Below are 288,358 nucleotides of genomic sequence, written 5' to 3' on the forward strand. Positions count from 1 at the left end.
ACTGTGGGACTGGACACAGAGTGAACTTGAGACTCAATAACAGTCTTCATATAGTTTGTTACTATGTTAGATTGACTCAAACATTTTCCTTTGTCTTGTAATCAGTGACTTTGTCTTCTTCACTCGCTCATTCCAGTTTCACAGGATCTTTGTCGGGCTGCTGCGACCTCTGACCTCGGACCTCTGACCTCTTCACTGATGGCTGCATCTCATGTTGCTGATCAAGAGTTTGTGGTTGCTGTCAGTCACTGTGGATGAGACAAAACTACATTTCAAACCTGTAAAAGTGGAAACTGTGACATTTGCAAGAAATTCAGTGAGATGAAAATCTAAATCAGACTAAAAATTAAGAATGAGGAAGTGACATCATATGAACCACAGGAAGTAGGTGCAGCTTCTCTCGACTAAAGCACGACTTTAGAAACTCAGATGATCATAAGAAGAGAGACAGAAGAAGGAGAGAGACAGAGAATCATGATGGTCCAGTTCAAATGGATTCAAATGTCTTTATTTGTGACAGCGATGCTTCAGTTCACAGGTAAGAAGACGTATATCACATATACAAATGGAAGGTGCACTGCAATAATGTACTTTATTAAATATACTGAAATAGGACAACAAAATGTGTTGTTTGTTTACAACATGGTGAGTTTAGTGAACTTTTAGAAACAAGGATAAAGAAATATCACAGATTTTTTCTCATTTCAGTTTATTTTCCATATTTTTCTCTGATCTTGTAAACAGGAGCAGCTGAAAACCTTCCAGCCTCCTTCACTGTCACAGTTGGAGATGACGTCACTTTGCCTTGTGAAAAGATGATAAAGCCTCAGCAAAAATGTGACAGTACTGTCTGGACCTTCAGTGGTTTAGGAAACAAACCAACAGTAGAGCTGGTTGGACATGGGCAGATTGATAAAGATGTAAAAGCTAAAGACAGACTGAGTGTTACAGAGAACTGTTCTCTAGGTGTGAAGAATGTCACAGTCGAGGATGTTGGTCTTTACATCTGTCAGCAGTACAAATCAAGAGGAGCTCAAAGGTCTTCAGACTCTGTGGTTTATCTGTCTGTTGTCTCCAGTGAGTATTTACATCATCATGTTTTCAGATCAAACTGTGAAACATTACAACAATTATGATCACAGTGATGAAGTTCATTTGATTCTTGTTGTCTTTCTCTCACAATATCTCCATCTTCACCAGTGACTGAACATCAGAACCATGATGAGGTGACATTAACCTGCTCTGTGTCGACATATGGACCATGTAGACACACAGTGAAGTGGCTGTATGAGGGTAAAGAGGTGGATAAAGATAACCGAGGTGTAACTACATCACAGTCTCCCTGCTCTGCCTCTGTGCGTGCTCCGTCTTCTCATCACATTTACAAGTCAGAGTTTGAATTTGTGAAGTGTTCAGTGACTGATGGTGACAAAGAGCAGCAGCTGTTTCCCTTCAGACTTCAGTCATCAGGAAACAAACCAGGTGAGAATATGTTGATCTTCAAACTGATGTGAAGAATTACAGAAAATATTTGTTCATATTAAGGATCTAAAGTTTTGTACTGAACAGTTTGTTGAGTTTTGTTTATCTGTCCAGGTGATGAGACAACAACAACACCACCACTAACAACAACAACAACTGAATCCAGTGACACCAGCAGAACAGGAGGAACCAACACAACAGGGTCTTCATCAGAACCACAGAGTAGTTAGTGAACATTTTGATCTGCTTCTACAATCTGTTAGATGCTGACAGACACTTTGTGTCTCTGTATTCTGGTTCATGTGGAATTGCATCAGCACTTCTGTGTGTGTGTGTGTGTGTGTGTCTGTCTCTGTGTGTGTGTGTGTGTGTGTGTGTGTCTCTTTCTCTGTCTCTCTCTGAGTGCATGCTGGGAGCTGCAGAAGGGGGAAGTGTGTTTCTATCTTTTGTAGGTTTGTTTGTTTTTATCTTTGTTTGTTTGTTTGCTTGTGTGGTTTCTGGGCTTCCCCTCTTTAAGGTGTCGGCGTGTAGTTTTATCATAAAAGGAGTCTGCGGAGTCAAGGCGGGTGGAATGAAGAAGCAATCTTTATTGAAACAAAATCTAGCGCCTTGATTCCTGATCAGAAGCGGCCGTGTTCTGATATTATCAAATCTGTGGACAAAACAATGCCAAAAAGCTCTGCCCTCTGCTCCCTCAAAACCTCAGCCTTGGCTTCTTAGGAGGTTTTTCCAAGTGCCACCCCCCTGTTTCTTTCCCTGCACCGGCCTTTAGAGTCCCTTTCCCAGTAAACACCCACTTCTTCTAATTGGTCATTTTGGCATATTATCCAATAGCCTAAAAGAGGAGTTGACCTGTTTCCCTGCTCTTCTCCCCTAACTCATCTGACCTGGCTGCGGTCAACTGTAGGTCTTGTCCCAAAATGACCCAGATGGGTTCCCCATCCCTCTATGGGAACATAAACGTTTGGGCATCTCCCACCATTTGGTGGGGGCCAACTTCAGGTTTTAGTACTTTATGATGGCCTGCCGTGTGTTAACCTTTAGACTTCACCAGTTGAAAAACTACTTTAGGACCCCTGGAGCTGTGAGCCTCACTCTGTCTGCACTCTTTAACTCATATGAGGAGAAACAATTAGTCATCATTTAATCTACACTAAGTAAATTCAAAAATCAGAATGTGTTGCCATCCAGACACCTTACTTGTTAGATTTATTACAGCATTTGTATTCTGTGCTGTAGTTTGAAGCGGTTTGGATCCGGAGCGGTATCGACCGGCCTCTGCTGGAAGTCATGCCGACTCATGGAGTCGACACAGTTTTTGATAATCATGCCTGCTTTGTTCACTTGTTTTTGTTTTAAACCTTTTTTTTATGCTATGGAAGACACAAGAATAGGCAGCTTGAACATAAATGGAGCAAGGGATGATGGGAAAAGGGTGTCTCCTTTCAAGCTGTGTTCTCTCAAAAAGCTGGATGTTATTTTGGAGACACACAGTACTCCTGAGAACCAGACTGACTGGAGGACAGAGTGGAACAGTGAAACCTTCTAAAGTCACAGAACCAGCAACAGTTGTGGAGTTGGAATTCTTTTTTTTCAGAAACTTTCTTCCTCAGTCTGTAGAAACTGAAGAGGTTATTAAAGGCCGTCCGGTAAAAGTAAGAACGTTTTGCAGAGGGACAAACTGAATGGTAGCAGTGACCCTCCATGGAGAGCTCCCTCAGGCCTGAGTGATGGTGTTGGACCTGAATGCAGAGCGCTGTATAAACCAGCATTGATCAAAGAGCTGCTGACCTGCAGTGGAGGGTTTTACATGGTGTTGTTGCTGTCAATGTGTTTGTCTCTGTCATGAACTCTGATGTGAGTCATGTCTGTCCACTTTGTCCTCATCATCAGACTGTTTTTCATTGTTTCATGGAGTGTTGTCCACCGCTGCCTCTGTTTACAATGTTGGAACAAGTTTTCGGACTATTTGGGGAAGTTTTTTCCAAACATATGTTGAGTTTGGGCTTCAGGTACTTTCAGAAAAATAAAGACAAATGCCAGCTTTATAATTTCATATTGGGGAGAGCAAAGGTGGCCATGTATCTGAGCAGAAGAAACAGAATAGAGAAAGCTGTAGATGATGATGCTGTTTTCATGTTTGTAAAAATGTTGAAATGCTTTTTAAAAACAGATTTGAATTATTACAGAATTCTGACAGATCTGTGTGGTGTTATAAACATCTGCTGTGTTGTTGATGAGCAGCTGATCTTTAGAAGTGTACTGTGATGATTTGAATTCTGTGAATCTTTATTGACCGTGTTGTTTTTGTATGTTGTTTATTGTTGAGGTTTAATACTATCTTGAATTTTTAGTTTTTAATTTTAAGTATTTTAAAAATTTAAATTCTCTCTCTCTCTCTCTGACCACTAAACTCCCTGTTAGCATCTTTCAGACTGTCACTAACATGACTGAACACATGTGTTGTGCTCCAGATGTTTGATAGTAACTTTGTTCTCTGACATGATGTTTCTGCTCCACAGCTCGTACAGATTGTTCTGTTGTCGACTACATCATGTTGGTTCTGCGTGTGGCTGAACTCGTCCTAATTACTTTGATTACTGTTCTTCTCATCAGAGCTCCAGGTGAGAACATTCACACCAACATCTGTTTGGAATGATGAACACAAACTGTCAGTTTAGAGCTGAAATGTTACTCTGTGCTTTATTTTCCAGGGAACCAGAGACCAGTGAGGCGTTCAGGTGCAGCAGCCAGTCAGGTAAAGATCAGACCAGACAGGAGCTGGTGGTGCGTTCAGGTTCAGCTGACTCAGTTTATAAACATCAACAGTCAGCTGGGAGGAACATTTTGAGCACTTTTGGGATAATATATATACACACACACATATATAAATATATACCAGTGATGGTACCAGATATGTGATGGTGCTTTCAGGTGTTGTCAGATTTTCTTATTTCTTGTGTTAAATGTGGGTCAGTGATGTGAAAGTCGTCAGTTAAAGTGTGTCAGAGTGACAGTTTGTTTGTGTTGTGTTTCACAGGTGGATCATGATGAAGATGAAGATGATGGTGTGGTGAAATATGAAAACCGTGGAGACACTTCTGCCTCTGTCAGACTCCACTGATCAACAACTTCCACATCAACATCAAGTCGTCAGTGTCATGACTGTAAATCTGTTTGTTGTGTTCTTGTCTGGTTTTGTCTTGTGGGTTCTTGTATTTGATTTCTGTCTATGTATCTTGTCTTGTGTCTTGTTTTTCCCATGCCCTCATGTGTCCTTTAAGTTCTCCTGTGTTTTTTCCTATGTTCCCTCTGGCTCCCTCTGTCCATTGCCCTGGTCCCTTCATGTTCTCATGTGCTCCTCCCCTTCGTTATCTCAGCTGTTGGTCCACCTCACCTGTTCCTCGTCTTGTCATCAGTGTCTGTGTATTTAGTCTCTGTGTTCCCTTCACTCCTTGTCTGGTCATTGTTCTTGTCAGCCCCTGTTTATGTCCATGCTCTCATCCATGTTCTTCGAGTCCCGTCATGGTATGTTTTGGTTTTGAGTTTTCCATGTTTGATTTGTACTTTGCCTTTTTCTTTGCACTTTGTTGAACTGTTTTATTTTGCTACTTTGTCTTGCTGTTTTTGGTTGATACTTTGCCTCTTGCCCCGTTTTGTCTGCTCCTGTTTTTGTGTTCAGCTTTATAATAAAGCTCGCCTTTAGTTCCCTCATATCCCTGCCTCTTGTGTAACTGCATTTGGGTCCACCTTCCCCTTTCCAAAGTCTTCCCTTTAACCCCCCGCCTGACGGTAAGAGAAATGACTCCACTGCAGTTAAAGGGATAGTTCGGTTTTTTTGAAGTGGGGTCATATAAAGTACATATCTATAGTCGATCTGTTTCCTACCGTAATCACAGATCAGCGCAGCTTCAGTTTGGAGAAGTAGAGAGCCTTCAGCCCAGACTCTCGGCTTTGTACTGCAGTGAACGGGGTCCAGCAAAAAAGCAAAATTAACCACCTAAAACAAGTCTCGCCTAAAAAGTTTTACATCAGTTCAAGTGTACGTTGTATAGGTAAAATTCACACCACTTTACATAGCCGTCAGACTGCGCTTTCTTTTGGCACTACGTTTTCTCAACCGCAGAACCTCCGTATCCCTACGCATTAGCGTAACTGGACAACAGCTGATCAGCGAGTGGCGGCTGGACGAGAGTTTTACTTTCGATAAAAAAGAAACTTAACTCTCCGTATCCTTCTGCATTAGCGCTCATGCGCAGGGATACTGGGGTTCTGCGGTTGAGAAAATGTAGTGCCAAAAGAAAGCACGTTCTGACGGCGATGTAAAGCTGTGTGGATTTTACCTATACAAGGTATACTTGAACTGATGTAAAAAAAATTTAGGTGAGCCTTGTTTTAGGTGGTTAATTTCGCTTTTTCTCGGGACCCTGTTCACTGCAGTACAAAGCTGAGAGTCTGGGCTGGAGCTGCTCTCTACTTCTCCAAATTGAAGCTGCGCTGATCGGTGATCACGTTAGGAAACAGATCGACTATAGATGTACTTTATATGACCCCACTTAAAAAAAAAAACAAACTATCCCTTTAAATAACATCACATTTACACGAGTCGTGTCGTCAGATGACAAAACTCTCTGAAGATCATTTTCAGTTTAGGACGACTGATTGTTTTTGATTTCATTCATCAGTGTGAGAACTTTGTGTTTAGTGTGCTGACTCAAGACTCACTTGTTCAGACTTCACTTCGACCCTGCATAGCATAACTCCCCCCCCCCCCCCAAAAAAAAAAAAAAAACGTGCATGCACTTCTAACCCTTAACATTTAAATATAAGCACTTATATACTTAAGGTATCCTTGATAAATAGCAGCTACTAAACTCTGATGAGGGCTTGAAAATTGCTTCTATTGTTCCTTTCTTACATTATCGATGGTGATATGTTGTGGTTTCTTTCTTGTGATAAATGTACTTCACTTTGAACAAAAGTGTCTAAATACCCCCAATGTAAATGCAGTAACATTCTTCTCTTTATATCTGTTAACAATATCATCTGCAAATAAAGACATCTGCACCACTTCACTCTACTCTGTGATCTGTGACTCCTTCATGTACTAACAGTGTCATAATGTAAAGTGAATATTCTCTACTATGAATGTCTTGACTCTACTAGTAGTAAACCTTCCCTCTGGTGGCTTGAACAGCTCTGTTCTCTCTGGACACTAAAATATGTCTTAATACAGATAGAAATGCAGCCAAAGTGAGCTGAGAATGTACAGAAATCTAATAACTCAGCTACTTTCAGAAGGTTTGGATGCACATGACCACCTACTCTGACCTAAAATGATGTCAATACATTTCACACATCTTAAATGTCCAACTAGTCGTGTCTGCAGTGAGCATACAGCATGAACAACCTCCAGACCACAGGTGAAGTGTTGGAACTGTCCAGTTGAGCAGCACATATCATGGAGGCTTGATGCTCCACGTCGTGACAGTTAAAGTCAGTTCAGTCAGGACGCTCATCAGTGTTGCAACGGTTTGTTGTAACTAGTCTCAGTGACTCCAAACCTTCCAGGAGTTCAAGTGGTTTTCAGCAGAATTTGAAAAGCGCCTCTTTGTCTTCTGTCCTAATAAAGTGTGGACTGTGTGTTCCTGTGAGCTTTGTGTGTTCCTCATGTTTATCTGCTCATCATTAGAGGCTAACACCTGCAGAGCTCTGCTGCTGTTGTACCCACATTCTCATCAAAACACTTCCCCTTCACTTCTCTGAGAGAAACAAGTTCAGAGACAGAAGGAGGAACCAACAGGTCTCAGACCACTAACATATGTGTGAAACACGTCAGTGTCACAAATACACCGTGGGACTGGACACAGAGTGAACTTGAGACTCAAGAGTCTTCATATAGTTTGTTGTTACAGTGTTAGATTGACTCAAACATTTTCCTTTGTCTTGTAATCAGTGACTTTGTCTTCTTCACTCGCTCATTCCAGTTTCACAGGATCTTTTTGTCGGGCTGCTGCGACCTCTGACCTCTGACCTCTGACCTCTTCACTGATGGCTGCATCTCATGTTGCTGATCAAGAGTTTGTGGTTGCTGTCAGTCACTGTGGATGAGACAAAACTACATTTCAAACTTGTAAAAGTGGAAACTGTGACATTTACAAGAAATTCAGTGAGATGAAAGTCTAAAAGAGTCTAAGATTAAGAGTGAGGATGTGACATCACATGAACCACAGGAAGTAGGTGCAGCTTCTCTCGACTAAAGCACGACTTTAGAAACTCAGATGATCATAAGAAGAGAGACAGAAGAAGGAGAGACAGAGAATCATGATGGTCCAGTTCAAATGGATTCATATGTCTTTATTTGTGACAGCGATGCTTCAGTTCACAGGTAAGAAGACGTATATCACATATAGAAATGGAAGGTGCACTGCAATAATGTACTTTATTAAATATATTTGCTTGAAATAAGACAACAAAATGTGTTGTTTGTTTACAACATGGTGAGTTTAGTGAACTTTTAGAAACAAGGATAAAGAAATATCACAGATTTTTTTCTCATTTCAGTTTATTTTCCATATTTTTCTCTGATCTTGTAAACAGGAGCAGCTGAAAACCTTCCAGCCTCCTTCACTGTCAGAGTTGGAGATGACGTCACTTTGCCTTGTGAAAATATGATAAAGCCTCAGCAACGATGTAACAGTACTATCTGGATCTTCAGTGGTTTAGGAAACAAACAAGTAGTAGAGCTGGTTGAACATGGGGAGATTGACAAAGATGTAAAAGCTGAAGACAGACTGAGTGTTACAGAGAACTGTTCTCTGGTTATGAAGAATGTCACAGTCGAGGATGTTGGTCTTTACATCTGTCAGCAGTACAAATCAAGAGGAGCTCAAAGTTCTTCAGGCTCTGTGGTTTATCTGTCTGTTGTCTCCAGTGAGTATTTACATCATCATGTTTTCAGATCAAACTGTGAAACATTACAATAATTATGATCACAGTGATGAAGTTCATTTGACTCTTGTTGTCTTTCTCTCACAATATCTCCATCTCCACCAGTGACTGAACATCAGAACCATGATGAGGTGACATTAACCTGCTCTGTGTCGACATATGAACCATGTAGACACACAGTGAAGTGGCTGTATGAGGGTAAAGAGGTGAAAAAAGATAACCGAGGTGTAACTACATCACAGTCTCTCTGCTCTGCCTCTGTGCGTGCTCCGTCTTCTCATCACATTTACAAGTCAGAGTTTGAATTTGTGAAGTGTTCAGTGACTGATGGTGACAAAGAGCAGCAGCTGTTTCCCTTCAGACTTCAGTCATCAGGAAACAAACCAGGTGAGAATATGTTGATCTTCAAACTGATGTGAAGAATTACAGAAAATATTGGTTTATTTGAAGTTTTAATGTTACATCACAACACAAGTTTTGTACTGCAACGTTTGTTGAGTTGTGTTTGTTCAGGTGAGAAGAAAACAGCAACAACAACGACAAAAACAACAACAACAAGTGATGATGCTTCAACAGAACTACCAGGTAGTGACTCAGCATTGTTATCTGTTCGTACAATCTCTCTCTCGCATTAACAACTTTGTTCTCTGACGTGATGTTTCTGCTCCACAGCTCGTACAGATTGTTCTGTTGTCGACTACATCATGTTGGTTCTGCGTGTGGCTGAACTCGTCCTAATTACTGTGATTACTGTTCTTCTCATCAGAGCTCCAGGTGAGAACATTCACACCAACATCTGTTTGGACTGATGAACACAAACTGTCAGTTTAGAGCTAAAATGTTACTCTGTGCTTTATTTTCCAGGGAACCAGAAACCAGTGAGGCTTTCAGGTGCAGCAGCCAGTCAGGTAAAGATCAGTTCGGACAGGAGCTGGTGGTGCGTTCAGGTTCAGTTGACTCAGTGTATAAACATCAACAGTCAGCTGGGAGGAACATTTGGAGAACTTTTGGGATAATATATACACACACACACACACACACACACATAAATAAATATATATATATACAAGTAACAGTAAGAGATGGTGCGTTCAGGTGTTGACAGATTATTTCTTATGTCTTGTGTTAAATGTGGGTCAATGATTTGAAAGTTGTCAGTTAAAGTGTGTAAGAGTGACAGTTTGTTTGTGTTGTGTTTCACAGGTGGATCATGATGAAGATGAAGATGATGGTGTGGTGAAATATGAAAACTGTGGAGACACTTCTGCCTCTGTCAGACTCCACTGATCAACAACTTCCACATCAATATCAAGTCATCAGAGAAAAGACTTCACTGCAGTTAAATAACATCACATTTACACGAGTTGTTGAAGCCTTCAGATGACAACATTCTCAGAAAATCATTTTCAGTTTTGGACAACTGATTGTTCCTGATTTGTTTCATCAGTGTAAGAAATGTGTGTGTGTTAAGTGTGCTGACTCAAGACTTCCCCTCGACCCTGCGTGGCTCCCCCCCCCTCAAAAAAACATGAATGCACTTGTATGTTCTAACCCTTAGCACGTCAATCATAGTATTTATATACTTAAGGTATCCTTGATAAATAGCAGCTACTAAACTCTGAAGAGGGCTTGAAAATTGCTTCTGTTGTTCCCTTCTTACCAAATCTATGGTGACACAAATACTTATTGTAAGTCAGTTTGAACAAAGGCATCTGCTAAATGCCTGAAATGTGAATGTAAATACATAACATTCTTCTCTTCATTCCATCTGTTAACAATATCATCTGCAAATAAAGACCTCTGCACCACTTCACTCTACTCTGTGTTCTGTGACTCCTTCATGTACTAACAGTGTCATAATGTAAAGTGAATATTCTCTACTATGAATGTCTTGACTCTACTAGTAGTAAACCTTCCCTCTGGTGGCTTGAACAGCTCTGTTCTCTCTGGACACTAAAATATGTCTTAATACAGATAGAAGTGCAGCCAAAGTGAGCTGAGAATGTACAGAAATCTAATAACTCAGCTACTTTCAGAAGGTTTGGATGCACATGACCACCTACTCTGACCTAAAATGATGTCAATACATTTCACACATCTTAAATGTCCAACTAGTCGTGTCTGCAGTGAGCATACAGCATGAACAACCTCCAGACCACAGGTGAAGTGTTGGAACTGTCCAGTTGAGCAGCACATATCATGGAGGCTTGATGCTCCACATCCTGACAGTTAAAGTCAGTTCAGTCAGGACGCTCATCAGTGTTGCAACAGTTTGTTGTAACTAGTCTCAGTGACTCCAAACCTTCCAGGAGTTCAAGTGGTTTTCAACAGAATTTGATAAGCACCTCTTTGTCTTCTGTCCTAATAAAGTGTGGACTGTGTGTTCCTGTGAGCTTTGTGTGTTTCTCATGTTTATCTGCTCATCATTAGAGGCTAACACCTGCAGAGCTCTGCTGCTGTTGTACCCACATTCTCATCAAAACACTTCCCCTTCACTTCTCTGACAGAAATAAGTTCAGAGGAAGAAGGAGGAACCAACAGGTCTCAGACCACTAACCTATGTGTGAAACGCGTCAGTGTCACAAATACACCGTGGGACTGGACACAGAGTGAACTTGAGACTCAATAAGAGTCTTCATATAGTTTGTTACACTGTTAGACTGACTCAAACATTTTCCTTTGTCTTGTAATCAGTGACTTTGTCTTCTTCACTCGCTCATTCCAGTTTCACAGGATCTTTGTCGGGCTGCTGCGACCTCTGACCTCTGACCTCTTCACTGATGGCTGCATCTCATGTTGCTGATCAAGAGTTTGTGGTTGCTGTCAGTCACTGTGGATGAGACAAAACTACATTTCAAACCTGTAAAAGTGGAAACTGTGACATTTGCAAGAAATTCAGTGAGATGAAAATCTAAATCAGACTAAGATTAAGAATGAGGAAGTGACATCATATGAACCACAGGAAGTAGGTGCAGCTTCTCTCGACTAAAGCACGACTTTAGAAACTCAGATGATCATAAGAAGAGAGACAGAAGAAGGAGAGAGTCAGAGAATCATGATGGTCCAGTTCAAATGGATTCAAATGTCTTTATTTGCGATTGCGATGCTTCAGTTCACAGGTAAGAAGACGTATATCACATATAGAAATGGAAGGTGCATTGCAACAATGTACTTTATTAAATATATTTGCTTGAAATAAGACAACAAAATGTGTTGTTTGTTTACAACATGGTGAGTTTAGTGAACTTTTAGAAGCAAGGATAAAGAAATATCACAGAGTTTTTCTCATTTCAGTTTATTTTCCATATTTTTCTCTGATCTTGTAAACAGGAGCAGCTGAAAACCTTCCAGCCTCCTTCACTGTCAGAGTTGGAGATGACGTCACTTTGCCTTGTGAAAATATGATAAAGCCTCAGCAACAATGTGACAGTACTATCTGGACCTTCAGTGGTTTAGGAAACAAACCAGCAGTAGAGCTGGTTGGACATGGGCAGATTGATAAAGATGTAAAAGCTAAAGACAGACTGAGTGTTACAGAGAACTGTTCTCTAGGTGTGAAGAATGTCACAGTCGAGGATGTTGGTCTTTACGTCTGTCAGCAGTACAAATCAAGAGGAGCTCAAAGTTCTTCAGACTCTGTGGTTTATCTGTCTGTTGTCTCCAGTGAGTATTTACATCATCATGTTTTCAGATCAAACTGTGAAACATTACAATAATTATGATCACAGTGATGAAGTTCATTTGACTCTTGTTGTCTTTCTCTCACAATATCTCCATCTTCACCAGTGACTGAACATCAGAACCATGATGAGGTGACATTAACCTGCTCTGTGTCGACATATGAACCATGTAGACACACAGTGAAGTGGCTGTTTGAGGGTAAAGAGGTGGATAAAGATAACCGAGGTGTAACTACATCACAGTCTCCCTGCTCTGCCTCTGTGCGTGCTCCATCTTCTCATCACATTTACAAGTCAGGGTTTGAATTTGTGAAGTGTTCAGTGACTGATGGTGACAAAGAGCAGCAGCTGTTTCCCTTCAGACTTCAGTCATCAGGAAACAAACCAGGTGAGAACATGTTGATCTTCAAACTGATGTGAAGAATTACAGAAAATATTTGTTTATTTGAAGGATTTTAAGTTTTAATGTTACATCACAGCACAAGTTTTGTACTGAAACGTTTGTTGAGTTGTGTTTATCTGTTCAGGTGATGAGACAACAACAACAACAACAACATCAAGTGACTCAGCATTGTTATCTGTTTGTATAATCTCTCTCTCACATTAACAACTTTGTTCTATGACATGATGTTTCTGCTCCACAGCTCGTACAGATTGTTCTGTTATCGACTACATCATGTTGGTTCTGCGTGTGGCTGAACTCGTCCTTATTACTGTGATTACTGTTCTTCTCATCAGAGCTCCAGGTGAGAACATTCACACCAACATCTGTTTGGACTGATGAACACAAACTGTCAGTTTAGAGCTGAAATGTTACTCTGTGCTTTATTTTCCAGGGAACCAGAGACCAGTGAGGCGTTCAGGTGCAGCAGCCAGTCAGGTAAAGATCAGATCAGACAGCAGCTGGTGGTGCGTTCAGGTTCAGCTGACTCAGTCTATAAACATCAACAGTCAGCTGGGAGGAACATTTGGAGGACTTTTGGGATAATATATATACACACATATATAAATATATACCAGTAACTGTATGTGATGGTGCGTTCAGGTGTTGTCAGATTTTCTTACTTCTTGTGTTAAATGTGGGTCAGTGATGTGAAAGTTGACAGTTAAAGTGTGTCAGAGTGACAGTTTGTGTGTGTTGTGTTTCACAGGTGGATCATGATGAAGATGAAGATGATGGTGTGGTGAAATATGAAAACTGTGGAGACACTTCTGCCTCTGTCAGACTCCACTGATCAACAACTTCCACATCAACATCAAGTCATCAGAGAAAAGACTCCACTGCAGTTAAATGACATCACATTTACATGAGTCGTTGAAGCCTTCAGATGACAACATTCTGAGAAAATCATTTTCAGTTTTGGATGACTGATTGTTCCTGATTTGTTTTATCAGTGTAGGAAATGTGTGTGTGTTTAATGTGCTGACTCAAGTCTTCCCCTCGACCCTGCATAGCATAACTCCCCCCCCCCCTAAAAAAACGTGAATGCACTTGTATGTTCTAACCCTTAGCACGTCAATCATAGTATTTATATACTTAAGGTGTCCTTGATAAATAGCAGCTACTAAACTCTGACGAGGGCTTGAAAATTGCTTCTATTGTTCCTTTCTTACATTATCGATGGGGATATGTTGTGGTTACTTTCTTGTGATAAATGTACTTCACTTTGAACAAAAGTGTCTGCTAAATACCCACAATGTAAATATAAATGCAGTAACATTCTTCTCTTTATTATATCTGTTAATGGTATTATCTGCAAATAAAGACCTCTGCACCACTTCACTCTACTCTGTGTTCTGTGACTCCTTCATGTACTAACAGTGTCATAATAACGTTCCGTTTTCTTTTCCGCTTTTTCCGTGAGGGTTGCGGAGATGTTTTTTTTATCTGTCATAATGAAAAGTGAATATTCTCTACTATGAATGTCTTGACTCTACTAGTAGTAAACCTTCCCTCTGGTGGCTTGAACAGCTCTGTTCTCTCTGGACACTAAAATATGTCTTAATACAGATAGAAATGCAGCCAAAGTGAGCTGAGAATGCACAGAAATCTAATAACTCAGCTACTTTCAGAAGGTTTGGATGCACATGACCACCTACTCTGACCTAAAATGATGTCAATACATTTCACACATCTTAAATGTCCAACTAGTCGTGTCTGCAGTGAGCATACAGCATGAACAACCTCCAGACCACAGGTGAAGTGTTGGAACTGTCCAGTTGAGCAGCACATATCATGGAGGCTTGATGCTCCACGTCGTGACAGTTAAAGTCAGTTCAGTCAGGACGCTCATCAGTGTTGCAACAGTTTGTTGTAACTAGTCTCAGTGACTCCAAACCTTCCAGCAGTTCAAGTGGTTTTCAACAGAATTTGATAAGCGCCTCTTTGTCTTCTGTCCTAATAAAGTGTGGACTGTGTGTTCCTGTGAGCTTTGTGTGTTCCTCATGTTTATCTGCTCATCATTAGAGGCTAACACCTGCAGAGCTCTGCTGCTGTTGTACCCACATTCTCATCAGAACACTTCCCCTTCACTTCTCTGACAGAAATAAGTTCAGAGAAAGAAGGAGGAACCAGCAGGTCTCAGACCACTAACATATGTGTGAAACACGTCAGTGTCACAAATACACTGTGGGACTGGACACAGAGTGAACTTGAGACTCAATAAGAGTCTTCATATAGTTTGTTACTATGTTAGATTGACTCAAACATTTTCCTTTGTCTTGTAATCAGTGACTTTGTCTTCTTCACTCGCTCATTCCAGTTTCACAGGATCTTTGTCGGGCTGCTGCGACCTCTGACCTCTGACCTCTTCACTGATGGCTGCATCTCATGTTGCTGATCAAGAGTTTGTGGTTGCTGTCAGTCACTGTGGATGAGACAAAACTACATTTCAAACCTGTAAAAGTGGAAACTGTGACATTTGCAAGAAATTCAGTGAGATAAAAATCTAAAAGAGACTAAGATTAAGAATGAGGAAGTGACATCATATGAACCACAGGAAGTAGGTGCAGCTTCTCTCGACTAAAGCACGACTTTAGAAACTCAGATGATCATAAGAAGAGAGACAGAAGAAGGAGAGAGACAGAGAATCATGATGGTCCAGTTCAAATGGATTCAAATGTCTTTATTTGTGACAGCGATGCTTCAGTTCACAGGTAAGAAGACGTATATCACATATAGAAATGGAAGGTGCATTTTCTCTGATCTTGTGAACAGGAGCAGCTGAAAACCTTCCAGCCTCCTTCACTGTTAGAGTTGGAGATGACGCCACTTTGCCTTGTGAGTATGTGACAGCACTGTCTGGACCTTCAATGATTCAGGAAACAAACAAACAAACAAACAGTAGAGCTGGTTGAACATTGGCAGGTTAAGAATGCAGCATAGGACACTCGGCCTTCCAGTGGCCTGTCTCACGACAGTAGTTGCAGCTTCCAACTTTATCATAGTTACCTCGTGGTTTAAGGTCAAACTTAGAAGCAGCTTTCCCTGTCAGCGTCCAGTCAAGTGAAGCTGTACCCGAATTATTCCTTCTCCATCCAAAATCATTACGCACAGCCGCGCTCTCCCGAAAACTGCTCTTGTGAAGTAACACATACTCGTCTGCTGACACAGCAGCATCGGCAGCTGTAGTGACTTGCCTCTCTGTGATGTACGTTGCAATTCGACCCGGGAGCGTATTCTTAAATTGCTTAAAAATCACCAAATCACAGAGCTCATCAAAAGTGTTAACCTCCAGTGCAGTTAACCAGCGTTTAAAGTGGTTGGCTATGTCTCGAGAAAATTCAACATAGGTTTGTCCAGTCCTCTTGACCTAAAACGCTGTCTATATGCCTCCGGCACCAATTCATAAGCCTTAAGTACTGCAGATTTTATTTTTTCATAGATAGCGCTATTCTCCATACTCAAGGATGAGTATACCTCCTGCGCTTTTCCCGTGAGGATGTACTGGAGCATTAGCGCGCAGTCCGCATCCGACCAGCCCCTCGCCTTGGAAACACGCTCAAACACACAAGAAAAAACACATCTGGCTCTCTCTCATTAAAGTGTGGCACTAACCGCAAATTACGAAGGTCAAACGGACTGACTCCAGATCCAGTCCCTTGTCCGCCCTGATCTTCACTAGATGCCTTCCCTTGAGCTACCCAACATCCCTGAAGGTCCAACTTAGCTTTTTCTGTCTGCTGGTGAATCACAGCCAACTCAATTTGTTTTTTAATATCCAATTGATGTTTCCGTTCGTCATGCTCCATCTGCAATAAGAGTACCGTATTTTTCGGACCATAAAGCGCACCGGATTATTTATTTATTTATTTATTTATTTATTTATGTTGTTTAGGCGCACTATCAATGAACGGATCTATTTTCTCTATTTTTCATACATAAGGCGCACCGGATTATAAGGCGCATTAAGATAAACAAAACAGTCAGATAAGTCGAACTTTATTCATCTCATTCATAACTCGTTGATAACGTTCATAACATTGTTCAGTTGTAACACATAACATACAAAACAATACACTCACTTTCTCAGTTCATTCCTCATCCACAAATCCATCAAATTCTTCATCTTCAGTGTCTGAGTTTAACAGTTGGGCGATTTCGGCATCAAGCATGCCCGGATCCCTCTCGTCATTCTCCGAGTCAGTCTCTTTGCTGTTACTTAGCTGTTCAGTGATGATTCCGGCCTTCGTGAAAGCTCGGACGACACTTGAGACTGATACCTTAGCCCAGGCATCCACGATCCAGTGGCAGATAGTGGCGTAACTCGCCCAGCGTTGCCTCCCTGTCTTGGTGAATGTGTGTTCGCCTTCTGTCATCCAATGCTCCCACGCAGCTCGCAATTTAACTTTGAACGACCTGTTGACACCAATATCTAGCGGTTGGAGTTCTTTGGTTAATCCACCCGGAATGATGGCAAGCTCCGAATTAGTTTGCTTCACTTGGGTTTTGACAGTATCGGTGAGATGGGTGCGCATGGAGTCGCAGATCAATAGGGACGGAGATTTGTGGAAAAAGCCATCCGGTCTTTTCACGTAAACTTCTCTCAGCCACTCACTCATCTTCTCCTCATCCATCCAGCCCTTTGGGTTAGCGTGATGATGACGCCGGCCGGAAACTTTTCTTTTGGCAAAGTCTTCCTCTTGAAAATGACCATGGGTGGTAGTTTCTGGCCATTAGCCTGGCAACCGAGAACTACAGTGAAAGATGACTTCTCGTTCCCTGTGGTGCGTATAGATACCGTACTGGTCCCTGTTTTCTCGACAGTACGGTTCACGGGGATGTCAAAGGTAAGGGGGACCTTGTCCATGTTGGTGATGTGCTCTGGCCGGATCTTCTTTTCAGTGATCTTGTTCTTGCAGTAGGTGGGGAAAATGGCCATCTTTTCTTCGTTATCCTTTGGCAGTTGCTGCGAGACGGTAGTTATTGTGCGGATGGAGAGATTACGCCTTTTCATAAAACGGAAGCACCAGGAAGGACCTCCTTGAAAGTCATTTATCTTCATGTCACTTGCTACCGCTGTTGCCTTGAGTCGCATAGAGACTGTAGAGATGCTTCTACCTGCTGTTCACTGTTCAATTTTGTCCTCTAACTGTGGCCATCTCGCTTTGTTCCCCTCGGAAACTCTGTTTGGTCTTCTTTACTTGGCGCAGGTCATCTTCTTGCTTCCTCCACTTCCGTACCATTGATTCATTAATGTTGAATTCTCTTGCAGCTGCTCTATTCCCATGTTCTACTGCGTGACTGATAGCCTTGAGTTTGAAATCCGCTTCGTAAGCATGTCTCTTAACAGGTGCCATTTTGGGGTCCTTATACACACAACATAATATTATGTTGAAGCACAGTACGTATTACTCCGCGAGGCTCCTGACTACGGTAGCCGTAATGCTCCAATAATCCATCAAGTGGAGGGATTTTTGAGCGCCGTGTACCACATAAAATTGGTTTGAGGTCAGTAAGCACAACCAGAATTAATACATAAGGCGCACCGGATTATAAGGCGCACTGTCGATTTTTGAGAAAATTAAAGGATTTTAAGTGCGCCTTATAGTCCGAAAAATATGGTAGTTCTTTCTGCTGTTCAAACGTAAGTCCCTGCGCTTGGACAGGAAGAGTAGAGGTCACTGGATGAAACTCACTCGGATCTGTTGTCATAATCCCCAGTTCAACCAGTTTTACCTTCAAAGTAGTTTTTACATTTTCCTTGAGTCGCTTATCCCCCACAACCACTGAATAATGCTCCGCAATTTTAAGTAACTGCTCCTTTGTGCACTTCTCCAAGGCTTCCTCTGACGGAGCCGCAATAAACGCCTCACATTCAGCCATCTCGACCGGCAACTTTTACGCATAAACAGCTGACCCAACACGCGTAATCCCAAAACAGGCCCGACAAGACACTGCAAATTTTGCTTTGGTCTTAAGCAACTTGGTCAGAGGGTACACGACAGTAGAGAAGTTTCTACAAAAGCTCCTGTAATATCCAACTAGGCCCAAAAACTGCTGGAGCTCCTTTTTTGTTGTAGGCGGTGGATAATTTGCGACGGCCATAACCTTGGCCTGGACTGGAGCCACACAGCCCTGCCCCACTTCACGGCCCAAATAAGTGACGGTTGCCCTAGCAAATTGACACTTGGCGAGGTTGATGGTGAGCCGCGCCTCAGCCAGCCGTTCAAACAGCGCACGGATGCGCTCAAGGTGAGAGTGCCATGTGTCACTGTAAATGATCAAATCATCTAGATAAACTGCACAGCCCTCTAACCCTGCCACAACCCGATTCATCAGGCGCTGAAACGTTGCTGGAGCGTTTCTTAACCCAAATGGCATCACCGTATAGGTATACAGACCCGCTTGCGTGATGAACGCAGCAATCTCCTGTGCGTGCACAGACAGCGGCACCTGCCAATATCCCTTGAGCAGATCGAACTTGCTCACAAACTTAGCTGGCCCCACCTGATCTATACAATCGTCCATTCTTGGCAGTGGAAAGGAGTCTGGTTTCGTGACCGCATTTACCTTTCTAAAATCTGTGCAAAACCTAGGTGTTTTATCCGGCTTTGGCACCAGAATACATGGAGAGGCCCAACTTGACGCAGAAGGCACAGCAATATCGTTTTGGAGCATAAAATCTATTTCCGCATCAAGGTATCTACGCTTCTCAGGTGACATGCGATAGAACCACTGTTTACTAGGCTGTGCATCTCCCACATCAATATCATGCTCTATCCACTGTGTACGAGAAGGGATATCGGCAAACAAACAAGGATATTTCAGCACCAACTCAGATAACTCACTACGTCCCAATTCTGTTACGACCCTAGAGGTCATGTTTCTATTTGTCTGTTTTTAATATCCCTCTTTTACCTGTGAGTATGTGTGTGAGTGAGAGAGTGGTTGCAGGTGTGTCTGATTGATTGTAGGTTGTCCTGTGGCGCTGATTGGCTGCTTTCCTGGAGCCATAAGTTTAAAGGCCGGCTCCTCCCAGTTCCTGCAGGCTCTCCTCCGCTGCTGTCCAAGACTACCAGCATTTGTGCGATTGTGGACAAACTATGTTTTGATAATAAAACTATGTTAAAATACTTGCTGCTGGTGGTGTTTGGGGAACAGGGAGAGGGGAGTCTCATTTTCTTGTTGCGCCAGGGTTTTCCCTAGTCCCTGGTCGTAACAACTGGGGGCTCGTCCGGGATCTGAATGTCCATGAGGTGAGGTAGTAGTTTGTGTAAGTGGCCTTTAGTTAAGTGTAGTGGTCATCTCTTTTGTTAAGTTGTTGCTGCATGTTGTGTGTCTGTCTGAGCACCCCGACCAGATAGCTGCTGGGCACTTTCAAGGATTTGCCATGTTTGTTGTTTTGCCTTTCTTATTTTTGGTGGTAATCCTGAGTGGAGGTACGCTTCAGTGTTTCGCAGTTGACTAGGTTCCTGGTCTCCGGTGAATCACTGAGTTCAGCGTTTAAAGACGTCTCGAGCTCGGCAAGCCACTGAAGACTAGCTAGATGAGTTAGCCACCTTTAGTAGGCAGGTCAAATTGCGGTGTCTCTACAGTTTCCCTTTGTTTTATAATTTGCACAGCAACATGGTTTTGTGTGAGATGGCTGCTTTTGTGTTGGTCACGTTGTGATGTGTGGCCCTAATTAATACTTGTGTGCAGTAACTTTTTGTGACCTTTTTGGTTGTGTTAACTGGACTCCACTTTTGTAGGGTCACTTGTGGTTGCAGCTTAAGAGTAAGCTTGCAACATTTGTGTAGTGGTGCCAGTCTGGCTACAAGGAATAAAGACCGCATTAACATGCGCAAAATAACCTCTGAAACACTAACACGCATCAACAGTGCCGGTCCGAAAGAGCTGCAAACAGAATAAAACACGTTGTTTTAATTGATATTATTAATTGTTCAAATAAAATGTTTCATTACCAAATAAGTTATTTTTAATCGTTAATGTTCATGCTCTGAGTTTTCTCTATTAAAATCTTGTGTAAATGCAATAATTACGGTTTACTATGTGCGATGATATGAATATTGATAAATGTATAATTAAACTTGTCAAAATGTACATTTTCAAATAAAGTAATTCTATTTTAGTGTTATTTAGATTTTTAATAAAAAATATCATGACACAATGAATGCATTTATCACTCATTCGGGTATTTACATGAGAGATTATAGTTTAAAATCTAGCGGTCAAAATGACCTTTTACGGCTGTTCTAGTAGTGTTGGCGTTCAGGCCCTTCTAGTGTTAAACAGATTTCTTTCTTTGCATAAGCAAAATGCTTCTGGTTAATGAGGATCATCTCTCTCACCGCTGTCCGCGGTGCTGAACCAAAGAAGCCCTGACGCATCATTACCTGCTAAGTCTAACGCGATAGTTACTATATTTGTGGGAAATAGCATGTTACGTTTGTAGTAGGCAGCGGCTATTACGTTTGTGGAAAATGTATTACATTTGTGGGTTTATTACCTTAAAAGCTGCAGATCTTTCCTGCCACAATCCATCACTTTTTACAACAACTCTCTAACCTCTGCCTGACAGAGAACTCTGGTCTCTCTACTGATTTGTTGTATATATTATTATTGTTACAGTATATTTTGCATATTTTGTTTTGTTGTATATATTATTATTGTTTACTGTTTATAGCACACTGTGCACTGTATATATACACTATGTATATATTGGATTCTATTTATGTTATGTATGAAATGTTTTATTTGCGGACCCACTACTGCTGTAACAAAATAATTTCCCAGTCTGGGATCATTAAAGTAATTCTATCTATCTATCTATTTGTATTACCTTTGTGGTGTATTACGTTTGGGGACATTATTACATTGGCGAGCATTACATGATGCCTACCAGAGATCCGATCCTCAGCAACATCATACAACACAGTGCCAACAATTAATGATACAGTTTATACGGATTAGACCTTACAGCTTGGCCCGAACTCTGTCTCAAACCAGTGTAAATGGATTCCGGATCTGTTCCTCGTTTCAGTTCTGTAATGTTTAAAAACACATTGTCCACGTCTCTGAATTCCCACTCACATCACACATAATGAGGTATGAGGTATTATTCTCTCCTCTGCTGGCTGGTCCAGTTAGCAGGGAGAGAGATGTAGGTGGAGTCACCTTCATCAGCGGCCTCTGAGCTGTCTTTAAACCCCATCTCCAGCCTCTGTCGGCTCGTCCTGTATCATGGTCACCCCGGGCCCGGCTGCAGTCCCCGCAGGTGCAGCGGTGGTGTCGGTCCTCAGGCTAGAATCCACAGAAGAACTCGCCTCTTGCTGCTCCTCAGTGATATTCGTCTTTGATCTCTTTTGAAATCCGAAATTTGCGAGTAGATTTCCCTGTTGTCTTTTAGACAAGATGGCTGCAAAACATCGCATGCTCCAGCGCGGTCTCTTTTTTTTCGTTTGGTGAGGACAAGAATTGCATGCAGGCCAGCATCTTTATTAAAGTCAAATAGTGATGCGCAAATCATACATTAAAAATAGCCTAATTTTACACATGATCCATGATTATGACAATTAAAAAAAAAAAAAAACACAAAACAAAAAGGAAATGCATAGGAAAAAAACTGCATTTTGCCAATATTTTAGAGACCCTAGTCACTGGGCTTGTGTGCATCTGTCTCTCTTTGAGCTCGTGAGGATGATAGAAAACCCTCCGCATCAGTGCTTATAGCCAGTTCAGGAGTCAGTCACAACACCGTGGACAGCGCTGTGTGTGTGTGTGTGTGTGTGTGTGTGTGTAGGCATACAGCTGCTGCGCGATCAATAGACAGAAAGTGCTTACTCAGTTTTAAGATTTAAACAAATAAAAATATTCAAATGTATTTATTTATTTATTTGTTCGTGAAGGACCTGCAGGGAGAACCTGATCTCTACCAAACATGAGCTGCTTCGAGTGCCAGCTTATTAAAAGGGAAACGACATGAAGTGGATAGAGAGAGGGGGAGAGAGAGAGAGCTCTCATTCACAGCCTTTCACTACAGTTGGGTCCTGGCCTAATGGCATATAGTGATGTGCGCCGGTGGAACCGGCGTCCAGGGCAGGGCCGTAAAGTGGGGGGGCCAATGGCCCCCTGGCCCCCCCTGTTCCGGAGCCCCTTCATCTATTGCAGGTTGACTGGATGAAGGTTTAAATCCAGAGGTGAGCTGTGACTGTAGAACACAAGCGCAACAAAATGGCCGTGCAGGATTCCACGGTTGCTGTGTTTTTCTTCAGGTGCATCATTTCTATCAGGTCATCATTTCAAAACAAACAAAGCCCGAAACTGTGAACACTAGAGATTTTACCGATTTCACTCGTCAACTTCTGTAGATTTTTGTTTTTCTTGAAGACTTTTTCACTCCGGATGACAACGAACGAGCCACTGAGACTGACAGACACACAACCGACCTCCAACATGGAACATGTGAGACTTGAAAACTTTGACAGTCTGATGGTGTTTTCTGTGTGTTTTGAAGCCTGACAGGTGAAAGATAGATAGATAGATAGATAGATAGATAGATAGATAGATAGATAGATAGATAGAATTACTTTAATGATCCCAGACTTGGAAATTATTTTGTTACAGCAGTATTGGGTCAGCAAATAAAACACTTCGTACATAACATAAATAGAATCCATTATAAACATAGTGTATATATACAGTGCACAGTGTGCTATAAACAATAAACAATAATAATATATACAACAAAACAAAATATGCAAAATATACTATAAGAATAATGATATATACAACAAAACAGTAGAGAGACCAGAGTTCTCTGTCAGGCAGAGGTGAGAGAGTTGTTGTATAAAGTGATGGATTGTGGCAGGAAAGATTTCCTGTATCTGTTGCTACGACAGCGAAGCTGAAGCAGCCTTCCGGAGAAGGTGCTCCGCTGTCTGACCAGTGTGAGGTGGAGAGGGTGGAGAGGATTATCCATGATGGATAACAGTTTTTTTTCAGTGTCCTCCTCTCCACCACAGCCTCCAGAGTGTCCTGTTTGTAGCCAATCACAGAGCCAGCCTTCCTGATCAGTTTGTTGAGTCTGTTGGTGTGGCTCCGATGCTGCTCCCCCAACAAACCACAGCAAAGAAAAGTACACTGGCCACCACAGACTGATAAAAGATCTCCAACATCTTGCTGCACACGTTGAAGGATCTCAGCTTCCTCAGGAAGTAAAGTCTGCTCATCCCCTTCTTGTAAACAGCTTCAGTGTTAGATCTCCAGTCCAGTCTGTGATTGATGGTAACACCCAGGTACTTGTAATCCTCCACCGCCTCCACATCCTTTCCCAGAATGCACAGAGGTTGGAAAGCCGTCTTCCTCTTCTTCCTGAAATCTATCACCATCTCTCTGGTCTTGCTGATTATCAGCCGCAGGTGATTCTGTCCAGTCCACTCCACAAAGTTGTCTACCAGTGCCCTGTACTCCTCCTCCTGCTCCTCACTTTTACACCCAACAACAGCCGAGTCGTCAGAAAACTTTTACAGGTGACACGACCCGGTGTTGTACTGAAAGTCAGTGGTGTATAAGGTGAACAAGAAAGGTCTATAAAGTCGTCAGGCTCTGAGATGAACACTGTAACATGTCTCATGGTACAGACAATAGACTCAAGTACACAAACTAATAAAGTGTAGAAAAAAGAATAAAGGCTATTAAAGCGTTTAGAAATGAAGCAGCTGTTTAGGCCGAAGCAGACATGTTGTACATAATGTAGTGGGAGGCAGTGGTGGACAGGTGAGCTAGTCAGACCCTTCAGTCCTACTTCAGTACAGGTGGATATATCCTGCAAAAATACTCTATTACAAGTAAAAGTATCTGAGTACAATCAAAATAATGTGCATTAAAGTGCTCAACTTGGAAAAATTATTATTATCATATTGTTATGATTCCTCATGTAGGACTGTTGATAAGCAGGATTTTATTGGCCCAGCTGCTCACTGTTGCTCTGGAGCCTTGAAAACATCAATTTGATCTTGTTTCAGAGAATAGATTTATGGCTGCACTGGTTGAAAAGATGAACAGGTAAAGTAATTAGATCTGGTTCAATGCTACATGTTGCTATGACTGCACCTGCAGAGCCTCACTGTAGCATATGAGTGTGTGTGTGTGTTGTTGCAGTGTGACCTTCCCATCCACCTGCGAGACCACGACTCCGGCAGCCGCAGGAGAAGCTCTGCCATCGGGCACACGGTTCCTGGAGCAAGTGTCCATGCTGCGGGAACGAGCAGGTTGGACATGTGGAGGAAAACACACCGTTCGTCTCTGATGGAGATGTTTCTCTTGTCAGACTGTGAAAGTATTCTGTTGATAAGTAACAAGCTGACCAGCTTGACATCCTCTCGTGTGCTGCTGACCTCCTCCAGGTGAATTTAACCCCGGGGCCCCATCAGCACTCCGCTAGTAAGGCCAAACTTCCCCGGAAAGAGGAAGCAGAGCTCTGCGTCCCGTCCTTCTTCACCTTCTGCTCGTGGTCCAGGGGAGAGGAGTTTGGTCCCAGCGCCTCCATCCACCATCCCACCTGCTGACCGGCCCGTGGCGTCCAACAACGTGCCCCCCGGCCCACCTGCCAACCAGCTGAGCTCCACTGGTGTGAACCGCTCCGGTCTACTGAAGATACACAACTGCTCAGTGGAAGATTACCAGAGAGTCTAAAGGGGGGTGCACACATAAGGATTCTATAAATCTTAAGAGATTTTTTATCTGTAGAGCCCCCACACATGCTTTGATCGTACCGTGTGTGGTGTGCTCCGATATTCTCAGCACAGGACACCACACACATAAAGATTATCTGTCTCACGGCCGATCTAGAATCTAGTCCTCTGAGCCAGAAATATCGCGTGATTAATTGTGATCTACAGTAACCAATGGCCATGACATCATCAACCCATCAAGATGGACTCACACGTGGACGTCTGGTACGGGGGTGGAGTCTCTCCTCCCCTCTATGATGTAGACACTCTGGGAGAAGCGAGCCCTGGACAGCCTCCACCTAAAAGAGCCAAGAAGCCAAGAACCTAACCCTGACTGACCTGAGAGCAGCAGCTTCACTCTAACACTTTGTAATAACAGTTCAATGAGTTCAAATCCAGCCTGTAAATATTAGAGACTTATACACAACTGGCTTCATTTACATCAGTACATTCAGCCTCCGTCAGTAATCAAGGCTCCACCTCGAACACCACCTATGCCGCCTGCCAAGACACAACCTCTGAGAGCCATCTGGAGTAAGAGGCTCCATCCTCCACCTACAAGTCTCCTCCAGTCACTTAAATCTAAACCGTGCCTTCTTACTACATCAGCCAGCTGCTCTAGCCTCCACCTGCAGCTGCAAACAGACATACTCCACCCAAATCAACAGGCAAGAACATCCACTGCCAGCCCCGCCTGTAAATTCTTGTAGTCAGCTACAACCTGATTCATCCAATTGCAGCTGCTTCCAACTCCTGCCTCCACCTGCTACCTCTGCCAGTAACCTGCAGTCACCACCTCCACCTGCAGATACTGGCAGAAAGCTAAGACCTCAACCTCCACCTTCGACCTTTTACAAAACCCTACACTGCTGCCTCCACCTGTAGATTTTTTGCAAGGAGACATATTACAAGCCTCCACCTAAATCCTCTTCTAGCAACCTGCAGTTTCCTCCACCTAACTACAGCCTCTGCCAGGAACCTGCAGCCACCAGCTCCACCTACAGATTCTAGCAGACAATGGCAACAACTCCACCTACAGCCTCTGCCAGCAACATCCACTGCAACCTCCACCTGTGGATTCTGACAGATTGCTGCAACCTATGTCCTCCAGCTAAAGTCCAAACTGAGTCTTCGTCTAGAAATCTCCACCTCTGACTCCACCTAAAGTATCTTCCATCTTTCTGCCTACAGTCTCTGCCAGTAACCTGTTGTTACCTCCTCCAACAGATTCTGGAAGACCGATGACGCCTCAGCCTCCACCTCCACCTCAACCTCCACCATCAGCTTTAAAAACCTGCTGCCTCCACCTGTCAATTTGTGTCAACAAGAGCAACACAAGCCTCCACCTTAATCTCCACCATCAACCTGCAGACTAGCTCCACCTGAAGACTCTGGTTGAAAAGCTCAGCTAAAACCTCCACCTAAAGTGTCTTCTACCTTCAGCCTACATCCTCTGCCAGTAACCTGTTGTTTCCTCCACCTACAGATTCTGGAAGACAAGTAACACCTCTACCTCCACCACCATCCTCGACTGATATACCAATACTGCTGCCTCCATCAGTCAGTTGATCTGTGCTGACAAACACAAGCCTCCACCTAAAGCCTCTGCCAGGAACCTGCAGCTGCCTCCTCCACCTGCAGATTCTGGTAGACCACTGCAGCCCAAACCTCCACCTAAAGTGTCTTCCATCTTCTGCTGACAGCTTCTGCCTGTAACCTTTTTCTGCCTCCACCCACAGATTTTGGAAGACCACTGAAGCCTCCACCTCCAACATCCATCCTCAGCTGAAAAACAACCACAATGCCTTCATCAGATTTGCGCAGACAGACACAAGCCACCACCTAAAGTCTCTGCCAGCAACATGCAGTGGCGAACTCCACCTGCAGAGGCTGTGACCTAAACTCCACCTTTAGCCTCTGCCAGTAACCTCAAATCATCAAAACACTGAGGTAAGCCACACATCGTTATTTCTTAAGAGGGCCAATAAAATATCAGCCGACATCATTCTCTTCTCAATGAATTATTTTAAAATAGTCCAGCCGAAGACGCTGATGTTTCATGTGTCATTATAACAAAGCTTGTCGATGTGAAAGTAGTCGTATGTATCCTCATACAGGCCCCACAGGATATGTAGCCCCAGTTACACCTTTACACCTAAAGGTGCCTTAATGTCTGTTTGTTGACAAGGGTTTTCACATTTGTATGATCATTTGAAATTATTGTGATAATGACACTGAAATGATAATGAGTAATGATACTTTAGGCAACATACTGGTTTAGATAATAATAACACAACTTATCAAGACAAAATATTCATATTAATTTATCTGGTCTTGGGAACATTCTGTGTCAAATGTTTGTTTTTACCAAAGAAAAGTCAGTCGTCACAAAGAAGTCACAGTTTACAGACACAGGTATTCATGCAAATACATTAAAATGAATATAAGTAGACATTGTTGACATTTATGTTTCCTTTAAAAAATAGTCAACTGTTTAAGCACCAAACTACCTTTCATGATCAATTTGACAACATATTTGATGACAACAAAAACATTTATGTTGCTTATTTGTTGTGTTTGAAAGAATGAAATTCTTATTCTTGTTGTGTAATGCACCACAACTGAAAAGTGGAATTCAAACTGAGACATTAATATTCACAATATTAATGAGAACACTTATTTACTAAAAGGTGGCAGGGTCCGCCACAAAGAAACAAATAAAACAGTATAAAAATTACAGTAAAAAGATATAATTAGATTTCAGATACATTCAGTAAAAAGGGGATTAGTAACAGGATTCCAATCATTAATTGAAGAATGATATACTAGTTTGTAACCATGCACACACACATGACAACACTCCATGAGTCTCACACATCACTCTGGTCTTCAGTGAATCCAAATACACAGATATGCAGATCAAATAAAGGTCATCTTGTTGATATTCCTTTTCTCTCACTACCAATTTTATGGTAATTGGTAACTGTATCAGAATACATTGTTAAAGTAACTGTTCCAACCCTGGAACCCCTGGATATACACAGATATAATAGTCAAGTGGGACCTCTAACCTCTAATCAGAGTTTAACCCTGTCTGAGTAATGAACATCACCATGCAGTCTGTTTGCTGAGCATGAATGGAGGATAATTTCAGAAATACGATCATACATCTCATTGACTGTACAGACTGTAATTACAGTTTCTGTCCATAAGATGTCAGAGTATGCCTCAAATCCAGAGAGTGTTGAATTGGCTCAGTGAATACACTGTGTGTGTGTGTGTGTGTGTGTGTGTGTGTGTGTGTGTGAGTGTGTGTGTGTGTCTGTGTGTGTGTGTAGGGGAGTAGAAACAAGTGCAATGCAAGCCTTCACCATGTTCCACAACAGACGTATAAGTTGTAACTAATCTATCTATAATACAAAGAATCTCTGTCTGTCTGTGTGTGTGTGTGTGTGTGTGTGTGTGTGTATGTGTGTGTGCCTCAAATATCTCTGCGGATCAGGATCAGACTGACCTGAGAGTTTCAACATGGCTGCTGCGTGGTTCAAGGGTGTGCTATTTCGCATTTGTTTGGACTGCAATGATACCGTTAATAAATTATTTCATAAATGCTTTACAAATTCCACGAGCATTGTCCACCGGAGCCACCACAGTCACGTGCGCACCAGAGCCAATCACTGCACACCGTGGCCACGCGTGCACCAGAGCCAATCACTGCAGAGCCCACCACGACCCCCCACCTTAAGAAACAAGCAGATTTATACCTGCAGCGGCGCGAGCTGGACCGGGATTTTGCCAGTGGTTCGGTTCCGCTCTGTTCTGTGCATCTAAACTGACTGTTGTGGATTAATGAGACTAAAAGAGTCCGGATCGAGTCTGTTCGGGTCTGAGGAGATCCGCAGACGTGAGGACAACAAAGTGCAATCAGATCTGTGGATGTTCGTGTGTAGCTAGCTACACAGCCCACCTCCCGATCGAGGCGATGGACCGGACTCACCGGCACGTCCAAAACCGGACTTAGGGTAAATAATGTCCGCCACGCTTTTTCGCGAACATCGCCGTCACGTTTGCTTTGTGTCTGGTGCAGAAGAAACGGTAAAAACGGGCTTTTGTCACGAAAGTGTCCAAGCAGCAAGTTTGGTTGTTGAGGAACAGGAAGATGTGGGAGGGACGTAGGCGGATGATTGACAGGCAACGACGGTCGGTGTATAGACAGCGATATTGAGAGTTGAGAGATTTGTGACATATAGCATGTTTGGAGTGTATAGTTAGCGTGTTATGTAGTATTTGGTGTGGTGTGTTTAGTGAGTAGTAGAGTCGTGTTGTGAGGCAAACCAAGGAGGAGACGGCTGAATGTGGAACAGGCAGAATGAGCTGAGCCCTGAGCCTGAGGCATTGCCTGCATTTAAATGTAAATAGTTATACATAACTTCGTAAATTTCAAAAACTTATGCACCAATTTAGTAAACAACGATTTATATTTGCATTATAACTAATGCAATTGGTTCATTAAACATATTTGTGGTTTTCACAGTAAAAAAACTAACTTTTTCTACTCTGATTTTATGTTATTTTGTGATTTTAGGTTCATAGTGTTAATATAGTACCTTAAAATGAAAAAAGAACTGTACAGTCACACATGTGAGGTTGTGATAAAAATAATTACACCATGTAAGGCAAGGTAAATAGTTTTTAAGGTGAAATATAATGGTATAATCAAAAGTAGTCAAAAACAGCCAATTATATCCCTGACGTCCCACCTTCAAACACAGCCTCATTTGGCCATCCATGAAAAAGCTACTTAACCTCCCACTTTTCTATAGGAATACATGCTTCCTACGGGCAATGCACTAGTGGTCATAAATCAGTTCTTCATTCATCCCTAAGCCTTTAGTTGAAGTAGGTTTTAGGTGCCCAGGTTGAGGACAACCCCATACATCAACTTCTTCAGCATGACACTTGCTTTGTCTGTTGTTGCTTTACCATGAATTTAAATCTGAAAATGTACACCTTCTGACCAGATGACTCATTAGAAAGTGAGAACGAGGGACGTCAGGACGTGAATCACGTTCGCGCTGTCACTCACTCATGATTCGCATCGCTGAGGACGTGATTCTCGTTCACGTACTGTGCCGAAAGTGGCGCTGTGTCAGTCAGTCACTCACACAGGGCAGAGGAGTTGATTCACGTTCAGTAACCGTACTGCTAAAACTAGCGCTGTGTTGCTAACATCCGTTAACATCCGCATCATGTTAAAGGAGTCATCACCCGGAAATCGCAATTTCTCTCGTTAAATCATGCATATTGGTGTTGGACCTCTGTTGAAACTTGCCTGAAAAGCTGGAGTTTGAAAGTGGCTTATTTTTTTCGCTTTGGCTCTTTTTCCGAACAGGAATAGCGCACAATAGTGCGCGTTTCTAAAGCACGAGATTTTGACTCTGCTCCTGTGGTGACGTTACCACAGGAGGCTACTTGCATATTAAGCATCGGCTCACAGCCGTCCTCAGCCAGACTTTCTGAGTGAGCACGCCGAATCTGCTTATTTCTCTGTCATTTTCACGCCATACATCGTGACCGCCAGCATTGAAACTCAGGTCTTACATGTAAAACACGAGTGTGAAAAGTAAGAAGGAAAAAACAAAGAATTTACCATTCAGAGACATCCTGCTGTAAACGTGTCTCTTCCACCGTCTCTGCCTCTTCACTCTCCCGTTCGGGTTCCGACTCCGGCTCGTACATAAATGCCTGAATTCCGTAAGGTTCGTCATTTAGTGTGTGCGCCATGACAGGGGGCTGTTTATGTTGTGGAGTCTGTGTGTGCATGCAGGCTCGCCCCCCATTCCGGCTCTGTCCTTCCTGCGGCCAATCAACGCGCGCCTCATTACATATTAATACAATGCACATCCGGACCGGTCAAAACCTCGCGCATAATCTCGCGTGAGAAAGTCGCGGTATGAAAAAGTGTCAGAACAAGCTCTATGTTTGATTTTTTAATTATTTTTTTTTTTCTTATAAGTTTTAAGAATTGATCCAAAGCGATCCAAGAGGGACTGGATATGTAAAAAACCAGGTGATGACTCCTTTAAGTGATTTTACTGTGCACAGAGGACACTTTCACCGTGTAATAATTTTAGTGCATGTATACCACTCAAAGCAGCGCTGCATCTCCCGCGAATGATTGTGTACTATAGTCCGTGAACGCACCGTCCCTCAGTAAGTGAACGGGAACCTCAGGGCTGAATCATAAACTGAATGACGGATCGTTTGGCTGCTTATCAGTTCAGGGAGTTGGAGAGCACTGATCTATTCGGTGAACGAATCTTTTGAACAAATCATTTTAATGAACGGATTCTAGTGATTCAGTACAGTAAAAGGAACTGCCGTTCCCATCACTACTTCAGTCACGCTCCTTCCCTTCCTGTAAATCGTTCCCTGCTCCTTTGAGTTTATTTGATGGTTTTCCTGGTCTTCAGCACTAATCTAAGCTTTTATTCAGCCGCATTTTAACTGAACTAGTTGACAAATTGTTCCCCACACAGCAGGATGTCTTTGGTTTCTCTTGTCTCTTGTTTCAGCTAACAACGGGTACATTAACTGGAGTACTGCACTGTATTATTTTAGGCTCCATTTATAAACTAACATTAGCTACAGTTGCCCTCCGTTAGTGGCACAGACACTTTACAAAGAAATCTATAATCCAGCAGCTTTAAACAACTTGAACAAAATGTCCACAGGCTTGTACAAGCAGCTGAGAGAGAGAGGAAGGTCTTATTTATTTTATCTTTCAGTAACAATCTGCTCAAATGTGATTAAATAGAATTAAAATAAATGAATCACTAAGACACATTGCCTCACTTTACTGGCCTCTTGGGCAGCTCATAAAACTGTACACTACTACATTGTCCTGTTTTTGTATTTTCATTAAATGAAGTTGTAATATCTGAACTGGATACAATAAGCATGGCTAAAAGTTCATTTATAATATTCTTTGTTAAATCAGAGAGCTTGGGCGGGAAAGAAAGCCAATATATTCAAAACATATATGATCTTTATTAGATAGTAAACAAAGACAGCTATAAACTGAGTACACTAATAACAGTAAAAATCTTTCATTTATATCAAATTAGGAAAAACCTAGAAATGAGGTTTTTATTAGAAAATAATAGAACCTGCTTTATCCTGATATCCTGATATTTTTAAACTAAGTAGCAACAAGCTGAGCTTTATATTTAATTAGACAAAAACTAGATGTAATATAGATATTTATATTCTTATTATAAGGGGTCGAGCACCATCATCTCATGTGCAGGTTGATCTCCAATAACATGAAATGTTTTTGTAGCTAAATCCAAGACCGTGTGCTTCCCCTTACTGCTTGGTCTGCTCTGTGATGTACATCAGTTTAGACGGCTCGTAACGTTGTGTCAGGTTGGTACACAGCTGACAGCCCTATTTGACAGCTGTTAGAATTCATATTAAGGCAAGAACCAATCAGCTAAGTGAAGAGAAACGACAGTCCATCATTACTTCAAGAACTTAAGGTCAGTCAGTCCGGAAAATTGCAAAAACTTTGAATGTGTCCCCAAATGCAGTCGCAAGAACCATCAAGCGCTACATGGCTCACATGAGGACCGCCCCAGGAAAGGAAGACCAAGAGTCACCTCTGCTGCTAGGGTAAGTTCATCCGGGTCACCAGCCTTTCTTTGGTTCCACCCACTGTGTCTTTGTGCGACACAGAAAAGGTGAACAGATGGCAAGGCTGTAGGTTTGATTTTGACATTGGTGGGGACAAGCGGTGTAATGACACTAATGACAGACGAGGAGGCTGTGTAGTAACGATGTCTGAACTTTACTTCAGTCATAGTGCATTACATTACACGATGGTGCAAACCACTGTATTAAACTTTGCATTACACATAGATTAACAACAAATAAAAGCATGTAGACTGTTCACACATTAGCACTATGCTGGCTTTGGAGCATTGAGGAGCATAACTTGGTGTTCACAAAATCAATCCACCAGGCTACAATCAAAAAAGGCTGCTCAAATTAAAGGTCTCTCAAAATAGAAAGTTATTTGCTCAAAACAAAACCTACAAGTCAGGATCAATGAATCTAAACTACCACTGACAATCCCAATATACAGAAACACGTTGTCTGCCTGCTCCTTATAGTTATATAGAATTTCATGAATCTACCACAGAGTCTTTTTTTTATAGCCTATGTTGAGCTCTCACCTGTAACTCCACCTGGCCTCTCCCTGAACTAGGCCTACAGCCAGGCAAGATTATTGCAGCACCCTTGTGAAATAACACATGATGCCTGCCTGACATTAAGGTTGTACGATGCATTACCTACTGTACATAAGCAGTCAAACATATGCAGTAATACATTTAGTTTCGCATCATGTTAAATTTACCTGTAGCCCTGAATCTTCCCTATATGAGCTACAACCTGCCCGGGTTCCTCTGTCACCTGATAAATGAAACATTGATGCTGTGAGCAGTGACACAGCACGACTCAAATCTCGAAGAAGATCAGTAGTATTCACTAGGCCTACTGTTAATATTACATCTAGCTAACACTTGAAATTTAATTAACCACCATGTCCTTATTCAAGTTCACCTGCTGCTGTGACCCTGCCACTCCACCGCTGTCTGATAAAGGGGACGGCTGTGTTGCTTCTTCTGTCACCTGACACAGTAACAAATCAATCGCCATTACGAGTGAGAAAACGGTTGGAGACGATGTTTTGCATTCATTAGCAGAAGCTTTTTTTTTCTTTTCCTAAGGTGACTTACACTTTGTTTGGTGAAATAGCTTCTAATGTCCTCCACCTTTCATTTCTTGCCCGACTTCCTCAGACATGTGTTGCACGAGGACAGTGTCGACCTCTCATCAACACAGTAGTAGTGTTTTCATACAAGTGAAACAACGTTTACAGCCTAAGCCAATCAAAAAAACAGACCTGTGTCAAAGACATATTTGGGAGGCGGTGCCGAAGTGGGAAAGGGTTTAATTTAGCATTTTTTTTCCATCCATCCATCATTTGCAACCACTTTATCCCTTTTATGGGGTCGCAGGATTTTTTCGCTGGAGCCAGTCCCAGCTGTCTCTGGGCGAGGGCAGGGTACTCCCTGGACAAGTCGCCAGCTCAAGGACACTTTGACAGCTCAGCTCTGCCTGGAGCTGGGATTTGAACCAGCAACCTTCCGATCACTAGCCCACCTGCTCTACTCGTCTTGAGAAAGTTGAGAAACCACGTTAGCCGTTTTCACCCGGAGAGGCTACTGTCAACGTTAGTGGCTGCCAAAGAGACAGCGGACCCGTCCAGCCAAGAACTGATGGCACGCTGCCAACTCTACCACACAACTTGGAGAAAGGGGAGAGAATAACCCAATCTGTGGGAGCTTTTATAGGTAAGGATCTACGGCCTAATCCTGTTGTTGACAACACCAGGTTATATATATATGTGTGTCTATATATATATATATGTATATATGTATTAGTGGTGTGCCAAAATATCGATTCTACGATATATCGCGATATTTCGTCTTGAGGTACGTTATCGATACACTGGTGCCAAATATCGATATTTAAAAATATTTTAAAAAATTATATATATTTTTTTTTTTACATTTTTTTTTTTTTTGGCCCACCAACACCCCTCTTCGGAGGACAGCTTTATCTTTATTCAAACATAGGTATACAACCAAATAAAATAAAAAAAATGGTTTAAGTAGCTCTGAAACCCACACATATAGATATTTAATGATAGTTGTAGTCAGTGTCTGTGTTAAGAACAGTCACTGTGCAATATACTCTTTGTTTACTTGGCTGTCATTCATGTGAAATTGATTGACAATGTTTTTTAATTCCTGTGAAATGGATTCAGTGCAGTCAATAAATTATGAATTTCTTCAGTGACACAGATATCGTGATGTATCGTAGATTGAAATTTTTTGCAATATATCGATTATCACAGAATCGCTGTATCATGATATTATCGTTATCGTGGGCAAAATATCGTGATAGTACCGTATCGCGAGGTACCTGGTGATACCCAGCCCTAATATGTATATATATATATATACATATATATATGTATATATCTTAATCCAATCGAATAGTGAGACCAGTGAAGATTCACATCCCTAGTATGTATGTATGTAAATGTGAGTATGTATGTACAAAAGAGTGAGTAGGTGTATAGGTATGCATTTTCGTTTACTTGGATGAAAAAGAAATTATGCTAAAGCTAGTTTATTTAATGCATTGTGCCTTATTAGCTAGTGGATTTTACAAAATAGCTACTCTTTTGTCAACAATAAATGCATCCTACACATAGTGTCTAAAACTGAAATCATTCTACTGAATAATCTGGAGGTTTGTTAGAAAACAAGACTTAGGATGCATAGCTCAGTCTGACGCAGTACCTTGTCCTGATGAAGCAGCTGTACTGCTGTGTGGCTAGGCCACATGAACCATGATGCTGCTATTTCCTATGTAAATAAATCGCCACAGCACCATGTTGGGACAGCAACTTCCGCTTCCGGTTAATGACCTCCAAAGTCATCATTATCCTAAATCCGGTTACATTGAGACTGACTCAGTTGGGGAATAAGTGGGTGGAGTTTCCCCAGCATGCCCTGAGGCAATGCCTTTTGGGCTTAAAGCCAGGGAAACTGTGTTTAAGAGTGTTCTAGATCAGTGGTTCCCAACCTTTTTTCCTTGAAGACCCCCTTGCCTGTGTCCAAGACAAGCGAGCCCCCCCCCCCCAACCTCAACCCACATACAATAAAAGAATAAAGTGATTAATTACAAACTTTTATACGCAAAAATAAACAAAAGTTCTATTCTCCTAGTTTTACAATGTATATAGATACATTTCTGTCTGTTCATGTGCGCTGTCAAACATCACAATGACTCCTGTTTGTTTTACCATAAACACTGTCTCAAGAAACAGCAAATATTTATTTGAACGAACCATCTTCACATAGTCAACTTCCTCTTCTTCTCCTTCCTTCCTTCTTTTTTCTCTTCTCCTGCTCAGGAGATGAAATAGGTCACTGCCCAGTTATGTGAAAGTGGAAGTTGTGCCAGAATGTTTGGCTGTTTGGACATTTACAAGATATTCAGAGAGCTATAAACACAAGACAGACAAAAATTAGGAATGAAGAAGTGACATACGATGTGGATGAGAGATAACTACATTTCAAACCTGTAAAAGTGGAATATGTGACATTTGCTAGAAATTCAGTGAAATACAAATATAAAACAGACTAAGATTAAGAATGAGGAAGTGATATCACATGAACCACAGGAAGTAGGTGCAGCTTCTCTCGACTAAAGCACCACTTTAGAATCTCAGATGATCATAAGAAGAGAGACAGAAGAAGGAGAGAGACAGAGAATCATGATGGTCCAGTTCAAATGGATTCAAATGTCTTTATTTGTGACAGCGATGCTTCAATTCACAGGTAAGAAGACGTATATCACATATAGAAATGGAAGGTGCATTGAAGTTTCTTTATTGGGTACACTGGATTCAACAAGACAAGAACATCTGTTATCTTTTGTCTTTAACGTGGTGAGTTGAGTGAACTCTTGGAAACAGGGATTAAGAAATAATCATCACACGAACAATGAACATAACAAACATTTCCTCATTTTGCCAGTTTTTCTCATATTTATCTCTCATCTTCAACAGCAGTAACTGGACTGAATCACACCTCCGTCACTGCCAGAGTTGGAGATGAAGTCACCTTGCCTTGTGACAATGTGATCAATACTCAGGACAAATGTGACAGTACTTCTTGGCTTGCCAATCGTTATGGGGTATCAGCAAAACAGCTGGTAAATCTTGGGCGGATCAGTAAAAGTGAGATTCCCAGATCTCGATCAGACAGACTGAGCGTGACAGAGAGCTGCTCTCTGGTTATTACAAATGTCTCAGTGGAGGATGTTGGTCGTTACAGCTGCAGACAGTTCGACAAATCAGGAAGACAACAAGGTGAAGATGCTCTGGTTCATCTGTCTGTTGTTAACGGTGAGTATTTAAATCTCTATGTTTTTAGAACAAACTTTTTTGTCAGAACAAAATACCAAACATTACAAAACTAATGATTACAGTGATGAGGTTAATTTTATTCTTGCTGTCTTGTCTCATCTTCACCAGTGGAGAAACTACAGCAGGATGATAGAGACATGTTGACCTGCTATGTGTTGTCATATGGTGACTGTGGACACACAGTGAAGTGGCTGTATGATGATAATATGGATGGAGTGGAGACAGTGCGGCTTGGCTGTTCTGCCACGGTGAAATATAAACCTCCTCATCTTAATCACAAGTCAAACTATCACAAGTTACCTGAGTGTGAAGTGACAGATGATCAGAGTGGACAGACGCTGCTGTGGAAAGTTAACTCAGGTACATTTGGTCTGATTTCATGAAGTATAATTTTACGATTATTATTAATTCACAGTGAGTCTCTTTGGATGGTAAACACAAAGTATTATATCATCATTTGTTGTGTGTTAACATTTCGTGTCCTATTCAACAATGAAGGAAGCAAGACATCATCTGCAGAGGACGACACTACACCACAACTAGGTACACTTCTGAAAGTCACATGTAATTCTCTCTTTGAGCTGAATGACTTTGGAACGGAACAGGAAGCTGCAGCCAGAATGTTGTTTCTGACTTGAGAAGCGACTTTAATTCATTTGTATCACTTGAATTAGATATTTACAGATCAAACACATTTTCTTAAGTATCCGAATTATTTCAAATGTACATTAATGAGACGAAGAGTCTGCAGCTGTTATCTTAATACATTGTGTCAGCGACCGTCTGACATTTCCATCCCCACGAGTCACGTCTCTAACATGACTGAACACATGTGTTGTGCTCCTGATGTTTGATGGTAACTTTGTTCTCTGACAGTTTGTTCCTCACTTGAATCAAGGGTCTAAGGACAGAGGATGTCGTTCACTGTACAGATTGTAAAGCCCATTGAGGCAATGTGATTGCGATTTAGGGCTATATAAATAAAATTGATTTGGTTTTGATTTGATTTGACGTGATGTTTCTGCTCCACAGCTCGTACAGATTGTTCTGTTGTCGACTACATCATGTTGGTTCTGCGTGTGGCTGAACTCGTCCTAATTACTGTGATTACTGTTCTTCTCATCAGAGCTCCAGGTGAGAACATTCACACCAACATCTGTTTGGACTGATGAACACAAACTGTCAGTTTAGAACTGAAATGTTACTCTGTGCTTTATTGTCCAGGGAACCAGAAACCAGTGAGGCTTTCAGGTGCAGCCGCCAGTCAGGTAAAGATCAGATCAGACAGCAGCTGGTGGTGCGTTCAGGTTCAGATGACTTAGTTTATGAACATCAACAGTCAGCTGGGAGCAACATTTGAAGCGCTTTTGGGACAATATATATGCACACATACACACACATGCACGCGCACGCACACACACACACGCACATATACAAGTAACAGTAACGGATGGTGCGTTCAGGTGCTGTCAGATTATTTCTTATTTCTTGTGTTAAAAGTGGGTCAGTTATGTGAAAGTTGCCAGTTAAAGTGTGTCAGAGTGACAGTTTGTTTTTGTTGCGTTTCACAGGTGGATCATGATGAAGATGATGGTGTGGTGAAATATGAAAACCGTGGAGACACTTCTGCCTCTGTCAGACTCCACTGAAAAATTCAGAGCTGATTTGAAGATTTCCTGCTTGTTGTTGAAGCTGCAGCAGCTTGAGCTCAGTTTCATGTCTCTGTGTGCAGAAAGACTCATTTTAACTCACTTTCATTTAGCATTGTTGTTCACAGATTTGTGTGTGTGTGTATGTGTGTGCGCGCGTGTGTGTGTGTTTGAATGTGTTTTCAGCCTTAATGGAGTCAGTAACAGTCTTCTCTTATTTATATCTGTTAACAATATCATCTGCAAATAAAGACGTCTTCACCACTTCACTCTACACTGTGTTCTGTGAGCATACAGCACAATATGTCATGGCTCGTGCTGCCCCGATTTATTCGGGGATGTATAGTTGTGTGCACCCTGCTTTTTTCCCCTTGCTTTACCTGCAGTGTTGGAGAGCGGCGGGAGGCGGAGCTGACCCACTTAGCCAAGCACAGCGAGGCACACCTGGTTCTCATCCCCACCTAATCACCTACTCTATAAGAAGCCGGCCTGACTCAACTCCTGTGCCAGATAATTCCGTCTCATCGGTAGAGCCAGTAGCCAGCGTCTTCTGCTACCCGGCATTGTTTCTAGTGTGTGAAGAGTTTTGTTCTGACTTCGTTTTTGTGCTTTCTTTGCCAGCTCGGTGCCTCGCTGCCTTGTCTTCCCCCCTCTAACCTGCCTCCAGTCTCCAGCCGCCTACAGACGCGGACACCCTTTGTTGAGCCTGCCTTCAGCCGCCAGACGCCGCGGACTACTTCTGTTATTCCTGCCGCCTGCCGTTTGCAGCCGTGGACACTTTCTGTTGCTCATTTTTGAACCCTTAATTAATAAAGCCTTTTTGTGCACTCTCCCAGTCTGCCGCTTTTGGGTCCACCTCCGTCACCCGGCCGCAACAGAATTATCTGGCCAAGAAATGGACCCAGCGGAGACCGAGCGCATGAGACAAGCACTCGCGAATCAAGGCACCCTGGTGGGGCAACATGATACCACGCTGAGGCAGGTACTGGAGCATATCTGGGATCTCGCCACCAGCGTAAACCAGCTCAGCGGACGGGTTGATTCCCTCGCGGACCGGCTCATCCCCCCAGCTCCCGCCTCAGACTCACCACCGGCGGCCCCGCCAGCGGAGGATTCACCCGGCGTTTCTACACCCCCACCACGAGAGCCCTACATCCCCATCCCCGCCAGGTACCCAGGTGACTTGGGGACATGTGCGCAGTTTTTACATCAGTGCTCATTAGTGTTTAATCAGCAACCCAGTACGTATTCCACTTCTCAGTCTAAGGTAGCTTTTGTAATGAGTCTGCTCTCTGGGCAAGCTGCGGCCAAGCAGCTTTGGCGGTCTCAAGTCAGCGACCTGATTTAAACACAGATTACAAGCGTTTCTCTGATGAGATGAAGAGGGTTTTTGATCATCCCGTTAAGGGGAGGGAGGCTGAAGGCCAGCTACTGAATTTAAGACAGGGAGGGGGGCAGTCAGTCGCTCAGTACGCTGTAACCTTCCAGATTTTGGCAGTAGAGAGTGGGTGGGACGAGTCCGCTCTCCAAGCGGTTTTTCTAAAGGGATTGTCAGGTGACATTAAGGACGAGTTAGCTGTGAGGGACGAAACCTCTTCACTGAGGGAGCTGATGGAATTAGCCATATGTCTAGATAACAGGATGAGAGAGAGGCGTAGGGAGAGAACAGACAGGCAGAGGTTCCGCCCCTTCTCCCCTTCACCTGTCTACACCACCACAGCGGCTCCTCTGCCGTCGCCGCCCTCTCCTCGCTCAACCGGAGGTCCCTCCTGGGAAGCCTGCATCAACACCTCAGGATGAGCCAATGCAGCTGGGACGAGCCCGACTTGCCCCCGCGGAGAGACAGCGGTGCCTGCGCAACCAGCTCTGCATCTACTGTGCCCAGGAGGGACACTTCCTCGCCCAATGCCCGGAGGTGCCAAAAGACCAGGCTCGTCAGTGAAAAGGGGGGCACTGGTGAGCCGAACCTCCTCTTCCCCTGCCCGGGTCCAAGTAAAAGGTATGTTGCATCAGTCACAACAGACAATTTCGGTCCAAGCCTTAGTAGACAGTGGGGCGGATGACAATTTCATTGACTCTAACCTAGTTGAGCAACACGGCCTCCTGGTGACTGAACTAGAGGTCCCGAAAGAAGTTTTGGCCCTGGACAGCCGACAATTGGACATCGTGACTCACAAAACTGAACCTTTAAAGCTAACCCTGTCGGGCAACCATCAAGAACATATTGAACTGTACGTTATCAAGTCCCCTTTGACCCCCATAGTTCTGGGGCGACCCTGGCTGACGAAACATAACCCCCACATAGACTGGACGACGTCTACCATTCGTAGTTGGAGTAATCTCTGCCACGCTCACTGCCTACACTCCGCCACTCCTGAGAGAAGCCCCAGTGCTCCCGAACCACTGGAGGAAATGGACTTAACTAATGTTCCCGCTGAGTATCATGACTTGCGTGAAGTATTTAGTAAAGACCGGGCCCTTTCACTTCCGCCGCACCGCCCTTACGACTGCGCCATAGACTTACTCCCAGGCTCCCCGCTCCCGACCAAAAGACTCTATAACCTCTGCAAACCAAAAAAAGAGGCCATGGAGACCTACATTAATAACTCTTTAGCTGCGGGCCTCATCCGCCCGTCTTCGTCCCCAGTTGGAGCCGTTTTTTTCTTTGTGGAGAAGGATAACACCCTACGCCCCTGCATTGACTTTACAGGTTTGAACGACATAACGGTTAAAAACAAATACCCGCTCCCTCTCATTGACTCCGCTTTTGGTCCCCTTCACGGGGCCCAAATCTTTTCAAAGCTAGACTTAAGGAATGCCCATCACCTCATCCGAATTAGAGAGGGGGACGAGTGGAAAACGGCGTTCAACACATTTGGGACATTTTGAATACTTGGTGATGCCTTTTGGTTTAACAAACGCGCCTGCTGTTTTTCAGGCTCTAGTGAATGATGTGTTAAGAGACTTGTTGAACAGAGTGGTTTTTGTGTATTTGGATGATATTTTAATTTTTTCACGCACCTATGAAGAACATGTGAGTCATGTTAGAAGTGTTAAGGAGACTAATGGAAAACAAACTGTTTAAAGCGGAAAAATGTGAGTTTCACGTCACCACAGTCCCTTGCTTTACCTGCAGTGTTGGAGAGCGGCGGGAGGCGGAGCTGACCCACTTAGCCAAGCGCAGCGAGGCACACCTGGTTCTCATCCCCACCTAATCACCTACTCTATAAGAAGCCGACCTGACTCAACTCCTGTGCCAGATAATTCCGTCTCATCGGTAGAGCCAGTAGCCAGCGTCTTCTGCTACCCGGCATTGTTTCTAGTGTGTGAAGAGTTTTGTTCTGACTTCGTTTTTGTGCTTTCTTTGCCAGCTCGGTGCCTCGCTGCCTTGTCTTCCCCCCGCTAACCTGCCTCCAGTCTCCAGCCGCCTACAGACGCGGACACCCTTTGTTGAGCCTGCCTTCAGCCACCAGACGCCGCGGACTACTTCTGTTATTCCTGCCGCCTGCCATTTGCAGCCGTGGACACTTTCTGTTGCTCATTTTTGAACCCTTTGTTAATAAAGCCTTTTTGTGCACTCTCCCAGTCTGCCGCTTTTGGGTCCACCTCCGTCACCCGGCCGCAACACAATAACCTCTAAACCACAGCTTAAACATACTGTATACAGTCAACACTGCCCCTTTGCAACAAAAATATTTTTATCAGTGATGTAGCTCTTATATATTTACATAGCCATTCATTTTTAATTATTTGTGACAATTAAAAGTATAATATATAAGAAATCTGAATCAAAATGTCTAAAAACAAGTTTGTTATATATTTTTTTGAGTTGTGTACTTACAGCACATCATCCCAAATGCTTTCAACAATGTTGTCTCTGCTGCTACTTCCATGACAGGGAAGTGGGCGAACAAGACTAAATTTAAGGTGAACACAAGTTTAAACATCTGTGAACATCTGTACCTATAAGTCACATCAGATAGATTTTCATCAGCAGTGGTGGTTTAATGCTGTGTTCAACGGTGAAGTGAGTTTGATGGCAGAAACATTTGTATTTACCTGCTCAACTCATGCCAGATTACTTCACTGTAAACTATGAGTGTGTGTCTGTGAGGTTAGATTTAGGACAACTCTCTGTGAACTCAGTATCCTGCTCACCATAGACTCTGCTTCTCTCTCCTCTTCTTCCTCTCTCCTCTCTGTATCTTAACATTTATGAATTGAAGCGAATGTAGCAGGTAGATGGCAGCCGTTGGGTAAAATGTCCCTCGCCCATAGCCATACTTTACTTCCGGGTCTTAATTGACCAGCTGTGCATCATACATAAGCTGTGGCATGTCGATGCTCTCCCTGTCTTTTCCTCCTTGGTCCGTGACTGTGTCAGCGTGCGTCTGCGGTCCTTGTCCAGCGTGGTGCCGGCTTCTCCCCTCATCTCTGACGGTGTCGACGTGTATGAGTCTGCGGTCCCTGTCCAGTTTGGTGCCGGCTTCTCCCCTCATCTCTGACGGTGTCGACGTGTGTGAGTCTGCGGTCCCTGTCCAGTTTGGTGCCGGCTTCTCCCCTCATCTCTGACGGTGTCGGCGTGTGTGTCTGCTGTCCTGGTCCAGCGTGGTGCCGGCTTCTCCCCTCATCTCTGACGGTGTCGACGTGTGTGAGTCTGCGGTCCCTGTCCAGTTTGGTGTCAGCTTCTCCCCTCATCTCTGACGGTGTCGGCGTGTGTGTCTGCTGTCCTGGTCCAGTTTGGTGTCGGCTTCTCCCCTCATCTCTGACGGTGTCGGCGTGTGTGTCTGCTGTCCTGGTCCAGCGTGGTGCCGGCTTCTCCCCTCATCTCTGACGGTGTCGGCGTGTGTGGGCCTGCTGTCCTGGTCCAGCCTGCTGTCCTGGTCCAGCGTGGTGCGGGCTTCTCCCTTCGTCTCTGACGGTGACGGCGTGTGTGAGTCTGCTGTCCTGGTTCAGCGTGGTGCCAGCTTGTATGAAAAACTTTGCGGACGCTGTGAGTAGTGTATGGGGATTGCCACTGCTGTTTTGTTTTGCTTAGGTTTTGTTGAATTTAGTTTGTTTTGTGTGACTTGGTTGTGTAGTTTCTATGTAGGTTTTTTCTTATTTTTTTTCTTTTTTTTGTATAAAGTTAATTCTTCTGGGTAGGGTTTATTTCTGCTTTTGTCCCAATTAATTTATTTCCTACCAAAGAGGAAAAGAAACTAACAGAGCTGCAATGTCTATTTGTGTTTTTATTGTATGAAGATTTAATGTGTTTCTCCGTCTGTGTGAGTGCTGTAGGGGCAGCGGCAAGTGAGGCCGGCCGATGGTGGAGGGATTGGTGACAGTCTCTCACCTGTACTTCACACTCCTTCTGATTTTGTGTGCTTGATTTGCACGTCCCTCACGATTTATAGTTGATCCCTTTTTCTTGTTTGGTTTTGCTGTGTGCATGTGTGTAGGACACTGGAGTGGGGTGAGTACTCTGTCCCAGTGTAAATTGTCCCCCCTGCTGTCTGCGGCCTCGGCCGCCCATCCTCAGTACACTCCTAGTCATTTCTTTTAACCGCTAGCTCTAATAAATTGTCTCTTAATATTGATGTGGGCAGCTCTGTAAATAAAATTGTAAATCTTGGTGGGAAACACCCTTGCCTCGGTCCATCATTTTTGTCGATCTGTATCAGTAAAAGAATCTGTGGCTTAATTGGGTGATTGAAGTATTTACAGTGCTGATAAGATTTTTAAGTAGATGGTGAAATCGCGGGCCTTGCCACGGTCCGGTCACATTCTGGCGTTGTTGGCAGGATACAGTGACTGTTTTGGTGGATTTTGAGACAAGGGTTTTGTGTTTTGTTTTTTTTTTTGGTTTTTGTTTACTTTCCCTCTCTCTTCTGCCTCTTGAGTTACACCAACTTAGTTTTTGATTTATTATATATATATATATTTTTTTTTAGTTCAAAGCAAAACAGCAGTGTGCACATCGAGGGACCTGCCTGTTGCTGCCTCCCTGTGGGTCTTCCCAATCAAGTTTGAGTGCTCAAAGTGACTGTGTACCCTGACTCTTTTTTATCCTGGCCATGGCCACTGAGCTGCAGGAACTGAGGGACCTCGTCCAGCAGCTGCGGGCTGAAAAGGAGCAGCTATTGCAGGAGCAATTAGCAGCCGACTCTCTCCCTTCGGACTCCGACCCAGGTCGTCCCACTGATTCACAAAACTCTGTTTCCAATAACCCCCTCCCTATTGAACGGTTGTTTTATATACCTAGGGAGCGAAAATGTCCTACCTTTAGGGGAACGTCTGGTATCCCAGTAGAGGACTGGAATGAGGAGATGAGGGCGACCTTAAGGGCGAGACAGTTAAGACCAATTGATCAAGCTTATTTCATATATGACCATCTAGAGGGTGAGGCTAAAGATGAAATTAGATACCGGCCTAAGGCAGAGAGGGAGGACCCAGAGCGAATCTTTGCTATCCTCCAAGATCTGTATGGCTGCCCTAAATCTTATGTGTCTCTGCAGCAGAGTTTCTTTTCAAGAAGGCAGCTAGATGGAGAGTCACTCCAAGAGTTTTCCCATGCCTTGTGTTGCCTTGTTGAGAAAGTTGACCGTTGTGCCCCTAGAGGAATGCGTGTCTCCCCCACTCTGCTTAGAGACCAGTTTGTAGAGCATGTGTTTGACACTGATCTTCGACGGGAATTAAAGCGAGTCGTGCGTCAGCACCCAGATTACACCCTCTTAGATGTAAGAGCAGAGGCCATACGCTGGGAGCGGGAGGGCAGACCTGATGAGCCTCGGGGTAGGAGTTTTTCAGTCCCCTCTTTTAGCTCCATGCAGGTGTCTGAGAGCAGACCACCTAGTTCAAGTAATTTGGAGATGATGGAGTTGAAACAGATGCTACAAAAGCAACAAGAGCAGCTTAACCAGTTGACCCAGGGCCTTATGGCATTACAAGCATCTTCCAGACATCCTGTTAATCACAAACATCTAGACTCTGTTATATGTAGGCGTTGTCGTAAACCAGGTCACTATGCTCGAGAGTGCCATAGCCAACGTGTTGTTTCCCAAGTAGCCCAGCAGCCCAGGCCCCCACATCCCACCTCAGCAACCTCAGTGGCTCAGGATGTGGGAAACTTCTCCCCCCTGATGTGAAGAGCCAACCATCAGGAGGGGAGGATGCAGGCTCAGATGCACAAAAGTTAGATACTAAGACTATGGCCCTTAATCTAGTAGCCCCCTGCCCCAGGGTAAGAGTTAGCCTTGGAGGTGTACCTACTAGCCTCCTTCTAGACACAGGGTCTATGGTTACGACCATTTTTGAAAGTTTCTTCACGCAGCATTTTCAAAATGCTCCAAAGTCATGCTGCTGGCTTCAATTGCGTGCTGCTAACGGCCTTGAAATTCCCTATGTAGGCTATGTGGAGCTGGATGTTACTGTGCTTGGTAAGGTTGTACCACAGCGAGGTATTCTAGTCGTCAAAGATCCCCCAGGCCAAGCACCACCCTCAAACTTTCCTGGTGTTTTGGGCATGAATGTGATAAGGGAGTGCTACCACCAGTTGTTTAGTCAACATGGCTCTGAACTTTTTGATCTCCCGCTTGTGCAGCAGGCTCCCCCATCATGGCAGCAGGCTCTACAGCACTGCCACCAGACCCAGGCTCACGCAGCTCGAGTCACGAAAGGGTTGGTGCGGGTGAGAGGTAGGCGTCCCGTGACTATACCAGGGGGTACGGTTAAGTGGGTGACTGCTACGTGTGCTTCTCATTTTAGTGAGTCCTCAGGTGCTGCCTTGATTGAGCCCTTGGATGACAGTCAGTCCCTCCCTGAGTGTGTGCTCATCTCTCCAGCCATGGTCACCATCACTAATGGCACAGTGTATGTGCCAGTAGTAAATGTAGGAGAGGTAGATGTCCTGTTATACCCCCGCCACCCCATAGGGCTTTTGAGTCAGGCTCAGGTCATTAGCTTGCCAGAGGGAGTCTCCACTGTAAAGCAAAATGTGGGTGGGGTCATAGCTATGGTTTCAGCCCAAGAAGCCCAAGCCAGCTCAGTTAGACAGCACATTGAGTCAATAGATTTATCGACACTTTCGGAGGCCGATCAGGGAAAGGTTAGGTCCATGCTTCTTGAACATGAGACTGTGTTTGCAGCTTCTGACCTGGACCTTGGTTGCACTAATCTGGTGACGCATGACATCCCCCTGCTTGACAGTGTTCCCATTAGGCAGAGGTACAGGCGTATTCCCCCCTCTGACTATGATGAAGTTAGGGCCCACATACGTCAGTTGTTGGATAGTCAGGTCATAAGGGAAAGTTGTAGCCCCTATGCCTCCCCCATTGTCCTGGTGAGGAAAAAGGATGGCACCTTGAGATTGTGTGTAGACTACAGACTGTTGAATGGCAAAACACGAAAAGATGCCTTCCCCCTCCCACGGATTGAAGAGTCACTGGACGCCCTTTCAGGAGCACAGTGGTTCTCCACTATAGATTTGGCTAGTGGCTACCATCAGGTTCCAGTCACTGAGCAGGATAAAGTGAAGACTGCCTTTTGCACCCCTTTTGGCCTTTTTGAGTTTCAGAGGATGCCATTTGGTCTGTGTAATGCACCCAGCACGTTTCAACGACTGATGGAGCGAATGTTCGGAGACCAACACTGCCAGTCCCTGTTGCTCTATCTGGATGATGTCATTGTCTTTTCCTCCTCAGTAGATGAACACCTCAGTCGCCTGGATTTGGTTCTTGGGCGGTTCCAGAAGGAAGGATTAAAGGTCAAGCTCGAGAAATGCAACTTCCTCCGGCAGCAGGTGCAGTATTTGGGGCATGTAGTTGCTGCCTCAGGTGTCTCCACAGACCCCAGGAAGATTGCTGCGGTGGCTGACTGGGCCACCCCAGAAACTGTTGCAGACCTTAGGTCTTTTCTTGGGTTTGCCAGTTACTACAGACGTTTTGTCCAGGGTTTCGCCAAGCTGGCTGCTCCTCTCCACAAGGTGGTCGCTGAACTGGTTGGGAAGAAGAACCGTCGAGGAAAGGGGATTGCTCTGATGGATGCCTGGACCTCCCGATGTGAAGACAGTTTCAGAGAGCTCAAAGAAAGGTTGGTGTCATCACCCGTGCTTGCCTATGCTAATTTCAAACTGCCTTTTATTTTAGAGGTGGATGCCAGCCATGAAGGTCTGGGGGCAGTCCTTTCCCAGGAGCAGGATGGCCAGGTCCGACCCATTGCTTACGCCAGCCGGAGCCTCCACCCTGCTGAGAAGAATTACAGCTCTATGAAGCTTGAGTTCTTAGGCATGAAGTGGGCAATGACTCAAAAGTTTCGTGAGTATTTGCTGGGGCATAAGTGTGTGGTCTGGACAGACAACAATCCCCTCAGCCATCTGACCACAGCTAAATTGGGCGCTACTGAGCAACGCTGGGTGGCAGAACTGGCAGTCTTTGACTACACTGTGCGATACCGTTCTGGGCGGAGCAACCAGAATGCAGACGCTTTGTCGAGGCAGCATCCACCGGGGGATGACACAGTAGCCAGTCTAGCGCGCCCTGGGACTCCGGTGCCAGAGATGGTCCACAAACGTGTTGTGGAAATTGATGTACCTGTCCAACATGCCATCTCTGCTGTCCCAGAACGTTCAACTGATGACCTGAAAGCACTGCAAGGAGCTGATCCAACTATAAGTGCCGTCCTCCCTTTCTTCCACCAACAGCGAATGCCAGGCAGAGCAGAAAGGCAGAGACTCCATCCTGCAGCACTGGGGTTGCTACGGCAGTGGGACCGACTCACTTCAAGTAATGGACTCCTGTACAGAGTTTTCCAACGACCTGATGGTGGGGAGTGTATCTACCAGCTTTTGCTTCCAGAGAGCCTGAGGGAAGAAGTATTCCAGCAACTGCACACTCACCACGGCCACCAGGGTGTCGAGCGCACTACAGAGCTGATCCGACAGAGGTGTTACTGGCCAGGTATGGGGGACATGATTAAAGTCTGGTGCCAGAAATGTGAGAGATGCAGTGTTGCTAAAAATACACAACCACGGGTTCGGGCTCCCATGGGCCATTTGCTGGCCTCTAGACCAAATGAGATTTTGGCTATTGACTTTTCATACTTGGAGCCTGCTCAAGACGGGAGGGAGCAAGTGTTGGTGCTGACTGATGTTTTCTCCAAGTTTACGCAGGTTTTTCCCACTAGAGATCAGCGGGCCTCAACGGTGGCAGAGATCCTGACCAAAGAGTGGTTCTATAAATATGGTGTCCCGACTCGGCTGCACTCTGATCAAGGCCGCAGTTTTGAGAGCAAAATAATTCACCAGTTGTGTCATCTGTATAATATCACGAAGTCCAGGACCACCCCATATCACCCTCAAGGAAATGGCCAATGTGAGCGGTTCAACAGAACACTTCATGACCTCCTTCGCACACTGTCAGATGAGCAGAAACATAGATGGCCAACATGTCTCCCACAGGTACTGTTTAGCTACAATACCACACCTCACCAAACTACAGGCCAGTCTCCCTTTTTGTTGATGTTTGGTCGGGAGCCCCAGCTGCCAATAGATTTTCTCTTAGGTCGTGTGGAAGAGCCCACCGCAGGGGACGTGTGTGACTGGGTTCGGGAGCATCAGCGGCGCCTGCAGGTGGCAGTGGGAAATGCCCGGGAACGGATGAGGCAAGCTGCTGCTCAACGAAAGGAGAGAGCAGACAGACAGGCCGAAGACAAGGTGTTACCGGTTGGACAACATGTCTACCTCCGCAATCATTCCCGAGGGCGGAATAAAATCCAGGATGCCTGGGCCCCTGAAGTCTTCCAGGTGGTGAAAGCTCCTGAGCCAGGAGGTGTAGTATATGCTGTTGCCCCAAAATGCAGACCAACAGAGGCACGTCATGTTCACCGTTCCCAGCTCAAACCCGTGCTTGGCCCTGGATCCCCTCCTGCCCTTGTAGTTAGGCCAAATACTCCAGCGACTAACTCGGACACAGAGGAGTGCCCCCGGTGGATGGTGGTCAGACATCTCCCTGAGTCAAGTAATCCTCAGCAAGCCAGAAGGCAGACTCCACCTGATGTTGGCCAACAGTTACCAGGAGCAGCCCAACCAGTGGTTTCTCCCAGTACCAGTTCCTGCCCAGTCTCTGGCCCTCCGGTGGTAAGGCGTACAGCTCGTGAAACGGCTGGTACACACTCAAATCCTCACAATCTGCCAGTGTCAATGGGGGGTAGGGCTAATGGGGTTGCAAGTTCCCAGGTAGTCGGTGCTAGTTCTGCTATAGCCATTTTTAGACCTTGGTCTTAATTGTCGGGTCGCCAATAAAAAAACCTGGGGTAGAATGTAGCAGGTAGATGGCAGCCGTTGGGTAAAATGTCCCTCGCCCATAGCCATACTTTACTTCCGGGTCTTAATTGACCAGCTGTGCATCATACATAAGCTGTGGCATGTCGATGCTCTCCCTGTCTTTTCCTCCTTGGTCCGTGACTGTGTCAGCGTGCGTCTGTGGTCCTTGTCCAGCGTGGTGCCGGCTTCTCCCCTCATCTCTGACGGTGTCGACGTGTGTGAGTCTGCGGTCCCTGTCCAGTTTGGTGCCGGCTTCTCCCCTCATCTCTGACGGTGTCGACGTGTGTGAGTCTGCGGTCCCTGTCCAGTTTGGTGCCGGCTTCTCCCCTCATCTCTGACGGTGTCGGCGTGTGTGTCTGCTGTCCTGGTCCAGCGTGGTGCCGGCTTCTCCCCTCATCTCTGACGGTGTCGACGTGTGTGAGTCTGCGGTCCCTGTCCAGTTTGGTGTCGGCTTCTCCCCTCATCTCTGACGGTGTCGGCGTGTGTGTCTGCTGTCCTGGTCCAGTTTGGTGTCGGCTTCTCCCCTCATCTCTGACGGTGTCGGCGTGTGTGTCTGCTGTCCTGGTCCAGCGTGGTGCCGGCTTCTCCCCTCATCTCTGACGGTGTCGGCGTGTGTGGGCCTGCTGTCCTGGTCCAGCCTGCTGTCCTGGTCCAGCGTGGTGCGGGCTTCTCCCTTCGTCTCTGACGGTGACGGCGTGTGTGAGTCTGCTGTCCTGGTTCAGCGTGGTGCCAGCTTGTATGAAAAACTTTGCGGACGCTGTGAGTAGTGTATGGGGATTGCCACTGCTGTTTTGTTTTGCTTAGGTTTTGTTGAATTTAGTTTGTTTTGTGTGACTTGGTTGTGTAGTTTCTATGTAGGTTTTTTCTTATTTTTTTCTTTTTTTTGTATAAAGTTAATTCTTCTGGGTAGGGTTTATTTCTGCTTTTGTCCCAATTAATTTATTTCCTACCAAAGAGGAAAAGAAACTAACAGAGCTGCAATGTCTATTTGTGTTTTTATTGTATGAAGATTTAATGTGTTTCTCCGTCTGTGTGAGTGCTGTAGGGGCAGCGGCAAGTGAGGCCGGCCGATGGTGGAGGGATTGGTGACAGTCTCTCACCTGTACTTCACACTCCTTCTGATTTTGTGTGCTTGATTTGCACGTCCCTCACGATTTATAGTTGATCCCTTTTTCTTGTTTGGTTTTGCTGTGTGCATGTGTGTAGGACACTGGAGTGGGGTGAGTACTCTGTCCCAGTGTAAATTGTCCCCCCTGCTGTCTGCGGCCTCGGCCGCCCATCCTCAGTACACTCCTAGTCATTTCTTTTAACCGCTAGCTCTAATAAATTGTCTCTTAATATTGATGTGGGCAGCTCTGTAAATAAAATTGTAAATCTTGGTGGGAAACACCCTTGCCTCGGTCCATCATTTTTGTCGATCTGTATCAGTAAAAGAATCTGTGGCTTAATTGGGTGATTGAAGTATTTACAGTGCTGATAAGATTTTTAAGTAGATGGTGAAATCGCGGGCCTTGCCACGGTCCGGTCACACACATATCCCCTCCAGCTCCATTCAGCAGTCAACATTACAGAACATAAACACCTGACAATGGAGGTCAGCTCCACAGATCGCTGCTGCAGTCACAAGTGAAAATAAATCCACTTTTAAATCCCCAAAGATTAAAAGTAATCTCTTAGATTTCCTTCTGTCAATAAATGGTTCCTGATCAGATCACAATCTGAAGTGACTCCTGATGTTTATTCTCCAGAGGGTCTGGCTCTGATCCAGACTCTCTAGCCAGCTCTAGCAGCATCGACTCCACCCAGCCCTCCACACAACACTCTGCATCCTTCAATTTGTTCACATAGAGAGGCCCCTAGTGGCAGAAGTTGCATATTGTATGTAAGAACAGTTGTATGACAATGGTTTTCCTTATAGACAATATCATGTCACACATATACACTCATATAGAAAATTCTAGTTCCTTTGTTATTATTTTAACTGTGGGGTCCCTCAAGGGTCCATTCTGGGCCCTGTATTGTTTTCTGTATACATGCTTCTTCTCAGCCTTATCATACAGAACCATGTTGTTTCCAGCTTTGTTATGCAGATGATACACAGCACTATGTCTCTCTCAAATCCATGAATTCATGCTCCTTAGACAATCTACTCACCTGCCTCTGTGATATTAAATGCAGGATGCACAAAAGTTTCTAAAACCAAATGATGACAAATGAACCGTTTGTTGTAACTAGTCTCGGTGACTCCAAACCTTCCAGGAGTTCAAGTGGTTTTCAACACCTCCTTTTCTTCTGTCCTAATGACTGTGTGTTCCTGGGAGCTTCGTGTGTTCCTCGTGTTTATCTGCTCATCATTAGAGGCTAACACCTGCAGAGCTCTGCTGCTGTTGTACCCACATTCTCATCAAAACACTTCCCCTTCACTTTTCTGAGAAAAAAAAGTGCAGATAAAGAGGGAGGAACCAACAGACTTCAGACCACTAACCTATGACATATGTGTGAAACACGTCAGTGTCACAAATACAGCGTGGGACTGAACACAGTGTTAACTTGAGACTCAATAAGAGCCTTCATATAGTTTGTTTGTTACAGCGTTAGATTGACTCATTTTCCTTTGTCTTGTAATCAGTGACTTTGTCTTCTTCACTCACTCATTCCACTTTCACAGGATCTTTGTCGGGCTGCTGCGACCTCTGACCTCTGACCTCTTCACTGATGGCTGCATCTCATCAAGAGTTTGTGGTTGCTGTCACTGTGGATGAAACAAAACTACATTTCAAACCTGAAATTGTGACATTTACAAGAAATTCAGTGAGATGAAAATCTTAATCAGACTACGTTTAAGAATGAGGAAGTGACACCATATGAACCACAGGAAGTAGGTGCAGCTTCTTTCGACTAAAGCACGACTTTAGAATCTCAGATGATCATAAGAAGAGAGACAGAAGAAGGAGGGAGACAGAGAATCATGATGGTCCAGTTCAAATGGATTCAAATGTCTTTATTTGTGACAGCGATGCCTCAGTTCACAGGTAAGAAGACGTATATCACATATAGAAATGGAAGGTGCATTGCAATCATGTACTTTATTGAATATATTTGATTGAAGTAAGACAACATGTGTTGTTTGTTTACAACATAGTGAGTTTAGTGAACCTTACATTTTTAGAGGTAGTGTACTGACTTGAACATTGATTAAAGAAAATAATGAAAAGTTAAATGTTGAGGATGATTAAGCTACTGTATTCTGTGAATGTTGCACATTCTTGAGCTTGCAGGTAGATGTTCAGTTCAGCTTCATTAGCCTCCTGTTCTGTAAGACCTGATGTGGTTTGGATGTGCGACCAGACCACATATCATCTCTGAGCTGCTCCTCCACCTTTAGCCTCCACTCTGCGTACAGCTCAGGGACTGATGTTTGGCAGAGTGTACTTAGCATCCATGACAGTCATTAGTTACTTGAAGCCCTGTTTTTAAACTGTGCTTATAGGCATCATATCTTTAGCAGTACAGTACGTAACTGTGCTGGTTATGTCTTTGTATCACTTCTGTTTCTTCCCATATGGGGTAATGGCTGAAAAAGCAGTGGAGATTTTTGATTGCCGAAGTGAAGTTTGAGTAGTAGAAGCAGTGGGGCTGGTCCGTTGGCTACTTGGGGGATGCTGACGCTATAGCATGATAGCGCAAACTCATGCTTTCGGGGTACTGTTTGGGTCGGTACCTGTTGAGATGATGGAAGAGGTTAGTGGTCGCCGACTAATTTTGCACCTAATGCTGGTCTATCCTTTCTCAGACTTCAGGTAGGAGAACTATTTCAAAATAACAACAATTTCAGTTTCCTCGCACTCGGTTTTCGCTAGTCGGACCGCTCATTTTGTTGTGTCGGCTTGACACACAGGTGGTCGCAGTAGCCCCATTCACACAGAGAAGACGCATTAACGCCGCAGTGGCGGTTCGCCAATTCTCCGACATTGGTCATTCACATAGAGCGAGGCATCTCCACCTTAAAGACGAACCACTGTGTAACTCACACAGAATGCCAGCGCTGTGGCACCCAAATAGGCGTGACGGTCAAGTCATGATAATGACGTTGGTGTGTTCTCAAGGTGTTTCCCCGGTGTCCCCCCTGTCTAAATCTAAATCTAAACCCGCTGACTGTTTATAATCATATGGCTGCTGTTATGATGTGTAGTGACTGAGATCCTGACCCATCAAACACCCTGGAAAGTGACAAAGTTACGTTTTTAGCTCTCAATTACATAATTACATAATCACCATCAGTAAACTGGACGCTGTCTGACTCTGTCACTCACGGGGAGGGAGGCTGTTTTTTTGGGGAAAGTTCACTGAAGTCTTGGTCCGGAGGGCTGATGGTCGCAGTGACTTTTTTTTTCCATCACAAACACTCTGTGAGTTAATGATTTTTGCCGGTGACAGACGCTGCCTCTCCACGTATATCTGCGGTATTTTTTTCCTCATATAACTTGCCAAAGACAGTTACAGTTACTACGTTACATTTGTTTGGTTGCTTTATGGGAAATTTCTCTTTATTTTGTTGAGTGAAGGACCTGCGCAGTTATCAGCCTGTCCGATCGACACGCCCTCAATACGCACAGCCGCCTTATCCATTCACACTGGTTCAGTTCATCAATAGTGCGCCTCTGATACTACCTCCAGAGGCAGATAAGCGCCGGAGCGAAATTTCAGCCCTCGCTGCATCCGAGAAATTCACACCGCATCCAAACGTCAGTGCGAATGGAACTCGTAAGTTGTTGTGAGTGCCAGGGGCCACAAACTGTCATGGTTCATGATTCTATGTCTTTGTGTTGTCTCTTGTGTCTTATGTTTTGATTCTGTGCCCTCTTGTGTCCTTTTGTCTCCACCTGTCTGCCATCAATTTTTTTCTCTGTGAATCTACTTTGTTATCTCACCTGCTGTTCCACCTCACCTGTTCCTCATCTCGTCATTAGTGTCTGTGTATTTAGTCTCTGCCTTCCCTCCCGTTTTTGTCAGTTTGTTGTTCCTGTTACTGTTTGTTTGATGTTCCCTACCCGAGTTCCATGTGTCTCCACTCGTGTCTCCAGTCCGGTTTTTTAGTATGTTTTGGATTTTGATTTCTGGTGTTTTCTATGTTTGATTTAAACTTTACTCTTGATTTGTATTTTGCCTTTTTGTTACTACTGTTTTGTTGCCACTTTGTTTCTTGGTCTTGTGAGACATTTTGGTTTGTTCACTTGGGTTTTTGTAGATTTCAGCTTTTGTTAAATAAAGTTTGCTTTTTGTTCCTCCTTATCCTGCCTCCTGTTCTGATCTGTATTTGGGTCCCCCTTTTTAGTTTTTCCCTTTAAAACCTGTGACAGAACAAACTGACCACAAAATGGACTCAGCAGACTACAGCAAGCAGTTCTTGGACATTGGGTATTAATTGTGGGATGTTTTGGATGGCTAGTTCGAATGGGGGAGAAGCTACAAGCCATAGAAAGATTTGACAGGGAACTGTTTTATAGGCTTTGGTTGAAGGCAATTCCATGCTCTGCACTAGGGATGTACCGGTATGAAAATTTCACACCACGGTGATAGTGACCAAAATTATCACGGTTATCGGTATACCGCGGTATTTTTAAAATGTCTACAAAATGTTGAAAAAACACTGATAAATTGAAATAATTTCATCAAGATTTATATTTACATATATTTATTATATATCAAAATAGCCCAAATCCAAATTCTTAACAAAACACTGCAAAATCATCATTGAATAATTATAAAAGAATGTATCAAAACTGTGCAAAATAGGTCATTGGCTTTTTGTGATGAGGGCACATAAGCAGCCTGTTTTTGAAACGTGTCCTTTAATGTTATCACGGCTTAGACACACGACTGTGAGGACTCAAAAGCACGACTGAGACAGAATAGATCAGGTAACAAAGTTTACTGAAGTTAGAGTTTGGTACACAGAAGATCAGGCAGCGGGGCACACACGTCCGGCAAGGAGTAGACAGGCGAGGTGGGTCGGTACACGGGAAGGCAGTCAGCGGGGCAAACAAATCCGGCAAGGGTCAGGCAAAGGGCGAAGTCGGAAAGCTCACAGAAAAGTCCAAAACCAGAAAGGCTAGAAAAAGGCTAGGAATCAAAAAGGCTGGAACGCTAAGTACAATGACAAAAGACGAACTGGTACAAAAGACAGGGGGAAACCCGGAACTAAAAACACACATAGGGAACCCAGGTGAACGTAATCAGGGCGGTAAAAGCAATCAGTGAGGAGGACGAACCATACGAGCAGGGAGAGTGGATCGGATATGAGAGGAGATGTAAATACACAAGACAATACTCGGAGAAACTATAATCTTGGACGGACCCCTCCTCTAGGGACGGCTCCTGACGTTCCCGGCTGGTCAGGATGGCGGCGGTGGAAGTCCCGGATGAGTGTAGGATCCATTATGTTACTGGCCGAGACCCAGCATCTCTCCTCTGGACCGTATCCCCGCCAGTCCACCAGGTACTGGCGACCACGACCCCGTCTTCGAACTGCCAGCAGCCACTTAACAGTGTAGACCGGGCCACCGTAGATGAACCGGGGGGGCGGTGGGGGTCTGGAGGCTGGGACCAGAGAGCTCTCTTTCAACGGCTTGATCCGGGCAACATGAAACGTAGGGTGCACTCTCAGAGACCTGGGAGCTTGAGCCGCACGGCTGTCGGATTAACCACCTTGCAGATGGAAAAAGGGCCCACAAAGCACGGCGCCAACTTGCGAGACTCAACTCGAAAGGGGAGGTCTTTAGATGACAACCATACCATTTGCCCAGGCTTGTAGATGGGAGCTGGAATCCTTCGGCGATCAGCCGCTCTCTTTGACCTGATAGAGCTCCGTTGTAGCACCAGCCGGGCTCCAGCCCAGATCCGGCGACATCGACGAATGAGAGCCTGAGCAGAAGGAACGTTGACCTCCTCCTCCAGGACTGGAAATAGCGGCGGCTGGTAACCGTAGGCGCACTGGAAGGGAGACAGACCAGAGGAAGAACAGGGTAAAGTGTTACGAGCATATTCAACCCAGATGAGATTTTTACTCCATGTGGCCGGGTTTTGAGAAACCAAGCAATGTAGTCCAGTCTCCAGCTCTTGGTTCAGACGTTCTGTCTGGCTGTTAGACTGCGGGTGATACCCAGACGTAAGGCTGACTGTGGCCCCCAGAAGGGAGCAGAAAGCTTTCCAAAATCGGGATGCGAACTGCGGCCCTCGATCTGAAACCACGTCCTTAGGGAATCCATGTAAACGGAATACCTGCCGTAACATTACCTCCGCCGTTTCCTTGGCAGAGGGCAACTTGGGAAGAGGGACAAAATGCACCATCTTGGAAAACCTGTCCACAACAGTTAAGATAGTAGTGTTACCTTCAGAGGAAGGCAAACCTGTGACAAAGTCCAGGGAGATGTCCGACCAGGGGCGATGAGGAACTGGAAGGGGGCGTAGGAGCCCTGCTGGGGGTTGTCGGGAGGTCTTGTTCCTGGCACATACTTGACAGGCAGCAACATACTCTCCTACCTCTTTCTCCATGGTTGGCCACCAGAAGCACTGTTTGACCACGAAACACGTCCTATGGACGCCCGGATGGCAGGACAGGAGGGAGGTGTGAGCCCAGTGGATAACCTGTGATCGTAGAGAGACAGGAACAAACAGCCGGTTCTGGGGGCAACCATTAGGTACTACAGTGTTAGATGTGGCCTGTCTGACCTTCTCCTCAATTCCCCAGGTGACTGCCCCCACCGTGCAGGAGGGAGGCAGGATAAAGCTGGGAGGTTTGGTGCTGGACTCAGGGTCAAACAGGCGAGATAGGGCATCTGGTTTAGCATTTTTGGAACCAGGACGGTAAGACAGCGAAAAGTCGAAGCGGTTGAAAAAGAGTGCCCACCTGGCTTGTCTGGAGTTAAGTCGCTTAGCAGATCTGATGTATTCCAGGTTCTTGTGGTCTGGCCACACAAGAAACGGTTGACTTGCTCCTTCCAACCAGTGACGCCATTCCTCCAGGGCCACCTTTACAGCTAGAAGCTCCTTGTTACCCACATCGCAATTCCTTTCTGCCGGAGAGAGTTTCCTGGAAAGGAAGGCGCGGGGATGAAGCTTGTTGTCGACTTGTGATCGTTGGGAGAGAACAGCCCCGATGCCAAGGTCCGACGCGTCCACTTCCTCCACAAATTGGTGACTGACATCAGGTAGTGTGAGGATAGGTGCCGAGGTAAATCTCTCCCTCAGTCTCTGGAAGGCTAGCTCCACTGAAACTTGACCTGGGGAGAGGTTAAAGCATGCAAAGGAGCTGCAATGTCACTAAAGTTGCGAATAAATCGTCTGTAAAAGTTTGCAAACCCCAGGAACCGTTGAACAAGCTTGCGGCTAGTGGGAGTGGGCCAATCCACCACAGCCCTGACCATGGCCGGATCCATCTGGATACTGTCTCCTGAAACCACGAACCCCAAAAAGGAGACCATAGGAACATGAAATTCACACTTCTCTGCTTTCACTGAGAGCTGGTGATCGAGGAGGCGTTGCAGTACTTGGCGCACATGTTGGATGTGCGTCTGTTCATCGGGAGAAAAAATAAGAATGTCGTCCAGGTACACCTGGGGCATTCGTGAGTCCAAAAGGCATTACTAGGTACTCGTAATGTCCACTAGGCGTGTTAAAAGCAGTCTTCCACTCATCCCCCTCCCTTATTCTGATAAGATGGTACGCATTACGAAGATCTAATTTGGTAAAAAACTTAGCATCTTGTAACAGTTCGAAAGCAGAGGAAATCAGAGGGAGAGGGTACCTGTTTCGAATGGTGATCTCATTCAAACCCCGGTAATCGATGCAGGGACGAAGAGTCTTGTCTTTCTTGTCCACAAAAAAGAATCCTGCGCCCACAGGAGAAGAACATGGCCGGATTATTCCGGCTTCCAGAGAGGAGTTGATGTAGGTCTGCATGGCCTCCCTCTCCGGGGCAGACAGAGAGTAGAGTCGACCTCTGGGAGGAGAAGAACCAGGAAGTAGATTGATGCAGCAGTCATAAGGACGGTGGGGAGGCAGCGAGGTAGCTCGGGTCTTATTGAACACCTCCTTTAGATCCAGATAGCATGCAGGTACCCCCGAGAGATCTGGGGATTTAGTTTCCTTAGAAGCCAGAGGGGATAAAGACGGTGGAGGTGCAGGAGCCGGTTCTGTAGGGAAGCAGACTGAAGAACAGCTTTTACTCCAACTCACAATCTCCCCAGTAGCCCAGTTAGAAGAGGATGAGAGGGAGAGCAGACCAGATAAAAACTCAGAAATTCGGTATGATCTTTAGTCATGGTGAGTTGAATGGGCTGTGTGCGATGGGTTACCTGATTCAATCGGCGTCCATCCAGAGTGTTCACCTCCAGCGGCTTGGGCAGAGGTAACCGATTTAGTCCAAGTTTTTTGGCTAATTGCCAGTCCAGGAAATTCTCATCTGCTCCCAAATCCACCAACGCTGGAAGAGAGAATGCTTGGGACGAAGTCACCAACTTAGCCTGCACCAGACGACGAGGAACCACAGCAGAGGAAAGGGTACGGCTCACCAATGCCCTCTTAATCACGGGTGAGCCCGGTCTTTTACTGGACATGAAGCGACAAAATGACCCATCTGCGAACAGTACACACAGCGGCCTTCCTGCATGCGACGGTGCCCCTCTTCAGGATCCAGTCTTGTCCTTCCCAGCTGCATTGGTTCCTCCTGAACAGCAGGTGGAGCTGACGATCTGGACCCCTGGGGGGGCGGAGGCAAACGCCATGGAGAAGCCGCTGAAGACTGCCCCCTATGGGCGGAGCTGAAGCCCGATGATTTCGATATCTCTCTCTCTCACACGGTTATCTATTTTGACCGCGAGAGACATTAACAAGTCCAAGTCCCCAGGAAGTTCCAGTGGTGTCAGTTGATCCTTGATCCGCCGCCAGGGTGCGAAACTCAATGGCCTAATCTGAAAATCATCGCTTGACTTGGCGGAGTCCCATGAGTGCTCTAGCCGACTCGCGGCCGGGAGTAGTCTGATCAAAGATCTTGGAAAGCATGTTTTTAAAATTGTCCAGCGAGTAACATACCAGCGAGTTCCTGGCCCACTCCACCGTAGCCCATGCCTCGGCTCTGCCGGAGAGATGAGAAATGATATACGCTACCTTAGCGCGGTCCGTCGGGTAAGCGGCTGCTTGCAACTCAAAGTGCAGTCCACACTGCACCAGGAAGGAACGACAGTTATCCGAGTCCCCGGAGAACCACATCGGGCTGGATAGTTGAAGCGCTGGAGCATGCGGGAGAGTTTGGACGGACACTGGAGCCGGCGAAGGAGTTGAGCTGGAAGGTGATGCAGCTGTTTGGACAGATGACACAGACGCGCCTGTCGTAACAAATGTCTGCGTTACAGAGGTAGAATGAGATGTAGTGGCAGCAGCACTCGATTGGCCAGCAGACCCTCACTGTGAAAAAAATGAATAGAAAATGAAATGTCATTATTAATTATTACTGGCATTGTTACTTAATACTAAGGGTGCAACCAACAGATCACAAAACTCACAATTTAGATCATATCACTTTTGTGAGGAACAGGTTGGATAATTTTTTAGATCAAAACAAAAAGGATTATTGTTCTTAAATGAATTATGAATATATAATACTCTATTTTGGCTCTTATTTCTATCTAGACACATGTTATATTCACCATTTTATATTATTCTTTATATAACGTCTATTCTACAAATAATCCACAAGTGTTATATATTTCTGATGTTACTTATATATATTGGCTGTCTGTCTCTCTGTCTGCCTGCTTGTCTGTTGTCAGTGGACTCGGTCAGTCTGATTGGTCAGATGGCTGCTGAGCCACAGGTAGACGCTGCTCAGGTGAACGGAGCTGAGATGAAAGTCACTCATCTCAGTCAGTTTGTATTCACTAACTCAGTCCACCCAGTACGTATTTGTGTCAAATCCTCCTCACTGCAGCTCTGCATCAATGTTTGAGGAATTATTAGGTCGACTTTAAAAAGTGAAATCTACAGTTAATAAGCGATTCAGATAACGTGCCAAATCACGAATCAACTTCGTTCAGTTATACCACTATCTGGTCAGTTTACATTAGTGACAACAGCAAATTGTCGCTGAACAGTTGAGGGTGATGGTCGTAAAGTGAAATTAAGTAAATTGGATGTGTTGCCGCCCCTCGCAACAACTTTCTTCTCGCAGCTCCTGCAGATAGGGCTGCCATCCTCGACCAGCTGTCCTGAGCATTCTTATAACAACCACAATACGCCCAGACTGCAGATTTGGTTCTCTTTGAAGGCGGAAAAATGCCGTGAGGACCGCTACTATCACGTCCTCACTCCGCCATGGCTTCTTCACTACATAACAAGCGCATGTTGCACGCTGCGCATGTGCCGCGAGTTTTCCACAAGTAATTAAAAATTAAACGTAACCTTCACCGTCGGGAATTTTACCATGGTTTACCGTGACACCGGTAACCGTTAGATCCCTACTCTGCACATTTAATCTCAGAAGTGGCTAACCTCAGAAAGGCTTTGGTTGCCAACCGCTATAGCTTGGAATCTCAGATGGTGGCTAGTCACCAGCCTGTTAGCCTTGGGTCTACCGCGGAGCCTGCCAATTCCAAGACGTCCCCTTTCTTGGGAACCCGGCTGACCTACAAATTCCCCCCACCAAGAAAACGACATTCTCGGCTGCGTCCTGGCTCCCTGAAGTCTGGCTCTGAAGCCCCAGCTCCATTGTTGGTGGCCCAGTCAACATCTGCCAGTTGCCCGGCCGAGTCCTGTCCCTGCTCCTCGGACGGAGGCCCGGCCGAGTCCTGTCCCTGCTCCTCGGACGGAGGCCCGGCCGAGTCCTGTCTGTGTTTGGTTCCTGCCAGCGACCCTCTGTCTGCTCCCAGGCCGACACCTCCCTGTGAACCTCCGTCGGCTCCCAGGCCGACAGCCCCCAGCGATCCTCTGTCGTTTGCCCTGACAAGGTGCAGGAGGGTTTTCCAGTTGGCGGTTCAGCCTCCAGATGGGCCCTCGTCTTCGCCACTGGTCTCCTGAAGGTCTCAGCCTTCGTCTTCGCTGCTGGTCTCCTGAAGGACTCAGCCTTCGTCTTCGCCGCCAGCTTCCAGTGGGTCCCAGCCCACGCCGCACCCGCTGGCTTCCAGTGGGTCCCAGCCTTAATCTTTGCTGCCAGCTTCCAGTGGGTCCAAGTCTTTGTCTTTGCCACCGGCCTCCTGAGGATCTCAGCCTTCGTCCCCGCCGGCATCCTCCCGAGGGCCTCAGCCTTAATCTTTGCCACCGGCTTCCAGTGGGTCCCAGCCTTTGTCTTCGTCACCGGCTTCAGTGGGTCCCAGCCTATGTTGCCCCTGCCGTCGGCCTCCTGAGGGCCCTCATCTTAGTCGCTGGTCTTCTGAAGGTCTAAGCCATCGTCTTCGCTGCTGGTCTTCTGAAGGTCTCAGCTTTTCATCTTCGCTACCGGTATCCTGAAGGACTCAGCCTTCGTCTTCAGTGCCGGCTTCCAGTGGGTCCCAGCCCACGCCGCATCCGCTGGCTTCTAGTGGGTCCCAGCCCACGCCACATCCACTGGCTTCCAGTGGGTCCCATCCCATGCCCCGGCCTTCAGAGGGCTTTCGTCTTCGCCGCCGGCTTCCAGTGGGTCCCAGCCTTCGTCTTCGCCACCGGCTTCCAGTGGGTTCCAGCATACATTGCCCCTGCCGTCGGCCTCCTGTGGGTCTCAGCCTTCGTCCCCGCCGTCGTCCTCCTGAGGGCCTCAAACATTCGCCCCTGCCGTCGGCCTCCTGAGGGTCTCAGCTCTCGCCTCCACCCTCCCAGCTTCATTTGGACTTTGGTCTTGTGAGACATTTTCATTTGTTCACTTAGGTTCTGGGTTCTTGTAGATTTCGGCTTTTGTTAAATAAAGCTTGCTTTTTGTTCCTCCTGATCCTGCCTCCTGTTTTGATCTGCATTTGGGTCCACCTTTTAGTTTTCCCCTTTAAACCCGTGACACAAACATGCATCAACTACATGCATTTGTTTCTCTGCTGTGCGATTAGCTGTCAGTGTAGTGTTTTCTAGGTAGAGGAAAACGGACTGTCATAAATGTGTCATAGTTATCGTGGAAATCTCTAGCCCTAAAAGGATAAAGAAATATCAAAGATTTTTTCTCATTTCAGTTAATTTTCCATATTTTTCTCTGATCTTGTAAACAGGAGCAGCTGAAAACCTTCCAGCATCCTTCACTGTCAGAGTTGGAGATGACATCACTTTGCCTTGTGAAAATATGATAAATGGTCAGGAAAACTGTAACAGTACTACCTGGACCTTTAGTGTTTCAGGAACCCAACAAGGAGCAGAGCTGGTTGGACATGGGGAGATTGTTGAAAATGTCAAAGCTAAAGACAGACTGAGTGTTACAGAGAACTGTTCTCTGGTTATAAAGAAGGTCACAGTCGAGGATGTTGGTCTTTACATCTGTCAGCAGTATGAATCAAGAGGAGCTGCACAAAGTTCTTCAGTCTCTGTGGTTTATCTGTCTGTTGTCTCCAGTGAGTATTTACATCATAATGTTTTCAGATCAAACTGTGAAACATTACAATAATTAGAATGACAGTGATGAAGTTAATTTTACTCTTGTCTTTCTCTCACAATATCTCCATCTTCACCAGTGACTGAACATCAGAACCATGATGTGGTGACATTAATCTGCTTTGTGTTGACATATGGACCATGTAGTCACACAGTGAAGTGGCTGTATAACCGACATGATGTGACTGAAGATAACCGAGTAGTGAAGACATCGAAGTCTCCCTGCAAGGCCTCTGTGATAATTTCGACTTCTCGTCCCCTTTATGAGTCAAGGTTTGAATTTGTGAAGTGTTCAGTGACTGATGGTGACAAAGAGCAGCAGCTGTTTCCCTTCAGACTTCAGTCATCAGGAAAGAAACCAGGTGAGAAAATGTTCATTGTTTCTATGTTTTGTTTGTTACATTTATTACTGCAGTTGTATTTCGTACTGTAGTTTGAAGTTCCGTTCTGGAGAGGTACCGACCGGCCTCGGCTGGAAGTCATGGCGTGGGGTTGGAGAAGCTCACGTGCAGACACGGAGTTAAACTCTGGCTGACTGTTAATTGCTCTGTGGAGGATTGCAGTTCAGCAATCAGGGGAATGGTCAGACCAGCATGATTTCCATGCTAGTTTATGCTGGTAAGTGGCTTTATCATGCTGGCCTACCAGCACAGTCTTGCTGGTGAAGTTGCTGATGAAGCTGGTGCACCAGCATCCCATACATCCCATCCCACCAGCATCCCATGCTGGTGACCAGCATACCAACACCAAAACACAACATATGCTGGTCTTGCTGGTCAACAGCTATGCTGGTCTATGTTGTTTTTTCAGCAGGGAATGGAGCCGTTATTTTTCTGGACAGCGTTGGTAAAGTGAGCAGGTGGTACCGCTGGTTAATCCAGCCCAAAAGATCATTCTGTCCAAAGTCCCTCCTTCACTATAGTGATGAAATGTTGCAGAGAGAACTAGCGAGCCTCTGACTGTTAGGGTGTTTTCACACCTGCCTTGTTTAGTTCGGTTGAATCGAACCCTGGAGCGTTTACCCCCTTAGTGCAGTTCGTTTGGGAAGGTGTGAACACATCAATCGCAGTCGGACCAAAACAACCGAACCGACACCTTGTTGAAGAGGTGGTCTCGGTCCGGTTCCAAACAAACTCTGGTACGGTTCGTTTGTGGTGAGAACATGATCCAACCTCGATCCGAACCAACTGCAGGAAGCAGCAGTGCTTTCCACTGGATACGTGTCCACTGCGTTTACGACCCGATCAGGTGTTTTGCTCCACCTTCTGGTAACCCCCGGTTGCGTTTTGAGTCGGACACGGGGCAGTACGGTAGACAGCTGCCGTCGGTAGGCCAAGGAGTTCCCGCGATAATTACATGATCACTCGCGACCGCAGTTATAGGACTGTGTTCTAAAAACAACAACACGAAGTGTTCCTGACCGACGGATCAGCAGAAGAGCTTGTGTTTGTCTCTTTTTTGAGATTTGTGCTCTGGTGTCAACACGGAGTGTTTTATTTTGAAAAGTAACCGGATGTCATAATGTTGTTGTTTCAGTGCTTGACTTCCTGTCTGCTCGGTGCTAAATTCAGCTGAATTGCTGCCTCGTTTTTGAAATTCAGACCAATTAGAGAGCAGCTTCCTCGCACATCACACATTTTGGTCCACTTGTAAATGCTACTGTGTGAACACAAACCAAACTCAAGGTAATATGCAACATTGTAACAAGTTGTTCCCTGATTCGGACCAGAGCAAATGAACTATAGGTGTGAAAACACCCTTACTGTGTCCAATCAGACTGACTCCTCTGGGCTGTAAATCTCCACACCTTCCTTCAGAAAGCAGGTCGACATTGTTCTGAAGAACAACACTGAGGAGTTCAACTTGATGTTGAAGTTCACAGTGGAGGATTGTCATCACATTGTTTCTGAGTGGATGAAATGTTTTGGCTGTGGAGTGGAGGGTCACCTCATCAGGACCGGTCCACAGAAACAAGATGCAGCACCAGGTCCAGAACAGGAAGATACACAGAGTTCACAGCAGGAGACACACAGAGCATGCACCAGACTGAAACTGAGCATCAAGGGGCTGCTGGTTCTGGTTCTGTTGAAGAAGTGTTCCCTGATCTACAGCTGTTCATTGGTTCAGTGAAGGCTTTCAGGAGAAGTTCTGGAGTTCTGGGGGAGAACGCTTTCACTGACCAGGAGACTTACCTTCTGAACAAACTGCTTCAAAAGGTCAAACAGCAGTTAGATGATGATGAATAAGTCTGATAGTTATTCCTTCTTTTGCCTGCTTTGTTCACTCGTTTTTGTCTTACAACTTTTTTTATGCTATGGTAGACACAAGAACAGGCAGCTTGAATATAAATGGAGCAAGGGATGATGGGAAAAGGGCGTCTCTATTCAAACTGTGTTCTCTCAAATAGCTGAATGTTATTTCGGTACAAGAGACACACTGTACTCCTGATAATGAGACTGACTGGAGGACAGAATGGACCGGCGAAACCTTTTTAAGTCACAGAACCAGCAACAGTGGTGGAGTTGGAATTCTTTTTTCCAGAAACTTTCTTCCTCAGTCTGTAGAAACTGCAGAAGTTATTAATGAGCAGTGTGTGGAAATGTAAAGATGGTGTTTATTAATATTTATTCTCTGTCTGTGGGAGTGGAGAGAGTACTGTTTCTAGATGTTTAAAATGAAGTGATTGAGAAATGTAATAATGAGGGATATGTATTTATGGGTGGAGGTTTTAACTGCACTGAGGACAGCAGGTCAGACAGGAACCATGCAGAGCATCATACTGCCTCCCACACTCGTCTGCGTGTGATGTGTGGAGAGGCTTTCATAACAAATAGAGACAATACACCTGGACACACTTTAAAGATAACTCACTGTCTGTGGACAGGCTTGGTTGCTTTTATTGTTTTAACTGTCGTTTTAATGTGGTTTAAAAGTTGTGTTATCAGCCCTGTTGGCTTCTCTGATCACTCACTTGTGACAGCTTCTGTTTTTATCAAATGTATAAAACCCAACAGTGCCTCTTCAACTTAAAAGAAGCTTTCATCTTTTTTTTTAGGAAAAACCAGTATGAAATCTGAGTTTGTGTCTTTCCAACAGTGGTGGAAAGTTAGGCAATTCTGTCAACAGTACACTCAGAATGTCACAGAAACCTTGGTAAGTTCAGTGAAAGCTCTGGAGTCTGAAGTGGAGGAACTCTGAGACCTAGCTGAGGCCACCGGATACCAGAACCATCCTGAGACACTGAAAGTTAAAAAGTCTCTCGTAGCCGACCTGCTGGGTGTCTCAGCTCAGGGTGAGCAGCAGAGTCATACAGAGCTGGAAGCAGCTCTCTCCTCTGATCAGCCTGGTTATACCAATAAAGTCAGGGTTTTATGTTTCGACATTCAGAGCATCCTGAAAATTAATGGTGGTTTGAGCGCTCCTTTTCAAGTTCAGAGGGGAGTTAGATCAGGCTGAGCCCTCTCTGGCATGTTATACTCCTTAGCAATGAAGCTTTTGTTGCACAAACTTAGAGCTGACCTTCAGGGGCCGACTATTCCAGGTTGTAATCAACTGTGACAAAAGTGAAGCTCTGAAATACTTAAGAGTGTTTTTAGGTGATTCTTTGTTTGTTCTTAATAACTGGGAGAATGTTGTTGAAATGGAAGTGGATTAAAACCAAAATGTCCAACAAAGGTAGAGTCCTCATCATCACTAACAATTTAGTATCGTCCACTTTATGGCATCACCTGTCATGTGTTGACCCCCCACCTGATCCGCTGTCAAAGATCCAGGCTCGTCTTGTTGTCTTCTTCTGGGACACACTACAGTGGGAACCTCAGGGTGTGCTGTATCTGCTGAGGAATGAAGGAGGACAGGGCCTGATCCACCTGAGCAGCAGGTGGGCTGCCTTCAGTTTCCAGTTCTCACAGAGGTTTATGTGTGGTCCTGCTAATTCAGTGTGGAGGGCGCTGGCTTGCATCGTTTTAAATAGGTTAGGTGGACTTGGACTGAACAGATCTTTGTTTCTGATGGACTTAAAGCAGCAGAACAACAGAAATTACCTGATTTCTATCTTGGACTGTTTAAGGTGTGGAGCTTGTTAAAGAAGAAGAGGCTGGGACACCACAGCTTAGTCTCCTGGCTGCTCCTAGAACCAGTAGTCTATGGGACCTGTTTCAGTCCAGGCTGTCAGGTGGGGTTGACTCTGCACAGGCAGTTCTGTGTGTCTAATGTGGTGACTCTGGGACATGTAATTCAACTCACAGGCGCAAACATGGGCAGTGCAGCGCCTCTTGTCTGCCGCTTACAGGTGAAATTAACTCAGGCTGTCTCTCTGTTGCTCAGCAGATGAGAGGAGCTCTCACAGTTAGTGAGCGACTGTGTCAAAACTGATGAGAACAATGTTTTCCCCTCCCTGTTTTTCATTGTTTCATGGAGTGTTGTCCACTGCTGCTTCTGTTTACAATGTTGGAACATGTTTTCAGACTATTTTGGAAGTTTTTTCCAAACATATGTTGGGCTTCAGGTACTCTCAGAAAAATAAAGACAGGTGCCAGCTTTATAATTTCACTGTGGGGAGAGCACTGATGGCCGTGTATCTGAGCAGAAGACACAGAATAGAGAGAGCTGTGGATGATGATGCTGTTTTCATGTTTGTAAAAATGTTGAAAGCCTTTTTTAAAAACGACTTTGAATAATTACATAATGATGACAGGTCTGTGTGGTGTTACAAACATCTGCTGTGTTGTTGATGACCAGCTGATCTTTGGAAGTGTACTGAGATGATTTGGATTCTGTGAATCTTTATTTATTGACCATGTTGTTTTTGTATGTTGTTTATTGTTGAGGTTTAATACTATCTTGAATTTTTAGTTTTTAATTTTAAGTATTTTAAAAATTAGGATTCTCTCTCTCTCTCTCTGACCACTAAACTCCCTGTTAACATCTTTCAGACTGTCACTAACATGACTGAACACATGTGTTGTGCTCCTGATGTTTGATGGTAACTTTGTTCTGTGACATGATGTCTCTCCTCCACAGCTCGTACAGATTGTTCTGTTGTCGACTACATCATGTTGGTTCTGCGTGTGGCTGAACTCGTCCTAATTATTGTGATTACTGTTCTTCTCATCAGAGCTCCAGGTGAGAACATTCACACCAACATCTGTTTGGACTGATGAACACAAACTGTCAGTTTAGAGCTGAAATGTTACTCTGTGCTTTATTTTCCAGGGAACCAGAGGCCAGTGAGGCGTTCAGGTGCAGCAGCCAGTCAGGTAAAGATCAGATCAGACAGGAGCTGGTGGTGTGTTCAGGTTCAGCTGACTCAAACAACAACAGTCAGCTGGGAGGAACATTTGGAGGACTTTTGGGATAATATACACATGCACATGCATAAATATATATACAAGTAACAGTAAGTGATGGTGCGTTCAGGTGCTATCAGATTTTCTTATTTCTTTTTTTTTCTCATTTAAATTTTTTATTGAATTCTTAATAGTAGAGTATGTGAGTACAGGGTTGGTCATACATTTCAATATCTCATATGGCATGTCACAGAGGAAAAATAAAACTTGAAAAATAAAGTAAGAAATATAAGGGGGAAATCCAGTCTACAGAAGGACAAAGAAGCTATGCTGTATTTAGTCTCTGATTTCTTAGGCCGAGTTTTCTGTGACCAAGCCCACCATAATGACAGAAAAAACTTCTTTTTGATATATTTGGTATTTGTGATCTGTCTCCTAGTAAACATACGGCGGGGGTCAGGGGAATCACTGAGCCTGACCAGTTACTCAGGAAGTCCACAACTTCGACCTGAAATTGACTCACTAATGCACATTACTACGGAGCCCCTTAAGGGACATGGGGGGGAAAAAAATGATGGGTGAAAAAAAAAAAAAAAGATGTCATTTTTGCGGGATCTCGCAAAGACAATTCTCATCTTTAGCTGACAGGAACTCAAAATAATGACTGTATTTCCAGCTAGAAAACGTATGGAGCCCCTTAAGGGACATGGGGGAAAAAAAATGATGGGTGAAAAGAAAAAAAAGATGTCATTTTTGCGGGATCTCGAGATCTCGCAAAGACAATTCTCATCTTTAGCTGACAGGAACTCAAAATAATGACTGTATTTCCAGCTAGAAAACGCGCATCTCTCTCCTCCCTCCATTGTTGTTTGTGTCTGCGTGGTGTTACACGTGAGTTGTGCTCTTGCTGAAAATGTGACTTGTGGCTCACGTGACATCACTCTCCGAGTCAAGAAGAAAGCAGAACTATATATTTTTACTAAGGAAAATGACAAAAATAATGATTAGTAACTTTAATCTGATTACTGGTTTTTAAATGTTGACGTGTTAGATTACTCGTCACTGAAAAAAGTGGTCAGATACCAGAATCACTGCGCAGATAGTCTTTTTTTAACGGGGTCCGGGGAAATTTTGAAAATTTCGAAAATTGGGCTGTTTAAAGATGCAATTTCAACATAGTTTGAGAAGGAAAGGAAGGCCAATCGTTGGGTCCTCATCGTCATATTTTAATCACAAATAAAGCTAATTTTCCCTCACTATAGGCCTACTGAGTATTTTTTATATATTACAGCCTATAATAAGACCTGCGCTGTGTGCATAGGCTATAAGAGCAGGTAGAACATTCCTTATTATAATTTCTTGGCTTCATTGACTATCTGCATCAGGCCTGCAGGAGGCTTTGTAGGTATTAAGAGACAAATAGGCTATCGTCATTTAACATTGTCAATAAACCCAAAAACGTAATAAAGATCTGCAGCATTTAATGTTATAAACCAACAAATGTAATACATTTTCCACAAACCTAAGAGCCGCTGCCTACTACAAACATAACATGCTATTTTCTACACATGTAATAACTATTACGTTTGCAATGATTTATTTTTGTGGGGACATGAAAATCTTTATTGTAATAACTTCCCACAAATGTAATAACACAATGAATAATTGTCGTTGTTGATGGTTTGTTTGCCTATACACCTACTAATAGTACTGACCGTGGGCGCAAAATCCAGCTGCTAACTCTCCGCTGTCACACAGCAGATCCCCAGTGACCAAAGTGTCAGCTGGACTTCAGAAGGGCCAGAATTCAAAACTACTAGAACGGCCGTAAGCGGTCATTTGGACCGCTAGATTTAAACTCTATAATCTGTCATGTAAATACCCAACTGAGTGATGAATGCATTCATTGTGTCATGATATTTAAAAAAAAAAAAACAAAAAAAAAAAAATAAAATAACCCCAAAATGAACATGTTAACAAGTTGAATTATACATTTATCAATATTCACATCATCGCACATAACTGTAATCATTGCATATTTACACAAGATTTTAATAGAGAAAACTCATAGAAAATTAACAACTAAAAGTAACTTACTTGACTATGAAACATTTTATTTTAACACTTAATATATAATAAAACAATAATAGTAGAATAATAATCGAAAAAGCTGGAAACGAGCTGATCTAAAACAAACATAGAGCCGTTGTGATCACTGGTCACATCTCCGCACATTACCTCCGCTCTCGTACAGTTATCATGACACAATGAATGCATTCATCGCTCAGTTGGGTATTTCTATGAGACATTATATGGTTTAAATCCAGCGGTCCAAATGACCGCTTACGGCCGTTCCCTGCGCACTCGCCCGGCTACCGGCTGCGCATAGAGATCGATGTTGTCCGTCGAGCTCGGAGGACGGCTTATTTTAGTAAAAAATCTGGGTTTTGGTCCTTGTAGCTCGTAGTCTATGCTATTATGGTGGGACATTTCATTTGTGTTTGAAAAATGTTTCACTTCAGATTTAATGATCCTGGAAGTTCGAATCTGTGAATATCTTTCCAACTTTACCGAACGACCAGCAAATTGTTACAGCTTTTGCGAGATCCCGCAAAAATCTTTGCGAGATCTCGCAAAAATGACATCTTTTTTTTTTTTTTCACCCATGTTTTTTTTTCCCCCATGTCCCTTAAGGGGCTCCGTACATTCCCATACACAGTGAAGGAAAGTTCCTACCTCTGTTTTACACTTCCAACACATATTATCATTCATCAGTTTCATTCTATGTAATCTCACAGGGGTATGATAATATCTATGTATGATCTTATATTGTGTGAACTTCCCTCTTGCTTCCCTTATATACTTTCCACAGTCTGCTAGCACACCCAACCATTTCTCCTGTGCAAAGTTTATTCTCAAGTCTCTCTGCCATAACAATTTCACATTAGAGGACTCACCACTTACTGAATAGTATGTTAGTCTATAAAATCGTGAAGCCTTGCAGCGTTCCCATGGCGCATTCAGATATTCAAAATATCATTTTCTGAACAATTACTGAACAAAAATTCGAGATTTTACACAGTCCCTGATTTGTCAGCATTTTCAAAATATATGAATACATGAATTGTCCATTTTTGAACAGGTCCCCTATAGTAAATACACCACTTGAATGCCACCGCCTCCAATACACTGACATTTTACCAATATGTATGGCATGATTAAACCCCAATGAAGCATATATCTGTACATATTGCACCAACTTATACATTTTGTGTACCTTGGGCCACACTTCCTTAGAGTGCACAAGAATTGGATTTGTTGTTTTACTTCATTGAGACAGTTGCTCCTTTGGACTGAATGGTAAACATAACTCATTCTCAATCTCCACCCAGTCTGGCTTATTGTCTGTCGTTTTCCAATATTTGACTAATTTAGCCATTTCAAAAGATATCCCATATAACCTTGGATCTGGTAAACCTAATCCCCCTTTTCTCCTTGGGGGTGCAGAGTTTACTTAGTTTTATCCTTGCTCTTTTCCCATCCCATAAAACTGTTTAACCATATCTTCATACTTAAATATGGCAGGCGGTATCATGATTGGCAGCATCATTACTAAATAGTTAAATTGAGGAGGTACTTTCATTTTATGATTCATTCAATAATATTGACTATGAAGTTTTATCTTTTGCCACTTCTCCAAATTTCTTTTAATTCTTTGCAACACTGGGTCAAAGTTTAACGAGGGCATCTCTCCCAGGTCCCGACTGAGTTTAATTCCAAGATACTTCATGCCTTGAGGTACCCACTTAAATTTAAGTTTTCTCACCATATAATGGTGGCATGTGGAAGTCATAGGCATAGCCTCGGCTTCATTCCAATTAATTTTGTAACCTGACAGTTTAGAGTAGGATTGAATAGTATCCATCAAATGTGGTAAAGATGCCTCGGGGTCTGTCACAACAGCTAAAATATCATCAGCATATACCAACAATTTATGTTCCTGTCCCCCACCCTCTACTCCCTTAATTTTCCTGTAATTCGTGATACTAACAGCCAGTGTTTCTAGACTAATTATAAACAATAGAGGGCTCAAAGAACAGCCTTGGCGAGTGCCTCTAGACAGGCTGAAAAAGGGTGATATAACTCCATTGGCAGTGTTGAGGAAACTACTTTGCAAGCGTAACTTGTAAAACTACATGCAGTTCAGCCTGGCAGTAGTTTGAACAAACTACATTTCTACCCCTGGAGAAATGTAGTTTGTAAAACTACTGCTAAAAAAAAGTAGCTTTAGCAACTACAAAGCTAGCGGAGGTTAGATGCCCCAGACTATGTGCTGAGACCCCATTTGTACTGTTGCTCAAGTTTGGTGCTGTTCTGAACATTATTTGTGGCTTTTTGGTGGCGGTTTATATTTGGATCCATTTACTGCAGTGTATTGTTGTCGTGTGGTCGTTTCTGAGGTTGATAAAACTCCGTAAATTAGCGGTCTGCTAACTTGATCTCTCAAGAGGGAGTCTAACACAGTTTCACGGTGATTTAGACCATAGATTAAACTTACACCGGAATATCCCTTTAATATTCCATGACACATACTTAATACACTGTTCCTGTTTGAAGCACTCTTCACCTGTATGTCTATGCCTTCTGTGATATCAATATTTAAAACCCCATACTTTGACAAAATATGAACACTAACATTTAACCTGGTGAAAGAACATTTCCAGTACATAATATGCAAAAAAAAAAAAAAAAAAACAACAACAACCAAGAGCAAAAAGTTAAAATCAAGCCAGAAAAAGTCTTACAGTCCTGTAGCCGACATATGCAGCTTTAAAATGAAAAACTAAAACAAAACCTTACCTGGTCCGTAGACAGATCTCTCCCCTCTGATGCCTGTTGTTACAACATGTATGTGGCTCTTCCACCTGGACACGAATATCCACTCATCTCCCTTGTTGGATGTTCAGTTGTTACCCTGGTCGTTGTCGGTAATACATTTATCCGCCTCCGTTGCCGTAGTGAAACTCAAATTCTTCCCCCGCCACTTGAACCTCAATGTGGCCAGGAAGGCCAGCGTGTATTTCACCTCCCGCTCCTGCAGCTTATGCTTTTAGGTTTTCCTCTTCTCCGCCAACTCTTATGTCATATCGGGGAATACAGATAGTCGGCATCCTTCCCATACGAAGCCCCGTTTTTCTTTAGCTGCAAACTCGGCATCAGCCCGGAGCCCCAGCCCCTCTGTCAACATTTTATGAACACGACCCAATAATGTCCTATTGGTCCCAAAAGTCTCTTTAAGGCCTATGAGCCTCACGTTGTTCCTTTTGCTGTAATTTTCCAGGGCTTGAATGCGGTCCCACATTACTTCCATTAGATTTTTTCTCTTGTCACCATCAGTGTGTAGCCACTCTGAGGTCTCCTCTAGGTGCTCGATGCGCATTTCGACTTCCGCCAGACTCTCTTGCATAGCCGTCACTGTGGCTTTAAACTCCGTAGTCGTCTCTTTAATAGTTGTGACATCTGTGGCAACCCTCTGCAGCGTGCTGCTCATTTTAGCAAGTCTGTAAACAGAGAGTCGAGAATGGGAGGTGGGTCACCCGTTGGGCCTACTTCTTCATGTGAAGGGCTTTGTCCAGTAGCCATGCGGCCTGTGCCTTTGAAATATTTCAACATGGCCATTTTGTTTAATTTCGGTTATTTCAATTTTCCAAAACAGCACCAACTGTTTCCTCTTCGCAACATGGGTCAACTACGTTGACTTTGCCGTACCCACGTGACTCTTTGCCCGATTTTCTTATTTCTTGTGTTAAATGTGGGTCAGTGATGTGAAAGTTGTGAGTTGAAGTGTGTCAGAGTGACAGTTTGTTTGTGTTGTGTTTCACAGGTGGATCATGATGAAGATTAAAGTGATGGTGTGGTGAAATATGAAAATCGTGGAGACACTTCTGCCTCTGTCAGACTCCACTGATCCACAACTTCTACATCAACATCAAGTCATCAGAGAAAAGACTCCACTTAAGTTAAATAACATCACATGTAAACGAGTCGTTGAAACCTTCAGATGACAAAAATCTCCAAAGATCATTTTCAGTTTTGGACAACTGATTGTTTCTGATTTGTTTCATCAGTGTAAGAAATGTGTGTGTGTTTAGTGTGCTGACTCAAGACTTCCCCTCTACCCTGCATAGCATAACCCCCCCCCCCCCCAAAAAAAGAGATATATATGCACTTGTATGTTCTAACTCTTAACTCGTTAATCATAGCACTCAGGTACTTAAGGTATCCTTGATAAATAGCAGCTACTAAACTCTGACGAGGGCTTGAAAATTGCTTCTATTGTTCCTTTTTTCTTTATCGATGGTGATATGTTGTGGTTTCTTTTTTGTGACAAATGTATTTATTAACTAAGCAAGTGGCTTTGGACAATAGTGTCTGCTAAATGTAAATATAAATGTAAATGTAAACATAAATGCAGTAAAATTCTTCTTTTTATTTGATCTGATATTGGTATCATCTGCAAATAAAGACCTCTTCACCACTTCACTCTACTCTGTGTTTTGTGACTCCTTCATGTACAAACAGTGTCATAATGTAAAGTGAATATTCTCTACTATGAATGTCTTGACTCTACTAGTAGTAAACCTTCCCTCTGGTGGCTTGAACAGCTCTGTTCTCTCTGGACACTGAAATATGTCTTAATACAGATAGAAATGCAGCCAAAGTGAGCTGAGAATGTACAGAAATCTAATACTCATTGGTCCTGAGGGAAGAAAGAGAAACTTTTACCAAAGTTAAAGGATTTTAAACCATCACAATCTGTAAAAAATCTGGGACATCAAAAATATAACAAAGATAGGTTTTCACCATCTTAAGAATATAGCAAGAGTCTGCCCGTTTCTCTCTCAGGCCAGCACGGAGGTGCTGATGCATGCTTTTATCTCTTGTCGTTTAGGCGGCTTTCAGTTGTTATGGCCCCCGACTGTGGAACAGCTTGCTGGAGAACCTCAGGGTCTCGGAGACTGCTGAGGTTTTTAAAAAGAGGCTCAAGACCCACCTTTTTAACCCGGCTTTTAATTGGTTTTTAAATTCTTTTTCTTTTAATCTCCAGTGTTTCCTCATGGGGGCCTGCCAGACTGGGAGTTGTCTATGGTCTGGCCGCTGCGCTGGGGGTGCTGTCCCATGGACGGTTTTGGCACGGGTGGCTGGAGGGCTCTGCACCTTGGTGTGGGGCCTCCTGTCTGCCCAGGCTGGGGTGGTTTCTGTGGCGGCGCCCCCGCGGCCTTGAACTGAGTTCTCTCTCAGTGTGGTTGGACCCCGAAAGTGGCTTTCTCCGCGCCTCAGGTCTTGCTGCTCAGCCATGTGTCTTCAGTGACAGCTAGTGTATGTGTGGGTGTGAGTGGGTGGGTCTGTGTGTCTGCGTGCGTATGTGTGAGTGTGTGTATGAGCGTGTATGTATTTGTGTATGTCTCTGTGCATGTCTGTGGTGGGGGGAGGGTTGGGTTCTTTTAATTTTCTTCTCTTGATTTTTACTTTTTTTCTTTTCTTTTCTTTTTAATCTCTGTGAGGCACTTTGCACTACTTTTTTGTATGAAAAGCGCCATACAAATAAAGATTGATTGATTGATTGATTGATTGACTGATTGATTGATTGATTGATTGATTGATAATAACTCAGGCTACTTTCAGAAGGTTTGGATACACATGACCACCTACTCTGACCTAAAATGATGTCAATACATTTCACACATCTTAAATGTCCAACTAGTCGTGTCTGCAGTGAGCATACAGCATGAACAACCTCCAGACCACAGGTGAAGTGTTGGAACTGTCCAGTTGAGCAGCACATATCATGGAGGCTTGATGCTCCACATCGTGACAGTTAAAGTCAGTTCAGTCAGGACGCTCATCAGTGTTGCAACAGTTTGTTGTAACTAGTCTCAGTGACTCCAAACCTTCCAGGAGTTCAAGTGGTTTTCAGCAGAATTTGATAAGCGCCTCTTTGTCTTCTGTCCTAATAAAGTGTGGACTGTGTGTTCCTGTGAGCTTTGTGTGTTCCTCATGTTTATCTGCTCATCATTAGAGGCTAACACCTGCAGAGCTCTGCTGCTGTTGTACCCACATTCTCTTCTAAACACTTCCCCTTCACTTCTCTGACAGAAATAAGTTCAGAGGAAGAAGGAGGAACCAACAGGTCTCAGACCACTAACATATGTGTGAAACACGTCAGTGTCACAAATACACCGTGGGACTGGACACAGAGTGAACTTGAGACTCAATAAGAGTCTTCATATAGTTTGTTTGTTACAGTGTTAGATTGACTCAAACATTTTCCTTTGTCTTGTAATCAGCGACTTTGTCTTCTTCACTCGCTCATTCCAGTTTCACAGGATCTTTGTCGGGCTGCTGCGACCTCTGACCTCTGACCTCTTCACTGATGGCTGCATCTCATGTTGCTGATCAAGAGTTTGTGGTTGCTGTCAGTCACTGTGGATGAGACAAAACTACATTTCAAACCTGTAAAATTAGAAACTGTGACAGTTAAAAGAAATTCAGTGAGATGAAAATCTAAATCAAACTAAGATTAAGAGTGAGGATGTGACATCATATGAACCACAGGAAGTAGGTGCAGCTTCTCTCGACTAAAGCACGACTTTAGAAACTCAGATGATCATAAGAAGAGAGACAGAAGAAGGAGAGAGACAGAGAATCATGATGGTCCAGTTCAAATGGATTCAAATGTCTTTATTTGTGACAGCGATGCTTCAGTTCACAGGTAAGAAGACGTATATCACATATAGAAATGGAAAGTGCACTGAAGTTTCTTTATTGGGTACATTGGATTCAACAAGACAAGAACATCTGTTATCATTTGTCTTTAATGTGGTGAGTTGAGTGAACTCTTGGAAACAGGGATTAAGAAATAATCATCACACGAACAATGAACATAACAAACATTTCCTCATTTTGCCAGTTTTTCTCATATTTATCTCTCATCTTCAACAGCAGTAACTGGACTGAATCACACCTCCGTCACTGCCAGAGTTGGAGATGAAGTCACTTTGCCTTGTGACAATGTGATCAATACTCAGGATAAATGTGACAGTACTTCTTGGCTTGCCAATCGTTATGGGGTATCAGCAAAACAGCTGGTAAATCTTGGACAGATCAGTAAAAGTGAGATTCCCAGATCTAGATCAGACAGACTGAGCGTGACAGAGAGCTGCTCTCTGGTTATTACAAATGTCTCAGTGGAGGATGTTGGTCGTTACAGCTGCAGACAGTTCAACAAATCAGGAAGACAAGAAGGTGAAGATGCTCTGGTTCATCTGTCTATTGTTAACGGTGAGTATTTAAATCTTTATGTTTTTAGAACAAACTTTTTTGTCAGAACAAAATACTAAACATTACAAAACTAATGATTACAGTGATGAGGTTAATTTTATTCTTGCTGTCTTGTCTCATCTTCACCAGTGGAGAAACTACAGCAGGATGATAGAGACATGTTGACCTGCTCTGTGTTGTCATATGGTGACTGTGGACACACAGTGAAGTGGCTGTATGATGATAGTATGGATGGAGTGGAGACAGTGCGGCTTGGCTGTTCTGCCACGGTGAAATATAAACCTCCTCATCTTAATCACAAGTCAAACTATCACAAGTTACCTGAGTGTGAAGTGACAGATGATCAGAGTGGACAGACGCTGCTGTGGAAAGTTAACTCAGGTACATTTGGTCTGATTTCATGAAGTATAATTTTACGATTATTATTAATTCACAGTGAGTCTCTTTGGATGGTAAACACAAAGTATTATATCATCATTTGTTGTGTGTTAACATTTCGTGTCCTATTCAACAATGAAGGAAGCAAGACATCATCTGCAGAGGACGACACTCCAACACAACTAGGTACACTTCTGAAAGTCACATGTAATTCTCTCTTTGAGCTGAATGACTTTGGAACGGAACAGGAAGCTGCAGCCAGAATGTTGTTTCTGACTTGAGAAGCGACTTTAATTCATATGTATCACTTGAATTAGATATTTACAGATCAAACACATTTTCTTAAGTATCCGAATTATTTCAAATGCACATTAATGAGACGAAGAGTCTGCAGCTGTTATCTTAATACATTGTGTCAGCGACGGTCTGACATTTCCATCCCCCAGAGCCACATCACTAACATAACTGAACACATGTGTTGTGCTCCTGATGTTTGATGGTAACTTTGTTCTCCGACAGTTTGTTCCTCAGTTGAATCAAGGGTCTAAGGACAGAGGATGTTGTTCACTGTACAGATTGTAAAGCCCATTGAGGCAATGTGATTGCGATTTAGGGCTATATTAATAAAATTGATTTGGTTTTGATTTGATTTGGCGTGATGTTTCTGCTCCACAGCTCGTACAGATTGTTCTGTTGTCGACTACATCATGTTGGTTCTGCGTGTGGCTGAACTCGTCCTAATTACTGTGATTACTGTTCTTCTCATCAGAGCTCCAGGTGAGAACATTCACACCAACATCTGTTTGGACTGATGAACACAAACTGTCAGTTTAGAACTGAAATGTTACTCTGTGCTTTATTTTCCAGGGAACCAGAAACCAGTGAGGCGTTCAGGTGCAGCAGCCAGTCAGGTAAAGATCAGATCAGACAGCAGCTGGTGGTGCGTTCAGGTTCAGATGACTTAGTTTGTGAACATCAACAGTCAGCTGGGAGCAACATTTGGAGCACTTTTGGGACAATATATATACACACATACACACACATGCGCGCGAACACGCACACACACACACACACATATATACAAGTAACAGTAACTGATGGTGCGTTCAGGTGCTGTCAGATTATTTCTTATTTCTTGTGTTAAAAGTGGGTCAGTGATGTGAAAGTTGCCAGTTAAAGTGTGTCAGAGTGACAGTTTGTGTGTGTTGTGTTTCACAGGTGGATCATGATGAAGATGAAGATGATGGTGTGGTGAAATATGAAAACCGTGAAGACACTTTTGCCTCTGTCAGACTCCACTGAAAAATTCAGAGCTGATTTGAAGATTTCCTGTTTGTTGTTGAAGCTCCAGCAGCTTGAGCTCAGTTTCATGTCTCTGTGTGCAGAAAGACTCATTTTAACTCACTTTCATTTAGCATTGTTGTTCACAGATTTGTGTGTGTGTGTATGTGTGTGTGCGCACGCATGTGTGTGTCTTTGAATGTGTTTTCAGCCTTAATGGAGTCAGTAACAGTCTTCTCTTATTTATATCTGTTAACAATATCATCTGCAAATAAAGACGTCTTCACCACTTCACTCTGCACTGTGTTTTGTGAGCATACAGCACAATAACCTCTAAACCACAGCTTAAACATACTGTATACAGTCAACACTGCACCTTTGCAACAAAAATATGTTTATCATTGATGTAGCTCTTATATATTTACATAGCCATTCATTTTTAATTATTTGTGACAATTAAAAGTATAATATATATGAAATCTGAATCAAAATGTCTAAAAACAAGTTTGTTATATATTTTGTTGAGTTGTGTACTTACAGCACATCATCCCAAATGCTTTCAACAATGTTGTCTCTGCTGCTACTTCCATGACAGGGAAGTGGGCAAACAAGACTAAATTTAAGGTGAATACAAGTTTAAACATCTGTGAACATCTGTACCTATAAGTCACATCAGATAGATTTTCATCAGCAGTGGTGGTTTAATGCTGTGTTCATCAACAGTGAAGCGAGTTTCATGGCAGAAACATTTGTATTTATTTGCTTAACTCATGCCAGATTAATTCACTGTAAACTATGAGTGTGTGTCTGTGAGGTTAGATTTAGGACAACTCTCTGTGAACTCAGTATCCTGCTTACCATAGACTCTACTTCTCTCTCCTCTTCTTCCTCTCTCCTCTCTGTATCCTAACATTTATGAAATGAAGCACATATCCCCTCCAGCTCCATTCAGCAGTCAACATTACAGAACATAAACACCTGACAATGGAGGTCAGCTCCACAGATCGCTGCTGCAGTCACAAGTGAAAATAAATCCACTTTTAAATCCCCAAAGATTAAAAGTAATCTGTTAGATTTCCTTCTGTCAATAAATGGTTCTTGATCAGAGCAGAATCTGAAGTGACACCTGGTGTTTGTTCTCCAGAGGGTTTGGCTCTGATCCGGACTCTCCAGCCTGCTCTAGCAGCCCCACTCCACCCAGCCCTCCACACAACACTCTGCATCCTTCGATTTGTTCACATAGAGAGGCCCCTAGTGGTAGAAGTTACATATTGTATGTAAGGACAGTTGTATGACAATTGTTTTCCTTATAATATCATATCACACATATACACTCATATAGAAAATTCCAGTTCCTTTGTTTATGATTTTAACTGTGGGGTCCCTCAAGGGTCCATTCTGGGCCCTGTTTTGTTTTCTGTATACATGCTTCTTCTCAGCCTGATCATACAGAACCATGTTGTTTGCAGCATCGGGGGTGTGTGTGTACAGTTTGGGTCATCATAATGTAATATTTTTACTTATGTCATAGGCTACTTAGGGAATTTAGGGAATGCTCTCACACAGCCATCATGAACTCCCCTGCATGGGCTTGGAATGAAGATTCATGTTGTAAAGAAATATTTTTATTATTTGTTTTAAGAGAGGAGTTATCCAAGTCAGAGTCCTGCACGGGTGAAAAATAATGTACTGTGTCGGACACAGATGCAGATCGGGTTGGACGCCTGAAGAGGCGGGTCGGGTTTTACGATTGCCATTTTCAAGGCGTCACTTATCATCAGTCATTATTAGCGAGACAAATAATGAGCATTTATATTTCATATGAGCTCATTAATGCGTGCTTGCGCCCTCCCAGAACTCCCATTCCCCACGCTGGCTTACTTTCACTTTTAAAAATTGCGTCCGTCCAATTTTCCTTCGGACGTCGGTATCAATTTATACCGGGTTGGCTCGGGTACGAATGTAATTTGTGCTACTGTCGGAAAACGGGTCGGATGCGGTTATAAGTATGGCGGGTTCGGGCGGGTTTGCAAAATAAGACCCGTGCAGGACTCTGCTCTATGTGACCATTTTAATCCTCTAGCTAATTATCAAGCTAAATATCCAACATGCTAGTTAACGTCAAAGACTGCGGAGGAAGACGACGGTAAAATATTTCCTTTCTCTAACACTAGATTTATTTATGCCTGAATTTTTAAGGTGTGGCGGCTTTTATTTTGCCGTGGCGGTACGCCACAGTCAATTACATGTAGAGGAAACCCTGGAACCGTTTGTTGTAACTAGTCTCAGTGACTCCAAACCTTCCAGGAGTTCAAGTGGTTTTCAACAGAATTTGATAAGCACCTCCTTTTCTTCTGTCCTAATGACTGTGTGGACTGTGTGTTCCTGTGAGCTTCGTGTGTTCCTCATGTTTATCTGCTCATCATTAGAGGCTAACACCTGCAGAGCTCTGCTGACATTCTCATCAAAACACTTCCCCTTCACTTCTCTGAGAAAAAAAGTGCAGATAAAGAGGGAGGAACCAACAGGTCTCAGACCACTAACATATGACATATGTGTGAAACACGTCAGTGTGACAAATACACCGTGGGACTGAACACAGTGTGAACTTGAGACTCAATAAGAGTCTTCATATAGTTTGTTTGTTACTGTGTTAGATTGACTCAAACATTTTCCTTTGTCTTGTAATCAGTGACTTTGTCTTCTTCACGCGCTCATTCCAATTTCACAGGATCTTTGTCGGGCTGCTGCGACCTCTGACCTCTGACCTCTTCACTGATGGCTGCATCTCATGTTGCTGATCAAGAGTTTGTGGTTGCTGTCAGTCACTGTGGATATGACATTTGCAAGAAATTCAGTGAAATAAAAATATAAATCAGACTAAGATTACGAATGAGGAAGTAACATCATATGAACCACAGGAAGTAGGTGCAGCTTCTCTCGACTAAAGCACGACTTTAGAATCTCAGATGATCATAAGAAGAGAGACAGAAGAAGGAGAGAGACAGAGAATCATGATGGTCCAGTTCAAATGGATTCAAATGTCTTTATTTGTGACAGCGATACTTCAGTTCACAGGTAAGAAGACGTATATCACATATAGAAATGGAAGGTGCATTGCAATAATGTACTTTATTTATTTTTAATATATTTGATTGAAGTAAGACAACAAAATGTGTTGTTTGTTTAAAACATGGTGACTTTAGTGAACCTTTAGAAACAAGGATAGGGCTGGGCGATATTATCAAGATGTGTTTTTTTATATTGATCGATGTCGATAATTATCACGATATATATTCGACAGTAATAATAATGTTGAATTTAAAGTTTTAAGAGTATTCTCCTTAGGACAGAATTCAAAACAAAGCAGATATTGTCAGATACTAGATGACAGACATTCAACAGAACCAACCAAACAAATGGCTTTATGTTAAACTAATAAATTGAATTATGAAATAGTACAACAAATTGTTTGTGTGTAATAAATGGAGAGGAGACATGGAGTGTGTCTATCACATGAACTGTATTGAGAACTTGCGCCAGAGACATAAACCAACGGCACTTCCTGCTTTCAGTCAGGCCATACCATTTTCATGCAGACAATAGGGGGGGGGGGGAGCTACCACTATGGAACAATCCCATAACACAAATTGCTTGTTTCAAACACGTCTCAAACATTTTAGAGGTAGTGTACTGAATTGAACATTGATCAAAGAAAATGATAAGTTAAAGGTTGAATATGTAATATGCTTATTAAAAGCTATATTTTTTTCAAAAATAATACATCCACGGGGCGTTTAGAGGGGCGCAGATTAAAAGTAATGCGTTTCCTTGAAAAATTATATTTAGTCTGAAATAAATAATTTAAGAAATTTTGACGGGTTCGACAATGACTTCCTGTTTACATTGTACCAGCCAAATAGCGGCCGGCATTGCGGGTTGCCAATTTCGCAACCTCGGCAATGCTTGGCAAGCTGTCCCAGCAGCTGAGTGACCGGAGAAGAGCAAAAACCAGAGTAAATATCGGTGAAGCATACGCTCGATGGACTCAGGTAAAGGATTTCCACGGCATCAAAACACACGCGGAAATGGCGAACTTTCTCCTGGATCGGTAAGCTAACTCGCTTGCTAACTTAGCTAACGTTACCTGTCGGTCAAACTCCTCTGCTATACTTATTTTCATTATATCACGTTGATCCTATATATGAGAATACTGATCGTGACCCATCGACCTCCACACCCAGTAAACGGAGGAAACAGAGGCGGCTCAATCCTCCTGCCCTGTCCAAACCTGGCAACCCGACTGCTGGAATTACCTTTTTCTTGTCGCAACTACAATCTTGAGACACTAGATGGCGGCATTCAGCTCATATTCCATATTCCACCTTTAAATGTTGAGGATGATTAATCTGCTGTATTCTGTGAATACTGCACATTCTTGAACATGCAGGTAGTTGTTCCGTTCTGCTTCATTAGCCTCCTGTTCTGTAAGACCTGATGTGATTCGGACGTGCGACCAGATTTCTTTGGAATCAGAGATATTAAATGTTGGCGGCATGTGGCCTTTTTCAAATGCCTCTTGATACACCTTCACCAAGACTGGGGCAAGAATGTCTATGTACTCTTTATAATGTTCCACAGGAAATCCATCATAGCCTGGTGATTTGCGCCTGAGTGAGCTATTAATTTCCCTCTTATATATGCTTTAGAGGCCTCCCAAACAGTTGCAATTTCCTCAGTGCTGCCGATGTTTAATTAAAAAAAAGATTTCAAATCCTCTTCCAACAATGTCCTAAAGCCTTTGTCATGTAATAGAGATGTATTCAGTCTCCATCTAGCCCTCTTACCCATGTCCAATTCTGTGCTTATACACAATCCCACTGCCGCATGATCTGTGATAGCAATAGTTTTTATAATGCAACACTGCAATTAAGAAAAAGTCAATTCTGGAGTGTGACTTATGTTTCCTGTATGAAAACAATATCTGCCTTGCCTCTTTAAATATGACAATACCTTGCGTCTTTTGACTGAATTTCCACTTCCATTAATATTCCATGACATGTACTTAATACACTGTTCCTGTTTGAAGCACTCTTCACCTGTATGTCTATGCCTTCTGTGTTATTAATATTTAGCAAAAACTAAATATTATTTAGAGAGATTAGAGAGAATATATATTTAAGCAAAAACTTCAAGCCAGAAAAAGTCTGACAGTCCTGTAGCCGACATATGCAGCTTTAAAATGAAAAACTCAAATAAAACCTTATCTGGTCCGTGGCTTACCGCTCCTCCCGCGTGTAATCCTCCGTCTGTGGCAGCTTTACTACACAGATCTCTCCCCTATGATGCCTGTCTTTACAACATGTATGTGGCTCTTTCACCTGGACATGAATAACCACTCATCTCCCTTGTTGGATGTTCAGTTGTTACCCTGGTTGTTGTCGATAATAAATGTATCCGCCTCCGTTGCCATAGTGAAACTCAAATTCTTCCCCCGCGACTTGAACCTCAATGTGGCCGGGAAGGCCAGCGTGTACTTCACCTCCCGCTCCTGCAGCTTATGCTTCACAGAGGTGAAGGTTCTCCTCTTCTCCGCCAACTCTTTGTCATATCTGGGAATACAGATAGTCGGCATCCTTCCCATATGAAGCCCCGTTTTTCTTTACCTGCAAACTCAGCATCAGCCCGGAGCCCCAGCCCCTCTGTCAACATTTTATGAACACAACCCAATAATGTCCTATTGGTCCCAAAAGTCTCTTTAAGGCCTATGAGCCTCACGTTGTTCCTTTTGCTGTGATTTTCCAGGGCTTGAATGCGGTCCCACATTATTTCCATTAGATTTTTTCTCTTGTCACCATCAGTGTGTAGCCACTCTGAGGTCTCCTCTAGGTGCTCGATGCGCGTTTCGACTTCCGCCAGACTCTTGCATAGCCGTCACTGTGGTTTAAACTCCGTTGTCATCTCTTTAATAGTTGTGACATCTGTGGCAACCCTCTGCAGCGTGCTGCTCATTTTAGCAAGTCTGTAAACAGAGAGTCGAGACTGGGAGGTGGGTCACCCGTTGGGCCTACTTCTTCATGTGAAGGGCTTTGTCGAGTAGCCATGTGGCCTGTGCCTTTGAAATATTTCGACTGTAAAAAATCTGGGTGTGATTTTTGACTGTGAGCTCAGTTTTATTCCACACATCAAAAATATAACAAAGACAGGTTTTCACCATCTTAAGAATATAGCCAGAGTCTGCCCGTTTCTCTCTCAGGCCAGCACAGAGGTGCTGATGCATGCTTTTATCTCTTGTCGCTTAGACTACTGTAATGCCCTGCTCTATGGCCTTCCCTTGGGCATTCTTACTTATCTGACCTGCTTTTACTCTATCAGCCCCCGCGGACCCTGAGGTTCTCCGGCACTAGCCTTTTGACAATACCACGGGGAGGCGGCTTTCAGTTGTTATGGCCCCCGACTGTGGAACAGCCTGCTGGAGAACCTCAGGGTCGCGGAGACTGCTGAGGTTTTTAAAAAGAGGCTCAAGACCCACCTTTTTAACCCTGGCTTTTTATTGGTTTTTAAATTCTTTTTCTTTTAATCTCCAGTGTTTCCTCATGGGGGCCTGCCAGACTGGGAGTTGTCTCTGGTCTGGCCACTGGGGGTGCTGTCCCATGGACGATTTTGGCACGGGTGGCTGGAGGGCTCTGCACCTTGGTGTGGGGCCTCCTGTCTGCCCAGGCTGGGGTGGTTTCTGTGGCGGCGCTCCCTGCGGCCTTGAACCGAGATCTCTCTCAGTGTGGTTGGACCCCGAAAGTGGCTTTCTCCGCGCCTCAGGCCTCGCTGCTCAGCCATGTGTCTTCAGTGACAGCTAGTGTGTGTGTGGGTGTGAGTGGGTGGGTCTGTGTGTCTGCGTGCGTATGTGTGAGTGTGTGTATGAGCGTGTATGTATTTGTGTATGTCTCTGTGCATGTCTGTGGTGGGGGGAGGGTTGGGTTCTTTTAATTTTCTTCTCTTGATTTTATTTGCTGTTTCTTTTTTTCTGTTCTTGTTTTTAATCTCTGTGAGGCACTTTGCACTACTTTTTTGTATGAAAAGCACCATACAAATAAAGATTGATTGATTGATTGATAATAACTCAGGCTACTTTCAGAAGGTTTGGATGCACATGACCACCTACTCTGACCTAAAATGATGTCAATACATTTCACACATCTTAAATGTCCAGCTAGTCGTGTCTGCAGTGAGCATACAGCATGAACAACCTCCAGACCACAGGTGAAGTGTTGGAACTGTCCAGTTGAGCAGCACATATCATGGAGGCTTGATCCTCCACGTCGTGACAGTTAAAGTCAGTTCAGTCAGGACGCTCATCAGTGTTGCAACAGTTTGTTGTAACTAGTCTCAGTGACTCCAAACCTTCCAGGAGTTCAAGTGGTTTTCAACAGAATTTGATAAGCGCCTCTTTGTCTTCTGTCCTAATAAAGTGTGGACTGTGTGTTCCTGTGAGCTTTGTGTGTTCCTCATGTTTATCTGCTCATCATTAGAGGCTAACACCTGCAGAGCTCTGCTGCTGTTGTACCCACATTCTCTTCTAAACACTTCCCCTTCACTTCTCTGAGAAACAAGTTCAGAGACAGAAGGAGGAACCAACAGGTCTCAGAATACTAACATATGTGTGAAACACGTCAGTGTCACAAATACACTGTGGGACTGGACACAGAGTGAACTTGAGACTCAATAAGAGTCTTCATATAGTTTGTTACAGTGTTAGACTGACTCAAACATTTTCCTTTGTCTTGTAATCAGTGACTTTGTCTTCTTCACTCGCTCATTCCAGTTTCACAGGATCTTTGTCGGGCTGCTGCGACCTCTGACCTCTGACCTCTTCACTGATGGCTGCATCTCATGTTGCTGATCAAGAGTTTGTGGTTGCTGTCAGTCACTGTGGATGACACAAAACTACATTTCAAACCTCTAAAAGTGGAAACTGGGACATTTGCAAGAAATTCAGTGAGATGAAAATCTAAATCAGACAAAGATTAAGAATGAGGAAGTGACATCATATGAACCACAGGAAGTAGGTGCAGCTTCTCTCGACTAAAGCACGACTTTAGAAACTCAGATGATCATAAGAAGAGAGACAGAAGAAGGAGAGAGACAGAGAATCATGATGGTCCAGTTCAAATGGATTCTAATGTCTTCATTTGTGACAGCGATGCTTCAGTTCACAGGTAAGAAGACGTATATCACATATAGAAATGGAAGGTGCACTGCAACATTGTACTTTATTTAATATATTTTCTTGAAGTAAGACAACAAAATGTGTTGTGTGTTTACAACATGGTGAGTTTAGTGAACTTTTAGAAACAAGGATAAAGAAATATCACAGATTTTTTCTCATTTCAGTTTATTTTCCATATTTTTCTCTGATCTTGTAAACAGGAGCAGCCGAAAACCTTCCAGCCTCCTTCACTGTCACAGTTGGAGATGACGTCACTTTGCCTTGTGAAAATATGATAAAGCCTCAGCAAAAATGTGACAGCACTACCTGGACCTTCAGTGGTTTAGGAAACAAACCAACAGTAGAGCTGGTTGGACATGGGCAGATTGATAAACATGTAAAAGCTAAAGACAGACTGAGTGTCACAGAGAACTGTTCTCTAGGTGTGAAGAATGTCACAGTCGAGGATGTTGGTCTTTACGTCTGTCAGCAGTACAAATCAAGAGGAGCTCAAAGTTCTTCAGACTCTGTGGTTTATCTGTCTGTTGTCTCCAGTGAGTATTTACATCATCATGTTTTCAGATCAAACTGTGAAACATTACAACAATTATGATCACAGTGATGAAGTTAATTTGACTCTTGTTGTCTTTCTCTCACAATATCTCCATCTTCACCAGTGACTGAACATCAGAACCATGATGAGGTGACATTAACCTGCTCTGTGTCGACATATGGACCATGTAGACACACAGTGAAGTGGCTGTTTGAGGGTAAAGAGGTGGATAAAGATAACCGAGGTGTAACTACATCACAGTCTCCCTGCTCTGCCTCTGTGCGTGCTCCATCTTCTCATCACATTTACAAGTCAGAGTTTAAATATCTGAATTGTTCAGTGACTGATGGTGACAAAGAGCAGCAGCTGTTTCCCTTCAGACCTCAGTCATCAGGAAACAAACCAGGTGATAATATGTTGATCTTCAAACTGATGTGAAGAATTACAGAAAATATTTGTTTATTTTAAGGATTTGAAGTTTTAATATTACATCACAACACAAGTTTTGTACTGAAACGTTTGTTGAGTTATGTTTATCTGTTCAGGTGAGGAGACAACACCAACACCAACAACAACAACAACACCACCACCACCACCAACAACAACAACAACACCAACAACAACAACAACAACAACAACAACACCACCAACAACAACAACAACAACAACAACACCAACAACAACAACACCACCACCAACAACAACAACAACTGAATCCAGTGACACCAGCAGAACAGGAGGAACCAACACAACAGGGTCTGGGACTGATGGTGCTTCATCAGAACCACAGAGTAGTTAGTGAACATTTTGATCTGCTTCTACAATCTGTTACATGCTGACAGACACTTTGTGTCTTAATTGAGTTTCTGTGGTATTATAAGTTTTTTGTTGTCATGGCAACATACAGCTGAAAGCTCTGGAAAGAATCCGTAAGTGGACGTTGAGTTAAGTGGGTGATGTGTTTTGTTTGCTTGTTTGGTCAAAGTAGATGAAGACTGTGTTCACACTGGATTCAGTCTTTGTACTAAAAGTGTCAAATTAAAATGACATGTAATCTCTTCAGCAGGAAGCTGCAGCCAACACTCTTCAATTATTGTCATTATGTTTCCAGATTGGTGGTGGCTGCTCATCATTCTGGCTGTGGTCTTAGTGGCACTTTTAATCATTGTTGTGAAAGTCATCAGGAGGAAGAGAGCTGAAGGTGAGAGCACAGGTAAAACTTTTTTAAACCAGATGTTACAACTAAACTGGATTTTCTTTGTGGACGCTAAAGTCAACTCTCTGTTTGTCTTTTCAGAGAACAACACACGGATGGAGGACAATGTTGTGAGTATAATATCCTGCACAGATGTACTGCATTATGTTACACAGGTGGTTTAATTGTACCCTGACTGCATCTGTGTTCAGTGAACTGTAAGATGCTTTTTGACCAAACTGTGTTCATTTAGGGACTGACCTCAAACCCTGCAGTGACTCATTCTGCTCCAGAAACCAGTCAGGGCACGGTGAGATCACACACTGCCGCCTTGATGCTGTGAGATTGTGTGATAAAGATAAAAAAAGGGAAGTCAGATAACACAAGGGACTATACTAGAGGAAAGCATGAGTAGTCAGACAGAGGTCAAACCACCACAGATAAACTACTACACAACATGTCGACACGTCATTTGAAACATGAGAGACAGCATGAGCACGTTGGCAGAATTAAAATAATTTAAAATAATGTTAGACTAGAAGAGAATAAAGTGAAAAGTGTGAGTCACATTAAATCTACATGCTGTCCTCTCTGTGCAGGCTGAGCCTGGAGATGGAGTCTGCTACGCCTCCGTCAGCTACACCAGGAACACCAACAGGAGAGATCGGGTAAGAAAAACAGGAAATCTTCAGACTTCAAACTGAATCACTTTTGTGTTGTTGTTGTTTCATCGTGTTGTGTTCATGTGCTGCTGAATTTCATGAAGTTGTGGTTACTTGCATCATTCTGTCTAATACCATATTGTGTCATTTATCTGTTGTACTGTTTGTTTATTGTTTTAAGGCTCAGGGAAAAGATGGAGATGACGATGATGATGAAGCAGTGACCTACACCACCATCAAAGCTTCCTCTCTTTCTGCTGCAGCGTCTGCTGATCCCAGCGACCTGTACGCCACCATCAACAAACCAAAGAAATAAGAGGCCACAGTGTCGTCACAGCTCATGTTGCTCCACTTGTTTTACATTGATAATGGATTTTAGTAAATGCTTGATGATCATTTGGAGGATTTTTTGCTGTAACAAGCCTTTTATCCAGTACAAGGTGCAGTAGTTTAACTAGCAGGACATTAGCACAGAATTATGTGGCTGCTTGTAATGTAAATAAGCTAATGAGATAATATATGGTACATCTTTCCTGATGAATTTGCAATCAGGAGGAGCTTGTATATGATAATATGTAAAAAGAGCAAATTCCAGATTGTCTTTGTAGTGTAGGTATCAGAAAACAGGTGCTCTGAGGATCCCAGGTCATTTCATAAACCAGAATACAGAGGTCACGCTTGTTTTTTGTAGAGCTGGTAAATACGGTTCCTTTTAAGGATTCGAATCATTATGAGTCACTCACTAAATTGAACCGGGTTGTGCAAGTCACTTGAGTCACTTGAGTATTGAGTATTGCCTAATCACCATGGAAACTCAGTCCTAGTCCATTGTCTCTTAACCACTAACGTAGTAGGAGGTTCTGTGGATTCACTTGTTGCAGACATGCACACAAGTTATACTTAATATTTATATATAATATTCATATATAAATTATTTTATTTTGAAAAGATCGATTGACCTAGTTTCATTTTATCATGCTACATCTATACACCAAACCTACAGTAGCCTAGAATACCTGCAGAACATTGTGTAACATTATGTTATTTCAGAAGTGGAAGAATGGCTTCTGTTGTACTATGACAGGGAAGTGCTTTTCACACTGTCTCGAGGAAGTCTAACCCAGAGACTTCAGTCGCTCGCCTGTTACTCATTCAGAATGTAGCCGGCTGTTAGCGCTATCCTGCTCTGACTCAAGTTGCAAGCTCTGAGTCTGCTGCTGTGTTTCCGGCACAGGCTCGCGAGCTAATAAGCTACGAGCTTGCTATGTATACGGCTCCATCAGCTACACCATTTGATTTTAGTAGGACTCAAGTGATTCGAGTCAATGATACTTGAGATTTGCGACTCACGGGTTATCTTAAACATCCGGGTTAAAGATCTGGATGAGTCACGATTCATACACCTCTAGTATTTTGCTTTTTGATCAATAAATCACAACCAAAACATTCCAAGGCACCGTTTTGTAAAAAAAAAAATATATGCTAATGTTTAGTTAAAGATGTGTTTTTTTGCTGTTATTTTTTTATCTCTTGTTATTGTTTTTTTTGCAGTCATTTTAACATCTATATCTCTCAATAAATCAATAATTGAACCAAACAACCTGTGTATATTCAGCATTATCGACATTATCATCGAACAATTTAGCATTTTCTTGTTATATTTTGTAGAGAAACGTCTTTAGAATAATAAATTGCATCTTGAGCCGCTTAAAGATGATCAACACTGTAATTTTACCACCAAAAGCTGGACCTTGCGATCATCTGATCACAAAAATCAGTTGTGCAGAGTGCAGCAAAGATAAAAGAAGTGTGGCAATAATATTTTTCCATCTAAATCAAGTTGAGCAGATATTTTCTATCACTGATAAATGACTCTAATAATGCAAACCATGGCAACAACAAGTGTGTCCCAGTTGTGTCCATCACTTATTTGCAATTATTTTTTTTTTAATCCATTGTTTATCAAACGTCTTTTTATTATTAAAGCATACAATTTGCATACACTTCACCTATACATTCTGAAAGCCTTTTTAATAACTACTTAAAGAAAAAAAAAAAAAAAAAAACCAAAAAAAAAAAAAACAAATAGGCAGTAAACTTTAAGCTTAAGTGGTACAACATCAAAGCAAGGCAAAGCAAAACAAGACAAGTAGCAACAAGGCAAGGAGATGGCATAAGGCTGACCAGGATCCCCAACACTATCCCCCCCCCCCCACAGATTAGCCCCTCACCATGTACCTCCACCCCAACCAACCTCCCTCGCGGAGACCTTCACTCTAAAACCATTACAGTTGTCATATGTCATATGCTAGGATGCAAACTGCTGCACTGAATTTGTAGTTTTAAGGAATGAAATGAAGGGTTCCCATGTTTTATTGAATAGTTTGAGCCTGTCTTTCAGTACGTACCTTATTCTTTCCAAATGAAGTGTGTTAGTTAAATCCTCTAACCACATCTTAGAGGTAGGTACAGTTGTGCTCTTCCATAAGATGAGAATTAATCTCTTTGCTATTATGAAACAATAGGAGAGAAAGCGCTGCTGCGCCACACTTAGTTTCCTAAAGAACTCCGATATTCCAAGTATGATGAACAGAGGCTCAGGTTTGATTGAAGTATTCATGACCCCAGACATGATGTTACATATATCGATCCAAAACAATTGGACCCTTGGACATAGAGCAAAACTATGAAGAAGTGTTGCTACGGAGGAGTGGCACTTATCACACACAGGTGACACCTCTGGATATATGTTGTGTAGTTTCTCCTTCGAGTAATGAAGTCTATGTATAATTTTAAATTGGACAAGGCAGTGTCTTGCGTTATCTGAACAATGATGTATGTTTTCAAGACTCTCTTTCCACAAACCATCTGGGATCGGCTCACCAAGTTCCTCTTCCCACTTACGTTTATAACTTTCAGTCGAGGGGGAGCTCATCAATAAGAGGTTATTGTAGATGTGGGATACCAATTTACTTTCGTTAGGAGACCGTTTCATACAATCATCTATTTTGGATTGTGATTCAGTCTCAAAATCTCCTAGGTATTTCCGAACATAGTCCCTAATTTGTAGGTAACGAAAGAAGTTGTTATTCCCCAGCCCATACTTCCCCTGTAACTGTGTGAATGAAGCAAAGACGCCTCCCACGTATAGGTCACCAATACACTGAACACCCCTCTGATTCCATGTAAGAAAGGCTCCATCCATACTAGAGGGGGCAAATGTAGGGTTTCTAGCGATGGGTAATAGAAGAGAGATTGGTTTAAGATTAAAGGTGGCCTTGATTTGTTTCCAGGTGCGGATCATGCTGTGTATGATGGGATTATTATTATACAGGGACTTATTAATCGCAGCCGGAGCTAGTAGGACTGCGGCCATAGAATATGGGTGGCAGTCCTCCCGCTCCAGCATTAGCCAATCAGACATTGGTATCGACGTGTCTAGCCAAAAGGTAAACATCTTAATCACTGAAGCCCAGTAATATAGCAAAAAGTTCGGAAGTCCCAATCCCCCCTCTGGTTTTGGCCTACAGAGATGTTTTTTGCCTATTCTGTGAGCCTTGTGTCCCCACAGAAAAGGAACTATTAAGGAATCTAGGTGCTTAAAAAAGGATTTTTTTAGAAAAATTGGGACATTTTGAAATAGATATAACAACTGTGGGAGGAAGATCATCTTTATAGCATTAATTCTCCCAATTAAAGAGATTGGGAGCGTGTCCCAGAATGTTATTCTAGTCTGTAATCTCTCTATTAGAGGGGGGAAATTTGCCTGGAATAGAGATGAGTACTGCTTTGTCACTTCTATCCCCAAATAGGTAATTTTTTCTGGAGAAACTTTAAATGGAAATTGATCTAGGTGTGTTAAGTCATTCAAATGGACCGGCATTAACACGCTTTTAGTCCAATTGATCCGATAACCTGAAAATGTCCCAAACAGGTTGATTTTGTCCAGAAGATTTGGGATAGTAATTTGAGGCTGTGTTATATATAGAAGGATGTCATCTGCGTATAATGATATTTTATTATTTGTGTCTTTGGTGGAGTATCCATAAATCTGGGGATCTACTCTGATACACTGGGCTAAAGGCTCGATAGCCAGCGCGAAAATTAGAGGGGATAGTGGACACCCCTGCCTTGTCCCCCTATGCAAACTAAACGGAGAGGACATTGTCCGATTTGTTAGGATTTGAGCCGTGGGATTTTTATAAATGAGTTTAATTAGTGAAAGGAATTTATTTCCGAAATTGAACCTATTAAGAACTTCAAATAAGTAGCACCATTCAATCTGATCAAATGCCTTCTCGGCGTCAAGTGCGAGTATGACAAGATCGGTAGGTGGACCTCTTTTTGTGTATATAATATTGAAAAGACGTCTAAGATTGAAAGTAGCACTCCTATTTGGTATGAAACCTGTCTGGTCCACATGAACTAGCTTTCCCAATAGAGGATTCAGCCTGTTGGCCAGTATCTTGGCAAATAACTTCCCATCAACATTAAGGAGGGAGATAGGACGATAAGCGCCTACTTCCTGTGGGTCCCTCCCATTCTTGTGAATTAGTGTGATCACAGCCTCAGTTAAGGTGGGGGGTAAAGTACCCTGTATCTGGGCATGTTCATATAATTTCAGCAGGTAAGGGGATAGGTTTTCACTATATGTTTTGTATAATTCCCCTGGAAGTCCATCAGGACCAGGTGTCTTATTACTCTTTAGGGAGGTTATGGCACTCCGAACCTCCGCAATTGTGAGGTCAGAATTCAAAGAATCACTATCTTCCTCGCTCAGTCTAGGAAGCTCACATTTGTCCAAGAATGCATTAATAGTTACAGAGTCCGAAGTGGTCTTTGAGGTATACAAATCAGTATAAAATTCGAGAAACCGGTCATTGATATCTTTGGACTTCATAAGTATTTTATTATTGTGAGCTTTTATCTTGTGTATCGTTCTGTCATTTTCCATTTTCCTAAGTTGTCTAGCTAATAGTTTATGTGGTTTATCACCAAATTCAAAATATTTTTGTCTAGTATAGAGGAATGCTTTACTTAGTTTTGCAGAGATAATTTTGTTATATTCATACTTACGTGTTGCTATCTTCCTGTGCAATAAAGTAGAGGGGGAGTGCGCATTTTCTATGTCAAGTAATTTAATTTGATCTTCTAATTCTTTTAATTTGATCTTATTTTCTTTCCGCCTAGAAGCTTCAAACGAGATGATACAGCCTCTTATGTAAGCTTTGAATGCTTCCCAGAGAATGGAAGGAGAGGTATCAGGGTTGTCATTCATTTCAAAGTATAAGGAAATCTGGTCTTTTAAGTATTCACAAAATTTCTTTTCAGTGAGTAAGTGCGAATTTAGTTTCCAAGAGGTGTGCGGCTTATCTACATGATCTAGACACAACAAAAAGGTGAGTGGGCTGTGATCTGAAATTACAATGCTGTGATATTTAGCATTCATTGTGAACGGTATGAGTCTAGCGTCCACCAGGAAGTAGTCTATCCTACTGTAGGAGTTGTGTACAGGTGAGTAGAATGAATAGTCCCTACCTGAAGGGTTCATCACTCTCCATATATCCAGTATATTCGTGTTATTAATGAACGTATGTAAAAATTCACTAGAGGCATTTCTTGGGAGTCTCTTCGTGGAGGATCTATCAAGGTATGTGTCGAGGACAGTGTTAAAGTCGCCCCCTATTATCAAGTGTGTTTGTGAGATGTCTGGTATCTGTGAAAAAACCTTCTGAAAGAATATGGGGTTATCTATGTTGGGAGCATATATATTTACAAGAGTGAGGGAAATGTTATGGATTTCGCCAATTACTATAATGTAGCGGCCCTCTTTGTCAGTGATTGTTTTCTTCTGTAAAAAGGGCACACCTTTTCTCAGTAGAATGGCCACACCCCTTGCTTTGGATGAAAATTCTGAAAAGTAAACCTCCCCTATCCAGTTTGCTTTTAGCCTGCCATGCGAACCACTCCTCAAGTGGGTTTCCTGTAAGAACATAATGTCTGAGGTCAGTGATTTAAGATGGGTCAGAACCTTTCCTCTCTTGACTGGACTGTTTAGTCCACGTACATTCCAACTGGAAAATTTGAGACCCTTCATCCCTCTGCTGTCAATGTTTAAACTACCATACATCGAGAATCTGTGATCGGTACAGTATCTGTAGCAGTGCAGCTGTCAATGTGTAGGACTTGATTGAATGATCCTCCTATTCCTCCCCTCCCCTCTACCCCAGTCCGCCCCACAACCGTTATCAAGGTCAGCCCAGTCCCCATAGAAACAAATGAAAACAAAACTTCTCTAGCCAATTCGAAGTGAATTTGGCGCGAGCCTTCTTAAGGAAGTAAGTACAAATAAACCTGCAACGTAAATTACTTCCCCACTCCTTCTGGTGGCCTGATGCTAACTCCTTTCTGTGATCTCACAGCTTGGTAACTAACACAAAGTTTTAAGTAGTTTAGTGAAATAATATAATATGATTAGAGTGTAACAGTATTATGATATCCATGGGCAACTACATGTACACACATACATACAAATATAAACATATGCACAGGCCCATACATCTATACGTATATCCATCTATCCAGTATATATATATATAGCTAGGAAGGAAAAGTGCGATCAGATTTTACCCCAGGGTGGGGGATTTTGTATATCAAAAAAGAAAAATAGTTCAAGTATATGTATACATGACCAAAGACTCAACTGAGTTGCAACTCCAACCTGAGAACTGACATCGTAAACACCTGTAACAATAATCATCAAGAATCAAAGGAGGCAGTACACATTGAATATCTTTCAATAACAGTGAGCCATTTCTACATTTTAAATAACTAACTGAACAGCTGCTAAGGCTCTAAATAAGATATCAGAAAAAAAAACAGTAACAGTGCGAACCTCACGCTGTATGAGGGAGGATAACAGTTTCCAATTATACTTCTAATGAGAGTGGCGATTTTGCAGTCAGATGATGAGGTACCAGCTGTGCGTGTGTATGAACGTGTAACGTTAACTCACGTGAATAGGTGACAGCTAGTGTTGTGCTAGCGCTAGCCATATGAGCTAACTAGTAAGCACCAATAGATAGCCACCTCTTGGAATATCTTGATCCTCCACATCCGCAGTGATTACATTCATTTAAGCGTCCTCCTGTCTCGTTTCAGTCGAGCCTGATGCCGAGAGGCGTTCGGCATATTCCTCCGCTTTTTTGGCATCTATGAACGAGATCTGCGTGCCGTTGTGGGTTATCAGGAGTCTTGCAGGATAGAGTAGTCCGTACCTGACCCCGGGTCTGCCCCTTAGCAGCTCCCTGGTGCGGTTGAATAGCGCCCTCTTTTTAGCCACGGCAGGTGGGTAGTCCGGGAAGATTTGAATCCTTTTACCACTGTAGTAGAGCTGTTTCGCCGCCGCAGCCTTGCGTAGGATGTCCTCAAGCGTGTGAAAGTAGTGTAGCCTCAGTACAAAGGGTCTAGGTGGCTCATGAGGTTCGGGTCGCCTTCGGAGGGTCCGGTGCGCTCTATCAATGAGCGGTTTCTCATCCAGGGACAGCATATCTTGCAGCAACCCGGCAATAAAGTCTCTCGGCCTGGGTCCCTCAGTCCCCTCGGGGACTCCGATGACCCGGAGGTTGTGTCTCCTCGAGCGTCCTTCTAGGTCTTCGCATTTCTCAGTTAGTTTTTCTACCTCAGAGTTCAGGCGGGTGACTTGCCGTTGAAGTGCAGTAACATCGTCCGACTGGTGTGAGGCGGCCCTCTCTATCTCTCCAATAGTGTTAGCATGCGAGGTCGCGGTTTTCTCCAAGGCCGTAATGGACGTCTGCAGTTCTTCTTTAGTTGTCGCCAGTTCGCCTCTCAGCACGGTATACACAGCCTGTATACGGGCATCGATAGTGGCGCATATGTCATCTTTAATCTGGGTAACTTCATTCCTTAACGCAGTAATAGCAGCTAGCACAGCACGGTTTGGTGGGTCCGCCTCCTCACCCAGGTAGTCGGGCTCCACCGCTTCAGTTGAGTCCGAGGGTTGGTCAGGGCCTAATTCTTGTTGGTCGTTCTTTTTGGCTTTTCCCCTCTTTGACATCATTTTCTTCCTTTTAGGTTTAGTTGTCCACTTGCTTGAGCTTTCTTATATCACTCCAAAGTACATTCAGACGGATATACAGGTGTTTAGTGTATTAATAAACGAAAAGTTACCGGAGCTATGTAAAGCACGTCTCACTCCTTCATTGCTCAACAGCGCCCCCCTTTTAATCCATTGTTTCAAGATCACTAATTGATTATTTTGTTTTCTTGACATAACAGAGCTTTCATCTACGGTTTTAATGTGTATAATCGGCATTCAGACGCCTGGTCGGTGCTGCACATGTGCAACTCTCAACAGAGATGAGAAAGTAGCCTGATGTTTCACTCTTTAGCACCTTCTGTTATCAGCTCCAGAATGCACTTTGTTTGTAATTCAGAGTGTTATTGATTAAGACTTTTATAACAAGTGTCCGACAAGGTTTATTATGGGCTGCTTTCTACTGTTCCCTGCTTTTACGGTGCACTTGTGAAGACGGACGTGACACACACGAAAAAACAAAAAAACAAAAGGCGAAGTCGTCTCGTGGAACTGTGAGTGGAAGGCGTCTATTGCCTAGTTTTAGCTGTTTTACCTCTGTTTAAACAAATGTTTTGTAGTAAAAGAGGAAACAGCGGTCAACTTCAAGCAGATGTGTTACTTTCCAGTTGTCTACACCCAAAATAAAGTGATGGGTGCAATTGCTATGCTATAATGAAATATGTATATAAACCAAAAAGAGTGCACTACAGTCTGATGTGCTGTTAAATAGTGGTAGCTTGAATCAGTCGCTGCAGTTATCATGCTGCCATCTACGCATGCTGGGAAAGCTCTCCTATCCAAACGTTAATTTCCTCAAGTTGATGAGATAATCAGTTCCAATTTTAAAAAAGAATTGCAGCACATCCATTCTTGGCTTTTGTACTCATCATCACCGTAAATACTGTGTCTATAAATATCTATAAACCATCTTTAAATGAGGGTTTTGATGACAGTATCAGTCAACTTATAATCTAATAGAAGTCTGCTTCTTTTAATGACTGCTCAACAAGAAACACAAACTTCCTTTAGTCCCAAACCTCGAGCAGATATGATCCTATAGCGAGGATTTACTTTGCGTGAGAAAGCAGAAGCTACGCGCACATATTCTCCCACTTCACACACACACGTTTATAGACAGTAATTAGTGTGTGTGTTGAGCATGAAGAAATTGCAGTTAGGGGGGGTTGTTAATGCAGCTCAGGACAAAGGGCTGTCAAACAAACTGATTCTGCTTCGCTGACGGCCCCCGACAGCACACATTCCACACACAAGAAGGCTTGTCTGGCACAAGGCTGACGGGGGATTAAGATGAGGAAATCAATTAAAACATAAAGATGGGTTGGCTGCTACAACTCACTAACTTGACTGAGGAAGCTCTCGTCATCTTTGCACAGATTTGAACCTTTTTTCAAACAAGTTTAAGGGGAACTCTGGCGTCAGATGTTTCTGTGAGGTGGTTATTGCTGTTTTAGTTAAAGTTTTCTCCTAAACGTGAATTTACTCTGAGTTGTGGCACCAAACTTCACCTCAAACCCAACTCACACCCATGAATGAGAGTAATTACATCATTAGGCATACAAATGGGCTAATTAAGTGTTCTTTTTTTTTTTTCTTCTCGTCCAAGGGTCCATAAGACCATGACCCATTTTTAAATATCCAATAAAAAACTCAGAGAAAATCTCCTGAGCCAATGGGATGCATGGCGCCACCCACCCGCATGCATAATAATAAGGAGCGGAATAATAACACAAGGGGGGAAACCTACAGAAGCTGCAGCTCGCTCAGTGTGCTTTGGAGATTACTTTGCCTCCCCGAGAACCTTCACCATGGTCGACGCCTTCTGTGCCACTTGGAAACTGGTTGACAGTGAGAATTTTGATGATTACATGAAAGCACTTGGTGAGTAACAGCCTTCTCTAACTTTTGTTGCTTTTTACTCACAAATACAACAAATCAAAACAGAAAAGGACTTTTTTTTTCCTGCTCATACTAAATGAAATGTTCACATTTGGTTGTTAACAAGTTCATATTTCACCTGTGTCCTCTGGTCAGGCGTGGGCTTTGCCACCCGGCAGGTTGGTAATGTGACCAAGCCGACCGTAATCATCAGCCAGGAGGGCGACAAGGTGGTGATTCGCACCCAGAGCACCTTCAAGAACACAGAGATCTCCTTCAAGCTGGGAGAGGAGTTCGATGAAACCACCGCTGACGACAGGAACTGCAAGGTGAGCTGAACACAAAGCTTTTCAAAAAGTTCATGTCTACATTCTGTTGAAGAGGAGAACAGACTGTGGTCGGAGGTCAAAATCAAGCATTTTTCATGCTTTCATCTGTCCTGATTGAGAGGATTCTGAGGGGTGTCTAACTTGTGTTTGTCTGAAACCACAAAAAATACTTTTTAATTCAAGATCACATTTGTACCACTATCATCGCTCATCTCCACATGTGTCGATTTTAAGTTAAAAAGTGTTCTTTTCCAAATGCAGTACTGACCAGACTTTGAGTCCCTTTGTTTCAGTTTGTGGTTTGATGGCAAAAATTGACGGTAAACAGACCAACAGCTGGCAGCATCTGACTCGTTCGAAACCTTCCTGTCTTTCAGTCCATCGTGACCATGGAAGGAGAAAAGCTGGTCCACGTCCAGAAGTGGGACGGCAAAGAGACCAAGTTCGTCAGAGAAATCAAGGATGGCAAGCTGGTCATGGTAAGACAAAGACACCCTGATCGTGCCTCTGCTCCCTGTCCTGTTGGACTTGAAATGTCTTTATCTGATTACTAATAAAGTAGAAGGTGACACAATATGGTGGAAGATACAGAGGGTAAAATCATTATCTGAGGAATCTGTTGTGCATAGTCTTATAGCATCAAGAAATGTATAGTTTCTTGTAAAAACGTTCCTGGGCTTTCAGGACTTTTTAGTGGACATTACAACCAATAATCAGATAAATGTATAGTCACTGGAAGTCGTTCACTCTCCTGTTTGCTCTCGAATAAAATAAATATCTCAGAAGTCATGGTGAAACAGGAAATGGAATGGAAAATATGCAGTAATATGCATTTCTTTGGGCTCCTTGCAAAAGTAAAGGATGGTAAAATCAAAGATGTAGTGATAAAAAAGTCCCAAATCACTCTCCAGACAGCTTTATTGTCTTTCTTAAGCTCCCAAAAGTGCAGCTCCGTTTAGCCCTTTCATGTATTTATAGTCAAATCAGCTTGTTTGCATTCAACACCAGCTGCCCAAAAGCTTCCTGCAAGTTTTAGAAAAAGCTGAAAGGAAGTTATTTTTTTGGGGGGTTTTTTTTGGTGGCGACATTAAATATTTGGGAACACTGAACGTCATGGTAACCGTCTTCTCTCCCTGCAGAATCTGACCTTTGAAGACATCCATGCGGTGCGCAGCTACGAGAAGGCATGAGCGCTGGCAACTGAAAGCATCCCCAACCGGGCCAAGAAGTGTTGATTTTCTAATTATTATTGACTGTATGCTTCTCTTTGCACTCCATCCTCCTCCACATGTACACGGCCTGCAGGCTGCACGTGTTTTGTAAGAAGTCTTTTTTTTTTATATATGAGGAAACATTTCTGTCGTGATGGATGGATCGTCTTTGCAGCCCTGTGTGAAACATGAAATAAAAAAAACACAGAGTAAATGTTGTTTGTCTCTTCTCCAGTGTTGTTCAAAGTGCCCAAAAGTCATAATTGAGTTAAAGTGAAGATATCGTATTTTGAATCTGATTGCCACTAAAATAGATTAATTTAAGAAAGTGCTACTTTGGCTGTGATGCAGATTGTAAAGTAACAGGTAATATAGTTAACAAATGAATGTAGTGGAGTAAAGAGTACAATAGATTCCTCCAGTGTTGGGGAGTGGAAGTATAAAGTAGCATTAAATGGAATCCCTCAAGTACAAACACCTCAAAATTGCACTTAAGTTAAGTACTTAGTAAATTTACTTACTTGCATACCATCACTATCAGCTTGTTAGGGTTGGTTTTCTTTAATGATATGATATACTGTTGTATATTAAACCACCCAGTAGTCAATACAATAGTAAAAGTACAATATTTGCCTGAAATGTGGAGTGGAGTGGAAATATAAAGTCACAGAAAATGGAAATATTCACCTAAGAATTTGACATAAGTACTGCACTTTGATAAATGAACTTAGTTACACTCCATCATTGGTATCAGCTAGAGTTAGTACAGTAGCTTATAATTCTGATATACTGTTATGGATTAAACCACCCAACAGTGGCTGAAACAGTTCAAACGAGCTCCTCTTTAACTAGCTACAACAGTACAGTGTTGGAAAAAGTCATACTTAAAGTAATATTACACTGGTATAAGTGAAAGTCACCCGTATGAATAGTACTTCAGTAAAAGTCTTGAAATATGTAATATTAAGCATCGAAAGAACATGTAAAAGTACATTTGATATATTTTTATCTGTGTGTATATATACTACAGATGATTCCTTGGCCAATCATCTGCCTGTCCAATCGCCATCAAAGTAACTGGTAACTAAAGTTGTATATGAAGAATAAAGAATATGGAAACACTCAAGTACAAATTCCTCAAAATTGCATTTAAGTACATTACCTGAGAAAACGTACTCAGTTGCCTTCCTTCACTGCTCTCCTCTGATGTAATCCCGTCCATCTGAGTCCACCATTCCTTCCTCAACTGACCAAGAGACTCAAGTTTAACCCCCAAATTCCATTCATACAAAACTAAATTAAAGCTTTGACAATCATTTCCCCCATTTGCGATTATGACAGGAAAAAAAACATTCAAAATATGAGTAAAACATTTAAAAATTCTCAATTCTCAGTGAAAACACTTGCTTTAAGTTTATCTCCCTGTCGATCTTGAGAATTGTTTGTAGATAACATCATGTGTTCAGAGCACAAACACTAAAAGGCAGATTTTCTAAGATCAGAATAAACCTGCAGGACTGAAACCATAGTTATGCTTTTTAGTAATAGGTGATGAATGTGTTCAATAAAGGATTCATAGGTGGAAACATACAGGTGTTTATCTCGCCTGATTCCAGAGGTTTGAGGCTGGAAGCTGCTGCATGTCTGTATATATCCTGACTGACAAAAAAAGACTGCCCCTACTGAACGTTACCCACAATTCAAAGGGAAGTCATGTCTGTTTCTGTACAAAAATCAATTATTTTTTAAGTCCTTATCTGGTGTTGACCTCTAACACCACTGCATTATAACTGAAGGCTATTCTCTAGTTTCACAGTAAACAAACGGCGTCAGTCTCTGATTATGAGAGACGTTTTGAGAGCATTTCTAAATTCAATATCCCTGCACAGGACCTGGTGGCATAATGAGACAACTTCTTGGAGCAACTGCATCAAATTGCCAAAAATGTCCCCACAGCAAACACTTGATTAGTCCTGTAATGTGACTTTATCAGACTTTAAGACCTTAATTGACTCTTCAGTCCTCGTTAAAGCGGCGTCCTTTGACAGTATTCAGGTTCTATACATAACGGTTCAGTTCAACCATGAATATTTAATAATTCACCGAAAAATAAATAAAATCATTTCCAAAAAATTATAGTAATGTTGATGTGTTTTTATTTTCTTGTGGGGTTAAAAATGTTCTAGGATCCCAAATTATGAATTGATAATCGGAGCACGTCAGGCAAAGTGACAGCTTGTGCTGAAAGTGGGATCTCAATGACACATTACAACGGATGCTTTTTTCTTCGGCCCTGCAAGAGAAAACGTTTGCCCAGCCCCCACTCTAGAGTGGTACTTAGCCATGCAAACACTCCTGGTTTCAATGTCCCAGCTTTTGTAGGTATTCAGCAGCAGTCTGTCTTTCCAGGAACAGTGTTCCCATTACCCCGGATAACCCACAGATCTCACCATCAACAATTACCAGAAATAGACCCTGTGAAAGCTGAAGATGTGACTTGTGTAAAAATGTGCAACTTAGGGTGAACTGACCCTTTAAGTGCAAAGCTAATTCATCACACAAAATATCTGTATGTCTGTGTTTAAAGTACTAGATACATGTTACCCCTGAGGTCCTCTAAACAATCCATTCAGGAAGAAATACTCTTTGTTTGAAACGTGTAACCTGTGACGGATGGGGGGGTCTCGTGTAGCTTTAGCCTTATAAAAAAAGGGTCAGTAATGCAAAAAAGGTTGCAAACAATTGATTTAATGTTTATGTCACTATATTTATCAGATGACTCTGGGAGGGAGGTATAATTGGACCACTGACGGGCTTAAGAAATAAGAACTCTCTGCTAAAATGTCTTCCTCGTGTTACAAAATGAGGAAATTTAGAGATGTCGGAGGTTTTTGTCGGGAATATGTGTCCGGACAGAGTGAATGTTTGTATCATTAAGCGATTCATCAGGTGGGATTCAGATCATTTACTTAAAGGTCCCATATTATGAAAAACATATACTACTACATATATAAACTGGTCCTCCCTGAGCCCAACTACCAGAATGAGGAAAGCTAACGAGTCCTGCATGGTCTCTGCAGCCCACCCATTGGTAAAACAGAGCTCCTACAGGCTGTTCAGATTCAGCTCCTTTCATTACGTAACCTCCTCTGTGTGAAAACACTCCCCCCTCTGGGGTGTTCTTCCCCTAGACACGCAAATTGCTCTGTTGTTGGTTGTAAAAATCAACATCAGTCCCTATATTCTATCCCAGCTACATAACAACAGAAGAGACAGTGGTTGCGTTTCATTTTTAACGACAACGTGCCGGCTGCAGTTCGTGTAAGCTTGTGTGTGCTAACTACTTCACATCGGACTGCTTCAGTAACGAGTGTCAGTACAAAGCTGGCTTTGCCTCGACACTGACCCTCATAAAAGGGTCAGTCCCAACCATACCGGACCCAGCAACTGCACCCGAGCCACAGGTAAGTGTCGCCACGTTTTGATAGTATTTACAATTGCTTGCGAGTATGGTGAAGTCAGCTGGAAATTGGCTAACTAGTTAGCTCCGCTTCAGTCCGCTATGCGATGGCGTTTGAAGCGAGTTTAATGTTAATAATATTACGATGGAGCTTGGTTGTCTCAGTAAAAAGTCTGGAAACATGTGCAGACTGGAGACAGAGACGATGCGAACAGTGTCCAAGAGGCTGTGTTGGAGACAAACACAGTTTTTGCTAGCTGTTAGCCATTAGCTACATGGCTGTAACTGTAATAACACATATGAACAAACATAGTAACATATTCAGACACACTTCCCATTCAGAAACGTCCTGCTGCAGCCGCAGAGTTTGTACTTCTTCAGGAGCCTCTCCTTCTGGGTCCGATTCTGGGTCAAACTGGTATGGTTCAACAACAGCATCTCAGCGAGCCATAGTGATACATCCACCGTAAACATTAGCGCATGCTAACGCTAACGTAAGCGGCATCCTCTCCCTGAGAGAGGCGTGTAGCAGGCACTGTTGCCAACTCCTCAGTAAGGAATGTCACTATTGGCCATCCTAAAAGTTGCTAGAAGTCGCCAAATGACGTCATCGCCCAATTTGCATAACTGGCCATGTGCATTTGTAATGTGCTGTAGGGGAGAGGAATAACGTCGTGGGAGCGACAATAAGGGAGTACAAAAAACACCCTGATTATGGTTAGAACTACAAATAAACTTATTAGTGCAGTGAGTTATTTCAGACAGAAACATTTTTACATTTACATCAGCTCAGCCAGAGGCGCATACCCCTGCCTTGGAGGGGTGAACATCTCGTCCAGCTCTGAGTGCAGCTGGGAGGGACTGCTGCGCGAGGACTGGGCTGCCTGTGAGTGCTTTGGCCCACGGCAGCACCTGCTGCTCATTCAGAATATCAAGGATGATACGCACTTTTACGTCAGAGTCTCCAACAGTCCCCAATAACACCAGAAAAAGTCGCAAAATATGTCGTTAGTCGCTTTTTTGAAAAAGAGTCGCTAGAGGGGTCTGAAATACTTGCTAAATAAAGCGACAATCGCCAAGTGGGCAACACTGGTAGCAGGCAAGGCAGGCCTTGACAGATGGAGCTCATTAGCATTTAAAGGTGCAGGCACAGAAACAGCCTCCTCTCAATCGAGCTCACTTGAGCGACTTTTAAACAGCTGAAATTTAGGACCACAGATGGGTTTGAGGCAATACATTTCCAATACAGTGTTGTTGGACCTCTGACAGCTGTGTGAAATTGATGAAAAACATGGGACCTTTAAGTAAAGGTAGCAACATCACACCCTAAAAAACACTCCATTCAAGAAAAAGTACTCCAAAGAGAAATATTTAGATTATCATAACAATGTATAAGGAGTATTTTACAGTTTTTGCTGGTGGAGGTGGAGCTAAGTTTAGATTGTATTAAATGTTAATGCCACAATAGTGCATTTTATTTTAGAATAGCCATTCAAATATTGTGTATTGATAAACTCCACTGTATTTATTAACCATTTACAAGTTATTCTTCACATCAGTTGCATCTCTACTACAAGCAGTTGGTTATTATTGATTTATAAAGCATTTGTTGCTTATTTACAGTTAATTTACTGATAATTAAAGTGTAAGTGGCTGTGTTAATGATGGTTATTATAAAGTGTTACTGTAACGTCTTGATGTGTAACCTTTAAGTATAAATATATTTCTTCATTGGCCTCCAGGCTGTGACTTGATACCCTTCATGTCTCAGCTGACACCATGCAGACTTTCTGCAGACTGTTTTCATTTTTACAAGTTCCTCCTCCCGAGCTACAACACACAGAGTCACGTGATCATCTCACATCGTACTTCCTGTTTAGTCCAGAGGAGAACGACCTGACGTTAGTGTTCGTTAGGTAATATGTAGGCAGTGTGAAACACCGTTGTGTCGGGTTTTTACACACTGATCATGATGTACCTGTTGTGCTTCGTGCTGCTGCTGATCGGCGCGGCTCCGATCGCGGCGAGACCGACTGGAAGCAGCTACCTGTCGGGTACAGGTGAGTGGAAACCCCGGTGGCTCTCGGTGATGACCACTCCGGTGTCAATCGAGCAGTTTATTGCTACATTGCTGTGTCACCATTAACGCAACCACGCAGGCTTGAACATAGAGGCTGAGTCCATACGTTCGAGGTGTCTGCTGGGCTTCGCTTGGCGTGATGAACAATGTGAGGTTCAGCTATAAAAGTGGATATTTTCTTAAAGACCTGTGCAGATAGTTGTGTGAAATCATTGCCGAATTGACCTCAAGACATTTTGAATGTACATGAAGTGTTCAATTTTGCTGTGAAAGTTACATTTTGTTTGCAGACCATTAACAACTAATAAAGTGACAGATTTCTAAACGGAGTTTGGCAAAAAAAACAAAACAAAAAAAAACGCCTCAAAATCACACTATCCAAGGTGTCAGTTGAAGGGGCTACCGATGTTTTTTTATAACATTTGTTAGTTATTTCCTAATTGCAACACAAGCTTGGAGTTTATTGCATGACCTAGCACAAAATAAGATTTGAATATTATGAGGAACTACACCAAAACTGAATATCAACGTTTTGAGATTGACTTATAAAAGTGGATATTTTCTTAAATATAGACCTGCCAAGTTGATCTAACTGTTGCCAAATTAACCCTGACACATTCTGGATTTATATCATGTGCTCAGTTCTGCTGTTAACATTACATTTTGTTTACAGATGAGCAAAAACTTATGAATTGACAGACTTTCAGAAGGAGTTCAGGCACAAAAGTCCTCAGAGAATCGTGCACTCCCAGGTGTCATTTATTGGGGCTACTGATTGGAGTTTGTTGTATAGGCTAGCATAAAATAAGACGTATATTGTATATATGTATATTAAAAATAGACATTGAAAAACAAGACTGTACTGTGGGATAAAAAAACTAAGTTGAACAATAAGAGGATGTGTAATCTCTCCACCCAGGCCAAAAAGGGGAACACATCAGCCCTAGCATACATTACAAGCCTAAAGATAAACTAAATGCAAAGGAAGAAATTAGTCAAAAACACTTGCCCTTTGTAAATAAAGACATTTGCATCCTAAAACGCACATTACAAAATCATTTTGTCACATTTCACACCTCTCCTTCTGGACATGTACAGTACTCAACAGATCTTTAGTCACAATTTTGTTTTTTCATCTCATCTCTTTCTTCCCTCTCCCTAAACCTGTATTTTATCTTCTTATTAACTGTCCCTCGGTCCATCCAGGCAGGTTCTGGCACATCACAGACCTCCACCTGGACCCCACCTATCACCTGGCCCCGGACCCCACCAAGGTGTGCTTCTCCTCCAAAGGAGTCCCTGCACCCCATGCCGGCATGTTCGGGGACTTCCTGTGTGACTCTCCTTACCGCCTCATCCAGTCAGCGTTCGCTCACATGGCGCCGCTCACACAGCCAGAGGACTTCATCATATGGACCGGGTCGGTGCTCTGATCAGGGTTATGATTTCCAGCTTTTTTTCTTCATCTTCCTAAACAATTTGTCTCTAAAGGTTTTGTCCTGCAGCTTTGATGAAAAACTGGAAGTGAACCCTGAGTAACTTAATAATGGCATGAATAGGATCAGCTCATAGAAACCACTTCTGTGGCTTTACAGTTGTTTCATATCCTGTTCTTGCAGCCGTCGTGTGCTGTGTGGACTTCGGTGTCTTTTCTGTATTTCCAAGCAAGAACCAAACCACTTTAAAGTTGAAGAAGTAGTTTTGATTAAGTCCGAACTTCCTCAAGGGATTGTGCCATGCTTATTTATGTATTTATATATGTATTTATTAGCCAGGCTAAAAACAGAGAAGAAAGATACAGATGATCATTCAACTGCCTCAGACAAAATTTCAAATTTCAATTTTTCCAACATTTTGTTTTTTTCCCAAACACCTGCACAAATAATGACATTCCCATCAGCCTCAGCTGTAGCTTGTTTTGATGTTAGCATGCTAGCCATACAAACTAAAACAAAATATTCTATAGCTCAAACCACTGCTCTGCTTATATACAGGCTCACAAAAAGCAGCTCTCATCTTGGTTATCAGCACAAACTTGACATTTGCAGAGTTTTAAACAGGCCACTGCTGAAAAGGGCAAGTGCACCACTTTAAAAGACATGAGCTGCAGCTAGTTAGCGATGTAGCTTACACACCAACAGTGTGCGTTAAGGAGGACCGAGACAGATTGTTTCCAGGTGTGGTGAAAAAACTTTTGTAAAGCCCTAAGTGTCTCCAGAGGGAGCTGTGTTCAGTCTGTTAGTCAAAATCTGTTGGTTCAGAGCACGAAAATAGTGACCTTAGTGAACACACCTGAATTTCCAGGTGGTTGGTGATGGTGGTCAAGTTGCATTGTGGGATGGAGGAACCAGGTTTTGAGGATATCATTGGTTCTGCAGTGTCAGTTTTTATCCATTGTCCATCGTTATGGTAATGCAAAGCTTAAAAAGGAGGCGACTTTTTTAATGTGTCAGCCCAGACTCGGACAACAGGACAACTTCACTCATTGTGAAAGTTGCATTGTGGGTAGTGTAGGCGCCAGGTTTTGAAAAGGAAGAAGAATGTGAAGAATAAAGATTTCTCTGGTTCTGCTGTATCGATTTTGATCATTTGTTTTTAGATTGATCATGCTTGACCAATGGACCGCTTTTGGAAAAACCTGGCGTTACCCACAGTGCAACTCAGAGTGACATCAGTGGAGAAAATTTCTTTGCAGCTTCCTCTGGAGCCACAAAAACGCTACTTATTTTCACTTGTGCAGTATTACTCCCCAAGACGTGTAAGCCCACTTTAATGTGTAAAATTGGTGGAGTTGCCCTATAAGAGGAAACATGTTTAACCCAAGTCAGCATAAACCGAACCCTCAGTTGTCATGGAGGGTTCCTGTCCGAAGTACAGTCCTGTGTGTGTTTATATTTGTGTCAGCGAGCAGAAGTGCCACTTCCTCCTGAGCTGTCTGGTCCGGTCTGATATGAAAACAACGATTGCGAATAACGATTAGTTGATTCTCTCAGTCCTCTGCATGTTTTAGCACTCAGCTGCTCACGTGACTAAGCGACAGGGCTGGGTGATGCGGCCATAAGATGCTATTGCAACCCGTGTTATCCATATCTTGATATCTATTTTGAAATCGGCTCAAAAACACTTTATGAATGACATTTTTGACCTATTATGAGGATGTCAATATTGCGACATGTCATCAGTAGTGTGGTTATAATGACTAAGCTGGTCAAGACGAGTATCGGAACAAGCAGAACAGTCCGTTAAGTTAAGAGTTACATCACTTCACTGTGCCGCAGCCTTTAAAACCAGGAAATGACAACACTTACACCGGATCATGATGTAACAATAAATCAGTATCCTGCCCCAGCATGCGTCTGCAGGACTTGACAGTGCACAATGTACTTAAAAGCAGTGAATAAAGTCCTAACACCCACTGGAGCACTGAAGCACCACTCCAGGCCTCAAAAGACGTGTAGGAGTTATCCACTCACCATGACAAGTAGCTTAAAGACCCGCTCTGTATTCTGTGAGGGCACTGGAAGCTAACGTTTCGCTCACTGCGATAACGACACAGGAAAGGCTGTAGGCATCAGCTCCTCCGTACAGCTCTCTATTAATCAGGAGCTAATCAGCTAAATCCAGGAATTCATAGGCTTATTAAACATGGTTAAGAGAAGGCCTTGCAACGTAATCCTCCACCACAGGGAGTCCCTTTTCAGGATTTAAGTTTCTTTGCGGGCAGATTTTTCTGCTCTGTTCTATTGTTAAAGGACTTTGTGGCATGAGTTTGCCTTTTTACTTAAAGAGGAAATCCATTGTACAGTGGAATTCCTGTTATTTCAGCTGCGCTGTGCGGTAAAGTCCAGCTCTGCTGAGCCAAGACAGTCAACAGCGGTCATGTGAGGGACAGCAAATACAGTCGTGTTGAGAAATTGGGGTTTTTTTTTCCAATTCTTACCAGTGGTGCTGAGTAGTAACGGATCACTTGCCGCAGTTACTTCACATTAAAAGTCATTTGTTTTGTTTTCTGTGGTCTTCTACTGTGACAAGATGAATGAATTTGAGGAATTTCTTCTGATTCCAGCTTCTTAAATGTGAATATTTTCTGGTTTCTTTTCTCCTCTCTGAACATCAACTAACATCTTTGGGTTGTGGACAAGAGAAAACATTTTGCCTTCAGGAAACACTAACCTGCATATTTCAGCGTCCTCTGATTTTATTGACAACTGATTGATTAGTCCAGAAAATTGTCAACAGAATAATCAGCAACTAAAAATAATGGCACTAGTTTGCTGTAGTTTGCTCAATGTCTAATGCTTTCTACTCCTTAAAACACAACTTTTTATTTCTGACAAGTTGGGTGTTACTTTGAGAATTTTGGCAGTGATTTCTCTCAGTTGTAATAAAACTGAACCAACTTAGTTAGGTGCTGTGAAACTGGAGAACCAGCTGCACGCCCGAAACAAGTCTAACAGGGAAAGAAACTGGAGCAGTCTGACAGTCGGACAGGTTGTAATCAGCCAACAGTTTCACTGCACTCACTCAGCAACTTGGATTCGGGGTAATACACCAAGTCAGCCCACCTGAGAGGTCGGTGATGGTCTCTCATCACGCGGGAAAAACTGTGTGCACACAATTGAGATAAGTGCTGAGGGTGAAAGTTGCCTTCAAACTGGTTCAGCTCCAGACATGGTGTTTAGCGTCTCTGTGGATTATTTGACCTGGTTTAGAGATACTTGTTCTTATTTTCCCTCTCTAACAGTGACAGTCCGCCTCACGTCCCCCCAGACGAGCTCACCACAGACATGGTGATCCAGGTGATCAGTAACATGACGCAGACCATCAGACAGTACTTCCCCAACATGACGGTCTACCCCGCCCTGGGAAACCACGACTACTGGCCGCAGGTAGCTTTGCTTATGGAGAAAAGACGATGTAAACAGGGCAAAGATTCAAAAGTGTTTATTTATTGACACACAACAAATCAGTTTGACTCATTTAGGTGGTTGAGTGAAATTTTGAGACACAAAGAACTAAGTCGACCTTTGCACAGTGAGTTCAGCGCTTCCATCTGGTCGTAGATATAAGCTGCCAAGATGCACGACCAATAGATGTAGGAACTTATTGGTCTCTGCCGCCATAACTGTATGGTTCCTTGTTTTTTTCTGTGTGTGAATTGTTTGAGGGAGGATTGTATAGATGTTGGATTTGCAACAAATCAGCATCTGGTACAACAATGACTCCTACTGTCATGAAAGTGGAAAGACTGGATTTCATGTTGTCATGTAACAGTAACATGTAGCTTTCTGCACCGCTCGTCTCAGGACCAGATGCCGACCTCCACCAACGCCATCTACAAGGCTGCTGCCCAGCTGTGGAAGCTCTGGTTGGAGCCTGACGCTCTGCTCACACTCTCACAAGGTGAGTGTGGCAGCCTCTCGCCATTCTTTTAATATTGTATTCAAGTTGTTATCTTATGACACTGACAGCAGTTTCATATCAATCTTTCAGACATAATATTTGGACTTATTATTCGACAAATACACATTTTATTGGCATTAAAATACAACATTGGTCAACGCTGGACATACCTTTCCTTACCGCTACAATCCTCTCTGCATCTGACCATGATAATTATTTTATTGTTATTATTATATTATTATAAGATCTAATGTGATAATTGGAAAAAAAAAAGTTGTAATTCGGAAATTATGTCTTTATCATGTTATATCAAAGATATTCAAATAAATTAATGAAAGGGAAAATTGGCAAATTGTCACATTTAAGATTCTGTAGTGCATTAGTGGGTATTTGGTATTTTTTCTTGAGAAATGACTTAGACAATTAAATCATTCTCAAAATTATTGGTTATTCATTTTTCTGCCAGTTGTCTAATCTAAATGTTAATTGGCATGTCACATTTAGCCTCTTGGCATGCTAGTGTGAGCGTGTTCAGCATTCAATATGTAACATTTAGTGTGGATGTGATATTCTTATATAGTTCTTATAAAGCTGTAGGATGTGATGCTAACGTTCTGTTCTTCTCTGCATCAGATAATCGCCATGTTGTGTTTTCTTTCTCATCCTGCAGGTGGTTTCTATTCCCAGCGGGTGAAGCCTGGTTTGCGGGTGATCAGTCTCAACACCATCCTCTACTACGGCCCTGATAAAGTGACATGTAACATGACCGACCCTGCAGGACAGTACGAGTGGCTGGAGAAGACTCTGGAGAAAGCTGCTCAGAGCCAGGAGAAGGTCTGAGATGAACCTTCCTGAACCTTTGACCCGCCTCACAGTCAGGATATTATCATGAATTGAATACTCATACCTTTTAATGTGGCTCACCTCTTGATCCAGGTGTACATCATAGCTCATGTCCCGGTGGGGTACCTGCCCTTTGTCAGAAACACCACTGCGATAAGACGAAGCCACAACGAGAGGCTGGTCGCCATCTGCAGGAAGTACAGTCACGTCATTGCCGGACATTTCTACGGCCACACCCACCGCGACAGCATCATGGTGCTGCTGGACCAACAAGGTGAAAAATATAAAAACATGTTAGGGACAAATATGTGTGATAATTGAAGCTGATTTAAAAAATGGCAGGTTCAGATAGGACACAGCGCTTCCAACAGTAGATAGATTGATCAGAGGCTGCCTTTCACTTACTGCTTTTGTCCTTGTTCTGAAAACTTTAATCTGTGTATGAGCGCAAATCTGCAAGAGTGCAGAGGACCACAGAAAATAAGACGGATTAACATCCTAAAAAGAAAGTTTAAAAGACAAATCTTTGACATCTACGGAAGAGGATGAGGGCCAAATGTGATAAATGTATTTGAGTTCTGTGTTTAAAGTCAGTCATGTTTTACTTTCTGTTAAAAAATATAAAATATAGACATATATTTATTTTGTTAAATATTAAGAAATGTGTGATGTAATAGAATGCATATTTAGCAGATAAGTTAGGATTCTGACTTTTTCTCAGAATTGTGAGCTTTTAAGTTAGAGTTTAAACTTTAATGTCAGAAGTCTGCCTCAAAACTCAGAACTCAAGTATATTTTTGACAATCATCTTATGCAGACTTCTTCCTGTTTAAGAAAAACATTCAGATTTTATTCAAAGCACTGAACATCCTAATCATTTGTTAATGAATCGACTAGAAACTAGCCTAACTAATCAAGTGCAGATTATTTATTTTTCCTGATGTGCAGTACAGTTGCAGTTTTAAGAAATTGTAAGAAGCATCCAGTCTTATTTGTGCGACTGAGTGACATCATGTTTATATTTGGCTCTGTTGTTCTGCAGGTAAACCGGTGAATTCTCTGTTCGTGTCGCCGGCTGTTACACCAATCAAACACGTGTTGGAGCCGTACTCCAACAACCCAGCTCTCCGCATGTACTTATACAACGCCGAGGACTACACCCTGCAGGTAACAAGCTCCGTGCTGCACAACAGGCTCAATGTCTTCTTCGTCTTCTTCCTCGTCTTCTTCTTCTTCTTCTGCTTCTTTTTCCTCTTCTTTTTTTCCTTCTCCATCTTCTTTTTCATCTCTTTCTTCTTTGCCTCTTTCTCTTTCTCCGTCTTCTCCTCCGTCCTCTTCATCTTCTTCATCTCTTTCTTCTTTGTCTTTTTCTCCATCTTTTTTCCTTTTCGTCATCTCCTTCTCTGTCTTCTCTCTCTTCTTCCTCTTCTCCGTCGTCCTCCTCTTCTTCTTCTTGTCATTCTCTTCTTCCTCTTTCTTGTCCCTGTACTGTCCTTCAACGCTCCTTCTTCATCTCCTTTGTCTCCATCGCCACATAGTGGATTTTTAAAACTTTCAGACAATAGATCGTACATTTTTAATGTGTTACCTTTTTTTAAACTTGCATGCATCTCTTCCACGGCTGTCTCACATAAAGTAAACGAATACAACAGAAAGCAGAGGCTGTTATCTTGGAATCATACCTGGCAAACTGAATTCTGGAGGTTTAATTTGGTCTGGCAGGTTAGACAGCGCGAAGCTTTATTATTGGATGCGGACCTGCTCTTTGGTAGAGCCTCGAGTGAGAGTTCTGATTTCTGTTGCACAAAGAAACCCAGAATAAGTTTTTTTATAGAGACGAGATCTGGGTGAGCTCTGCGAAGACGCTGACAAATTCAGGTCGGACTAAAAATGTCCTACTCTCCCCACTTTTATCTGGCTGATCAAAGAACAAAGAAAGAAGTTCCTCTGGATGATTAATCACGGTGTCAATCAGCGCACAAAAACAGCTTCTGGCATTCAAAAAAAAAGGCTCAAAGACGTTTTTCTCTCTTCCCCCCCCCCCCGCTCTCTCTCTGTGCTTTTCTCCCTCTCTGAAGGACATCTGGCAGTACTATTTGAATCTGACGGAAGCCAACGAGAAACAAAGATCCGACTGGAGGCTTGAATATATCATGACCAAGGCTTTTGGACTGACTGACCTGCGGCCACAAAGCCTGCTCCAGCTGGGCCTGAGCTTCAGGCTGCCGCAGACCAAAGCCTTCGACAAGTACTTCAGCCACTTCACGGTGGGCTACAACAGCAGCATCGTCTGTGACGGAGACTGTAAGGTCAACCAGGTGTGCTCCGTGCTCTACCTGGACCAGCTGTCCTACTCCAAGTGTATGATGAAGAAGGGAGAGTGGTAGCGTGAAGGTGGAGCCAAAATGAAGGATTCTAGAGGGATTTGTCTCAGGTGTTGCTTTAATTATTTTTTATTTTTTTTACTCTGCTTGAATAATGAAAAGGGAATAACTATGCACTGATTCTGCTGCTCTTAAAAATGAATCCAACTGTTGTGATTTTTTTCTACAAGCAGCATCTTCGTTTAAGATAATTCTTTCTAGCATCAAAAGTTTCACAATTTCACAGTAGATCTAGTGAGATTTTTTTTTTTAATTAGAGAGAAAACATCAGTCATGATTATGCTGTCGTCTCAAAGCATATTAAATTAGTCTCTAACTGGTCTGTCAGTCGGTTTTGAGGGTGGTGCAGACTTCACGAGGGATCTCATTAAGGCGTGGTAGCCTTTATCAACAAGTAAGGTGTAGTATTTTGTCTAAAATTAAAGAGTAGAAGCTCCTCACTTCGTCACCAAGTTTATCCCTTCTCGCACTAATGGATTACACCTAATCCCCAGAACGATCTAATTGCTGCCAAATGTTGACCAGCGCTTCAGCGGATGGTGTGTACCTATGCTGAATACTGAGCAGTGTGTGAGTCACAGTCAGTCACAGGCAGCACGAGCGTCTTCATCTTCTGCAATGTGACGTATTTCTGAAGCGAGGTATGTGAGCGGGGTTCAGTTACGAGAAGGATTCAAATCAGATCCTTCGGATTTGATTGGTGGAACAACAGCGCAATGGAGAACTGACCGTTGACTTCCACCCAAACCTCCATGTTGTTAGATCAGGAGGGTGAATAAAGAAATGTTTATTTTTACCTTTTCATATTGAAATTCCTCTGCTAGCCACAGTCCAGTGATCAAATGTTGTTTAGTATGTTCAGCAGGGTTGACTACGTTTATGTATATTTTATTCAAGGAGTGTCAGTGTACATTAATTTACAGGAGCACATGGGTCCATCATTTAAATGTGACAGATTTAGCCATTAAAGTACAGCTTTCATTTGCATTCCCTGGCAGGCTGACATTAACAGAAACGCACAGAAGCATATAAACACAGACAAACATTGAAACAATGATATAACGCCCTAACGTTACATGTAATTGGATACATTCGTGTGACCGCACCAGAGTTCAAGTTTTTTTAACAGGAAGAGGAAAAAATACTGATACTGATCTACAGATATTTGAATAATGATTTTTATTTGATGATTTACACAAAACAGGGAGGCGGCTTTTTTTTTTCATTTTAATGAGTTTTTTAAGTATGCTTGGTCTTTGAGTTTCCGATGCTGTTCATGTAAATGTTCACTGTTTCCAATATTTAGAGTGAATCACATCGTTGAAACATGTTTGTGAAAGGGACGTCCAAAAAAATGTACGTTAGCAACAGAATATGAATAACAGTGTTGCTATGCTATGCTGTGCTGTGTTTTGCTACATCATCCAAGAAGCCTTTGCACAGTGTTGCAGAGATGTCTACTAAAGAAAGCATGCTAACCAGCTAGCCCCGGCCCATCCCGTCTCGTAACAACACTTTGAACCAGCAGGCAACAGTCTGAAAGCTCCTGTAATATCAGCTGGAAGATGTATGAGGAACCTAGTCTGCTACTTAGTCTAATAAATCAACAAAATGAACCAGCAAAATTTCAAGAAAGGACATATTTTTACACCTATTTAAAAATAGGTATACAATTAAATTTGTAGAATGACGTCAAGTTTTTCTCTTCTACAGAATTAGCTGCTTACTAATGGCAGCTAGTCGCTAAAACCAGATAGCTACAGGAAAGAGTATAGCGAGCAGCAGCTAGCTGTTGTGTAGCTCCCTGTAGTTTCGGAGCCACCTTTGTATTCAGGTCATTTGTTACAGGTTACACCTTTTTATGTACAAAACTCCAAGTATAAAATGTGTGTAGTTGAATGAACAGGAGCAACATTCAGCCTGTGTACAGTGTGAAAGAATGAAAACTGACCGTTCTTTGTTACGAATAATACTGTGTGCTGTTATATTAGGATGAAGTATGAGTGGAGAGCACGATCATGTTACACATCGCTTATTTTTCTACTCAATAAAGGTTGCTGACTTATAAGCCGCGGTTGAAACTTGTGCAGGCTGGTTTGTCTCTGCGGGGGGGGGGGGGGGGGGCAAAGGAACAATGACGAACCTCATCTGACCCCCTCACTTCAATTTCACGCCCTCCCTCCATCAGCCCCCTCGATTTCATTCTCCTCCTGTTCAAACTTTCCAGAAACTCCTCTTGTTCCTCAGCCACCACCTCAAGCATTTGCCCCTCTCCTCTCCCCTCCTCGCCCTCTCCGCCCTCCCAGCTCTTTTGTCCCCTTTGCCTCCCTCCACAAATGTTGATTACAGCCCTCCTAAAGCTCCGCCGGTGGCTTTTTGATGTAAAAATGCACCGGACCAAATCACCAAGAGTTGGGCTGCAACGGAAATGAGCCAAATGTTGGACTTGTTGTGTTATGCTTAAATTAATTTGGGGCTCTGAAAACAGCGGTTCCCACACAAGGGGCTGCAGGGTAAATCTTAGAGGACATGAGGTATTAAAACACAACCAAGTAGAAAAGATGTAGTTTATCTGTAGACCTGTTCCTCATCTTTACTGAACTGCTGGATCATTTTATCTCTTCAGACTTAAGGAAGTCACTCAAATCAACCAAACTTGAAGGGAAACATACTTGAATCAGAGAGTGAGTTACTTGAACATATGCAACATGTGAAAAGCAACTTATTTGAAGGGGTCACAAGCCAAAAAGTTTGGGAACAAGAAAAAAAACTGTTGACAGTGATGATAATTTATTTCAACATGTCACTAAATGTTTATAGTGATAAAAACATCAGAGAAAAGGGAGAGAGTCCCCTTAAGCGCCCCGATCAGTAAATCTCTACTTTGTGTGTGTGTGTGTTTGTTAAATCTTTCCCCTCATGTGCCCCCGTTGGCCATTATTATTCCCGACGAGCCTCCCTCCACTTGGTGCCTAACAGAACGTCACCGTGGCGACAGAGTTGCTGGTGAGCATGGCGATGGAGAGGACTTCATCGCCGCGGTAACGGCAGTAGAGCTCCTCTGAATCCATCTCTGAGATCACCGTTAACCCCCGAGCTGCCGGTCGGCTCCACTATTAGACTGTTTCAACTTTCAAGCAAAAGCCAGTTACTTTTCCACCAAACTCCATTCAAAATTCAAGCAATTTTATACATGGTATCTCAGTAGTGACTAAAATCATGTCGTTTTTTTTTTTTTAAAGGTGGTGGTGTAAACCTCTTCTGAGCCTTTTTTTTTTAGTAGTTCTATTTTCTGTTATATAATTAGTACACCAAAGTTTATTTGATTTACTTTACTAAGTTGTTGTGCAGATTCAGATTAATAACACACATTTCTTTTTACACTTACACTTATGTCAATGTGAAAACAGGAAGAAAAACAAAAGAAAATCTAAAGAGACAGCCACTGAAGGGTCAGAGAGGCGATCCAGTGGCTGAAAAACCTTTTTGAACGTGATTATAAGCTGGTCGGCTGGCTGGTAGACTGTCTGTCTTTCTAATGACTGTCTGACTGGCTGGCTCTCTGTCTGTCTGGCTGACTGTTGGCTGACTGGTGGAGCCCCACAACCAGTTAATCTGAGGATTACTGTCAGGACAGTACAGCCATCCAACTGCCCTCTCCTGGAGAGCTGGAATCTCTGCTCTGTGGTGTGTGTGTGTGTGTGCGCGCTATTACCCTTCAAGCCTCCAGCTCACCTAATCCCCTTTAACATCTTCGAGTTTTAAACACTGTCCCTCTCTTTTAACAGCCAGTGGTCTCCTTTGTTTCATTCCTGCAGTTGTTTCAGAGTCAGACTTCAGCTCTTCACTGCTGATGTCTGGTGGCATCTAGTGACTAGATCCCACTCAGGTGGAATATCCATGAAACGTCTCACTGTTTTCCAATAAATCTATTTGATGAGTAAACGTTTGAGTTCATGTCGTGTCTTGTAGTCTTTCCTCAGCCTAACAGATCTAAGTATCTAATTCGGACCTCTCCTGAACCATTGCCAATTAGATGGCTGTACATACCTTTTGTCCAATGTTAAAGATCCAGTAAGCTTTAATAGGTGGTGTGCAGGTAAAAGAAACATGTTTCAGGTAAATCTAAAGCTAAATTTGAATTGGAAGACAGAGGTCGCCTGCACAGTGCTGGTTGGAAAACTCCAATAGGAAAAAATGACATTGAAGATTTTGACGCTAACGTTTGCATCACATGCAGTTGAGACACGGTATTAGGTTCCGTTTTCAATTTAATATTGTGACTTTGTTGTGGTCTTTTTTTTAAGTCTGGGAATGTTGAAGACGCTGTGATCTCTTGTTAAAGATACCCAGCTGACAAACATTGAAACACCATCGTGAACAGTGGTCTCTTGCTTGCCAACCTTCTCGCCTAGTCGTCCCTCCTTGTGTGCATATATATATGTATATATATATACATATATATATATATATATATATATATATATGACACAGTGCATTGTAGCCAGATTTATGCCTTTCAGGGGCCCACATGAAACCTTGCACTGGATTTTACTACGATTTAGAAACCTAGACTCAAGGTCTTGGGGGGGAGGTGGTGTTGCATAATGACGACACAACCAGTTTTATACATCTCTTCCCCTCAGACGCAGGTTTAGCTGTGGCCTGTGACCGCAGGTGACCCCCTCCTTGTGGAACATGGCTAATCCTTTTGTGTAAAACAGCCCCTTGTTTTGTCTGGATCGGACTCAAAGTGATTAGCAGTTTGTTGCTGAGTGGCCATTCTTACTAAGGTTTTCCTACAAACGCAGTTTTGTGCCACATTTACGGTTTCATATCAAGTTAGCTCCAAGTGCAACGGGTTGCTGATTTTGCTGATTTGTTCTTGAAGGCCACACCTCACTGTCGCCTTCTTGCATCTAAAACTCACACTCCCCTCACCAGCCCGCATCATGTGTGAGCATGGCCTGCTAATCGCTGTGCAGCTGATCTCATTATAATGTCTAGCAAGGCGAGGAAAATGCTTTAATCTGTCTTCTTTGTATATTGAAATTAGAAGGCAAGTGCTAGAGACTGAAATATTTACCAAAGAGATTATGGTTTTACCTGTGTCTTTTGGTTGGTTGGTTGGTTGGTTGGTTGGTTGGTTTGTCAGCAGGATTACACTAAAACTACTGAACAGGTTTTCTTGAAACTTGGATGGAGGATGGGTCTCAGCCCAGAATAGACCCTGTAAACTTTTGGTGCAGCTCCAGATAAAGGGACGGATCCAGGAATATTATCTCAGTTTTCTTTAAAGCTGCTGAAAGCGCTGTTGTTATTTTAGCTAACTTCCTGTCCATTTCGCATTGAGCAATCCCCCCCCTTCCTCTCCACGTCACCATATGAACTTTTAGACTGATTCTGTTTACTCATGAGCGTTACTATTAAAGGTTCAGTGTGTAGGATTTGGGGTAATCCATCGGCAGAAATGAAATATGATATTCATAATCACGTTTTCAGTGTATGATCGCCTGAAATTAAGAATTGTCGTGTTTTTGTTATTTTAGAATGAATGTTTTGCGTCCTAAATCCAACAAATCAACCTCTGACACTGAAAAAGATAGAAATTACCCCCCGAAAAAGCATTTTATTATGTTTTTCTTCACACCAGTCTATTTAATTTACCTCTTTTAAGTCAATTCTTTGAAATATGTGACACAAATTAAGACAGCACCATTATTTATAGTGAAACTTTACTGTTACTTTGCAGTTTTTACATGAACTAAAAGACCATTTCCATTGTTCCGTTTAACATAGAGCTCCTTTCATAACTCCGGTGTGTCTCCCGTGTGATATTCTCTCACTCCCAAGTCTCACACAGTCTATAATGGAGAGAGAGACACACAGACAGAGGGGTGGGGGGTCTCTTTAGTCTCATGCTTCAGTAGTAATTTGTCAGCGGGCATGAATGGACTCCTTCATCACCGAGTGGAGACAGCCACAAGCAATCTGAGTCTGTGTGTGTGTGTGTGTGTGTGTGTGTGTGTGTGTGTGTGCGTGTGTGTGCGTGTGTGTGTGTGTGTGTGTGTGTGTGTGTGTGTGTGTACACTAGTGGGGGTCCAGTCTAGAGTTTGCTCTAAGCCTCTTGTAGCCCAGATCGCTCTTGTATGGCCCCACATAGGCAGTTCCTCCAACAGCCAATCAGACTCCACAGAGCCCATTATTTCACTCTCTGATGGGGGCTGTGTCGGGTTGGACCAGCATCCAACCAAAAAATGCCAATTTGAAAAAAGCAGGAGAGCACGACTAGATTACAAAAAGTGCCTTCTGTAAATAAAGAAATGAAAAATACTGTGCATCTTTCAACAGTCCCAAAGAATCACCCAAGAATATTTTTAACTCCAGAATAAAGATACAATTTATGATAAACTCAGGCCCTGTGTCAACGTAGTGCTTATTTGTTTTGTTTTGTATTTTTTGGGCACAAAACGCTGGCAGTGGCCTTGGGTGCACAACAAGCTTACAATGTGTAGGGTGATCAAAGCGCAACGTTCACCAGTCACATTTAGGAAACTTTAAGTCTGCCTTAAAGAGCAGGCTGAGGTGCAGCTAAATGTAGGACCTAAATATAACCACAGTATAGAATTCTTTCAGCTGTATCAGGTCCTAAATCACCACATTGTTCATTTAAATTATTCATGCATTGCCTGGGTATAGGTTAAAGGAACAGTTCACCCAAAAAAGAAAGTCTAGTCATTAACTACAATCACCAGTGCAACGACTGAATTAGATGAGGACTTGTTTTAAAAAAAAAAAAAAAAAAAAAAAAACAGCTGAAAAAAAGAACACAACATGGCTTCAAACAGCTCGTCCGATGTAATCCAAGTCTCTGGAAGCCTTGAGATCCCAAATTGTTAGCGCACACCCCATCTCAAGTGGGCGAACGAGCACAGCCAGGTGTGGAGGGTGTAAATAACTTCTTTTTCAAATCAGTTTGGGACCTGCAGGCTTCTGGAGATGTGGAATAAACCTTTTCGAGCTGTATGGAGCCATTTTGTGTTTTTTTTCCCCCCGGTTGTTTGGTTTGCTGTGAAAATCCAGACATTTTTTTTTTGGACTATTCTTGCAATAAGCATGAGGGTGAGTAGATAATGACTGAATTTTCATTTATGTGTGACGTTATCAGTCAAACATACACCGACACCCTTAGAACCACAATGGAATTATGCTCTCGGGATTTATTGTGTTTTCAACACATGTTGTCTCCAGGTGACGCTGAGCAGACATTATTGTATGACACATTTATGCATACAGTATATGTAATTATAATTTTTAAAATATATTTCTAGTAAATGATCTCAATCATTCAATCAAAGAAATTGTGTATATTTGCATCAAGTGACAACATCTGGGCATTAGTACCACCATCTTGTATAATATCTTTTCCTTGTATTCTTAAATTCCTGACATCTGTGGCCATTGTAAGACAGTTTATCTATAATATTAATATTTTGACATATGATGAAAACATAGGATGTTTTTCTAAACGTGTGAAGTTCAGGGCGGCTGTGACAGCAGTTTGATTCCTAGCTCCTCTTAATCTAAGACACTGAGTCCCCAAAATTGATCCTGCAGGTTGTCACCGTCTCTGTGATTAAATGGGTAATTGAAAGGCAAAGTGTAACGCACTCTGGATGAATGCAGCCACAGTTTCAACTTTGACAAAACTCAGAAGATCAAAACAAACGTACATGTTTAATCTAAACTATGTCAAGCTCAACAAAACTTAAAGAAACATGTCTTACTTAACAGGCCTTTCTAGAGAGCTGCTGTCTAGGAAGGAAAAACTGGTTGTGAGTCAGTGTGTGTGTGTGTGTGTGTGTGTGTGTGTGTGTGTGTGTGTGTGTCAGTATGAATGAGTTGGCCGGAAGCCAGCCACTCACATCCCGGCTGCACGGTTGAGTCGCCGCTTCCAATTAAAATTTCACCCAGAAACGGGAGTTGTACGTTTCCCACTGGAGTAACTCTATTGTATAAGAACACAAAGCTCTGATTATTGGTGGTAGTGATGAATTTGTGAATGGACACAAAAGATGGCAGCCATTAAAAAAAAGTGTTGTGGAATTTGTCTTTGCGTGGGTGAAGGGCTGCTCTGAAACGACGGCTGGAGAGGTTAATCGCAAACAGATCTGAAAAAGCATCGGAGAAATTTGATCAGCGATTGGTTTTCAATGAAATCTCTTGATGAAGGAAAGACTGACGGATATGTATTTTTTATAAGGTACTGGATTCTTTATGTTCTCCAATTCTGCTCTCCCAAGTCAGATCTGTCTCCTTCTGCATGATGCTGATGATCCTCTGCTCATCCTACTCATTCCCTGATCTACCGAACTGAGAGATTTATCACAATATCACGAAACGTAGCGTCGGCTGGTGATATTTTTTCAGAGTCTTTGTGTGTGTGTGTGTGTCTACGTGTTTTGTAGCAGAAACTTCCACAGGTGTTTCCAATTTTTTGTCTGTTGACCAATTTTATAAATGCAACAGTGACACAACCGTGTAAGATACAGTCAGGAAACTTCACACGTGTGTAGCTGAGATCTAAATGAAGGCAGAGTTTGAAAATGGGTGTGGTTCAGGCAGAGGGGCTGAAATTAGGAGGGAAGGAAGTTGGAAAGGGGCCATTGTCCCCCCCCCCCCGCTTTTACGGCACTGGCCTACATTCCTTTTAAGTTGCACGTCGCTGTAACCCAGTTCCAGCCATTCCTGATCACCCTAGAATAGCTGGTATTGTTCTCACCCTGTCTCTGCCCTCCCGACCGTCAGTCTGCCCATCCGTCTACCTGTTTGTTGTGGACAATATAACATAAATGCTTTTTTATTGAGTTTTCAGTGTGATCAGCATTTACACAAATCTTGCCCTTTTGAATTGCCAAGTAGAAATTAAACAGCATACAACACCCAGAAATAACAGTACAATAAAACATATATAACACACAGACACACACACACAAACAAACAAAAAACATGTGTTGGTACATACGTTTACGTGTCAACTTAGTCAGACAATACAGTCCTCTATAACAGACAGAGGTAGCCCGAATACACGCACAAAGACAGATCTAAGGTCTGTCTTACATCATCAAATTACTCCATGTCCTCACTACCATCCAACAAGGATGAAACGACAGTCACAAAACTGTACAGGTGTGTAGCTGAGACAGAAATAAAGGTTGAGCTTGAAAATGGGCGTGGTCCTACTCATTAATACTAAGTACTGTAGTAGCATAGTAATGTAGTAATTACTACTGTGTAGTCATGAGTCAGAGACTGACTAACTGAATGGCCGTATTGCAAAGACATCCGACAAGCAATCGTTCTCTGAGGGGAATCCAGGAGGATAAACTGACTGTTAAAACTTAATCTCTCTGTTCTTTCCTCAGTCCATCCACCCATCCCTCTATCGTAGACTCACACGGGATCTCCCGGCCCCCCTCCATCCCCTCCCTCCACCTCCACCTCCCCTCCGCCCCTGCCCGCTCTGCTTGCAGGGTCAGTGAGTTTGCCCTCGGAGAGGTTTGTACAGGAAGAGAGGGGTAGCGGGGTGTGGCATGTCAGCCAGGGTCTTTGATCACTTTGGGGGTTACAACCCTTTTTATTCCACCTGATCAACACTGTACTGACCCCGTGGTCCGACCCCCAGGGGAGAAACAACTGCATCGGGGGCGCGGTGGAGGTGCACGGGGAAGGTTTCGCAGAGATTCTCCGTCTTTCCCAACCCTTTTCCCTCACCTATTAAGCCCCCGTCTCATGGAAAATCCACGTTGAAAGTTTTTTTTCCCATCATTGTTTTCCCAGCGAACACAAAAGTTATGCAACCATTTAGTTAGCAGGAAATAAGTCTTTATAATCAACATTATAATACGACAGTATAAGTGTTAATAACAGCTTAATTATTTAAGTATTTACCATAAACTTGCAAAACTTGTTTATATGTTTATAAATTATTATAAATTCCTACTAATGTACTTATGACGTCATTGTTAAGACTTTACTAAACTTGTTGTTGCTTTTTTAAGGGTTAAAGCTTACTTTATGATTCGTCCAGTAACAGTTATCTCTGTATTTATTAACAGTTAACCAGCATTTTTGCAGCAACCAGATCTAAAGCGAGAACAATCTCTTATTAGGGTAAATTATTGCTTTATTATGCGCTGCTTAAGTGTTAACATAAGCGTGTATTTCTTGCTTTATATCCAGTAGCTCCATGAAGATTAGTCAACTGTAAGTAAATGAATGATAAAGTCTGTATTAATTTAAAAAAGCACCAAAACTGCTTAGTAAAAGAAAATTAATTTATAATAAAGTATTCTTAAGAAACTCTTCAAGCTTTTATCAAAGTTCTTAAGTAGTCAATAAACTGTTAACAGTTTACTTCTAAGGGCTCATATGTGTCTTATAGTCTCATGATAAATGTGTTTATGGTGCTGTTATTATCACTTACACATCATTTTAAGAAAACATCTTATAGGAATGTAAAGGGGTTTATATTTACTTATAATGTACCTGTTAACTAATGCTTATTACAAGGACCTTGATACAAAGCTCTACCAACAAGGTTTTATAGTCATCTCAGCCAGAGAAGAGGTTATTCATGGAGAACCTGTAAGAGATAAAAGATTAAACATTAAAAATGTAATTAAAGATGGAGCTTCCATTTTACTTCTTTGTCTCTCTACAGTTTGCCCAGTGTCGCCTCGCTCTGTCTTATGAACACCTACCAGAAAGTTGTTTCTCATATTTTTGCCACTTTTCTTTTTAACATTAAAAACATTTCAAATTGTGGTCTGTGTTAGAAGAAAATGAGGCAATGTGTTAAAAGCAACACAGGTGCCAAATACAATAATATGACACAGTATGCAAAAATCAATGAAATCCTTTTTCACCACATACTGTGTCCTGTGCTGAAATCCACAGGTGAAGTTTGACAGGCTGGTTTATCAACTGAATCAATGCCGCCATCTGCTGTTCCTCCAGTCGTGTTGGCTGCTGATGAGGTTTGGAGTCGAGGACGCTTCCTATGCTGACGCCGTGGCTCGGAAGGTTGAAGAGAGACTGCCCATGAAGAATAATGTCAAGGCTATGGACAGAAATGTTCATATATGGCAATTAGTACAAGACAACATGCTGTTTTTCTTCTGCGTAGAGAAATACAAAGAATAATACCACTTTTCCACGTGCAGCATGTGCTTTAACTCACGTCTTGCTGTTGGTACATCACACAAGACATTCTGTTGGCTATAAAATAATGATTCCTTGTGCTTTTAATGTTTCGCTTAACTTGTACTATATTTGAGCATTTACATTCTCTCCTACTTCAACATTTCAAACAGAAATATTGAACTTTCTGCCCCACAACATTTTTCTGTGCAGTAATATAGAGTCATTTGTGTCCATTATTAAGTGCTCGACGTCTTATCTTCTTATCCACTGCTGTGAGTTAATTTCAACTTGTTTTTAATTGAGGTCAGCTAGTTTTATTAGTGTTCTAGAATAATGTGACATGTTTCTTAGTATTGGTATTATTGTACTCCCACACACTGTTTTCTGTTGAAACAAGTCCAAACCCAACCTATACTGGCCGAAATCTTTGAAAACATTTTGTTGAAAAGACTTTTAAGACTCAACCAATGAATATTTTTTAAGTGATAAATATTCAATAATATATTATGTGTTAAAGTCACCTGAAAACTGCAGAATGAGTGCTTTTTTAGTCACATTTTGCTGATAACACTTTTCTTTAAGTATGGTTTGGAATGCAGGACTTTTATTGCAGTGAATTATTTAAGTAAACAATCTGAATATTATTCTGCTAGTGATACGATCTACTAGTATGTCCCAGGCTCCCCCCTCTGTGTCGTCTTCTCCTCTCTCCTCCTCCTTCAATATTTAGGAGAGGTCGAGGGAGGAGGAGCTCTCTTCTCCAGACAAATAATCTCTGACCCTGTTAAACTTCTGTCCTTGTCCTCAGCTGGTGTTTTGTTCTCTGTTGAGTATAGAGGTCTGGTAGTCCTTCCTGTTTTTTTCACTTAAATTTATGTCATTTTTGTTAGTTTGGGGAGCTCTGGGTCCTGCAGCTCTCTGCGTGGCTGGCCCAGATTCCACCATCCTTCTGTTCATTTTGGCCAGGCCTCCAGACTCCCAGAGTTTTTGTTAATTCTGGTATCATTTGTAAATGGAGCTCATTTCTTTTTGCAAACATCTTCCTGAGTATGGTGTCCTATTTATCTGTTGTTGTCGACTGTGTGCTTTGATAGATGATAGATTACTGATTTGTTTTTTTTGTTTGTTTGTTTTTTGTTCTTTCTGCTGGGTCATGAGTAAAGAATTATATATCTCTGTGCGAAGAAGAAACAATTTGGCAAACAATTTCAGGCTCTTTATAAATACAAGCATACAAAATTACAAAATCACATCATGTCAACATCATTTTGCCACTGTCTAGATTTTTGATAAGTGTATTTAAGCCAGCGACCAGCAGAGGGCGTCACGGTGCATCAGTGCTCTGTATCCAGACTGACCATCACTGGTTCAGATTTGAGTTCTTCCTTTGGTGTCTGCATGTTCCAGCTGTTCTTTGTTTCTTTCCAATGTATTCTTTCTATGTGCAGGAGTGTTTGCCTGTCAAACGCGTGCGTGGCGGGTCAGTTCATCTTTTCAATCAGGCCATCACGTGGCCACCCAGAACCTTAAGACCTGAAATGATAAGCTGTGGTGTTGGTTTGTAGTTCATTTGTTTTCCAGAAACAGGTTGAAAATGTTCCCTCTTGTACAAACCGTTGCTCACAGCTGTGTGGTACTTCATCAGATGTCAACTGCCTCCCCGTCAACGCGATGAAATATATGAAATAACTGATTGAGAGATGAAATGTAATTAAGCAGTCGGCAGTTTAAAAACAAAGACTGACTCCTTACATCCGAGCTCTATGAAGCAATTACAGTCAGTCGTGTTTTGAATATTAATTATGGATATTACTGACTTGTATATGATGTAATTATTCTTTGATTGAAAGGGTTGCTGACTGAAATACACACTCATGCACACTTCATTAGCAAACACAGTCTAACACGACAGCCCTGCCCTCAGGAAAGGATTTAATGTTCAACCGTTGTTTGGACTGTTTCAGGGAGGTTAAAATGGCACCTGTTTCTGTTATTTTGTCCACCCGGTTTACATTAGGCATGTGACAGCAACGCCTCTTAGAATAATGCTCCAAAACGATCATACAAATTGACTCAAAACACTTTCAGCAACATTCTGACCTTCGTGAAGGGAGGATTTATTGCAGGCCTGCTGCATTAGCTCTAGATGGGCAGACCAAATGAAGTGAGTGTAAATGTGTCTAATGGAGCTGAGTACCAGTGCAGGAATTGCAGTAACATGCCAAGAATGAATGTAAAAAAAAAAAAACATTTGTGAGACCTTTGGGGGAAAACCAGGGCTGAGACCAGAGTCTCAGACTCCCTGAATCCACAGGACGTCCTTCCTACCTTTTTATATCCGGTTGTCATTTTTTTCAATCAGCCGTTCAGCCCTCGGAGCCTAAAATCAAAAAAGACAGCTGTGCCATTGAAGACCGGAGGTAATTTCCAATGCATGTCCGCAATTTATTTAATTCCCTCCAACACACTGGCTTGTCAGAGCTGAGGGGCATTAATGCAACGTCTCCAGCTGCCCCCAGGGACCCTGTTGGATCTCTCCCCCCCCATTCAGGATTTGCCCCTCACCCCACCCCCAACTGCCAGGATATTATCATAACTGTGGTCTTTAGACAGAAGCTGTAACACAGATCATTACTGATTTTGTTATCAAAAAATAAAGGGATGTAGATGTATTCAAAAAGACAGGATGGTTTGTGTGTGTGTGTGTGTGTGTGTGTGTGTGTGTGTTTGAATTAGTGTGAAGAAAGAAAATATGAGCATGAATATGAAAATATGTGCTTGGATCTGTGTTGTTGTGAGTGGGAGGACGTTTCTTTTGTGATTCATTCAGCCGCAGATGTGCTCGGTGGAGAAATGAGTTCCTTCTTCTTACAGCCTGACACACTCTGAGTAACTTAAAAACACATTCTAAGAGTCATCCGTGATTTGGTCTGAATTATTTATTTGACTTTAGAGATGTGGGGCGGAGTAGGTGGACGAGCCCGGTGTTCCTGTGGACAAAAGTGGTGGTTGTTCAACTTTTCTCCCCATTCCAGTCTCCTACTCTGTCTGTTTCCGTCTTCTTACGTCTTTTATGTCTTTTTTTTTTAGTGCACTGATAGTGAAAGTCTTGTGATGTTGGGAAGGGTAAAGATAATCCATGATTCCCCTCAAATGCATCAAACTGAAGTAATGAGCTTGTTATACGTCACCTCACATATGTGAGGTGGAGAAAGTACAGATATTTGTGTTCAGCTATAGCGAGGAAAAGTCATAAGTGTGTACGCAATTAAAGTACAGATACCTGAAAAATCTATTCAAGTACTACTCTGTTACTTCCCTCCTCTGATGTCTGCTGGGGGCTCCAGACGGGTGCTGCTCTTGCCCGTCTTGATGGAGAAGGAGGGATGAAGTGACAAAAGAATTGGAGGAGGGATAAACGTGAAGGGGTTGACATTTTCTGTCCACCGTCACTCAGAATTTATACTCAATTAGAGCGAGATTCAATCAGCGAAACAGGACACAGATTCTGCAGGGATTTATTAGAGAGCGGATGAAGCGTAGCCGTAGTGGAGGGGCGTGTGGATGAATAGATGCACTTAGAGAGGAGGGGTGGAGGGGTGGTGGAGGGGTGGAGGAGGGAGTGGCACCTGCTCGCTGGTCACCAGACAGCTGCACTTAAACATGCTGAATTAATTTCTTTTGTATCAGCCCACTTATCTCCTCTGAGGTCGACTGTGTCGCCGCTCACGGCTGAGCTTCAGACGCAGCTCGGTTACCTTCACTGAATCAGCACAGTCAGACAAACAAACAGAGGAGGTGGAAGGAATACTGAGGGTAAAGGGGAGCGCATGAGAGGAGGACAAAATATCCTACATTACCCTTCTTTTATACAGTGTTAAGATAAAATAAGATTAGCAGTCTGCGATTGTATTGTTATATCATGATATTTCCTGGTTTTACAGGCTGCATCACAGCAGAGTGATGTCATTTTTTCTGCATTATCAGACTGATCTACTTGTTCTAATACTGGCCTTTTTCCTGCTTAGTCATTATTTCCACATTAATGATGATTCATTGTAAAAAGAATCTCATTGTACTCATGTTCTGTTACCATTTGTCATCCCCAAAATATTGCTGCAGTACCGATATCGAGGTATTTGGTTAATGTGCCATGATATTTGATTCCTAAGATATGACAAGATAAGATAAGATAAATGTGAATTCATCCTCAGACTTGAAATTCAGTAAGTACAACAAAAAAAAAATGAGAAAAGGACGTCTTTTCAAATCAATTTGGGATCTAATGACTTCTTATTCTGCAACACTGTTTTGCTGTGAAGCTCCACTAATGTTTTCTGGACTACAAAACTTCACCTGACTCTCCTGACAGATGCTTTAATTTACAGTTTACCGCCTACGGATTATGGCCCAAGTTGGCCAAATCAAAAAATTGATTTGGTCCACCAGGCATGTTATGAATCACTTTTTTTTTTAATCATTTCTGATGTAGGATCCATACCATTTATTATTGTTCATGCTGTGATCATGGTGGGCTGCAGGAGGTGAGTTAGCTAAGGGAACTTAAGTGCTAGTTCTATGGAAGCCCTGAGGGGCCAATGTAGAAGAGAAAGATCTTCAATGAATGCTTATTTTTTTATACCTAGACAAACTTTCTGTGAATAAACTGAAAAACAAACTGATCTTAAAGGACAACACAGTTTCGTAATGTTTTACATTGATATATGTGGCGGACCCTGCCACCTCTCTAGCCTCAAACAGTTTTCTGAGGACCTTATTTTCCTCTTGTTTATTCAGTTATGAAAAAAAAGTTGTGAGTCTGAGTTTGTATTATTTGTATATTATTGTATATTTTATCAATTCTATTTTCTGATAGGGATAGTTAATCAGTTATGAATTGATATTTTTGTATGACAAAGCTAAAAGTTTATCAATCTTATATTTAGACGGGTTTAGGAAAATGAATTTGAGTATAAACTGAGGAAACAAACCGCTTAGGTCATACTCAGAAAATGGATTTCTGTTTTTTTTATTTCCTACTGGCCTTCAGTATAGCTCCATCATGCTTGTATCTCAACAAAATAATAAATTAGTCCACTAATAAGTTTGAATTTTGAGGGGTAAAGGTTTGGTCACACCTGCTCTGTGGTAATCTGAAGCAGGTCAGAGGAAACAGTCCACAAAAATGATGAAATATAACAATTGAGAAGGTAAAACCTGCATGCATGTGGTCCTCTCAGGAAGAATAAGAGCAGAGCTGCGACTCTGCCCTCAGGCTTCACATCCAACAGTCCACCCCCACCTTTCAGCTTTCTACCTCCATCCTGCAGACCTCCTCCCTTCACCATCCTCTCTCCTTCCCTCCACTTTCATTTTTTTTTTTTTTTTGGCCTCTCCACATCATCTCCATCTTCCCTGCATCTGTTGCCTTTTCATCTCACACTCCACCCCCTCCATCCAGCCACCACCACCAACACCACCACCACCACCTCCCCCCAGCCGGTGGCGTCCGCACACCGACCGGAGCGCAGACTCCCTTGTTGTCAGTCACTTTCGCAGCGCACAGACGGCGGCAGCAGAGGCAGCAGGAGGAGCGGAGACGGTAATCCCCCCACAGAGCCACACAACCCACCCCACCCCACCCCACCCAACCGAGAAACCGGTGGCAGGAGGAGGGGGAGCACAGCCTCGCGGGACACCTGTGCTGCTGGATCCCCTCTTTTCAGTCTTTGTGAAGCCTGATTTTTTTTCTTTTTTAAAAGATCTGAATTCACACCCAACCAAAAAAAAATAAAAAATCGTGGAGGATGATGCTGATGATGATGATGATGATGATGATGCTGATGAGACAGGGGATGTAGAGGCGGGAGCAGGCGGCCAAATCTGCCTGGATTGACGGTGACGGAGCGGAGCGGCACCACCAGCAGCATCAGCATCAGTCGGTCGGCGGACGGAGATGCGTTGTGAAGGCGGAGGGATGCTGATGAGGATGATGATGATGATGATATAGCAGGTGCTGCAGGGTCGTGCCGCATTGCCTGGCCGCCGCGAGCGACGCCGGGGTAGACGGTGATGCTGTCGTCGTCATCGTGCCTCCGACAGAGAGAGAGAACGCGAGGAGAGGCTCTGACATGGTGGGAAGCGGCCGTCTGTCGGCTCTGAGCTCGGGCCGCCCGGATCAGCAGGTTGGATGTGCCGAAGCCTGAAGAGCCCCGCCGGAGGGACCTGAGTCATGACACACGCTGTGGGAGGAGAAGAAAAGAAGAAGAAAAAAAATCACAATAAAGTTGAATCCTCTCAGGCGGAATTAAAATGTTCGCGTGCGTAAAAGTGAGCGGCCCGTATGTTGATGTCAGGAGCGTCGTAGCGGCAGCGCCCGTGCCAGTTCAGGGTGGATTACGTCTACAGAGCAGCAGGCCTCCATCTCATGTCAGCTGGTGAGGCAGAGAGAGAGGCGTTCACGGACACACTTCACCCTGTTGCTGCGGGTAACGTTTGACTTCGCGTTGTTCCGCTGGACGCCGCCGCGCTGTGGTCCCCCGCGGAGGGACAGCTGTTGCAAAAGATGACTCACTTACAGGCTGGCCTCTCTCCAGAGACCCTGGAGAAGGCCAAGGTGGAGCTGAAAGAGAACCCGGAGACTTTGCACCAGGACATCCAGGAGGTCCGGGACATGATCATCACCCGGCCGGACATCGGGTTCCTCAGGACAGACGACGCGTTCATCCTCAGATTCCTCCGGGCGAGGAAGTTCAACCACTTCGAGGCGTTTCGCCTGCTGGCACAGTACTTTGAGTACCGGCAGCAGAACCTGGACATGTTCAAGAACCTGAAGGCGACGGACCCGGGGATCAAGCAGGCCCTGAAGGACGGGTTCCCCGGCGTCCTCTCCAACCTGGACAGATACGGCAGGAAAATCCTGGTCCTGTTCGCAGCCAACTGGGACCAGAGCAGGTAATGAAGAGGTGGAGGGCTGTGGGTGGTGGTGATGGAGCTGTGGTGGAGTCTGTTGTGAGGTTATCTGATCAGACAAACAAAGAGCAACAGGACACAAAGACCAGAGGACAGTCAGTGGGTTAAAAACCACTAAAATTGAATGGAGTCTGGTGCGTGTGGAGCTGTCCACTCAGCACCTTTAAATAACTGAAAGCCACAAGAAACCCACTCATGTGTATTCTTTAATCAAATGACGGGGAAATACACTACATGGCCAAAAGTTTGTGGACACCCAAACATAAGGCAGTGTTGTATAAAGTAGCCAAAAGTCACACTACAAGTTGATATATTGTGTTAGGATATTAATTGTGAAAAGTGAAAGTCACCCATACAGTTAGTACACACTTATTTACATGCATGTATACTGACTATCGATTTAGCTGATAATCAGAGTCGATATTCAGCTTTTGACTGTGTTTCTTTTGTCTATTTGCCGATGAGATGATTTAATTTAAATGTGCTTCTTTGGCTCTGACGCAGCATGCAATCTGCAGAGTAACTAGTAATCACATTAATGTAGTGGAGGAAAGAGTGCACTTGTAGTAGAGTAGTGGAAGTATAAAGCAGCAGAAGTTGGAAATACTCAAGTACAAGGACCTCAAAATTGTACTTTTAATTTTAGTCACCCTTACAAATGGCACCCTAGGGAAAGTCTGAAAGTATCTGATATTAAATGTACTGAAGTATTAAAAGTAAAAGTAAAAGTAAATTACACTCGTAGAGTTTGTACATGATTGTGAATATTGTATCGGGGTCCGATAACTGGCCCACTGTCAGATCTGATATTCACTTCAGCGTTTTTCTGTTTATCAGTGTTTTTTAAAAACGTATATCATTGTTGATCAAATAAGTTAATCTTCAACCTGAAACGTAACTACTACTAAAGTAATCAAATAAATGTAGTGGAGTAAAAAGTAGGATATTTGCATCCAACATATAGAGTGGAGGTAAATATAAAAAAGAAGCTCCTGAGGACAGAAGAGAAATCATCTTTTGGTTAATTCTGTTAAGTTTTACCACGTGTTTTATTAATCATACTGTACCTTCTTATAAAACACTGAAGTAGTCTGTTGATTAAAGCTGAAGGACATGTTAGTCTGAAGAACATTTTAGTTTTCAGTGACAGCATGTCCACACACCTCTGTTAATATAGTGCACTTAAAGGTATAAACATAAAAATAAACTTTCGCATTTTAACATTTTATTTAAATGACAGTAGATTCATGTTAGTCTTCAGATGTTTAAACCAGTGTTTAACAACATTTCATCCCTTAAAATGAATGATATGTTGACAGGGCTGCAACCAATTGGATTTTTTAATTGCCGATCATTTTCTTGATTAAATCGATTTGTTGTTTGTTTTATGAAATGTCAGAAAATGGTGAAAACTGTCGATCAGTGTTTCCCAAAAGTCCAAGATGATAGATTCAAATTTGGTGGTTTGCCCACAACCACAAGATATTCAGTTTACTGTCGCAGAGGAGGAAATAAACCAGAAATCAAAATAGTGGCAAATAATTTAGTAGCTTGCAGCTAATCTATTAATGATCGCAGCTCATGTCAGTGACTTGCAGTGTCATCAAAAGAATGAATTTCCATTTAAAGCTTTTTATGTGAACATTGTTCGGAGTTCAAACTATCCAGAATCACAAAACTCCACGGAGAAAAATCTGAAAATATGCTTTAAATTTCATCTTCTTTGCCATCCTGTTACTTATCTCCAGGTTTAGGATTAATTGCAGGGTTAAACTACGCACCGTTACTCATCGTGTTTAGAGTAAATACGTATATTCTTCAAAGTTACCTGGTGATTGAAGTTGTCAGATAACTGCCTGTGAGTGAGTGCAAGGTTCCTTATTTTCTTCTAATCTTCGCCATCTTTCTAACTTTTAGTTCCGAGTTCACATGTTTTTGATTTATTAAAGACTCTCCTTTTGACTCCCTTTGGTTTTCACTTGAGATAGAAAACGAACCATTGGGTCACTGGTTCTTTAGTGTAATGCTGGTTCTCCGAGTTACCAAGTCGTTGTGTGACAGAGGGAGCAGAGAGTAAGTTCTGTAAGTTTGAATTCCAACCAACCATAAGACCCCGTGCATTCAGTGACTATTGTCTCTATTGTTACGTATCAGCCGACAGACGATACACCGACATGAAATAGTAAAAATTAACATTTTTTTACTGATTTTTCTCTCCCCTTTTCCCAGGTACACATTTGTGGACATACTGAGGGCGATCCTGCTGTCGCTGGAGTCGATGATAGAAGACCCGGAGCTGCAAGTCAACGGCTTCATCCTCATCATCGACTGGAGTAACTTCACCTTCAAGCAGGCGTCCAAGCTGACTCCCAGCATGCTGCGGCTGGCCATCGAGGGGCTACAGGTAAGACGCTCGGCGGTCGGAAGGCTTCTTTTTTTTTTATCATGATGATGGCTGATTACTGGTTCCGTGTCGGACTGTGATCCAGGAATGTGGATGTGCAGTGCATCACGTGATGTTGTAATTACACGGTTTGGCCACGATGAAAACTGGCTTTAAAGCCTGGCGCTCTTCCTGGAGGGCTTGAAAGTGCCACTTAGCTCCACGGCTAACTGAACTACTTTCTTATGGCAGCTAGTTGCAGCGCCAACAAAGAGTGTAGTGAGCAGCAGTCAGCGGGTATGCTGTCCCTTATAGTTTCAGAGCTACCTTTGAATTCTGGCCATTTCTAACAAATTACATCTTTAACTGATATTGAAAATCAATGTCGGTTGCAGCTCTGGATCATGGATTTTCCTGAGCATGTACAAATCTGCAGTCTTGACTCAACAAAGTTATTTTGGCAGAGGGAAAAAGCAAAAATCTCGGGCTTCACTTGACTCTGGAGGATTATTTTTTGACCTTCTGACAGTGGCAGAGCAGACCTCCAGCTCCAGCTCCCGTCAGCCACTCTGCAGTCAAAACGTTCCACTTAAGGACGAGTCAAGCGGCGTGTAAAAGCCGTGAGCTTGTTTAGAGAGCAGTGGAAGGAATAATGACATTTCCTTTTTCATTACACACTGCTGGGTGCTTTTTTTTTCCCAAGGCTCGCTTGGAAGGTATGCGATGCAAAAAAATTTGATATTCAGTTCGGTTTCCTTTGGTGGTCTCGTTTTTTGGGGGTTGGGAAACAGAGAAATGAGATAAATGTGACAGCACTCATTAGATTTGTATCTGTGTGTTGAGGGATTTATTTTTTTTTTTTTGTGGCATGAACACGCATTAATGCTCTCCATCTTCAGGACACCTTTAACGTCATAATTGAAATGAGATACGGGAGGAAAAAGCTCACAGGCAGCGTGTACAGTTGTCCTCTGGTAGCCAGCCAAACCCGAGAGGAAACGTCTTGCCCGTGTGTGTTCTCTCTTTCTGTGTATGTGTGTGTGTGTGTGTGTCAGGGGCTGTTATTGCTTTTCTCAACATCCTTGTGAATCATCTGCCAATTTGTGCCGGGCTCCATTAGCCAAAGTGAAATCTAAGGGGAAGCGTTTCCAGAGGGAAGTGTTGAGTAAAACGCAGCGTGGTCGAAAAGATTATCCGATGTGCCCGTGATGGATGCCAAACTGTCAGAGTTGCTCTCCCTCGAATTTTTTTACTCTTGTTTTCACATCCTAAAGTTGAGTTCTAATGCTGGAAAACTAAGAAGAGGAAGAGTGTAAAAGAAAGCGATCATGCTTCAGCAAAAAGTTAATCACAAAAATGCTAATTCTAAACTGGGCCCACATCAAGCCTGATTACGACTGTGAAGATAAGTCTCACATAAAATCTTATTACTTATTTGGTACCAAATGAAACATGTCGAAGTGCCAGAAACTGCCAAGATCCAAAGATACATCTAGTCCAGGACTACAGCTGCCACTGACGGTGCCAGGGTCTTTATTTCAGGGAATTTCGGAAGATTTACCTGTTGTAATATGTACATGTGGTGACAGATCATGGGTCTTTAAAGTGACTACAAGCAGGTTTGATGTTATGTTGATTTTGGAGACCCCTGTGGACAAAAGTGGTAGTGTTTCCCACGTCAAAATCACAAAACACAACGTAAAGAAAATGAAATAAAAAATGATATTAAGACAAAACTCCATGCAGGCTGATTTCCCAATGAATGAGGAATGATTGATTATATCAAGAGATATATCAATGATTCAATATGAAATTTCATGTACAGGAGCTTCTTTCTGATTCATTGTCCTCTAAAGCTCATATGTAAGTGGAGCTCTCTTCTAAAAAAAATACATTGTGTGTATTTTTTGCTAATTTCCTCTAAATACATTGGTCGGGGTAGTTTTAAAAACATTTCAAATTGTATATTTGTTACATGGTTGGCTGGCTTTGTTGGTTTTGTTCTTCCTTATATACGCAGACACGCACAATAAAACAACAGATGGAAGTCGACCCATCAAAACATGGCTCCACAGCGCTGCCAGTGGTCAAAAAACTCTGCAAGGCACCTTTAACATCCATCCATCAATCTATTCACGACAGCTAATTATCCTCTTTGTTTAACAGTAATGTAAAAGCCTCAAAGTCATCCATTAGTGGCGCTTGTTTTATCACTCTGTGATAAATTGACTGGCAGCTAAAGACACATAAGTCAGCCGAGAAATGGGCAATTTTCACGCGTCGTTCAGTTGTTTGGTTTTCAAGACTGTTCCAAACTGTTCCAGAGCGGCAAAATAGTTCATTAACTGAAAGAAAAAAGAAATGTAAATCATCCTCTCCTTAAGCCCCAGCAATATTTCAATAAATATGATATTATGACATCAGCGGGGTGCTTTCACACTTCCTTCCACCTCCTCCACTTTCTGCAAATGTTAGCTTTCTGCTGTGTCAGCACAGAGCCGAGGTGGTAACGTCGGCGAGGGGAAAAATCCTTCTCCTTTTTTCAGGCCAAGGGAACAACCAGTGCATCACTGCGACAAGTCCATATATAACACATCTTCTGACGGCTCTCCAGACACAGATTAGAGCCTGAATAATTGATGGCGGCTATTAGCTGAGCCCTGAGTCATTCCCAACTGTGCGAGCGCTCACACAAACGGCTGCTCATCATTTTGAGCAGGGAGGGGAAAGAAAGACGTGTAACAGGGTGATCTGATCTGATTTAATGTCATTTGATTTGATAAATGAAAAGTGCAAAACACGCGGACAAAATCATCAAGAACGTGGCAGTGAATTAAAGCTTCATGTTCTACTTGATGCAGAGATGATGAGACAGATGCGTATGGAGTGATGGTCTTTATTTTCCTTATCGTCAACGGACTCCAAACAAATGCACTATTTCCTCTTGTTTGAGTGATGTTAGTTCCAAATTAACGGAGCGTGAGATAAATGTTGCTCCGGGTTCCGCAGGTGTAAGGGGGGTGGCCTCAGACAACAAAAGAAATGCTTTTGGAGGTAAACTGACATAGCTTTTTATGATTATTCACCATTTTTCACCATTAAAACACAATATTGCATCAAAGATAGTTCTATTTGGCTGCTCCTCATCCACTGTGCTGCTTGAAAACACAAGTAAGAGGACATTAAATATGGAACCTAATCACCTGAATGCATTTTAGCTAAGTGCATTTCTGCAAAACTACAGATACATTTTAAACTTAACATTTCTTTATGTTGCGACTTGATGTTTCTTTAGGTTCAGTTTTCAAATTCTCTCGTGTCACAACGCTGTGCTTATGCTACGGTCAGGTTTAGCACAAAAACCACTTGGCTAGGGTGAGGAAGTCATGGTTTAGCTTAAAGTACCTGTTTCGGTTGCCACAGAAACGAATGGAAATGGTCCGACTACGCGACTACGCGACTACGCGACGGCTTTCTGTGACAAAGAGTCAGTTTTGGTCTTCACAAATAAGGCTGGAGATGGTCAGACTTCCCAAGGACAAAAGCCGGCTTTGATCAACACAAAAAAAACTGGAAAGGTCCCCAGGTCTCTCTAAAAAACACCAGGTTTTGTCACTGTAAAATGGCTGGTGATGGTCGGACTTCCTGTTAAAAATTGTTGGCTTTGGTCTCCACAAAAACGACTGGAAATGCCCACTGGCATCACCCAGTTTTGTCTGCACAAAAAAAGCTAGAGATCTTTCCACTTGCAGTTAAATATAACCGGGATTGGTCTCCACAGAAACATTTGAAAATGTCGACAGGTCTCCATTAAAAACACCCTGTTATGTCTCCACAAGAACAGCTGGAGAACCTTCAGCTTCCTGATTAAAAATAACACAGGTTTGTCTCCACTAAAAAGACGTCAACCTGTTGTTCCTGTTAGATAAACAAATATAACACATGAAACATTTATGATTTAGCTTCTGTACAATATGTGAGAATAGTTGAGCTGAGTCACTCCCACGCGCCGACGCGCACAGAGATCTAAATATTTCAAAGCAGTCGCAGTGAGTCACTTCAGTCCGAGCAGGTTTCAGTCGGGAATCTGAAAAGCGGTAAGTGTTTAAATGCAGCTGAGTCAGATTCATCTTCAGGGCAGCTGGATGGAGTTTTCTTCTGCATGAAGGTTTGATGTAGTTTGATGGCTGATTTACACGGAACACATCACTCAGTTAGCTTCCGCGTGCATCAGCAGCTTTCACATCTTCTGCTCTGCTCTCCTTGTTTTTCTTTGTTTCCACGGATTTTTTCAGGCCGCTCGGAGCAGAATTATCTGATTTCCATGTGAACTGACAGCGGTTTGGCGAGCCACACTGCAAAAAAAATCCCCCTAAACTAGAGAAACTTGTTCATATCAGTCTCAAATCTCATCACACTTTGTTAATATTGGCCAAGAAAATGAAGTTCAGCTAAGTTCTTTATCCAAATATCAGATTATTTGAGTTATTTTTGTCTCGCGTGGTTGTCTTGCAACATTTAATCCACTTTCCACTCCGTTTCTCATCAGCTGACAAGGATTCACTATGTCAGGGTAACGAATTAAGTTGAATAATCTGCCTCAAATTGAGTTTGACGGAATAATTGAACCTCCATAAGAGAAATCAGACTTCAACATCCTAAATTAAGATGACACGGCATTCTTGAATTGTTCCTTTTTGCGATGTAAGGCGTCAAAATCCTTTTTTTGGTTTCTCTATTCATCTTCCAGTTTTGCCCGCTCTGACTCATCTGCTCGCCTTTCTCTCGTCTCGTCCTCCATGTTAATTCTGCTCAGAATGCCTCAATTGTGATCTGCTCTTTGTCATGGCAACCCTGACAATCTTAGTTTTGAGCAAATACAAATAGCATGTAGGCCACATGCCTTGGGATCCAAATTTGTAGCACAGTGTGCGGCGCAGACCACAAGACTGTTAGTGCGGATCCCTGCTGGCACCCACAGAGGGTTCAATGGTTATTACAACCCCTGAAAACAGTTCCTTGTGTGTTTGTTTGTTTGTTTTTGGATTATTTTTGGAGCGTTTTTTTGCCTTTAAGTATGTATTCAGAAGGGCAGAATGTGGGGAACCACATGCAACGAAGGTCCCAGCCGGATTTGAAGCAGGGATGTTGTGGCTTACGTGTGAAGCATCTTAACGCCGCACTTCTCCAACCTTCGGGAGAAAAAAACTGCAGACTGACAACTCTGTTCCGGAGGCTCGGCGGTAACGATGCTAACGTTGGTCGATTTTTTTTTCCTGAATATTTCTACCCATACAGGAGAGTACATCATCATGACGCGATGAAAATATGTCCATTCAAACCATTATCATGCAAAACTGTCCAATAGAGTCGTCGGTCCGCCGTGTCTCTGTCAACAACACAGTCCCTCCTGTGGTCAAGTCACCAATAACAATGCTATGCCCAGTTACATTTTCAAAATAAAAGCACCAACACTGCTTGGTTAAGCTTCGAGAAAGACCATGGATTCACTTAAAAAAACGGCCATCCTCAAATCGGTTACTGATGGCTGTTGGCCTCATACAGGACTTGGACCTTGTTCAGCTGGGTGAGTGAATTAACCGCCCAACTGTCCCCACATAGAATAAACCCTGTAAAATGTTGGTGCAGATCTGAATAAAGGGACTGATCCAAGATGTTGTTCTCGTGTTTTTTTTTTTTAGACATCTTCATTCATGTCTCAGGGAGTAATGAATGGATCATGATGACAGTAATCTGGCGGATTTAGGTGACTGGGGTCTATTAGCGAGCACAGAAGGTACCGTGTTGGGCCTTGGCAGACTATGCTCTCTACTGAGCACCATCCCAGGTTTTAATATGGGTTCAGTGCTCAAGGAAAGCTCTTGGAAACTGAAAGTGTTATCAGCTTTTTAACTGAATAATTGAGATTTTGGTTTGATTATGGAGCTAGAAGGAAAGCAGAGGGAGTCCCGCCCAAATGCTAAAAACAAAAAGATCCGATGATCCTTTGAGAACCATGAAGAACACTACGTCATCACTGTTAAAACAAGCTCACACATTTAGGAAGTCAATTAAATCACCACAATAAATGTTGGCGATGTTGCAAACCACGGATACACTGACACACCTCTTTGCATTTCCGTCGGTTCAATTTCAAATTTTATCTTGTGACAATGCTGTGCTTGTGCTCTGGTGAAATTTAGGCACAAAAGCCACTTGGTTCTGGATAATGTTAAGGCTTAAAATCACCTGTTTTGGTTACCACAAACCCAGCTGGAGATGTCCCGACTCACCGTCAGGTATCGGTGGCTTGCAGAAGCGTTAAGTGCCTACGTTTCATCCTGGCGACTGGGCTGGGGAAAGTCTGACCGCAGAACGGCTGAGCGAAACCCCACTCAGCTGATTAATCAGGCGTTGTGACCTCAAACTGCTCATCAAACAACAGCCTGGTTCTAAAATTAGACAAAGGGTGGGATCTGTAGAGTCTGTCTGGCTGTAGGAATCATCCCCTGGGTATCCTGAATATAGTTTCATGTACAGATGTCGAGTGGTCGTCGAGGCTGAGCTTCCTGCTCTCTTTACTGGTTTATAGTGGTATATGTTTACTCCTCTACTAGGAAGGAAAGCAAAGTCTGTTTTGTGTAGTTTTTTTGTTGTGATTTATCTGCAAACAGTGAGACAGGGAGGGAATCTAATGGGACAGAACTGGGAGCCCGACAGAGCTCTGTGTCCTGAGGTCGACCCTCGCTGTAGTCGTGCTCTTCATGTGCTGCCTGGCGGTTTGTGCCAGAGACTGTACTGCCTGCGCTCCGTCTGCTCACTCCTCTCAGATACAGTCAGCAGAGTACAGTACATGCTCCACTTTCCCACTTAGGTTTCATTATGCTTTCATAAAAGAGATTATATTAAGGAGTTGAGACAGTGTGCAGGATACAGACCCATCCAGTCATAATCCTTCCAGGATTACAATGTTACAGAGGGATTAAAGTTTCAAGTCTGCAAAAAAACCTTCTTTTGACTTGTCCTTTCTCCAAACAAGTTTAGAAAATGTTTTCAAAAGGGGGAGTAATGCATATTAAACCGCTCTGTAAAAATGACATCAGCCATTTTTATAGGAGTCCAATGTAAAATATTGTAGCAATTCACATGTTTTATGTCCACGTATGAGCAGATTGTAACACGATGTGAAAAACGAGACCTCCCCCGTCTCTCTTGTTTGCTTTTACAAACCTGTGGATGATTTGTTGAAGTTGTTTTAATGCTGCTGGACTGTGGATTTCTTTGTGATGGACTCCAAAGGATGCAGGTTCTTGAGCGCCTTGTCTAAGAGCCGCTAACAGAGAGCAACAGTAGCTAACGTTAGTTTGGAAATGGAGTCCGACCGACGCCCAGCACAGCACAGAAGATCCACAGATCCATTTTACAAAGTGACTTTACTTTTTTTAAAATGGAGGAAACCAATATCCTCAAAATTACCAAGACTAATAATTTAAAATTAGCTCGTAGAACTTAAATGTAATGTCTATTTTACTCTGTAATTCTAAGATAAAGAGTTTCCTGGCTTTTCCAAAGTAAAGTAAACTTTTAAAATCGCAGCGTACTGTCTCATCTCGGCGTGAACAGATTGGTGCAGATTAAAGCCATGACCGATGTGTTATGATCCACTTAAATTAGACATGATTCGAGTAGAAATAAGCCCTGGTTTTTGTCTGCCAGGAGCAAAGAGGGTAATCGAGTGAAATTCAAGTGAGTCACAGAGGTTTTCATCGATCAGTAAACCTTAAACATATACATTAAATATTAAATATGGAACTTTTAAGGTTTAATCAGCCCGTCACGACGAGGATGCACACACTCAAAGGCAAAACAAAGCGATTCAAGTCATCATATGAAAATATATGATCTGTATTTCTTTATATTATATCATAATATATTACAGGAAACAAATATTGCAATGTCAATATTTTCCAATACACCTTATTGGAAAATATTGACATTGCAATATTTGTTTTCCAGCCCTACTTCTGAACACAATAAAACTTATTGAAAAATGTATTCATCATTTTATACAAGAGGAGTAATTCATTAAAAAAGAGTGCAGCATTTACTTTCACAAACAATGTCAAAGATGAGGGAAAAATAACAAATAGAGAATCTTTCATTGTCTACGACAAAATTCAAAAAATCATCACTTTGAAAAAATAATAAGTTATACTTAAAAATGTGAATAATAACTAATTTAAAATACCATCTTGCCTTCCACATCGGAGTGAAACAGCCTTTCACACCGGAATATTTCAGTGTTTTATGGAGCCATTTCATGGAACATGAACTCTCCTAATTCGTCATAATTTGTACAATAATAAAAAAGAAAATGGGACTTACTTTGCACATCGCTCAAATCACACCATACTACACACACACAATTAGTTTCCTCCTGAATATTTTTTAATCTTTTAGTTTTCGGACTGGACTGGATCTCACGGTTAACCTGTCCTTAAATTCAGCCCTATACTTTTATATTCTACAAGCTCAAAATGTTGCACGATATAAACCATGAAGGTGAGTTATAGAACAGCTTTAAAAAACATTAAAATTATCATTAAAACAATAGAAAACATTTTGTTATCTTTGTGGGTTTTTTCGTATTATTTTGGTTTTATTTACAGTATTTAGATGATTGTAAATAAACATCTGTGTGGACATGCCAGATGTGGAGCTGAGCCGCCTCCCGAGTTGCCTCCTCTTGTCTCTGGAGATCAGAGATGTGAATCACCTCATTAAGGCGGTCCGTCACAGCCCGACACCGTCTGACCTCAGATCAAATACCTGCCACTCAGGGGTGAAAGAGCCGTCCTCGACCTCTGACACTTCACTGTACAGCTGACACTCAGTAGAGTCAATGTGTCGTCTGTGTCACCTGCGTTTAAAGCTGCAGTTGTCAGTGTCTCAGTACCGGTGTGAGCTAACGTTGTTACATCAGCCTCGACCCAGAAATCAGCTGATTTGATTTTGTCTGCGATGTGGATCTGGGATTTTGTCTAATGATGCGTTCACGTGCTCGTTTGAAAGTCCATCATATGGGGCTTCCTACTGGGCTGATAATAGGAGCTGTCTTACTGTGCTCTTTTTTTAAACAGCAGTATAATGAGGTTCAACCTTGATTAGATAATTAAAGCCGAACCAAGTCACTGTAATGTAAAGCAAGGCTACATGAATGCATTATTCATGTGTCTGGGATCCGAGAGCTGGTCGAATCACATTAACCCTCTGAGGTCGATTGACGCGCCGGCGCGTCAAAATCACGTGACTAATTTCAGATGACGTAGCAGCGAGACGGAGCCTCTCTGCGTCTCTGTTCTGACTCTATATGTTAGAGCAACCTTCAAACTATATGCCAGTTTTTAAATCGTGTTGATAGGCCAAGTAAAACCGGAGTTACGATGTATTATGTACGCCACACTTTTTCGCTAGTGTTGCCGTCACGTTTGCTGCGCGTTTGGTGCAGGAAGAGACGGAAAAGAGATCGGACTTTCCTCACGAACGTGTCCGCAAGCAGGAAGTGCAAGCAAAAAAAACATGTTCCTATTGGTGGAAAAAGGCACCACACCAGCCAATCACAAAATTACATGGCAAATCACGTGATTTGGTTGCTAAGGGAGGGGGGAAGATTTAGAAGGGACGGGGCGGAAAAGTGAAAGCAGCAGTGCCAGTCAGAGAGGCAGCGACAGAGAACGCGAGTTTTGAGAGTTGGGAGATTTGTGACGTTTAGCGTGTTTGGAGTGCATAGTTACTGTGTTATGTAGTGTGTTTAGTGTGTAGTGGAGTCGTTTTTGTGTTTAATGAGTCAAAACAACAAGGAGAGTGCCGAATGTGGAGCAGGCAGTGCAGCTTTTCATTGAGCTGGAGGAGCTCAGGCAGACCTGAGCCTGGGGTGTTGGCTGCATTTAAATGTAAATAGTTACATATAACTTTGTAAATTTCAAAAACTTATGCACAGATTTAGCAAATAACAATTTATATTTGCATTATAAGTAATAAAAATGGTTCGTTGAGCATATTTGTGGTTTTCACAGTAAAAAAACTAACTTTTTCCTACTCGGATTTTATGTTTTTTTGTGATTTTAGGTCCATTGTGTTAATACAGTATGTCAAAATGAAAATATAACTGTACAGTCACACATGTGAGGTTGTGGTGAAAAGAATGACACCAAACAAGGCAAGGTAAATTGTTTTTAAGGTGAAATATAATGGTAAAATCAAAAATGGTCAAAAACGGCCAATTATACCCCAGACCCCAGAGGGTTAAGTCTGATTGAGCCGAGTTCAGTTCTGTGGTTTTGTTGTGGATCGCAGGTCCGTGTGTCGACGTGTTTGAACTTTCAGCTCTGGAGCATCATTAAAACATTTTTGAAAGAGCAAACTGTGAAGTGCAGACAAAATGTATCGCTGCTCTCTTTCTGACCCAGACCGTTAAGTGTCGGAGCGTCGTGCTGCTGCCAGTGATTGTGTCCGCTTTCTGTTTGGTTCTGTATGGGTTTTGGCCCAGAGTTAGGTCTCATTATCGCTGTATACTGAAACGGAATTCATGCCCAGTAAGGGGAGGTTTGTCAGAAGGTCTGTCTGAAGATTCAGACCTGTGAAACATACAACCTCTAAAATTGTGGATGCACCAGTTGGACATTTTTGATTCTTGAGGTCAACTTGTTTCTGAAGAGGGTTAAAGAGACTTGGATGTATCATGCCGAAACATTAACTGAAGGTCGATTGAGGAGAACCAATTCTGAAGGCCACTTCCTGAACTTCCTAAGTGTCCAGTCCAGATAAGTAGACACGTCTCTTCTGCACTTATGTAGCCTTGTTTTACATTACAGTGACTTGGTTTGGCTTTAATTATCTAATCAAGGTTGAACTTCATGTTTAAAGAAAAAAAGCACAACAAGTCAACTCCTATGATCAGCCCAGTGGGAAGCCTTACATGATGGACTTTCCATCGAGCGCTTAAACGCAACGTTAGACAGCATCGCAGATCCACATCGAAAAAACAAAATCATCAATCAAATGAGCCGCTCCATGAGACCGTCTTGGAAAAATGTTATACTGTAGTGAATGGAGAGAGACAAATACTTGTTTATCACACTCGAAATTGCATCATGAATCACACATGACTCCAACACCGTATATTAGCAACTCACAGAACTGACCAAGTCTTCTTTCACATGACTGCAGTTGTCAATATGAGCAGATTTATTTAGATCCTTTTTTTACCTTTTCTGCACCAAATTGGCGGCCATGTTGGTGTTGGCGACACGATTTGGCTTGGCTGTCTTGATTTAGAAAACAATCTTTTAAATAGAAAAACGTTTTATGTGTAGCCGAACACGGACATAAGTTGGGTATGTTTTTTTTAGGGGGATACGGCTGCATGTGGCGGGTTGGCTGGAGTTGCGAGACATCACCGCAGCCTGTTTAGAGGCGGGGCGGCTGAGCTTGACCTCACTCCACAGCAGGTCCATCGTCGGCACGGTTCAGCCCAACCAGTAAAACTGGTGAAGGAGGCGCACATCACACGGCTCGGGTTGACTTGCCGTGTCCAAAAGTGCTGATGGAAAAACGCTACAAAGGTGCCAAAAGACTGGTGTACTAAATGTACATTTATTTAAAACTGATGATTAGTACTGGATAATTGAAAGGTCAAAAACTGAATATTTGTACCAGCAAATGTGTCTCTGAACAGGCTGTACCTGTTCAGAGACACAGCTGCTAAAGTACGAAAACAGCGGTCAATGTATGCAGAAGATTCAACCTTGGCATAATGGACCGAACAGAGTGCAGCCTGGTTATTAAAATGTGTTTTTATTCGATCGAGTGTAAGACGTAGACTATATAAAAATGTCTTCAGTTTGAAGTGTAATTTTACAAGCGTCTCACTGGAGGTCAGCCGCCGCCATCACCACAGCGCTCCACACACACTCGCAACGAACGCTCTCACTGTAACTTCAAGGCCGTAACTTCATCTTATTTCTAAGAAGAGTCGCTCTCCTTTATCGTCCATCGTCACAAAGTCTACTTTGTTTGTGCAATCATGACTTCCTAACAAAGAGTGCAAAAATGTGCTTTTACACATTTTTTTAAGTGACGTCAGCTAACTCTGAAGGATAAACGTTGGCCAGTCATGTACAGAGGAGAGCTGACAAGTCGGCAAGTTCCCATTCCACGTTCAATTCTTATCAAACTTCAACTTTACAACTTTATTGTGCACCCAAGGCAGGAGACTCATCGCATTGGTCCACACAGTGTGTACAGTGCGTACACTGTGTGGACACAGATTCAATTAGTGCATCGCCCTTGTCTCGTAATAATGTAATGTGCTTTCATCTGACGTCCTGACCTTTTCTTAGACCTCCACTTCCACTTCAGCATAGTCTGAAGTAACAAAGGAGCAGGGCTCATCGATTGTAGCCACACTGTCGTCTTCCTCTTAAAACATTGATTTAAAGAGAATCCATATCACGGACGTCTTTTCTGTCTTCACCCTCCTCCTCCTCCTCCTCCTCCTCTTCCTTGTCCCCCCTGGCCTCCCCACCCCTTTCACTTTTGTTTTCTTTACCCTCCCCCCTCTCTCTCTTTCAATGACATCTTCATCCTCCCCTTCCCCCTTATCCCCCCCCCCCCCTCCCTTCTTTCAGTTCAGTCACTCCATCGTCGTTCAGCAGAGACAGAGTCAGCGGGGCAGCTTCTGGAATACTGCAGCTTCTGATTTTTAATCTTTTTGTTTAAAAATGACCTCGATAATCAGAGACAATCACAGTCATTGCGAGAAAATGTGTCTATAGCAACATTACACAATCCTAAATCGAAGACATAGTGACAGAAATCCTCCAGAATCTTCTTCCCTTTTTTTCATTTTTAAGAAGCCTCAGTGTGCTCCATCGTACCCCCCCGCGCGCTCCTCCTCCTTCCTCCGCCCTTCCCCGGCTCCCTCCCTGCCACATCCCACCCTCGCCACGTTGCCACAGCAACGTGTCGGACTGCCGCGCTATCTGCTCTGCCCTCTCCTTCAGATGGGCTCCCTTTTGTTGTGCGTCTGCCTGTTTGTGTGCGTGTGCGAACACATTTCCTTCATCTCGCCCCTCTTCTCTTTCTTCCACTCCCAAGGCGCTCGCCGGCGGCTGCTCGGCCGGTCAGTGAGCGCAACCAGAAAATACTGTAAATTCATAATGTGGTGTGTAAATGTGTGATGTATAATTAACTGTGCGATGGCCAGGAGTAAAAAAAAAAAAAAAAAAAGACTCAATACAAAGTCCTGTCGCTGAAATTAAATAGAGAACCAAATTAAGACCTTCGCATACTTGTGTGTTTGGTCATTTTTTTACAGTGTCGCCATGTTTCCCACATCTACACAGTTGGCACGACCACATGCACAGTAGTTGAATGTCACTCAATTAAGACTGCTTACACTATAAAGGGGATATTTGCCCATTAAAAACAGAATTGCACACATTTGTTTGCTTTGTACTCAGAGGGATTTGAAGCCTTAAAGGCAGCATGATATTCTGTATAACACAAGTGATCTTTGAGTTTTTGTAGCATCCTCCACGAGGAAGACCTTTTTGTTTCTTAATTAAATCCTCTGATAACCACAGGATGAATTCTCGATTACCGCCTTCAGGTATACCCTCTGAATGATCACCTGACTTTCCATTTGGTGCCACCAGGAAGTCAATTTCTTTAACTTAAAAACATCAGATGGATTGATTGGCACTACATGTCGTACAGACATTTATAGTTTCATGAGGATAAATCTAACTGTCTTTGGAGCGCCACCATCTGGCCATATTTCAATTCGCAGAGTACTTTGGCATTTTGAGAAGTCTAGCAACACCACTGTCGTAAATACAAGTCCCAAATCCCGTAACAACATAACAGTGTTGTGTGCTGAAAACTTGTATGTTGAAGTTAACATCAGAATCACAATTCCTTTATCAGACCCACATAAGGGGAAATTTGTGCATTACAGCAGCCAAAGGACAGTTCATACCAGTAAACAATAAACAATACAGTAAAAAGGTTAGGATTACAAATAGACATAACATGTACAAATATAAACAGTGTAATTATAAACAGTGTGAGCAGTGTATTGTTATTAACAAATAATAACTATGGCTGTGAAAATAGCCCAATTAATGCCAACCAAAATGAGAAATGGGTTATGGGTGCAGTTTTTATTGCACAGTGCACAACTGAGGTCTACTGGGAGCAGTAGTAACGTGTGGGTAACACTGTGATCCTACAGTCTCACCGAAGTTACATTTAAAGGTGATGGGGTCATATATAGTTTATATCATGCTTTCAGAAATTAAACTATTAATGACAATAATACCTATTGAATTATTTAAATCATCACACATGGCAGATTATCATGTTGAAGCGTCTCCTGTGATGAGTTGCTGATTCTCCTTTGACGTAAATCCTTTTAAAATTTAACATCTTTGGGTTTCGGCGTGCCTGGCAGGAAGTCCATCAACGTCCCTCTAGTTAATTCTCACCGCTACACACCATCTCTCAATTCCTTGCCGTCATTGATTATTCATTTTACTTTGAACATGAGTGCATCCTGAATATCCGCTGATATTCAGACCACATTAACATATACAGTAGTACAGCTCCAGTCAGTGGATCCTCTGTGGATTTACTCTGCATTGGCGTCGTTATGTAACACACAGACACCTCCAGAATAACTGGGACTCCTGTGAAAAATTGTGCCAACAGCGTCTGCAGAAAACACATGAAGTCGATTCTGACCCACTGTATCTCTGCAGGCAGCGGATGTGTTCATTTTCAACGTGTTTCATTAAACAAATTCCTCCTTCTTACGTAAGATTTCCTCCCGGTCAGTGCCGGCCCAAGCCTTTTGGGGGCCCAAGGCAGAATTTGGTTTGGCTGACTCTAAAAAGACGATTGAATTCGATGCGGTGTCTATGCACGCGAGATGTCTAGTTTATGCGCATGACTCAAACGCTGGCAGACACAGCAGATTTAGGCAGGTATATTAATCATAAAATCAGGATCATCTTGTCTTGAATTATTAATTAATTCATGTATTTATTAATTTATGTCACTTGTTTAATGAATTTAATATGTAAAAAAAAAAAAAAGTAATTTTTTTTCTCGATGGTGGCCCCACGCAGCCGCTTAGTTCGCTTATGCCTCGGGCCGGCCCTGCTCCCGGTTCACCTGCAGGTAACGGTCTGTAAACAGAAAACGAGACGGGTTTGTTGTGGACGACCAGGTATCGTCTTCACAAACGCCGCGGTATTGATTGACACGGTTTCTTTTATCTCAAGACTGCAGCTGGCAGAAAACCCCAGCCGTCTCTCTCCCACCTCAATAAAATGGATTACACGACGTTTGACTGATACGAGGTTTTGAAGCCAGTTTAAAAAGACGTTGCCAGCAGCCGACATTCCCTGCCAACATCCCGCTATTTCTCTGAATTTTGTTTGTTGAGTTGGAAGCGTCCTCGCCAGAAAACAACGGCATTTGTTCAAACACTCGAGGAAAAAAAAAAAGGCACGTCGTGGTTGAAGAATTGGAATAAATCAGAGGCTCCTTTGACTCGCCAAATAATGAGGCTTCAGGAATCATGACGCAGTGACTGAACAGAGAGGATCATCCGTTCACTGCGTCTCTCTCCTTCCCTCCGTGTGTTTGGCAGGAGGACAAGATCTGTTGAGCTCCGGCCCACAATCTGGACTCTCAGGTCAACTGCAGCAAACACACACAGGATGAACACACTGACAGAGCTGAGACACGCTGCAATAAATGAGGGGGAAAAGGGGTTTTGTCGTTCGTTCAGAGACTTTGAACTAGTTTTTGAGACAATATGCTAGCAGACGGGTACATCTTAAAACATAATTTCCTTCAAGGAACAGTTCACAAGAACAATTTGAATCCAGTCATAATCTACACATGGAAAGGGATGGAAAGTCGGGTGGAGATTCGTAGTCCACAAATCAGCGGTGTAGCATTCTCCTAAACAACTGAAGTAGATTGGAATCGGAAGAAAAACAATGAAATGTCTCCCAACCCAATCGCTGTAACCAATGTCAGGTAAGGAAGTTTCCGCAAAGCCACAGATTAGAACTGGATGTTTACGTTGCAACTTTACTTTCTGGTCAAATCTTCTATTTATCTCTCGTCACAACGCTGTGCTCATGCTCTGGTTAGGTTTAGGTAGAAAAAAAACACTTGGTTAGGGTTAGGAATACAACATGGTTTGACTTAATATCTGTATCTGTTTTGATCCCCAAGATCACAGATGGATACGGACCAGCTTCCTGTGAAATAAAGACAGTTTTAGTCGCCATGACAGATAACATCCACCCACCACAAAAATGGATAGAGATGTCTCCATGACCCCTTAAAAACACCCGATTTTGTCAGCAAAATGTACGCAAGTCTCCTTAAAAATAATTAGCGGTGTGACTTGAACTACCGTTGCCTGATTGGCTGCATCGTTGGCTTCAAATCACCATTTTCTGCTTCGTACCGTTTGTTTTTTTATCTGTTGGTTACACTAATACGCAAACACAGGCGCTTGAAGCTACATAAAATCGATTCAACGGCTATATGAGCTCTGGAGTGCATCACCTGAAAATCCAAACACACAATCGAGCAGGAGCTGCAGGCTGAGCAGTGCATGAAACGACCAAGGAAAAAAAAAAAGTTGACGCGATCTGTTCGGGCTCACTTCTCGTAAAAAACAACCAGTGCATACCAGTTTGACGAAGCTCCAGCTGAATATGTCCAGATGCATCGGCATATTAATGGCACTGGTAGATGCGTCTGTGCTAGCTGGACCAGGCGTTTGCATGTGTGTGGGCCATGTTTCAGGCCTTTTCACTTTAAAACAAGTCCCCACCTACTTTAGGTGCTTAGGAGAATGTTACGACGCTTACTAGATAACGACTGAATTTACATTTTCGGGTGAACTTGTCCTTTAGTAATCACAGAACGTACCTAAAATCACCGGTGTGGAGGGCTCGTGAATGCTCGGTTTAAATTCAAAGTTCACCATCAGACAGTGTTATAAACGCCCTCTCAGGTCGAGCAAAGCACTCCACAGGCAGCTGAAATGAAAAAAATATATTAAGCACACACACACACACACACACACACACACACACACACACACATATATTTAGATACATGTTTGATCTCTGTGCTGGAGAGAAGCTTCATTTCTCTGCTTCCTTCCCTCTCTCAGCTCCTGAGTGGAGTTGCCAGTGTTATATTAGCCTGCAGACGCTGCAGTTTAATTGGTGTGACCTTCACTCTCAGTGTGAGTCTCTGGCAGGAAAAGAAACTGTACAGTCACTTCTGATACCTTTCACGTCTCTTTATGTGTGAGAGACCTGCAGTTTCCCGATGTAGAAAGGGAAGAGAGTTGCAGTCAGGGATGACCCAACAGGGTTTACGCTCTCATTACTTTTAATTCAATTAAATGATGAATGTGTATTTTTTGGCATCTGTCGCTGTTCAGTTTCTTCAGTCTCTGAGTGCTGACGCATCTCTTCCTTGTAATCTGCTCTGGTCTCCGATTGGTCCAATTATGTGCACCTGGCAGTGTTTACCTGTTTAAATGAGTTTGGATGGCGATCACTGAGAAAGGCAGCCAAGACATTTTTGCTTGTTGCTCCTCCGTCATTAGCTTTCAGCCAGAGTGTTAACCAGTTTTACTGCAGTCCGTTTTTCGCATTTATGGTGTTGTAGGTGAGTTTATAAGATGGAGAACTTGATGGCTGTGATACTCTGGGATGAACCAGGAGGAGGAGCATCCCAAGACGGAAATAATATGAGAATAAAGGGCGTATTCTGCTGGTTAGTATCGGTGTTATCCCCATCATAAGGTAAGAATAGAGATGGTTCGTAGTCAGGGCTTCACGATTTTGATTTAAAATCAAAGATCCATCCCAAGGAGCTTTCAATTTCAATCATCAGGTCAAAAGCAGGATCGGCAAAGTATCTTTATGCCTCCGTCAGTCTGAGGCATTTCTTCAAATTTGGCATGAACGTCCACTTGAGAAACTGACCAAAATTTAGTGGTCAATGTCAACGTGATGGCAAAAAATATTTTTTGCGTTCGTTACTCAACAAACTCCACCATATTTATGAGAAAGTCTGGCACAAATGACTCATGGGACGACATGATGAAGTCATGACATTTTATATCCAAATGTCAAAGGTCAGCTTCACTGAGACATCGAGATAGTCTGGCAAACAAAATGCTGTGGTCATTATTCAACGCCGTGGCTCAGGAATAGCACATCATTGGTGCACAGAGGCAGACAATGTGGTCATTCTAGTTTTCCTCTTTGGCCCTTCCTTCCTTACTTTGGAAAGCACTTAAAAAAAAAAACGGACGCGGCAACTAGCTTACTGGTAGTCTGCGGCTTCTCTCACAGGCACTTATCGTGTGTGCACTGAGGCGATACAGCAACAGAGATGTTGGGTTGATTTCCTCTGTTGGTTTGTTTGGAGTCAGGGTTTACTCAGGATACACCTGAGACACGAAAAATGAATTTTCTCTCTTCTGTTGTTTACTCTTGAATCTCTGAAGAGTTGTACTTTTTAGTTGGACTCTGGACAATTTATTTTTGGTGAATATCTGAACTTCAATGACCCCAATCTGCAAAATCCACCAGGATAAAATCTAGCTGTTGTTTCAAAAAATCAGCAATCTATGTAAAGAAGAATTTAAAAAAAGGTAAGTCAGAGTTGTTAGGACATAAAACCCCAGACGAGTGACGGAGGTGCACCCGTAGAGCAGCAGCCCACACACAGGGCGGCTCGCCGGGCTTCGTTTCAGCACTCAGGAAAGTCCAACATGGATGGAGAACGTTTGCACATTCTCTCAACGTCTGCACAGCTTTGTTGTTCATCAGATGGAAAGATTTCTGTCTGTGAGTCTTTCCTCGGCTTCGCTTTTATCTTCATGATTACAGCGCCAGAGGAGAAGACAAACAAAGGACAGTTTTTGGGGGGGTGGTTTTTAAGGCACGGCTCAACCCTTGAAAACCGTCGGGGTGTGTTTTTTTTAACACCTCACACGGAAGCCCAAAAAATGTAAGATCAGACTTCAGAAGAAATATGACTGAAATGATATTTGGAGGGACAATCGGGATGAGTTTTCTGAGCGGAAAGAGGAAAGAAATAGGTCTGGCTGTTGAGAAGGTTCCGAGGTGGAAACATATTGAAGTGGCAACAGGAGGAAGAGGAAGAGGAAGAGGAAGAGGAAGGCTGGGTGAACAGAGATAAAAGATGGAAGGAGAGTCCATTTAGTCCTTGGAAAGGTGAACTCAGAGGTTTAATTTATCACATAAGCCGTTTCGCCTTTGACATTTTTTAGGGATTTTTCTGACGAGAAGTGACTCATGGTTAAAAATGTTCGACCCGCGGAGGCGAGCGAAGCGGCTCCGCTCTCCGCTTCCTGTCACACGCGGTTAGATTCACTGTTGATTTACCGCCCGGCGTTAACTCCAGTCAGAGTCTCCTCTTTAAAGGTGGCCTTTTAAAGGAACAAGCCAGCAGCGAAACAATGTCATCACTCCAGGCTACACTTTACGTCCCGCACGAGAAAAGCACTCAAATGGATGTCCGCTTCCTTTTTCTCTCTGCGTTCACTGTATTTATTTTTTTTTCACTGGAGAACACAGTTTACTCATCTCTCAGCGAATGGGGAGTGACAGGAACAGAGCAGAGTGGAGGGAGCTCATCAACCTGATGTGCTGGAGAACGACTGAAAAACCCTGACAGAGAGAGAGGAGATGTATGACCACGGCCCGACACATACAGAACGGTAGACGACGCACGTCAGATGCTGTAACGTCAGCCGCGTGCCGGTGGAGCGCTGATGGACTAGCTCCGACACTCTGAAACAGAAATCCAGGATGTTAGAGATTTATTCAAACCAAAAGCTGGAAGTTTGGTTTGCAGTGTTTGAGGCCTAGTCTGTATGTGTATATATATATATATATATATATATATATATATATATATATATATATATAGTAGACAGAGTGCAGCTTTTTATCCCACCCGACATACATGTGTATGTATATATATATATATGTGTATGTATATATATATATATATATATATGTGTATGTATATATATATATATATACATATATATATAATGTATATATGTATGTATATATATATATATAATGTATATATGTATGTATATATATATATATATATATTATATATATATATATATATATATATATATATATATATATATATATATATATATATATATATATATATATATATATACATATTATTTGTTTTTGTATCACTCTTTTCATTTTTAACATATCAAAAAACTGGGAAAAAACTAGAATCCTTTCACCAGACCGTGTTTTATCCCCAGTAGTTAGTAAGTACAAAAGCCCTGAGTGGTGAGGAGGAAATTCAGGTGATCCACTCTAAGTCTTAAGTTGTTTTTTTGTGAAAGCAGGTTAATGAAGAGGTTAGAGATACAGTTTACTGATAAAATGTTTTGTAAGAACACAAAGGTTGTGTGAATGAGTGGTGCACTCACGCACGCTGCCTGCAAAAATCTTCAAAAAAAATGGTGTTAGAAACCCTTACAATTTTTTGCTCCAAGTATAAATTGAGGAAGCTCTAAGCGGAACATTAAAAATATTCTGATGACCCCGAAATTTTCTTTTTTTTCTGTGAAAACAGGTCCCTCGCGTGCCTCTCCGGGCTTCTGTAGAAATTATATTCAATTCAATTCCCTCCACAGTATGAACGTTATGGCAGACGAAAAACGTTTTTTTTCCAATTTGCCTCTCAGAGCTCCCGGACAAAAGAGATTCACTTCAAATATAACGGCATTTTTTTCATGTTAAAATCAAAAATTATCTTTCCATGTGTAAAAACAGGTAAAACATTATGCCTTTTTTTTGTTTTTGTTCTGTCGAGGCAAAAAATAAAAGAGCGTTTTTTTTTCTCCCAAGAAAAGAGAAAGTCAGCCTCGGGTCTCATCTATGTTTGAGGCTCACTTCATGTTCTTGTGACCGGACTAGTGATGGGAACTGAAATGAAGTCATTCCAGCTGGACACTTTGAGGCGGCTGGGCTCGTGTGTTGCACAAACGTCTTCAGTGATTTTACCTGCTGTATCTGCGACCGGGGAGGGGTGATGAAGGCTCACCGAGGGGCCGATGTGGATCTGGTTCCCGTCGTCTGGTTCCATCCCGCCTCGCGCTGCTGTCACAGCTCCCATTTGATAAGCTGAATAATAAATGAGCAGCCGGTGACTCACAGGTTGAATCTCTGTACAACCTGATGTTACGGCATCAGCAGGTTCGGCCGTAACAAACACTTCATACATCACAGGCAGAACAGCTTCCCTCTTCCTCTTCACAAGAAGGCCGTCTTTGCTGTCGTCCTGACAGATGTCAGACTCGTCTTCTTCTTCTTCGTCTTCTTCTTCGTCTTCTTCTTCCCGTTTCCTGCTGCTGCAAGTTGACTTGAGATTGATTTCAGTCGAATGGCGTATTCTTTACTCCATATGTTGCAAGAAAATGTGTTAACGACCTGACTGATTTTATTTTATGAACTGTTAGTGGGTAAGATAGATACTGAAGCCCTGAGGGGCAAGTCAAATATTTTTCCTTAGTCTGATCTAACTTGTTTATGACTTGTAAGTGGTGTGGAACCTTTTTTATTCTTTCCAAATTCCTTAATTTCTCTTTCCACCCTCCATCTGACTGTCAGAATCCCTCTGCATTGATTGTAGTGGATTCAGATCACCTGTTACAGGTGTTGAGACTGACTCCTAATGATAAATGAGCGAGAGCAGCTTGAAGCATTCCCCTCCCAGCCAATCAGGGTGTGACCACGCCCTTTTGTGAGGGTTTAAAGGCAGGAACACACCAGCCCAACCACTGGACGTCTGAAGCGTTTGGAGAGACTCGGACAAGGTCGGGAACAAATATGTTTGGTGTGTTCAGCTCTGTCGGAAGCTTTCGGAGCCGCGCGGACGTTGTCGGATCCGACTGAGCATGCAATGGGCGGTGTGCTAGCGAATCAGCGCGGTGTGTGGGAGGGACGGAATACTGTGTGCGCTTTGTTTTTCTATGCACTCCGTTCCGTCATTCCCTGTTGTCATGTTTTGCAGTAGTGGCACCAGACTAGTTGTTATGTCCGTTCAGGACGAATGAATTTGTCCTAGTTTGGTAATGAAATGCTGCATGTTTAGTATGCAGCTGTTTTTTTTATCGGAAATAGTTAAGTTTCGTTTTGATCGAAAGTACAGAGAGTTGCGTGCATAAGCTTCTCGTTTACAACTCACAACACAAGCGCCACCCGCTTATTGCATCTCGCGCAAGAGCAGAACGTACACGCTACTGTGGAGTAGGCAGCACGTCGAAGCGGTGTGTTCAATGCAACTTTTCTGCCGAACAGGTCAGACAAGAGGCAACGGAGTGGTCAGCGAGTGGTCAGATAAGGCAGTTGGACGTCTGGGCGGTGTGTGGGGGCCTTAGGAGAGGAGGGGAATGACACACCCAGGTCGGACGTTTTATTCTGATTCTGTCGTTGACACCCTGCAGAACTCATCCAGACTGACTGTCAGCCAGGTACTCTGCTCTGTCCAGGTCCTAGTCAAGATTTCTTTGCTGTCCTTGTTCTTTCTTGTTGAAAGAAATCGTGAGCATTATGCAACCAGTACGAGTGGCCATCAAAAGTCCCCTTTCAACTGGGTCACCTGCATCAGGCAAAGAGTTTTTGCTTTTCCTTTCAGTCGCCTGATGCCCGCAGGTTTCTTTTATTCATCGTAGCTGAAGCCCTAGATACCTGAGCCCCTCTATTAGAGAAGTGATTCACAGATGGTGGTGCTGAGGGGTCAGTCTGTATGATGACGTCATAGTCAATGGTGCGTGACATTCATGTATCTGGTTATAAAATAACTGAAATAAAAACCCCACACCAGCCAGCTGCTGGTCAGCTGAGCTTAAGCACAAAGACTGGAAACATGCAGGAACTTGGAGGTTAGCCTGGCTCCGTCCAAAGGTAAAGATCTGCCTACCAGCCCCTGCAAAGCTCACTATTTAACACACTTCACCTCCTACTGCTTTGAAGTCATCGGTTTTAGTTGTAAAATGCTCTTTATTTTGTCCACTGCAGCCCGTTCTGATCCTGATTCACAGTCCGTTGATACTGGAGTCAAAATATGAAAGATGCTCCGAGCAAAGCTTGTAGTGTGTGTTTTCGGTTATCTTTTAAAGGACACATCCAGGATCTTTTGGGGGGCTCAGAGTAGACAGAGTGCAGCTTTTTATCCCACCCGACAGACATTTCAGTAAAGAAGCAGCTGTGGCCTCCGATTGGCTGACTTCATCTGTTCTTTGCTTCAGCCGTCGTGGGGACACGTCACATGTCGTGTCCGCTCAGTGTGTGTGTGTGTGTGTGTGTGTGTGTGTGTGTGTGTGTGTGTGCGCACGTGCCCGTGCCCTCGGGATCTGTGAAGTTTCGTAACAGCAGCACACCAACAACATATGATAACAACGCTGATGCTGCGTTCAGGTCACGTGGGACAAAAGTGTTGGGGAAAGCTGTCACACATGAGAAAGTCCAGTCTGTAATACTACTGCTGAGTTGAATTTACATAAAGGATTAATAGTTATTATTGAGCTACAGCTGTGTGAGTTTGTCATGCACATGTAAGAGTAAAAAAAAAATGTTTTTGATATTTTAATTCAAATTATATGTTATATATCACACACTTCTGAAGCTCTTCTTCACAGAAAGATGCTTTATTTCCTGTATCATTTAATCAAAACTTTTGTCAAACTGTTACCCATATTTAATACCTCTACGCATCCAAATGTGTGTGTGTGTCTCTTGCTGCGAGGAGCTATAAACCACTGCAGCTTAACTTTAGTAGGAACAGCTTGGAAAATGCCTCTGGAAGCAGAAAATGGGAAGGAAAAAAAGAACATCTGCGGATTAAAAAACACATTTCCTTTAAGTTATTAAAAGATATATAAATCATAAAAATGTATTACATTTTTTTTTTTTTTTACTGTAAAACAATAAATATGAGCCATCTAGATAATGAACCACATTATTTAGGGACAAAAGGATTCCCAGGTCTCGGACATGATTTGGATTTATAAGTCTGAAACTGCTAAACAAGGTTTAAATCCTACATGACGTGAAGGCAGCACAATGCTGAGCTCACATGCGGCTCGATGCTGGTCAAGTCACATCTGCTCATTAAACTGAGTGTGTGTAAATTGGAGCCACAGCGACAAAACCATTAGCTGTCAATGCCAAATCAATCGCCAGCTATTTTGACAACAGCTTCATCGTTTTGGGTAACTTAAAAGAAAAAGTCAAATTCTCTGTTTTTTTAAGCTGTTTAAATGTGAATGTATAAAAAGCTTTGGCATTTCAAAGCTTTGAGGACGTCATCTTGGTTTTTAGGAAACGCGGATTGATATTTTTCCCCATCGTTTGACTTTTTATAGACGAAACAAGTGACAGACTATAATTGTTTCTTTGCAGCCCCGGTGTAAATACTCATGCCTCACCAAATTTAAGCTCCAAGTCAAAAGCATGTGCTGGTGATCGTGTGTTATTGTATCCTGACGCTGGAATAAGGTTTAACAAGTTTTTCTGTCAAACACTGGCCAACTCACCAGCATAAAGTGTTGCCATTGTACGTTTCAGCAAGCCGAGAGTACATTAAATTTGTTCAATTCATAACTATCATATTGAGATTTCTACAATATGTATCTTTATTGTCAGATTACATGAATAATCAACTCCACCTCAACCAGGTGGTTGAAGTGAAGGTCAGGAAATTAAGCAGTCGTCTGTGTTGCGACAATGAGAATATTTTTAAGGAGTCGTTGGGACATTTCAATGGGAGAAGTGAAACTACTGGTACCATGATCTACTTCTGAAAAGCTGTTCTTATTCTGCCTTTTTTTTTTAAAAACAAAAGATAAGCATTTCCCCCTTCACTCTGATACAATAAAACAGATTCATTTTGATCCATTACTGCAGTGATAAAAAAAAAAGAGAGACCATCACCAACGACATTGGCAGCTCCTTCACTGCATTTAGCACGTTATGGCTCCGGGTCAGATTTAGAGGGAAAATCTGCTGGATTGCCTCGTTTCACAAAGCAGGAGGTGGGCGCAGTTTCTCTCCGGCAAACCGAGCTATGGAGGGAAAATCATTTCTAATGTGTTTATCCTCTTCAGTGAAGCCACAAGCTCCCAGGAGGGGGAGGTGATGGATGAGGCGACGGAGGGGTTTAAAGGAGATTCTGAGGAAACACAGTGTGTCTGTATTTAAAAGCCATTGTGTTTTTTTTAAGAGAAACGACTCGTCAGTTCCACGTGTCTTCCTGTCGGTGTTGACAGACTTTTGTCCCGTCGGCTTCGATTCTCCTCAACCTTTCGCTGCGACCGAACGCACTCGGCAGCGACCTGCAGCAGCGAGAGGCCAAAAATAAATCAGTCGCTCATTTGTTCCCTCAAATAACAAAAGCATGAAAGATAAAGCCAAAGCAGTTTTGAGCGGCTGGTTTCTGGAGCTGGCTGTTTATGTTATTTGAGGTGTTTACTTACCGACTAGACCTCACTACAGGTGTCAAGCCTAATCCCCTCTGAAACAGGATTTCCATGAGGTTTCTTCACAATTAATGTCAAATTACCAACATATACTGTCGTCTTAAACCTGTAACTCGTGTTTGTTTTTGCTGTTGCTGCATAATGACGTTCAAAATCTGTCTTGTCCACATACTAAATAACCTTTTTGAATAGGGTCCTGCAGTTTGAGAGTCCTGGTTACATTAACAATGAACTAAAGACGAATACAGTAACAGCGAAGGAAGAGCACAACATGAGCTCTGACTCAATAGAAATGCAGTCATAAAATCATGAATGAAATGGAAAAAAAAAGCAAGAAGAAATTAGGTCAAATGATTTATTCTAAAAAATAAACAACCCAGATCAAACCTAAAACCAAAGCGACTAGAAACCTGTTTAGAACTATGACAATACATCTAAACCAATAATTTAATGAGCCTAAAAACATTGGCAGCAAGAAGAGATAACAACGTATCTGCAGAATTTTTTTTTTTTTAAATTGACAGACGGACCGACAAAAAGGACATTATGGAGAAGTAGCGGTAACATTTTATCTGAAGACGCGTGACTGACATGACACGGTGACCGGACACTGATGGAGGCCAGTTTGACTACAGGGAACAACAGAAACCAGACTGAAATCCAAAGTCCAAAGTGTGCCACTTTGTTACAGTTCAAGAAAATTATTCATCACCAAGTTTTAACGGTCTCTTGACGGCCAATGCAGACTCCAACTGCTCATAAAAGTTGGATCTAATGTTGCTGCATAAAGCTGGATAATTCATTTTAGTTGAATTATCAGGCCTGCTCTGATGTATTTACAAAAGGTTAATGTCAAGTTGTAACAAAAGCATCTCAGGCGATATCAACGTTGCATTAAAACTGACATTATTGACCAAACGACACTTACAGCAACATTATGTAACTTTTTACCGTAACACAACAGCTTCAGGATCATGTCAATGGTACAGTGTCTCGTAACGGGGTGAATGGCGTCTCCGTCACCTGTTTCTGCTCTATGTCACTTCAGTGAGAGGGTAGGTATGTAACATTGCTGTGATGTAATGAGTTTTGTTTGTGGTCAGCACCTACATTACATCTGACAGACTGTTACAGAGCTGGGGATTTGTATTTACACCAATTTCTACATAATGTTGCTTTAATGACAATATCAGAAACATTCACAAAGATTCCCTGATGTTCCTGACAGGTGTCAGCTTGTGGACGCTATTTTTATATAAAAATGGTACCCGACTATCTGCAGTTGAAACGACTGACAGTTTTGCTTGAAAGACAACTGATTAATTCATTAACCAAAAATTTCTCATTTGTAAGGATTTGCTATTTTATATCATAAGGTGAACAACATTGGGCTTCATGACTGTTGGTCTGAGGTTTAAAAATGTTATGTTGCGGGTGCGCAGGTGGTCGAGTGGTTAGAGTGCATGCCACATACGCAGCCGACCCCGGTTCAATTCCAGCCGGCGGTCCTTTGCTGCATGTCACATCCCCCTCTCTCTCCCATATTCCCTATCTGTCTACTGCTTAATAAAGGTGTCTATGCCATAGGGCTGGGCGATATGGCCTCAAATCAATATCACGATAAATTGAGCAACTCACCTCGATCACGATAAATGAACGATAAGTAACTCCCCGCACCTAAATAAAAGGAAAAAAATTCCTGTATATTTACAGAAATGCCACTTTAAAAGGACTGTAAAACTACATTGTAGTTAAGATTTATATTATTTATTTAGTAGTTAAGAACAACTGATAAGCACACGATTGAACAGCTGAAAAGCACAGATTACTTGAAATGACAACAACTGAACAAGTTTAAAAGTATAAAATATACAGTCCCTTATAAACAAATTCTAAGCTTCTCGCTTCTCCCTTTTTTTATTTCTTCGAATTGAATCACGTGGTTGTACTGCAGGTGGTGGAAGAGGTTGGATGTAAATAAATAAACATTTTGAGGACTTCAGAATCAGAATCTAAGACACGAGACAAAATAGTAGAGAAGTTGACATTGCTGCTTAATAATATGTTAACCTCTTGAGCATTAGAGAACTTTTTTTTACCATTATTTTCTTTATCATTATATATTTTTGATAGACACAGAATCTGTTCAAAAGTCAGTGGGTCACATGACATGTAAGCTATTGAGAAAAAAAATCAAGATTTCTGCATATTAATATTCATATAAAATAGAGGAAGCACTAAAGTACAATAAACATAGCTGTGTCTCATTTGTCCAGTTTACTAATACAATCTGCTGCTGGAGTCACTGGGCCCCATGACATGGAAGATATTGAAAGAACTGCAATTATTCTGTATTAATATATTTATGCTAAGTAATTTGATGACAGTCCCTAAATCAGTTTCCAGCGATTCAGTGCCATGTTCTGGGAGGTGAGCTAACCGTCCTCCTGCTGCTCACACTGGGTGAACCTCAGTCAAGTCGCGGCTGGACCCGAGTAGAGCTTAGAATCCAGCCCGACCCGAGCCCATGCACATTGTGTCCGAGCCCGGCCCGACACACTGAGGGCGTTTTCACACCTATAGTTCGTTTGCTCTGGTCCGAATGAGGGACCAACTTGTTACAATGTTGCATATTGCCTCGAGTTTGGTTTGTGTTCACACAGCAGCATTTACAAGTGGACCAAAATGTGTGATGCGCGAGGAAACTGCTCTCTAATTGGTCTAAATTTCGAAAACGAGGCAGCAATTCAGCTGAATTTAGCACCGAGCAGACAGGAAGTCAAGCACTGAAACAACAACAATTTGACATTTTCAAAATAAAACACTCCGTGTTTACACCAGCACACAAATCTAAAAAAAGAGAAAAACACAAGCTCTTCTGCTGATCCTTCGGTCAGGAACACTTCGTGTTGTTGTTTTTATGACACAGACCTATAACTGCGGTCGCGAGTGATCATGTGATTATCGCGGGAACTCCTTGGCCTCGAGACGCCAGCTGCCTACCGTACTGCACCGTGTCCGACTCAAAACGCAACCGGGGGTTACCGGACGGCGGAGCAAAACACCTGATCGGGCCGTAACGCAGCAGACACGTATCCAGTGGAAATTCGCGGTTAAGCACTGATGCTTCCTGCAGTTGGGTCGGATCGAGTTTGGATCATGTTCTCACCACAAACGAACTGTACCAGAGTCTGTTTGGAACCGGACCGAGACCACCTCTTCAACAAGGTCTCGGTCCGGTTGTTTTGGTCCGCACCTGAATGCGATTGATGTGTTCACACCTTCCCAAACGAAGTGCACCAAGGGGGTAAACGCTCCAGGGTTCGATTCAACCGAACTAAACAAGGCAGGTGTGAAAACGCCCTGAATGTAATTATGAGCCCGAGACCGATTTAAAACGACAACTGTTTGATACGTGGGCTGTTATAACTGACGTTCTCGACTACAATTGCGAGTTGTTTGAACTACAGAAATCTTAATGAATAATGCAACAAGTGCCACACTTAATGCACTCGACAAAGCCGACAAATGTTATTATCACGGCCCACGACTTGTTTAAAATGGGTCCACAGTCACACCTCCGACTTTCCTCCAAACTTGCTCAAAGTTAATTCTACTGTTTTTATTTTTTTCTTTACATCTTCATGCTCCATGTTGCACTTAAGCTACACAATCAGTGATGCCGGTAACGCGTTACTAGTTTTGTCATTTTCCTTAGTAAAAAATATATATTTTTGCTTTCTTCTTGCGTCTCGGGGAGTGACGTCACGTACGCGAGAAGTCACGTTTTCCAGCATGAGGACACTCACGTGTCAGAACACGCAGAAACACAAATGCAAACAACAATGGAGGGAGGAGAGAGATGCGCGCTTTCTAGCTGTAAATACAGTCATTATTTTGAGTGAATAAAAAACAAAACACAAATGTTTGATCAGTGGACCGGCCGGCCGAAGACAGTGGCCTGTTGCAGCCTTTGAACGCAGCATCATTACACAAACTGTCCACGACTCACAGCGAGAGTGGGTTCACTTGATTACTAACCTGGCATAGGTGGGGTCGCATCGGCGGGCGGAGTTTGCCATCAAATTAATGTAAAATAAGCACAGCGGTATACGCCGGGGTAGATTAATCAAGTGGATCTAACATGTCCCCTGTCCCTAGTGGATGTTATGCCTATGACACCGAATATACCGACGTGGCCAAAATGACGTCGGTTATCGTTGTAAATTTCAGTATCGGTAAATTTTCGGTTTATTGCCCAGGCAATAAAAAATGTTATGTTGTGCCATGGGAAATTGATTTAGACAATTTTTTTTACCACGATTTACTGAATTATAGAAGGTTAGTTTATACAAGATTCTACAAGATCAGTTTGACTTTTAACTAGTGTGTCCAGCCTGTCAGTGTCAGATTGATGGTGACGTCATCAAACATCAATTATTGATTCCACATCCTTATTTCCTTTATGATTGTCCGACAGATCCACATCATATTTAGTGTTTGTGGTTTTGTTTACTACCTCTTACTGACATTTATTGGATTAATGGGCTGACTGTTGGTTTTACAGTCTATTAAGATAGAAGTCATCATAAAGATCTGAATAATATGATGCCAAACATTACTTTGCTACTTCAGGAGGATTAATCTGCTCTTTAGACTGAGAGAGAATATAAATATTGAATTAATATATGCATTGAACTCAATTCTGTTCATTGCACACACTCCAAACCATCTGCATTACTTCTCATCTTAAAAGTGTTATTAGTCTTGCTTCCTCTAAATCACTGATCAGTTATCTTATCATTGGGAGATTTCTTTCAGGGAATCCTGGACTTTTTCATCTGTACTGTAATAAAACAACAAAACAATGCTGTCCAAAAATCATTTCAAAGCTGCTTTCCTCTCCCCTCCGCCTTTCTCAACATCTTTCATTCCCTCTTGGATCTCCTTTGCCTCGTATCAGTCTCCCTCAGACATCACTTTGGTGAGAGCAGGTCAAACCTCCAGCTCCTGGTTCGCACCCTGCAGCTCATATTCCATTTCCAGTGTTTCATGTTTAATGCAGCGGGTCTCTTCATCAAAGTGAAAATGTCTGTCGAAGCGGAGGGCAGGCCAGAGGCTCAGAGTCAGAGGAGGAGGGGCTGTCTGACCGTGTTCTCACCAAAAATAAGCCTCTTTGTTGCTGCACATTTGGAAAACCTGCTGATGGTCAATATTTTGCACCATATTAAGTAACTGGAGTCCCTCACATGGTTTCATATACATTTTTGTTTTGTTATGGTGGAAAAATGTACTTTGAGCAGCGCCACCTACTGGTTGTATTGCTTTTCATTCATGCCAACGTAAGGTACACATGGAAGTATGTGGCTGTAGCTATCATTGAACATAAAGGCAACATAAATTAGTCTTAAGATGAACCTGAAATAAAAAAAATTTAACATGTCATGCTGCAAAGTGTTTGCTCAAGGGGACACCAACACATGTTTGGCCAGAATTTTAATTTAAAACATTGAAAAAATAAAAGAACAAACAATTTCAACAGAATGTGTAGAAACAACGTCTACATACTGTATTCTGTTGCACAGCTGTCTACATACTAGCATGCTAACCAGTTTGTCCCAGTACGTCGCATCATTCTACTTACCTCAAGAGGTGATGGCCTGATAGCCCACACAGTTTCAGCTGGGAGATGTGTGCAAGTGAGTGTGTCATGTTTTACAAGCTCTCTTAGCTTTTAGCACAATACATGAAGTCAATTTTCACCTGGTGCTGATGCCTGACCTTCTGTAAATCACCTCCTTACTGTATCCCTGAACTCCATTGATCTTAAAGATTGTGGCTTTGTCGAGTTGGGCCTCGCTGTGACTTTCCCTTTCATCTGAAGTACTAGTCCAGGCAAAATCTAATGCCGCTGGCTCCACAGCTAACTGAGCCATGAGCTGATTAGCTAGCTACAGCCATGGATAGCTAGCAAAAAGAAGCCGTTTTCTGTTACCCTGATGATATGCCGCCCCTTATATTTTTGGGCTACCTTTGAATTCTGGCCATTTTTTACAAATGACACTTCAGAAGGTAAATTTGGCTGAACAGAAGTGCGAGATATAAGCTCAGGTCACCAAAATCCTCCTGGAATTGTGAGTATTAACATAAAATTGAATAAATACAAATATAGCCAGAGATGTCCAGATACAGTATCTTGCTGAAAGCGGACAGTCCGGTAGCCGACATCCCTGCAAGCGTAGCTAAACCACAGGCTGTGACTTTGGTCTTTGTGATTCATGCGGGTCAAACCCTAATTCACAAACCTGGCCTGACCACAGAGACTCTCACTGTCTCGCCCTCTCCCACACACTGCTAACAGCTTTTATGTAAACGTCTGCCCCGAGCCGTTTTCAACAGCCAGCTCTGTTATGTCAGAATATGATTTCACCATACTGCTGGACTACAGCCAAATTATGACTCACACACACACACACACACACACACACACACACACACACACACACAGAGCAGAGTGTAATTATCATAATTGTGTCCAGCATTCTAGGAAAGTCCGTTTCAGGCCCAGACTGCACACCCTAACCTCTACGAACAAGGACTCATTTCCCTCAGGCATTGTGCTGCGGCGACTCCAAAATAGACCGGACCATTTCCTACTGACTATGAGATTAGAGCCCATTTACGAAACTAATCTAATGAAAAGGGACAGGAAAACCACAGAGGTAATTTTTCATTTGGAAGTCAAAGAAGACTGAAAAAGCCCTCTTGATTGAGACTACCTCTTTGTTATTTGTGATACAAAACCAAAAAAAAAACTGAGAGAGTTCATGAATCATAGTCCAATGCGTCTGTATCCTTGGGGAAGAAAATCATGTACAGTCGCTAACAATGAATTTGAATCTATTTATAAGACAGTGACCTGGTCACGTCTCCTACTGTTGTCTGTTAATGATGATATGTACGATTTCTGCATCAAAGTTTTAAAAAAAAAGAATTTGAGCTTTGTGTACTTACATCATCCCAAATGTACCAACAATGTTTAAACCCAGAGAAATCCACAAGTTTACTCAAGGTATATGTTGCTATAACTTTCCAAAATAGATACAGAGCCTGAAAAGAAGTCAGTGAACTAGTCTAAACATGACGCGAATAAAACTTTAAAATATCACCTCTTCCCTGCACATTTATGCCTGAGTCACATCAGATAGAGTTTCATCAGCAATGGTTGTTTTTTTAACAGTGTGTTCATCACCTACTTGTGATTATTTTCCCCAAACAGTCAACCTACTTTTAAGAGTAAGAGTACGTTAGCTGTTAGCTCGCGAGCAACGGCACACGCCAAGGGTGTGTCGTCTGTGTTTGAATCCTGGTCAACTCTCACTAAACTCACCACAGACTCTGGTTCCCTTTTTCTTTTCTTTTTTTCCCCCTCTCATCTCTGTAATTTTATGTTCATGAGGTAAAGTACATTTCCCCTCCAGCTCCAGTCGGCAGTCAACATTACAGATCATGAACATCCGAAAGATGGAGCTAAATGGATTGCTGCCGCAGTCAGGTTGATAATCAGGAGGAAAGATAAAGCCACTTTTAAATCCCAAAAGTTAAAAAGTCATCTCTGAGCTCTTGTCAGTTAACATCTCAGATGTGACTCTGGGTGTTTATTACTCCAGAAAAGTCTGGCTGTGAAACTGATTCCCTCCTCCAGAGCAGCAGAAATCACATCTCGTGTGTCAAAATTCTCAAAGGAAATACTGTTCATCAAATCAAGAAATTAATGGTACCCTTTCATTTTTGCCTTTCAAACACTAAACAAAAAGACCAAAATGTGGATCAACTGTATGGGATTATCCTTGTTTGCTTGTTTTTAACTGTTTTATTTCTGTCTCAAACAGGACAGTTTTCCTGCCAGATTTGGAGGAATCCACTTTGTGAACCAGCCCTGGTACATCCACGCTCTCTACACCGTGATACGACCCTTCCTCAAAGACAAGACCAGAAAGAGGGTGAGGACAAAACATAAAACATTACAGCGGCCATAATCAATAATTCGAGACTAACAAAGGATCATATGACTGTTTACACAAAAAATGGGTCAGTAGTAGTGATAAATCCATCCAAATTTACAACATCTTCCAGCTAATTTTTGGATACTAAAGCTAGCAACTGAGCAACTAAAGAGCCTGATATTTTCCTCAAAAGATGGTGGAGACCAAAGCAGAGTGAAAAGTAGAGTGAATATTGGACTCACTCTCATCAGTTGGACACCAAAAGAGTGATAAAGGTGCTTTGTAACTGCTGGATGTGAAAATAGGCAAATGTTTTCAAACAGTTAATCAAACTGTTACCAAATAAAATGTTCACACCTTGTTTCTGTTGCCACCAAATGGCAAAAAAAAAATAAATGAAGGCAAGTTTCAGCAGGCTTTCCACCAGAAAAAGGCTTCAGTTTCGGTATGTAAATGTTAAAACTAAAAGGAATTGGAGGACTTTTAATCAAAAACAAGTGAAGAAATGTTCAACAAATACAGTATTATTCTATATTGTGATGAATTGCTGTTTAATATATTATTAATCAGTTTTATTTATCAGTTTTCTACGAAATGCAAAAGTAATTTTTTGAAATTCCTTTCTCAAAATGTCATCACCCATTTTGTAAGATATAGACATAGAAGTCCATAATATAGTTAACAGTGCCAAAACCCAAGGCTGATATATCATAGTCAAATGAGTATCATACTAAGTTTTGTTATAAAGCCCTATAAGGGTATATAGATTAAAGTATATTGGCAGTCAGAACACCATCTTAATACTGATCTAGGTAAATTAAGCTTCTCAGTCTTTATGTTCATTATTACTCTAAAGATTGAAGAAGAATCTGAATCTGATGCTGAAAGAGTTCCTCCTCCAACATGCGGCCAATCTAAACTGTCGTTCTGTTTGTATACTCTCCCTCTGCAGATCTTCATGCACGGTAACAACCTGAACAGCCTCCACCAGCTGATCCATCCTGAGATCCTGCCGTCGGAGCTCGGCGGGATGATGCCACCGTACGATATGGGCACGTGGGCGCGGACACTGCTGGACCACGCCTACGACGAGGAGACCGACTACTGTCCGGAGTCCTACACCCTGTCGGTACAAGACCTGGAGAGAGACCTGGAGAAAAACCTGTCCCCGAAGACCATGAAGAGGTCAGCTCGGCTGCTTTACAGGGATTTGAGACAGCAGTTTTTGGTGACATGTCTTGACTCTGCTCTGTCTCAGCGTTTCCATGACGTTTTATGACAATAGTAAGATCATAATAATCTGTTTAAAGTAAGACAATATTAAAAATGCACTTTAAATGAAACCCTGTGGACACAGCTGAGAGGTACATTCAGACCACAGTCCTCCTCAGTGTTGGCACTGAGTATCTTTGTTACCGTAATGCTGTGAGTATGTTTGACATTTCACAGAGTATCATTCCCTCCCTATAGGCCACCATGCAGTATGATTCACAGTGACAGTAAATCATCTGACCACCATGTGACACCAACTGACTCATTCACTCAAAAGACATTTAGACAGTGGAACACAAACAACGATATGAGCTCAGACAGCAACCTGTCAGCCCCGACATATATCGATAAATCACAAGTCAGTCATGGATTATCTGACAATTACACCACGTGTTTGAAAATCAGAGTCACTTGATGATTCAGTTGGATGCAGTTAGAAGTTACAGTACGAGCATTGTACAAGTATTATCATGCAAAAATACTGTTTGCAATGCAAGATGGGGTAAATGTAACGAAACCTGCCGAGATGTATTCTTCTTTATCACAAGTCAGACTTATGAGAACCAAGTTAAACATTTGACTGCACAAATAATGCAAAAATAAGCCTGCAGATGACCTGTAACAGCCTCTATTAGCTGGAAGACACAATGGGTCCACATCATATGGTCTTACATGGGCTTAGTTCAAATTCAATAACAATATGGCAAAAAAACTCATTATAATTTTGTATTTCTTAATTCACTCAAATGTCATGCATATAAAATAGGCTAAAACAAGTGCTGAGGTGGAAAAACAGGCTTTGTCAAAACGCATACAACTACTTCAACTAGCATAATTTCCAAATTTAGAGCTTAAAAAACGGATATAAACTAGATATTACTGGATTTGAAATCTCATTAGCTACGTGATGCATCAATAATCGTGAGGCTGGCGTCCAAGTGGTTCAGGAGAGAGAGGAAAAAGAAGAGACAGCAGGTCATCCATTGGCTGTTGTAGGCTCTAGGACTGGCATAGAAGCTCCTATCTGCTGGTAATGTAGACTCGTAAGCACACACTCACACTGATGATCATGTCCTCTGCTTCCTGCAGGTCTCAGTCTGTGGTGGAACCGGGCGTCCTGAAACGACCGGACAAGGTGAAGAGCGAAGAGGACAACATGCAGCCGCTGCTCTCGCTGGACTAAACCACACATTCAGCGACAGCTCAGAAGCATACCCGACTCAATATTATTACACACGTAAAACACACTGACTTACCTGCGCACCTGCTGGAAGCGACGCGCGCGCCCCGAAAAAACACCTTCCTCCGGATAAAACGCTGCTTCTGCTGCCGGATTCTTGTTTCTCTTGAACTCAAACGAGGCAGACAAACTGCCCAGAGACGGACGTTTCCTCACGCGGAAGGGCATCCTAAGAGCTACTGATGTTGTGCGATATATTTATTTATTTAGTTATTTGTCAAGTGCCAATTCCGACGACTTTAAATTAACTTCTTTGAACAATCCAGCCCTTCGGTGCGGAGCAGGGGGAAAGGAGAACGAACACATGTGTGTTTCCTACAGTTGTATAGTATACTGGTGATGAGGGCTGCGGGCCACGCTCCCCGAGCAGCATTTCTGTTTTTTTCTTTGTACAGTAATTTGAAGAAAGCGGCTCAGGATTAGCAGAAGTGATAATAATGAGCTTGTTCAACCTCCTGGACACAAAACTGGCAGATAGGGAGGCAGGCACTGGGTTTACTGGGAGTTTACCTGGGGGTTAATGGGCGTCTTTGGTCTCGCTCCAGTTTACTCTTTGCAAAAGCAAACGCCCCCCCTTTACTATGAGAGTCGGCTCTATGAATTCTTATTTTTCCTTTTGGCCTTTTTCTCTCTTTTTCTGGCCCGTGCGTCATGGAATAGATTATTTCTTCTGCCATTAGGGAAATACAAAAACATCTCACATCGTCAAGTATTTGTTCGGCTGAAAATGACTATCAAGAATATGCCTAAGTGTAATTCCTCCAGAGGAAGGGTAAACATATCACCCTCTCTTGTGACACATGTGTTATATCTTTGGCAATAATAATCTTACTTCTGAAACATTACCACAGTGACAACATCTGCTCTCAAACACGCCAGTATTAGGAGACTTAATGACACATTAAAAGGTCGCACTGGCCTTTTTTTTTCCTTTTTGCATGATTTTGAAGATATATTAAAAATCACACTGTTTAAGCTGTATTATTTTAGCACACTGGTGTTTAACTATTTAATGTATTACTTTATAATCTAAACTCAAGGTCCACACATCTCAACTATTTATTTCCAGATTTTTTTTTAAAGAATTTGGGCTGTCGTTAAATAAGAAATTACTGTAGGCAAACTCATTTGCAGAGTCATACATACATATCACAAACAAACAAACAAAACCCGGCATGTCCTAACCAGTTACGTATTTAACTAAATATGCATGGTCAGCAGCAGAAAAAGTTGGCTCAATTTCAAATTACTGTGAACATTAGCAGCATGCCGAGCTAACGTAAGCTGAACCAGAGACAATAACACCCGCCGTCAACAGGCTAATGGCTGAACCTCTGTAGAATCGGGCTGACTTGGTTCCTGACCAAAAGCTAACACAGCCAAACGTTAAGCAAGTGCACAAAATCGACGAATAACTTAGCCTTTTAATCAGCGAAGCCACCGCCAACGACCAAAAGTCCGTCTGAAATGTATATTTATTTTGTGCGTCTCACTCTGTCACTGCCACTTTTTTCTCTACTTCCTCCATCAACGTCGTCTTCAGTCTCTCCACCTCTGTCATTGACCTCCACCTGGTGGTTTAAAGGTTCTGTGGCAGCAGTCAGCTAACAGAGCTAACAGAGCTAACTTGTCGTGTGCTTTTAGGAAACTGCAAATCACATGGTTGAGGCAGAGCAACTGGGCGACATCAGAGGAAAAACTATGACATTTTTTCTTCATAAAATATGGTCCAGTTTCACGAAAACCACTCATAGGTGAGTGGCGTAAAGCGTTGTGCGCTGTGATGCTACCATCTAACTGAACTGACGTGCAACATGCAATGTGGGGCGCAGTTGCTGAGATAGACTCCATTTTTCACGGAGCCGGTGACGTGATTCACATTCCTGCCTTTAATTTAACAGCTGGGGAAGTTCTAATGCTAATGTAGTGACGGGGGAGACTGCTGGCTAGAAACATCAGTGCAGACAAGTTAAAATATAAAAAATGCGGCTTTGCAAATGTTTTTACGAGGAAAATAAATCCCTCAACACGCTTCGTTCGTTGAGTTCCGGTGATAAAAACTGAATGTAAATATAACTTTTGTTTGTTTATGAGAAAACTCTGCAGGTGCACGTTTGAGTCTCAAATGTCGGAGCTTCCGGAGAGCACACGAACGCACCAGACCCACCAGACTTTTCCAGTCATCTCTGAGGTTAACTGCAATAATTTAACTTTTGCAAACCGATAATGATCAAATAAATTCTCAGGCAGGTGTTAAGTGAGCAGTAATGTAAACGTGACTGCCGGTAAATAGGTTGGTTCAGCACTTATTGTTATTTTCTGTACAGGGGTGTCTTATCTTTGTTTCATGCCAGAAATGAATTATTTCATATATTTAAATTACAGTATTTAAATAGAAAGTATTTTTCAGTCAGATTCTTATTTAAATTCTGCAGTCAGACGAGCTACTGCTGCAGTGTAGATACAGTATTTATCTATTTCTGTTTGCTCCACTTGCAGTTTTTCAGGCTTTACTGACTCCACAGTAATACTTCAGCGTATGAAACAGGCACCAGCCGAAAGCGTCGCCTAAATCACCCACTCACTGCGGGTTTAAGACGAGAAGGGCAAAAAAAGGTATGACAACCCCCCGAACTTTAAGGGGGCTGAGACTGCCGTAATGACGGGCAGAGCGGCGGAGGAAAAGCCAGTCGGGCTGGCAAGCACGCAGCCGAGCGGATCTCAGAAAAGGCCCGGCAGGCAGGGAGCGTGAGGTGGCCGGCCGCAACGAGAGCAGACAGCTGGAATGTTAAACTATCACACCAGCGTACACGACATGTCAACCCCACTCACAACAGCTCAGAGGCTCACAGACCCTGTGCAGAGCAGAGTTAGACTGAGGCCTCGGCGGTTCCTTCTTTAGGCTCAGTGTGATCTGTCTGGTCCCACTGGTTGTTCCGTAACACTCGGCCACATGGGATGGTGGTACTTTTTCTCTAATTTGGCATTTCAGTCATTGTTCAATTGCTCACTTGTGTTAGTCATAACAGCAAAGTCCAACGTGCTTACTCCTCAATTCACATTATAATCATCACTGATAACCTTTTAACTGTATTACTTCCCTAAAAGATCATTAAGAGTCATATCATTTTTGACAGCTGTTATTTGTGTTTTAGCCATTTTCCGGCATCTCCTCCTGCTTCATCAGAGAGGTCGTTGGACCAGTTGAACTCAATCACTGATACTTCCTGAAGAGGAAATATAGCAACTGCCAGTTTTGTGCACGTCAGAGAGACTTTAATAAACTGTGGGTCAGACTGCGTGCGTCAAGTGTTCAGTTCAGTAAATACTACGATGTATTGTTTGCAGTAAAAAAAACAAAAAAACAGACGCCGTGGAGCAGTGACGGGCTGTAAAATCAGGATTCAGTCGAGCTTTTACTGTATCAGCGTCGGTCCGAGTTATTCGGGAGGAAATGTGAGGGAAAACACAGATTTGTACCATAAGCAGGGACACACACACACACACACTCTCTCTCTCACACACACACACACACACACAGCCACTGTAGATGCTTCCAGTTGTTAGGATACAAAGTTTACATTAAATAAACATCTGTGTACTGCTTGAATATAGCAAAAACTGAATCTCACACGTCCTGCAGGTTACTTTTAAGGTTCTTGTTGGTACCAGAGGCGACTTTGTTCGGCTGTAAAACTTATTGTATGTAGAGGAACTTAAAACACAGCAACACACAAGTAAAGACTTTAATTTTTATTACAAATATACTTTATCGGGCGACGCTTCGTGCTTTGCCACACATTTAAGATTTTCAAACGTTTTTCCTTTTGTCAGTATTTTATTAAGATTGCTATCTACCTTGTTTATGACAGATTGTTGTATGAACTGTAAACAGAATTATGAAGTTAAGAGTCTGTTTTTTTTTTATTTGAAGAAATTCAGCATTTCGAATGTTCTCTCTGTGTTGTTGTTTATGTCTCTCCTGCTGTCCTTGGAACAAAGTAGTGATGATCATGTGTCAGAAACCTGTTTTCAATCCAGTATTGATGGAAAACTTCACATTTTTAAGACCACCCTTTTGATTCTACCATCTCAACAAAAGTGAACACCAATGATTCATCTCTCTGCCGGTTTTGACTGGAAACCTGGGTTTGTTTGTACACCATGTCCAAGTTAACATGGTATTTATTAGGCTAAGCAATGCTGTCTTGTTGTAAACACACTGACTCACAGGAAAAAAGGAAGTGTGGAGCCTACGTCCTGCTGTTCTCCCATGCAAAATAAGATCTCACAGTTGCGTGTGGCCAGTAGGGAAACATGAATGAATGAAGTATGAGGCCAGTTACATTCCAGCTGAGATTTTGCAGCATGAGGTCATTTTCCCTTCCATTAACTCTGACTTCCTTCATTCATTAAAACAAATTTCACGCTGGTGAGCCCTGAAGGATGAATGTATCTGCTATTTTCCCGTTTCAAACATTAAATATGATGCTGTCCACCATTAGCGGGGCTGGCGAGCAGCTTTGGTGCCAAAAAACCTATAATACATATACACATATATATTTCTTGTGGTGAGTGAGCAGTGTGACAGCCTACCAATCAAACACTCTCTCCTTAAACATACAGTAGCCTGCTTAAAGCCTTAGTACATTCATTAATATTTATTTTTATTTACATTTCTAGACCTCGTTGTAGGACAATGTGAGGGTTTTCCCACTAATTTCAATTCTGTCGTAATGTTTTTGGAGCCATCTAGTGACCATTAGAGGAACTGAGTATCCACACCACAATGACAGTAACGGACAAGACATTCTTTTGGCTATTTTTTAACAGAACACTGACTGTTCCACCTCAGCCAAGCAGAAAACTTGACACCTAATATTTTAATGCCAAAATGTTGATAAAACAGGTGGATGGAAACACACTGAGCCAGACCGAAGCTTTCTGAAGGTTTGTTCTGCAGCTCCGAACGTCACATCCTGTGGGCGAGACGAGATCACTTTGTATGGGAGATAAACAGCAGGCAGATTTTACATTTTCATCAGAACCTGCGATTTGTTCTTTTGGATGTGCATGCTCTTTAACACATGATGAAAAAACAGTATTTGAACAGGATTACTTATCTATTTACGTTAAGCATGATCACCCTTCATTTTGAATTCATTTCGGTACGTTGAGGCGGTAATGCTCCTCCGTGATGGTGCCAGCTGTGGTGAGCAGACATGTTGAAAATGAGATGGAGCCAGTGACTCCAGACCTCATGGTGCCAGATCAGGCCCCGGTTGTCGAGGCACCGGAACAAGCCTTGATGCTTGGAGTCTTTTCCTCTGCTGTTTGCATTCATCTGGCTGGTATGTTTGACAGTAAATGGCTATTTAAAGAAAAAATGTAAAAAAAGGGGGGAAAATATGACTGCAGTGTCCAGTTTCGACGGTGTAAATGTCCTCTGCTTTCCCGTCCCTCTGTGGCAAACTCCACCGATTAACATAACTCTGCCATTCAAAACGACGGATATGTAAAACAGGCAGCAATGACAGTACATGCACTGTAAATATCAGTTAGTTAGAGCTGATAGAAGTCGCCAGCTCTGCCAATAATTTATGACATGAAAATTAAGTCAACCGTGTCATTTTTTAACTGATTTAGTAATTGAATTTCACTCGTTTTTCTTCCCATAAAGCATCATTATGGGATCAAACTCTCCATCACAAGCTTTGAAGATGCACTGCAGTCTTTAACGACGATTCATTTTCCTGTATATTAGATTAATACGTTTCATTTCTCGCTGACTTTGACTAATGTTTTGATTTATCTCAGCCAAAGCCTCCTCCTCCATTAAAACTCTGATGTATTTCTTCTTGTTATTATTAAGTATATGTTCTTTGGGGATTTTTGGACACTGAATGACTTTTTTTCTTTTTTTTTTAAATGATCTGAAAAATGAATGCATACCCTTCGGTTGGTGTTATATTTATTAATTTGTTTTTTTATATCACTGTTCTTTGATTGTATAGTTACAGTAGGAGCTGTAGGGAGACCAAACTCAAAAACTGAATTGTGAAGTCAATTAAGGAAAGCCGGTATATTATAGGAGCAACAACTGTTCAGTTAGCAGGTGTTAAATGTATACATGTCCTCAAAGACAATTTGCTGAAATGCATTATGTAAAACAAGCAAAATAAATATGGACACACGTAGATTTTCTCAGATTTCTCTTATTTTTCGTGTCACCACTTCGGCGATGATCCCCTCACAGTAATGCAGTATTTGGTAGTTGGTGCTGGAGATCTAGATATAACAGTATGTCATTTCTAGGGCAAGCGTCAGCAGCCTTTACCATCAAAAGAGACATTCTTGCCCCTGTGCTTCACCAAAAAATCTGTCTGGAACCACAAAACACAGCTTCAAGTGTCTAAACTGGCCCATCAAGGTTATTAATAGGCCCTAATGTGCATTCATTCATATTTGCCTACACATGTGCCTACTCTGTAGTGGGCTATATATTCTAATTAAGTTTACAGTTTCAATTTATGTTCTTTATATTGGAGAGCAAAACACAAAACTGAAAACTTGAATCCACCCTGTGTCTGTGAAAATGACTCAAATTAAAAATAGCTTTACATTAAATAATACATATTGCGTCCTAGCATTAAAGTAAAAAAACAAAACAAAACAAACAAAAGTCCAGTTTCTATTTGATTCGGACTAAATTTCATCTCAATGTGAGATAATCCTCTTGTCTTTTTTTTTTTTCCTCAGCCACACACAGCGTTCAGCCCTCGGGCCTGAGCATAAAGCACAACAATATCAGTTCAGGGTCATTTAAATTCACTGACAGAAATTACAACTTGCTAGAACAGATAGTATTCTCTGTCTCGCTCAAGGCCTACAGCAGTGTGTGTAAAAATAACCATCATTCATTTTCATGTGATTTTTTTTTTTTTTTGTCAAAGTCACAGGGAGCTGCTGCAGAGGAGCAAAAGAACCACATGTGGCTCCAGAGCCGCAGGTTGCTGAACCCTGTTGTAGGATTTAAGGACATTCAATATCAAAGCAAAAGAGTTAGGCAGTGCGGTATCATGGGAGCTGTTGTCTTCATTGTTAAAGGTGCAATATGTTGTCAAGAATTATTGCTCGAACAAATAAGGGGGCAGCATATCACCAGTGTCAACAATAACTTCTGCTAGCTAGAGCTACCGTTAGCTAGTTAGCTAGTTAGCTTAGCTACCTGTGCAATTAGCACTCATATTAGCTGACTCTGACTGGGAGGTCAAAGCACTGGGGGAGTGTTGGTGTCATTTACTATCACCTTTTGAGGTGCAAAGTGGCTAGGGCCTAGCTGGTTAGCATGCTAGCTTACATACTTAGATGTCTTTTAATCAATCTCAATCATTCAATCTTTCTTTGTTCAGTGCCAATTTACAACAAAAGCAACACAGTGTGACAGCGTTCAGAAAAAAGTGCCTTTCATCAGGCAGGCACCTCGGAACAGAACCGGACTCAAACTGACGTGCTCTTGTCTCTCTGTCTGACTTGACTCAGGCCAATGTTGTTAGTAATAAGGACATCTTTTAGAGTTTCAGTCATGTTATGTTTAATCGACGTTTGCCAACTTCCTCTCTCCATGTTCCATCTGGTGTTCTTGCAAAAGTTTCAGTGACAGGCGACCAAATGAAACTCACTGCTGCCTTGTACAAAATTCTCTTTGGTTTTGAACATTTATACATTCACATTTATAACAATGTTAGTCAAAAAACACTTACATAACAAAAGGTCTAGACATTTTTAGTGATTTAAATACAGAAATGTTACATATTATATCTGCAACAACTGCAGCTGCAGGAAATCAACACTATCATCGGTGTCTTGGAAGTGACAAAGACATCATGAAAAGGAATAAGAAATACAGCATTTTCTAAATAAATGTTGATTGTTCTCAGTGCTGCAGTACCACAGTGAATGAAAAGAATCAGACATATTTCTTTAGCAAAGGACAGCCTCGCTATGTCGCAGTAGCAGCTTTGTGTTATTGCACAACATGCTTTATGGATATGAATTTAATATTGTACAAAAAAATCAAATACTCAAATTGAGAGAGAATAAAATCTTCAATTTGACTATTAAAACAGTGCTCTGTAACCCCAAAGGTTGTAGTCCAATAGCAGCTTATCCTGACATGTGGTGTTGGCTAAACATTTTAGTGGCACTGACAAACACTGACAGTGCAAAAGCTTCAATCAGAGGAATGCGAGTGGGGCATGTTGTAGTCAAAAGGGACTTTAATGAATAAACTGTGTTTTTGCTTTTTGGGTCATTCTTTTGTTTCATTTTCATAATTATATACTTCAGAGCTTTTGTTCAAAAACAGTCGAACGCAGACACATGAACAGCAAAGAGGACAAATAACCTCAAGAGCTGAATAAATACACAGGGGTAAGTCCCTATATGTCAACACATTAAGTGTTTTAAGTTTAAGTTTATTTGACAATTGAGAGATTTTGTTCCATAATATTAAATTAATTATAATCTCATTTTGTCATAACCCCAAATCTTTTAACAAAATGTAATACAACCCATGAGGGCACTTTGTCAATTATTCCATTTTGCAGTACATGTAAAGAAAGACACGATGGCCTCACAACTTTCTGCAAATATTTATTGAAATTATGACTCAAAAAATGCATTTTGGTGATTGTGTTCTACATTTTACCACAGCAGACATTCTCACTAGAGTCCTTAAGTGCCATTTCAGCAGCCTATGACAATAGTCTCCTAAAATGTTTCAAACTGATCGGTTTAGGCTGCTGGCCTTATCATGTGATTACAACTTACACCTCTGCTTTATAATACATGCAACAGGTAGTTTCTATTGTATAACGTAATTAAAAAGTATTGCCCACATTACAATTTAATGAGACTGAACAACACAAACACATCTTATGTGAGCAAACCAGTGTATTAATTAATTTTCTTCTCTTTCACTGTGAGACCTGATAAAGATGATCAATCTCCAGAGTTTAACACACAAAATAAACATGGTATTATAAAGTCTTTATAGACAATATGACTGACTGTTGTTTGATGTGTATGTTACACTGGAGAGGGATTCTTGTGTGGACCTGAATGAAGCTCAAAAATGTGGTGTAAGCTTCCTTTAAATTACCTCATCATGCAAATTATATAAGAAATCATGTACAATAAATAAGTGATCTTCCTAAAATACCAAACACCTTCAAATCATATTTGTTCAGCAGATAAAAGTGTTCAAAGAACAACATTAATGTTGCAGTTATTGTTGTTGTTATTGTGAAATAACATCATCATATTTCCAATATTTCAGACTAAAACTGTAGGTTTTAGTCACAAAAAAAGCCCAGGACTGTTTAATGTTTGGTAAGTAAACATCAGTGAATTTGAAGAAGCATCCTGAACGATTTACGTAATTCTAAAATGTATTTTTACAGCATTTACTTTGGAAAAACTGCAGCAGGTATGAACCTTAGTGTCCTCCAGGCCTCACAAATGCCATACACCAGGTTCTAAATCACCTGAATTCTGCTCAGGCAAATTACGATCCATATAATCTGATACCATCTGACATTTACTGCTGGCTGCCTGATTCAACATAGCTTTCTAGTGCACTTTGTTATTTTGCAGCCCCTCCTCATCAGAGGAACAACAATGTAGGTTGAATGTGCAGGCAAAATATTATCACCCAAATTTATGTTTCTTGTTAGGTGGGGACCTCTAGTGGCTATATTCATTATTACAGCAGCAAAGTAGGAAGTGAGGAGAAGTTGTGAAAAGAACAGCAAAGTCCACATAGAGAGGAGGTCGGCTTGGACGGTCGGGTAAAACAAGCACATGACATTCGACATTCAATATTTTATCAATTTAACATTGTTAAGTAGCAACAAATACATAAAGGAACTGAAGCTACCTATGTAACCCAAGGTATATGTAATGTAGGTAACATAAGGAACATATTTCATTAAACCCAAACCACAATGTTTTCCTAAGCCTAACCAAACCTCACATGTATGACAAAGTTCCAGTACACCTGTCGCTGGTACGCTTTAACATGTGTGTCATTTTGGGAACAGCGATATATGTTGTTTTGGGAGTCATTATGAGGTTGTGTTGTTATATTTGTTAAGAAATTTGACTTAAATTCATATTCTCTTATCTCTCTATAAAGCACATTGTTGAATGGCAAGCCTTCATGCTAATGCTGTTGCACATTTTTCTAAATGCTCAGAAGAACAATAACAAAAATGTCACCTCTCAGATTCAGATGCAGATAAATAAGAAAGTTCACAAAACAGACTAGTCTTGTTTGTATGTTAAAGATACTTTGTACAGCAATTTGAGATTTTTATCCTCTTTACCACCACCAACTGCTGATAATCATAATTATGTGAAAGTAAGGGCTATATCAGAGTTCTCCAGTGACTAAATGTTTCCAAGGTTAGATTGTCCAAAAATGTTTGTTTTGATGCTTAATGTCTTGCAACACTCTGAATATACTGAAGGTTATTTGTACGTCCTCCTCAGGGACCAGCTCCCTGAGACTTTGCTCTACAGCATCACAAGTGGTCAAGACCCCACCAGAAAACTTTAATGGCAGCATGTCTTTTAGAGTATTAGTCAATGCGGTATTTGTGGATAACATATATCAAATTATCAAAAACAAAACAATACTAAGTCACTGACCAACAAATACAGGAAGCCCAATCCAAAATGTCTCTGAGGAGAAGGCACAAATCAACAAATATAACACTGTCTCTGTAACTGTGGTTCAGTGAATCTTAAAACTACTAAAGAACTGAAGAGAAACGTACTGATCAGTACATTTTTGCTTCAACTGCAAACACTGTACCCTTTGAAACTGCTGCAGTACAGTGACATCATGCAGTAAATAAAATGGCTTGCTCTCAACAGCATTTCACAAACTAATGTTCAATATTTAGAGGGCGTAATCACAGATGCAGTGAAGAGTTCACCCAGTATTCCTTTTTTTAAGATCACACACTGGCTGTGAAACATCTTGTGTACAACCTCGTGAGATCTGATTAGATAAAGTAAGAGCATAATTACAGTGCACAGCTCCAGCTGTATGGCATAATTAATGTCTGTTGATATCAGGCCTCCAGAGCAGAAACCTACTGCTGCCTCTCCCCACTGGAATATGATTGATTTTAAACATCTACAAAGAAAAGGTTTAACACCTGAATTAAACACCAACACCAGATGTCTTTATAAATGCCGCTCCAGCAACCTCACACTCAGTAGGTTGCTACTGTGAATGGTTGTCAGGACACATTTGATCTCATTCATGAAACATGAGGTCTGTTCACACTTACATTTCTTAGGCCTGTTGACTTAAACCCTACAGGCCGACAGAAAGCCCGGGTCTAGTAACCTCATTTCACACTTTGACTTATCAACCCAGAGTTCACATCAAGCCTCGGGTTAAATATTCACACTCAAAAATCAAAAGAGCCAAGCCTGTAGTTAGAATGCTAACTGCAAAGAACTGACTCGGATTTGGTTGGACTGCAGTTGGTTCTCACCCAGATTCACACCAGTGACTTTAAACGTTCATTCAGAATGAACATGGAACTAAAAAATGACCACGAAAGTCAACAGTTTATTACGACCCATATTTATGTTTCTTGTCTAGATTGGTGACCTCTAGTGGCCAGATTAATTATTAAGGCAGCAAAGGAGGAAGTCAGGTAAAGAAAGTGAGAAACCAAAAGTAGTTATAGTTATATATAAGTAATATAAAGTCATCAACTTAAGTCATGTATATAACATAACCTTAATTAGGGACGTAACTGAAGGTACTTAAGTAACATATTTATTTTAAGGCAAATCAAAATGCTATCCTCAACCTAACCAAGTAGTTTTGTTGGCCAAGACACATCAAACTGACGTCAAAGGACCAGCAGCAAAGAAAGCCAACTGCTGCCATATCTCAGCCAAAAAGCTGCCCTTAAACACATCAGGAAGACCACAGACGACCGCCAATGAGCTCTGTGCCTGCATGGTAAGTTATGACTCTCCATAGCCCAGGGTGGTGGCAGAATGTAATAATTGTTCAAAAAGGGGCAACAGATTATTGTCACCCCATTCTCACTAATATAGCACCTTAATAGAGGATCAAGACTTGCAAAAGGTAACCCTTTCTTTTTCTGTTACTGTACTCATTCATTGATTCGCTTAGCTGAACAGCTTTGCCTCTTCAACCCTCAGTCAGGTGAAAAGCTACTGACAAAGGCCGACTAGTGCCAATGGTGCAGGACACACTGCAACGACTAGGGCCGAAGATACTCGTCGACCGAGGTGTCAGGGCACTTATCCAAACTGCGACGGTATGACAGATCCTGTAGGTCCACTGTCCATCTGTCATGTATGTTGTTTTGGAGGTCACTGGGAATCATCCTGTTCAATCGTATAGGTATAAGGAAGTGTGTGTGTTCGGTGGAAGCATTTTAAGATGCATCTACACCTTAGTTCGCACTACCTAGATGAAATGATGCGGGTCGTATCAACTCACATCTTTCCATTGACTTTGTTTGCATTTCCATCACTTGTGAAAGCTCAGTTCAAAGGTTCCGTTTGAATAGACCTTTAAGACTTCCTGGGGAGAGACCTGCAGTACAGCAAGGATTACTAAAGGTGTGGTAGCCCCACATCATTGCCACACCTCAGTCTATATTTCAATAACAGCTCTAAGTCAGTTTACAAGGTATTAAACTTGAGGAAACTGTTCAAGTGCTTTACTCTGTGTTACCAAGTAACTTTCAGGTGAAAGTGAACTATAAAAACATGGAGGAATTAACAACAGGACACGTCTGGGATTATCCACTGCTTAGGGACTGTAAGTGAATAAACACTACAGCAGGCCCTGGACTAATGGGGGTCTTATCCCAGGATTAAGCCCAGAGTGAAAACCCCTTTTGGTTCTTTTCATTTGAAGTTTTCATTCAGTAAGACAACAGAAAATTGCAGTTTTGCAACAACAACAAGTCATCAGGCCTTGTTGGTCAGGTACAAAACCAGAGCGAGTGAGGTAACTGAAAATATGACAAAGTATCAGGCTTAGTAAATAAGCTGATGATAAAAAATGACATTTATCCACTGTAGTAGACATCACAGCGTCTCATTAGTTGGTCACATCAAAGTTGTTCTGTACAGACTCCCTGTCTCGGAACTATCTAAAATAAGACAGTTTGAGATCCAACATGATCAAACATGCAGAAATATGACATTTAATCCACTGATGCCATGAATGGCACTTCAAGAAACTGGCTTGTCATCAAGGACTTTTCAGGTTTAAGAGTTTACATGTTAAAATGAACAAAGTCATTTGATCTTGTAAATCCATCTTGCCAGGCTATGAGGAACTACTGGCAGCTACAGGTTAAGATGTGACGACAAACGAGAGAAGCGACGGTTTGTTTGAAAACAACAATGGCCGCTCCTCGGGGGGTTAGCATAGCAGCTGTTAGCATCAGTTATATCAGAACTGGAGAGTTTATTTCACTGAAAGACGAGCAAAGAACGCCACTGAAGGCTTCTCTCAATGGAGTATGACAAGAGTTTCTCATACTATCGATCTGATTGGTTGAAATTAGACAGTGATGTTCAGACGGCTCGTCCAATCACGCGCAAAGTATTTTTTTCTCTCATTGCGCCTATCCAGATTGTTTTGTCTAACAAACCATCTGGCACGTCAGGTTAGAAACAAAGATCCAATTCTTTAAACATAACAGAATTCAAGTATTAGATATCAAGATCATGTACTGTAAACTTTTACTTCAAGCCCTTATTTAGCCCCGTTTGAAGTTAAGGACACTTTTAAATTAGCGACTTCTTCGACAGACAGACATTAAAACAAAACGTCTCAGTGTCTGGGAATGAAACAATCATACTTAACATGTCAAAGTTATGTCTTTAAAATAAGAAAACGCAGCGCCTTTATGAGGCATGTTAAGGTGATTTACACACAATTGCATGTCCTGCAGTTTCATGCTGACACTGCTGAAATGAGCCTGATATGAGATCATCTATCGACATCTCATCGTTATTCATCGCTCAACATTTAACATGTTGATGAGACTGATGGATGTTCATGATCAGAGACAGGGAGGCTGCTTGGATTAACGGCGGGAGCTCCTGGGATTTGACCCACAAGTGTTCTACTCTGTTGCAGATGCAGCGAAGCAGCAAAACACAACCGACTTGTAATGATACACAGATTTAAATCTTTGGTTAGAAATTAACGTTCTCAAGTAACAACTCAGGGTATGAATATAATTATCTGCATTGCTGTAACCCTAACCCTAATAGCTAAAAAAAAAAAAAAGAAAGGTTAATTAATAGTTAATTAATCTTGAGTTAATAGTTATCACAGCGTTAACAAACAATGACATGCTTTATAAACCATTTATTAAACAATTGTAAAGGTCTATTCACATTGCTTGTAACTTTGTAATGGCTGTACACAGTATTTACTATTATTTAGTACCATAAATATCAGTTATAATAACTGTTAACTAATGTTTAATTAACTATTAATTTCCCATTTGTTAATGGTGGTTATTCATAAGTGTTACCAAAGCTGAAATTTACAACATGTCCATTCAAGTAATATTTAATCACATTCAAAACTGTAAGTTATTTGTCATTCTCATTTCTTAATCATTTTCTCTTTTCATTTACATTTGATACCTTTTTTATGAGACTATTTTCTTTTTCAACATATGATGTGCAACTTTAAAAAGTATCTTTTAAAACCAAAAAACATAACGTGTTGAACTGTGCACAGTTGCTTTGTCAGTGCTAGTGCCTCAAAGTACACATTTTAAATCAAATCGAGAGAGTATGTTCAATTGGACTTCGAATGTGTGAAGTGAAAAACAACATGCCGAAGGTGTGTACGTTTATTCCAGCCTAAATTACAAATATATGCAGTATGTACATGATATGTTAAGAGTATTGACATATCGGATGTTGGTGATTATATTATATCTCAGACACAAGCGAGGCAAAGCAGTGACGACTGGTGAGGCATCAGCTGAAAGGAAATCGTGAAGTATGAACAGGAACCCCAGGAGCTCGACCACACAGAGAGAAAAAAAAAAAACATAGAAATAAATTAAAGACAAAATAGTTCTGTCCACTCTTATTCTCTTATCTGTGGTTTCCCTCAGAATTGAGGGAGTTCACAGACTCAAAACGTCGCTCCCTGCTGGACTGGGAGACGCAGTGCTATGTAGACATGAGGTGAGAGTTCAGGTTGTCCTATTGGCCCGACGTCCTCGCCGCCCTCTGCTGCTCCAGCATGGACCTGAGTGCAGGGGGCATCATGGCGGGGGACATGGCCGGGGTGAAAGGTCGTAAGGGGTACTGTGCATTTTTACCCGGGACGTAAATGCACTGGAAGTATCTCTGTCCTGTGAAGACGGCAGGAGATATGATGATTGTTAAATTGTTAAGGTGATGGTTTCAAATGAAAAGGGAGTGGGGGACTAATTTCAGCAGCTCTTACCAGGTTTCTTCTTTTCTGTAGTATTGTCTTCAGTCTGGGGCTCTTCTGCAAAAAATAGGTTCAAATACATATTTATATGTTGTTGTTATGTGAGTGTGTGTCTGTGTGAGAGAGAAGAAGGAGAAAATGATGAGTGTCCACATGCATGTGAGTAGGAGGCGAGACAGCCTGGAAAGGGGAGAAACAGAGGGTCATTCAAACAACACACAGAGATGATCTGTCTATGTTTCTATTCACCTGTTAAAGACAATGTGAAGTAATTTTTTTGCTATAAATCATCACAAATCTCCTTCATGTTTGTCATTAACAAAACAGAAAACATTTAAATGTGTTTTTTCTGCAATGAAGGCCAGAAAAATCAAACTATTTCTGATCACACCCTTGAAAAGCCGAAGCTACGGCATCAGACATTAATATTTGGAAAGTGTGGAGTCACTCGGGGCAGTGGGGGAGGTGTTTATACTCTACCGGATGACTCAATAAGAACAGAACACTAATACCCCCCAATTTAATGGGTTCTGGTTCATGGATTTAATCAATCCAGCTAAGTATTATTGTTGCTCTATTCATCAAAGGCCATAATCTCTTCCGATGACTCAAGGCGGCACGAAAGGCCAGTAATCTCTCCTCAATCACTTCATCTCATTAAATCCTAATCACTTATGGTGCTAATGTCATTAAAAGTGAATGTCTGTTCGTATTGAGTTAACCAGTGGAAAGATGGCGGAAATTAACTGAAAATACCTCAGGCTTTACGCGACGCTCTGTTTCCACTCTCTATGAAACGAGAAGCATCGCTTATCAAACATGACTGTTAACAAACACGACTTCATGACAGAATTTGACTGTTGACTGGTGGAAATACGGCCGACTACATCAAGGAACAAATACATTCATATGCAGCTACAAGGCGTCATCGTGAAGCACCTACACCTGAAGTCTGCCCACACAGGTGTTTTTATTTATGTCGCCTTGGTAATGTCTCCTCGGGGCTGTGTGGGCGTGTTCAAACAGGGTTTACATCTCCCTAACTGACCTATTTTCTACATCGCAGTCATTGTCAGAGGTCGGAATTTCCAAGTCAAAATTTCCAACTTCCGATCTTCAAGGAACCAGTTGTTAACCAAAAAAAAAAAAAAAAAAATGGCTGACTGTAACAACCTCTCAGGCCCTGCCCACACAGACACAGGTATTCCTTAAAACATTGCTGTCTCCATGGCCTTTCATTCAGACGTAAACAGCATTTGAGGTCAATGCAAACTGACCTTTTGTAAAATTCTTCCTGTTTTCAGTGTAGACGTCTGAAAATGATTGCAGACACGTACGTTCACTTCCTGATTGGCTCTTACTTTATCAGTGCCATGGCATCACTGGCAAATGGTTACGCATTAATGTTAGCTAAGAACCTTTTCCACAAACCCACAGAGAAGTTCAAATTGAATGTATCTTTATGCTGCAATTTGGTAGGTTTAGGTTGAATCTTCACGGCGCTGTGCATATGCACAGGTTAGGTTCAGGCTTGGTTAGGAAAACATCATGGCTTGGTTTAAAATGCCAGTGTTGCTAGCCACGCTGGTATTGGTCAGAAAAGTCCCCACAGACTTGAATTGTGAAAGTCCGCTAATAAGCATTTCATGCCAATGTGTTGTGCCATGTCTCATGAAAATGTCATCCTCAAAAGTATCTGTGGTTTACAGAAACATTAACTGCTAACGTTCTATCCTGATGACTGGGCTGGTGGACCATGTGTCATGATATTATAGTGTATTTGGATGGAAAAAGACAAAAATGTCTGTTGACAATAGGAAGGTTCTGTGAAAAGCATTCATGTTTCCCTGCCTTATCATTTTTGTCCTGTTTTTTAAGGAAAAATTACCTGTTGCCTTGGTGCTGTTACCTGAGATCCAAATAAAAAAATAAAAAAATACCCATGTACATGTGGACTAAGCCTCGAACTGAAGAAGATGTTTCCTCAGTATGCTGGAGTCCTTTTGCAGTGAGATCCCATAGACGGCCATAGATGACGCTGCTTTTAATAAAACATCCTCCACATGAATAAATAACCGACTTGGTGATAAAAAGCACCATTCACATGAAGTTAGTGTTAAAGTCGTTACGGCGACTGGATGTTATTTGCAGCGGAGATAAATAACTCAGATGCTCTCCTCTCATACTCACTGGTTGGTGCCGGCTGTTTCTCTTTATCTGGAAGGAGGAGGAGGGAAAAAGGAGTGAGAAACGGATCAATATGAAATGTAAAGAGCGCACATTAAACTCTGCTTCTCATTCCGTGCCATACCTTCAGCCTGTTTGACAGATTTCTTTTCATCCTTCTCAGCTTTGCCTGCGAGAGAGAGACAGCTCTATTACACCCTGCCAAATAACTCGCCATAATTGTGGTGTACATTTAGTATTCTTGCCATATTAGTCCCCTCTGAGTGTAACACAGCTTGACATGTCCCTAATTAGAATTTTATCATGCATAAAACAGCCCATTTTATCTCATAATCTGCCACTATGTTCCCAACGAGTGTGGCATGTCCTGATAGATGTCTGTCAAGACTTGCCATTACTGAATATAAAATTGTTGCACCCTTTTTTTTTCCCGCTTGTCCACATTTTAACTTGTGTTTTATGGCAGTAGGTCATCTGTTTCTTCCCTCCGGAGCCAAATAAAGCTTTAGCGAAGTTGTTTCACATGCTGTCGCGCTGTCAACACGAGCTGCGAATTGATTCTTAAGTCTCGAGGTTGGAGCTCGACACAAACCTTTATGAATATCAATGAAATGAAAATGTCCTTCATCTCCGTGCAACACTCAAAAGTGTTTTGGGAGCCGCTCAGTCTTGCAGACACTTGTCCTCTTATCACAATTTCAACTCATGTCGAATTATCCTTCACATTTTTCTCATGGGTCTGTATTCTCAATGCAGGAAGTTAAATATAAAAGTATATTTGAAACTCAACCAACCTTTCCTCTTGTTTCAGTAGCTTCACTTCCTGTCTTTGTCTGTTTCCCCCAGTTTGTCTGATTCGTTTCACCTGTCACCTCCTTATCCTCCCCTCTCTGGTGTTTTTAGTGTGTGTCTCCCTCTCAGTACCTAAGATGTCTAACATTCCAGTCTTTTCCTGAGCGTTTATTTTGGGCGTTGTCAGTTCTTTTTTGCACTTTTGATTCTTGCCTGCTCCCTGTCAGATTTGTTGGCCTGCTTAGCCTGCCATCCCCGGTTTTGACCGCTTCTCCCTTGCCAGCGTCACCATCGTACAAAAGTACATTGTAGTTCAATATAATTACGATATACGTTGCACTTGTTGCATTTTAATTACAGTGGACATAACAATGCCTGTATGTATTGTCCCTGTCAAATAAATGGATAAATAAATCATTGGGACATGACTGATGAGAGGCAGGTGAGGTGGCCTTGTTGAGTTTTATAATAGTTGTAACAAAGAAGGCTTTAAAAAAATAGTTAATTTAACACACTAATAAGGAACAGTCTGAGGTTTCATGGTTGTCCAGCAGCAAAGATGCGATGACCGTGGCTTAAATCCAGATGAACCTCTGCTGGATGTCATCCCATATTCCCTGCAAGATGTTTCTTACCTGCAGAATTGATTCAATCCACAAATAAATAACGTAATAAATAAATGTGCACTTACTTTTCTTGTCCGCCAACAATTTGGATCTTGTCTTGGCTGAAACAAAAAAAGGAAATTAAGAGTCCTGCTGTGATCCATCGGCCAGAACATACTCAAGATACTGCAGATCATTTAAATTGAATGCATTTAAAGCAACTCTTGATGCATTACCTGGTTCAGGTGAAGATCTGGCAGGTTTGTCCTCCTTAGCCTGAGAGGTTACATTCGCCTTGCTGGCAGACTCTAGTCTCATCCTCAGTCTGACCGGATGTGGTTCTGGATCTGTTTATTACAAATTTAATTTTTAACTTATCTCACTGGAGCCAAACTCTGGTGGAGCATCTGCATGAACAGAAACTCATACGTGTTCAAGTGGGCTTTACCTTTCTTGGCTGTAGATGCTTTAGCTTTGCCCTTGGCAGGTGATGCTTCTGAGAGTAGCAAAGACAATTAGTTTCCAATCATCTCTCATATGATGTTGATATGTTTGATGATTGACTTTATGCAAATGAATGAGCGTCGGCGTGTGTAGTCACCTGTCTTTCCAGAGGCTGATTTCCCCTTCTGTCGTACAGCTGCAGGCTCTGACATAATGAGGAATGAGAGTCGTGATTAGTGGGCTGAATAATTTGTTTTCCTTGTGAAATGTTAGCAGCGTATTGGCGTTAGTTTCCGGTTAATTTTACGAACTTTTAATATCCTCTGGGCTAATGATGTTTTACCTTTCTTAGCAGCTGCTGCGGTTTTGCTTTTTTCTTTCACAGCTGGCTCTGGAATATGAATGAATGAATCTTAAAACTATTTTTCACATCATGTTGGAAACGTCTCAGTCTCCTCATACAGCATTATTAAAAAATTTTAAGGAGCTTGTTTTTTTCTCATTTCGTTCATGTGCAGAAGACATATTCAACCCAAATTACCTTTCTTCGCAGCTGTGGCAGTCTTAGTTTTCTCCTTTGCAGCTGGCTCTGGTAAAAAACAAAAAAAACAAATGAATGAATCAAAGTTATACAAAATATAATAATTCTCCGTCTTCTCTTCCCTTTAAGTCACTTGTTTCTTCTTCTCCTTTTGTTCATGTGAAGAAGAAAAGTTTTACCTTTCTTAGCCAACGCAGGACTTTTGGTTTTCTCTTTATCTGCCGTTGGCTCTGTAACAAAACACACTCAATTAGTGTAAAATACATGTTCAATTGAATTCATATTCATCAAATAACCAGTCATTTCCAGTGTTTTATCACCTTTCTTTGCTTTGGTTTTGTCCTTTGAAACAGCGGCTCCTAAAACAGGCAAAACGTGTTAAACAATGTTACTCGTATCTTACTGAAGTGTGTAATTCTATCAGTGTATTTGCAGAAAAACCCATCTCTCTGTCTGTTGTCTATGTCTATTTCTTACAAGGCTCAAGCGCACGTTGTGAAAAACACCAAATTACTGAGCTGTACACATAAATTACCTTTCTTTGTGTTCTCTTTGCCTGCTGCTGCCTCTGAGGGGATAATTGAGTGAAATGGCCGCGCGGAGTTAATTTTCCATAATGAATGTACAGTGATGTACAATGACACAGATTGTGTCATTGTACATCACTGTTAAATACTGCAGCTACGGTTTATTGCTGACAAATAAAGCATTTGGTGGATGTGGAGAAGCACACAGTACCTTTACCTGAATCAACAGGCTTCTCCTTCTTCTTTGTAGCTGGAAAATATTAGAAATGAATAAACGGTTCACTGCAGTAATTAAGGGAAAATAATAATGTAAGTGAGTTTCGAGTATTGGTTTGTACCCGTCTTGGTGGAGGCAGCCTTCACTTCTTCTTCAACAGTCTCCGGTTCTTGAAGAGAGAGGAGTTGAGTACGTAAGTTAAAAGAAAAATGTTGTTAAATGTCACATCAGGAACAAATAAATAACACACAACATTTTTTCTGTGAAGTGCTTTTTAGGTTGGTTTTCACCAACTTTGCTGTTGTTAAAGCCTCTCTACGTGACACCGGCAGAAATGCTCACAGAGGAGATGATGTATTAAAGTTCGATTCAGCTGAACAAATCAAACGTTAGCTTTCAATAAATGTACGAGTTCTCTGGATTTTTAACATTCCTGGAAACATTTATCATGATATCTGGTTGTTTTTGAACATGTTAATGCAGAAAACTTCAATATTCTATCTTTAAACTTGTAAAATAAACATATCTGCATATTCATATACTCTGGATATTTCTTTAAAAACCATGTCAGACACAAAGATCTTGAAGATCAAGCTGGATTTTAAATTTGCCAAAGAGAGCACAAGGCTTTCTGGAAGTTTATCCACTGTGGTGCACAGCAGGTCACATTTACCATTATTTTGAACACAATTGTTTTCTATCTCTAAAGCACAGACTCATTTGTTGTATGAAGTCATCTGTAAGTCTGTTTAATCATCCATCTTCTGTGCAGCTCTGCAGCCTGACACAGTCTTGTCTGAAGTTCAAAGATCTTTTGTGAACCCTTCTTTTACTGTGAACACATTTTCCAAATATCAAATTATAAAACTTTTATAAAAGTCTGGCTGGCACAAGATTTTGGTTTGAATCAGCATGTCCTGTCTGGCAGTATGCTGTTATGGATAACCACTCAGTCTCCTCACCCTGGGCCAGAGCCACAGCAGGCTGAGCGTCAGCAGCTTGAGTCTCGGGCTGAACAGGAGCCTCTGGTTCTTTGGCTTCTGGTTGGACCGGTTCAACTGGTGGGACTGTGTCTGGGTGAGGCTGCATCACTGGCGGTGGATATGGTTGATACTGTGCGTAGTACGGAGGCGGTTGTTGCTGGTAAAAATGCTGCGGCGGTGGAGCTCCGGGATGGACGGGGTGAGCCGTCAGAACGGGAGCAGAGGGAGCTGAACAAATGGACCATGGAAAGTCTATGAAACCACAGCTCATAACACTAAACTAAAGGAATAGTCTTCTCTGACATTAAATCACTCAGAGTTGATATGACACCAGTGTAAATACCTGACAAGGTGGGAGGAGGGTACGGGTTGTCTGTGACGACGTGGTGAACTAGAATATACAGAGTAAAGATGAGTTTTTAATCAGTTTGACATTTAAAATCAGATATTTATTCCCCCCGTATGATAATGGTCACAATGTTTCAGAATTATTTTCTACTTACCATACCAGCCAGGTGGAGATGGGCAGTAGACGGGTGCAGGTCTGCAAGGGCCAACTGAAACAGACATATATGAATATATAGAAGATAGATATTACATTAAACAATTTAAAAAAAAAAAAAAACAGATAAAATTATTCTTATGTCAGGTTAAAGGTGATCAGCTCTGGTTTAAGTTAAGCCATAGTATGAAATCATACAGTCGGAATGGAAATGACTACCATACCTTCTTCAGATACTGGAACCTCTTCTTGTTTCTTGGTCTCCGTATCTGTTGAAGAAAAATAAACCGATAAAAAAAAAATCCCTCTCCATCTCTCTAATAGGAGTTTTTGTACTACAAGAACAATAATATCCAAGCTGTGTTCTTCTCTCTCTCTCTCTCTCTCTCTCTCTCTCTCTCTCTCTCTCTCTCTCTCTCTCCTCATTCCAGATGTTTGGGTCTGGATCTTCATCGGCAGGAGATCCAGCCTCTCTGTGAATCAGGTCTGTTGTATAACGTCATCCAGGATCCATATTCCTCATGTATGTTTACAATTCTTCCATTTTTTTCTCCTTTAAATTTTTTTTTTTTTCTTTTTGATTGTTTCTTTATCTGAATCTAGGATCTCTGGATGGTAGGTGTGGTAGGCGGAACACATTGTAGAGCCCCCTAAGGCATATCTGTGAATTATGATATTGCTGCATAGAGTGGCCGATTCATTCACTTACCTGATTTGGAAGTCTTGGTCTTCTCTGCTTTCTTGGCTTTTGATTGGAAGAAGAGGAGAAAACACCCCGTTAATTAAAGACATAACAATGTTGTGACAGAAATTGTGAGATTGTTCAGGCATATTCAATTCATGTGTTTTGAAAACTCCAGTTTAAATGAAATTTTGAGTAGAATAGTTCAACATTTTGGCATATGCTTCAGGTGGAGAGTTAGATGATAAGATTGCTATCACTCTTGCGACGTTACAATTAATAAGAAACCACATCCAGCAGCTGTATAGCTTAGCTTAGCTACAAAACAGGAAGCATAGGGAAAGTTAGCTAGACCCTCTACAGAGGTAGTCAAATCTACCAAGTTACAACACTAAACAATCCCCACTTATCAACACATTACTATCTGTGTGTGATCTGTACAAAAGCCTACGTTTAAAAGCTGAAATTATGTTAGTTTTATGCTCAGTTTTGGTCTTAAATTGAGCTTTTTTCTTCAGTTCAGTATTTTCTGTTTCCTGTTCTTCTGTGATTTCAGTGATGATCCTGTCTCATTGCCAGTTCTTCCTTGTCTCTCTATAGCAAAAGTTCCAGCGTTCTTCCTTGTGTGTTTTTTGACTTCCCGTGTTACCGACCCTGTTTTTGGACAACACTACCTTTGCCTACCCCTTCTGATTTGTTTGCCTGATCTTTTTGAATTCCCTGTGTACCGACTTGCTTTGGCAAGTCAAATATCACTATAGTTAGGATAATGGGTGTAGCTTAATACTGAATAGATTACAGGTGTATTTCCTAAATGTTTTCTTTTACACTCAGTTCTAACATCCTGATTAACAGGAAGGCCTTCATATATAATAGGACGGTTTATATCTGAGTACCTCTGAGGATTGTAGGAATCTTCCTGATTCTCCTGACTGGTGCGCCCAGACCTGCAATTCTTGGCATAGCTGGAAAAACACATGCACAAAATCAACTGTATCACACCACAATAACAACAATGATTAACTATTACATTTAGCCTTAGGTTGAAAGAGAAAGGTGTTATAAACCCTGTTCATATAGTGTTCATTGTTACCTTTCTTTTTTGGCTCGGTCTTCACAGCTTCAGGCTCTTGAACTGCAAATGGGAAATCAAAAGAACCTGAACTTTATTATCACAGATTAGCTTTATTTGTATTTGGAGAATATTTATGTTTTTGTTGTGGCGGCTTTAACTAGAATCCTGCAAATTGTTGTCTTTACCTTTTTTCCTCCTCACAGCTGAAACTCTCCTTGGAGTTTCTGGAAGCACAAACAAGAGGCCACAGACTCTAAGCTACAAACATAAAGACTTAAACACTCAGATATCTCTGTATCTAAAGGTACCTGACAGCACTTGATGTGAAAATAAAGACCTTACACTGACAATATGTTCAAATAAGGATGTGATACTGTATATTCTCAAACCTTTTTTCTCTGCGGTCTTGGTGGCTGACTCTTTGGCCTTCCCAGAGTGCATACAGGGACACTCTGAAATCACAAAGTATCACATTCAAGTCACGGTGAAGGAAAATGTGATAAAACGTCCGCAGCTAGCCTTCATCTGACCTGCGGCTTCGGTCTTCAGTGCTTCCTCCTCAGGTTCGGGCACAGGTTTGATCACATCCACTGTAGCCTTCTCCTCATCGCCGTCTTCCTCTTCCTCCTCTTTTCTGTCTTCCGGTTCGTCCACGGTTTTCTTCAGTTCAGCTGTCAGCTCTTGGTCTTCTCCCTCATCCTCATCCTCATGCTCGTCAAAAGCAGCAGGGTCGCCGGTAACTGAGGGTGAAAGTTGTTATACTCATGAGACGGAGTGACACATGTAAGAATGGAGAGCAGTTCAAGTTTTTCTGCTTTAACTGGAGCAGGAAAGGAATTTAAGGAAGAGTTTCAAATTGTACGTCTATATAATGTATACTCCAGGTTTTATGTTCACAGCCTTTCATCCTCGGAAAAAAATAGTTAAATGAAAATAAAAATTTGACTTCAATTTAAGGTTTAAACAACTGCCAGTGAACATGTTTCTATTAAAAAGACCTTTGATTGTGATATGTATATTTTCCTTTACAAAGAATAGATATCTAATGTGCACATTTCACTCAAAACGCTGGTCCCTTCTTAAAAACGTCAATGGCGTGGAACCCATTTATATGAGAAACAGCTTAATGATGTGTTAAATGAGCTCGTGTAAAACAGAGCATGTGTGACACTCACTGATCTTCTCTGCCTCAGCCTCCTCAGATTTGTCTTCATCAGCAGCCTGTTTGACGTCGTCCTCGTCCTCTTCTTCATCCTCATCGGTGTCTCCCTCGGTCTTTACTGCCTCCTCCTGGACAGTGAACGATCCTGCTGTGGCAGCTGAAAAACACACAGTAGAGTGGAACTACTAAGTCACTGCACACAAGTTATAATGTTAGTGCTTTTTTTGTATTGTGTTATGCTCAGCAACATTTCAGAAAAAGTTAGGGTACTGGAACAATGATAAAAGAAAAATGATTATAAGTAAATAAAATGGCTTTGATGCAACTCAGCAAAGTATTTGCTTATATAGAATGCTTTTATCCTCATAAAAGATTGTTGTTTTTTTGGGATCGTACACATCATCTGAAAACTGAACTCTTCAAGATTGATTTCCAGTGCAGCTCAGGATGGTGTGTCAAGTTTTTTTTCCTAGTCTTAAATCTGTAATAAACATCATGTTTTGGTAAGGGGCCTAGTCAAACTTCAGTTCAAAGTAAATTATAGTTATTCCCATGCTCAGTTATGTCTCATACGTTTTTGAGGCAATGTTTGGGTTCACTGATTTAGAATTTGCGTCATTAACGTTAGCTAGCATAAGCAACATTAGCAGATGCTAGATGGCTTTAGTAACATTAATGTTGGCTAGCGTTAACGTTAATTAGCTAGCGTTAGCAATGTTAGCTAGTGCAACAGACTGGCAGCCATTTGAGGGGGCAGATGATTTGAACAACAGCGGTGTTATAACATAATGAATGCCACATTCAGAGTGTGGTCAGTGTTTTAGGCACCCTTTTTTTAACATTCATATTTGTGTAATATTGATTAAGAAGTCAAATGAAGCAGCTAACGTTATCTTTGACTGTTGTCAATAAAGAACGTTTGAATGACCAACTGTCAGCCAATCATAAACAAGCATTTTCTCTGGCAATGAAATACTGAAACACAACTGTAAATGTAAGTTATCAGTAATTCTGGTCCATACCTGCTAACAAGACCTCTTCAACATCATCATCATCATCATCTTCCTTATCTTCATCATCACCATCATCTTCGTCATCATCTTCTTCCTCCTCACCAGCTAAGGAGTCCGATGTGAATTCCTCATCATCTTTTTCAGAGTCAACAAATGTTCCTGTGACCTCTTTGTCGTCCTCTAAGTCGTAGGTGAATTCAAATGAGCTGGTGTCAAGATCTTCATCATCTTTATCGTCTTCATCGGTCGTGTCATAGGAGATGTCATCACTGAACACAGTCTCTCCAGCAGATTCTTCATCTGTTTTAAGAAGGATGTCGTCGTCATCATCTTCATCGCCTAAGACTCCGCTGTCTGTACTCTCAAAGGGAGCGGTGTCGACTTCCTCCTCCTCTTCCTCCTCTTTATCATCATCATCATGGATGTCCTCATCGATGACATCATCGGGTTTGTCATGATCATCCTCGTCGAGGTCAACATGGACATCGAGGTCAAGGTCCTCGTCTTTGAGGTCACTGTCTTCCTCATCATCTTCATCATCTGCAAAGTGCTCTGAGGAGGCGACGGAGCTGTCCTCGTCTGATTGGTCAAGATCATCATCATCATCTTCATCAGTGTCTTCAGCAACCTTGGCTTCCTCTTCCAGGTGTCCATCATCATCATCATCATCATCATCATCATCATCATCTTCGACAGCAGGCAAAGGAGGAAGCTCTTCCTCTTCATCGAGTTTATGATCCTCAACTTCGTCCTCATCATCTTCCTCACTAGCAGCAGGAAGAGGAGGAAGGTCAAGCTCCAGCTCGTCAGCGGTGTCTTCTCCAATGATGTCGTCGCTGTCAGTTGTTGCGACACCCTCGGCTAATCTGTCATCTTCATCATCTTCGTCATCGTCCTGCTCCTCCTCCTCATCACTGGAGAGAATTGCAGATTCACTGACGTCTGAGATGTCAGTGAATGCATCGTCACTAGTGTCGTCGAGTTCGTCTTTTTCGTCGTCTTCATCGGGCAGAGTTACGTCTTCATCGCTGTCCTTGACATCAACAGGAGCGTCAGAGTCAGAATCAGGAGACACAGCCGGCTCTTCATCCTCAGAAGTGGAGATGGGTTCGGGAGAAACTTCATCATCATCTTCATCGGCCTCCGCTGCTTCCTCTTTCACTTCATCTTCATCTTCATCAGTCTCAGCTGCAGCCGCCTCGGGTTCCTTCTCATCTTCCTCCTCTTCATCTTCATCTTGCTCCACCTCAGCAGCTACCTCCGCCACCTCTTCCTCCTCTGCCTTCACCTCATCCTCCTCCTCATCAGCAGCTGCTGCTTCATCTCCCTCTTCCTTTTCCTTCTCCTCCTCCCTCATGTCACCCTCCACTTCATCTCCCTGCTCCTCCTCTTCCTCAATAGCTTCTGCTGCCTCCTCTTCTTCTTCCTCCACCTCTTCTGCTCCTTCTGCCTTTTCCTCCTCTTCCTCCACCTCTTCAGCCTCCTCCTCTTCTTCCTCCTCTACAGCTGCTGCTCCCTCCTCCTCCTCTGCCTTCACCTCTTCTTCCTCCACCTCCCCCTCCTCCTCATCTACAGCTGTTGCTTCTTCCTCCTCCTCCTCTACAGCCGCTGCTCCCTCCTCTTCCTCATCCTCCTCCTCTACAGATTCTGCTCCCTCCTCCTCCTCCTCCTCCTCCTCTTCCTCTACAGATTCTGCTTCCTCCTCCTCCTCCTCCTCCTCTTCCTCTTCCTCTACAGATTCTGCTCCCTCCTCCTCCTCCTCCTCCTCTTCCTCTTCCTCTACAGATTCTGCTCCCTCCGCCGCCTCCTCCTCCTCCTCCTCCTCTTCTTCCTCATCATAATACTCCTCTTCCTCATCATAGTACTCCTCTTCCTCGTCGTAATACTCCTCTTCCTCGTCATAATACTCCTCTTCCTCCTCCTCCTCCTCTTCCTCCAGTCCTTCTTCCTCTCCCTCCTCCCCAGCGGCCTCCACTTCGTCTCCCTCTTCTCCCTCCTCCTCCCCCTCTGCCTCCTCCTCCACGACTTCAATCGCTGGTCGTATCGGCTGTGCTTGCATTACTACAACTGTAAAAAAAAAAAAAAAAATTAATGTTATTCTAATTAACTCCGTAATTATGTTCTTAATGAAACATCAATCGAAGAAAATCAAACGAGGAATAAAGTGCTTCAAGTGGGAGGCAGAGATGTAAGGCGTGCAGCGATAAAGGTCACATTAGAGAAGTGTGAGAGGGTGCTAACACTTAGCTTGTAGAGAAGCTATGAAAAGGAAATTAGGCTCCCATATACCTCTCCCTCGTCTCCTCTCGTCTGTAAACAATCAAGCTCCTACATTAATGAGCCAAACACGAGGTACAAACCTTTACTGCGGGACGGTAGAAATTCTCCTAGAACACAGAGAGAATGATTAAACTCAGCAACATAACACACAGATTACACTCGATCAAACATGCGACTGTTCACACACAGAATTCTGTCAGTTTTAGTAGAAGTTCAAAGGCTTAGTTGAAGCAGTTATTGTGGAGAGTTAATAAGAAACAGACAAGCTTCTGATCAGGAAGTTATTAAGAAACAACACATACCATTTCACTTTTGCTAGTACAGTAATTTTAATGTTGTCTGGATCACTACAGTTACATGGGTAAGGGACAGGTTTGATCATATCCATCTAGAGTTAATCTCAACGTTCAAAGACAAACAGTCATCATAAAATACCTTTTGCTTTCTTAATCTTCACCTCCACTGCCTCCTCCTCCTCCTCCTCCAACCACCTTGAATCTTTGAGATCGTTCATAGATCGTGTCAGCTTGAAACTATCACAATGTTGTCACCTACATCCACGTTTGTCTTCCTACAGTCCCTCAGCCACACATGTTATGTATTTGTGGGAGCTTTTTAACAACACAACACAGTCACTTATCTATGTCTGACAGTAGAGGTGGCACCATCATCCATCTTAAGGACTAAAGTGCCTTTTCCAATGGGTTTGAATGAAACAGACATACTACACTGATACACTTTCAGTAAAACTGTAGCACACACATTTCTGGTTGCCATTACTTGTTGAGGAGAACATTTCAGTCAAATCAAACTCAATCAAACTCCCCAGAAGAAAAAAAAAGGAATGAGCACATGTAACGCAGTGCAGCAAGAACAAGACTTTCATAGCCGCGAGCAAGGCTTTATCTCTTTATCTGCAGCAGAGCGATGATGGCACAGGAAATACATCAGAAAAAGCATCAGTACAAACCTTTTTTTCTCACTGCGTAAAGATTTCCTAATGAAGAGGAGAAAGAAAAGGGTAAAGGCATTGTAATGTCATAATTCAATCTGATAAACTGTTATCTAGTGGTGGAGTAATAAAGTATTTATACAAGAAGTTACAAGTTAAAAAAAACTTCAATTAAACTGTTCCTTAAGTGAAAGTATTTAAGTATAATCCAAAACATGTACTCAGTATTAATTAATAAATGTACTAAAGTATTAAAAGTAAAAGTACTCAATATCAGTATCAACAATATCATATTTTTTTTTATCATTACATGACCACAAAAAAAGATTATTTTAATCCTGGACAAATCGGCTGATTGATTGTTTAGTTTGTAAATAATAAATAGGGACAAAAGGCCGTCAATGTAACACCTTGTTAATGCTAGTTTTGTCCTACAAACAGTCCAAACCTCAACAATGTTACAAATTTATTAAAATTATAGAAATAAGACAAAACAGATTTTCATATTTGAGAAGCTGACTAAAATGACCTTAACATGAAGTTCATTTTTGGGTAAAATCCACTAATTGATTTATCTAATTGTTTCAGCTGTATAAACTGTTGGGTAACTTCTGTTATAACAATTTAATATTCATAAGCTTTTTATATGTTTTCTGTGCAAAAATCGTAATATGTAGAGTAACCAGCAGCTAAAGCTGTTGAATAACAGCAGAGAAGTAAACATGGCCGTATTTTCCTCTGAGGTGTAGTGGTGTAGAAGTAGGAGGTGGCATTAAAACACGACTCGAGTTAAGTACCTCAAATTAGTTTTGACCTTCAGCCATGGCGTAAATGTGCCATAGTTTAATTTCACCACTGCTGTAATCACAGTCCTGTTCTGTTTACTTTATCTAAAGGTCCAGATTGTGGTATTTAGGAGGATCAATTGGAATATAATGTTCCTAATTATGTTCTCATTAGTGTAAATCACCTAAATAATAATTGTGTTTTTGTAAGCTTTATATTTTTTATTTCTACACAGGGATCGGTACCGCTTCCAGAGTCCGCCACGTTTCTGCTGTAGCCCAAACTTAAACCAAACAATGGCTCTAGAGAGTGACTTTCATATCTCTCATAATTTAACGGCTACCGTAAGGGAGACAAGTGGTTTTCAATTGGATGGAATCTGGAGCATCACTACTGCGAGATGCCACTTACTCCGACACACTGGGCCGTTAACACACCCAGCTTGTTTATGATGACAAGAGTCACTGTTTGTTTTCCTGCGTGCGTGGTGACTGTACCTTCATCTTCTTCAGGAGCAACCAGGCTGGCAGCAAACTTCAGCATCACACTGAACAGGTTTGTCGACTCCTCCACGGCATCGTTGACCAGCTTCATGGGATCCGAGCCCACCTTGCTGAGGCCTCCTGGTGAAGCGGGGGCATGAACACACCAGCTGATCAGTCACACAGTCGGTCTGAATGAGGTCGTTTTTTTCTGGCCAGACATTTCGAGTTTCAGTCAGAGTTTCTGAACTCTTACTCACACATTTCCTCAGTGCAGGCAAAGCTCTCATTCAATGCACTGAGGAAATGTCTGAGAACATGAACTCTATAGCGGAGGGTTAAACTGGGATGGGGCTGCAGGTGGTGAAAACTAAAATCTGGACTCCAGGAACTGATTCTTCTATCAAAGAGCAGGGGTGACCCACCGGCCAGTTTAGCCACTGCAGAAGCCCTTGGACATGACATATTGTTGTGCAAAAAAGCATTTGAGAAATCACACTGACCCTCATTCATCAAGTGAAGATTGTTGAGTGTTTTTTTCCATCACATGAATTGTGTCAGAGTCAACACAGCTGAACATGTGAATTTAGCTTTGAATCAATACAGACAGAAAAGACCAAATGCTTGAATATGAACTTGAACAAATTTTGATGAAGGAGGTCCAGTGTTCCCATTGCAAACACTTTTGAAACATGGTTCATTTGTAATGAGGGCAGTTAAACAGATCTGAATCCCAATGAGAGGTTTGGAAACTATCATCGAAACAAGGTGGTGAAAAAGTCACATTTGTTGGTTTGTTTTGATGCAGACATTATCTCTGTTTTTAATGCATTCTTCAATGGAGAAATGGTTCATCCAAAATGATAAGTAAGTCACTCACCCCCACGCTGATCGAGAGTCTGAAGTTTCTTAGTCTACATACCACTTCAGGAGGTTGACAACCAAATATTTTTGTAAAAGAACTGAGGTAAATGGAAACTTGTTTTAAAAAGTAAAAAAAAGAAAAAGAAGACACAAAATGGCTCCATACTGCCAGTCCAGAGCCCCAAGATCCCAAATTGATTTGAAAGGACCATGGGTATCATTTACACTGGGGAGGCGGGGGACACATCCCTACCACATTTTAAATGTCCAATGTTGTCACTGTCACTTCTGATAAGAAAATTGTTAAATTGTTCTAAAAATAGCTTGGAATTGACAAATGAAACTGCTGACTGATGAAGACTTGATGTGATATTGGCATTGTTTGATTGACATCATGATGAGGTGGAAGTGATGCATGTGGATGATTGCTACTTTGTCATTCTGCATTATTACATGTGTGTGAGTGAGTGTCAGTGTTTTCTAATATAGAAATTGTTTTGATAATGTACGCTGATCTTATACTGATGTGCACATTACATACAGTTTCCTAAAATCACATATGAAGATAATTTATAAAAATGTCTTTTCAGCCCAGCCCTGATTTTCCCACCACTTTTCAACACAAACTGATGCCCATTTGAAAAGACATTATTTACACTCCCTTCTGACGAGCACTCCATCTGAGGTGGATGCACAAGCTTTCATGGATGGTGTAACATGTGTCTTTTCCAAATCAATTTGTGCAGTTGTGCCTTCCAGAGGCATGGCTTACAGCAGAGGAGCTGTATGGAGTCATTTTATGGATTTCTTTTTGTTATTTTTGCACTTTAAAACAAGTCTGCATCTACCTCAGTTGTTTAGCTGAATGCTGCAATGATGTTTTGCTCTAAAGCTCCAGAAATGGTTTGTGGACTAGGAAAGTTTCCATCAGCATGGCAGAGAGTAGATCATAAGTGAATTTTCCTTTTTTTTGCCGAATTATTCCTTTACTTTACCTAAACGTGTTTGTCCACAAAGAATAGTTTTGTATGATTCAGTTATCTGAGTTCTGAATGCTAACACATCCACGCAAAAAAAAACTAAAAACAGGCACAATAAACACAGTAGTAAGGCAGTAGTAAAATGCATTTTAAAGGCAGAGATTTCAGATGAGACTGATTTATTCTATTTTTCAAGCAGGATATCTGAGGGACTGCTCTGGCAAATCTCACCTGAAATAAAAAAAATATTTAGATATTTTATTTTTCTTCCTGATTGCAATAAAACACTTAAATATTTGAACCATTTCTTTCTGCACACACAATAAAAATGATGTAAAACAAGAAATGATACACATCAGAAAATATTCCTTCTACAGAAACCAAACTACACTGTACGTTTGAATAGAACATTGCATCATCAAGCATCAGAAATGAAGCAGCTTTCACTCTACAGATCTACAGACTTGTAGGCCTCTCTAACATTGATAGCCAAAATCAGCAGTCAATGTTAGGCAATTAGTAGTTTTTATCAGCGACTTTAGAAAAAGCTTGTGGTCTGAGGGGTTAGTAGCAGATAAGGTGCCTTGCCTCTACGGCCTGAATCCTTAAAAACCTTCCTGACAGGAGGCTGACGACCTGGTTGGATGAGAAACACAGTGGCAGTAAGCAGAGACATTCAGCACATCGCTGGAGCAGAAAGAGGAGAGGGGAAGGAAAGGAGGAGGTGCTGTTCAATAAAGGTTGTGTTCACACTGTGATGGCATGACGCTGGTAAAGATGTAACAAGCAGACTACTGCCTGTGGTATGTTAGGAAAACACGAATTCTAATTGATATGCTGAAAGGGAGAAAAAGATAAAAAGGTTGATATTTCTATTAAAATCGATGCAGGTGTTGATTTGTTCTCATGTAATGATGTCCATCATTTCAGGATATGAGGAAGCATATTGCTGTTCAACCACAAAAAGGAAAATGGATCCTAATAAAGTGAAAAGTTTAACGTTGTAAAAATATGTTTTCACATTATTACAGTAACAATCTTATTACGTTATGTTATGTTATGTTATGTTAACCAGAAACTTTCCATGCTTTAACATTACACTATTCATCTTGATATAAGGTGTAATGTTTCATGTTATAATGTGTTAAATTACATATCGCTATGACAAGAAACTTATCTTGTTACGATATACTATTTATCTTGTTACAAACTGAAATGTTTTATCTTAGATCATGATACATTCTTGTTGTCATGTTCACATAAAAAAAAGATGTTTTTTTATATTCAATTTAACTGCAACGTGTCATGATTTGAAAACATGTCTTATATTGTACATTGTAAATACATATTTTGTATTTATACAAAAGATAAATAGTAAATTGCTATAACATCAAATGTTTTATGCTACCACAATAAAATATCACGTATAGCATGAAACATGACATCACATTATAACATAAGCATTATACATTATAAGATAATAGCATTTTTTTATAACAAGAAAAGTTTCTTGTAAGAAACAATATAAGTTTTCACATTATAACATGAAATGTTTCATGCTATGAACATAAATTCTTACGTTCTAACATAAAAATAATTCATATAATAACATGAAACTGGTCTTTCCTTTTTCTGGCGTGGCAGCAACACGCTGATATAAAGAGGAAATCCTGAGTATTTAAGATATTCAATTAACACTATCATTAACTAGGAAAAATATATGCACTGCTATGTTTTAGTTTGTTTTGATGTCCAGGTTTCTTGCGAGACCTATTAATTTACAGAAAACCAGGCTCAATAAAATTAGAAATTAACAAGCAATACAGAAAGATGTTTATGTTAGGGTTAGAAAGTTGAGTACAGTTGAACACAACAGAATTAATGAAGTATTGGAAGCATGTTTGTTTTAATGTTGTCAGGGGAGGAAAGGAATCGATGCTTGCAACTTAGTTACATCACTGTTATTAAGAAACATATGAGCAAGTAATAAATCAAACTAAAAACAAGAGAAAAAGAAAGTTAAACAAAAATATAAATATTACTAACATGAAAAGTAGAAAAGAGGTAGAAGGAGAGACATTTAGCCCACAGTGGAGGAGATCCTTGGTTTTATCCTTGACACCTTCAGTATCTGTCTAAGTGAACTAAGGTCGATGGTGCAGTATTACACTGTTTCCTCTGAGCTAAGATGTCCAGTCTAATGATGGACAACTGACTGCTGGTCACTCAATGCCAGCTTGTATTACAGTTAGGTGTAGGCAAAATAGTTGCTTGAATACACTTGTAAGTATGATTGAGACTTAAAACATCGCTCACATACATTCTTACTTTTAAAAATTAGAATTGTTTTTATCTGCCTCACCTCTATAGTCTCAAGTTGATACACCAAACCTTCCCTGAACAGTTTCTTCTTGTCATTCAGCTGCAGAGATCTCGATTAGAGACGCTCTGAGTAGATAGAATAGCTATTGTATACCAGTGCAGAAAGTGCTGTGGGCAAGTGCTTTACAGACGTGTTTTGCCCTGGGCGGAAATGAACCCCTCTCCTTACCTGAAATGGTCTTGTAGTCCAAGAGATCAAACATGATGACAAAAACACAAGACCACGTAATGATGAGTGCCAGAACTAAGATCCAAGCCAGCGGGGAGCTGAAGGTAGAGTGGAGGTCATCTGTAAAAGTTTTCTTGGACCCTCGCACAGACAGAGACCCAGCGTCTCCATTCTTGCTGTCAATGACCATCGTGGTGGTGGTCGATGTCCGCGCTGAGGAGCAAAGAAACTGGGATCAGACGAAGCACATCAAATATGGCCTTCTGTAGAACAGGTTTTTATTTCAACATTTATTTCATACTCAAAGTGATATTTTCAAAACCAACAACTGTCACACAGGTTTAATTCATGAGTTTGGGATGGACAGTCAGATATGAACATATATTTATTCTTGCGGAGTTGACTGTTGGTCTTAGTTAACACAGTTCACAGTTTCATGTAGTATTTTGAGGCACTTTCTTAAGTCGTCAGAATCAGAAGAACATGTCCATCACAAAGCAAGGATTTATGTCTTGACATGGGTAAAAACTCACTGTTTATTCAGTATTTTACAGTTATATGGAGTGTAAATCTGATAACTGGTGAGAAAGCTTAAAGAAACTGGAGGTTGTATGCAGCAAAACATCAAGGATGCTGGAGAAAGTCATTGATGATAAGTGCTGTATCATAGGCAACTGGACTTGTGTCAGTTTCTTGAAGACGTTTCAACTCTCATCCAAGAGGCTTCTTCAGTTCTAACTAAACTGGAGAGGAGTTTGCAGGCTTTTAAACTCTGTGTGGGAGTGTCCTTACAGAGTCGTTAAGGACACGCGTGAGCTCTGAGTTAGCTAACAGCTTCCTCACGGAGACCAGCTACTGTTGACAGCCAGACATAACAATACTAGCTCTCATTTGGAGTCATGTTGCGGTTCACCAGACTAAGTAGCTTGTCATAAAATAGCTTATCTGGCATGATATCTTAGCTGTTTCACACTGTACCTTCTTCACAAGCTAAATTAGTCTCTAAATGTATCTCTTGTTTGGTACTGGGCAGGTTGTGCGCTGTGGATTTATCACTGGACAAGTTTTTGTTGAAAACAGCTGCCTGTGTTGAGTAATGACACTGAACTTTTAATAAATAAATGTGCCACAAATGAGCTAAAAGAGTTTGAACCGACAACTGACTCTTGATTGACAGCTTTCTCGATTGTAGTGTGTTCATTTACTCCGCCACCAGCGGTCATTTTGAAATCCATCATTTTGTGTAATCTGTGGCAAGCATCTGGTCTTAAAATGTCCCTGTTGTTTTTTGTTTTTTTTAAACAAATGTTTTTATTGAATTTTTCATATACACTACATAAATAGAAACAGACAACCAAGCAAAAAATGTTGCAGGGTAGCAACAAGGCCTCTTCCCATAAAGGTTTTTGACAGGGCATTATAACGTGTTCCTCTTCATGGTCTAAAGTTTATATCAGCATGTTACAAAACGGAAATAGACATTCAATGAAAGAAAAATAAATACATTTCAAATGAAATGTTGCTAGAAACTTTCTTTGGCCTTTGACATTCTGGGAAGCCACACCTGTATACTCTGTTTGGTAACTTGTCTCCAAGTTTTAGTTGTGTTTTCCTTTTAATAAGCAGTGTACAGTCATTTTCCTATCATCCTTGCTTGGTTGACAGTTTTCAGGAAAAATTTCAGAGATAGCTATATTGCTGAGTCTATTTTGGAACCAACATATTCCAGAAACGTAGGGTTTTGTAACCATCGTGGTTTTGTGCGCCTAATAGTTTGCCCCCTGAGATCAGCACCAGCAGACTATTTGAGCAAGGTTGGAGCATGGTCAGATATTAGAATGCTCTTATACATACAATCTTTAACTTTAACTAGAAACAATTGTACTGGAAATAAGAATGTAAATGATACGACTGTAAATATTGTGACTCACAATACTTACAGTCGTGACTACTAGAATGACATGAGTATTCTCTTTTTGTGGGGTTTTTCTAGATTTTCAAATGTCTTTTAAGTGTAATTCAAGCCCTAACTGATGTATAATCTTCCTGCTTCTTGAGTGAGAAATGTCTGAACCTGAGGATCAATCTAGGGCACAGTTGAAATCGCCACCTATTATTATGTCACCGCGCAGTGAAGAGATTGATAGAAACAGCTTTTTGTAAAATTTTGGGTCGTCATTCTTTGGTCCATACAGATGAACCAGAATGAAATCTTGGTTCAGTAGCAAAATTTGTATAATGACAACTTGCTATTATTTGGCCTTTTCCTTAATCGAGATGATATTTGATTGGTACTGTTTTAGTTTGGTCATACTTGCATTAGTTTGGTACATTTCCTAAGGCCTCTAACATTCCATGAGACCAGCTTGAGATCGAAATTCCCACTCATTTACCTTGCTGTGTATAACTGTACGTATAGATATATGTGTGTGCTTTAAGACAACCTTCTTGGTTTTTAGGACATCTCTGATAATAATCTAAGATTATCTAAATTACCAGTGTCAGTGTTTCCCACAGAGCATGCGCACTTCCACCGACCGAATCGGCTAACTTCCGGTTTAGCACCGAGCTAACTTGGACGGGGATAAAATGTAACCGCTAGGGCTGTCAAACGATTAATTTTTTTAATCGCGATTAATCGCATTTTGTCCATAGTTAACTCGCGATTAATCGCAAATTAATCGCAATTTTTTGGGCACATTTTTTTCTGTTCTAAATGTACCTTGATGTATTTTTTAATGTTCTTAATACTTTTAACAACATAAGAAAGGGCAAATATGCTTGCATTATGAACATTTTTGGCGGGGGGGGGGCTCTCTGCATCTGCCCTGTGTTTGGCTTGCAAGTGATATTTGAGACTCAATGTACTTCGATGGTAAGTCATATCATGTCGATAGTACATGCAGATAACTTTTGTCCTATCGACCGAACCATCTGGCAGTGTTTCGAAAGTAGTTTGCCGTTCATACCGTAAATGACCAAATAATATACGGGTTTCAATTATCCACAGGGTCCCTTTAAACGCCGGTGCAGATGTATATTTTGGTAAATAACCGCCGGTTCCAAATAAATGTCGGGTCTAATTTTTTATTTTTTAAAAAAATAAGGAAGAAGAGGTGTCCACTGACACTGCACGTTTTTCTTCTTCGCCTTTTTCACGCAGTGTGCTGCTTTCTGTCAGTCAGTATCACACTGATGGTCGCCATGGCTCCGGTGCAGCAAAACAATAAAAAGTACCACTTGAAATTCAAACTTTCTGTTAAAATATGCAGAGGAAAACTCGGGAGAAGCAGCCGCTAGATGTTTCTCTGTCGACCAGAAGAGAGTGAGAGAAACGGAGCTTGAGCGTCTGTCCGAGGAGGACATCAACAGGGCCAGGCTGCCTGCTGGAGGGAGGTAGAAGGCTAGCGAGGAGCCTGAGATAAACATGCAGGGATGAGTTATCAGCAAACGGGCACGCCACGAGAGAGTGTCCCGCAGAATGATCAGGACGATGGAGAAACAAATGTCCGCCACTGTGAGTGACAGCAGAGATGAGGAGTTTGCAGCGAGTGCTGGTTGGCTGAATCGTTTCCTCCGCCGCAACAACTTCACTTACAGGAGGATGCCAGAGAATTCACCGAGAAGCTGGAGAAGTTTGTGACATTTTCATCCAGGATTATTGTGAGGAAGGAATTAAACGCCTGTCCCAAATTGCCTTTTGGTCTGTTAAGTGATTGAAACAACTAAACCCCCCGGCTATTATTTGGTATTTTACGGTAAGTGCTTTCTCAATTTCCTCACTTTTCAGTCCACCGTGTTTTTCCCGAACCGCCAACCCTGCAGCTTCTTCTTCTGATTCCCTTTCTGCCACCCTCTGGATCAAGACTACAGGTGCCACTGACGGCCGTAAATCTTTCAATGCGCGTTTTGTTTTTTGTTTTTTTATACCGAGCGTTAATCGCGCGTTAAAAAAATTAACGGTGTTAAGAGGATGTTGCGTTAACGCGTTAACTTTGACAGCCCTAGTAACCGCTCTTCTATACTCTCCAAATTTTATTGGACCTAATGCTAAAATTCTGACAGTAAGCGAGTCATTTCGCAGGGGTTTTGGGGCTTTTATGGTGGTTTTACAGACAGTTTTAGATAGTCCTCCTCTTCTTTGTTGGCAATACTGGCGGACTAATAACCACAGCGCCATCCACTGTATCGTAGTATGTAACATCATGCTATTCACTGTTCACTATGTTAATATTGTTGCGGGCCGCCACAAATACATTAATGTGTGGGAAACACTGTCATTTTAATACATAAGAGGGACAATAATGTCTTAGCGAAAAGCTGCCTCACGGAGTTTGGCTAACGTAAACTTCCTAGCATATCCAACAGATACAGAGCATTCATTTGGAGTTATGTTGCAGCCCCCCTAACAAATGTAAGTCCAAAAGTATTGTCATTTTAAGTAGCTTTTTTTTTGGTCACCTGTCTGAGCTTAGCTGCTACATTTTACTTATTACAGCTGTTTGATTAATGAGTCGTGATTTCGTTAGTTAATTCAATGTTTCTGTCACCAATTTAGTGCTAATTAAGCTAGCTACCAACAAAGCTAGCACTTTCTTACTGCTAGCTAGCTGTTATGTATTGTACTTTTTGTAGACAACAATAACTTTTACTACACTAATATAATTGCTAGATTACTTATTCTGTTGTTCTACCTTTTTGTACTTTAACTGATAATTCTTTACGGAAGCGCATTGCATTCACTTGATAAAAAAAAAAATAGTCGCCTTATCTCGTAATTACGAGAAAAGATCTCGTAATTATGAGAAAAGATCTCGTAATTACGAGATCAGGATCCCGTAATTATGAGAAAAGATCTCATAATTACGAGATCAGGATCTCGTAATTACGAGATCAGGATCTCGTAATTATGAGAAAAGATCTCGTAATTATGAGATAAGGAAAGGTGCGTCGTTGATTGTGAATAACATTTACGGTAATCGTACTGAAGCCGCTCTGATGAGTGGCTGGTGGTGACTGTGTGGGTCAGACTGCAGTCTCAGTCAGACCCATGAAGCATACGAGGATAAGGATTTTGACAGAGGATTACTTAAATAGTAGCCTACATAGTAGAAGTACATGAAGTACTATAGTTACACAAGTATAGGGAGTACTTAGTTCAGCAGTATATGCATCTTGGTCTACTAATAGAAAATACGTTTTTTAATAACACAAAAGTTGGGCGAAATGTCCTTATTCTTTTTCTCTGTTAAGGATTTTGACACAGGATTACTCGAAAAGTACACAGTAAAAGTACTTCATATTATGCATGCAAGTAGTCTAGGAAGTGCTAATTCCAGCAGTTTATAAATCTTGAACTACTTATGGAAACAATGTTTTGTTGTTGTTTTTTCTCATGTCGTCCTTTACTTTGAAATCCGGATACCTTCGTGATACCTTCAGTTTATTACCGGGAGTATTTACTGTAAAAGTATGATCTCATAATTACGAGATCTTTTCTCATAATTACGAGATCCTGATCTCATAATTACGAGATCTTTTCTCGTAATTACGAGATCTTTTCTCATAATTACGAGATAAGGTGTCTGATTTTTTTTTTATCCAGTGAATGCAATGCGCTTCCGTAAATTCTTTGACCACTAGCAAGTCTAATGTTATACATTTGTGAACCCATTTTCCTTGTTTCTGTATTGAATTTCACTTAGCACTTAGCTCAAGTAAAAGTTTCAGGTGCATTGAATTAAAGGGAGGTTTAGCTGGCTGAATAACTTTGCATCTACCAGCTAGTTGTTGAAGCAAAGCTAATATTGTATTGATAAATATTAATAACTTTAGTTAAATTTCATTCATATTTGTTGTTAGACCACATTTTATCTTCTAACCAACCAGCCTTGTCTTTGTAATCAAGCAAACCCATAGGCTAACATGATTTTCTCAGTAGATAAACATGTTTTCAATACATGTACATTTGAAGTGCTGTAATCCATATTGAAACTTTTTCATGCAACCAGGTTTCAACTTTTTAAACAGAGGTACTATCTTACCTGAACCTGTGGGAAGTTGGTCAAGTACCACGTAGTGTCAGAAGGTAAAACATTTCTGATAATGTTCCCTAGACACTCTCTATGCTGAGACAGTCTTGCATAGTCTTGTTATTATTACCACTTAACTAATCAGGAAACAGTACAATCTATTTTGGGTTTTCATTTGTCTTTAAAGAGTTTAAGGTTTAGAATAGTTTAGTATTACACTGAACTTGCAAACTCTCCTTTTGTCATAGTGCATAATTTTATATTTAATTCCTTTTTCATTAAATTGAAACATAATTGATCATTTCTGTCATGTAAAATCAGTAACAGTGTAGTTGCTAATGTTGCTGTGGGTGTGCTGGGGAAGCTCAGGCCACCTGTTGACTCTCCTCAGCTCAGTGTTGGCAGCTAATGTAGGTTGCTCCTTTACTGCTGACTCAAACAGCTTAGCAGCACTCCAAACACACAGACACACACACACACCTCTGTCTAACCTCTTTACAGGTCAGTCCAACATACCATGAGTGGCCGCAGACGAAAATCTCCCAATGGCTACTGTGGGGGCGATAGACATGGCATTTGATTGTCGCTAGAGGTTTGTGTGTGTGTGTGTCTTAATGTCTGAAATGTTGTCAACTTTCAGGAAATAGTCATGAATAATACCAAGCACCCTACTCAAGCATAAATATAGAGACAAATTGTCATGGGTGGATGGCCTCTGTGCAGTGACATTTGGATTAGATACTTCTGCTCCCCAGGAGACAATACCTAAGGATTGTGGTAAAACCTGAATGTTTATCTAGTGTCACCATCACTGTGAGATTTTCACCTTACATAACTCTGTTGTCACTGAACTTGCAACTAGGAAAAACAAAACAGAAAACTTTCTATGTTTAATACATGTCATATCAACATTTCTCAAGTATGCGTCATATTTCATATTACATGTATGTGACCCGTGTCCGATGCTGGTAGAGGGAGACCTGGTTAGGACGCCTGCCAGTCGAGAGAACTGTTCGAGACCACCTCATCCATATATCCAACAAGACTGGGACACTTTCCAGCTGTAATTTTGACAACAAAACCAAGAGTTTTTTTCCTCATCCTAAATTAGTGCTTTAGTTGCCTAACCTAACCAGACCATAATCACAGCGGTGTCAAGACATAAAATTGAGTAAATAGATAGTGATAATTCACACAGGAACATTACAGTAGTTGCTGTGGTATAAAGAGTTATTATTATGAAGAGGGTTATGCTTCCTGTTTGAGGCTTTTAGGGAAAAAGTTTAACCTGTCCTTTCTTTCTTTTCTAACCTGCAGAGTTAATGTTGCTGTGTCTTTTGATGAGGCCTGCTTAATTCGGGTTTCTGCTCTCGAGTTCATGAAATATGATGTTATGGCCTGTCAGCCATGAGATCAGGAGAGTGCCAACTGGCCGACTGGTCCATTGGTTGCTCCATCCAAGACTATGGTCCACAGAAACATATCTTGACAACTACTGGTCAAATCTTCATAGTATTTTCAATTGATAGGATTATATCTCAGGGCCTTTTATGACTTTTGACCCATCAAGTCAAAATATTGCTCTGTGGCCTTCTTATTGGGTATAATAGTATGCTTATGATTACCTTGAAGCCATTGTTTTGGTTTCCTGATGACCACTTGACTTTTCATCAGGTAGCACCACTGGTCCAGAATGTCATGAACTTGAACATGAACATGTACTCATTTTAATTTAGGGTACTCTGAGAGCTTGTCCTCCAGCAAAACACTCAAAACTACATGCAACTTATTTAGTGAGCAACCCTGACTGGGCCTTAATACATGAATAGCTGGTAGCTCTTTCCTTCTCCCTTCACTCTGATGTCTCTGACCACCACTATTTAAACCCAACTCTAAATGGTTTGACCAACCATCCATGCACGATTCCTCCTTTTATGGCTGACCTAGCTCCACACGGTGAGTAACATTTCTGTTGTTACTCTCACCGGGTATCCATGACAGCTCAACTCAGAGCAGTCATTAGGAGCGAGTGGTTGCCTATTCAGTCAGAAAACAGGGAAGTGTTGTCATAACATTTCCTTAATAAGTGCACAGAGCTGAATGAAGTGCAGCAGAGACCTTTACAATCCAGCTGGTTGCGCAAGGTGGTATTAATCAGGTTAGGAGCTTGATTAAAGCAGCTGTTTCCATGTTTCCAACTGGCATTAGTGTTGTGCATCAACAGTAATGTTAGTGTCAACACGGCAGAGAGTCCATTTAGACAGCTTAGGGCTCAATAATGACTAAAAGGAAATGGATTGCCTCATTTAACTTCCCCAATTATAGACCATTTCCATAGTTAAAGCTTTGTAAACACCCTTGATCTGCATCACTTCCTTATTCACTGAGCTGCCATAACTCCAAACAGCCTTTGACATATATATTTGCTTTGGAAATGTATCAGCACATCGTACATTTCCTAAGCAAAATCTAGCTTAAAATGTTTCTAGTTCCCCAAAACATTAATGTTTTTGTTCTGTTCACTGGTAAAACTCTTTAATATCTTTTATCTTGAATTATTATATCAAAACATCAGATTTTGTGATCTGGATTAAACTGACACAAAATGGTTCCAAATTTTACATGTTTTGAAGGACAACTTCTGAAACAAACCAAAAAAAATTTTCAATTATATTGTTATCCCTCTAACAGGATAATGGATGGTCACACTGTCACAGTCTGTCCAAGTCAGTTCTCCTGGCCACGTGAGAGGGAGGAGATCTCCAAGAGAAAAACATCAAAATTCAAAGTAAGTAGGTCTCTTACCACTGTTTGTTTTCTTGTTAGTGGATCATGAGACAGCAATTGTATTTCCTGAGATAATGAGATAATCACATGTTATTTGTTTAAGCTTTTTTAGAGAATAAACATGGAAACCACAACAGCATAATTGTTTTGCATGGAAGTTGCATCAAGCTTGACAAAAAAATAATAGATCTGTCCTCTCATTAGCCTTTTCCAGAACTTTCAACCAAATGCCACAATCCAGTCCAGTTGTTTGAGTTTAAGTTGTCATGTGGTTGCCAACTCCCTCCACTGATGAAGACTTTGAGAGGTGATTGAACTTTGAAAGCTCCGGAAAAGATCAAATGGACCTTGTGTTAAAATTATTTTGTAAAATGGAACTTTTAATACTGAATACTGAATATAATTATTACATGTATCATAAAAATGTATCATATTGTTATCTTTTTCATTAAGGTGTTTTCTATTATAATGGTTGATTGGCTCTCTTGTCAGGTCAAAGGTAGGCAGAGCTATGTTTAGGTCAGAAAACTGTATTTACTTTAAAGAACATGATGCTTTTCCATCAATGATATGTCGAAAATATCTTCAGTGAAAAAGGGGGGGGGCTATCATGATGATGTAAATTGACTCATTTTAAGAACTGCATTGAAACAAAGTGGAGAATCATGGGGCTGTCAGTCTAATCTGCACACGCCCACTCCGTGAGAAGACATTTTTTTGTCTAAAATAAAAGTGAAAACACCAGCATGCATGTTTGTTATTAGGTTCTAAATCTTCCTGGGACATCAAGCTAACAGATTTTAACAGCAACGGACAGCTGCTTTTTGCTTTCAGACCCGCTTGTCTCGTTTCGTTATCCATGCACCATGAAAAGACAAAATCTGATAATAACAGTATCGTTTGATGTGGCTACATGCAACAAGAGGCACAGTGTTGATGCTGACTGATCCTATACAGCACTGTAGATGTCACAGCGGTCCTAAAGCTGCATTACAAATAGCCGATACATGATAGCGCATTATTTTTAGATACTTCCAATCACGACATTTCCCTACACACTAGACAGCACAACATCAGAGGGACTGTGTGCAAAACAAAACATACAGAGCACTGCAGGAGCTTCGCATGTACATCATGAAATAACATTGAAAGTGAATAGTAATATTTATTGTGAGGGTACTTTACCTTCAACTGCTTCGGTCATAGTTTCAAAATAAAAGTTCTATTCCCACAGTAAATCCCTTGTGCAGATTATGTTGCCATGAAAAGGAATATTTATCGTAGATCCTCAACTCCTCTGCGCGATTTAATCCCAGGGTTTAATTCCAATCTAGCTACGTCGTGCCAATGGCTGGCACTGAGGATATGTTGAAAACCCGAACCCTCTGGCCACCGCTGGTAACGTTACACCTCTTTTTCCACTCGCATAACTCAAATCTGCATTTTCCTTTCTTGTTCCAGAAGTCCAAAACTGTTCATGGGTCCAGATGAATGCACGGTGGTCCAGCAAAGCAGACTTCCGTCCCAGTGGATGAGGCTGGGGAGACGACAGAGACCAAGTTAAGGTGGTCACTGTCTTCGCCCTTTGACTGGTTGGGGCTGAGATTGTAGATAGAGCAGCCTGCCCCCCCTCTGCCCAGCCTGACAGAATTAGATCACCACGGGGACTGACGGACGATGGAAGTGAGGGGAAGAGAGAGTTTCAAGGTAACTTTATCCCACCAGCCAATGTTGCTTCTGGAGTCATGTGATCACAGTGTGCACAGTGATTTAATTTTACTGAAAATTCGTAAGATCTAAATGAAATCTATTATTCAACCTTATTTGTTAAAAATGACTTCAGATTGCTGTGAATAAAACTCTGAATCTAATTAGGTACAGTTACATTCATGCCATGTTTCTGAGCCTCAGGCCCTGAGTTATTCTTAGAGCAGCTCGCTGCTGCTGGTATTCTGCTTCGCCTTTTTAGGCCAGAGGCGTGACCTTAACACCCCGTCCCCCCCCCCAACCCCCCTTATGTTAACTAATCCCCCTCCTCCAGACCTCCACTGCTCCGTGCAGAGCTGTCATCAAGTGGAGAGAGAGAGGGGGAGTATCTGAATGGCTCAAGTCTAGGCAATGTACATGCACTTCAAGTTAAATTTGCAGTGTTGTCATGGCACTAAAACAAAAGTCCCGGTGTATTCATTGTATGATGCAAATGGCAGATTGGGAAACTTTCAAAAAGTAACTCAAAGGTTAAGTCACAGTACACATCAAACTAATCAGGTCATTGACATGTCATCCAACCACATCCAAAGATAAATGTCTTTATACAAAAGGCCTGCCATCATCCTCCCCAACGTCGTCACACTGTCTCCCCCATCTCTTTCCAAGACAGCAGTGTCGTTTTTCTGGTGTCTGGCATGATGGATTGTGCAAATCAGGATAACTTTGCACACCTGCCAACCATCTCTAATCAAAGACCGTCATTGTGCCACTGCTGCTCTTCCCAGTAGGTCTGGTAATGGCTGGTCGCTTCAGTTGACATTTTGCACTTTCATATCAAAAGGTTTGCGAATCAAAATAGGAACTGAAACTTGTTCTTTCATTTTGTATCAATCACATTTTGTGTCCGAGATTTACAGACGAGCCACACAGATACGATATAATCACTTGATTGATTCATTTTTATTTCAAGTTCATGAAGGAAAATCATATCATCTTAATCTCTGGATGAGCACAAAGCAGTTTAATTCACTATTATACACAGACATTTAGTCACTTAAACATTGTCATTCTACAAACTGTTACGTCAAAAGCACAGTGACTGGGGTAATGAAGCAGTTTAGGAAAAACCCTGCCCTGATGATGCTGTCGTCCACTTACTGAAATTCAAGTACTAAAATTACTTTCTTCCTTTTTTCACTTCCAGCCACTTGCTGGAGGCAGACTTGTTATTCTGCTGTTATTTAAAGAAAAAAAGGTTATTAAAGAATATACACTCCCCAAAAAGTTATTTTTTTGCAGATTGTTGCACATGTTAAACATTGCACTTGTTTAGACTCCTCAAAAATCATTAATGATAATAATATTGTTAACTATGATCAGGTTTCTTTGGGTTTAGCCATGCATGCTGGAGACACCCCTCACAGATCTTCTTATTATTCTTCTCTTTTCACAGTGATAACAATGATTATCACCACCACTACCAGCACTATGAATACAGCTGCACCAGCAACCACCCAAAGATGGCCCTTGATCCCTAGAATAAAAAAAAAGAAAATTACTTTACAATTATTTACAACTCAAACAACCCTAACATGGTTGATATACCATTTAAAGTATTCCCTAAAATGCAAAGAAAATTAAAGGCAGTTCAAGGTTTCTTACAACAGGGTGTTATTTTCACAGTACTGGCTCTGTCACATGTATTGTTTTTAATCTGGTTTAAGACAGCAAAATCACTGAATACAGAACTGCTAACCTTGAAAAGTAGCACCTATACTGAAAAAAATGTTCATGTGTGGGGCCAAAAATTTTACACAGATGTTGGCATTCTGAACCCATTACAACTTTGACACTTTCTTCATAATGATCCGTTTACACAAAAAAGTTGTCAATTGATCATTTAAGGGTGGATTTTTTGCACAGATTAAAGACTGTGGTGCTCTTTCAGGTAGGTATCACCTCACAGATGATATTGAAATATCAACAACTCTTTGAATCTGAAATCTGAAGTAAATGATTACAGTCCCACTTACAGTAGCATTTTGAGGCATTAACCCTAGAGACCTGTCAGAGAGAAAGAGGAGAAAGAGTAAGAGTAACAGAAAGAGAAAGAGAAAGAATAATTAGTCATCATCATACTGCATCATGTACACCAGTGGTTCCCAACCTGGGTGGCGCCAGAGATCGCAGGGGGGGCGGACAACTTTGTCTGTTATGAGGTTGTGAGGTTCAAGTTATATTTGTGCAACCCTCTGAGGTCGATTGACGCGCCGGTACGTCAAAATCACGTGACCTATTTAAGATGACGTAGCAGCAAGACGGAGCCTCAGTGAGTCTCAAACTTATGTGTTGGAGCAGCCTTCAAGCTGTGTACCAGTTTTTAAATTGTGTTGATAGGCCAAGTAAAATCGGACTTATGATAAATAATGTACGGCACACTTTTCCGTTAACATTACCGTCAACTTTGCTGCGCGTTTGGTGCAGGAAGAGACGGTCAAAACGGACTTCTCTCACGAAAGTGTCGGCAAGCAGGAAAAGTTTGCGAGTGAAAAAACACGTTCCTATTGGTGGAAAAAGGCACCACACCAGCCAATCACAAAATTACTTGGCAAGATACGTGATTTGGTTGCTGGGGGACAGGAGGAAGTTGTGGAGGGACCGACAGTGACGGTGAGAGAGTTGAGAGATGTGTGTCAAAATGGAAAAATAACTGTACAGTCACACATGTGAAGTTGAAGTTATGAAAATAATGACACCAAACAAGGCAAGGTAAATAGTTTTTCAGGTGAAACATAATGGTAAAATCAAAAATAGTCAAAATGGCCAATTATACCCTGGGCTGCATAAAATCCCAGTAACACACCCAATCAAAACTCTCTATAATCTATAATTGAAACATATTTCTTGGTCCACATTTAAATTCATTAAGCTATTTATTACCAACACCCCTATGAGGTAGGCCTTTTCTGCTCTCTGGTAGGCCTATTCTGGTCGTGTGTGTTTGTGTGTGATACACCTGATGACACAAAAAGGAAGAAATGTATTTATATACATTGTAAAACTAGGAGAATATAGCTGTTGTTTATTTTTGCAAATAAAAGTTTGTAATTAACCACTTTATTCTTTTAGTGTATGTGGGTTGGGGGGGCCTGGCTTGTCTTGGACACAGGCAAGGGGGGCTTCAAGGAAAAAACGTTGGGAACCACTGATGTAGACCATTAGTGGACCCCTGTAATGATCCTTTTTCGCAAAATATTATTATATCAGCACTCCACATTGATTGTGTGGTTGTATATGATCAGTAAATCTATTCATTACCTGGGAAGCGGGAACTCCAAGAGTTCTCTGGATACCCTGCCACGCATCGTCATTGAGGTTACACCTCAGCAATTTGCCCTCGTGGAACAGACAGTCCACAGTGAGGCGGACGTTGGGGTTGGTCACCTGTCTTCTGCTTGCAGCAATGACTTTATTAGGATCAAAGGTGTAATGCATCACCACCAGAATTATTGGTTTTTCGCCTGTGAACAAGAGTCACAAACATGATGAAACTCAAAAGAAACTAATTGAAAATGCATTTTCAGATTTTTTTTTCTCCTCTCTGTGCTTCCATACCACAGAACTGTCAACACTCTTAGTGTTAGTTTAAGGCAGCATTCATTCTCCTTATTGTAGCATTCAGCCACAGCAGCATTCATACCACCTTAATTATAAGACTGATATTAATAGATCAATTAATTGATTTAAATGAACTGGGCAAGGGCGCCATGCTGGTGAACAGTGTAGCAAAAATTATTAATACTTATGAATATGAATATGAATATATTACCAAAAGCCTTTCATACCTGGAATGTTCTCCAGGGCCTCACCGACGTCTGTTCCCACTCGAGACGCGATAGGACAGAAAACCACAATGTAGTCACTTTCCTCAGGAGAGAAGACCTCAGTGTGGCCAATGTCTTTGAGGCCCCTAACGTAGTCTTGATGAGCTCCGTTTGTTTTTCCTGCCAGGTGAGCATAGAATCTATTCCCAGACACTGAAGACAGAAAAAAATGTTTTTGTCATTACTGAGCTGCATCATTGTTTTTGTACAGCCACACCATCAAACACATATTCAGTTGTTGTGTTATCTCTTGCAATTACTAAATGTAGTTTAGTTCATATTGCAGCCTTTATAGAGCAACATATGTTGGCAATTTATCAAACAAGTTTTCTCACCGGTCACCCCGTTCATGTCTCTGAGCAAAAGATAAAGAAACACAGAGGAACCTTTAGTCAACATTATTCAACAAAATGAAACATGGCTGAACCAGTAGCAGGTGTAAATGCATCACAAACTGCTTTGTCACTGCTGCTCTTGTACCCAGCCCACAAGACACAGTGAAAAATGCCTTAGAGGTTAATTACCTATATCACGGCAGCAGTTCACAGCCTAACAAAGATCATTTGAAAGGATTTAGGTATGCCTACTTACGGAAGAGGTTGATATTCTGCTTGTAGAATCTCTGGCATATTTAGTCCACAGTCAACAAGAATACACTCTCAGCTTCTCCCTCTGACTGAAGCACTTTCACTTTTGCTCTGACAAGGAAAATGTTCTCAAACTGACCACCAAGGAAAAGGGGCAGAGTTGAGCCAGATTGACTGTGTCAGGACTTGATACGAGATCAGATGAACACAGCAGGAGCAAAGAGTAACTGCACAGCATGTTTGTACAATGCTGCTGGTGCAACACATGAACATAACAATGTGTTGTTCATAGATTATTGACTCCACTCTCAGCGGGGGTGGACGGAGCACTTTTAGCTGAATCTTCACTCATGTCACTGCGGAGAGGCATTCACCATCCCTTCCATCCGAACTAGATTCACATTTCCGTTGTCAAAACTGTTACGGCCTCCTTTGATAACTTAAACACAGCGGCTCAAAAGGGTTGGAGGAAGTAAAATATTAAAAGACGCCACACACAAAGTCAACAACTAAGCAAGCTTTATTGTGTACTCGTCAAAAGAAAACCCACAAACAAACAAAAGAGGGCTCGAAGCCCCGGCCCAAAAGAACAAAAAAATGGGAAGTTGCGGGACCAGCCGCGCAGTGAGCCGTCGTTCCCGCTCCTCCCCGTAAACTGCCTAAAGGATAGCTAGACCTAAAACAATAGACACTAATAACTGAGCTACAGTTGATCTCCTGCCCAAAAAGGAATACAACAAAGGTGAACCCTCCTCACAGGTGTGCTGCCGCACGTCTGTTTGTGATCTCTTCTCCCTGCACTCTCTGCCCTTATATCACCTCCCCCACTCCACCAGAGCACCGATTACCATTAGGTGTGGTCAGGTAGAGAGGGAGGAGGGTACTACGAGAGAGAGAGAGAGAGAGAGAGAGAGAGAGAGAGAGAGAGAGAGAGAGAGAGAAGAACCAACGCCAGGCACACTTAACAAAAACACACAGTCATTATACCAACACTGTTGTCCCAGCAGGGGGAGTACTGGCTGAAGGTTTGCTGCATCCACTAGTTAAACTTTTGAATGTAAAAAAACTGCTGGTACTGCTGGTGAGCCACAATGGAAACAGAATCAGCATTTTTTTCAAGGATTACATCAAATTAGTTTTTTAACAATGTGAAAAATGTACAGACAAGCTCCACCAATATGATACAATCACTTCAATCCATCCATTTTTATTCTTTATGAAGGAAAAACATAATCTTGATATCTGAATGAGAGCAAATCAGCAGCAATCAATGTCTTACAGAGGTGTTTTGTCTTTATTTTAAACATGTTTAAACACACACATGGCCTGATACTGTTATTAAATGATTTTGTCCCCCACTCACATTAAAGTGCCTTTCTTTCTTTCTTTCTTTCTTTCTTTCTCTCTATCTTTCTTTCTTTCTTTCAGCTTCTTGCCGAAGGCCTGTATCTGTTATTCTTCCTTCCTTTTCCCTCATATTATGTTAAGTAAAAATAAAATAATAATGATCGTATGCTCAGTAAACAAAATTAACGTCAGCCGTCACAACTACACTGTAACAGTAATAATCATTCCATGCTTATGCTTTTGCAGATTATTACAGATGTTTCACAAAGCACATTTATTTTTATCTCTTCTTTTATTGTGAAAATACTTTAAACTTCTATTAGACTCCTTTGGGTTTTGTCACATGTTCTAGTGACGGACCTCACAGAACTTATTTTTTTGTCACTTCCTAAATGGTGGTAATCGCGGCCAGTCCCACTAGTGCAATCCAAAGTGCGCCGACAACCGCAGCTGATGGATGATCACTGAGCCCTAAAACAAAGAAAAACAGATAAATTAGTCATCTAGCATTATTTTTAAACTCAAACAGTAAAATGATTAATAATACTTATTCAAAGAAAATAAAAGGTTTCTTTACACGTTACATAGTTTTGGCCGTCACTCTTGTCACATTCATTTTTTAACCTGGTTTGAACGGCCACATGGTTAGCTACAGACCTTCCAAACTTTAAAAAAGTCTCAGAGTAATCTATGCCACACACATGTGTGTGCAGCAAAAACTCAAAAATCTTTATTGTTTATTTATTACTAAGTAAATGCTTTTCACATGTAATTAAAATAAGGTGCAGTTACAGGAACAAACGTTAGTTGCCATCAACTCAAGAAATGATATCTTCACTTCACCTGATTCACTATCTGCACTGTGGCCTCTCTGCTCTGCTGTTCACAATATCAGCACTCCACACTGATTGTGTGGTTGTATTAGATCAGTAAATAAATTCTTTGCGTGGGAAGTGGGAACTCCAAGAGCTCTCTGGATATCATACCGTGCAAAATGTTTTCAATATTTTACAGAGAGGTTCTGTCTTGATTACAAACATTGAAAACACATTTAAACATGCACGTAGCTTTAAACCGTTATTAAATGAATTTGTCCCTCACTCACATTAAAATGTATTTCATTCAGCCTCTTGTTGAAGGCCTGTATCTGTTATTTTTCCATAATTTTCCCTTATATTATGTTAAATAAATATAAAATAATAATGATCATATGCTCAGTTAACAGCATTAATATCAGCCATCACAACTACACTATAACAGTAATTAATCCTTCCATGGTTCCATGTTTTTGCAGATTATTACACGTTTCACAGAGCACATTTATTTCTGTCGCTTCTTTATTGTGAAAATAATTTAAACTTCTATTAGATTCATTTTGGATTTGTCACATGTTCAAGTGTCCTCACAGATCTTGTTTTTTGTCATTTCATAAACAGAGATTATCACAGCCATTACCACTGCTGCAATCAAAAGTAAACCAACAACTGCCCGCGGATGGTTCTTGATGTCTAGAATAAAGAAAAACAGATAAATTAGTCATCTAGTATTATTTCCAACTCAAACAACTGTAAAATAATGAATAATACAATTATTTAAGAATTTTCAAGGTTTCTTTAAAATCTGGGTTTTATTTTCATAGTGTTGGCCATCACTCCTGTCACATTCATTTTTGAACCTGGTTTAAATAGCAGCATCGCTCGATACAGACCTGCCAACCTTTAAAAAAGTCTCAGAGTCTCAGTGCTGACCCTAGCTAGTCTCTTGAAATGACATTTTAGCAATCATCACTGCTTATGAATATATTTTTTTGTAAGTGGGTGAAGGCAAGGAGAATCCAGCGCTATGACTGGAAGAACTCCTCTTCTTCTGCTGGTTGTCAGCAGGTTACATGTTCATTGACACATTGCCATAGCTTCAACTCGACATGCTGGTGCTTAATTCAAAGTGGAGACGGACAACTTTGAGCCTTCATTATCTCACGAAATGTTGTACCCAGATGCAGAAAACATTGCAAAGTAGACACTAATGGTGTCATTATTGTGAACCAACACTATTGCAAACAACACAAATGTACACCATAATGTTACATAAATGCAAAAAGGTCATCTTAGGCGTAATCCCTTCACAGCCAATAAGGAACGATAACTCCTTTAATGTGCATATGGCCATGTGATTTAAGTTTTAACATAGACTTCCAAAACTCTGATCTGAAATCTGAAGTTACACTCACACTTACAATTTATGATGGAATTCCACACAAAGACCTAAGAGAGAGAAACAAAGAAAGAGTAATACTAATTAGTGTATAATGAAGCTGCATCATCTACATCATTTTAAAGGTGGACAACTGAAATGATCCCTTATCACTTAACATTATAACATCAGTGCTCCACATTGATTGTGTGGTGGTATTAGACCAGTAAATCTATTCATTACCTGGGAAGCAGGAACTCCAAGAGCTTTCTGGATGTCATACCATGCAATATCATTGCGGTTACACCTCAGAAGATTGCCCTCAAAGAATAGACAGTCCACAGTGAGGCGGACGTTGGGGTTGGTCACCTGTCTTCTGCTCCCAGCAACCACATGGTCAGGACTGAAGGTGTGATGCATCACCACCAGAATTGTTGGTTTTCCGCCTGTGAACAAGAGACACAAACATGATGAAACTCAAAAGGAGGGATCAGGCTGATAAGCTGTGAAAGAAAAAAAAAGTTTTTCAATGTTATTTTTAAACATAGGTGTAGCAGGGTTGAGAATATGTATCTAATTTAAAGCAGTATAAGTGGATTTTTTTTCCTGCCACTTGAGGGCAGCACAACCCTGTCTTAAAGTTGACATGGATAACCTGTAAACAATCAGCTGTTCATCTGCAGAAAGATAGACTTTGTCCTACCGTCTTACCGTTCTTGGCAAATAACACACAGTTAATCTGTTCCCAGAAACTTCTTCACAAATACAGTGTGCAATCCTAAGAGTGAAAGCCCTGAGAGGCGAGTGGGGAAAGAATATATTTGGTGTCCAATTTCCAATTTAAGTTTTGCATTCATCATCATCATTTTTCCAAGAGTTTCTTTTTGTAATATATATTTCGGCCCCAGGACATTTTTTTCAGGGGGGGGCAGGAACATTTTTGAGTGTTTGCTTTCAGGATACTCATACTCATGTCTTCCCTCAGGTCTAAATGCAAGGTAAATTCTGTGTGGTAAATGAAAAATGAAAGGAAAACTTCAAGAATTATTTTTGGAAAAAGAAAAAAGCTCATTTGAAAAATGGCTCCACCAGCCTATGTTAGGACTGACATTATTTAATCTAAATGAACTGCCAATTTTGGTCCAAGGGGTTTACTGCTTGAAATGAAAAGAAATGTAATTGGTTAAAAAACTGTATGAAAACATTTCATTCTGAAGTAAAGAACTTTGGCAAATTTCACACTGATTCACAAGGAAATCTGCAAAGGCTTTTCCTACCTGGAAAGCTCTCCAGGGCTTCACCGATGTCTGTTCCCACCCGTGAGACGATAGGACAGAAAACCACAACGTAGTCACTTTCTTCAGGAATGTATACCTCAATTTGGCCAATACCTTTGAGTTTTGCAACATAGTCTTGATGAGCCTCATTAGTTTTTCCTGCCACGTGGACAAAGAATTTTTTCCAAGTCACTAAAGACAGAAAAAACCAGAGGTCAGAGGGGAAGGAGAAGGAACAGAACCACATCAGGGGAGCACCTAAAACTTGTAGCTACCCAAACTGGACCTTTGTAAAAACCGCTTAAAGATCCACTGCAGACAAAGTGGAGGAGACAAAAAAATGTAACAACGTCGAAATTCCCTATGTCGCAGGAACATCGGAGAAACTCAGGATGATCTTTGATAAGCATCATATCCCAGTTCACTTTAAACCTACCAACACACTGAGGCAAAAACTTGTCCATCCTAAGGACAAAACACCCAGGCATAAACAGAATAATATAGTTTATGCTGTTCAATGCAGCCAGGAATGCACAGATTTGTACATTGGGGAGACAAAACAACCTCTCCATAACATATGGCACAACACAGGAGAGCCAACTCCTCTGCTGTCCACTTACATATGAAGGGGAAAATCATTCCTTTGAAGACAACATTGTTAAACATCTTGGCCAGAGAAAACAGATGGTTTGGAACTGTAGCAAAATTATCCATTTATGTCAAACTGGAACAACCGTCTTTGAACAGAGGAGGTGGCCTAAGACATAACCACCCACCTACAGTGCAGTACTGAGTTCTCTCCCCAGACACCTAACAACCATTCACACCTGGGCTCACCTAGCCTTAGAGACCCACATGAAGGCAGGTTTGACCAACAACCTACAAGTGTCCCTAATGACTCTGAAACTCAGAGCTCACACGTGTCCTTAACGTCTCTGTAAGGACACTCCCACACAGAGTTTATAAGCCTGCAACTCCCCTCAAGTTAGTTACAATTTAAGAAGACTCGTCGTCTTCTACAAACTGAAACAAGTCAGCTGACTACGATACAGCAGCAAGGTTTACTTTGACCTGGATGATTGAGAATCTTGATCAACATATAGCCACACCATCAAACACATGTTCAGAATAGACTAGAATAGTTATTTTAAACGTCTCCGAACATTAAAACTTTAGTAAACAAATTTAACTTGATATCACTATGTGTTGATTTTCACATGGTTATAGCATTATAACATTACTGGCATATGTTTTTGTTTGTTTGTGTCAGTGGAGGTGTTCAACATGTGATTGAACAAACCTCCAAACATCTGATATGTGTGTAACTTCCTGTTTAAGAGCTACTGAGAGCCATCACTTCCTCATTTGCAGGAAGGGCTTTTACTTGACTCAAAGACCTCTGCTGTGTCTGCTTGTTTGGATCTTTTGTTCAGGCTGTTGTGAAAGCTGTTGAAATGCTCTCAATGTTTGAATGTTATCTATTATAATGACTGAATGTAGTTTAGTTTATATTGCAGTCTTTACAGAGCAACATATGTTGGCAATTAATGAAACAAGTTTTGTGTTTTCTCACCGCTTGGAGCTTCCTGCACCATGTTTCTGAGAAAAAGATAAAGAAACAGAGAGGAACCTTTAGTCAACGTTATTCAACAAAATGAAATAAGGCTGAACCAGTAGCAGGTGTAAATGCATCACAAACTGCTTTGTCACTGCTGCTCTTGTACCCAGCCCAGAAGACACAGTAAAAAATGCCTTAGAGGTTAACAACTTATATCACTCCAATGCATGGTACAGAGTCAGCAGTTAACAGCCTCACAGGGAAATGTAAATGTTTCTTTGCATGCCTACTTACGGAATAGGTTGATAACCTCTTTGTATCCGTACCACACTCGACAAGAAAACACTCACAGCTCCTCCCTCTCAGTGAAACACTTTCACTTTTGCTTTGACAAGCGCGTTCTCAAGCTGGCCAATAAAAAGGAAGAGCAGAGCTGAGGAACATTAACTGTGTCAGGACTAGTGAAGAGATCAGATGAACACAGCAGGAGTAAAGAGATACTGCACAGCATGTTTGTACAATGCTGCTGGTGCAACACATGAACATACAATGTGTTGTTTATAGATTATAGACTCCACTCTTGTTGGGAGCAGACGGAGTCACACAACAAGCTTTTAGCTGTGTGCATCCCTGTTGTGTTGCTCCCAGCTGAATCTTCACTCAAGTCACTCTGGAGAGGGATTCACCATCCCCTCCATCCGGACTAGATTCATATTTCAGTTGCCAAAGCGCACCGTCACCATGCCAACACTGTTGTTCCCATGCCAACACTGTTGTCCCAGCAGGGGTAGTATTGGTCAGAGGTGTGCTGCACCCTCAAGTTTAACTTTTGAATGTTAAAAACGCTGGTGAGCTGCAATGGAAACAGAATTAGAATTTTTTTGAAGGATTACATCAAATTAGTTTTTCAACAATGTGAAAAATGTACAGACAAGCTCCACCAATATCATATAATCACTTCAATCCATCCATCTTTATTCTTTATGAAGGAAAAACATAATCTTGATGTATTAATCACCGTAAATCAGCAGCAATTCCCTCAACATGATGAAACTCTAAAGGAGGGATCAGTCTGGTGCACTGTGATAAAACAAGTGTGTTTCCATGGGCTTAGCAGGGTTAAAAATCAGTAGGTGAATTATTTTTTTCATCCACTTGATGGCAGCACAGCCCTGTTTTGAAGCAGACAGGGATCACTTGTCAACTAGCAGCTGTTTATTCACACATACTGTACAGCAGATATGAAGCAGCATTACTTTGACTATTCAATTTTTGTATTCAATTTAAGTTGAGCCATGATCTTTATTAAAAAGTGTTTCTTTTTCTAGTGGTTATTTTGTCCCACAAGAACATGAAGTGCAGCACGACCCCATGTTCTCTACAGGACTAAAAGCTGTTAAGTTTGATACAATCTGAGTTTTAATCATGTTGGGGTACAAAGGTAGGGCAGGTGTGGGAGGCCTGGACTTGGTGTAGTAGGCGGGAGTTGTCACGCTGTGTGGCATGATAGCTGCTTTGCAGCTGGGCAAGCTGTTACTGGTTCACTGTGGCTTTGTGCTGATATAGCAGCGCTTTTCTGACCGAGCACCTCTGGGATGTTGTGCTGCGGCCATTAACCTAGTCACTGTTCTGTCATTGTTTGTTCAAGCCTCACATCGTCACCTCCATTGACCAGCCCTTGGCGTGACGTGGCCATGTCCGCCATGTTGAACACTGCCTGACTTCATCTTCGACGAGATCAAGGAGGCTATCTTCTCTCTCTCTCTCTCTCTCTCTCTCTGTCTCTCTCTCTTTCACTCTCTTTGTTTTGTCCACCATCTTGCCTCTCTCTCACTTTGTCTCTCTAAATCACACACACTGCTCGAGTTTGTCGAGTATTTTAGAGTCAGAGTTTGGCTGCTGTAGATGAATGATAGATTTTTGTTGATTTGTATTATATTATGATTATCGATCAATTTGCTAACATCCTTAACTTCTATTATATTGTACAGAGCAGTTTTCTGTGTATACTCGTCCACAGGCTTTGTGGTAACAGCTGGTTGTGATGGTCGGTGTTCAGATTAATCTCCTTCACTGTTACATTACCATTTAAAGTGAACCCTTTGAGACTGTTTTCCGGTGTGGTTACACATACACACACTGTAAATCATACTCATTTGATGGCCTTAAAGGCAAATGAGAATTAAAATTAAATCAAATTATGGCAGGTGACAGGTTTTTCTTTTTCTTGACCAGGATCATTTTTTGTGTTTGCTTTCATAATACTCATACTTGTGTTTTCTTCCAGGGTAAATTTCAAGCTATACAACATTTCTGTCTTGTCATGGCTAGAAATGTAGTTTAAGCAGCACATATCATCAGGGATGAGAGTAAAAACTGAAAAAAATTATCCTGGTAAAAAACAGAAGAAAAAAAAACTAGACATTATTTGCCAAACCTTTCACAAACATTTTTTTAAACCAACAGTATTTATTTTAAAGAATGTAAGGGTCACTGGGCGAACTGCTGACAATTAAAAGATAAGCATATAAGTAGTTAGAACCAGTATAAAACGAAAAATGTATTTCATACTGAAAAAAGAACTTTGCATGTGATTGGTCACATTTCCATGTGAAGTAGTGTGAAACTTCCTACCTGGAATGCTCTACAGGGCCTCGCTGATGTCAGTTCCAACTCGTCACACGATAGGACAGAAAACCACAACGTCCACACTTTGTTCAAGGCGAGAGAATTCATCAAAATGATCAATGAATTTAAGCTTTTCAACAAAGTCTTTATAAGTTCCATTCGTTTTTCCTGCCACATGGACAAACTTTGTTTTTTAATCTATCAGAAAACTTAAAGACGAGAGACACAAATACGATACAATCACTTTGATCAGTCATTTTTGATTTATTCTTCATGATGGAAATAAACACGATCTTGATGTGAATGAGCGCAAATCAGCAGCAATCAATATTTTACAGAGATTTTTTGTCTAGAATTTAAACATTTAAAACACATTTAATACATACACATGGCTTTACACTGTTATTAGATAATTTTGTCCCCCACTCAAAGTGTTTTCTTTCTTTCTTTCTTTCTTTCTTTCTTTCTTTCTTTCAGCCTCTTGTTGAAGGCCTGTATCTGCATATTAAATAATATTGATCATATGCTCAGTAAACAATATTAATATCAACATTCACAACTACACTATAACAATAATTAATCCTTCCATGGTTATGTTTTTGCAGATGATTACACATGTTTCACAAAGCACATTTATATTTGTCTTTTCTTTGTGTGTGGTAGTGACGGCCTTCACAGCTCTTACTTTTTTGTCACTTCAAAAAAAATGACTATCACGGCAATTAACAATGCTGCACCCACAGTTAAACCAACAACCACCCATAGATTCTTCATGATCCCTAGAATAAAGAAAAACATTAATTAGTCAGCTAGTATTATTTCCAAGTCAAACAACTGTAAAATTGTTAATAATACCAATTGTTAATGAATATTCAAGGTTTCTTTATAATCTGGGTTTTATTTTCCTAAATCACTGGCCATCACTCCTGTCACTTTCATTTTTACCTGGTTTAAACAGCAACATCTCAAGATACAGACCTGCCAACCTTTTCTTAACTAATTATTACTAAATAATTGCATCTGTGTCTTGTGCGTGTGTGTGCGTGTGCGTGTGCGTGTGTGTGTGTGTGTGTGTGTGTGTCCTTTATCACTTAGATCTGGGAGCAGGCTACTGCCATGTTTCCGAACCTACCCTACATCAACTTAACTTTCTGCCAACTTCCCATCTGTGAGAAGGGAGAACAAGAGGGATGAGATGATGGTCAATTTTGCAAGTCAGTTTACTGACCCGAGCTAGTCTCTTGAAATGACATTTTAGTTATCATCTCTGCTGGTGAATATATTCCTTTGTAAGTTCATGACAGCCAGGTGATTCCAGCTGTTAACTTTTCTATTAAAAATGATGGCCACAACTATGAAATAAGATCATATTTCCTTTTAATATAAAAGTCTGAATTATTCAGACTACACTCTGATATGCTGACATGACCACTTATATTTCCAGGCTCAATTGACTTGTTAACCTTTGACCCTTGTCAGTTGAGTTGCTGTCAACTTTGAGCTTTCATTATCTCAGAGGATTTTATACTGAGGTGCAGTCAGAATTGCAAAGCTGATGCTAATGGTGTCATTATTCTGAAGCCATTACCTCGTACAATCAACACTAATGTACTTATCTGTTACATTTGAGTCCCACTAGGAGGTATCCCTTCACAGCCAATAAGGAACAATAACTCCTTTAATGTGCATATGGCCATGTGATTTAAGTTTTAAGATAGACCAAGAATCTGATCTGAAATTTGAAGTTTCACTTACAGTTGCATTCACAATTGCTGCAATTCTGCTCAGAGACCTAAGACTCTATTATCAAAGATTTTAATGAAAGTTTGTCAAATTCTCTTGATCTGATAAACAATGAGGATAAACCCTGTTACATTTTAGAAGATTTTAATATAAATCTCTTTAATTATAAATCAGATACCCTTACAGGGATTTTCTCAATATTCTTTATTCTAGTTACTTTTTCCCTCTTATTCATAAATCTACACAAGTTAAAGAAAATTCAGCAACTTTGATTGATAACATCTTAACTAACTCTTTGAGTGAAGGAATGACATCTGGGGTCTTGTATTTAGACTTGTCAGACCATTTCCCCATTTTCCAGTACTCCTTAATCAAGGTTAATATAGCTAAACATACCAAGAAAACAATGCACAAAAGAATTATGAGTCAAATTATGAGTATTATAAGTCAAATATAACAAAATTTAAAGACATGCTTGCCAGTATTTCATGGGATGACCTATATGAGGAAAACAATGCTGAGTTTGCATATCAACATTTTATGAAAGTTATTAGTTTTAGTTTTAATGAATGTTTTCAAATTGGAAATTCTGCTAGGAAATACAATCAAGACTTCAGTAAGCCTTGGTTTACAGTTGATTTGTTGAAGCTGTTGAGGAAAAAGAATAAACTATACAGAAAATATATCTCAAATCCTACTCCACTTACCCATGGTGTTTATAAATCCTATAGAAATAAATATATTCATTCCATTAGATCTGCAAAAAAGAAATATTTCAGTGAAAAATTTAAGAGGTGTTCAAAGGATATTAAAACCACGTGGAAAGTGATAAATCAGTTGTTGCAAAGAGAAAAAACTGCCCCAGAGCTACCTTCAGTCTTTTAGGATGGTGAAAATGATCTGAAAAATCCATTTGATATAGCTCAAAAATTTAATGATTTTTTTGTTAATATTGGTTATGAATTAGCTAACAAAATATCTGCATGTCATGGTAATCCACTGGATTTTATTCTGAGACATTTTCCAATTATTTCTTCTTTTAAGTCCCCTGATACCCAAGAAATAAGTGACATAATTGATGATCTAAAAACATCTTCAGCCGGTCATGACAATATTACTGCACTTCTTGTCAAACAGGTGAAACAGTCAATACTGCAGCCACTTGCTCACATATTTTCTCTGTCTTTGAAAACAGGCGTTGTACCAGAGGATTTAAAAGTTGCCAAAGTTATTCCTCTGTTTAAAGCTGATGATCCATGTTGTTTTAATAACTATAGACCCATATCTATTTTGCCATGTTTTTCAAAAATATTAGAAAAAATTATTTACAAAATAATTCTTAGTCATTGAGATTCTAATTCAATTCTTTACAAACACCAGTATGGTTTCTGGAAGAAACACTCCACTTATATGGCTCTGCTTCACCTGATTGACAAAGTTACTTCTGCACTTGAAAATAAAGAATTTACTTGTAGTATTTTCATAGACTTTTCAAAAGCTTTTGATACAGTAAATCATCATATTTTACTGGAAAAGATGTATAAATACGGTTTTCATGACACTAGATACAAATGGTTAAAAAATTATGTTTCCAACAGAAGACAGTTTGTTTGTGTTACGGGTTGCTATTCCAACAAAGCCAGACTACTCTGTGGGGTTCCACAGGGATCCATTCTGGGACCATTATTATTCCTTATATACATTAATGATTTTTCTAATGTCCCTTATATCTTTTCTTCAATAATGTTTGCAGATGATACAACTCTAGTTCTCTCTCATTCAAATTTCAGTTCACTGATTAAGGATGCTAATGTTGGTTTAACTGCCTATGCTACATGATTCAGGTTAAATAAATTATGTTTAAATATAAAAAAATCTAACTATCATTTTCAGTGGAAAAAAATCATATCCCAAGGACTTATCTAAAATTACAATTGAGTCAGTTGAGATGCCTCAAGTGTCTTCTACAAGATTCCTGGGAATTATTGTTGATGAGAGTTTCAGTTGGAGAGAACAAACTGATTGGGTTAGCAGAAAAATAAATAAATCTATTGGTATAATAAGAGGGTCAGTTATCTTGTCACCACAAACTGTCTCCTCACTTTTTATTACAGTTTAATTTATCCCTATCTTTCATATTGTAATATAGTTTGGGCGAGTACTTTTCCTAGTACTCTCTACAAAATCTTGGTCCTCCTGAAACGTTTTGTTAGAATTGCAACTCGATCAGAGTCTCATATCCCATCGACTCCTTTATTTCAAAAACTACAAATTCTTACTATTTACGACATTAATATTTCTCAAATATGTATTTTTATTTATAAGATCCATTCAAGTGAAGGGAATATTCCTTAGCATTTCAAGACTTACTTTGAAGCAAATTCACAGGTCCATTCCCACTCAACTCGTCAATCTTCAGATCTTCATCCTCCCAAATTTCTTACTAGTAGAGGTCAATTTTCAATAAGATTTAGGGGTACCAAATTATGGAATGGCTTTTCCCATCTGGCAAAGAACTGTTCTTCCTTGAAATGCTATAACAGAAACTTAAAAGATCATTTAATGGTTGTTTTGTAATTTGCTTTTTTTTCATGTATTGTTGTTAATTTTTTACACATTGTCCATTTACACATTATATACTCACTTTCTCTGCTTTTATATTGATGTTATTATTTTTTGTTATTATATATAATTGTTTACTATTAGCTTGTTATTACTTTTATGTAGTTTTTTTTATTATTTTTTTATTTTTTGTATGTTAATTTTGTGCTTCCTTATGATATTGTGAAATTTTAACATTATTTAGGTGGAGGCTTCAAATAAGCCCACTGGGTTTTCTGCCTCTTCCTGCACTGTATGTTATTTGTATTCTTTGTCATTATTTGTGTATTTTCTTTAAATTGTGCTAAATAAAAAAAATAAAAAATCTCAGCCCCAAGAGTATAAAGAGCAGCACTCTTTAGTCTCTATGGGACTAAAGCATATAAGTCTTATTTCACCTGATCTTCAATTATAACCATGCAGTCTAAACACACAGCCATGACAGTTATGTTGCAAAGCTTGCTAACACACATTGTAAGTCATACTCAGTTGATGCCCTAAAAGGCTAATGAGACAAGAAACACCTTCTACAGTTTCTGTTTTGTTCATATGTGAAAACAGGTTCAGTCAAATTAAAATATGGCAGGTGGAGCAAAAAGGTTATGCCAGGATCATTTTTCATTTGTGACAGTTTTGCGAGTTCAGTTTATCATTATTATAATTATTTTTGCATTTAGTTTTTTTAACTGTAAAAGTTTCGGCCAATGAATCTCTTTTTTCTTACTTTCCTTGTCAGGATCTTTTTGGGGGTTTATTGTTTTTATAATACTCAAAGTTCTTCCAGGTCTAAATACAAGGTCAATCTGTGTGACCAAGCTACACGACATTTCTGTCATGTCATGGCTGGAGATGTAGTTTAATCTGCACTTATCGGCACACATGAGAGAAAAACTTGAAAAAAAAACTGATCTTGACGAAAAAAGACAAAAAGAAAACATCTGCCCCAATATTCATAAATGGCTCCACCAGGATGATTTTTATACTGACAGTAGTTAATTTTAAAGAATGGGGCTATGGAGCAAGCTGCTGAAAACATAAAGACACGTTTATAAGTAGTGCTAAAGTAAAGAACTTTTCATGTAATTGGTCAAATTTCCACGTGAATCAATGTGAAGTTGTTGGTGAAGTCGTACCTGGAATGTTCTCCAGGGCCTCATCGACATCCGTTCCCACTCGTGAAACGATCGGACAGAAAAGCACAATGTAGTCACTTTCTTCAGGAGAGAGTACCTCAATTTGGCCAATTCTGTTGAGACTTGCAACATATTCTTGATGAGTCCCACGAGTTCTTCCTGCCACTACGACAAAGAATCTTTTCCCAGACACTAAAGACAGAAAAAGAAATGTTTGAGTCATTGTTGAGCTGTAACAGTGTTTTTGTACTATGGAGGACCAAACCTGACATAAGTATAAATAAATAAATGCATAAATGCATAAATAAATACATAAATAAATAAATACATACATAAATAAATGCTGAAATAAATAAACAAATGTATAAATAAATAAATGCAGAAATAAATAAATGCAGAAATAAATGAATGAATAAATAAATGCTGAAATAAATGTATAAATAAATAAATAAAAGTATAAATAAAAGAATAAATGCTTTTTATTTATTTCTACATTTCTGTTAACCTACATTTATTTATTTCTGTATTTCTGTTCACCTACATTTATTTATTTCTGTATTTCTGTGTCCATATGTAAATGAGTAGGTAGGAGGTCCTAACCTCAGTCAAGAGCATGATTGGTCAAATCGGAGAGCCAGACAAAAGCAAACGATTCCTGATCCCAAGCCTCGCTCTCTGTAACGTTGTAAAACAGCTCCAGTTAGCTTAATGGCCTCGACCAATGTGACAGGCTAACTGGCGTTCATTTTAACTTGCGAGGGTCCCAGATGTGCTGGTGGTGGGGTTTGAGAATCCCGTCTGGAGAGAGAGGGGTCCTCAGCCATGTCCGCTAACCAGGAAAAACATTCTGCTCATCGCTCCAAGTCATGTATATGTGTATTCGTTTTGACGTGGCTTGAACACTTCTATCCACACGGAGATGCCGGGGCTGCTACTTGCAAACCACTGCTAGATGAGCGCTACAGAGCACAATCGTCCAAAAGTGCATGTTGTCGGTCTCATATCTTTGTCGTGAATCTCTGTACTCTCAAACAACTCGTGTGGAACAGTATTAAGCATTTGTTCACGCCGAGCGGCTCGAGAGCGGCGTGGACACCGTTGTTAGCTTTTATGTTAGCTGTTCGCAGTTAGCTGTTAGCTTTTAGCTGTTGGCTGCTCGCTGTAGCGCTGAGAGCGTAGCGTCCAGGTTAACTGTTGACACATGTTACCATCGAGAGTGAGATACATGTCTGGGCATTCCTATGAACCATTGTCGCTACTGGTGTTTGTATCACAGGTTGATCTGGACGTCTCACGATTTGCCACAGCGGACTGACCACACGCTGAGCTCGGGCTGGATGTCAACATACTCTGCAGACTGTTTGACCAGCAGGCTGTATGACGGTGTACAGTTTTCACACTGACTTAACTTCAGCTTAATAATGATGTATGCGGCTCAGAACAATGGCTATAAGTAACCATTTGAACGCAGTGCGGAATGAAAATACCCGATGGTAACCGTTGTCACAAGGTAACCTGGACGCTGTGCTACAGCAAGCAGCTAACAGCTAAGAGCTAACGGGGGTCTCCACGCTGCTCTCGAGCCGCTCGGCAGGAACAAATGCCTCAGCCTGTTCTACCCATGAGTTATTTGAGAGTACAGACATCCACGACAAAGATATGAGACCGACAACATGCACTTTTGGACGATTTGTGCTAGTAGCGCTCGTCTAGAACACACATATACATGACTTGGAGCGATGAGCAGAATGTGCTTCCTGCTTAGCGGACATGGCTGAGGACCCCTCTCTCTCCAGACGGGATTCTCAAACCACACCACCAGCACACCTGAGATCATGAACAAATGTCAACAACTGCAGCTAAAAGTTTTTTGTTTTGTTTTTTTTTTTATTTGTTTATTCGGACATGTTAAAGACAAGTAAGACAATAAAAAAAATAATAAAAAATAAAAAATAATAATAATAATAATAATATCAAAACAAACAAGTTTTGAAAACATCATGCATACAACAAATCATTAAATCCCACCAGAAAAAGTTGGCTGAGTGGGCTTGCTGGTAGCCAGCAACATTCCTGTACAGTGTACAGGAATCAGCGCAGCTAGTAAGGCAGAAGTAGTAGACCCTCATCGAGCACACTCCTGTAACCAATCATGCTCTTGACTGAGGTTAGGACCTCCTACCTCCTCATTTACATATGGACACAGAAATACAGAAATAAATAAATGTAGGTGAACAGAAATACATGAATACAGAAATAAATTAATGTAGGTGAACAGAAATACAGAAATAAATAAATGTAGGTGAACAGAAATACAGAAATAAATAAAAAGCATTTATTCTTTTATTTATACTTTATTTATTTATACATTTATTTCAGCATTTATTTATTTATTCATTTATTTATGCATTTATTTATTTATGCATTTATTTATTTATGTATTTATTTATGCATTTATTTATTTATTTATACTTATGTCAGGTTTGGTCCTCCAAATTGTACAGTCACACCATCAAACACATATTCAGGAAAATGTCGCCCAAAAGAGAAATCTTAAGCTAGATTCAGAAGAGAATAGAATAGGTATTTTAAACGTCACCCAGACGTTACACCTTTAGTAAACAAGTATAACTTAACTTGATATCACTATGTGTTGAATTTTCACATGATTATAGCATCTTAACATTACTGTCATATGTTTTTGTCTGTTTGTGTCAGCGGAGGCGTTCAACATTTGACATTTGGCAGCCATGGCTACCTCTTTCGCAGGAAGTGCTTTTACCTGACTCAAAGACCTCTGCTGTGTCTGCCTGCTTGGATCTTTTGTTCAGGCTGTTGTGAAAGCTGTTGAAATGCTCTCAATGTTTGAATGTTATCTGTTATAATGACTGAATGTAGTTTAGTTCATATTGCAGTCTTTACAGAGCAACATATGTTGGCAATTTATGAAACAAGTTTTGTGTTTTCTCACCGCTTGGAGCTTCCTGCACCATGTTTCTGAGAAAAAGATAAAAAAAACACAGAGGAACCTTTAGTCAACATTATTCAACAAAATGAAATAATATAGTATAATATAAGGCTGAACCAGTAGCAGGTGTAAATGCATCTCAAACTGCTTTGTCACTGCTGCTCTTGTACCCAGCCCACAAGACACAGTAAAAAATGCCTTAGAGGTTAACAACTTATATCACTCCAATGCATGGTACAGAGTCAGCAGTTAACAGCCTCATAGGGAAATGTAAACATTTCTTTGCGTGCCTACTTACGGAATAGGTTGATAATCTCTTTGTATCCGTACCACACTCGACAAGAAAACACTCACAGCTCCTCCCTCTCAGTGAAGCACTTTCAGTTTTGCTTTGACAAGCGCGTTCTCAAGCTGGCCAATAAAAAGGAAGAGCAGAGCTGAGGCACATTAACTGTGTCAGGACTAGTGAAGAGATCAGATGAACACAGCAGGAGTAAGGAGTTACTGCACAGCATGTTTGTACAATTCTGCTGGTGCAACACATGAACATACAATGTGTTGTTTATAGATTATAGACTCCACTCTTGTTGGGAGCAGACGGAGTCACACAACGAGCACTTTTAGCTGTGTGTGTCCTTGTTGTGTTGCTCACAGCTGAATCTTCACTCAAGTCACTCTGGAGAGGGATTCACCATCCCCTCCATCCGGACTAGATTCACATTTCCGTTGCCAAAGCGCACCGTCACCATGCCAACACTGTTGTCCCAGAAGGGGTAGTATTGGTCAGAGGTGTGCTGCACCCTCAAGTTTAACTTTTGAATGTAAAAAACGCAGGTGAGCCGAAATGGAAACAGAATTAGCGTTTTTTTCAAAGATTACATCAAATTAGTTTTTCGACAATGTGAAAATTTGACAAACAAGCTCCACCAATATGATACAATCACTGCAATCCATCCATTTTTATTCTTTATGAAGGAAAAAAACATAATCTTGATATCTTAATCAGCATAAATCAGCAGCAATTCCCACCACATGATGAAACTCAAAAGGAGGGATCAGTCTGGTGCACTGAGATAAAACAAGTGTGTTTCCATGGGCTTAGCAGGGGTTAAAAATCAGTAGGTGAATTATTTTTCTCATCCACTTGATGGCAGCACAACCCTGTTTTGAAGCAGACAGGGATCACTTGTCAACAAGCAGCTGTTTATTCACACATACTGTACAGCAGATATGGAGCAGTATCAGTTTGTTTATCTGTCTTTCTGTGCGTTGTGCAGGAAGCTAACTAACCACATTTTAAAAATACCAACAGAAACGTCTGTGCTCAGAAAAATGTTCTCAATTACAGTGTGCAGTGAACTGTATGGAAGCCCTGTCAGTCAAGTGGGGGGAATGGTGATTTGTATTCAATTTAAGTTGAGCCATGATCTTTATTAAAAACTGTTTCTTATTTTGTCCCACAAGAATATGAAGTGCAGCACGACCCCATGTTCTCTACAGGACTAAAAGCTGTTAAGTTTGATACAATCTGAGTTTTAATCATGTTGGAGTACAAAGGTAGGGCAGGTGTGGGAGGTCTGGACTTGGTGTAGTAGGCGGGAGTTGTCACGCTGTGTGGCATGATAGCTGCTTTGCAGCTGGGCAAGCTGTTACTGGTTCACTGTGGCTTTGTGCTGATATAGCAGCGCTTTTCTGACCGAGCACCTCTGGGATGTTGTGCTGCGGCCATTAACCTAGTCACTGTTCTGTCAGTGTTTGTTCAAGCCTCATGTCGTCACCTCCATTGACCAGCCCTTGGCGTGACGTGGCCATGTCCGCCATGTTGAACACTGCCTGACTTCATCTTCGACGAGATCAAGGAGGCCATCTTCTCTCTCTCTCTCTCTCTCTGTCTCTCTCTCTCTCTCTCTCTCTGCCTCCTATTTGTTTTGTCCACCATCTTGCCTGTCTCTCACTTTGTCTCTCTAACTAAAACACACACAACACCGCATGTTTGTTTGTTGTTTGTTGCTCGAGTTTGTCTTACTATTTTAGAGTCAAAGTTTAGCTGCTGTAGATGAATGATAGATTTCTGTTGATTGAAGTATTATATTATGATTATCGGTCAATTTGTCCGTTCCAACTCGTCACACAATAGGACAGAAAACCACAAGACAGAATTCATCGATGACTTTAAGCTTTTCAACAAAGTCTTTATGAGCTCCATTCGTTTTTCCTGCCACATGGACAAACTTTGTTTTTCATCTATGTGAAAATTTAAAGGCAAGAGACACAAATATGATTCAATCACTTTGAGCCATATTTTTTATTTATTCTTCATGATGGAAAAAAAACATAATCTTGATGTGAATGAGCACAAATCAGCAGCAATCAATATTTTACAGAGATTTTTATCTTGATTTTAAACATTTAAAACCACATACACATGGCTTTACACTGTCATTGAATGATTTTGTCCCTGACTCACATTAAAATGTCTTTCTTTCTCTTTCTTTCTTTCTTTCTTTCTTTCTTTCAGCCTCTTGTTGAGGGCCTGTATCTACCCTCATATCAAATAATAATGATCATATGCTCAGTAAACAACATTAATATCAGCCTTTACAACAACACTATATCAATAATTCTGACAGTCCATAAACAGCGAGTATCATGGCAAATGCCACTGCTGCCAGTACACCAAACACCTTGATACCTAGATAAAGAAAAACAGATAAATTAGTCATCTAGTATTATTTCCAACTCAAACAACTCTAAAATTAGTACAAATACCAATTACTATAAAAAATAAAAAGGCATCATTACAATCTGGGTTTTATTTTCATGGTTCATGTTCAGCATCACTCGATACACACCTGCCAACCTTTACAAAAGTCTTGAAGACCTCTATAGTAAATGTGTGTGTTCAAAAATAATTCAAATACATTTATTGTTTCTTTTTTTAATAAGTTATTGTATGTCATTTTAAAAAGGTCTTATTTCAGTGTGTGTGTGTGTATGTTTGTGTGTGTGTGTGTGTGTGTGTGTGTGTGGAAGAGCTTAGGAGAAAAGAGACTGCAACGTGATAATACATTACATGAAATATGAAAAAGTACTGGTAAAAGAGCCAGTAACATTGCTGCTGCTTTTTTCTCTTAGACTCGAGTCCTACTGCATGTTTAGTCATATTCACTAGACGTTGCCAGCTCGTCGTGTACATTAGAGTGAAAAGAGTGCAAGATCTTTGATGTGAAAATCTAAACCTGCTTTGCAAAATGTGATGTGATGCTTATCGTACATCTCTAGATCTTTTGAAGTAAAACTTTTCTATTAAAAATGATGGCCACAACTATGAAATAAGACCATATTTCCTTTTGATATAAAAGTCTGAATTATTCAGACTACACTCTGATATGCTGACATGACCACTTATATTTCCAGGCTCAATTGTTAGTTGAGTTGCTGTAACTTTGAGCTTTCATTGTCTCAGAGGATTTTATACTCAGGTGCAGTCAGAATTGCCAAGTTGATGCTAATGGTGTCATTATTCTGAAGCCATTAGCTTGTGCAATCAACACTAATGTACTTATCTGTTACATTTGAGTCCCACTAGGAGGTATCCCTTCACAGCCAATGAGGAACAATAAGTGCTTTAATGTGCATATGGCCATGTGATTTAAGTTTTAACATAGAAACTCTGATCTGAAATCTGAAGTTACACTCACACTCACAAAAGCTGCAATTCCGCTCAGAGACCTAAGAGAGAGAAACAGAGAAAGAGTAATAATAACTACTTTATAATGAAACTACACCATGTGCATCATTTTAAAAGTGGACAACTGAAATGATCCAGTAAATAGATCAGTAAATCTATTCATTACCTTGGAAGCACGAACTCCAAGAGCTTTCTGGATTTCATACCATGCAATATCATTGCGGTTACACTTCAGAAGTTTGCCCTCATAGAACTGACAGTCCACAGTGAGGCGGACATTGGGGTTGGTCACCTGTCTTCTGCTCTCAGCGACGACATGGTTAGGATTGAAGGTGTGATGCATCACCACCAGAATTGTTGGTTTTTCGTCTGTGACCAAGAGTGACAAACATGATGAAACTCAAACGGAGGGATCAGGCTGATACACTGTGATTCAGTGAATCAGTGAATCCTTTTTTTTCATCCACTTGAGGGCATCACAACTGTTCTGGGCAGGTCTGGCACAGTTGGCTTTCAGTAATCAACAGCAGCAACTGTTCACAGAAACTTATTTTCAATTTCACTGTGTAACCCACTGTATGAAAGCCCTGTCAGTCAAGTGGGGAAGTTTATCTCGGCCCCAAGAATATTAAGTGCATCACTCTTTAGTCTCTATGGGACTAAAAGCATTAAATGGCTATTTCACCTGATTTTTTATTATAACCATGCAGTCTAAATACACAGCTGTGACAGTTATGTTGCATAGCTCGCTAACACACATTGTAAGTCATTCTCAGTTGATGCCCTAAAAGGCAAATGAGACAAGAAAAACTTCCTCAGTTTCTGTTTTGTTCATATGTGAAAACAGGTTCAATTAAATTAAAATATGGCAGGATCATTTTTCATTTGTGACAGTTTTGCGAGTTTATTTATCATTATTATTATTATCTATTTATTTTGCTTTTTTTTTTTTAACTGTAAAGGTTTTGGCCAATGAATCTCTTTTTTCTTACTTTTCTGGCCCAGATCTGTTTTTGGGGCTTGTTGTTTTTATAATACTAAAACTCATGTCTTCTTCCAGGTCTAAATACAAGGTCAGTTCTGTGTGACCAAGCTATATGACATTTCCATCATGTCATGGCTAGAGATGTAGTTTAATCTGCACTAATCGTCACACATAAGAGAAAAACTTTAAAAAAAAAACTGATCTTGGCAAAAAAAGAAAACATCTGCCAAAATATTCACAAAAAGCTCCACCAGGGTGATTTTTATACTGACAGTATTTAATTTTAAAGAATGGGGCCATGGAGCAAACTGCTAAAAATGTAAAGACTAGTTTTATAAGTAGTACTAAAGTAAAGAACTTTGCATTTGATCTGTCAAATTTCCATGTGAATCAATGTGAAGTTGTTGGTGAAGTCATACCTGGAATGATCTCCAGGGCCTCGCCGATATCCGTTCTCACTCGTGAAGCGATAGGACAGAAAACCACAATGTAGTCACTTTCTTCAGGAGAGAATACCTCAATTTGGCCGATTCTGTTTAGACTCCTAACATAGTCTAGATGAGCTCCGTTTGTTTTTCCTGCCACTACAACAAAGAATTTTTTCCCAGACACTGAAGACAGAAAAAGAAATGTTTGAGTCATTGTTGAGCTGTAACAGTGTTTTTGTACTATGGAGGACCAAACCTGACATAAGTATAAATAAATAAATGCATAAATGCATAAATAAATACATAAATAAATAAATACATACATAAATAATTTTATTGTTGAGCTGTAACAGAGTTTTGTACAGCCACACCATCAAACACATATTCTACGGAAGCGTATTGCATTCACTCGAAAAAAAAACCTCAGTTTTTTCTGACTAATTCTTTTTCTGTTTTTAGGAATTATTTTTTTTCTGAAATATCAAGATATCAAGATACTCGAACTCAAGTGACGCCCATCAGTACTGGTTCACCCAATACGCACACTACGCACGTTGCGTAGGGCCCTGCAAACAAATAGAGGCCCCGTGAAAAAAAAAAAAAAAAAAAAAGGAGGAAGAAACAGCATGACAATGAGCTGCAGTCAGGCAACTCTCCTCTCCGGGTGGGAGAGTGGGCGGGACTATTTATTTATTTGTTTTTTTATTTAAAAGGGACAATGCACACCAATTGACATTTTCAGTTTACACTCAAAATGTAAATATGCTAGAGTTAGCAAAAAAGCTAATTTTTGTCTGTAGTCCCTTAGTCTGTGTTTGACCTACATTAACAGGGCAGTGAGCCCTGGGTGAACCTCGGTCTCCGTGTGCGTCTTGCTGGCCTGTATAATTTTAGCTGTAGTGTAGTTACAACTGCACTTGTGCAAAATGGAAAGTAATGGATAGATATTGACTAAGATTGAATTTTGTTTGCTTGGATAGCCCACAGGCAAATATAGATGCAGATATCTTAGTGAAATAATAATATAAATAATTAACAACATTTGAAGTATATGAAAGTAAAACAAGTGCAGCCAATTTGACGGAGCTGAATTAATAGTAGCCTTATCTATATTTGACAGGTGCTATGCTTAAGTTTCTCACCACAAGCAGCACAGACTCAAGCCAGTCAGCCAGTGGAGGGTAGAGATGGGATTTATGGCTCTTTGAGGGGAGCTGGATCTTGGTGAGCCGTTCCTTTCGAAGAGCCGTTCAAAAAACTGGTTCATTTGACTGATTTTTAAATTTATTAAGTTTTAAGAAGCCAGCCTGGTGGTAACTCATTTTATCTTGGAAATAATCACTGGGAGGTATGATGGGGTGAGATTTGGAACAAAACTGTCCTCCTCCTAATTAAGACCGCTGCAGCTGCTCTGCTCTCCGAGGCAGGGGCAGTCACATGTTTCTGTTTTTGTTTTTTTGTTGTTGTTTTTTCACGCAAAGGCAGCGTGCACAACTCAGGTGGCGTCATGCTACATTTGCATATCTAATAGCACCGTGCAGCTGGTGTCAGCTCCTCCCCATGTGACTTCTCTGTCCCACTCAGGGGAGGAGCACACAGTGATATTAAAGAAAAAAAAGAAAAAAAAAAAAAAACAGTTCCCAGCTGCGACTCGGATCCCATCGTTCATGTTAACGAGCCATTCAATAGAATCGGTTCGTTCCTGAACGTCACAACACTAGTGGAGGGACAACCTGCACAAATGAGTCATATGCTGCCGCCTCAGGCAGCACAAAGCAGCACAGGTCCAGTAAAGCCACCGTTGTCAAGTACAGACACAGGGGAAGAACAGGCAACCTTAGCCACTATTCAGACAACCACGTGTGCCCAGCAAGCATAAGAAGCTAGCTCAGACCCTAAAGCATCAGTCTCTGCTCCACCAAATGATTCAGCAGACTGGCCTCCGGTCTTAACAGACTGTATGCGGACTGAGTTAGTGCGCAGAGGTCCATTCAAGCCATGAGTGGTTTTTTCTTACCCCAAAGACAAGTCCAGAAGAGGGTTCCATCCAGGGTTATTACAGAGACGGCTGTCAACTGGTGAAAAGATTACCAGGAGCCGGCTTTCATACTCAGTGAAAAACAATGCTGTGTATTGTTTCTTGCTGTAAGCTCTTTTCCACAAAAAAACACAAAATAATAGGAGAAGTTGTTAATGACTGGTCAAATATCAACGCCATTCTGAGGCAGCATGAGGGTGAACACACAAGCAATATGATTAAGTGGAGAGAACTTGATCTGAACCTAGCATTCAGAGGTTCATCAGATAAGCTCCTCCAACCAGATAATGGAAACTTTCTAAAAGAGTTTGAAATATTAGCTAAATTTGACCCTGTTTTGGAAAATCATGTCAGCAGAATTAAAGACGGAGAGACACATGCTCATTACCTTTTGGTAACGACATACAGAATGAGTGGATACAGCTTGTGAGTGAAAGGATTCTCACAACTATTGTGACTCAGACTCAAAATACTTCTCCATTGTCTTAGACTGTACACCTGACATTAGTCACCAGGAGCAGATGTCTATTGTCCTCAGAAGTGTGGCTTTAAAGGGACAGCCAGAGATAAAGGAGCACTTCCTTGGCTTTGTTAATGTTGAGGCTACAACTGGTTTAACTGGTTAACTGGTTTGATTGCAGATGCTGCCAGATCCTCCAAAGATGCTGTTGGTTTTTTTTGGCTTTGTGTAAAAGCTGTTCACATTTTTTTCTGCTGACACACAAAGATGGAATATCTTGAAACAATATGCGATCATAACAGTGAAGTCATGGCACAAGATGTTGTTTCTTTGGATAGCCCTGAGAATTGCTGTCACTCTGCCTGTGACAGTTGCCTCAGCTGAGAGGAGCTTCAGCAAGTTAAAGATGATCAAAAACTATCTGAGATCTTCCATGTCCCAGGAACGTCTGAGTGGTTTGGCCATCATGAGCATCAACCATGATGTGGGGAAGCAAATATCATATGACGACATTATTGATGATTTTGCATCCAGAAAGTGTAGGGACACTTTTAATGGTGAGTTATTTCAAACATTAACGTGCTTACATGCCCAACATTTAAGACTGTATGATTGTTTGTTTACACATTTAGTTTGATTTGATTTGTTCTGATTTGGTCGGAATTTTTTCTTAGTTAGACCGACAGGTGGCGACAGTGCAATATGTTTAAAGGGGGGATGAGTGGAAGCACTGGGAGTCAGGTGTGACTGTTGAATATTTTTGGAGTTCAGTTAGGAGGGCCCCTCAGCAGAATTTTGCCTAGGGCCCCATGGAGGTCTGAACCGACTCTGCTCCCATGGACCTATAGTGACTCCTGCTCGTGATTTCAAATACATCATCTTGTATCCGTGAAGCATGCCATATCTGTCCAACTGATCCTGGAGAAACATTGCTATGTCTAGCAGATCTGAATGGGCTTTTCTCCTTAACAACAACGCAAAGTCCTCAGGTGCCTGCGTAAAGTCGACAAACTAATGGTAATACCATCGATATGACTTAAAGACAGGACTGTCTCCCAGTGTCTTAAACCCCGATCAAAGTAAAACTTGACTAAACTAAACAAGCCGGTCATGTTTGTTTCCATTAAATTGAGCTCTCAATAAAGGAATGAATGCGTTGTTTCAAATGCTCTCTAAACTAAGAAAAAAAAATATTCAGAAAATCAGAAAGAAATTACTCTGAAAAACCAACAGTAAAATGAATTACTCTGAAAAACAGGGAAAAAAATCTCTGAAAAACAACCCCAAAAATAAATGATTCAGAAAAACAGAAATAATTACTCCCAAAAACAAACCAAAAGCTTTTTTTTTTTCAAGTGAATGCAATATGCTTCCATAATATTCAAGAAAATTTCGCTCAAACAAGAGATCTTGAGCTAGATTCAGAAGAGATTAGAATAGGTATTTTAAACGTCCCCAAACATTACACCTTTAGTAAACAAGTGTAACTTAACTTGATATCACTATGTGTTGAATTTTCACATGATTATAGCATCTTAACATTACTGTCATATGTTTTTGTTTGTTTGTGTCTGTGGAGGTGTTCAACATTTGACATTTGACAACCACGGCTACCTCTTTCGCAGGAAGTGCTTTTACTTGACTCAAAGACCTCTGCTGTGTCTGCCTGCTTGGATCTTTTGTTCAGGCTGTTGTGAAAGCTGGTGGAATGTTCTCTATGCTTAAGTGTTATCTGTTATAATGACTGAATGCAGTTTAGTTTATATTGTAGTCTTTACAGAGCAACATATGTTTTTATATGCAATTTATGAAACAAGTTAGATGTTTTCTCACTGTTCACTCACTTTCTTCCTGCGCCATGTTTCTGAGAAAAAGATAAGGAACAGAGAGGAACCTTTAGTCAACATAATCTTAAAAAATGCAATATGGCTGAACTAGTAGCAGGTGTCTACGTGTCACAAACTGCTGTCACAGTTGCTCGTGTACCCCGCCCACAAGACACAGTGAAAAATACCTTAAAGGATGATAACCTATGTCTCTCCAGTGCATGGTAGAGAGTCAGCAGTTCACAGCCTAACAGGGATAATTTGAAATAATATTTGCATGCCTACTTACGACGTAGATTGATAACTTGTTGGTAGAGCCTCTGCCATATCCGTACTGCTCGACCAGAAAAACATGAAAAACTCTTCGCTGTGACTGAAGCACTTTCATTTTTGTTTTGTCAAGCAATGTTTTCATAAATGAGTCATCACCTGGTTTTTTACATATCCAGTCCCTCTTGGATCGCTTTGGATCAATTCTTAAAACTTATTAGAAAAAAAATAATTAAAAAAATCAAACATAGAGCTTGTTCTGACACTTTTTCATACCGCGACTTTCCCACGCGAGATTATGCGCGAGGTTGCAAGGTCTAACCCATAAACAGCCCCCTGTCATGGCGCACACACTAAATGACGAACCTTACAGAATTCAGGCATTTATGTACGAGCCGGAGTCGGAACCCGAGCGGGAGAGTGAAGAGGCAGAGATAGTGGAAGAGACAGCAGGACGTCTCTGAATGGTAAATTCTTTTTTTTTCCTTCTTACTTTTCACACTTGTGTTTTACATGTAAGACCTGAGTTTTAATGCTGGCGGTGACGATGTATGGCGTGAAAATGACAGAGAAATAAGCAGATTCGGCGTGCTCACTCAAAGTCTGGCTGAGGACGGCTGTGAGCCGATGCTTAATATGCAAGTAGCCTCCTGTGGTAACGTCACCACAGGAGCAGAGTCAAAATCTTGTGCTTTAGGAACGCGCACTACTGTGCGCTATTCCTGTTCGCAAAAAGAGCCAAAGCGAAAAAAATAAGCCACTTTCAAACTCCAGCTTTTCAGGCAAGTTTCAACAGAGGTCCAACACCAATATGCATGATTTAACGAGAGAAATTGCGATTTCCGGGTGATGACTCCTTTAAGAAGACCAATAAAGAGGAAGAGCAGAGCTGAGGAACATTAACTGTGTCAGGACTAGTGAAGAGATCAGATGAACACAGCAGGAGTAAAGAGTACCTGCACAGCATGTTTGTACAATGCTGCTGGTGCAACACATGAACATACGATGTGCTGTTTATAGATTATAGACTCCACTCTTGTTGGGAGCAGACGGAGTCACACTATGAGCACTTTTAGCTGTGTGCATCCTTGTTGTGTTGCTCCCAGCTGAATCTTCACTCAAGTCACTCTGGAGAGGGATTCACCATCCCTTCCGTGCTGCGGCTTTCCGACCGGGCCATTAACACTGTTCTGTCAGTGTTTGTTCAAGCCTCACGTCGTCACCTCCATTGACCAGCCCTTGGCGTGACGTGGCCATGTCCGCCATGTCGAACACTGCCTGACATCATCTTCGAAGAGATCATGGAGGCCATCTTGTCTCTCTCTCTCTCTCTCTCTTTCACTCTGTTTTGTCCACCATCTTGCCTCTCTCTCACTTTGTCTCTCTGACTCACACACACACACACACACTGCATGTCTGTTTGTTGTTTGTTGCCTGAGTTTAGAGTCATAGTTTAGCTGCTGTAGATGAATGACAGATTTTTGTTGATTGAAGTATTATATTATGATTATCGATCAATTTGCTAACATCAGTAACTTCCATTACATTGTACAGAGCAGTTTTCTGTGTATACTCGTCCACATGCTTTGTGGTAACAGCTGGTTGTGATGGTTGGTGTTCAGATTAATCTCCTTCACTGTTACATTAACATTTAAAGTGAACCTTTCTTTTGAGACTGTTTTCCGGTGTGGTTACACATACACACACTGTAAATCAAAATCATTTGATGGCCTTAAAGGCAAGTGAGAAAATAAATTCTGTTTTGCTCATATGTGAAAACAGGTTTAATTAGATTAAATTATGGCAGGTGGCATTTTTTTTATTTTTTCTTGACCAGGATTATTTTTTGTGTTTGCAAGGTAAATTCCAAGCTATACAACATCTCTGTATTGTCATGGCTAGAAATATAGTTTAAGCTGCACATATCATCACTGAGGAGAGAAAAACCTGAAAAAAAATATCCTGGCAAAAAACAGAAGTAAAGAAACTAGACATTTTCTGCCAAAACTTTTGTAAATGGCTCCACCAGGGGGATTTCTAGACTAACATTATTTATTTTAAAGAATGTAGGGGTCACTGGGTGAACTGCTGAAAATTAAAAGATAAGTATATAAGTAGTTAGTTAGAACCAGTATGAAATGAAAAATGTATTTCACACTGAAAAAAGAACTTTGCATGTGATTGGTCACATTTCCGTGTGAAGTCGTGTGAAACTGGCCAAAGCCATTTCCTACCTGGAATGCTCTACAGGGCCTCGCTGGCGTCCATTCTAACTCGTCACACGATAGGACAGAAAACCACAACGTACACACTTTGTTCACAAAGACAGAATACATCAAAATGGCCGATGACTTTAAGCTTTTCAACCTTATGTCCTTATGAGCTCCATTCGTTTTTCATTCTACATGGAAAAACTTTGTTTTTTGATCTATCAAAAAACTTAAAAACAAGAGACACAAATATGGTTCAGTCACTTTGATCCATCATTTTTATTTATTCTTCAGGATGAAAACAAAACATAATCTTGATGTGAATGAGCGCAAATCAGCAATCATAATTGCAGATGATTACAGGTTTCACAAATCACATTTATATTTATCTTTTCTTTCTTTATTAACATGTGTAAGTGACGGCCTTCACAGATCTTATTTTTTTGTCACTTCACAAACAATTTTCATCACGGCAATTAACATTAATGCACTCAAAATTACACCAACAACCACCCATGGGTTCTCCCGGATCCCTAGAATAAAGAAAAACATAAATTAGTCAGCTAGTATTATTTTCAAGTCAAACAACTGTAAAATTATTAATAATACCAATTGTTAATGAATATTCAAGGTTTCTTTAAAATCTGGGTTTTATTTTCAGAAATTACTGGCCATCACTCCTGTGCGTGTGTGTGTGTGGAAGAACTCAGCAGAAAGGTGGCTTCAACGTGATAATAAGTTACATGAAATATTAAACAGTACCAATGAAAGAGCTGGTGATGTTGGAACTTATCAATACTACAATCTTTAATCACTTAGATCTGGGAGCAGGTTACTGCCATGTTTCTATGGAAGCAAATCTGTTCCATAATTGGATCAATAGAAATGCTTTTTCATTTTCAGAATATAGCTGCATTTTTTGACTCATAAATAAAATGAGTAATAAATCATCCAAATTGCATTTTCATTTTCTTCTTCAAGACTGCTCATTTTGTAGCCTTCTTAGTGTTTTAAAAACAGCAATTTTGATGCTAGCGTACCAATGCCCCCACACTCCCATTGAAAATGAGTTTGAGCCTAAACGAAAAAAAGGTAAATCTTAAAAGTGCCTCTTTCGTCTTAATTATGCTTTTACACGAAGGTTTGACTCATATACATCCACACAAAAAAAAGCTTAGGTTGTTTTTTGGCGAGAGTTTCACTTTAACTACCTGCCAACTTCCCAGCTATGAGAAGGGAGAACAAGAGGGATGAGGTGATGCTCAATTTTTTGAGGCAGTGTGCTGACCCTAGCTAATCTCTTGAAATGACATTTTAGTTGTCACCTCTGCTGGTGAATATATTCCTTTGTGAGTTTGTGACAGTCAGGAGATTCCAGCACTATAATTGGAAGAACCTACTCTTTTTCCTCTTTTGGTTGTCGGCAGGCTTCATGGTCACTGATACACTGCTGCTGCCTCTTTCTGTTAGACCTGTGTCCTGCTGCAAATTATGGTCATATTCCAGCTGTTTGCGTACTTACGGGTGACGAATTGTGCAAGATCTTTGATATGAAAATCTAAACCTGCCGTGCAAAATGTGATGTGATGCTTGTCTAAGTATCTGGACCTTTTGAAGACAACTGTTAACTTTTCTATTAAAAATTATGGCCACAACTATGAAATAAGATCATGTTTCCTTTTAATATAAAAGTCTGAATTATTCAGACTACACTGATATGCTAACATGACCACTTATATGTTTCCAGGCTTAATTGACTTGTAAACCTTTGACACTTGTTAGTTGACTTGCTGTCAACTTTGAGCTTTCATTATCTCAGAGGATTTTATACTCAGGTGCAGTCAGAATTGCAGTTGATGCTAATGGTGTCATTATTCTGAAGCCATTACCTTGTACAATCAACACTAACGTACTTATCTGTTACATTTGAGTCCCACTAGGAGGTATCCCTTCACAGCCAATAAGGAACAATAACTCCTTTAATGTGCATATGGTCATGTGATTCAAGTTTTAAGATAGATCACAAGTCTGATCTGAAATTTAAAGTTACACTTACAGTTGCAGTCACAATAGCAGCAATTCTGCTCAGAGACCTAAGAGAGAGAAACAGAGAAAGAGTAATAATAACTAGTTTATAATTGAACTACACCATGTGCATCATTTTGAAGGTGGACAAACTGAAATCATCCCTTATCACTTAATATTATAACAGCAGAACTCCACAGTGATTGAGTGGTGGTATTCATTCAATCTATTCATTACCTGGGAAACGGGAACTCCAAGGGCTTTCTGGATTTCATACCATGCAATATCATTGAGGTCACACTTCAGAAGTTTGCCCTCATAGAACAGACAGTCCACAGTGAGGCGGACGTTGGGGTTGGTCACCTGTCTTCTGCTATCAGCGACGACATGGTCAGGATTGAAGGTGTGATGCATCACCACCAGAATTGTTGGTTTTCTGCCTGTGAACAAGAGACACAAACATGATGAAACTCAAAAGGAGGGATCAGGCTGATACACTGTGATTAATCAAGTTCCTTTCTATGGTATTACATTACAGGGGCTTAGCAGGGTTGAAAATCATTGTGATCAGTGAATCAGTGAATTATTTTTCATCGACTTGAGGGCAGCACAACTCTGTCTTAAAGTTGATATGGATCACTTGTTTGCAAACAACTGTTCATTCACACATCCAGCAGATATGGAGCAGAGAGGTAGACTGGCTGCCTTTCTGTTCTGGGCAGGTATGGCACAGTTGGTTTTAAGTAATCAACAGCAGCAACTGTTCACAGAAAGTAATTTTCAATTTCACTGTGTAACTGTGTACTGTTTTTATAATACTCGAACTCGTGTCTTCTTCCAGGTCTAAATACAAGGTCAATTCTGTGTGACCAAGCTATACGACATTTCTAAATGTCACAGATGAGAGAAAATCTTGAAAAAAACTGATCTTGGCAAAATAAGGAAAAAAATAACCTGCCAAAATTTTCACAAATGGCTCCACCAGGGGGATTTTTAGACTGACATTATTTCATTTTAAAGATTGCCAGGGGCCATGGCGCAAGCTGCTAAAAAAGTAAAGACTAGTTTATAAGTAGTGCTAAAGTAAAGAACTTTGCATGTGATTGGTCAAATTTCCATGTGAATCAATGTGAAGTTGTTGGTGAAGTCGTACCTGGAATGTTCTCCAGGGCCTCGCCGACATCAGTTCCCACTCGTGAAGCGATCGGACAGAAAACCACAATGTAGTCACTTTCTTCAGGGGAGAAGATCTCAGTGTGGGCCAATTCTGTTGAGTCTCCTAACATAGTCTAGATGAGTCCCATGAGTTCTTCCTGCCAAGTGGACAAAGAATCTTTTCCCAGACACTGAAGACAGAAAAATAAATGTTTGAGTCATTGTTGAGCTGTAACAGTGTTTTTGTACAGTCACACCATAAAACACATATTCAGGAAAATGTCACCCAAAAGAGAGATCTTGTGCTAGATTCAGAAGAGATTAGAATAGGTATTTTTAACATTATACTTTTAGCAAACAAGTGTAACATATCTTGTCATCACTATGTGTTGAATTTTCACATGATTATAGCATCTTAACATTACTGTCATATGTTTTTGTCTGTTTGTGTCAGCGGAGGTGTTCAACATTTGACATTTGACAGCTACGGCTACCTCTTTCGCAGAAGTGCTTTTACCCGACTCAAAGACCTCTGCTGTGTATGCAATTTATAAAACAAGTTAGATGTTTTCTCACTGCTCACTCACTTTCTTCCTTCGCCATGTTTCTGAGAAAAAGATAAGGAACAGAGAGGAACCTTTAGTCAACATAATCTTAAAAATGCAATATGGCTTTAAGGTATTTTTCACTGTGTGAAAAATACCTTAAAGGATGATAACCTATGTCTCTCCAGTGCATGGTAGAGAGTCAGCAGTTCACAGTTATACAGAGGTATAATTTAGAAATCATTTTTTCATGCCTACTTACGACATATATTCATAACTTGTTGGTAGAACCTCTGCCGTGTCCGTATTGCTCCACCAGAAAAATACTAACAGCTCTTCCCCGTGACTTAAGCACTTTCATTTTTGTTTTGTCAAGCAATGTTTTCTTAAGTTAGCAAATAAAGAGGAAGAACAGCGCTGAGACACATTAGCTGTGTCAGGACGAGTGAAGAGATCAGATGAACACAGCAGGAGCAAAGAGTACCTGCACAGCATGTTTGTACAATGCTGCTGGTGCAACACATGAACATACAATGTGTTGTTCATAGATTATAGACTCCACTCTTGTTGGGAGCAGACGGAGTCACACAGCGAGCACTTTTAGCTGTGTGCATCCTTGTTGTGTTGCTCACAGCTGAATCTTCACTCAAGTCACTCTGGAGAGGGATTCACCATCCCCTCCATCCGGACTAGATTCACATTTCCGTTGCCAAAGTGCACCGTCACCATGCCAACACTGTTGTCCCAGCAGGGGTAGTATTGGTCAGAGGTGTGCTGCACCCTCAAGTTTAACTTTTGAATGTAAAAAACGCTGGTGAGCTGCAATGGAAACAGAATTAGCATTTTTTTCTAAGGATTGCATAGAAGTTTTTTCAACAATGTGAAAAATGTACAGACAAGCTCCACCAATATGATATAATCACTGCAATCCATCCATTTTTATTTTTTATGAAGGAAAAACATCATCTTGATGTCTTAATCAGCGTAAATCAGCAGCAATTTGTGATGAAAACTCAAAAGGAGGGATCAGTCTGGTGCACTGTGATGAAACAAGTGTGTTTCCATGGGCTTAGCAGGGTTAAAAATCAGTAGGTGAATTATTTTTTTCATCCACTTGATGGCAGCACAGCCCTGTTTTGAAGCAGACAAGGATCACTTGTCAACAAGCAGCTGTTTATTCACACATACTGTACAGCAGATATGGAGCAGTATCAGTTTGTCTATCTGTCTTTCTGTGCGTTGTGCAGGAAGCTAACTAACCACATTTTAAAAATACCAACAGAAACGTCTGGGCTCAGAATTTTTTTTTTCAATTACAGTTTGCAGTGAACTGTATGGAAGCCCTGTCAGTCAAGTGGGGGGAATGGTGATTTATATTCAATTTAAATTGAGCCACGATCTTTTTTAAAAAGTGTTTTTCTAGTGGTTATTTTGTCCAACAAGAATATGAAGTGCAGCACAACCCCATGTTCTCTAAAGGACTAAAAGCTGTTAAGTTTGATACAATCTGAGTTTTAATCATGTTGGGGTACAAAGGGAGGGCAGGTGTGGGAGGTCTGGACTTGGTGTAGTAGGCGGGAGTTGTCACACTGTGTGGCATGATAGCTGCATTGCATCTGGGCAAGCTGTTACTGGTTCACTGTGGCTTTGTGCTGATATTGCAGCGCTTTTCTGACCGAGCACCTCTGGGCTGCAGCCATTAACCTAGTCACTGTTCTGTCATTGTTTGTTCAAGCCTCACATCGTCACCTCCATTGACCAGCCCTTGGTGTGACGTGGCCATGTCCACCATGTTGGACACTGCCTGACTTCATCTTCGATGAGATCAAGGAGGCCATCTTGTCTCTCTCTCTCTCTCTCTCTCTCTCTGTCTCTCTCTCTTTCACTCTCTTTGTTTTGTCCGCCATCTTGCCTCTCTCTCGCTTTGTCTCTCTGAATCACACACACTATTGCTCGAGTTTGTCGAGTATTTTAGAGTAAAAGTTTAGCTGCTGTAGATGAATGATAGATTTTTGTTGATTTGAAGTATTATATTATGACTATCGCTCAATTTACTAACATCAGTAACTTCTATTATATTGTACAGAGCAGTTTTCTGTGTATACTCGTCCACATGCTTTGTGGTAACAGCTGGTTGTGATGGTCAGTGTTGAGATTAATGTCCTTCACTGTTACATTACCATTTAAAGTGAACCCTTTGAGACTGTTTTCCGGTGTGGTTACACATACACACACTGTAAATCATACTCATTTGATGGCCCTAAAGGCAAGTGAGAATTAAAATTCAATTAAATTATGGCAGGTGACAGGTTTTTCTTTTTTCTTGACCAGGAGCATTTTTTGTGTTTGCTTTCGTAATACTCATACTTGTTTTTTCTTCCAGGGTAAATTTCAAGCTATACAACATTTTTGTCTTGTCATGGCTAGAAATGTAGTTTAAGCAGCACATATCATCAGGGATGAGAGAAAAAAATGAAAAAAATGATCCGGCAAAAAACAGAAGAAAAAAAAACGAGACATTATTTGCCAAACCTTTCACAAACATTTTTAAACCAACAGTATTTATTTTAAAGAATGTAAGGGTCACTGGGCGAACTGCTGAAAATATATAATAAATATACTAAAAGTATATAAGTAGTTAGTTAGAGCCAGTATAAAACAAAAAATGTATTTCATACTGAAAAAAGAACTTTGCATGTGATGGTCACATTTCCATGTGAGGTAGTGTGAAACTTCCTACCTGGAATGCTCTACGGGGCCTCGCTGATGTCAGTTCCAACTCGTGAAGCGATCGGACAGAAAACCACAACGTACACACTTTGTTCAAGGCGAGAGAATTCATCAAAATGGTCAATGAATTTAAGCTTTTCAACAAAGTCTTTCTGAGCTCCATTCATTTTTCCTGCCACATGGACAAAGTTTGTTTTTTGATCTATCAGAAAACTTAAAGACGAGAGACACAAATACGATACAATCACTTTGATCAGTCATTTTTTATTTATTCTTCATGATGGAAATAAACACGATCTTGATGTGAATGAGCGCAAATCAGCAGCAATCAATATTTTACAGAGATTTTTTGTCTTGAATTTAAACATAAAATACATTTAATACATACACATGGCTTTACACTGTTATTAGATGATTTTGTCCCCCACTCACATTAAAGTGTTTTCTTTCTTTCTTTCTTCCTTCCTTCCTTTCTTCTTTCTTTCTTTCTTTCTTTCTTTCTTTCTTTCTTTCTTTCAGCCTCTTGTTGAAGGCCTGTATCTACCCGCATATTAAATAATATTGATCATATGCTCAGTAAACAATATTAATATCAACATTCACAACTACACTATAACAATAATTAATCCTTCCATGGTTGTATTTTGCAGATGATTACACATGTTTCACAAAGCACATTTATATTTGTCTTTTCTTTCTTTTGTCACATGTGGTAGTGACGGCCTTCACAGCTCTTACTTTTTAGTCACTTCATAAACAATGACTATCATGGCAATTAACAATGCTGCACCCACAGTTAAACCAACAACTACCCATGGATTCTTCATGAACCCTAGAATAAAGAAAAACATTAATTAGTCAGCTAGTATTATTTCCAAGTCAAACAACTGTAAAATTGTTAATAATACCAATTGTTAATGAATATTCAAGGTTTCTTTAGAATCTGGGTTTTATTTTCCTAAATCACTGGCCATCACTCCTGTCACTTTCATTTTTACCTGGTTTAAACAGCAACATCTCAAGATACAGACCTGCCAACCTTTATTTAACTAATTATTACTAAATAATTGCGTCTGTGTCTTGTGTGTGTGTGTGTGTGTGTGTGTGTGTGTGTGTGTGTGTGTGTGTGCGTGTGCGTGTGTGCATGTGCATGTATGGAAGAACTCAGCAGAAAGGTGGCTTCAACGTGATAATAAGTTACATGAAATATTAAAAAGTACCAATGAAAGAGCTGGTGACGTTGGAACTTATCAATACTACAATCTTTAATCACTTAGATCTGGGAGCAGGCTACTGCCATGTTTCCGAACCTACCCTACATCAACTTAACTTTCTGCCAACTTCCCATCTGTGAGAAGGGAGAACAAGAGGGATGAGATGATGGTCAATTTTGCAAGTCAGTTTACTGACCCGAGCTAGTCTCTTGAAATGACATTTTAGTTATCATCTCTGCTGGTGAATATATTCCTTTGTAAGTTCATGACAGCCAGGTGATTCCAGCTGTTAACTTTTCTATTAAAAATGATGGCCACAACTATGTAATAAGACCATATTTCCTTTTAATATAAAAGCCTGAATTATTCCGACTACACTCTGATATGCTAACATGACCACTTATATTTCCAGGCTCAATTGAATTGTTAACCTTTGACCCTTGTCAGTTGAGTTGCTGTCAACTTTGAGCTTTCATTATCTCAGAGGATTTTATACTCAGGTGCAGTCAGAATTGCAAAGTTGATGCTAATGGTGTCATTATTCTGAGGCCATTACCTTGTACAATCAACACTAATGTACTTATCTGTTACATTTGAGTCCCACTAGGAGGTATCCCTTCACAACCAATGAGGTACAATAACTCCTTTAACGTGCATATGGTCATGTGATTTAAGTTTTAAGATAGATCACAAGTCTGATCTGAAATTTAAAGTTACACTCACAGTTGCAGTCACAATAGCAGCAATTCCGCTTAGAGACCTAAGAGAGAGAAACAGAGAAAGAGTAATAACTAGTAACTAATGAAACTACACCATGTGCATCATTTTAAAGGTGGACAACTGAAATTATTAGCAGCATATCAGCAGCATTAGATCAGTAAATCATTTCAGTACCTGGGAAACGGGAACTCCAAGAGCTTTCTGGATGTCATACCATGCAATATCATTGCGGTTACACTTCAGAAGTTTGCCCTCATAGAACAGACAGTCCACAGTGAGGCGGACGTTGGGGTTGGTCACCTGTCTACTGCTATCAGCGACGACATGGTCAGGATTGAAGGTGTGATGCATCACCACCAGAATTGTTGGTTTTCCACCTGTGAACAAGAGTCACAAACATGATGAAACTCAAAAGGAGGGATCAGGCTGATACGCTGTGATTAAACAAGGTCCTTTCTATGGTATTACATTACAGGGGCTTAGCAGGGTTGAGAATCATTGTGAGCAGTGAATCAGTGAATTCTTTTTTTTTTTTTTTATCCACGTGAGGGCAGCACAACTCTGTTTTAAAGTTGTTATGGATCACTTGTTGGCAAACAACTGCTCATTCACACATCCAGCAGATATGGAGCAGAGAGGTAGACAGACTGCCTTTCTGTTCTGGGCAGGTATGGCACAGTTGGCTTTAAGTAATCAACAGCAGAAACTTATTTTCAATTTCACTGTGTAATCCACTGTATGAAAGCCCTGTCAGTCAAGTGGGGAAAATGGTATCTGTATTCAATTTAATTCAGTTTATTTCAGCCCTAAGAATATGAAGTGCAGCACGCTTTAGTCTCTATGGGACTAAAAGCATTACATTTTAATTCCACCTGATTTTTAATTACAACCATGAAGACTAAACACACGGCTGTGATGGTTATGTGGCATAGCTCGCTAACACACATTGTAAGTCATACTCAGTTGACGCCCTAAAAGGCAAGTGAGACAAGAAAAACTTCCTCAGTTTCTGTTTTGTTCATATGTGAAAACAGGTTCAATTCAATTAAAGTATGGCAGGTGAAACAAAAAAGGTTATGCCAGGATCATTTTTAATTTGTGACAGTTTTGCAAGTTGAATTTCTCTTTTTCTTTCTCTTTGTTGCATTTTGGTTTTTTTAGCTGTAAAAGTTTTGGCAGATAAATCTCCTTTTTCTCCTTTTTTTCTTTTCTTTTCTGGCCAGGATCTTTTTTGGAGTACGCTGTTTTTATGATCCTCAAACTCGTGTCTTCTTCCAGGTCTAAACACAAGGACAATTCTGTGTGACCAAGCTATACGACATTTCCTTCATGTCATGGCTAGAGATGTAGTTTACTCTGCACTAATCATCACAGATGAGAGAAAACCTTTTAAAAAATGATCCTGGCTAAACAAATTAAAAAAAAAACATCTGCCAAAACTTTCACAAATGGCTCCACCAGAGTGATTTTTAGACTAATGTCATTAAATATGAAGAATGTCAGGGGCCATGGAGCAAGCCACTAAAAAAGTAAAGACACGTTTTTGAGTAGTGCTAAAGTAGAGAACTCTGCATGTGATTGGTCAAATTTCCATGTGAATCAATGTGAAGTTGTTGGTGAAGTCGTACCTGGAATGTTCTCCAGGGCCTCGCCGACATCTGTTCCCACTCGTGAAGCGATCGGACAGAAAACCACAATGTAGTCACTTTCTTCAGGAGAGAATACCTCAGCGTGGCCAATACTGTTGAGGCTCCTAACATAGTCTAGATGAGTCCCATGAGTTCTTCCTGCCTCTTTGACAAAGAATCTTTTCCCAGACACTGACGACAGAAAGAGAAATGTCTGAGTCATTGTTGAGCTGTAACAGAGTTTTTGTACAGTCACACCATCAAACACATATTCAGGAAAATGTCGCTCAAAAGAGAGATATTGTGCTAGATTCAGAAGAGATTAGAATAGGTATTTTAAACGTCCCCAAACATTACACCTTTTGTAAACAAGTGTAACTTAACTAGATATCACTGTGTGTTATAGCATCTTAACATTACTGTCATGTTTTTGTTTGCTTCTGTCAGCGGAGGTGTTCAACATTTGATATGTGTGTAACTTCCTGTTTAAAAGCTACTGCGTGTACAGGACAGTCATGGCTACTCATTTGCAGGAAGTGCTTTTACTTGACTCAAAGACCTCTGCTGTGTCTGCCTGTTTGGATCTTTTGTTCAGGCTGTTGTGAAAGCTGTCCAAATGTTCTCTATGCTTAAGTGTTATCTGTTCTAGTGACTGAATGTAGTTTAGTTCATATTGCAGTCATTACAGAGCAACATATGTTGGCAATTTATGTTTTCTCACCAGTTGCCGTGTCCATGTCTCTGAGAGAAAGATAAAGAAACAGAGGAACCTTTAGTCAACATAAGTTTTTTAAATGCAATAAAGCTCAGGAAGTAGCAGGTGTCTACGTGTCACAGCTGCTCTTGTACCGAGCCCACAAGACACAGTGAAAAATACCTTAAAGGATGATAACCTATGTCACTCCAGTGCATGGTAGAGAGTCAGCAGTTCACAGCTTCACAGGGATATTTAAAATAATTCTTGCATGCCTACTTACGATGTAGATTGATAACTTGTTGGAGCCTCTGCCATATCCGTACTGCTCGACCAGAAAAACACTTGTAGCTCTTCCCCGTGACTGAAGCACTTTCACTTTTGTTTTTACAAGCAATGTTTCCTCATATTGGCCATTAAAGAGGAGGGGCAGAGCTGAGGCACATTAACTGTGTCAGGGTTTAGCAAGAGATAAGACAGCAAGAAGAAGGTGGAACTGTGGAGAGGATTTGCACAACATTGCTGGTGCCATATATGAGCACTGACAGTTACAGTTTTGTTTTAGCCTACTGTTAGTGTCACCTCACCTTTTGTTTTTTTAACTTTGTTTGATTCCATTCGCCATCCCCTCAGTCCGGACGCCAGCTCGCCTATGACAATGCCTATCATGGCGGCTCAGAAGCCCCATTCACACTGCCCTTTAAGTGCAGGAATCATTCCGCCGATTCTCTTGGTTCAGTGCGAACAAAATAAAAGCGTAGAAAAGGCGAGCCTGAGAAACTGTCCCCACTCTCCGCCTCTTTTACTTTAACATAGAAGCCAATGCGAAGAATCAGCATGTGATTCCCGCACTGAAAGGGCAGTGTGAATAGGGCTCATGTCGAAGTATCCTTGGACAAGATACTGAGCCCCAAATTAGTCTCGGTGGCTCTTTCACGTTAGTGTGAGTACGAATGAATGGTGGTGACACCTCGCATAGCTTCTGCCAGCAGTGTGTGACTGAGATAATGCTGACTTGTATTTCTAGTGGTTGCCAAGACTAAAAAAGTTCTATACAACATTAAAACCACTTGCTTAATGTTGTGCTGGTTAACCTTTTGTAGTAGATCATGTAACTCTCATCACCTGTTTGGTGGTTGTAATGTTGTGACTGATCGGTGTATAAGTACAGCCTTTTTACCGTTATTCTTTATGGAGAAAGGGCATATAATCTATATATTCTCATTAGAATAATGCACCAGCAATCATAATTTTACACAGACATTTTGTCTTTATTCAAAACTTGACGAGACTGGACCACACACAATTCTACTGCACACACATGTAAACAAGACATTTATCTCAAAAGCACAATTACTGTGGTTGCAAAGTCACTTTGGTCGTAACCCTGGCTTTACATGAATGGATTTGTCCCCCATCACCTCCACATAATCTCTTTAGGAAGGTCTTAAAAATGATGCAGCACTCTTGAACTTATAGCAGCTTTGCAAGTTACATTTTTTGCAGAAGATTGGACATGCATAACATAGCACATTTATGTTGTCCCTGTAATAATCATATATTGTGATGATACTGTAAACTGCTATTGGATTCCTTTGGGTTTTGCCATGTGTGCTGGTGACAGCCCTCACTGATATTCCTATTACTTCAATTGTTCAATAAGGATGACTGTCACAGCTGCCGCCACAGACAACATGGAAAAAAAAACTACTAGAGGGATAATGATCTTCTGACAGTCCATCAACCCTAGAATAAAAAAAACAGAGAAATTAGTCATCTGGTAACATTTACGACTCAAAAAAATCCCAAACCGCAAGTTCATTGTTTGTTGAAGCAGGAACCTAAAAAAAATCCAATGTTTCTTTACAATCTGGGTTTAATTTCATAGTTTTTCATCAGTGTTGTTTTATTCATTTCTTCTAACCTGGTTCACACAGAAACAGCACTAGTACCATTTTAGCATCGTGTCCACTATGGAAAGAAACTCAAGCAGTTCAGCCCAGTCATCACAGCCACTTATTTTAGAGGGGAAAATAAAGGATGCTCAAAATGTCCAGAGTATGGTTTATCAGATTTGAACCAGGAAAGAACTTCAAACTGCAGTATACACACAAAAAATAATTTTAACATTCAGTCTTGTTTTCACCTCCAAATAGAGGGTTTTCACAAGCATGAGTTACTTAGCATATCCCTGTATCTCCAGGAGATGTGTCACAATACTGTAATGTCCTACTTCAATAAAACATATTGGAAAAACACCAATATTTGATGCAATTTTCGATACCACAGGGATAAATTGACGCAAAATTTAGGGCGTCTGAAATGAGACAGAACATCGTAACAAAATGAAATAGATGAGACTACTGCTGAAAACAAGACAGCTGAGCAGTGAGTTCTATATTTTTCCATTTTTCATCTGTATTTATACCCATATTTGTATCATATCTTTGAATCATGTTTAGTATTGTTTATTGTTTTGCAACTACAGTATATACCACAACAAAATTGATTCTGATTCAATAAATATAAAAGTCATTACTATTGAGAGTGCACTCAGGTATGCTTTAATAACCAATTATATATTTTCAGGCTAGATTGACTTTTAACCATGAAACTCGCAGGCTCATTCCTTTATTCTAACATGCTTTAGTGGGTTGTTAACCGACCTTCAGCTTGTTTTTTTATTCCACACACATAAGATTTGATAAAATCCGATGATAAGAAAATAAAATGGATGGAAGGAGGTGTTTATCCCTCCTCCAGTTTCAAACAAACACAATGCAGGCTGTCATGCGCATGCCAAAGCAACAGGTGGCGCAAAATCTTTACCCCATCAATGTCATTCAATTTTGTAAATACGTGTTTGTTCTGGTTTTGATGCCAGCAACATGTCTCAAACAGGTAAGGACAGGAGCAACAAAAACATAAGATGCGGAACGCTCCAAGTCAAGTCTCATCACTTTGTGAAACATAGGATTGTATAAAGGATATAACTTCACAGGCTCAGGAACTCGTTGTGCAACTGTTCCCAGAAAACCCAGTTAGCAAATTATTACATATTTTTATTTACGCTTTACACAGCATCCCAACTTTTTGGATTATAGTTATAATATAGAAAAGCATGACTTCACAGCAAGTACAGATGCACCGATAACTTTCTAAATGTGCATATGGTCATGTGAGTGAAGTTTAAATATAAGAAATATGATTCACACTCACAATTGTTGATGTCATTCCAGGAATGGACCAGAAGGAAGGAAGAAAAGGAGAAAATGTATAAGTAACAATTGTTAATGACTTAATAATGAAGTTATTTGCAGTATGTGAGAGTTGAAATTGATTGTGTGTGAGCCTGACTGTATTAGATGAGTAAATAATTACCCTGTTAACATCAGATGGATAGGACTGGGCAATGAACAGCCCGACCTCTTCCCATGCCTTTCTATTGACTTTACGCCCATGGAGTTTGCCCGCACGGAACAGAACGTCCACAGTTAGGTGCACATTTGGGTCATCCACTAGTAGTCTGCTTTCATCTACAGCATCCTTACGATCCTCGGTGTGATGCATCACCACTAGAATTGTTGGTCTGCCAACTGTGAGCACAGAGATAACGCAGCCAAATAAGTCAGGATCGCTTGGGGGACAGCAGAGCAAGACTTAAATCAAACTTATATCACAACCTTTTATAGTTGATATGTAGAATTTATTTGCATCACCTGCCTCTTCACACATCGATCAGATACAGAGAAATATTAGCATTCATTTGGAGTTCCTGTCCGTCTTATGAATATAAGTACAATATTCAGCTCTGCTTTGCTCTCCATCAACTCCTGAGCTGCTAAATGTTCACCTGTGTTCACCAGCTCATGTCTGCCATTTGGTGCTGGGTGCAGGTAGAATACAGTTGGCTTATTAAAGGTTTTTCGCTAAAAACTGCTGGCGGCTTCATCTGGAGAGAAGGTGTGGTGAGAGTTATTGTTAACGGGAAAGTCAAGGGCTGCAAAAACCAAAGTAGCGATCTGAAAGATTTGACGGTAACTGCAGAGCTGTTTTGTAATTATCCAGGAGTTCATTACTGTGAGACAACACCAGTTTTCTGCCTGGAGATGAATGAAATTGAAATTGTGGTGCTCACCCCACAGAGGAATTTCATTTAAATCTGTTCCCAGAAACAGTGTCTGATTATTATTGGATTAAGACATCAGGGGAAATATCTCTTTAACAGAAAGTCAACAGGAACAGCTTTTAGAGGCTGATTGTAGGGCTCGGCCATACCAGCATTTACAACAGCCCGGTTTTAGACTGAAATCAATTCATATTCAAGAACTGAACATATAGAGGCTTGAGGGGAACAACTTAAGATAGAGAAATTGCAAAGTTCAGTTAGAACTTGTACAAAAGCAGTCACGGTAGTTTTTTGTTTTTTTTCACTGTGTACTTTTGACTAATTTGTGAGAAACTGGCCAGAGAGTGACCGATGGCATAACCTACCAGGAATGCTCTGCAGGGCCCTGCCGATGTCCGTCGTCACTTGCGACACGATGGGACAGAAAACTAGAACATAGTGACTTTCTTCAGGAGTGGACACCTCGACATGGTTAATTTCTTTTTGAAATTTAAGAAAGCCTAGATGAGCCCCATCAGTATGTCCTGCCAAGTGGACATAGTATTTTCTCCACGGCCCTAAAGACAGAGAAGAACGTTTGAGGCAATATTGAGATCGGTTAGTGAAGCCACACAGTCAGACCCAGATTACTACCAAAGGCCCCCTGGTGTCAGATGAGGGAATAACAAGTACTAAAAGGTAATCTATGCTCCTGGGTTTGTAAACTTTCTATGTTTTCTATGTATTTTTAAGTGTGATGTCCACTGACAGCCTGCTTTTCTCCCTGTCACACTTGTTTTGTTGACATTGACTCGTCTTTATAATACTATTTGATACATAGACCTAATTTTGTTTAGGCTTTTTTTGCCATTGTAATCAGTACTATTTTAACATTTGTATAGAGATTTTGCTCAGATGAGTCCACTGTGCTATCATAGTAACAGATGGAGTACAGGCAGGCCGGATGTTTTTTTCTTATTTCACCCCAGTAGGGCTCTGTAGATTAAAGGATAAGGTCATCCCAAAAGTAACCCTTGCAAATGAAAAGGCGGGTGAAGTTTTGTAGCGGACAAAACATTTCTGGAGACTGACAAACAGTGTTGCAGCATTCTCCTAAACAACTGTAGTAGATATTGATTTGAAAAAACTTTCTTTACACCCGAGGCACATGATCGAGCTTATGGCACCCTGTTCGTACAGGCTTACACTTTTATCTGAAGCAGCTACAGGGAAGTTTTTTGAAGCCTGTTCGAAACAATTCAGGATCTCAAGGTTTCTGGAGACTTTGATGAGCAGTATGGAGCCATTTTTTGCTCACTTTCTGCTGTTGATGTGTTCTTCAGTACGTCTCCATCTACTACGGTTGTTCAGCAGAATGAGCTGTATTGCTGTGAAACTCCAGAAATGTTAAGTGGTATGCAAAACTTCACTTGATTTTTTTCACCGCAAACTAGGGGTGGTTACATAATAACAGAATTTTCTTTGTTGGTGCATATTTATCGACTTAGGAAAACATTGCAAACGTTTAGGCTAAGAACAAACATACTTTGACGTGATGAAAATTTTAAAATATACATCCAGGCAGGCCTTGGCAGCAGTCCCATCACTTCGAGCCACACATCTCACATTACATGTTGTCCATTGATCATGTTACAATATAAGGATATTGGTAATAGCAGCTTTCCAATGCTACCGATTTCAACTACTAAATGTAGTCGATTCTCTCTAATATGAATATATTGCAGTCTTGACAAAGCCATGTTGTCGAATTATGAAATAAGTACATTTGTTTTCTCACCAGTTGCTTGGGCCATCAGTCTGAGGAAGAGATCACGAAAGACAAGAACCTTTAGTCAACATCATTTAACAAAATTACATACAGGTAGTAGAACTATACGCAATCAATTACTGCTTTGTCATGCTTTCCACAGGCTTGTGCCGAACACAGAAGGACACACTTAAAAATTCCTTGCAGCACAACGTATAATATCATCATGCGTAGAGGATTGGTGTCTCAAGAGTCAGTAGCCTCATAGGAATTTAAAGAAACATATTTTGAATTACTACTTACAGAAAAGATTCATTTATTCCTTGTTGTGTCTCTTGCACATCCATCGCACAGTCGAAGGGAAAACACTAATAACCCCACCCTGAGAGTGAAGCACTTTCCCTCTCCAGTTGACAAGAAACATGCTCAAATTACAATAAAGGAGGAGCAGAGATGAGACACAGACAGCAAATATGAAGTAGGAGGAAAGAGCAACTGCAGAGGGTAAATGCACATTTATACAATGCTACTGGTAGAATACATGGCCACTAAATGTTACCATGTCTTGTTTTTAGATTAAAGAAAGCCTACTGTTCAAGCTGAATCTTCACCCAAGTCACCCTTAGGCAGTTTTTTATCTGACTTCATTTACCGTCCTTTCTCAAGTCCCAGCTCTGTTGTGGAGAATCATCGTGCCAACAGTGTTCATCAACCCTGAAGTTAAACTTTTGAATGTACATTAAAATCAGTCAAAATGGGAATTAAAACTTGGATGTTTACTTTTTATTGGACCTTTAAATCACCAATACAACAGATGTACAAAGACGAGCTACACAAATATGAAATAATAAATTTGATTAACTTTTTTACTGTTTATTCTTTATGACAGAAAAACTTGATATCTGCATGAGCACAAAGCAGCAATCAATGTTTTAGATGGAACTTTTGTTCTTTATTTGAAACCTGATGAGACTAGACCTATATAGAACTCTACACACACATTTAAACATGAACATGCTCCAAAACCTATACCTCAAAGCACAATTACTGGGGGTGCAAAGTAACTTTGGTCATAACCCTGATATTATCATTTATTCATTTATTTATTTGTCCCCCATCACTTACACAAAATCTCATTGATTACTTTGAGATCAGTACACACAGGAGGAACAGCGACATCAACCAAAATCTCTAAAAAATAATAATAATAATAATAAAAATATCCCAAAAAACACTCAAAAAAGTAAAAAGAAAAATCATTAAATTAAGATCTTTGTCTTCTGATTAAAATGCATTCCCCAAAACTACATAGTGCACCTTTAAATGGACCCATCAGGGACCCCTGTACTATGTTCAGTTAATCATAAGCTCTGTGAAAAAACATCTATATCAGCCAATACAAGTATCCTACAATAATAATAATGACAATCCTTCCATTATTACATTTTTGCAGATAATTACACATGCGTTACATTGCACATTTATTTCGTCCCTTTAAGAATCTTTTATTGTGACGATACTGTAAACTGCTACCTTTGGCTTTTGTCACACGTGCTCGTGACAGTCCTCACAGATCTGATTAGAGCTCCGATTTCTACGATATTGGTACTATCATAGCTGAAATAACCCCCATCGAAATAAGAACAGTCATAATTACCATTAACATAATCACCAACTGATGGTCCATCAACCCTAGATAAACAAAGAGAGGAATTAGTAACATCATTTTATATACAACTCAAACAATCAAAAATTGTGTAGTTCACATTTTCAAATAATTATAGCAATGTCGTTATTTCCTCATGCAGGAAACTTGAGAAAAATTCAAGGTCTCTATATGATCGATTTTATTTTTTTAGAGTTTTAGCCATCAGTCCTGTCATTTTTATTTTTCTCGCGTGATTTACAGAACAATTTTACCATGGTATTCACTGTGAAGAGCAACACAAGAAATCTATGATTTCCACCAATGTTCAGTTTGACCCAGTCATCAAAGCAACTACTGCAGAGGGGAAAAGACAAGTTTTACCAAGCTCAAAATCTCCACCAAATCTCCAACTCTCTGTCTGGTTGGTCAAATTTGTACCTGGACAAAAAACACTTAGGTAGTACTTTGAAGATTGACCTCATCAAGACATGTCAGTTGGCATTTTTTTTCCCAAATGGATGTGAAAGTTTTGGAATGGTTCAAAAACACCTGGTAACAGGTGATAGTATCATGATTGGGTATGACAGGGCCATCCTAAAAAGACTCTGTCATTCACAAGCAAAGATGGAGCAAGGTTCACCACTCTGTGAAACACACAATAGTGTAAAGGATAACACTACATGGGCCCTGGAACACTGCAAAACTGCAAAACACAGCGGTTTAAATTGGGTTGTACTAGAAAACATGGATGTGGGACCTAGGAGTGCTGAGGGGTCTGCAGCATATGCCGAATTTACAACAAGGCCCATATGATTAAGAATTTGTCAGATAAAACGCTTCACAAAGTTTATAAAGATTCTCAACAAATAACAAAATTGAGCCTGGAATTTATCTCACTCTTCATCTCCTTGCTGCTGTTGATTGTAGCTGATGTGGCAGTTTTGCTTTGATATGTTGGTGTTTAAGTTTGCTATCTGCTGTAGTGCAAAACATTATCCAAATGTTATAAATTATTGGTCATTCACATTAATTAAAAAACATGAAAGCTAGATAGATAGATGTTCTTTATTGTCCACCAGGGAAATTCATTTTGTTAAGGTCAGTCAAGACAGAAATTTACCAAACCATCACAGTTAAAAACAAGCCCCAACTCTGGTCTTGGAAATGTGCATGTGGGGGGGTGTCACAACAGGGCCAGTTCTTCCAATTGGAGGCGGCAAGGGGGTTCTGGGGGGTTATGTTTATGTTTGTTAAGAGGCCTGATAGCAGAGGGGATGAAGCTGGTCCTGCCCCTGTTTGTTTTGAATACAGGGGCAGCATATCTTCTACCAGACGTCAGGATTTGAAAGCAGGTGCTGAGGTTATGAGTTGAGTCCCTCGCGATCTTACTTGCTTTCTTTATCGTCCTCTGGTCATAGAGCCGCTGGAGGGTTGAGCACTGCTCCCCACAGAGTTTGGACCCCAGGGTGATCACCCTCCGTAGTTTGGCCTTGTTGGTCTCTGAGAGCCCCTCATACCAAGCCAAAAAAGAAAAGGTGATGAGGCTCTCTATGTGGCAGATGTAAAAGCTGCGGAGGATGGGAGGGGCTACGTCCAGACGCCTCAGCCTCCGTAGGAGGTAGATCTGTTGCTGGCACTTTTTGAAGATGGTTTGTGTGTTGTCGTTGAAGGTCAGCCTGCTGTCGATGTTGGTCTCGAGGTACTTGTAGCTGCTAACCCTCTCCACAACCTCTCCGTTGAGTGTCTGCTGTGGAATAGGGTCAACCTTCCTCCGGAAGTCTATGAGAAGCTTCTTTGTCTTCCTCACTTTATCTGGAGAAAGTGCTCCTCGCACCACTGTTGCAGATTCTTCACTTCTTCCTCAAAATGAGCGTGGCTGTTGGAGGTGTCGACCAATGCAGTGTCGTCTGCGAACTTCACAGCCATGCTGCCTGTAGGCAAACTGCAGCGGATAGAGGGTGACACTTACTTGTGAGAGGAGGCGGGGTAGCATTAGTCTCTCAAGGCATTTTACCAAGACCGATGTGAGGGCCACAGGTCGGTAGCCGTTCAGCTCTACAGGATGGTTGGTCTTGGGGATAGGTCTTATCTCGGAACGCTTCCACAGTGTGGGGATGGTATTCTCCCCAAGAGAGCGGTTGAAGAGATGACAGAGAACACTGGCTAGCTCACCTGAGCATTCCTTCACCACCCTCCCTTTAATGAGATCAGGTCCTGGAACCTTAGATGGATTGAGCCTCCTCAGGCCCTGCCTCACCTCCTCCTCAGTGAGGACGATTGGCTGACCCCGCCCCTCCTTGATCTTGTGCTGGAGTTCATTCCTTAGCCTCTCTGTTGTTGCGCTGAAGTCCTGAGTAGCCGTTTTTAGACAGGGCACCAAGCCACCAATTTGCCCGTCCTTTTGGCGGCTCGGTCCGGGGTTTTAGACAGAGGCCAGCAAATTGGGGGTCTGTTTTGTTCCGCCGATTTTCCGCCTCAGAGGGTACACTTATTTCCGCCTTGCCTGCTATCTAAAAACGAGGCCTCTGTGTGAGGTGGGCGGAGGTGTCAGTGACCTGCACTTTTGTGCGACCCACAGCAAGGGAGTTTTAAAACCAAGAAACAGCTGATCACAGCAGTCAGTCCATCACTTCATCCGCGGACATTAAGATGAGCAACTGGACAGCTGCTGAGATCCATGAGATGCTAGCGTCTCCTCGGTCCGCTGTTTGGTTGTGTTAGCTTGTTGTTGTGTCGGCAAGCTAAGACCGGTTGCTACTTTCAAATTAAAAGCCCCCCACTAAGAACCCAGTTCTAAACTCCAATGGGGTGCAATGTAAAGCTCTTTTTTTGAAGACAAATTCGTTGTCATTGTTCACAGCCCAACTTAGAGCTTCACGTCACATGTTTACGCCAACCTCAGAGGCGGCTTTTGGAAAAGGAGGAATATTACGCCTCCGTTTTAGAAAGACAGGCCGGCACATTGCCGTCCTTACCTTGGAGCAAATGTGCCACCTTTTCTATCTAAAAAGGGCTAATGTCACACCGACAATAAAATGAGTTCAGATTGGTGACAAATGCTGCCTCCTCTCCTTCCCTCCTTTCAGTGGTTCTCTTGGCTGGGGCTTTCCCTGTGAGTACGGCGAGGCCTTGCCAGGCCTGCCTCAGATTGACAGTTTGGAACATGGCCTCCACCCGTTCCCTGTAGCTTCCTTTGGCTTGGGGTATCTCCCTCTTTAATGCTATCTTGGCGGCTCTCCCCTCCGCTCTGCGCCCAGTAGCGAAGGCTCTGCGCTTAGCCTGGATTGCTCTTTTCAGTTGAGTTGTGAGCCATGGCTTGTTGTTTGGGTAGCACTGAACAGTCTTTGTGGGTATTAGCATACTCTCACAATATTGGATGTATGAAGTCCCTGCAGTGACAGACTGTTCGAGGGAATGTTCCTGGATGAAAACTTGCCAGTCTGTGCAGACGAAACAGCCCTGCAGGCTCTGGGTTGCTTCACCGGACCACACTTGAACTGTTCTCTGCTTCACCTTCTCTTGTTTTAGCTTTTGTCTGTATGTGCAGCTGAACAGCAAAATGGTCTGAGGTGCCTACTGGTGGTTTCTGTAGGGATCTGTAGGCCTCCTTCATATTGCCATAACACAGGTCCAGCTGCTTCTCTCCTCTTGTGTAACATGAAACATGCTGCTCAAATGTGGGCAGCACAGTGTCCAATTTACAGGTGTTAAAATCCCCCAGGCAGTTTCTAGCTTTTCAATACATTGGTAAATTGTCTGAGAAGCCCTGGATGTATTAGCTGATGGTGGAATATAGACAGCTGTCGCAATTACCTGCCCAAGCTGTGCACCATTTACTATGACGTCATTACATAGACCGACCCCTCACACGTCGCTGCTAGAGAGCTATCACTTTACAGCCAGTATGGACAGACCAGTTATGTAGATATGCCCATCTGAATGAAGTTTCAAGATAGACTTAAAAACAGGAGACTCCAGGACACATTTTGCCCTGATAACACACACGAGCAGACTAACAAGGGGAAAACAATAGCTGCTGACACTGTCGCGACTTGTAAAAATCTAAAGTTCATGATTGCAGTCATACTTACAATTGATGATGTTATTCCAGTTAGCGAGCAGAAAGACAATAAGACAACAATATGAGTAACAATACTTTGTAACAAAACTGTCAACTCAGAAGAGAAATTGATTATGAGTAAGCTTGACTGCATTATATCAGTAAAACCAGTCATTACCTTTTTCTTTTGACCTCTGAAAGACGCTGCAAGAAACATCGCAAAGTCAAACCATGCTTTTCGATTTTGATCACACTTCATCATTTTGCCCTTATGTAACAGAACGTCAACAGTGAGGTGCACATTCGGGTTGTTCACCAGTCGTCTGCTTTCAGCTACAACCTGGTTATGGTCGATGGCGTGATGCATCACCACCAGAATTGTTGGTTTGCCAACTGTGAATATAGAGATAACACAACAAAATAAGTCAGAATCACTTGGGGACAGCAAAACAAGACTTTAAACTGTGTTGTTGCTAAATGTTCACCTATGTTCACCAGCGCATCTCTGTATATGGTGCTGGGCAGGTAGCATACAGTAGGCTTATTAAAGGTTTGTCACTAAAAACACCTGCCAGCTGCAGCAGGTGTGGGAGTTGAGGTGCAGTGAGAGTGAATAAGAACAAAGCAATGATCTGAAAGATTGGATGGGCTAGAGTCAGCTTCAAATTATCCTTAAATTTATCACTATGAGCAAATAATTTCCCAGTCTGGGATCATTAAAGTAATTCTATCTATCTATCTAACACCCATTTGGTGCCTAGAGGCGAATGAAACTGAATTTGTTGTGCTCACAACAAAACAAATTGTAACACTGTCTCTATAAAAGTGGATAAGCCACAAAATAGCTATGATTTCAGAGGGAATATCATTTTCATAGAAAGTCTGTTTCAGCCAGTCAACATGTGCTGCTTTTAGAGGTAGTATTCATCCTCCAGCATTTAAAACAGGTCAATGCTGCACTGAAATTAATTAACTTTTAAGGGCCTGGGGGAACTGCTAAAATAGAAGAATTGTAAGTTCAGTTAGAACCGGTACAAAAACAAAGGTAAGTTTATTCTATACAGTGTACCTGTGACTTAGCAGTGTGAAATTGGTCAAACAAAGGTCAAAGTTATGACCTACCTGGAATGTCTTCCAGGGCCTCGCTTAAGTCTGTTTCAACTTGTGACATGAAAGGACAGAAAACCACAACATAGTCACTTTCTTCAGGAGAGGACACCTTTGTATGACCAATCTGTCTCATATATGAAACAAACTCTTTATGGGTCCCATTAGTGTCTCCCGCCAAGTGCACATAGAACCTTTTCCACTGCCCTAAAAACAAAGAAGAAATGGTTGAGTCAATATTGAGCTGTAACATAGTTTCACAATAGGGGGTCAGTTGAGGTATCACTATCAGTACTCATGAATGTGTAAACTGTGCGCACAGATTTTGTGTGTATTTGTGTGTGTTTCATATCGTCCCTCCTCTCTCACTGTTTTGATGATGATGCCAAACTGCTCATATGTCTATAAACAAGTCTGATACAATGATGTAATCTTGGTCAATGGCTATTTATTTTGCCAATATAAAACCCTTGTCATTAATCTATATACAATAATATTACATATAGATATATATAATCTGCCAATCTGTTACATAATCCATTACGTTTTTTTAAACTAATTTAGACCGCATTACTAGAAAACAGGAAAATCTAACCATAAGACATATGTTGATGCACACGTAAACGGATAATGGAAACTAAAAAAGGTTCCCACTAATTGTAATACAAAATGACGTGAAAAAAACTAAAGGGGTACAGAATGTAGCATCACAACCAGGCATGGTGCAGTCACAGGACTCTGAAGGCCCTGTTTGAAGATGGGCGTGGTCTCATGTAATTATGTAGGAATAACTTCCGAGTGATCACGGGTCAGAAGGTCATCAAGTTGACGGGGTCGCTCCCATCTCAAGACTGTCTTGAGTTTTAACTTTTTTGTCTTCCACCACCTACACCAGAGAAAATGATCTGGCTCTTTTGTTGCTCAATGTTTGGTGCCAGGCAGGAAGCATACAGTGGGTTTATCAGAGCTCTTTCCCTGAAAACAGCTGCCTGCTGTGGCTGGAAACACCACTAGTGAGAGCAGTGAGAGTGTCTGTGTTCTGTTTCTGTGTCGGTCTGCTTGTTAGCAGGATTATGGAAAAAACTACAAAACTGAAATTCTGTGTTGGATTCAAATCACAGGGCAGCTACACAAATGCTTTTTCCCTTTCATTAACATTGTGAGACATTGGCATTTGGCATCAGCAGAATGAAAAGTCATCCATTTAACAATCATGTAGATAAAGTTAAATTGTGGCAAAACACAGCCACATTCACATCTACCAGTAATTATATTGACAATGATAGTGTTTAGTGACAGTTTTACAAATTGTTCCTGAAATCATGCAATTTCCTTATGTACACACTAACGTCAATCATGATACTATCACCTTCTACCTCTAAACCTTTGGAATATTCCAAATGTGTTTTTGGAGCTTCATTATTAAAAACTATTATTGGTCATATATTTTCTTTCATTCTTTCTTTAATTCAGGTCTATACCTGGAATGACATCATCAATTATATATGTGAGAGTAACTATGAATGTCATATTATTATTTAAGCATATATTTAAACTTCACTCACATAACCATCTGCATATTTAAACGTTATTGGTCCATCTATACTGGCTGTTAAGTGATGCCTTTCTAATACAACCAACGTCCCAAATTGGGATGCTGTGTAAGATTAACGTCACCTCATCCTTGCTTGTGATGATCATTGCTAATCATAATATGATCACCTGGTTCCAATCAACCAGTTTAATTGTGGAATGCTCCAAACAGGTGTTTTTGGAGCATTCCACAACTTTCCTAGTCGTTTGTTGGCCCCTCTCCCAACTTGTCTGAAAAGTGTTGCTGGCATCAAATTTGAAATAAGCAGATAATTACAAAAGAAGAGGTAATACATGATATGGTCTTTGAACTGTTTTCATTGGAGTATATGTCAAAAAGGATTAGCAAATTATATCAATCTGTTTGATTAATGTTTTAAACAGCATCCCAAGCAAGCAGTTGTTACAGAGCAATGGGGGACACCGGTTTAATGGGAGAAACGCTACAAAACAAACAAAGGCGTGGCAATGATACATTAATTCACACATATCATGCAATTGATCATCAACAAATTCAGACTTCAGCTAGGCACAACCATATTTTGAAATGATTCCAATAGTTATGGAAAAATACCCAGCCATACATAAGATTTGCATATCATAGAAGTGTGGACTACGGGCTTTTGGAGGATGTCTCATCACTACAATCCACCCTTCTCATATTACATAAATTTCAATTGATCCAATTATCTAAAAAATATTAGTAAGAGCAGCTTAAGGTTTAAAGCTGCTCTTACTAACATTTTTTAGAGTAAGTAATCCATTGTGATCCATTGTGATTACTAACTGAAGTATATTCTCTTTAAAATTTAAATACTGCAGTTTTGACAGAGCAAAGAAACAAGTACATTTGTTTTCTTACTCTTTTCCAGTGCCGTCACTCTGAAGAAGAGATTTGAAAAACAACAAAAAAAAGAGAGGAACCTTTTAGTCAACATCATTTAACAAAATGTCACAAAGCAAAACAAGGGGCAGGACTAAATGCAACAATTACTGCTTTGTCACGCTCAGCCCACAATAAACTGGAAATATTCCCTGGAGCATTATTTAATATTAATAATGATAATATCCTGATTCATAAAGGATAAATTCACGGTCTTGCAGGAATTAAAAACAGTTTTTGCACAACTACTTACAAAACAGATTGTGTCTCTGGAGTATCCATCCCACAGCCGAGAGGAAAACACTTACAGCTCCTCCCAGGGAGGGAGGCACTTTCTCTTTTGCCTTGACAAGCAAAAAGACCCACCCTACTCTGCCTCTGATTGGCCGCCTTCATTGGTTGGGTCGATTAGGTTTAGACATGAGGAGTGAGATTGGTCAGGGTTAAGGTAAGAATATCAGGGTAAGCCAGCCAGAGGCGGGGTAGGGTGAAGAGAACGAGTACCAGCCAATCACAGGTAGAGGAAGGCGGGTTCAGGTTTAATCAGTTTAGCTGTGGAATAAACCTGTTTTCAAGTGCTTACTTACCTAAATTATTGCATATTTTTTGAAAACATATAACTAATTATTAGAAGCACCTCTGAATGTAATGCAGTCCAGTCCAATGCCCATTAACTATGACATCAGTGGTAGTGCATATATTGAATTTTTACCTCTATGACAGTCAAAAAGTCATTGTAAAAGCACACTTTGCTAAATTGTAAGTAATAAAGAGGCCAGTGTGTGTTTATATTGTGAGCAGATATTTTGTTTATGTCACCTTTTTCACTCTAGAAACTAAAGAAATAAAGAGTTTTGCTGAGGAAGTGCACTTGTTACAGCAGCTCCAGAGTCACAAGTAGACAGAAAAAGTGAATGATAGAAAGAAGTATAAAAGTTTAAAACTAAATATAACTGCACTGACACATTGGAATGCACAGGATACAAACAGGAAATATATGCATCAAGATAATGATGGCAAAAATCCTTCTTATGGGTCAATGGCTCTTTAATTTTAAGAAGAGGGTGTTGTTTGATCTCTTAATGTCAGACAAGTTACACAAATATGATACAATCAATTTGATTCATTTTTGTTTATTCTTTATGACGGAAAAACTTGATATCTGCATGAGCACGGAGCAGCAATCTTTATTTTACACAAAACCTTCTGTCTTTATTTGTAACTTGATGAGATTAGACCTGACAGAACTGTACTATACACACATTTAAACATGAACATGCTCCAAAACCTGCACCTGAAAGCACAATTACTGGGGGTGCAAAGTAACTTTGGTCATATACCTGATATTGTTTTGTCCCGCATCACTTATACAAAATCTCTTTGATTCCCTTGAGGTCAATACAGACATGAGAAACAGTGACATCAACCAAAAACTCTTGAGAGGAAATCCAAAAAAAGACATAAAAAAGAAAAAAAAACATGAAAATCTTTGTCTTCTGATTAAAATGTAGTCCCCCAAACTACGTAGTGCACCTTTAAATGTACATTTGGGCATATCATTACGGTTTTAATACAGACCTGAAAAAATGCTATCTCTTTTCTTCCTTTTCACATACAGTCATTCACTGAGTGCCTTCCATCCTGGACCCCTGTACTATGTTCAGGTAATCATAAGCTCATAAGTATCCTACAATAGTAACAATAACAATCCTTCCATTATTACATTTTTGCAGATAATTACACATGCGTTACACTGCACATTTATTTCGTCCCTTTAAGAATTTTTGATTGTGTAGGAGACTATACGGGCCTCACATGGACGGCACCATAAATATAAATGAAGGGGACTATCACTGCTTGATGATAAAGGTCATTAATCACTGGCGATTAATAATACACTCGTAGATGGGGCACCACCTCCGTTGTTTGATTTACTGGAATAGGCCGGAGGGAACTATTCCAAACATCTAACTGTCCAAGTTTGACTTGGACAGTTAGAGTATCAATTTCACATCAATTTATTCAATCTCAATATTCTAAAGCAGTAACTTCTTTGCACGTATCCATCGGTTCTCCACATTAAAATTAAGTTCCAGACAAAGACAAACTATTATATGTGTATATTGACTAAATAATTTGGGGTAACATAAATGAACTGACAATTTCAGACGAACAACAGATAACAGAAAAGGTAAATATATTAAATATAACGGGAGTAATTTTTAATACTAAAGAGACCCTAATCTCAATTCTTAAGTTCATAAGATAGAAGTCAGAACTTCAGACAGAAGTCAGAACTTTAGACACCACTCATTCTCACGTGTGTGGATCCAGCTGTATGAAGACGTTCAGCCTGTTTTGTCTGGGAGTCAGGAAGCACTGAAGCTTGGTCTCTTTGAGAGTTCTGGGTTAGACTACGGCACGGTGCGTCGGTCCAATAGCCAGAGGGAAGGCCGGTAATCTGTTGAGGAACTCTTGGTCCGAGGGCCCAGCGGGTTTTCCGCCTTGGGAGCGCTGGGGGCAGAGTCGATCTCGGCTGGGAGCACACAAAGTCTCTTTTGTTGGAGACTCCTTGCGAGGCTTCTGAAGCAGACAATGACTGCAACGTTCTTCATCAGATGATCACAGTCTTGAAAAATACTTTTTCTTTGTTGTTTCAAGGTGGTTCCTAAGTTCTGATCCTTTAACTAATTTAACTTCTTCTGGATCAGGCGGTGATACTTTAACGGTATATTAAAATCAAAAAGAAAAGAATTTCGTTCTGTTAAAAACTTGGAAGTAATTATTCAATTCGCTTTTCTTAGAGCTTGTTGCAAAAATAAAAGTAAAGATTACTTTAAAAATAAAAATAAGAAAAGAAAAGAAAAGAAGTGAAGAGAAGAGAAGGAGAAGAAGACAGAAGAGAGAGAAGCAGAGAGGAGAGAAGTGTGGTGACAGAAAAGCAGTGACCGAAGTCGTGACTGAAGTGAAGTGCAGAGCATCTTCTCTGTTTTTATGAGCTAGAGTAGGCAGACTGAAAACAGAGGTGGGGGCTGGCTGACAATCATTCCTTCTGTGTTCGGAGTTTTGACCCACACAACTTTAATTTAACTAACCTATTGTTTTGATGTTTCGAAATCATGTTTTATTTTCCCAAAAACTTTACCATCTTAAAAGTCAAATTTTTGTCTTCGTTAAAAGATGTACCATGGTTATGATCCAAGAATGAAAGAATTAAAACATGATTAAGGCATAAAACAATAAAGTATACAATAAAATATACAATACACAGTAGGACCAAGGATTTATACATATTCCTTGTAGTTCTATCTTAACAAAACATATCAGACATTTAACTGGTAAATAACACAAGCATTACACACAGAAGAATAAGGATCTGTCCCAATCACCAAGGGGGGGGCTGGTTTCTTCCAGACCTCAAACTCATTAAGTAATAAACTTAATTTGGGCTTGACAGTAACATGGGAAAGATCTATTGTACGACATTCTTAGGCTATTTGGGAATCTGCTAAAATTAAGAAGATTAAATTTTAGTTTAATAGTTATTCAGAACGTAACGAAATTTGGATGAGTATAGAGACTGCAGCAAAGATTGGAATGTCACAGACAGAGTCATAAAACGGTTTGACCCGTGAGGGAGGAGGGGACTGGGTCATCTTTACCCCAACCAACATCTACCCCCACTTCTTGTCATCTGATGTGGAGAGAGAGGACTCTATTGTGCTTAGTCGTTAAAATTAATAAGAGAAGGTCTCTGGTGATCTGTTTATAGCAAGAAGCAACATCATCCCACTCTGTGGAGAGAAGAGGACTCTTGCTTGACCTGTTTGTCCTGAGGAAAAAGGAGTTCATCTTCTTTGGAGGGGAAGAAGAGAAGTGAATATATAAAGGCTTTGGCTAAGTTAATCTTGTCTTGTGGTTGAGAGGTGAGAGGTCAGAGGACGGGGAACTGAAGCAAAGCCTCATGATGGAGACATAAGGGCTGGTGTTCCTACAATTGTGACAATACTGTAAACTGCTACCTTTGGGTTTTTGTCACACATGCTCGTGACAGTCCTCACAGATCTGATTAGAGCTCTGGTTTCTACAAAAGTGATAATGTCATAGCTATAATAACCCCCATTAAAGTAAGAGCAGTTATAATTATCACTATAATAATCATCATCTGATGGTCCATCAACCCTAAAATAAACAAAGAGAGGAATTAGTAACAAAGATTTATATATCACTCAAACAATCAAAAACATTCTTTGTTCACATTTTCAAATAATCATAGCAATGTCGTTGGTTCCTCATGCAGGAAACTTGAGAAAAATTCAAGGTCTCTATACGATCGGTTTTATTTTCAGAGTTTTGGCCTGTCATTTTTATTTTTCTCGCCTGATTTACACAACGATTTTACCATGATGTTCACTGTCCAACAATGTTCAGTTTGACCCAGTCATCAATGAAACTTCTGTAGAGGGGCAAACAAGTGTCACCATGCCCTAAATCTCCACTAAATCTCAAACTCTCTGTCTGGTTGGTCAAATTTGTACCTGGAAAAAAACATCAGCTGCTGACACATTAGCGGCTTGTAAAGATCTAAGGTTCATGATTACAGTCATACTTACCATTGATGATGTCATTCCAGGTAGCAAACAGAAAGACAATAAGACAACAATATGAGTAACAATACTTTGTAACAAAACTGTTAATTCAGAAGAGAAATTGATTATGTGTAAGCCTGACTGCATTATATCAGTAAAACTAGTCATTACCTTTTTGCGATAACTTCTGTAAGACTCTGCAAGAAACGCTTGAACCTCAAGCCACACTGTTCGATTTTGCTTACAGTTCATCATTTTGCCCTTACGTAACAGAAGGTCAACAGTGAGGTGCAAATTCAGGTTGTTCACCAGTCGTCTGCTTTCAGCTACAACCTGGTTACGGTCGACGGTGTGATGCATCACCACCAGAATTGTTGGTTTGCCAACTGTGAATATAGAGATAACACAACCAAATGAGTCAGAATCGCTTGGGGACAGCAGAACAAGACTTTAAACTGTGTTGTTGCTAAATGTTCACCTATGTTCACCAGCGCATCTCTGTATATGGCGCTGGGCAGGTAGCATACAGTAGGCTTATTAAAGGTTTGTCACTAAAAACACCTGCCAGCTGCAGCAGGTGTGGGAGTTGAGGTGCAGTGAGAGTGAATAAGAACAAAGCAATGATCTGAAAGATTGGACGGGCTAGAGTCAGCTTCAAATGTTTCTTAAATAAATCACTGTGCAACACCCATTTGGTGCCTAGAGGTGAATGAAACTGAATTTATTGTGCTCACAACAAAAAAAATTGTAACACTGTCTCTATAAAAGTGGATAAGCCACAAAATTGCTATGATTTCAGAGGGAATATCATTTTCATAGAAAGTCTGTTTCAGCCAGTCAACATGTGCTGCTTTAAGAGGTAGTATTCATTCTCCAGCATTTAAAACTGCTCAATGCTGCACTGAAATGATTGAACTTTTAAGAGCCTGGGGGAAATGCTAAAATAGAAGAATTGTAAGTTCAGTTAGAACCGGTACAAAAACAAAGGTAAGTTTATTCTATACAGTGTACCTGTGACATAGCAGTGTGGAACTGGTCAAACAAAGGTCAGAATCATGACCTACCTGGAATGTCTTCCAGGGCCTCGCTGAAGTCTGTTTCAACTTGTGACATGAAAGGACAGAAAACCACAACATAGTCACTTTCTTCAGGAGAGGACACCTCTGCCTGACGCAGCCGTCTCATAAGACATGAAGCAAACTCTTTATGGGTCCCATTAGTGTCTCCCGCCAAGTGCACATAGAACCTTCTCCACGGCCCTAAAAACAAAGAAGAAATGGTTGAGTCAATATTGAGCTGTAACATAGTTTCACACTCTGGGGTCAGCTGAGGTATCACTATCAGTGCTCATGAATGTGTAAACCGTGCGCACAGATTTTGTACATATTTGTGTGTGTTTCATATCGTCCCTCCTCTCTCACTGTTTTGATGATGATGCCAAACTGCCCATGTTGTCATATCTCAGGCTTGGTGTTTGTTTCTTTTTCTGTTGTGCTTGCAGAGGTGCATGGAGAGGCTGGGCGGAGCTTTCCACTCACCGGAGCTGCTGACACACGCTCACCTGCAGCAGGTTGGAAATCAGCGCCTGCTGATACGCGACCTGCTGCCAGTTTATTTCATCAGTTAGACCCGGTACATGGCTCAAGCTAGATCGTCAATGAGTAAGACATCTAGTGTTTTTGTGTTTCTCTTCCGGAGAAACACTACCAGTGTTTCCAGCTCCAGCCATCCAGCTCTCTGCCCCTCTGCAGCCAACAGCCTTACCCTGCGCTCACCGTTTAATACAATGACCTACTCTAAAATGGTAAATGGCTAAACTGTAAAAGAAGAGTTAATGATAGGTTAACAGATAATGGAAACTAAAGGAAGGTTCCCACTTAAGACTCTGAAGGCCAGAGGCCTGTACTGCGAAGGGGGCTCAACATAGCCAGGCTTTGTGCTCATGATGCAGCTCAACAAAGCCCCAAGTCCCCAATCAGAGTTAAACGGTACTGCGACGGTGGTTATCAACTTACTTTGTCAAGTCCGGTTCTCTGCTTTGTGCTCTGCACGCGTACACATAAAAGGGGGCGTTTGACATCATATTATTCTACTTCCGTGCGAAAATGGATCGATCCCGGGCCACATGTTTTACTCAAAATGAGCAGATTCTTATTATGCAGGACTATGAAGAATTCAAAGAAACCATCACGGCAAAAAGTAACACTGTCGCCGCCAGTAGAGCGAGGGAGGGCTGCTGGCAGAAAATTGCTGACGTAAATGCGTAAGTTAACAATGATTAATATCATGATAAATATTATATTAAGCCCTTAGTGTTTTCATTTCTGAAGGCTCAATATTGTGCAACTTTTACATATTAACCCTCATTAATTTAGAAAATAAATAAACTGAAGCAACAACTATCTTTTTTCATTTTTGAATGGTATCTATATTGTTTTCACATTTTACTGATCTCAGTTATAGAATGCGCGCGTGTGTTTTATTGAAAGCGAGGCTGAGTGTGCGTAGGCTATAAATGTTCTTTTTTTGTATAACTGTGTAGGGATGAACAAGCAAATGTAGCTACTGTCCCTGTACAATGACAATAAAGACCTTTTTGACAGTGAAAATAGCTCAAGCCTGTAAGATTTGTGTTTGGGCGTACACTGCCCTACAACGGGTGAAACATTGATCAGTTCATCAGTTTATTCATGGCCACATCAAAGAAATAATTAACTTCACTCATTATCTGTGACAAATAAATACTAGGTTGGCCTAATTAATATTTCATATTGCATTTTATTAAGATGTGGAAGCAGCAGTCGGACATGGCAGCAAGTTAGAGCCAAATACAAAAACATCAAAGTGGTATGTAGCCAAGCTGCCCCATCATTTTGTCAGTGTGTGTTCTTGCTCAGATTTTCTGCATCACCAACTGAATGTAAGTAGGTTCCCGCGGCGAAAAAACGAAGGGCTACACAAACAGTTTGCCCGACAGTGAGTGCACGGCTTCTTCGAGTGGCATTCCTGACACTCGGTTCAATATGTGAGTGTACGGTATTCCCTCGGCTGAAAATCTATATCGCTCATAGAGAATTTCATCAGGAAATGCCAGCGGATCAGCGCCGCTCACGTCGGAGTGCTGCCCGAATAATTCTTGCTCCCAGGTCCACCGGGTTCTCAATGAATGGTGACGCCATCTCCGAATGAGTTACACAGTGAAACAGCGGCGCTTTTATAGCCGATTTTAAGCTGAAACTCTGAACATAACCTGGTCGGGACCAGGTTATGAGTGTGACGGGTGTGACGGGTGATCATGGGTCAGAACGTCATCGTGTTGACGGGGGTCGCTGCTGGTGTGATCCCATCTCAAGACCTTCTTGAGTTTTAACTTTGTTTTTGCTCTCCACCACCTACACCAGAGAACATTATCTATTTTCACCAGCTCGTAACTGTGTCTCTTTGCCGTTTGGTGCTGGGCAGGAAGCATACAGTGGGTTTATCAGAGCTCTTTCCCTGAAAACAGCTGCCTGCTGTGGCTGGAAATACCACAAGTGAGAGCAGTGAGAGTGTCTGTGTTCTGTTTCTGTGTTGGTCTGCTTGTTAGCAGGATTATGGAAAAAACGACAAAGCTGAAATTCTGGGTTGATTCAAATCACAGGGCAGCTACACAAATGCTTTTTCCCTTTCATTAACATTGTGAGACATTGGCATTTGCCATTAGCAGAATGAAAAGTCATCCATTTAACAATCAAGTAGATAAAGTTAAATCGTGACAAAACACAGCCACATTCATTCATAATGATATGGACAATGACAACGGGCATATTTTGAAGCTATTTGTCCATCTATACCGGGAGAAACGCTACAAAACATACTAAGGCGTGGCTATGAAAACATTAACTCACACATATTATTCAACTGATCATCAACTAATTTAGACTTCAGCTAGGCACAACCATATTTTGAACAGCTTCAAACGTTACCTATTGTCATTACTAGCTGAAGTGTATTCTCTTTGATTTTGAAATGCTGCAGTTTTGACAGAGCAAAGAAATAGAACAGTTGTTTTCTCACCCTTTGCCAGCGCCGTCACTCTGAAGAAGAGATACAAACAACATTTAAACAGAGAGCAACCTTTTAGTCAACATCATATGAAAAAAAAAATGACAATAAGCAAAACAAGGAGCAGGTCTGTATGCAACAGTTGCTGCTTCGTCACGCTCAGCCCACAATAAACTTTACATATTCCCTGGAGCATTATTTAATAATAATAATGATAATATCCTGATACATAAAGAATAAAGTCTTGCAGGAATTAAAAGTAGCTGTAAGTAGCTTTTTTGCAACGCTACTTACAAAACAGATTGTGTCTCTGGAGTGTCCATTCCACAGCCGAGAGGAAAACACTTATGACTCTTCCCCGGGAGGGAGGCACTTTCTTTTTTGCGTTGACAAGCAACGTGTTCTCAGATTACACTACAGAGGACCTGCAGGGATGAGATGAGAGGGCGGACACTGTCTGGCAAAGGATGAGCACAGAAGGAGGAAGTCCGCCAGTGCCATGCATGAGCGCAGGAAGTCATTATCTGTCGTTTTCAGATTACAACAGCAGCCTGCTGCTGCAGTTCTTAAACGATCACAGTGCGTTTTTTCAATTTATTTTGCTAAGACCCACCCTTCTCTGCCTCTGATTGGCCGCCTTCATTGGTTTTGTTGATGATGTTTAGACATGAGGAATGAGATTGGTCAGGGTTAAGAATATCAGGGTAAGCCAGCCAGAGGCGGAGTAGGGTGAAGAGAATGAGTACCAGCCAGTCAGAGGCAGAGGAAGGCGGGTTTCAGCTTTTAATCAGTATAGCTGTGGAATAAACCTTTTTTCATTTTTCAACTTAAATTATTTGATATTTTTACGAAAACATATCTAGGAGAAAGCTCCAGAGAATAACATCTGCTCGCACCTCCTCAGGCATCTTATTTCAGAGTTGAAAGTAAACAGGTGATAGATTTCTATCAACCACACAGTGTTATCAAGGGAATGAAGTACTTATAACCATAAGATTTACATTAAAGTTTGTTATACTTCACTCGACTTTCTATGCACGCTCAGCGACCATTGCAAAAACCTCTC

The 288,358-nt window shown here is 41.3% G+C and overlaps 12 protein-coding genes and 3 long non-coding RNA genes across 33 annotated transcripts; 12 read left to right on the plus strand and 3 right to left on the minus strand.

Moving 5' to 3' along the window:
* The first annotated feature begins 360 nt into the window (after positions 1 to 360).
* Positions 361 to 4,776, plus strand: LOC115574550 (uncharacterized). Its single transcript, XM_030406150.1, has 7 exons — positions 361 to 538; positions 745 to 1,077; positions 1,201 to 1,482; positions 1,597 to 1,707; positions 4,005 to 4,106; positions 4,197 to 4,240; positions 4,523 to 4,776. Exons 1-7 carry the CDS (start codon positions 430 to 432, stop codon positions 4,604 to 4,606), a joined length of 1,065 nt encoding a protein of 354 aa, XP_030262010.1. The 5' UTR covers positions 361 to 429; the 3' UTR covers positions 4,607 to 4,776.
* Positions 4,777 to 7,518: 2,742 nt separating this feature from the next.
* On the plus strand, positions 7,519 to 10,034 carry LOC115573784 (uncharacterized). Its single transcript, XM_030404752.1, has 7 exons — positions 7,519 to 7,870; positions 8,083 to 8,415; positions 8,539 to 8,820; positions 8,947 to 9,018; positions 9,106 to 9,207; positions 9,298 to 9,341; positions 9,637 to 10,034. The coding sequence occupies exons 1-7, from the start codon at positions 7,807 to 7,809 to the stop codon at positions 9,718 to 9,720; spliced, it is 981 nt and encodes a 326-aa protein (XP_030260612.1). The 5' UTR covers positions 7,519 to 7,806; the 3' UTR covers positions 9,721 to 10,034.
* Positions 10,035 to 11,483: 1,449 nt separating this feature from the next.
* LOC115573785 (uncharacterized) lies at positions 11,484 to 13,856 on the plus strand. The gene is made up of 6 exons (XM_030404753.1): positions 11,484 to 11,552; positions 11,764 to 12,096; positions 12,220 to 12,501; positions 12,758 to 12,859; positions 12,950 to 12,993; positions 13,265 to 13,856. Exons 1-6 carry the CDS (start codon positions 11,489 to 11,491, stop codon positions 13,346 to 13,348), a joined length of 909 nt encoding a protein of 302 aa, XP_030260613.1. The 5' UTR covers positions 11,484 to 11,488; the 3' UTR covers positions 13,349 to 13,856.
* A 1,220-nt stretch (positions 13,857 to 15,076) lies between these two features.
* LOC115573695 (uncharacterized) lies at positions 15,077 to 39,277 on the plus strand. Of its 2 annotated transcripts, XM_030404588.1 has the most exons (7): positions 15,077 to 15,269; positions 37,000 to 37,338; positions 37,468 to 37,719; positions 37,858 to 37,902; positions 38,392 to 38,493; positions 38,584 to 38,627; positions 38,931 to 39,277. In XM_030404588.1, exons 1-7 carry the CDS (start codon positions 15,161 to 15,163, stop codon positions 39,006 to 39,008), a joined length of 969 nt encoding a protein of 322 aa, XP_030260448.1. In that variant the 5' UTR covers positions 15,077 to 15,160; the 3' UTR covers positions 39,009 to 39,277. The 2 variants fall into 2 exon arrangements, with proteins under 2 accessions (XP_030260448.1, XP_030260449.1); XM_030404589.1 differs by lacking the exon at positions 37,858 to 37,902.
* On the plus strand, positions 22,776 to 25,235 carry LOC115573697 (uncharacterized). Its single transcript, XR_003982329.1, has 3 exons — positions 22,776 to 23,019; positions 24,718 to 24,827; positions 24,963 to 25,235. It is a non-coding gene; the product is annotated as an uncharacterized LOC115573697 (long non-coding RNA).
* On the plus strand, positions 25,326 to 27,294 carry LOC115573696 (uncharacterized). Its single transcript, XR_003982328.1, has 2 exons — positions 25,326 to 26,936; positions 27,029 to 27,294. It is a non-coding gene; the product is annotated as an uncharacterized LOC115573696 (long non-coding RNA).
* A 38,497-nt stretch (positions 39,278 to 77,774) lies between the features above and the next one.
* LOC115574376 (uncharacterized) lies at positions 77,775 to 80,261 on the plus strand. Its single transcript, XM_030405867.1, has 7 exons — positions 77,775 to 77,967; positions 78,198 to 78,536; positions 78,666 to 78,917; positions 79,056 to 79,100; positions 79,590 to 79,691; positions 79,782 to 79,825; positions 80,133 to 80,261. The coding sequence occupies exons 1-7, from the start codon at positions 77,859 to 77,861 to the stop codon at positions 80,214 to 80,216; spliced, it is 975 nt and encodes a 324-aa protein (XP_030261727.1). The 5' UTR covers positions 77,775 to 77,858; the 3' UTR covers positions 80,217 to 80,261.
* A 7,744-nt stretch (positions 80,262 to 88,005) lies between these two features.
* LOC115573737 (mucin-5AC-like) lies at positions 88,006 to 92,405 on the plus strand. Of its 3 annotated transcripts, none has more exons than XM_030404653.1 (9): positions 88,006 to 88,408; positions 88,620 to 88,952; positions 89,076 to 89,357; positions 89,497 to 89,745; positions 90,063 to 90,164; positions 90,249 to 90,277; positions 90,400 to 90,456; positions 90,746 to 90,814; positions 90,990 to 92,405. In XM_030404653.1, the coding sequence occupies exons 1-9, from the start codon at positions 88,300 to 88,302 to the stop codon at positions 91,122 to 91,124; spliced, it is 1,365 nt and encodes a 454-aa protein (XP_030260513.1). In that variant the 5' UTR covers positions 88,006 to 88,299; the 3' UTR covers positions 91,125 to 92,405. The 3 variants fall into 3 exon arrangements, with proteins under 3 accessions (XP_030260513.1, XP_030260515.1, XP_030260514.1); XM_030404655.1 differs by having other exon boundaries at positions 90,063 to 90,152; XM_030404654.1 differs by having other exon boundaries at positions 89,497 to 89,742.
* Positions 92,406 to 100,643: 8,238 nt separating this feature from the next.
* Positions 100,644 to 102,560, plus strand: LOC115573495 (fatty acid-binding protein, brain). The gene is made up of 4 exons (XM_030404255.1): positions 100,644 to 100,805; positions 100,959 to 101,131; positions 101,509 to 101,610; positions 102,271 to 102,560. Exons 1-4 carry the CDS (start codon positions 100,733 to 100,735, stop codon positions 102,319 to 102,321), a joined length of 399 nt encoding a protein of 132 aa, XP_030260115.1. The 5' UTR covers positions 100,644 to 100,732; the 3' UTR covers positions 102,322 to 102,560.
* Positions 102,561 to 107,634: 5,074 nt separating this feature from the next.
* On the plus strand, positions 107,635 to 118,593 carry smpdl3a (sphingomyelin phosphodiesterase acid like 3A). Its single transcript, XM_030405978.1, has 8 exons — positions 107,635 to 107,862; positions 109,089 to 109,302; positions 112,627 to 112,771; positions 113,189 to 113,285; positions 113,956 to 114,119; positions 114,222 to 114,402; positions 115,171 to 115,295; positions 116,207 to 118,593. Exons 1-8 carry the CDS (start codon positions 107,772 to 107,774, stop codon positions 116,513 to 116,515), a joined length of 1,326 nt encoding a protein of 441 aa, XP_030261838.1. The 5' UTR covers positions 107,635 to 107,771; the 3' UTR covers positions 116,516 to 118,593.
* Positions 118,594 to 123,353: 4,760 nt separating this feature from the next.
* Positions 123,354 to 131,010, plus strand: LOC115573662 (uncharacterized). Its single transcript, XR_003982321.1, has 2 exons — positions 123,354 to 123,634; positions 127,472 to 131,010. It is a non-coding gene; the product is annotated as an uncharacterized LOC115573662 (long non-coding RNA).
* Positions 131,011 to 133,123: 2,113 nt separating this feature from the next.
* Positions 133,124 to 179,450, plus strand: clvs2 (clavesin 2). Its single transcript, XM_030404515.1, has 5 exons — positions 133,124 to 134,671; positions 136,919 to 137,093; positions 170,628 to 170,738; positions 171,694 to 171,926; positions 173,103 to 179,450. Exons 1-5 carry the CDS (start codon positions 134,283 to 134,285, stop codon positions 173,194 to 173,196), a joined length of 1,002 nt encoding a protein of 333 aa, XP_030260375.1. The 5' UTR covers positions 133,124 to 134,282; the 3' UTR covers positions 173,197 to 179,450.
* Positions 179,451 to 181,895: 2,445 nt separating this feature from the next.
* LOC115573635 (FK506-binding protein 5-like) lies at positions 181,896 to 218,905 on the minus strand. Of its 12 annotated transcripts, XM_030404508.1 has the most exons (36): positions 218,430 to 218,905; positions 217,263 to 217,310; positions 215,400 to 215,518; positions 208,426 to 208,638; positions 206,463 to 206,510; positions 204,046 to 204,171; positions 202,781 to 202,807; positions 202,246 to 202,308; positions 201,891 to 201,917; positions 199,540 to 201,597; positions 198,531 to 198,674; positions 197,886 to 198,095; positions 197,745 to 197,807; positions 197,541 to 197,579; positions 197,374 to 197,415; positions 197,177 to 197,245; positions 196,308 to 196,343; positions 195,823 to 195,867; positions 195,600 to 195,653; positions 195,440 to 195,487; positions 195,076 to 195,324; positions 194,235 to 194,282; positions 194,108 to 194,146; positions 193,905 to 193,937; positions 193,690 to 193,728; positions 193,549 to 193,599; positions 193,370 to 193,417; positions 193,172 to 193,219; positions 192,986 to 193,033; positions 192,833 to 192,880; positions 192,621 to 192,731; positions 192,471 to 192,506; positions 191,112 to 191,156; positions 190,991 to 191,017; positions 188,813 to 188,857; positions 181,896 to 188,717 (listed from the first exon to the last, which is right to left on the minus strand). In XM_030404508.1, the coding sequence occupies exons 4-36, from the start codon at positions 208,613 to 208,615 to the stop codon at positions 188,566 to 188,568; spliced, it is 4,356 nt and encodes a 1,451-aa protein (XP_030260368.1). In that variant the 5' UTR covers positions 208,616 to 208,638; positions 215,400 to 215,518; positions 217,263 to 217,310; positions 218,430 to 218,905; the 3' UTR covers positions 181,896 to 188,565. The 12 variants fall into 12 exon arrangements, with proteins under 12 accessions (XP_030260368.1, XP_030260372.1, XP_030260367.1 ...); XM_030404512.1 differs by lacking the exons at positions 215,400 to 215,518; positions 217,263 to 217,310 and adding an exon at positions 189,557 to 189,589; XM_030404507.1 differs by lacking the exon at positions 215,400 to 215,518.
* A 40,575-nt stretch (positions 218,906 to 259,480) lies between these two features.
* Positions 259,481 to 263,891, minus strand: LOC115573630 (uncharacterized). 2 transcript variants are annotated; one of them, XM_030404492.1, is made up of 6 exons: positions 263,776 to 263,891; positions 263,520 to 263,539; positions 262,799 to 262,990; positions 261,345 to 261,547; positions 261,174 to 261,210; positions 259,481 to 260,068 (listed from the first exon to the last, which is right to left on the minus strand). In XM_030404492.1, exons 1-6 carry the CDS (start codon positions 263,808 to 263,810, stop codon positions 259,971 to 259,973), a joined length of 585 nt encoding a protein of 194 aa, XP_030260352.1. In that variant the 5' UTR covers positions 263,811 to 263,891; the 3' UTR covers positions 259,481 to 259,970. The 2 variants fall into 2 exon arrangements, with proteins under 2 accessions (XP_030260352.1, XP_030260355.1); XM_030404495.1 differs by having other exon boundaries at positions 263,676 to 263,816.
* Positions 263,892 to 280,949: 17,058 nt separating this feature from the next.
* On the minus strand, positions 280,950 to 287,795 carry LOC115574651 (uncharacterized). Of its 4 annotated transcripts, none has more exons than XM_030406311.1 (6): positions 287,587 to 287,795; positions 287,305 to 287,324; positions 284,313 to 284,507; positions 283,420 to 283,634; positions 282,807 to 282,824; positions 280,950 to 281,120 (listed from the first exon to the last, which is right to left on the minus strand). In XM_030406311.1, exons 1-6 carry the CDS (start codon positions 287,613 to 287,615, stop codon positions 280,959 to 280,961), a joined length of 639 nt encoding a protein of 212 aa, XP_030262171.1. In that variant the 5' UTR covers positions 287,616 to 287,795; the 3' UTR covers positions 280,950 to 280,958. The 4 variants fall into 4 exon arrangements, with proteins under 4 accessions (XP_030262171.1, XP_030262174.1, XP_030262172.1 ...); XM_030406314.1 differs by having other exon boundaries at positions 280,950 to 281,133; positions 287,587 to 287,793; XM_030406312.1 differs by lacking the exon at positions 280,950 to 281,120 and having other exon boundaries at positions 281,907 to 282,841; positions 283,273 to 283,634; positions 287,587 to 287,794.
* Positions 287,796 to 288,358: the final 563 nt, after the last annotated feature.

The sequence above is a fragment of the Sparus aurata genome, chromosome 22 (assembly GCF_900880675.1).
Source record: "Sparus aurata chromosome 22, fSpaAur1.1, whole genome shotgun sequence".
In the NCBI taxonomy this organism is placed as follows: Eukaryota; Metazoa; Chordata; class Actinopteri; order Spariformes; family Sparidae; genus Sparus; species Sparus aurata.

Excerpts from the sequence above, each read along its gene's own strand:
- LOC115574550 (XM_030406150.1), top strand. The coding sequence starts at position 430 with ATGATCATAAGAAGAGAGACAGAAGAAGGAGAGAGACAGAGAATCATG. Across the intron at positions 1,483-1,596 it reads GTCATCAGGAAACAAACCAG|GTGATGAGACAACAACAACA; the intron begins GTGAGAATATGT and ends TTATCTGTCCAG. Across the intron at positions 4,107-4,196 it reads TCTTCTCATCAGAGCTCCAG|GGAACCAGAGACCAGTGAGG; the intron begins GTGAGAACATTC and ends TTTATTTTCCAG.
- LOC115573784 (XM_030404752.1), top strand. The coding sequence starts at position 7,807 with ATGATGGTCCAGTTCAAATGGATTCATATGTCTTTATTTGTGACAGCG. Across the intron at positions 7,871-8,082 it reads AGCGATGCTTCAGTTCACAG|GAGCAGCTGAAAACCTTCCA; the intron begins GTAAGAAGACGT and ends TCTTGTAAACAG. Across the intron at positions 9,019-9,105 it reads TGCTTCAACAGAACTACCAG|CTCGTACAGATTGTTCTGTT; the intron begins GTAGTGACTCAG and ends TCTGCTCCACAG.
- LOC115573785 (XM_030404753.1), top strand. The coding sequence starts at position 11,489 with ATGATGGTCCAGTTCAAATGGATTCAAATGTCTTTATTTGCGATTGCG. Across the intron at positions 12,097-12,219 it reads TTATCTGTCTGTTGTCTCCA|TGACTGAACATCAGAACCAT; the intron begins GTGAGTATTTAC and ends CATCTTCACCAG. Across the intron at positions 12,994-13,264 it reads CAGGTGCAGCAGCCAGTCAG|GTGGATCATGATGAAGATGA; the intron begins GTAAAGATCAGA and ends TGTGTTTCACAG.
- LOC115573695 (XM_030404588.1), top strand. The coding sequence starts at position 15,161 with ATGATCATAAGAAGAGAGACAGAAGAAGGAGAGAGACAGAGAATCATG. Across the intron at positions 37,720-37,857 it reads GCTGTGGAAAGTTAACTCAG|GAAGCAAGACATCATCTGCA; the intron begins GTACATTTGGTC and ends TCAACAATGAAG. Across the intron at positions 38,494-38,583 it reads TCTTCTCATCAGAGCTCCAG|GGAACCAGAAACCAGTGAGG; the intron begins GTGAGAACATTC and ends TTTATTGTCCAG.
- LOC115574376 (XM_030405867.1), top strand. The coding sequence starts at position 77,859 with ATGATCATAAGAAGAGAGACAGAAGAAGGAGAGAGACAGAGAATCATG. Across the intron at positions 78,918-79,055 it reads GCTGTGGAAAGTTAACTCAG|GAAGCAAGACATCATCTGCA; the intron begins GTACATTTGGTC and ends TCAACAATGAAG. Across the intron at positions 79,692-79,781 it reads TCTTCTCATCAGAGCTCCAG|GGAACCAGAAACCAGTGAGG; the intron begins GTGAGAACATTC and ends TTTATTTTCCAG.
- LOC115573737 (XM_030404653.1), top strand. The coding sequence starts at position 88,300 with ATGATCATAAGAAGAGAGACAGAAGAAGGAGAGAGACAGAGAATCATG. Across the intron at positions 90,165-90,248 it reads AGCTGAAGGTGAGAGCACAG|AGAACAACACACGGATGGAG; the intron begins GTAAAACTTTTT and ends TTGTCTTTTCAG. Across the intron at positions 90,278-90,399 it reads CACGGATGGAGGACAATGTT|GGACTGACCTCAAACCCTGC; the intron begins GTGAGTATAATA and ends GTGTTCATTTAG.
- LOC115573495 (XM_030404255.1), top strand. The coding sequence starts at position 100,733 with ATGGTCGACGCCTTCTGTGCCACTTGGAAACTGGTTGACAGTGAGAAT. Across the intron at positions 100,806-100,958 it reads TGATTACATGAAAGCACTTG|GCGTGGGCTTTGCCACCCGG; the intron begins GTGAGTAACAGC and ends TCCTCTGGTCAG. Across the intron at positions 101,132-101,508 it reads CTGACGACAGGAACTGCAAG|TCCATCGTGACCATGGAAGG; the intron begins GTGAGCTGAACA and ends CCTGTCTTTCAG.
- smpdl3a (XM_030405978.1), top strand. The coding sequence starts at position 107,772 with ATGATGTACCTGTTGTGCTTCGTGCTGCTGCTGATCGGCGCGGCTCCG. Across the intron at positions 107,863-109,088 it reads CAGCTACCTGTCGGGTACAG|GCAGGTTCTGGCACATCACA; the intron begins GTGAGTGGAAAC and ends CGGTCCATCCAG. Across the intron at positions 114,403-115,170 it reads GGTGCTGCTGGACCAACAAG|GTAAACCGGTGAATTCTCTG; the intron begins GTGAAAAATATA and ends GTTGTTCTGCAG.
- clvs2 (XM_030404515.1), top strand. The coding sequence starts at position 134,283 with ATGACTCACTTACAGGCTGGCCTCTCTCCAGAGACCCTGGAGAAGGCC. Across the intron at positions 134,672-136,918 it reads GCCAACTGGGACCAGAGCAG|GTACACATTTGTGGACATAC; the intron begins GTAATGAAGAGG and ends CCCTTTTCCCAG. Across the intron at positions 170,739-171,693 it reads AAGACAAGACCAGAAAGAGG|ATCTTCATGCACGGTAACAA; the intron begins GTGAGGACAAAA and ends CTCCCTCTGCAG.
- LOC115573635 (XM_030404502.1), bottom strand. Across the intron at positions 198,675-199,539 it reads TGAAGAGGTCTTGTTAGCAG|CTGCCACAGCAGGATCGTTC; the intron begins GTATGGACCAGA and ends TGTGTTTTTCAG. Across the intron at positions 193,418-193,548 it reads TCCTGCGTTGGCTAAGAAAG|AGCCAGCTGCAAAGGAGAAA; the intron begins GTAAAACTTTTC and ends GTTTTTTACCAG.
- LOC115573630 (XM_030404492.1), bottom strand. The coding sequence starts at position 263,810 with ATGGCAGAGGCTCCAACAAGTTATCAATCTACATC. Across the intron at positions 263,540-263,775 it reads ACAAGTTATCAATCTACATC|AGACATGGACACGGCAACTG; the intron begins GTAAGTAGGCAT and ends TCTTTCTCTCAG. Across the intron at positions 261,211-261,344 it reads TTGGAGTTCCCGTTTCCCAG|GTCTCTAAGCGGAATTGCTG; the intron begins GTACTGAAATGA and ends TCTCTCTCTTAG.
- LOC115574651 (XM_030406310.1), bottom strand. The coding sequence starts at position 287,615 with ATGGACACTCCAGAGACACAATCTGTTTT. Across the intron at positions 284,508-287,304 it reads AGTGACGGCGCTGGCAAAGG|GGCCGTGGAGAAGGTTCTAT; the intron begins GTGAGAAAACAA and ends CTTTGTTTTTAG. Across the intron at positions 283,635-284,312 it reads GGCCCTGGAAGACATTCCAG|TTGGCAAACCAACAATTCTG; the intron begins GTAGGTCATGAT and ends CTATATTCACAG.